The sequence below is a fragment of the Pecten maximus genome, chromosome 19 (assembly GCF_902652985.1).
Source record: "Pecten maximus chromosome 19, xPecMax1.1, whole genome shotgun sequence".
Classification (NCBI taxonomy): domain Eukaryota; kingdom Metazoa; phylum Mollusca; class Bivalvia; order Pectinida; family Pectinidae; genus Pecten; species Pecten maximus.
Window position 1 is genome coordinate 1,842,588 of NC_047033.1, and position 282,720 is coordinate 2,125,307.

Below are 282,720 nucleotides of genomic sequence, written 5' to 3' on the forward strand. Positions count from 1 at the left end.
GCACAATTTCCTCCGGTTTTTAATAATTGACAGGTAAATAAAAAGATAAAAAAACTGTTAAGAGGTCAAAATTACACATGTATAAATATTTCTTTGGGGGTTATGGACTTTAACTATACAACTTTCAAGAAAACAAATAATCACGCTAAAACCAACAATAAACATTTACTAAAAAAAACCTTTAACAGTCAGTCGACCTTTTAAGCCCGTGTGTTTATTCTTTACACTTCCTCGTCCTGATAGTTTGCGTATTTCTAGGTGATCTACTATTTCTTTAATCTATTTTCCAGAGTTGAAGCTTAGGAAGATGTCTAAGGGGTTTCCGTATTATCTGAAGGTTGTGACAGTTGTAACAGCTTTGTTGTATACTGTGATATTTACGTCGCAATACATACTCAAGACAACACATTGCCATTCAGTTCTACATCCATCAAAGGTACGTCAACATTTTTGCTATGATTATTAAGGAGATTTTGTCTTAACAAATATTTTTCAATCGTGATATCGATGATGCCTGGACAACGTATGCATATATTCAATTGAAGTCTTTCATTTTACATCATTTCCCTCCATGGAAATTTGATGTATGTGTTGCTTTCTTTTATTTTCATCGTTTTAACATAAGTTGCCGAATGTTTGGATCTTGAAGAATTACTTTTCCGTTTGATTTTCCTACCACACATTTCAAAGATTTTTTTATGATACTCCTGCATGTATGTGGTAATTGTGGTTTAGCATTACAGAAGTATAGACGAATGCATATTTTGTAAAAAAGCAAAAGAAATGTGTTAGATATTTCTAATACCTTTTGCTAGGAAAGATTGTTATCATATTTCCTTGTATCACTTCTTATATTTTTATCCTGTTGTAATGATATCGAAAGAAATCCTGGACCTCCACATAACTTAAACCTGGTTCACTTAAATGTGCGTTCTCTCAGAAATAAAATTTCAATTATTGAAGCTGAATTTGAAAATATTGATATATCATTATTTGTCAGCTTAGAAATTCATGTAGCAATTTAAATTTTGATTTATTTAATGATCATTTATTAAACTCTCCCACCTGTGCCTGTGATATTGAAAATGACACTGCTTCACATTATTTCTTTGATTGTCCTAGGTATAATGCTATTAGACATTCTCTGTTTACCTCAGTAGATAGTTATGCAAATCATTACCATTCTAACATTAGCACTTTCTTACAAGGTTGCCCTGACTGTGATAAGTTTGTAAATATACAAATATTAAATGATGTTCAATTGTTCATTGGGAAATCGAGACGCTTTAATCTCTATATGCTTTAAATATATAAGTCATGATATTATATATTATATATTATATTGTATTGTACTATGTTATATTATTTATACCTTAAATTTAATAAATATGGAGTATGTATGATTATACATGTCCTGAAATATCCCTTCATCTTCATTGGTCACATGTGTCAGCAGTTGAGTTAGCTAAGTCTTGTATATATGTGAAGTATAGCGTCTGCTTAAGAAATAATTAACGATGAATCGTGTATTGTTGCAGGATATACAACGAGGACGAGGATATTTCCGTAGGATTCGAACTCGCGTAGCGATAAAAAATTTATTGAAAGACTAACCCATTAGCCCACTCGGCTATAGTAACCTTTTATGAAACAGGTGAATATTAGATATATAAAATTGTAACAGCCGTACCGTGTATTATTGGCACGAGCGTGGGTTATTGGAAAATAATACATGGTTTTAAACCAATCAAAACTGGCGTTGCATAGCAAACATGGTAGAATAAACATTTTGAGTGATAGTAATTTTTTCTGACAATTTATGATATAATATTTTACATTTATATATATTATTTTCGCTTAATTATTGACAGGCACGACCTGTGCATACATGCACATGGACTTTTGGTCAATGCCTTGCAATGAATAATTCTTATAGATAAAGTTCATATTAAATATTATCAAATATTATGTATACATGTATATATAAGCAAAATGTATGAATGATGTGTGAATGTTTATGTTTGAGTTATCTCCCCTTAAATGTTTTTCATTTCATAGTAAATTTATATGTTAATTTATATTTATATTACATTCTCCAATTGCCACCATAGGAGAAAATTTATATAGGCTTGGCCTGTTATTTAATCCTTTTGACAAATAACATCAAATGTCAATAAAATTTGTTGAAATGAAATATTGTTATTAATCAATAAAATTTGTACCGGAAAACAATCAACAATTTCATTTTTACAAAGCGTCGTGTTCAAACTAAAACACAAGCAAATCTAGACAAAGAGAAACGTTTTTAAATTTTAAATTTAAATTTCGTAAAAAGATTCAATAGTTTTGGAAAAAAGGGATAGTAGAAAAATAAGGGAATTTTAATGAAGGGGGAAACCTGGGAATTTTTTTGTATTTTTGAGGGGAGAAAAAATTAAAAAACAAAATTTAAGGGCAGTTAAAAAATTCAAAAAAAATTACTTCCAAACCCAAAGAAAAGAAATTTTAACCAAAAAATTTTGGTTTTTCGGAAAGATTAAAAAATTTCTTAAAAATTAAAATTTTCCATAAAATAATGCTATATTAGTATCTATCAAGTTATCTCACTTCTTCTTAAATAAAGAAAAAGAATTACACAATGATTAATTAATTAATTATAGATGTGTTACTACTAATCATTTTGTGATATAGTCTAACTTCTTTAAAACCAAAGATTTTTTTTCGACCCAAATTGAAATCCAGATATTTGTGCCAGTTTACGACTTTTTATTAATGTTGACAAATTAAAGATGACGGCAGTACAAACGCTAGTACCGACAGCTACGATTAAGAAAGGCATTATTGGCTTTCATGTGAGTAAATCTTGTTGACAGATATGACTACGTGTTTGTTATTGAAGTGATGTATCCTAGTTGTAATCACAAAATTAACTGACCGTGTCAAATGAAGCCACCTATGCACAGTTGTACTGTAATACCGACACGCATGGTGACCCAACGCCTCTCTCACCGAGCCCCAGGCCAGGGCAGCTACAGTAATTATAGGCTAACAGGTGGTAGTAGTCTTTTGTTTATATAATCTGGCCAGGGTTGTGGTGGTCCTTTGTTTGTATAATCAGGCCAGGGGCGATGTGTCTGGATGACTGCCGTGAGCTGAAGATGGCAGACAGAAATCGGTCGCTATAGAAAACAAATTAGCGACCGCCGTTCCGAAATAACCGGTCGTTAGTCACATTAGACAGGTAGTCGCTATACAGAGGGTCGTTATATAGTAAAATATCACTGGGAATCTTAAAACCGGTCGTTATAGACAGGCAGTCGTTATATACAGGGGGTCGTTAGAGCAGGTTTGACTGCACAATTTCCTCCGGTTTTTAATAATTGACAGGTAAATAAAAAGATAAAAAACTGTTAAGAGGTCAAAATTACACATGTATAAATATTTCTTTGGGAGTAATGGGCCTTAACTATACAACTTTCAAGAAAACAAATAATCACGCCGCGGGCTAAAACCAACAATAAACATTTACTAAAAAAAACCTTTAACAGTCAGTCGACCTTTTAAGCCCGTGTGTTTATTCTTAACACTTCCTCATCCTAATTTGCGTATTTCTAGGTGATCTACTATTTCTTTAATCTATTTTCCAGAATTGAAGCTAAGGAAGATGTATCAGTGGTTTCGGTATTATCTGAAGGTTGTGACAGTTGTAACAGCTTTGTTGTATACTGTGATATTTACGTCGCAATACATACTCAAGACAACACATTGCCATTCAGTTATACATCCATCAAAGGTACGTCAACATTTTTGCTAAGATTATTAAGTAGAATTTGTCTTAAACAATATTTTTCAATCGTGATATCGATGATGCCTGAACACCGTATGCATATATTCCCTCGAAGTCTTTCCTTTTACATCATTTCCCTCAATGGAAATTTGATGTATGTGTTGCTTTTTTTATTTTCATTTTTTAACATTAGTTGCCGAATGTTTGGATCTTGAAGAATTACTTTTCCGTTTGATTTTCTTACCACACATTTCAAAGATTTTTTTTATGATACTCCTGCATGTATGTGGTAATTGTTGTTTAGCATTACATTTGTATAGACGAATGCATATTTTATCAAAAAGTAAAAGAAATGTGTTAAATAGTTCTAATACCTTTTGCTAGAAAAGATTGTTATTAATCAATAACATTTGTACCGGAAAACAATCAACAATTTCATTTTTACAAAGCGTCGTGTTCAAACTAAAACACAAGCAAATCTAGACAAAGAGATCGACATCTGGTCTGGTTATCTGAGTGTCTAATATAACATCCTCCTCAGACGTTCAGTAAGATAGAAAAAGACACAGTCCTAATAAAAACATTACAAACTGTTATTTCCCACATTTACTCGCCTTTGTCAAATTGTGCATAAGAGCAGCAGGTAAAAGAAGCATGCTCTGCTGCAGGTTTGAACCGATTCTAAGCCAAGATAAAATAGAAATAACAATGGAAAGCCAATGAGGTTAAAACGCATTTGTAAATGGAAAGAATTCAAGGGCTATACAATTGTATTCATGTGATCATTTTTTCGGTACTTTGTTATCTATGTAAAGACGCGTTAACATCTAGTAATTCAATACTGAACGTAGCAGAACGCATTGCAATAGTATTGTATACAGGTATATGTAGATAAAATAAGCGTTATTTTTTAATGGACAGGTGACAACCTCGGGATATCCTATTGTTGTATCTTCAGAGGGCAGAAAAAGAAATGTACCAAGAACACATATGGTGAGATTCACGATTAATAAAGACTTTACATTAATAAAATTCCACTTGCCCATATATTCCATAATGATATAGAAAATTTTATACCATAACAATGTTGTGTTTTGTGTGCGGTAAATGTATTGTAGCGCAGTAATTAACTATAACTACATGTATTTAGAATGTTCCAAAAGCTTACGATGTACGATTAAGTAAAATGAATGAGATTGGCTAATACTAAATGGAGCTGATTAGATAATTCACTGATTACCTGATATATTTGTAATTTTATCCTGAACAGGTATCGGCGTTGGGCATCGCAAGTAAAAGCGAAAGACTTTCCTCATTGAAGGTTGTATGATTCACCAAATGGGCAGATGGTTCTCATTTAATTTCTTACGTTGTTAAGGAAATGCACAATAAATACATTAATTGAAATATAATACAAAGAAACCGTTATGAAAAAAAAGATAAAACATAAAAACTAGCAAAACATTGATTTCACCAGCAGAGACCACTGTCAACCTTAGAGAAATGTATAATAAGTTTCCGGAGGGTAAGGCTCATCGACGACATTTGTATGTAGATCTTTACCTTGGTTATTGATGAGACGATAATCAATACTTAACCAAACCAGACCATATCCAAGTATTGTGACATTACCAAAACTATAACCAGGATTATAATAACAGAATCAAAGATCGTTCCGCACTTCTTCAAAGCAGTTCCAAATTATATACCTGATGTCGACTTTCCAAAATTGTCCTCAGTCTTCATCAACGTGCTTCTTTTAAGATACTGTAAACGTACTTATTTTAGCGCAATCAAATTTTAGCGCATTTGCAGATTTTAGCCAGTTAGCGCAATGATGAATTAGCGCATCCACAGAACTTTCTATAGAAATAGAACGTACAAAAAGTAATTAGCGCAATCATAATTTAGCGCAAGGCTTCCAGCGCGAAGAGCGCTAAAATAAAATTACCGCTAAAATATGTACGTTTACAGTATGTTGATCAACATATTTCACTGTCATATTAACAGTCGAATTTTATCATGGAAATCCTATCATTGGAAGCAATATAATATGCGATGTATATTGAATCAAATTGACATTTAAAAGGAAATTAAAATCTGCATTACACTGAACATAAAGCGGAGTTGTTAGTTATATCTCTTGGAATTGAATGACATTGAAGGGTCTTTGTTATCTGTCCTGTCGAGATCCTCCAGGAAATCGGCAAAGTTCTCATCATATTATCAGCATTTTCTTCGATATTTCTCTTAGTCAACTATTCTGACCGACTTCTCTTGTAATTCAGTAAAATATTTTATCGTTACGCAGTTGGTTTATAAACACTACGCTTGAAATGCAATTGTTCATATTTCTCTTTCAAGAAAGCGTCTGGAACGTATACGAATGAAATGAAAATGGTAAGTGTGTATGAAAATACTTTGTAATGATATATTAATTTTAAAGTTTAAACAACAAGATGGTATTTATTGTATAATTTCAACTGTAGCAAACAACTATAAAACGTTTACAAATAACATTTGTATGAGTGTATGTTTTCGTTTTGTTTTAAACTTTGAATTATATATATTTAAAGCTTTATTTTATGTAGATATAAAACGAATCTTATGTTCTTATGAATAGTAAGTTGTGTAATGTTGAGAAACAAAGTTAAGGTGATCTAAATTGTGTTAATGATTAACAAATAAACTATCAATATTGCATTTATTTATTTTAATGGGGGTATGGCCATACTTCATATTAACTGCACGAGCTTAACATATCAACTTACTTTACCGGGGTGTGTGTATGTTTTAGGTTTTCTTATCACTTATGGTATATCTGAACCGTAAGTTCTCTACTAATTGTTTTTTATACCTGGACCGGTATGGGGCTATCTACTTGTTGTATAACTGGGAAGAGGGAATGTTTTCTATTTATTTATGGTATTTGATCGTGACACATTTTTCCCCGAAAGGCTATGAATATTCCTGTCGAAATCCTCAACTGTGCCAATAAAGCAGTAACGAAGCCTTATAATTATGACTACAAAACTGAGTTTTACCTACCGCCACCAGTTTCGGATTTATGCAGAATGTCTTTGCCGGACCTCGAATACTTATATCAACGGTACGTATTTTTACAGAAACATAACGCATTAAATATTTATTTATTAGTTTCTATACTGTATCCATATAATAGCAATTTGGGACGAAACGTCCATTACACTTCGACATTTCCACGCGCGGGATATTTTCAAATGTCTTGGCCATTGGTCACACAGCGTTCATCATAGAACATGTCTTTGTGCATGTCATGCTAGCCTCCGCCTTCGGCCCCATGCCAGCCGAAGGGTTCATGGTTGTTATCTCAACTACTACCAAAATATTACTTATACTGTGTCGTATTGTATTGTCTAGTACTGTTTATATATTATGCGATTGTATCTATATTAGCTGTGTCTTGCTAATGGGATGAATAACAGTTAAAGTAATTCGTATCCTGCAAACCTTTTCAAGGATCCAGTGTTACCTGAGTTATTACGTTAATGTTACTTCTTTGACCCATATATATGTATGATTTGTCAAGTTAGTTATAAAAAAGTTTCGTCTAATACGACATAATCCAAACATTTGAATCTACAACTCAAGGGAGGTTACCTGTGTTCGAATTTGGGTTTGTCTCGATTTTGGAGGAGATATTTGTTTTGAATTCAGAAAAAAAAAAAAACTTTTTTCCGTCGTTTTCAAAATATACGTAAAGTGATATTGATTGAGTGTATAAATAACATGATGTGCTAATTCGACCGTCTCAAACGCACATAAATAATTTATCATCACAACACAAACACTTGTATGGGAGGAAGCCTCTGTAGTGAGCAAAGCACCATTTATTGCGGGAGATTTTTACAATTAAATCGACATGTGGATGCGAAACTCTGGGATTTAGGCAAAACAATTGGACCATGGAATTAATCCGTCTCCTTCGAAGTCCCTTGACCTGTGTACACAATGCCTTCTAAGTAAAACATTTTTCACACCTGTCCAGTCTTAAGTCACCAGCGATTGTCGACAAATTACCTATAAGGTAAAAAGCGTAAAAGAAGAAAACCAAATAAAAAACATTTGTCTCGTCAAATTTTTCGGGGGGGGGGGGGGGGGGGGGGGTATGCGTGCTTGCTATAGTGACTACAAGGCTCGAATGGCGAGCCGGCCACGCGCACCTGAAAACACCTGTTAGGGCCACTAAAAGCACGTGCTCACGTGCAACACCATGCATACAATTATCAACCCGTCGCTCACGCATAACCCCGCCCTCCCCTACACGTGTACGTGTACCCATGATAGATACATTTATGTGCTAATTCGACCGTCTCAAACGCACATAAATAATTTATCATCACAACACAAACACTTGTATGGGAGGAAGCCTCTGTAGTGAGCAAAGGCTTCCTCGAATGAATAAAGAACGGGAAACAAGAAAATAATGTCGACATTTTAATTAATAATATACAATCAGTTTTTAAATACCAAGATGTTGTGATACAGATAATAAATCATGAACTCTTTCACGCACATAGCCATCCTTTGCTTTCTCACTTTTCCAACGGCCGTGCTTCTTAAACAGTCTGTCACTAACACCAGCTGCTGCAGCAGCAGTGGCTCCGCCTGACCTTAAACTATGGACACCAAATAGAGTTTTGTCCAGCCCCACAGCCTCCAGAGCTTCTAATAAGATCTCCCTAGCCCTTGTGTAAGAGAGTCTAACGTTCTTGGCACGTAACCTAAACTGTTTCTCCGATTTACATAAACACACCTGGGAAAAAATGTACAAATCGTTTGAGAAGTGTGAAAAGTTACCTTTAACAAGATTTCTTTTTAGCATTTCGACAGGACACGTTTTATTATGGGTAGCTGCTATAACTACACTACTACCTGCATTAAATTTATCTGTCTTACTACGTGAAATAAAAATCACCATAAAGGAGTCCTCGAAACTAATGTCCGAATACTTAATATTTACAATTTCTGAGAACCGTAAAAAACCGGCAAAACCTACTAAACACATAGAGATAAGGCGGAGATCTTTTAGAGAAGCTTCAGCGTTCCCATATTTATCCACTAACTTATTTAATATATCCGGTGTAATTGGTTCTTTTTTCTTGACAGGACAGCTTAGAATTCTTTTCCCGCTAAGTCTAACTGATTGAACCAAAAAGTCACTACATGGATCCTGAAAACCCGCAATTTTATGACACCACGAAAGCGAGAAAATAACTTCCTCGATTTTTGAAAAATGACATCCTGATTGAATGAGAGAAGATAGGTAAAGGGCAACGTAAAATTCGTTAGCAGGCATAACGGAAATTCCGTTAAAGGAATTGCACCATTTCCTCCAGTGTTCGAATCCGTACTTATATTTTTTAACTGCATTGACCGATTTGGAACTTAGAATATGTGAAGCTAAACCATCAGCTAGGCGTGATAACTTAGGATCACTTAAAGAAGGTCGATCTTTCCACCGCCCGATACGGAAAAGATCTGTAAACAAGAACAAAAGAACCAATTAAAACGTTTATCTTAAATCCGAATAGATGCACAAAACCATATAAATATATATGCATGAATAAAGTTTCAAACCAACCTCTCTGGCTTCAAGTCGATCTCTCTGGCTTAATTATATCAATGAGCCAACCTCTCTGGCTTAATTACATCAATGAGCCAACCTCCCTGGCTTAATTACATCAATGAGCCAACCTCCCTGGCTTAATTACATCGATGAGCCAACCTCCCTGGCTTAAATTACATCGATGAGCCAACCTCCCTGGCTTAATTACATCAATGAGCCAACCTCCCTGGCTTATTTATATCGATGAGCCAACCTCCCTGGCTTAAATTACATCGATGAGCCAACCTCCCTGGCTTAATTACATCAATGAGCCAACCTCCCTGGCTTAATTACATCAATGAGCCAACCTCTCTGGCTTAATTATAGAACTCGGCTGAAATATCTGGCATACTATTAATGAGCCGACTTCTCTAGCTTACTAATTAAAAAACTGAGCCGAACACCCTGGCTTATACGTAAATAAAAAATTGAAAATTAGATAACAAATAAGCGAAAGACTTGTTAATATACACGGTCTCGAAAACTTACGCGAATGTCCAAAATCAATAGGTAGATTCAATCCTCACAGCTAGAAGTGATCCCCTGTAGTTATCTGGATGGAACACACAATTATCCACGTTACTTACTAGAATGTCCATAGTATTGTGGAATTCATAAATGTCTTTCACGTAAGGATGATAATTACCTTGCTTATCAAATAACGAAGACCAAAAGGGGGAGGAAGGCCAGTAAGGGGCTATGAGTGTACACTGGGCACGACAGAACACAGCATGCAGAATAGCACGCTTTATCAAATTAACGGGGGGGACTAACCAGTTATTTTCTCCGGCCCATGACTGAGCAAAAGCATCGACACCCTCCGCTAAGGGATGAAAAAATCTGGTATTGAATCTAGGAATCTTGGCGTTGTTACCGTTAGAAAATCTGTCCACGGAAAATGGACACCACCAATCATTCAAAAAATTAAAAAACTCCTGGGAGACGCCCCAATCATTTGAATCGTCGATTTTGCTGATAAAGTCAGCGACCGTGTTTTCGCTCCTCGGGATCCATTCAATAGAAAGAATTATCTGTTTTTCTGCGCAGATTTGAAAGATGTCTAACGCAAGTAATTGAAGTTCAACCACCTTACTACCGGCTTGCACGATCTGAACCGTGCTCTGGCTATCTGAATACCACTTAACACTGGAATTACTTAAAAAATTACTGTAACTTAAAAGAGCTAAATTGATAGCCTTCAATTCTCTCCAGGTGGAACTTTTAACGGCTTCATCTTCAGACCACATTTGATGAAAATCGAAATTCCCAGCCTGAACAATATGTGCCCCACAGGCAATACTACTCGCGTCCGAATACACAATAGAAACCGGAAGCTTGTATTCGTACAACTTCTTAAAGTTTAACTTACGAATATTGTTTTTCCAGAACAAAATCTCGTGTAGAGCTAAACTATCCGATTCAATCAAAAACAGCTTATCCCACGAAGAACTACTCTGTATCAGCCCGTACAAAAATCTGGTCATTAATCTAGTAACATTACCGATGACTGGCGACATAGAGATGATACTACCAGTGAGCGAAGCTAACTTTCTACTTGTAACACGCGGTAAAGAGGTCCACAAAATATCTATAACTCCGAGTAAATCGGTGATCCTTCGTTCTGGGACCGATAATGAAAACTCTTTAGAGTCCCATAGGAGGCCTAACCACTCTAATGACATTGTAGGTGTAAAAATGGACTTCTCTATATTGATAACAAAACCTGCCCTAATGAGACTGTCCTTCACAAAGGATCCGTCAGTCAGAGCCTGGGAGGCGCAATCTGCGCACCCCCACCCGTCATCCAGGTACACTACTATTTCTATCAAATTTTTTCTCCAATATTTAACCAGGGGTCTTAAGCACTTGGTGAAGATATATGGAGCACTAGACAAACCAAACGGGAGGACTGTGAAACAAAAATGCTTTCCTTCCCATGAAAACCCCAAAAATGTTTGGTGAGATTTACAGATATCTATGTGATGATAACCGGATTTAAGGTCGAACTTGTAAAGATAGCTGTCTTTCTTAAAAAATTCGAGAGCGACCCTAAAATCTTCGAATTTAATTTTTTGCTTCCAGACATACATATTAGTATTACTTAAGTCGAGGATCAAACGCTTCTTACCACTCTTATTTACAGCTACTGAAATGGGGTTAACGACAAGTGGAGTAAAGGGAACTTGCACCGCGCAACCATTTTTGACTAATTCGCCTACTGCTTCAGATACAAAGTCGGCATGAATAAAGGATGACCTATTATTTCTAAATTCTGCCTTGGGAGGGGTAGATATAAAAGGAATAACATAACCATTTCGCAGGGTCTCGATAATGAAATCCGGAGCTTCTATATGCTCCCAAAAATTAATATGAGCTTTCAAACGACCTTTAACAGATTTGTCATTATGAAATGTTACATTTTCAAAAAATTCTGCGTGTTCAGAAAACTCATCAGCCCACAAAAATAAATGATCAAAATACTTAACATCAAAGTCATGATCACTTGGCTCCGGATCCTCCCTGTTGTGCTCCGGCGGCGAATCTAGGACCGGGCGCCGACCCTCCGTAGCTTGGGTATCCCGTCTGTCCGTATTGTCCATTGTTCCACGCGGGGCACTGTCTACCCCAGTGTCCCATGGCCCCGCACCTGAAGCATACGTCGTACGGGGAGGCCCTCCGAAAGGGCCGCCCCCCTCCGGTAGTACCTGAACCACCTCCTGACGAAACAGCGCCGAAGGGCTGGTCATTGACGACACCAGGGCGATAATGGCCACGCCCAACACCACCCGAATGGCCGCCCCTACCGGACACCCTTTTCTTGTAAGGTCTGGATTTCCTGACCGCTCTGGCCTCCGCTTGACGTAGTTTCTTGTCATCCTCGGAATCTGATGCTAAGTCGTCGGAGAGATACTCCTCAACTGTGCTCCAACCACCTGGAGATTTATCGGCAATCCTGATGAGTTTGTTACGTTTTCTAATCAAATCCCTGGCAGCGTTAATAGAGTCCAGCACAGACGAAAACTCACGACCACCTACGGCCCTTTCTGCCCTTTTTAAGGACAGGTCCAATTCCAGGTTAAACTCGAACTGTTTCCTGTTGCCGGTAAACTTGAAATTTACGGTTTCGTCTTTTATCTTTTTAGCGACATTTTCGGCTTTGGTTTCGTACTCTTCAGAAATTTCTCTCTTAAGCGTTCTAAACTGCTTATCGAAATAAGTCCTCATAAAATACAAGGTATCAGAATTAGAAACGTCTTGACCACCGGCTACCTGAGGTCCGTCGGGAGTAACATCTCCCTGTCCATCTTGCGATACAGTATTAGGACGATCCTCTAAAGATTTCTCGGACATATTACGTATGCGTGCTTGCTATAGTGACTACAAGGCTCGAATGGCGAGCCGGCCACGCGCACCTGAAAACACCTGTTAGGGCCACTAAAAGCACGTGCTCACGTGCAACACCATGCATACAATTATCAACCCGTCGCTCACGCATAACCCCGCCCTCCCCTACACGTGTACGTGTACCCATGATAAATACATTCAACCATTGTATGCAGTATATACAACGGTAAAGTGGTATTAACAATAATGCAGATGTGTTTTTGTTTTACACACATATCAAACAGAGGGATTATTTTCAATCTCAAAAATGGATAAATGCAGAAAAGTATAGAAACAAATCTTATTATTACAAAACTTATAATAAATCTGCCTGAAAATCCATAAAAAATGATTTGCCGTTATTTAATTTTCAAATTAACTTGTCAATATAGATACGATATGTGAACACTTGAATATCTATAGATTCAATGTTGGTGACAGAGTAGTTGTAGCGTATGTTTTCGAATTATTAGGTTAACATTGTGTAACATCCTATTAACAGATTAAGTCATTTTAGGACGGTATACAGTGCTTGCAGCATGCATGAGTGTGGTAAGTGTGTGCGTGTGTGTTTTAAAGTTTTCAATAAAACGTAAATATATACATAGTTCTTGTATAACGTTTGTATTGCGATGAATATTTTACTAGATACCTGAACACCATACAAACTGTATGTAAAACTCCGAGAAGATTCGGGAAGATAACAGATGGTGGATGGGATGTGTGTGTTGAACCGCAGTACCTTCCATCCAAGGGTTGTCTGGTTTACTCATTTGGGTACGTAAATTACAACACCTTAGACATGTTTAGCTGAACTAAGTAGTTGAACGTTTTCCTGTTAAAACTATCATTTTGACAATTTATGCGATGCTTTCCATAAATAGAGGATATCTAACAGTGCGCACTCGTGAAAAATATCAAAATATTAGCCACACTCGTAAAATATATTTGGTATTACTGAAGACACTAAGCCTACAGTTCCCTAAAAAAAGTAGTTACCCCTGTCCAGGTGCTGACATATATGTCGGGCTTTCAGATTGGTCAATTATTTTGGTATTTTCTAATTATTAATTTGATTGGTCAAATCAGCAATGAACAATTTTTAATATTTCACTGGTAAAAATGTAATAAGGAAGTACAACTCTGTGATGTCAAAAAAATATTTGGTACAATTTTTTAATTAGAAATAAACGGCATATCAGAAATTGTAAAAAAAGACAACTTTTAAATTAAGGACGTTAATATTCCCGAACCTGTTCTTTTAACTCATAATAGCAATTTACGTAATCCCTCATCCCTTAATTTTTAATAGCAAAATACCTGTTTTTATTAATTTTTTTTACAGATTGAATGCTATATATATATAAAAAAATCCGCTAAGTTTTAAAATATTTAAAAGATCAAAAGAACAAGTTTTCTAAAACAGCCATACAAACAGGATATCAGTGTACTTCTAGTTTTGAACTATTATTATTTGCGCTATTTTTTACCATTTCGAGGTCAGAAATCCAAAGGGCATAAGTTACACCCGAACAATATAAAAAAAATGCCAAAACAGTATCGTTTGCTACAATTAAATACGGCCAAACACTGATTATTTGAGTGATCAATCTAGAGTCAAAAGTGATGAAATTTTGGAGTTTCATTAAGAAATACACCTTATACAAATAGCCGGCAAAATATTAACTTATTGAAATTCTTTAAATAAAAGTTCTATAAACAATATAACGGAGATGTGTGCAATATAGAATTAATGCCTTTCACGGCTGAGAATGTTTTTATTTGCTTGAGCATGCTACCGAATATTTATTTTTCCATTTGCATGACAAACGATTTTTTTCGCTGCTTAATGCTAGCATCTTCTTACAGAATCAAGAACGATTTTTCATTCGACAATGACATCGTAGATTCGTACAAATGTGAAGTTCATTCTCTCGATCCGGGGAACGGAACCACATAGATATGACCATTTATTCACTCTTTTTTGGTTGCATATCTTTACAGAATCAACAATGATTTTTCGTTCGACGATGAAATCGCTGATTCACACAACTGTGAAGTCCATTCCTTCGACCCGAGGTAGGGACTAATTAATGCTATAATATATGTACTGCCATACAGTACAACCATTAAGGTATGTGATAATGACAGCGTTGTGTGATACTCCACTCATATACCTAAACACTGAGGTCAGTGACAAAGACAGCGAAGTGCGATACTCCACTCATATACCTAAACACTGAGGACGGAGAAACCAGTCGTTACCGCCAGCTTTATCATATTCCGATTGTCGCTCATACGATCACTTGAGGCGCCTAGAATTACCGCCGAGTCCTAGATGCAGCTTAGTTAAATTCCTTTTTGCCCCACTGTATTTTACTCAATTTACTTTAAAATGTGTCATTATCTTGGGTGTATTTTGTGCGATTCTTTAAAGCTCGGCCTTAGTTCACATACGTTGGGTTGTCTCGGCCAGGGGCAACTTCAAAAACTCCAACTGCTCGCTGGAAGTTTCCTTTCCTACAAGTCCGTTCGCCCGGTTTTTTTTTTTTTTTTGTTCTTTTTGTTCTTGTTTTTTTTTTTTTTTTTTTTTTTTTTTTTTGTTTGTTAATTTTTGTTTGTTTGTTTTTGCATTTTGTAATCGAAAATGTGTTAGAATATTAAACCCATGTTTTTTGTTCATTTATAAGCAATTTGGCACTCAAGTTTTGTTGGTGTTAACGTTTTAACCCATCCGTGTAAAAAAATCATTTTTTATGTCTATATAGCCTCATCATCCAAGGATTCATGTGACCTTACCTAATGCGAGGTCGGGAAAACAGATAACATGTCTTTCCATTACCACATACAATGACTCATAGACTTTAACGTAAATGATAAATATAATAAATAATTATGTTTTCTATACAAACCTTTATATATGTTGAGCAAATAGGTTATCAAGATCTGTTTCCACAGTGATAATTTTTGTGCTATCATGCAGGCAGGGCGAAAGACACGACAAAATTTGGGATATTTTTCCTTTATCTTAACAAATTCCTTCGTAATGTTTCTGTTGATACGTACCTAGCGCCTTGAAGAAGTCTACCATAAATTGATCGTGCCCTCTTTCAGCGACATACATATGTATCAGAGTCTCTAAAATGGTAGTTTGTACTCATGCTTAATGTTCTACAATTTGGTAGTCGGAAGGCTGGTTCGCCGATTTTCAATATAATATATATAGACGATGTGTCAAACTGAGTGATTCAGTTATTTGCTCCAGTGAAATAGCCCACACACAGCTGACACATAGTGCAAATAAATTACAATAGCTGTTGATAGGACGTTCAATCATACAAGGTTAGAACCTAACCATTTGTGTCACCCTATTCATGCATTTAAGCGACATGTGATATTTCTCTACGGCGACTTACTGCTATTTGATGTATATATAAAATCAACATTATGTTACGTACTGTTTTGGATTTAAATACCTATACTGAGACATATTTTCTTTAACAGCATGAAAGTCAAGAGTCATATAAGAAGAAAGAGTAGGACCTTTTTTCACGATACTGGTCTCTCTGACGTCAGCAGAACGAATCCCGTTGGAACAGAATGGCGTATGCTGACATTTAAGGATATTAGAACTGATCTGAATCACTCAGAGGTATATTAATACAATACCAAGCATGCTTCAATGGAATCCTTATGAGATTGTATTTTTCTAAATAAGAAGGGGGCGCGGTGGCCGAATGGTTAAGGTGTCCCGACACTTTATCACTAGCCCTCCACCTCTGGGTTGCGAGTTCAAAACCTACGTGGGGCAGTTGCCAGGTACTGACCGTAGGCCGGTGGTTTTTCTCCGGGTACTCCTCCATCTCCTAAACCTGGCACGTCCTTAAATGACCCTGGCTGTTTATAGGACGTTAAACAATATTTTTGAACATATGTTTAGAATCTGCTTTTTCTGACTTACCTGTTTGGATTTCCACAACTTTGGCCCCTCTTAAGAATCGAGAGATTTTTCTTCTGTGTCTTATATTGAAGAGAAATTGAACAGTCCAAAAGTAGATGAAGGTCAGAGGTAAAGTGAGTACGAGTTTTGTCCAATCTGTAATTTTCTAACCATGGAAGATATCTTGACAAAACATAATTGAAGCAGATATGCGATGTTCTGCCGTACGGTCATTTGACCTTTATATCCGGGTCAAAGGTCAAAGAGCATATTTCACTTATAATTTCTTATCCTGCAATAACACGAAAACCTTTAAAGATATTCGAATAAAAGTTGTTGTGTACTTTTATCACCACACTGACGAAGTGGAGCATGATCCTCACTTACAGGTTAATGATGAAGTGCAAAAAACAATATCTAGTTGTAATTTTTTTATGCATTTATAATTTGCAGAACAATATTTATGAGTCGAGTTTTTCACTCCGAATACCGAATCAAATCCTAATAAAGATGTTTTATTGTTATTGCTAAATCTTAAGAGCAAAATTAGGAAAGCTTGCAAAACAAAGTAATTGGTTAAACACTGTTTTCTTTTCTATATCCAGTTTCATATACACTATATTGTTGAAAACCTAAACATTGTGTTATTCATTTTATCTAGCGAATGCCAGATGTCGTTAAGATGGACATAGAAGTGTGGGAGTGGAACGTACTTCCGGAAATGTTCGCTACTGGTCAATTCCCTAGACAGTTGATCATAGAGTTCCATCTGTGGTCCCAGCGGTACACCACGCAGAAGGACATGTGGATACGTCGGCTGTCTGTCCTACGTCTTATACATGACGCAGGTTATAGAATATTCTGGATGAATAGAAACCTGATATGTAAATATAAATCAGTTTACACTAAGAAACAAACTCTCGCATGTCACGAGATTTCGTTAATACGGAATGGACCAGATGTTTTGACAGATTACTGATGGTGATGTTGGTCCTATACGATAGAAGAAGAAGAGAACATGTTAACTTCATGTCATATCAACTAATATTAACACTCCTCCTGATTTACCGGGTGGAAGCGCATGAAGGGGAGGAATTTCATAAACGAGGAGAAACAACTTATTTGCAGGTGACCGCGATAACTTTCCATCTTTGATCGAGGAAGCGTACCCTTTTGCCCTTTACAAAGGCGAAAGTGTAGCCTTTGTGCAACATGTTCAAATGAAGCCCTAGATATTTAAAATCAGCATTACGATAAGAAATATGGATATCATCAGCGTTACCATGGTTACTTCCCCTAGTTAGGATACACATCGGTGAGGTAATACCATAGTTACCTCTCCGGTGAAGGATACTCATCCATGATGTAGTATTCATCAAGGATTGTTGTTTTTTGGAAACGGATATGCATGCACATAGTACTGTAGTTGACTCTGCGGTTAGGGTAATAAAATTCTAAGGTTGATACCGTTTTTAAAGTGCATATATAGATACATTCATATCAATTGGGATATTCACATTTTCGATGTTGCTAAGTACGAAGTCATTTGCTATATTTAACATTCAAACTATGGTGTAATAAAACTATCTATCGATGCTGTATGTTGTTTATTAATGCGGTCTTCTATTAAGGGGACATACAAGAGACCAAAATACTTCTCCAATTGTAATACCTGGTATCTTCAATCTCTCTTTTTTTCCGCACTGCTCTGTTTTTATATGCACTGTTTTCCTCTATAGGTGTCTACTCAAGTGTGACCACGTCCATTCTTGGAGTTGACGTCAGACACTTTACCATTCAACGGATCATTTCGTATACGTTTCATCAATTATTTAAACACACAGGAGAATACTAATTTTCTCACACGGCAAATGTAACTGTTTTTTTTAGGATTGTACAAAAGACAAGCAAGGCATCAACACCTTTGTAAAACAAAGAACAAAAACAAAAATCCAAGCATATACAAAATAATTAACTATCCAAAAGTTGTTCTGAATTATAAGATTTATGTAACTATAGGCAGATTTTGTTATCTTACTAATTTATATTTCCGTGTTATGTTTGTTTAATATTGTTTCACATTTTTGCCCATTTTTACTCCTCACTGTTTGGCCCTAATGACATTTATATCGTTAATGACCCGTTAATAATTTATAACTCACTAACATAACTACAGAACACAGTACTTTCGTCCTTTCAGGACCGGCTAGTGATGTACTTGACCAAAAGTGCAGATTGGGAGGTGCAATAGGCATATAGCCTATTATATAACGTCGCCAAACCACTTGATTACAGCTGTGGTCAAACCGAGTAATTTTATTGGATCATATAACAGAGCATATCATGGCCAAGATAAATTATTTAAAGACACTTGAAAATGACAAATTAGTGCTCATATAGAAACGAAATACCTTTTAAGATCATTTTAAGACATTATCACAGGCATCACGAAAATATTTCAGTATGCTCGAACATTTACTCAACGAAGTGGTCATACTCACACATTCGCCCAGCGCAAGGCATAGTGGAATTAATTGTAATCATAGGTTAAAGCACAAAGACAATCCAGAATTCAAACAGCGTTGCAAATTATTACTGGTTAAATTTATATTTAACGGTCTCCCAACGGCCAATATCAACAATGCACATACACCTACATGTTCCATGAATTTATTAGTATCAAATTTATAACCGTCTTCGTAACCAAGCAAAGCTAAATGGTGGTTTAAGAAATGTACATGGTATTGTGAGGCACACTCCAAAAAAGGGAAAATGTAATAATATGTTTGGCCTCTTGTTCCTTATCTATTTTCAAATTGTTGTTATTTATAAAAGAAAATAAAGAGTGGAATCAAATATTGATCATTACCAACTTTCCTGCAATGATAATTTAATGTTACCTTTGTATACATTTTAGACATCATATTGGTATTGTTTAAGGAGGCGAGGCGGGTAAAGCTATATAGTGTCGAATCACTCCATAACAACATCAAATATGTAATATCCGAGATCAATACCGCCTCCACTTTGTAACAGGTAGATTCTTAAAAAGAACTTGTTTGATCGGATGTATACATGTATGTACTGTACGATCATATGTGTAGATGTTTGTGTAGTCTATGGTATAACGGAATCTCTTATCAATAGTGGAACATATGTGAAAGAAATATTTTATTTTCAAGGAAATGGGTCAGTCAGAGTATATGCCATCTCTAAAATATGATATATACGCCTGTGTAATTTATGCGTTCCTTTCGTTTTTGCGCTTATATTCGGCATCAGTCATTGACAAGACGTACATACTGGTGGTAAAAACAATAGAACAAAATCACGAAGGGGCAATTTTAACCACGTCATATTTAAATACCACGTTGGCGTGTGCTAGTACATGTCACGTGCCCAAATGCATTTCCTACTCGTATGATTCTGCGACTCGTAAGTGCAAGACGTATTTGGAGGAGATTTGTTATAGGTTCGACGGCCAGATCTCATCTACACTCAAGTTCTACACACGAATAGTCGAACTCGGTCGTAAGTATAGCAAATGTATTATCTTTAAAATTTTAAAATCAATTTAGAAATGAATTTAAGGAAACATCAATACCTAAGATGTTATTACCTTAAATCCAATAACACTTTCTTATGGAAAAATTAGAAACACAAATCTGTTACATATCATTTATTGTAAATATCAACACGTGGGCTGTTACATGTCATTTTGTGTATCAACACCTGGACTGTTATACGTCATTTTGCGGACGTATCATCACCTGGGCTGTTACACGTCATTTTGTGTATGTATTAACACCTGAACTGCTACACGTCATTTTGCGTATGTATCAACACCTGGACTGCTACACGTCATTTTGTGTATGTATCAACACCTGGACTGTTACATGTCATTGTGTGTATGTATCAACACCTGGACTGTTACACGTCATTTTGTGTATGTATCAACAACTGGATTGTTACACGTCATTTTGTGTATGTATCAACATCTGGACTGTTATACGTCATTTTGTGTATGTATCAACACCTGGACTGTTACACGTCATTTTGTGTATGTATCAACAACTGGATTGTTACACGTCATTTTGTGTATGTATCAACATCTGGACTGTTAGATGTCATTTTGTGTATGTGTCAACAACTGGACCGTAACACGTCATTTTGTGTATGTGTCAACACCTGGACTGTTACATGTCATTTTGTGTATGTATCAACACCTGGGCTGTAACAAGTCATTTTGTGTATGTGTCAACACCTGGACCCTTACACGTCATTTTGTGTATGTGTCAACACCTGGACTGTTACATGTCATTTTGTGTATGTGTCAACACCTGGACTGTTATACGTCATTTTGTGTATGTATCAACACCTGGACTGTTATACGTCATTTTGTGTATGTGTCAACACCTGGGCCCTTACACGTCATTTTGTATATGTGTCAACAACCTGGACTGTTACATGTCATTCTGTGTATGTGTCAACACCTGGACCCTTACACGTCATTTTGTGTATGTGTCAACACCTGGACTGTTATACGTCATTTTGTGTATGTATCAACACCTGGACTGTTATACGTCATTTTGTGTATGTATCAACACCTGGACTGTTACATGTCATTGTGTGTATGTATCAACACCTGGACTGTTACACGTCATTTTGTGTATGTATCAATACGTGGACTGTTATACGTCATTTTGTGTATGTATCAACACCTGGACTGTTACATGTCATTTTGTGTATGTATCAACACCTGGGATGTAACAAGTCATTTTGTGTATGTGTCAACACCTGGACTGTTACACGTCATTTTGTGTATGTATCAACACCTGGACTGTTACACGTCATTTTGTGTATGTATCAACACCTGTTACAAGTCATTTTGTGTATGTATCAACACCTGGACTGTTATACGTCATTTTGTGTATGTATCAACATCTGTTACACGTCATTTTGTGTATGTGTCAACACCTGGACTGTTATACGTCATTTTGTGTATGTATCAACATCTGGACTGTTATACGTCATTTTGTGTATTTGTCAACACCTCGACTGTTATACGTCATTTTGTGTATGTATCAACACCTGGACTGTTATACGTCATTTTGTGTATGTATCAACACCTGGACTGGTACACGTCATTTTGTGTATGTATCAACACCTGGACTGTTATACGTCATTTTCTGTATGTATCAACACCTGGACTGCTCCACGTCATTTTGTGTATGTATCAACACCTGGACTGTTACATGTCATTGTGTGTATGTATCAACACCTGGACTGTTACATGTCATTGTGTGTATGTATCAACACCTGGACTGTTATACGTCATTTTGTGTATGTATCAACACCTGGACTGTTACATGTCATTGTGTGTATGTATCAACACCTGGACTGTTACATGTCATTGTGTGCATGTATCAACACCTGGACTGTTATACGTCATTTTGTGTATGTATCAACACCTGGACTGTTACATGTCATTGTGTGTATGTATCAACACCTGGACTGTTACATGTCATTGTGTGTATGTATCAACACCTGGACTGTTACATGTCATTGTGTGTATGTATCAATACCAGGACTGTTATACGTCATTTTGTGTATGTATCAACACCTGGACTGTTATACGTCATTTTGTGTTGAACTGTTATACGTCATTTTTGTATGTATAAATACCTTGGCTGTTTCTCGTCAGTTTTTTTTAATATATCAACACCTTAACAGTCAAATGTCTGTTGTTCTATTTTAGTCTTGAGAGGTTGTGGTGACATTCCAACGGGTTACTGTTCGGGAGTGTACACAATTAATCCTACCAATAACAAAACACTTGACGTGTTTTGTGATACGGATACTGCAGGTGGACCCTGGACGGTAAGGTGGTCAACGTGTGTCTTTTATATGTATTATAAGTATTTTGAAATATATGTTTAAGTTCATTAATTTTAAAATCTGCACTTCTAATTTGTCCTCTACCTATAAAGCCGGAATGACTATAGGCTTTCTCTCGTCCGTCTTGTCCTTTTGCGCGTCACGTTAATTTTTGTCAAGGCTCTAGCGGCTTCATTCTTGAGATATTTTGACAAGGTCACTGTTAATTTTTAGGGAACCGATTAGGCACATGGGTTGTTGTGTTATGTTGAAACCTAACACATCCCATACAACGGCCACGTTATCGATTTTGTGAATTATAGAACTGCTTTAATGTCGATTGTTTTTCCATAGGGAATCAATGTAGTGGCATAAGTAATAATGCATTACACATTAAGTATTTAAATGTACCAGTACTTCGATCGGTTCGCAGGCTTTTTTCAAGGTTATAACTGGTTCGTTAAGTACGAAAATTCGGGTGTTAATTGTTTTCCATGCTTAAGACATCTTAGTATCTTTTGTTTGGCTCACCTGTGAATTTTACCTGCTCCCCCACTGCATACTCGAAACAGTCTACCTAAAGTATGTCCTAATTTGACTCTGTTGCATATATGCGAAGAAAATAAAACATAATTATATACTTGATACAATAACAGATATTAATAAAAGAAATAATCAGGTCTGAAAGTGCCACTGATTAGAAACTAAAAGAAATGTACAAAGAACACACGATATAAAAACAGTTATGATGGTTGACTACACCGTGCTTCTTCAAAAGAGTTATTTTTTCAATGGAACTCGCAAGAGTTAGCTTTTCGTTTAACTTTTGTTTTTGTATGAAGCTCGCGATAATTCGCGGTGTTTTACCGACCGGAGATATCCATCAGAAGAGCTGATGATATGACAATGAAGTGTTTGTACTGATTATAGTTTTATAGCATAAATACACTTTATAACAAATCGGCAAGCTATTATCTCGTAACGAAGTATTTGTTGCACATGTGTAGTGAATAAAACCTTATCCAGTTAGTGATTTGGCTACAAAGCATGGGTATTTTTTTTAAAGCAACACAAAAATAGTAGCATCCCTGAAAAAATACAAAACACAATCCCTTATATTTACTAGAAAATGATTGAAATATATTTATTTCTACTAATTTGGGAGGTTTGTTACATTTCATATATGTTTTAATATGACAGAAAAGGGAAAAAGTGATTTAGAAAAAAGTCGTAGTAAACCTAGAGAAAGTTATATGATGGATACCATTTTTTTTAGTATTTTCCAGACAGTGTCATATTTGAGCGTATTTGGGATTTTTTTTGTAAAATAAACCATTAAATTACAGTAAAACTTGGATAAGTCGAAGTCGACGGGACCAAGCAAAATATTCGACTTATCCGATGGTTCGACTTATCCGTGTTTGTATACGGAGACAAAACCCGACTATCATCGGTTGTACGCAGAACAAGTGCTTGCATGATAACATAGTCGAAAATAAGCAATACATAATAACAAAGAAATTAATTAATTGTACATGATAACAATTATTCCTTTATCTAATAAACAATATTGTGCACAGTTACAGATAAAAACAAAGTTCATGCGTAAAATAGTCTTTGACATAGACACACGATTTACACACGGGAGTCGCAAATGACAGCATAATATTCTATGAAAACGTTACATATATTATAAGAATATAAATGTATATATTGTGCTCATATTATTTATCTTTAAATCCGTTTATATTGTTCTCCAATTTAACAATATTAAACATTAAACAGTCCGGAAAAATTGATCGACCGTACGCGTGCTGATTTTGTATCAAAGGTGAAGGCCGCGGTCAGTGTTTTATCGGCTGCATAATCATGCATTGCCACAATCTTTTGAACAGAGTAAAAACATCCCGCATATCATTGTTACTATTGCATCGTCGTATTCAGAATTTAGGCATATATAGATAAATCAATGACAGACAGGTATTTTTCTTGGCATTTTTCGATGGAAGATATGTAATTTATCGTTTACTTTTTCCTTATTTTTTTCGGCGGCCTTGTGCATCAAAACAGTAAACAGAACACATATTGGTTTGTAGACTAAAACGTGCACATTTTATTCTTAGTTATGTATACCTGAACGTTTTACTTCACCTGAGCACCTGTATAAACAATGGGATGATGCGTAACCGACAGCCGGAAACTAATAATAGGCTCTGTTTACACCGTTACGGGTGATCGGTCACACTCGGTCAATCAGACGAGGCCAGCAAATTTTACCTGAGACAGCATGACGCCTCGATGTTCGACACAAAAATGGAAATTTTGGTATAGTTTAGAAGGGAGGGACCACAAAATATATTCGACACAACCGCAGTATTCGATTCAACAGTGTTCGAGTCATCCGTGCTTAATTTACTAAGATAAAGAAGGGAAAAAATCGGGACCGAACGAAACGTTCGACTCATCCGATGTATTCGATTCAACCGTGTTCGACACAAGTGAGTTTTACTGTAATTATCTTTTTCCTTTCAAATTTTGACTCTTCATGACCTAGGTAGTCACTGAAAATGAAAGACAATTTTTCTATCCACAGTAAAATTTCGACTATTAGGTGTAGGCAACCACCTTAAAACAAATTATGAGCTAGATACAGTAGAGCCAAACAATGAGTTAAAAATCATACATCTTCCAATCGGTACTTAATTTTCACTGTTTGAAAATTTAACCCGTATTTCACAACAAATACGTAAAAAATATTTGAACTTATATTAATAAAACCACAGAAACAAAGAACAAGCAAAGCTTACCACCCAACCATCTCAAATAATTCCTTCATCATAGAAAAAGGAAACGATGATTACTATTTCTAAAGAGATAAAAGACTCTCCTAGATACTGCCCTAAAGATCTTACTATCTGCATATGCAAAACTATCAAGTGTATGATAAACATCAGGCTTGTGTGGTGTTAGGATGCGAATAATTTTATATCCCCACTTCAAAGTGTCTTTAGTTTTACTGGCGATCATTTGATAGACATTTGTGCGTTAGGCTTTTCGAAGAAGGAACAGACAGTTACAAACACTATGTGAACATACGGTATAATAACATACCTGCATGATATATACAAGGTCAATTGCCAAATTTAAATTTTCCTATCAGACAGAACGTGCCAAGCATGGAACGGAGCGGGGTTCATTTTATAAAATTGATAAAAATTATATCGATGCTCTACAGAGCCCTTATGTCATAATTATTTATTGGTCCACAGGAAAATCTTACTTTGCACATGTAAGACACGGTGCATCACTAGCGTCAGAGACTCGCTTTTGGAGCCTTCAAAGCTTCACCTCATCTGTGAGCCTCTATAATCAGCACAATACCTATTTTTTCATACTGTTAACATATACAAGACTTAACAGACGGTCGGTCTATACAAACATATTGGTAATATAGCCACAATTATATTTAAAGCTATATTATGTACCCTTTACATTTTTGTTTTCTTTAACATATTTCGTTTTTTTTTTTTTTGTTGCTTCGTTTTATGACCATATTTTGGCCGTAATGCCGTTTAGAGTGTTGATGAACCGTTAAGAATGTTATAACTAACCAACATACCTAAAAGATTGTAAACATTGAGTTTCTTTATATTGTTAATGTCAAGCGATTTAAAAAGATTTTTTCCGTCTATTCTTCAATAACCAGATGGCCCACTCGTTTCATGCTAACAAGGAACTCGATATATATTTTCTATGTTCAGAAATAAACATGTTCCATATACCATTTCTAACTTTAATATTTTCCAGGTTATAGCAAACAGGTACGACGGATCCGTGGACTTCTTCAGAACATGGAACGATTACAAAATCGGCTTTGGAAATTTAGAAGGGGATTTCTGGCTAGGTATTCTAAGTGTCCTTAATGTTGACAGTGGCTTACCGGTCTCAAGAAAAAAAAGAGCATCATTTAGTCGGCTCTTTTATGTCCCCTCAGTGGAAGACATTACAATAGCCTCGTAGTTAGACTCTCTGTAGGATTATATGTTGGTTACATAATGTGCATTATTCTCTTATTAAAAACCCCAATAGATTTTGGAACACCTCAGCCAGCTTTGGATTTAAGCGCGATGTCTCGATGAGTGCTCCCTGTCACCTTTATCAGAGACAAAGCCTGACGTATCGATCTCCACGCTTCTAAATCCAAAACTGTTCGATATCTTACAAGGGTGACAGAATGTATGATCAGACCTACACTTGTTGTGATATACACCAAACACCATGAAACATTCTTACTTACCAATCTGAAAAAATAATTGAAATACACTGGCAAATTACTTTAATACGGTGATAAATTACTCAAACATACTGATGGCGTACTCCAAGCAGTATTGTAGAACTTATTCTACACTGATAATCACGTTTTAAAAAAATAAGAGAAAATCATCAACCCTTCTTTATTCCATTCTTTTTACTGTTTACGTTGAAATTTCATCATTAAATTATTTTCATATTTAAATATCGTGTACGGAGCCTTACTGTCAAAATGTATCATCTATGATACTGTTTTGTTTTTTAAATGTCCATTTTATATACCAATTAAAGCTTCGTTGGTTTCTTTTGTCTGATAAAGATCAACGTGTAATTAAGATAAATTGTTAAAATAACCAGACAAATGTATTCCATTTTCATTAGGATTCGAGAACCTTCGCGTTCTGCTAGCCCAGGGTATGCAACTGCGAATCGAGATGGAAGCGACGGCCACAGGCATAAAGTATGTGGAGTACAGTACTTTCTACATATCTGACGAGGCATCCAAGTATGTGTTGACCATTGGTGGCTTTAGCTCTCCAGACGGACTGTGTAAGTTGACCTCCTCGCTCCATGTCCAGTTTAAGCATGCTTTCAGGACAATACTCAATCTATATTATACAGAACGTATTTTAGTTTCCAAGGGGGACTGTTTTATTTTCCAACATTGCCTGTGTTGCCATCTCTATTTTAAGTTGCCATCCAATTAATGTTGTCAAACCATCGAAAAAAATCGCTATCAGACATCTTTTGTTTTCTATGTAAATCATATTGTTTTCGTGAAGGAGAGCAACACGACCTTACTCTTTGTCTAACTGTTGTCTTCCGAAACAGAACAGCCCCATGCATTAGGTGGGGATAATGTCCCTTCTGTATATCTCTGCATGCTGTAAGAGAAAATGATTTCGGTGAAATGGCACAACAAAGCTCGCCCACATGGTGTCCTTATTCCAGTTGTAGAAACCGACATTAACGACCTTGTTGATAGGAAGTTAATAATATCTCACCAATCATTGATATCTTCGGTTAAACCCTAACCCTAACCCTAACCCTAACCCCAACCCTAACCCCATGGATATTCTACTGAATCATAGAATGTTCTACCCTGGTCGCAGGGTGATATGGAGGTTTATTTACCCAAATGTAACACATTTCTCGAGGATTCACCTGAGGGAAACATGACACAAGGGTACATATATCTGTATATCACCCTGAAACCAGTGGATTGAAGTGATAAGGATTAGTCCAAATATAAATAGAATTATAATTACAAATCCCTGTTATCCAAGTCGCTTGACTCATACGATTCAAAGGTAATCACTAGTTTTCTAAAAAAAAAAAAAAAAATAAAAAGTTGACGGGTACCTTTTCGATATTTTCAATCCGCAATTATCAGATGGATTTTGACAATAAAATCGTTTTGCCTCATTTGAATATACAAAAAAAAAAAAAAAAAACGTTTTTCAGTTCGTCTGACATTTGTAAACAATCAGAGACATTTTCGGGCAGATATTAGGGTCAACATGGCGGCTCTCACCAACTGATACATGAAGTAATCTCCCTCGAGAGGGGAATTATTCGATGTTTTGTCTTTCCGCCAGTTACGTTACTAATCATTGGCACTGCAAAAACAATGCCTTTTTAATTGCTTTTTCTCATTTTGCCCTGGCTGTAGTAACATCCCATATACCTTAAACAGAAAATATCGGAGGAAACCACCTTTGATCATGTTGGTCGCCTCACACAAAACACGAAAAGATGCAGAAGACATAATCCTGTCCCGCTTCATACTACATTTTTGTAGTTGCGATAGTTTGTCTGAGTAAATATAATGTTTCATCTACACTGATACGAATTGAAAAACTATTACCATATTTTACAGACGACGCCCTTGCATACCACAACGGGCGGCCTTTCTCCACCTACGACTACGACAACGACAGCTACCGTTGGAGCTGTTCTGGATCGGCCATAGGAGCTTGGTGGTATGGTCACTGCATGAACTCGAATCTGTTTGGATTGTATCGGTCGAGCTCCGCATACACCGCCATGGTCTGGAAATACTTCTACCTGAATGACACCATATATACAGTCGTTAAAACGGCAAGAATGATGTTGAAGCTTTAGAGCTACACTTTATGTCACCTATAACAGTAACCTCACAGACCACGCATCCATTTCGAACACAAGGGAGGTAATCCTAAATGACCTTAGCTGTTGATAGAAAGTTATCATTACACAAGGGAGACCATCCTAAATGGCCTTAGCTGTTGATAGAAAGTTATCATTACACAAGGGAGGCCATCCTAAATGACCTTAGCTGTTGATAGAAATTTATCATTACACAAGGGAGGCCATCCTAAATGACCTTAGCTGTTGATAGGACGTTAACTATACACAAGGGAGGCCATCCTAAATGGCATTAGTTTTAGATAGGAAATTAACAATACACAAGGGAGGCCATCCTAAATGACCTTAGCTGTTGATAGGAAATTAACAATACACAAGGGAGGCCATCCTAAATTACCTTAGCTGTTGATAGGACGTTAACTATACAGACCCAAAATCCTAACAGTGTCTGTTCCCCATAGGAAACCTGTCTCCGTAACTACGCTATGTACATGCGCAGATGATTTGATATCCAGAAGCTTGTTCCCGTGATCGCGAGTTCCCTAGTTACATTTGTATATATATGCACCCAATGATGTTGTCAATCTCGCACAGTGTTTAATTATGTAATCGACCATACTCACAGCTACATGTTCGTGTTATGACAGCATTGTATAGAGCATTGAGTACTCTTTGTTATGTATGTATCTATATAATCCTTGTTCTTTTTATTAATTTCGACCTAGAGTGTTAAATACAGTCTATACAACCTAGAGTGTTAAATACAGTCTATACAACCTAGAGTGTTAAATACAGTCTATACAATGCATTTCTGGTCTGTTTTGGTCCTTATGTCACTCCCTCTATATAGCAAATTACAACAAAATGTTGAAAACTCTCTTATCATAGGTGTATGTCTTTCATTGTACTGTTGAATCATGTTAACTCTGTATTTTCATGTATAGTTGTGACCCAAAATCTAAAGATTGTAGTTACATAGAAATTTGTAAATTATCTATTATTCACAATTGCTTATAAAATCCCGTGATATTAAATTAAATTCATACTTTGTATGCAGTCTACAAAAAAAAGGTGAACGTTAGATCTTAAAGAAATAAAATTGGCATGATAGGTATGGAACTTAATAATAACAATATTATCTGCCTTACTGAAACTCAAGTTTATAATGAATATCCAGTTTCCTGGACGTTCACATTGATTGTTTAGACCACAAATACCATTTAAGTACTTGGAATTTTTTTTTTTTTTTTTTGAAAGAGCTACACAGATAAGATGCCTTCATGTCAAATAAGGTAAAATTCAGGTCAATCTCTTGTGACAATGCACATGTCAAATTGACCTGAAATTAGCAAAATTGTCATTTTATGTCAAGACATTGACCTTGATTTGACCTGAAATTGACCGGATTTTTTTTCTATTTGAAAATCAGACGGAATGCGGGTCAATTTCAGGTCATTTTTTTACTTGAATTTGACAATAAATTATATTTGAAGTCAATTTTATAGATTGTTTTGTACTCAACAATGACTTCTGATAAGGTTTTCTCGTCTTATTTGTACCAATAGGAACAGTTACTATTAACGTAGTTTCTTCAGGAAGAAGGTAGCATGTCTACAGAATAAAACAGTGATATTCAAAGATGTAAATGTTTTAAATTCAACATGTCACAAGCTTTCTTATTGTAATTCTTCAGAAATAAAAAAAAAAAACATGTATGATACCCGTGGTCAGGTAACCATCACTCAGGCATGATAATGTCTGTACCGTGATAAATCTTCCTTTATAAATTATCAACCACAGTCAAGGTTCAACGTTCACTGAGGAGTGATTTGATTACATGTGAACGAATGGTCCGTTTCAATTTATTTGACTAGGCCTAGGAATGGTTATTAATTCATGATTTAATGATTTATAACATACCAGGCATAATATCGGATATTTATATTTTTATTTGTCAAACATCAAAATTTATATTATCATTTAAGGACACCGGTAATCGAATGTTGCGTACTGGCTTAACAGACATAAACAACAATTTTCTACTCCCAATTTCAAAAAGCAACCCCATTTGAGAATGTGAGAGTACTTATTTCGACCGCATGTACATCACTCGATATCCCAAAAGTTGGTCGAACCCGAGCGTCTGTGCCGCCTTTATGCATAGATATATATCAATGTACTTTATTGGAGTTATCGCCCTTAGAATTGCGATAATGGCTTCCAGAGTAAGGCAACTACCGGTTAAGGTAACAAATCATGGTTAGAGAGGATCACAGTTGTAAACACCACCATATCTTCTGTGTATCAACATGTCAAAGTTTTCATTGAAACTAGCTCAAGTCACAGCGGGTCGGTACCAGAGAATTTCTTACAGTCTGTAGATATGTATTTTGACCTAGTAACCTAGTATGCATAATATTCTGAACAATATATAGCATATACCCCGAGTACTGTATATTCGTCACCAAGCATTGTACAACATAGACATAGTTGTCCAATCGGATGTAACCTCCTTCGACAATCTTAATACTAGAAAGAACACGCAAAAAATCTTTCTGGAAAGTCTGGTGTTGGGCACAAAGGAAAGACGAGTTGAATTAAAGCCTTTAGGTTACGCTAGTTATGCTACTTGCGGTTTTCTGTTCAATCATTAGAACACCTGACAAGTCAGAAAGGACTTCGCTGTTGGCCTGAACCTTAAGAGTAAATGTAATAAGTATAGTAATAATATGACATTAAACAGTTAGATATATTCCATAAATGTTAATCATTTCAGAAATTTGAATCTTGACTGTATCTTTGAGTAATTTAGAGTTCGGAGTCAAATAAGGATTTTTCTATTGTTAAAATCCCGGATGGCTAACAAGCAACCACTTTCAATCTGCCGAGACATTACCAAGCAGAACTAGTATTTCGTCAAGTGAAATTTTAAATACATACTCCATTTATACCTATCAATATTCTGCAAAGGAGAAAAACATAAATGACAGACAACCTCAAATATGTGATGCGATACCCTAATTAGTTTGTTTTCCTCAACTTAATTGATATTCTGATTAATTTGTACAACATATATCTAGAGTGTCAAAAAAGCACGTGTAAAAATTATGTATACACCTATTATTATGTTATGGTCAAGTGTCGCGAAAACAGATCTATCTTATAAATATTTTATATATTTACGGACACTAATAGTATGAATCAGCTAATGTTGAAAAGTAATGGTTTGATATGTTTGGTCTTCAAGATAGCATCGAGGATAACTAGATACGCACAATGTATTTGAGAGATTGTGTATACCCACATACAGAGATCGTATATACACAAGCATGTATCCTTTTTCACACAGCGACACATAAATGTAAACGCTAACATAACAGGTACGCACAAAGAACTAAACTTGTGATCATAATCATACACTTTGTAAATGTATATATTATGCACTTTTCTTCCTTATATTACCCAAGTCCGAGTTCGAAATCCACGTTGGGAAGTTGCCTGGTACTGATCGTAGGTCATTGTTTTTTCTCCAGGTAGTCCCGCTTTCCTTCACTTCCAAATCCAGGCAAAAGTTACGAAGCTTTGTTAAACGATACCCTAGGCTTGCCATGCTGGTAGGGCTCTTCCCCACCGCTTGAAAGTTTGGGACACTGAGTGTTCTAATCAGCAATAAGTTGATAAATATATTTAACATCTTACCATCGATCTGATATATTCACCTGTTTACCATTCATAATTATATCCTACAGGGATTGAATAGGTTTTTTTTTTTTTTTTTTTTTACATTTTCATGGCGGCTATGAATAGCAATAGCTAGTAGACGCCATAAAAATGGGAAAAAAATTCAATTCATATATTTACATAAAGGTGATTTGAAGGGAAAAAATGATAATAATTAAGATAAAAAACAGAGCTGTTGTAAAAAATTTTAACTTTTGATTTCTATATAAGACAATATGGTAAATTAATTGAACAGCCAGTGATCCCGCTAACGCACCAGCGTTTATTATTCATTTTACATTTTAGTCAATTTGTGTCTATGAACCTGACACCTATTTAACAGAAGTATGGACGCAGGCAAGGAGTTACCTTTTTATCAATATCCAAGATATCGTCTATGAAAATGACCATTTTACTTTAAAACAACGTTTGATAAATGATATGTTATATGTATATTATGTATATATTTTGAATAGTAATTTTATGCATATTGTGTGACAAAATTCTTCAATAAAAGTTTTAAAATGTTGAAAATCTGTTGACATCGCCAGAGTTATCAAAACGCACAATCGTCCTGTTCCAGGTGTTGCTTATCAACATGATAGGTACAAATTCCTGTGTCCTCTCCTTCCTTTAATTTAGCAGCGAATTTCTGGTTGTTCTTGAGCATTCTAATATTTCGAAGATTATTTTCTTCGGAATCCTTGCATTAAAACAAACCAGTATTGCCGGACTTCTTTCGATGGCCCTAATCAGAGAACCTTTCTCGGTCCTTCTTCTTGAGTTCCATGGCCACCACAATTATCCAATCAGGCTTTGACTATTTTTATCTTTATCTTCTTCCATGCTTGTCTTACAATGTGATAAGATTGTTCAGAGATTCAAAACAATATCAGATTGTTTTCTTTCTCCTTTATTTCCTTGATTTCAGATATTATTTCATCTCTAGTCTGCTGAAGTTGACCGGTTTTAAGTATTTCTGAACTTTTTCCTAGCAATGTTTTGAACGTCAGACCTTTCGCAGTTCATTTTTATCTGCCGCTCAGGTTCTACAATATGTGCTTCATATTCGTTCATTATTTCCTCGCAGTTCTATTAAATATTTTTATCAGAAAGTTTTGTTTTCAACCGCCACTCTACAAGATGGACAGAACTACATACCGTGTGATTTTGATAGAATTGTATGCTTCTCCGTTTGTCAATGCCCGGACACTCAATGGGGAAGAGATCATGATATTGCTTACATTCCATCGTTTTTGGCGTATTTTGGAACAAAGTTTGCTGTTTCTCTGTTATTCTTTTCCTCTGTCCAAACATCTTTGAAAGATTCCTCTGACGTAGAGTTCTGTTGTTTGGCTCTCGACAGTGAAGACGAGTTTGCTCTGGTTGACACTGCGCCTCCGTGACATCGTGTGCTTCTAGTGTTGCTGTTTGTCATTTTTACAGATATTCCCCTTCATAAAACCTTTTGATTATACTATACAGATAGAACATTATCTATAAATCAATTTCATACTAAATATACCATCATTTCTCGCATACCTTGGTAAATATTGATAAACAATTCGTCCGTGACTATGGATCTTCCTCGTATGTCTGTATAACTGGCGTGACGTCACCGATGTTATTTATTTTTTAAGCATTTTGTAAAAAAAAAAAAAAAAAAATCCTTCCGACATGTTGAATGCCTTCCATATTTAATCGAGCTTTATCACATACCCAAACATCCGTAAATGACCATCGCTGTAAATTATAATCATGACGTTAAAGATACGATTTGTTACACGACCGATAGTAACAAAGCATAGCTTGTAACAAAATGACCCAATATGCTCCAATCTCATTGTTCTTTTAACATTACTTTTGACATTTTCTTTGAGTTAATAGCTTCTATGTCAATTATTTGATTTTTTTTTATTAAAACGCTTCTATCCTATCTATAATATCGCGTCTGACGAAGACATTTAACACTTAATTCAGTACTGTTCTCAAAATGAGAGATACGTTTGTTGTCGCGGTTGTAAAGATGTCTTAAGGAGATACATTGAAACTATGATATCTGATGGAAACATAAGACTTCCTCGGGTTAATTGGATGATTATGATCAAGAGATTTGCACGTGGTTCAAGAATTATCAGAAACGAAAGCCACAACCTGAAGATCAAAACGTTGGTACTGATGATGAAACGTGAAGAAACATCCCATTTTTACCCATAAGGAATATATTATAAGACCAGTCTTCTCACGTAAAATGCACACATGTATGCAGAGTTTCAATAGAAACTCAACCATTTTCCCAAGGGCACAAAACGTTAAAATTCGCACTGATGGAAGACAAATATTGGCTTCCAAGCTAGCTTCCAGTTTTCTTCAAAAGGCCAAAGATCTTTTTGAGATATCACATATACTATCAAAGCCATTGTCTTCTTTACTCGATTATGCAAAACACATCTTGCATCCATCCTTTCAATTGATTTCATCGCGGCACTCAATGGAATCCAAAAACCCATATATGTTAGAACAAAAGAACGAGACGCAAAGAATGGGGCGCTGGATGCAAGATGAACGCACTCCTTAGTGTTCACAGCACCCTAAGCTTAGCGTGTAAATGATAAGCCTGACTATTATTAGAAGGGTCAAGTCGCTCTTTGTTAAACTAGATGCTACTGCGGATAATTTTGACTTTCCAAAGTTGGATATTGACTACCTTATGACAACATACTGTGGCACGTACCTAAATCACTGGCAGCAGGCTTTATCAGTGAGCACCTCAGTGATAATTAAGACTACAGGATCTGGATCTATCAACACTCATGGCACATTGTACGATGTCAGATCCACTCGAGGTATATGAAGAGTGTAAAGTACACTGTTCTGATCCAGCTTTGCCAGTGTCCTACTTGACAGAGAACCATGGGGTTATTTGCCAACGTAGCCGGTATCCTATACTATTTAGGATACGATATCCATTTGGAAACGTGCACGTCTTTGCATTCAAAATTCCAAAAGGTGTTTTAGCACCCTCATGCCTCAGGGCCATTTAAAGACGTGCCAGGTTTCTGAGGTGGAGGAAAACCGGAGTAGCCGGAGAAAAACCACCGGTCATAACCCGGAGAAAAACCACCGGCCTACGGTCGGTACCCGGCAACTGCCCGACGTGGGTCGCGAACTCTTGATCCAGAGGTGGAGGGCTAGTGATAAAGTGTCTGTACACCTTAACCACTCGGTCACTGCGGCCCCTTCTGAGGCCATTTGAAACCTTACTTTTGGGTTATGAAGCTGGGACACCTTTCAAAATACACTAAGAGTCGTATCAGTTCCGCAAAAACAATCTATCTACGTCTGTGGTTTGACGAGTTTTTAACATATGTCGGACGAGGCCTTTAGGGAAATACATAATTTTTCATTCTTATTTATTTTTTGGATGGTTGTATATAGCATTATGATCCCCTTCTCTTAAAGCAGAGCTTATGAAGATTTTTTTATATATATTTGCATTGTATTGGGAGGTACTTTCCAAAAAGAGCAAACAAAGTAATATAGACCTCCTGTTACAAGCCTATTTAAAAATTGTTTTTATTTATAAAAAAATGATCAAGAGAGGAATCGTATATTGATCAATACCAACTTTACATAGCTCTACCTATGTAAATATTTTAGACATACGAGTGCATTGGTGTTGTTCATGGAGGTGCGGCGTATCAACAGTGTCGAATCACTTTGCTCAAACATTGCATATTTAATATCACAGATCTATACCACTTCCACTTTGTAACAGGTACATTTTAAGAAGAACTCGTTTGATCGGATGTATATATGATGCACAATACGAGTAGTATATGGTATAACGGAATATCTTACCAATAGTGAGGCAGATGTGAAAGAAATATTCAATTTTATAAGGAAACGGGTCAGTTAGAGTATAGGCCTCCTCAAAAATATGATATATACGCTTGTGTGGTTTATGCATTGCTTTCGTTTTTGCGATTATAGTCGGCATCAATCATTGACAAGACATACATACTGGTGGTGAAAACAATAGAACAAAATCACGAAGGGAAAATTTTAACCACGTCATATTTAGAAACAATGTTGGCGTGTGCTAGTACATGTCAATTGCCCAAATGCATTTCCTACTCGTATGATTCCGCAACACGTGAGTGCAAGACGTATTCGGAGGAGGTTTGTTATAGGTACGACGGACAGATCTCACCTACACTCAAGTTCTACACACGAAGAGTCGAACTTGGTCGTAAGTATAACAGGATGGCACTGAGTCTCGTGATGTCAATATGTCTAAATAATCTCTATTATATACCATCTCATTTTATTCATATTTGATATACACCAACATGAAAGAAGGGTGACCGAAGTTTTATCAATAATCCTTAAACTAGGAAAACGCATCATTATCTTGAATCTTGTAATATAAATCTAAACATAAATTTCAGGGAAAGTCCATAACTAAGACGTTATAACCTAAAAACCAATAAAACTTTCCCATGGAAAAGTTGATAAAGGCTGTTACACGTCATTTTGTGTATGTACACAGTATCAACACCTGGGCTGTAACAAGTCATTTTGTGTATGTATCAACACCTGTTACACGTCATTTTGTGTATGTACACAGTATCAACACCTGGGCTGTAACTCGTCATTTTGTGTATGTATCAACACCTGTTACACGTCATTTTGTGTATGTACACAGTATCAACACCTGGGCTGTTACTCGTCATTTTGTGTATGTATCAACACCTGTTACACGTCATTTTGTGTATGTACACAGTATCAACACCTGGGCTGTTACTCGTCATTTTGTGTATGTATCAACACCTGTTACTCGTCATTTTGTGTATGTATCAATACCTGTAACAAGTCATTTTGTGTATGTACACTGTATCAACACCTGGACTGTTACTCGTCATTTTGTGTATGTATCAATACCTGTTCCACGTCGTTTTGTGTATGTATCAATACCTGTTCCACGTCGTTTTGTGTATGTATCAATACCTGTTCCACGTCGTTTTGTGTATGTATCAACACCTGGGCTGGTGCATGTCTTTTTTTTCTGTTTAAGTCTTGAGTGGTTGTGGCGATATCCCCGCGGGCCGCTGTTCTGGAGTGTACACCATCACTCCTACTAATAACAAAAAGTTTGATGTGTTTTGTGATATGGACACTGCTGATGGACCATGGACGGTAAGGTGGTCTGGATATGTCTGTAACATGTATTAAAAGTTTAGAAAAATGTAATTTGATGGTAATTTATAAATATTATGGTATACATGTCTAATTAGTCCTGATTAAAATGTGGAATGTAGGCTTTCTCTCCGTGCGTCTTGTACGTATATACGTAACGCCAATGTTTGTCAACTCTCCAGCGGCAAGATTCTTTTAGGAAATTTGAAAAAAAAACACTGTTAATATTTATAGCAGCCGATTGGGAACAAGCATTGCTTTAGAAATAATATGCTTGTTTTTTTATGTTAAACCAAACACATCCAAAACAACGGCAACGCTATCGATTTTGTGAGTTCTGGTACTGTATACTTGTCGATGTTTTATCATTGGGGAATAAATTTAGTGGCCTTACTAAAACAGAAACAACATAACACATCAAAAATTTACCGACGTACTGGTGCCTTGATCGTATCTAGAGTTATCTCAAAGGTTAACTGATCTGGTGCGACAAGTCACGTGTTATTTGTTTTTTTATGTTTCACGTTTTAGTATGTTTTGATCTTCTTGCTCAGCCGTGGATTTTTACTGTTGTATCAATTGTATGATCAAAATACTGAGCGTTAAGACTCTCGAAAGAAAAAAAGAAAAAAAAAAACTTTTCAGTGTAAAATGGCTGAGGGCAAACTGCACGTCAGAAAAGGCAACTGATATTGTGGAGCCCCTTGGTTGTGGTTTTTCATTTGCCTCCTAAACAGGGGCGTTGGGGAGCCCAATAATAAGGTCAACTATATGCCAATGCATGTTGACTGCAGAAGGTATCTTAAAGCGGGCCCTATGAAGAATCGGGCATTTTCTTCCGTATCTTCTATAAAGGGGACACTAAAGAGACCAACATATATATTCTGCATCACTTTGCGTCTAAAATATTTCCTTTCTTTACTGACTAATGTATTTCTGCTCATTCTTTGGGACTTCAGATGTCTTTCTGACATCCGTCCTCATATGACCCTGACTGTTGGTGTCTCCTTGATATCCGACCTCATATGACCCTGGCTGTTGATGTCTCCTTGACATCCGACCTCATATGACCCTGGCTGTTGGTGTCTCTTTGACATCCGTCCTCATATGACCCTGGCTGTTGGTGTCTCTTTGACATCCGTCCTCATATGAACCTGGCTGTTTGTGTCTCATTGATATCCGACCTCATATGACCCTGGCTGTTGGTGTCTCCTTGACATCCGACCTCATATGACCCTGGCTGTTGGTGTCTCCTTGACATCCGACCTCATATGACCCTGGCTGTTGGTGTCTCCTTGTCATCCGACCTCATATGACCCTGGCTGTTGCGAGGACGATAAAGACCTACAATTAAAAACTACTTTTGGGGTTTTCTGATTTTAAGCGCAAGTAACAATATTAACTTATCGACGTCAAAACACTTCTTTAGTACCAATCAGAAATATTACTATCAGTACCGTAAATGACTAAATTATAATAAAATTTAACTGTATTGTATTTGGACTGAGCTAAAGACACACAAGAGATATAAACACATTTTATTTGAGATAAAACCAAAGTAGAATTTTTTAGTATTATTCAGATGTTTCGTCTCTGTAGGACTTGTCAGCGATGCAAAGGCCTTTAGTGTTAATATGTATGAAGCAACGAAGGAACTCGGAAAACGTCAAAATCAGGATGAAGTACAATAGCACCTTAACTCAATCAAATAACCTTCAATAAGGGAGTTCAAGTCGAGTTAAGGTAAATCTCGGGGACGAAAATCTACCGGAAGTGTCTACCATCTTTAATCTCAAAATAATTTACCAAGAGCACATACATTAAAAAGCAGTACCGTAGATTACTAGAATAGAATACAATTCAACTGTACTGTATTTGGACTGAGCTAAAGACATTAAATATATAAGCATATTTCACTTGAGAGTCAGACAGAACCAAAACATGACTGATAATAATTTTACTACACAACTTTCCCTAAATTTGTCATGCTATGTGCTGCTGAGTTATTGAACATGCATGACCACCTGGGCCCAGTTGTTCAAAAGGTGATTAGCTTAATCACTTGATTAGTGAAATCTTCATTTCTCTTTTACTTCAAAATCTCTTTACGTATATTCCTTAAAATGGGCAGGTAGGAATAGATAGACGAGTGTTATACTTTCATAAAATTTTGTCAAGTTAGTTTTAATAGAAATAATTTGATCGGGGTTTTGAAATTGTTAAACTCTGATTAGCCTAATCACCTTTTGAATAACTGGGCGCAGGTAATGAAAGCTGGTGGCGCTATAAAAAAGGCTTTGTCACTTCCAAAAAGTTATTCTAAACAACATTCATTGTAACTAATTGTTTAATGCCACAGTGACAAAAAATGGAATATGTATGAAGACATCAAATCACACTCGATTTAAGCAATTATCGGTGGATGATCTCCCTGTCCTTGCCCGCTTAGGGCCAATATGAAATTATAACACATTCTTACCTATGGAAACACGAGTGCCGACCTCAGTACATTGAAATAAATCATTCACGGTTAAACAACTTTTGTTAGGTTGCATTGATTTGCAACAAACAAGAAAACGTTTATGTTACAATTTCTTTTTAAACTGTTCACAAATACCACATTACAAAAGCTGTCAACTCCTTATACAAAATTTGAGAATCATAGCCACATTTATAATATGAAATTATATGCGTGACTGTTCCTACATACTTCGTTTCTTTGTTGTGTTGTTTTATGACCATATTTTTGCCCTAATGACGTTAAGAGTATTGATTGACCGTAAAGAATGTTATAATTATCTAACATATCTATAAGATAGTAAACATTGATTTTTGTATTGTTAATGCCAAACGATTTAAAAAGTTGTGTTGTCCTTTCTCAAATAATGATCAAATGTCCCGCTCGTTTCATGATATATATATACACTATTGCAGAACACTGAAATATATCAAAAATACCAAAAAAGTCTCGTTTTTCACGAAAATTTTCATTTTTTTTTCTATATCAATATATATAATCGAGAAATATCCTCGTAACATATACCATTTCCAACTTTCATGTAGGTTGTCGCCAACAGATACGACGGATACGTGGACTTCTTCAGAAAATGGAACGATTACAAGGTCGGCTTTGGAAATTTGGAAGGCGATTTCTGGCTAGGTATGTCAACACAATAGTGACCTTGATGTTGACAGTGGCTTACAGGTCTCAGAAATAAGAGCTTTATTTAGTTGTCTCTTGTATGTCCCCTCAGTGGAAGGCAATACAATAACCCCGCAGTTAAACTCTCCGTGCGATTATATATGTAATTGGTTACACAATGTAGCAGGAAATATTCACCCCGCGAATTTAAATCGCTAAACAGGTATTTAATGTATTGGAAAATCACTCAAATATACTAATAAATAACCCCAAAATGATGATGGCTTACTCCAATTTACTGAAAAACCGCACTAATATGATGATAAAATGCTCAAAAAAAGGCTAATAACCTACTACATCATAATAATACATTAATAGCTTCTTCCCATATACTGATAAATAAATCATGAAGATGCATGCAGATAAATTACTTCAACACACTGATAAATTACTCCAGCACACTGATAAATTACTCCAGCACACTGATAAAGTATTCCAATACTCTGATAAAGTATTCCAGCACACTGATAAAGTATTCCAGCACACTGATAAATTACTCCAGCACACTGATAAATTACTCCAGCACACTGATAAATTACTTCAGCACACTGATAAATTATTCCAACACACTGATAAAGTATTCCAACACACTGATACAGTATTCCAATACTCTGATAAAGTATTCCAACACACTGATAAAGTATTACAATACACTGATAAAGTATTCCAACACACTGATAAAGTATTCCAATACTCTGATAAAGTATTCCAATACACTGATAAAGTATTCCAGCACACTGATAAAGTATTCCAGCACACTGATAAATTACTCCAGCACACTGATAAAGTATTCCAGCACACTGATACATTTCTCCGACATACTGATAAATTACTCCGGCACACTGATAAATTACTCCAGCACACTGATAAAGTATTCCAGCACACTGATAAATTACTCCAGCACACTGATAAATTACTCCAGCACACTGATAAATTACTCCAGCACACTGATAAAGTATTCCAATACTCTGATAACGTATTCCAATACTCTGATAAAGTATTCCAATACTCTGATAAAGTACTCCAATACTCTGATAATGTATTCCAATACACTGATAAAGTATTCCAATACACTGATAAAGTATTCCAGCACACTGATAAAGTATTCCAACACACTGATAAAGTACTCCAATACTCTGATAACGTATTCCAATACTCTGATAAAGTATTCCAACACACTAATACATTTCTCCGACATACTGATAAATTACTCCAGCACACTGATAAATTACTCCAGCACACTGATAAATTACTCCAGCACACTGATAAATTACTCCAGCACACTGATAAAGTATTCCAATACTCTGATAAAGTATTCGAATACACTGATAAAGTATTCCAATACTCTGATAAAGTATTCCAATACTCTGATAAATTACTCCAGCACACTGATAAAGTATTCCAATACACTGATAAAGTATTCCAATACACTGATAAAGTATTCCAATACTCTGATAAAGTATTTCAATACACTGATAAAGTATTCCAATATATATACTAATATATGAAATTTAACCGTGGGATTGTTTCTTCTATAAAGATCAGATTGTTATTCAGATACCTTGTCAGGTTAATCACAAAAACGTATGCCATTTTCATTAGGATTCGAGAACCTTCGAGTCTTGCTTGCTCGGGATATGCTGCTTCGGATCGAGATGGAAGCGACGGCCACAGGCATAAAGTATGTGGAGTACAGCACGTTCTACATATCTGACGAGACATCCAAGTACGCGTTGACCATTGGTGGTTTTAGCTCTTCAGACGGACTGTGTAAGTTGACCTCCAAGTTTCATGTCCTAGTTAAGCGTGCTATCAGCACAATTCCCAAACATTATTATACAGGGTGGTTTTAGTTAGCCAGAAAGACCGCCTTTATTTAAGGTTTTCATTCAATACAGTTTTGCATACCATCAAACAAAACCGAGGGAAACATGACACATTAAATAATAAACCTTCATATCACTCTGAGACCATGGTATAAAATCATCCGGCGTACCTAAAAGAGATATGAAAGATGATGATACTTAGCCCACCTTTATTAAATGGATTTTGACTATTGAAGAATGTTATTGCTACATATTGAAAAGTACTGGAGGGATATTCCGCAAACTTCACATATATATATTATCTTGGCCCCTCATTGTACCTCGTCAATTTTGATTTTGAGAGAGAAAAAAATGGCTGATAGGTGGCCATTTGGGATTTTGACGATTGAAAATGGTTGTAGTCATTACTCGAAACTATGATTTACAACTTCATCATTTTATGTAATGTAACCACGTCGCAAATTAATGACCTTATCAAAAGGTTTCACAATACCTTACAATTTGTCTCTTTTTTAAGTATGTGAGAAATATATTCAAGCATAGGCCAGTACCATGGACTAGGATACCTCAACCTTCCTGTTAGGGTTTGGCCGATCCAGCATTGTGTTGATCAGCCAAACTCTTTCACTCGAGTTGAGATATCCCCGAACAAGAAACAGGCCAATGTAAGATTACATCATCCTCAAATTTCGGACATCTTTGATTTAAGGAACTGATTTTTGTATTAGAGTAATGCTTCACAAATTTCCCATGTAGGTTCCTCATTGGTACCTCAGTTTACCGATCCAATTTTGTCATCTTAGATGTTGACAGTTTATGTTCGATATCTCTGCTTCTGTAAGACGCCAGCATAATGTATCCGATAGTTTGTCTGAGAAATTATAATGTTTCATTTACACCGAAACGTAAACATACCACCCGTATTTTACAGTTGACGCCCTTGAATACCACAACGGTTTGCCTTTCTCAACCATCGACATCGACCATGACAACTACCCAGGTAACTGTTCTGGTGTGGCCAAAGGAGCTTGGTGGTATGATTACTGCCTGGACTCCAATCTGTTTGGATTGTTTCAGGCAAGCGACACATACGAATCCATGGTTTGGAAATACTTCTATCAAAATGGCACCAGGTATACAGCCGTAAAAACGGTCAGAATGATGTTGAAGAAACCTTAGAACTGCTGTTGATGCATTCAACCACCGACGATATTAACATCTGTAAGTTGATTAAGGCCCTTCTTCACATGATCACGATTTCCGTGACAGATGCCGACAATTGACAGTGAAATTATCACAACGTTTCGGAAGATGCAAGTATATGGAGACCATGAGGAAGTTTTATGATCGCAATTCGGAATGTTATATATACCATTTATTAAAGGGAGACAACCCCATTCAGAAAATGAAGATTATATGGTTTCCTCAACGGAAATAACGACCTTCGGCCAAGACCTATCTGGAATTTTCTGGAAGAGAGGTGTGTCATAATATTTTGTTCTCAAGTGTTTATTGCCATGTGATTGTTTACAAGAAGCGTGTTGGAGCATTCCAGAAAAGAGATGGTTAAAAAATGTAATTGAAAGTTTTGGCAATATAGTATAGATGTAAATACCACGAGAGGCAAATTGTTATTCGGAACTGACTTTCAAGGAGACTTATATGAATTATGTTGGGTTATTAATTGCCTAAAGATGTGAACTGTTGGATTACTAGAACATTTTTAATTCTGATGAAACGGATAGGAAAGTATTACTCAAGGACGTAGTTTTGTATATATCAATAAATTGTGTTTTGAACATAGCTTCTGGTTTCCATCTCTCTGTTTTTAGTACGAAACAGGAAATAATCTATTTTTTTTTTTTTTTTTTTATAGAATTAAAAGTGTGGTATGCTTGTTCATAAGCCTAATGGCTACGTTATCACCACTCTACCTTTAATTTGATATTGTGACTTAATTTGGTTTGGCCTGGACTTGTATTTGGTTTGGCCTGGACTTGTATTTGGTTTGGCCTGGACTTGTATTTTGTTTGGCCTGGACTTGTATTTGGTTTGGCCTGGACTTGTATTTGGTTTGGCCTGGACTTGTATTTGGTTTGGCCTGGACTTGTATTTGGTTTGACCTGAACTTGTATTTGGTTTGGCCTGGACTTGTATTTGGTTTGGCCTGGACTTGTATTTGGTTTGGCCTGGACTTGTATTGGAAATGTCGGCGATGAAGGAGAAGACGCTTATCTCGCCTGATCACGTGGTCGTATTCGCCTTTAGTATTTTCAATGCAAATCTATGTTTGTAAATGTTTAAAATGTTTTTGAGATGGAATTATAGTTCCGCTATTATGAAGATATTCCTTACTGCTTTCCATTAATGTTAGATTAAGGAAATTGTTTAAAGTTTCCCTTATGAAAGAAGCAGTGGAGCAATTGGAGTAAAAGAAAACAGCTTTAAGGTTAAGGTTAGGGAATGTTTCCTACAACTCTGTAACGCTTTCCTACGGAAAAGGGTAAGTATCTTACCATTCGTTTTGACATCGTCATTTTTGTTCAATTTTATTTTAATGTCGTCTCGTTTTAAACCTTAATAGGGTTTTTTTTTATACTTGACTTATGTCCCTTTCCTGCACCTTCTGCTATGTAATTTTACATCTGAGTTATTGGTGTTCAACACTAGTTACTGTTTCCATGAATTTCGTTCATTCTTCTTGGAAGATAAGTCATCAATCAATACAAACCAACACTGATTTTGTTGTATCACGTCTCGCATCATAATCAGCAACATCTTCACGCACCTGTATGTTATGTAACAGTTCCGCTCGGATGAACAATACCGTCAACTGGAGTTGTCATGTGTATTCATGCCAATAATTAATGTGAAATACCTGTATGTTCAATAACTGCGATAAACCAGTATTATTGTATTGATTCACATGCATAATTAATCCTTCACATAACACATGACGCCGTAATTAGACAGCGCTGTAGTCAAACCTATGGAACCATTATTATTTTTAATGGCTGTAAAGAATATTTCGACACATTAGCCATGCTAAGAACAATACAGGGGATTTTGTTTTTTACACGAGGTCATCTAGTCTATCATTACGGTCATCTTTCACGCTTAATATGGTGTAAACTTTAATCATCCGGCAAGTTACAGGAGCTCGTATATGATAAAAATAACATCACATTAGGCGGGATGTATTGTATGATGTTCGTTTATTACCTATTTTACTAACACTATTTTGGCCCCAATGACCATAATAGTGTTGATGGGCAATTACGAGTTCATAACCAACTAACTAACGTAACTTTAGATAGATATGGACACCTTAGACTATGAAGTACCGTATCTTATCTCAAACCCTGGTTACAATAAATGCATGATCCATACCGTCTCCAGATAGTACATATTTCCCTTCTTCTGTACCTCAATGATGAAATGTCGGAGATAGATATACATGTATCAAGTAATGCTAAGAAGTAATGGAATCTTACCATGAATTTCAAACAAATTATTAACCTTCCACAAAAAAATCATCTGTATTTGAAAAAAGTTGCGATGTTTGAAAATATGTTAAATATCTTGTTGGTTTTTTTGTTTGTTTTTGTTTGTTTTTTATACATTATGACTTAATCCAACATCGCCAAAGCCAGTAGATAATCATTATCTGACCTGGAAACGCCAGTTACGTGCTTGGTGATTACATCCGTTTTCTCTCATCCCTACCGGTATCATACTGGTCTGTCCAGGTTAATACACCCATGCTTGCTGTGTGTGTATTACCTCGCTTCCGGTTTAGGATAGCCACGCGCGCGCAATGATACAAAAGTAGGTCGCCAAACCGAAAGTAGATCTATCTATAGATTTGTAAACACATCGTCTGCTCCATGTGCTAGGCCAGATCTAATAATTGTTTTTATTTATGATATAAATTATGTAAAAAAAACACGTTCTTTTATTGTTTTTTATTAATAAAACATGGAACTATATTTTCACGCGAAAGGACACACTAGCTTGGCCGACATCAAGTGATTTGGCTTCGCTTGCAATGACAGGGCTGCTGAAACAACGTTAGACTGTGGAAATGAATGGTTTCCTTCGTTTTTAGAAAAGCAAACAAAGTTTGCATATATAGGGTATGGTAAATCGATTGGCGCTGTTCTTTTTTTATTATATGCAGTAGAAAAAAAGTTTGGATTGAGAAAAAATGGCGTCTATCTGAGAAAGCTGTCGACAGATAGTGCCTATTTTTGCATATTTTAGGTTGGGGAATGAGAGAAAAATACTCAATCATATGTGGTTCATGTAGGATAGGGATATTTCACCCTCTGGGTCACAAAATGTGGTAAAACCCTCGGCGGAGCCTCGGGTTTTACCACATTTTGTGACCCCTCGGGTGGAATATCCCTATCCTACATGACCACATATGATAGAGTCTTATAATATCTCTATATGTTGCCTATGCACACAATTATCATACTTAATTAGTTCAGAGCAGTATTTAATTATTCGACACGTATGGGTAATGTACAATCTATTCGTAAATATGTATACATGTATATTTGTTAATGCATCGTTTCCAGGAATGAGACTTGTTCAGATAATGCCTATCGACAATAATTAATTATGCGAGAGTTGCCTCCCATTGGTTAAGGGAAATATTTAGCACATACACGTATCCTATTGTTGCTGCTTGTCTCGGGGTCATAACTTTGAACAATCAACAAAACCGTAATGGAGACAGATCAATATATATGCAACATCCACAAAAGGTCTGTATTATATCAAAGTCATGCTGGTCTTCATTTCAAGATCAAATTATAATTCAGTCCTTAACTTTAACCGTCCATGCAGGAAATACGGTACTCCAACAATGTTAGAGGATAACACGGCGAGAGAATACGGTACTCCAACAATGTTAGAGGATAACACGGCGAGAGAACACGGTACTCCAACAATGTTAGAGGATAACACGGCGAGAGGATACGGTACTCCAACAATGTTAGAGGATAACACGGCGAGAGGATACGGTACTCCAACAATGTTAGAGGATAACACGGCGAGAGAACACGGTACTCCAACAATGTTAGAGGATAACACGGCGAGAGGATACGGTACTCCAACAATGTTAGAGGATAACACGGCGAGAGAACACGGTACTCCGACAATGTTAGAGGATAACACGACGAGAGAATACGGTACTCCAACAATGTTAGAGGATAACACGGCGAGAGAACACGGTACTCCAACAATGTTAGAGGATAACACGGCGAGAGAACACGGTACTCCAACAATGTTAGAGGATAACGAGATAACACGGTACTCCAACAATGTTAGAGGATAACACGGCGAGAGAACACGGTACTCCAACAATGTTACAGGATAACACGGCGAGAGAACACGGTACTCCAACAATGTTATATACAGGATAACACGGCGAGAGAACACGGTACTCCGACAATGTTAGAGGATAACACGGCGAGAGGATACGGTACTCCAACAATGTTAGAGGATAACACGGCGAGAGAATACGGTACTCCAACAATGTTACAGGATAACACGGCGAGAGAAGACGGTACTCCAACAATGTTAGAGGATAACACGGCGAGAGAACACGGTACTCCAACAATGTTACAGGATAACACGGCGAGAGAATACGGTACTCCAACAATGTTACAGGATAACACGGCGAGAGAACACGGTACTCCAACAATGTTATATAGAGGATAACACGGCGAGAGGATACGGTACTACAACAATGTTAGAGGATAACACGGCGAGAGAATACGGTACTCCAACAATGTTACAGGATAACACGGCGAGAGAAGACGGTACTCCAACAATGTTAGAGGATAACACGGCGAGAGAACACGGTACTCCAACAATGTTATATAGAGGATAACACGGCGAGAGAACACGGTACTCCGACAATGTTAGAGGATAACACGGCGAGAGGATACGGTACTACAACAATGTTACAGGATAACACGGCGAGAGGATACGGTACTACAACAATGTTAGAGGATAACACGACGAGAGAACACGGTACTACAACAATGTTAAAGGATAACACGGCGAGAGAACACGGTACTCCAACAATGTTAGAGGATAACACGGCGAGAGGATACGGTACTACAACAATGTTAGAGGATAACACGACGAGAGAACACGGTACTCCAACAATGTTAGAGGATAACACGGCGAGAGGATACGGTACTACAACAATGTTAGAGGATAACACGACGAGAGAACACGGTACTCCAACAATGTTAGAGGATAACACGGCGAGAGAACACGGTACTCCAACAATGTTACAGGATAACACGGCGAGAGAACACGGTACTCCAACAATGTTACAGGATAACACGGCGAGAGAACACGGTACTCCATCAATGTTACAGGATAACACGGCGAGAGAACACGGTACTCCAACAATGTTACAGGATAACACGACGAGAGAACACGGTACTCCGACAATGTTACAGGATAACACGACGAGAGAACACGGTACTCCGACAATGTTACAGGATAACACGACGAGAGAACACGGTACTCCGACAATGTTATATACAGGATAACACGACGAGAGAACACGGTACTCCAACAATGTTAGAGGATAACACGGCGAGAGAACACGGTACTCCAACAATGTTAGAGGATAACACGGCGAGAGGATACGGTACTCCAACAATGTTAGAGGATAACACGGCGAGAGAATACGGTACTCCAACAATGTTAGAGGATAACACGGCGAGAGAATACGGTACTCCAACAATGTTAGAGGATAACACGGCGAGAGAACACGGTACTCCAACAATGTTAGAGGATAACACGGCGAGAGGATACGGTACTCCAACAATGTTAGAGGATAACACGGCGAGAGAATACGGTACTCCAACAATGTTAGAGGATAACACGGCGAGAGAATACGGTACTCCAACAATGTTAGAGGATAACACGGCGAGATAACACGGTACTCCAACAATGTTAGAGGATAACACGGCGAGAGAATACGGTACTCCAACAATGTTAGAGGATAACACGGCGAGAGAACACGGTACTCCAACAATGTTAGAGGATAACACGCGAGATAACACGGTACTCCAACAATGTTAGAGGATAACACGGCGAGAGAACACGGTACTCCAACAATGTTACAGGATAACACGGCGAGAGAACACGGTACTCCAACAATGTTATATACAGGATAACACGGCGAGAGAACACGGTACTCCGACAATGTTAGAGGATAACACGGCGAGAGGATACGGTACTCCAACAATGTTAGAGGATAACACGGCGAGAGAATACGGTACTCCAACAATGTTACAGGATAACACGGCGAGAGAAGACGGTACTCCAACAATGTTAGAGGATAACACGGCGAGAGAACACGGTACTCCAACAATGTTATATAGAGGATAACACGGCGAGAGGATACGGTACTCCGACAATGTTAGAGGATAACACGACGAGAGAACACGGTACTACAACAATGTTAAAGGATAACACGGCGAGAGAACACGGTACTCCAACAATGTTAGAGGATAACACGGCGAGAGGATACGGTACTACAACAATGTTAGAGGATAACACGACGAGAGAACACGGTACTCCAACAATGTTAGAGGATAACACGGCGAGAGAACACGGTACTCCAACAATGTTACAGGATAACACGGCGAGAGAACACGGTACTCCAACAATGTTACAGGATAACACGGCGAGAGAACACGGTACTCCATCAATGTTACAGGATAACACGGCGAGAGAACACGGTACTCCAACAATGTTACAGGATAACACGACGAGAGAACACGGTACTCCGACAATGTTACAGGATAACACGACGAGAGAACACGGTACTCCGACAATGTTACAGGATAACACGACGAGAGAACACGGTACTCCGACAATGTTATATACAGGACAACACGACGAGAGAACACGGTACTCCGACAATGTTAGAGGATAACACGGCGAGAGAACACGGTACTCCGACAATGTTAGAGGATAACACGGCGAGAGGATACGGTACTCCAACAATGTTAGAGGATAACACAGCAAGAGAATACGGTACTCCAACAATGTTAGAGGATAACACGGCGAGAGAACACGGTACTCCAACAATGTTATATAGAGGATAACACGGCGAGAGGATACGGTACTCCGACAATGTTAGAGGATAACACGACGAGAGAATACGGTACTCCAACAATGTTAGAGGATAACACGGCGAGAGAACACGGTACTCCAACAATGTTACAGGATAACACGGCGAGAGGATACGGTACTACAACAATGTTAGAGGATAACACGACGAGAGAACACGGTACTCCAACAATGTTAGAGGATAACACGGCGAGAGAACACGGTACTCCAACAATGTTACAGGATAACACGGCGAGATAACACGCTACTCCAACAATGTTACAGGATAACACGGCGAGAGAACACGGTACTCCAACAATGTTACAGGATAACACGGCGAGAGAACACGGTACTCCAACAATGTTAGAGGATAACACGGCGAGAGAACACGGTACTCCGACAATGTTATATACAGGATAACACGACGAGAGAACAGGGTACTCCGACAATGTTAGAGGATAACACGGCGAGAGAACACGGTACTCCAACAATGTTAGAGGATAACACGGCGAGAGAACACGGTACTCCAACAATGTTAGAGGATAACACGACGAGAGAACACGGTACTCCAACAATGTAAGAGGATAACACGGCGAGAGGATACTGTACTCCAACAATGTTACAGGATAACACGGCGAGAGAACACGGTACTCCAACAATGTTAGAGGATAACACGGCGAGAGAACACGGTACTCCAACAATGTTAGAGGATAACACGGCGAGAGAACACGGTACTCCAACAATGTTAGAGGATAACACGACGAGAGAACACGGTACTCCAACAATGTTAGAGGATAACACGACGAGAGAACACGGTACTCCAACAATGTTAGAGGATAACACGGCGAGAGAATACGGTACTCCAACAATGTTAGAGGATAACACGGCGAGAGGATACGGTACTCCGACAATGTTAGAGGATAACACGGCGAGATAATACGGTACTCCAACAATGTTAGAGGATAATCACGGCGAGAGGACACGGTACTCCAACAATGTTAGAGGATAACACGGCGAGAGAATACGGTACTCCAACAATGTTAGAGGATAACACGGCGAGAGGATACGGTACTCCAACAATGTTAGAGGATAACACGGCGAGATAACACGGTACTCCAACAATATTAGAGGATAACACAGCGAGAGAACACGGTACTCCAACAATGTTAGAGGATAACACGGCGAGAGGATACGGTACTCCAACAATGTTAGAGGATAACACGGCCAGAGAATACGGTACTCCAACAATGTTAGAGGATAACACGGCGAGATAATACAGTACTCCAACAATGTTAGAGGATAACATGGCGAGAGGATACGGTACTCCAACAATGTTAGAGGATAACACGGCGAGAGAACACGGTACTCCAACAATGTTAGAGGATAACACGACGAGAGAACACGGTACTCCAACAATGTTAGAGGATAACACGGCGAGAGAACACGGTACTCCAACAATGTTAGAGGATAACACGGCGAGATAATACGGTACTCCAACAATGTTAGAGGATAACACGGCGAGAGAATACGGTACTCCAACAATGTTAGAGGATAACACGCGAGAGAATACGGTACTCCAACAATGTTAGAGGATAACACGGCGAGAGAATACGGTACTCCAACAATGTTAGAGGATAACACGGCGAGATAGGATACGGTACTCCAACAATGTTAGAGGATAACACGGCGCAGAAATACGGTACTCCAAACAATGTTAGAGGATAACACGGCGAGAGATCACGGTACTCTAACAATGTTAGTGGATAACACGCGCGAGATACACGGTACTCCAACAATGTTAAGGATAACACGGCGAGAGAATACGGTACTCCAACAATGTTAGCAGGATAAACCACGCGAGAGAATACGGTACTCCAGACAATGTTATACAGGATAACACGGCGAGAGAACACGGTACTCCGACAATGTTAGAGGATAACACGGCGAGAAAACACGGTACTCCAACAATGTTACAGGATAACACGGCGAGAGAACACGGTACTCCAACAATGTTAAAGGATAACACGGCGAGAGAATATGGTACTCCAACAATGTTAGAGGATAACACGGCGAGAGAACACGGTACTCCAACAATGTTAAAGGATAACACGGCGAGAGAACACGGTACTCCAACAATGTTAAAGGATAACACGACGAGAGAACACGGTACTCCAACAATGTTAGAGGATAACACGGCGAGAGAACACGGTACTCCAACAATGTTAGAGGATAACACGGCGAGAGAACACGGTACTCCAACAATGTTAGAGGATAACACGGCGAGAGAACACGGTACTCCAACAATGTAAGAGGATAACACGGCGAGATAATACGGTACTCCAACAATGTTAGAGGATAACACGGCGAGAGAACACGGTACTCCAACAATGTTAGAGGATAACACGGCGAGAGAACACGGTACTCCAACAATGTAAGAGGATAACACGGCGAGATAATACGGTACTCCAACAATGTTAGAGGATAACACGGCGAAAGAATACAGTACTCCAACAATGTTAGAGGATAACACGGCGAGATAATACGGTACTCCAACAATGTTAGAGGATAACACGGCGAGAGAACACGGTACTCCAACAATGTTAGAGGATAACACGACGAGAGAACACGGTACTCCAACAATGTTAGAGGATAACACGGCGAGAGAACACGGTACTCCAACAATGTTACAGGATAACACGGCGAGAGAACACGGTACTCCAACAATGTTAGAGGATAACACGACGAGAGAACACGGTACTCCAACAATGTTAGAGGATAACACGGCGAGAGGATACGGTACTCCAACAATGTTAGAGGATAACACGGCGAGAGAACACGGTACTCCAACAATGTTAGAGGATAACACGGCGAGAGAACACGGTACTCCAACAATGTTAGAGGATAACACGGCGAGATAATACGGTGCTCCAACAATGTTAGAGGATAACACGGCGAGAGAATACAGTACTCCAACAATGTTAGAGGATAACACGGCGAGAGAACACGGTACTCCAACAATGTTAGAGGATAACACGGCGAGAGAACACGGTACTCCAACAATGTTAGAGGATAACACGGCGAGATAATACAGTACTCCAACAATGTTAGAGGATAACACGGCGGGAGAATACAGTACTCCAACAATGTTAGAGGATAACACGGCGAGAGAACACGGTACTCCAACAATGTTAGAGGATAACACGGCGAGAGAACACGGTACTCCAACAATGTTAGAGGATAACACGGCGAGAGAACACGGTACTCCAACAATGTTAGAGGATAACACGGCGAGAGAACACGGTACTCCAACAATGTTAGAGGATAACACGGCGAGAGAACACGGTACTCCAACAATGTTAGAGGATAACACGGCGAGAGGATACGGTACTCCAACAATGTTAGAGGATAACTCGGCGAAAAACTTATGACGGGCGCCGTGTAACCTTAAATTTCTCAAGGCGGATTTATACTGTGCAGAATATCAAATTTTCAAATTCAGGATTTAAGTTATATCAAACAGCTAAATTACATTTAAATTTTTAACGGTGTAATTGATTACCTCTTTTTCATGAATCCCTCAATTAATCCACAAGAAAGACACACAATCACGAGTATTTACATTTCTAGGATTTATAAAAAATTCCGGTAACAACTTGGATTGAAAATGGCTGTCCAGTAAATACAAAAAGGGAATATAAATCAAAAACAAAAGAAAAGATCTTTTTTTTTTTTTTTTTTTTTGTACTTTTTAGCCGTTTCGCTTGATACACACATTCCAGATTTTTACAACCAATGCCGCCATGTTCGAAATAATACACTTGAAGAGGTTGAATGAGATGCAGCAAAGTGTCTTGTGTTAAAATATTATTGATTTGGTGTGAATTAGTAATTGGACTGTTTACAAGGGATATACAATACCTAAACTGTAACTACACATCGTTGGTATTACGTTTAGACTTATAAATACTGATATGATTGTCTCAATCACTCCGACCTAAAATTAGGGCGGAACTTGCGCAGTGTAAAATAGGGTTAGATTGCGAAAGGTCGATTGGCATAAGAACAAAAAAACTAGCCAGACATTTAGCTAGCTTAAGTAAGAATACGGATTACATTGACGAAAAGTTTGTACAGAAGACGCAAGATAACAGAAACATTCAAAATAAAATGAGAGTTAGATACAGGGCCCCCACGATTCCCTAAAGAGGACCAAATTTAAGGTATTTACATTTCTTTTGGAACAACATTTTCCCCATCGTGTCGATTGCTACCTCACATATACCGTGTGTTCCTTTATTTGGGTAGAACCAATTGTACTGAATAGGTACAGTAGCATATAATGGAACGCAACGTAATCTCAAGTGAGTTTCCAAGATGGCGGCCGTCTCTACAAAGTATACGCTTCAAAAATAAAAAGCGATTATTTTTTCTTTTTACAAAGTAATGGATGTAAAATCAATACCTGCATAGTTCCGTTATACATTAAAACGTATAATTTATACAATTTCATCGCAAATAAAGATGCCTCGTTTCGTTTTTTAACAATACATGTATTAGTATGACGTATTAGTATCACAGTTCCGCCATCTTGGATCCAAGTGGTGCGTCTCTGGAAACGAACCACGTGAAGCGGTTCGGTTCTAATGGCACGTCGTGCCCTATTACAAGTACGGCAGATCCGTACCGGTACAACTGGTACGAACCCGATAAAGGAAAGCACGGATAGCCTTTTGCTCCTGTTAGAAAGCTTTGGGTTCCGCCCCTGACCGAGACATACCAGAGTCTACAAACGATGCATTTGCATATAAGGTGTTAATTTTTAATAATTTATGATATTGCATGGTTCTGGGTACTGTGGAGTGGCCAAGTAAAAAAAAAAAAAAAAAAAAACATTTTCTCTTTTCATTTTAGTGAAAATCTTAAGATACATGAAGATACAATCCCCTAAGAGAAAAAGAGAAAATAGTGTTAAACGGCTTGCCATTTGAACCGAGAACATACATGTATGAATGAAATGAAGGATGAATCTATGAAAAAATGTACATGGAAATATATCTCGGTATGTAAGCATAAACACATATTGGACATTGCTAAGATATTCAACTAGTTGGAACCCGAAAAAATAACTTATCCTGACATTTTCCATTTTTAATATTAAAGTAATTAAGTGTTATAATTAAAACCAAGATAGAGTACATATTGCATATAAATAACACCATTTTGCCAAAATATGAGATAAAGCACCTTAACATGAATTAAAGCACACTGATAGATTAATGCTTGATTAAAGGCTAAACCGTTAACGATATATTGCTGTATATTTTCATCCCCTAAGGCCAGTTGTTACCCTCTATGCTGCACTTAAAATAATAAACAACCAGAACAACTGTTCTAAGTATAAATGTTGAGTATTAGTTATAAGTATTCTACAGACATTGGTAACATGTATGGCCTGAGTATCGAGCTTACACGTTACCCCTTCCAAGGCCACACCAGGACTGACTCTATCAGGGCCTGTTCATCCAGTCTAAACACACATAGCAATTATAATTATCAAAATGACATGGATGGGATGCCAGCTAATGAGATACTGTGATAAGGGTCCGGCCACATCGGCATGGGACACTTGACATCCGTTGTAACTCAATTTAGCTGTCTGATACAGTACTGGCAGGGATCACCAGACTCTGGTGGTCACAGATAACACCTGACCATGTAAGTAACCCTGTGGTCAATTTCTCCTTATTAACACCAGTGTTCTGACCTCAATGCCAAAAACCAAATAGGTGTAAATGTTTCCAATCTTTGTCCGGACGATAAAAGTTAAACCTTAACCGATAACGTTATAACAGTTGATGAAAACCTTTATCACCTACTGACAATGTGCATTACTCCGTCAATGGATCGGTGCGACGCCGACATCAAGGTCAAATATCGATTGAGTGCAAACAAAACATCAATGTCTATTGGGTAGAAAAGGAGACGTGATTTTGTGAAAGAAAAAGATACCTGTTTTTCTTAGTTTGATCTGCTGACATATAGACCACATAAATACATATAATTACTTCATGAACACCACACACTATCTGTTATCTAATACTGTTATGATGTACACTTAAACTTAATTTGTAGTTTTTGAAATACCCAATCAAAGTTAATTGACTTTTACCATTATTATAAAAAAATAATAATTTTATCATAGGTATTATTTCAATAGATTTTCTTAAATCTGAAAAAAAATAATCATAATTGAATTGTCAGTTGACTATAAGCAGTTGAATCTTATCAAACTAGAGCGGTCGCCGAGGGGGAGACAAGTATATCCCCCGCTTTTCCATGATTGGTTTGGATACTTTGTGAAGCTGGAGGTACAAGTGCATGCAGTCCTTCAACTGTGTAAAAAGTTTCAAGAAAATCCATTGAAAACAAAATAAATCCATAGGGGACAAACTTGTAACCATTTCTTACATAAAGGGTCATTAACTCTGGGTTCTATAGGAAAAAGCTGTTCCTGGCGGCAAAATTCCATGTGTCCTTCAACTCCGTATAATGTTTCAAGAAAATTCATTCAAAACTAAATGTATGTATAGCTCGTTTTTAAAGAAAAAGGGGCATAACTCTATTAGAACTGGTAATTCGGCAAAATCTTTGCATAGAGCTAACCCTCATAGGGTCCTCTAACTACATACCAAATGTTAGTAAAATCCATTGAAAACAAAGCAAATGCATAGCCGGACAAGATAGTAACCATTTTAACATAAAGGGACATAACTCTGTAAAAAGGTTTTTTTTTGGAAGAAGCCGTTACTGGAGACAAAACTCCATGCCATCCTTCAACTCTGTATAAAGTTTCAAGAAAATCCATCAAAAACTAAATGAATGCATAGCCGGACAAAATTATGCACAGTTTGTATGAAAAAGGGGCATAACTCTGTTAAAAAGGGCTAAATCTCAAAATCACTGCAGGGGACACAAGTTCATATGGTCTTCTAACTATATACCAAATTTGTGTGAAATCCATAAAGAAATGAGCGAATGCATAGCCGGACAAATTTTGTGACGGACGGACGGAGGGACGGACGGACAGACGGGTAAGGTGATTCCAGTATCCCCCCCCCCCCCCCCCCCCCCCCCCCCCCCCCCCCCAACTTCGTTGCAGGGGTATAACTATTGTTATATACATGTATCTTAGATGCAGTAACCATCCTAGAAGTCAGATACCCGTTAGTGTCCCTGCATTATTTTAACATTTTAGTCATATATTTATACAGATGGAAAATATTGTATAACCGTACAGGCCCCAGAGGCCTCTTGTTGATACACACGGGTTAGCGACAATATGACTAGTATGTGTGTAGCTGTATCCGTACACTGGCCAGATATAATCAATACTGCCCGGAGTATACACGTTGTCTAGGTTACAGATACATGTATGTAAATGATACACATACATATTTCATTCTAACAATGGATGACCCTTAGCTGAGGAAGGTGTTATACACATCACGTGACCTTTTGTGTACAATAGATATAATTAGCTTCATTATTATAAAAATATATGTATGCACGTGAACAAATCTATAGTCACATGGTATTTAAGTTGTGATGCAAACGCGAAGTGAAAGGTATTACACAAATATGGCATATAGGGAGATACTTCTGAAAACGGGTGTTTTGGTGTTTTTTTCTTCAGAAATCTCTAAATTTTTTAGCTCAAAGTTTGGGATTACCTTTTTTTTTGTAAAATCAGTCTCATTGCTGTGTTCGGACTTTTAAATGATATATAATGATAGAATTTTATATGATTGAACTGCCTCCCTCTGTGTCGTGTGTGATATTATTCATAGCCATCGGTAAAAATGGAATCCATGTCCTCGCTTTTATACCGACATATCCGACCAAACAAGTGTCCCTATTTGCATGTTATAGGCACTATTGGGCATAACGGCCTGTTTTCTGTGTGTGCAATATATGTGTGATCTACTTGAGCTAATTATGTTATCCTGAAATATGCATTTTTTTCTCATATTTTTGCCAGAAACCACAAACACCTTAGCTACAGTAATGACAACAAAATGACTGCGATAAATCGTGATGCATACGTAAAAGATAAAATAATTTTCGTTAAGTATAACAATATTAGCCTTACACATTTTCTAATTATTCTTTATATGCATGGCTTGATAGCTTCTGCTGTCCGCATGGGTGGCAGCCATGTAGAAATATATTGTAAATGCAACGACAAAGATTGTTGTTATATTGGTACCAGAGTCTACTACACAGGCAGTTACATATGAAATGTCATGTCATAAATTCTTAAAATTAACATTGTGTACGTCAGTCCTGTGGCCGACAAACATGTTAGTTACAACACTAATATATTAGAGTGGGGCGATTGATTCGCCCAAAGCTCTTATATACGTATATGGCTTCTATGTTATGTAACAAGAGGAATGGAACTCGAACCAGGGACCTCCGAGCTCAAGGCGGACGCTCTAATCATTTGCACTACACCTTGCCAACGGCGTTTAGCACAAAAGCGTGACACAAAATTTAACAAAATGTTAAAGTTTGATCAATCAGACTTTTTTACAGAAAATATGATTCAAAAGTGTTCAACGATACAAATATTTCACAATTCAAGATCCAGTAAGTACTGTATGTATATATTCCAAGATGTTGATAATTCAAATATCAAAGCAAAACATGATGATTTTCCAGTGCTTAAGTTGTATACACTATTTCTGAAATAATTTGGCAATAATAACAGCTAATGATTACCTAACAGGTGAGTTTATAAACATGTGTCCTGACTTACCACCTGTGTCCTGATTTACCTGTGTTCTTACATGAGAATATTTCTGTAACAGACTATAACTCCCTATCAGCACACCTTAAACCCTATGTAAACACCCCACCCTAACCAGGGTTCGTGTTCTGGGAAGACCCCACTAGGACTCCCTACCAACGTTAACACACCTTAACCCTTACGTAAACACCCCACCCTAGCCAGAGTTGGTGTTCGGGGAAGTCCCTACCAACACACCTTAACCCCTACGTAAACACCCCACCCTGACCAGCGTTGGTGTTCGGGGACCTCCCTACCAACACACCTTAACCCCTATGTAAACACCCCACCCTGACCAGAGTTGGTGTTCGGGGACCTCCCTACCAACACACCTTAACCCCTATGTAAACACCCCACCCTAACCAGAGTTGGTGTTCGGGGAGACTCCTCAGTAACAAACTACTTTAGAGGTTGTAGATTTCACGACCCCTGTACATACAACAAACAATGAACAGAAAATATTTTTCTCTTTAATCAAGGTAAGTTCACTCAAACATTTGAAGCATTCCTTTAAGAGATTACATTGACGTTTCCCTACTGTCAAATAGAAAGATAAAAAAACTGAATTCACACCATGGCCAGCTGTCGCCATTTTTGTAGGCGATTTCCTTAATGGAAATCACTTTCATCTAAAGACGCGTGCTATTTCTGTGTAATCGTAAAATCGACGGTTGCGGAGCTCATGTTAATATATTGACTGACGATAAGGACGGCCGTAGTGTAGTGCGCCTTCCGAACAACGTCTAACCTTCTAGTTAATACCTGTGTTCTGTACCACAGGGGCTTGGCACGATTTTCCAAATGATAGTCTATATATATATGTATATAGTATCAAGGGTAGTAACTACAAAGAGGGGGAAGACCAACGTATTTAAAAAAAAATTATTTGTCGTATTCTGCGGGTCAAAAATCTTAGTGACACATACATTACCTTAAAGAGAAATGTTTTATCTTTCCAATGAGTGTTCGATGAACAAAATTGGCCAAGTATTATCCAAGTTATGACCTGACGAATTCGGAAATAGATGCTGAAATGGCTAGGTCGGAATCTCCCTGTCCGGTTGAATAGTCGCCTCGCCTCTAATGGGTACCTCAATAACCATTCAGAAATCGAAAAATCGACGCTTGCAGCGGTATACAGTAACCATAACTATGTCAATATAGGATGTCGGTTGGTTATGTTATCCGTCATGTGCCGTAGCCAATTCCATATTACATCACCGAGCTTACCGTCTTCAAAAAGAACGGCCATCTTTCCCTAACCTTTCGTGACTTTGTTTATGTCGTTACAGTGGTCGTACAGCCAAGAAGCGTTCCGAATGAAGGGAAAGATGGCCGTTCTTTTTGAAGACGGTAAGCTCGGTGATGTAATATGGAATTGGCTACGGCACATGACGGATAACATAACCAACCGACATCCTATATTGACATAGTTATGGTTACTGTATACCGCTGCAAGCGTCGATTTTTCGATTTCTGAATGGTTATTGAGGTACCCATTAGAGGCGAGGCGACTATTCAACCGGACAGGGAGATTCCGACCTAGCCATTTCAGCATCTATTTCCGAATTCGTCAGGTCATAACTTGGATAATACTTGGCCAATTTTGTTCATCGAACACTCATTGGAAAGATAAAACATTTCTCTTTAAGGTAATGTATGTGTCACTAAGATTTTTGACCCGCAGAATACGACAAATAATTTTTTTTTAAATACGTTGGTCTTCCCCCTCTTTGTAGTTACTACCCTTGATACTATATACATATATATATAGACTATCATTTGGAAAATCGTGCCAAGCCCCTGTGTTCTGTACAGAACATCAAGTGGACATTTCCACCAACCACTAGCGCGCGAGCTCGAGTGTATCCTAACCCGAACAATAGTCATTGTTAGAGGATTAATGAAACAGTTTTGGACTGGGATCACCCAGCATCTACAAAATAAGGTAAGGTTTGTGTGTGTTGTGGATGTTTATCCTTGGCTAGTAAAATGTAAAGACTTGTAATTATACTCTTATTAGGTCCTATACATGCGGATACGATCTACGTTTTCGAGATAGCATTGTGTACTGGTCACAGTACGTTGTAAACATTTGTAATGTCTGGTGTTGTAAACATTTGTAATGTCTGGTGTTGTAAACATGTGTAATGTCTGGTGTTGTAAACATTTGTAATGTCTGGTGTTGTAAACATTTGTAATGTCTGGTGTTGTAAACATTTGTAATGTCTGGTGTTGTAAACATTTGTAATGTCCGGTGTTGTAAACACTTGTAATGTCCCGTGTTGTAAACATTTGTAATGTCCAGTGTTGTAAACATTTGTAATGTCCAATGTTGTAAACATTTGTAATGTCCAATGTTGTAAACATTTGTAATGTCTGGTGTAGTAAACATTTGTAATGTCAATTGCTGTAAACATTTGTAATGTCTGGTGTTGTAAACATTTGTAATGTCTGGTGTTGTAAACATTTGTAATGTCTGGTGTTGTAAACATTTGTAATGTCTGGTGTTGTAAACATTTGTAATGTCTGGTGTTGTAAACATTTGTAATGTCCGGTGTTGTAAACACTTGTAATGTCCCGTGTTGTAAACATTTGTAATGTCCAGTGTTGTAAACATTTGTAATGTCCAATGTTGTAAACATCTGTAATGTCCAATGTTGTAAACATTTGTAATGTCTGGTGTTGTAAACATTTGTAATGTCTGGTGTTGTAAACATCTGTAATGTCTGGTGTTGTAAACATTTGTAATGTCTGGTGTTGTAAACATCTGTAATGTCTAGTGTTGTAAACATTTGTAATGTCTGGTGTTGTAAACATTTGTAATGTCAAGTGTTGTAAACATTTCTAATGTCTAGTGTTGTAAACATTTGTAATGTCTGGTGTTGTAAACATTTGTAATGGCCAGTGTTGTAAACATTTGTAATGTCTGGTGTAGTAAACATTTGTAATGTCAATTGCTGTAAACATTTGTAATGTCTGGTGTTGTAAACATTTGTAATGTCTGGTGTTGTAAACATTTGTAATGTCTGGTGTTGTAAACATTTGTAATTTCCAGTGTTGTAAACATTTGTAATGTCTGGTGTTGTAAACATTTGTAATGTCTGGTGTTGTAAACATTTGTAATGTCAATTGCTGTAAACATTTGTAATGTCTGGTGTTGTAAACATTTGTAATGTCTGGTGTTGTAAACATTTGTAATGTCTGGTGTTGTAAACATCTGTAATGTCTGGTGTTGTAAACATTTGTAATGTCTGGTGTTGTAAACATCTGTAATGTCTAGTGTTGTAAACATTTGTAATGTCTGGTGTTGTAAACATTTGTAATGTCAAGTGTTGTAAACATCTGTAATGTCCAATGTTGTAAACATTTGTAATGTCTGGTGTTGTAAACATTTGTAATGTCTGGTGTTGTAAACATCTCTAATGTCTGGTGTTGTAAACATTTGTAATGTCTGGTGTTGTAAACATCTGTAATGTCAAGTGTTGTAAACATTTGTAATGTCTGGTGTAGTAAACATTTGTAATGTCAATTGCTGTAAACATTTGTAATGTCTGGTGTTGTAAACATTTGTAATGCCCAGTGTTGTAAACATTTGTAATGTCTAGTGTTGTAAACATTTGTAATGCCCAGTGTTGTAAACATCTGTAATGTCCAATGTTGTAAACATTTGTAATATCTGGTGTTGTAAACCTTTGTAATGTCTGGTGTTGTAAACATTTGTAATGCCCAGTGTTGAACAACAGTATGATAAGACACAGGGGCGTTGACACCGTATCGTACAAACACACGAACAATGGGTTTGATTACTGTGATTGATGTACAAAAAGTGAAATTCGTCTATGTTTTTTAAGTATAGCTCTTCTCACTTATTTTTTTTTCAATTTATTTACATTTGATTGTATTATGTTGATGCGTCGACAAAAATGTAATTACAGTAATTTCTTAGAAAATATCAATAGCAATATGAAACTGACGTCCAATGCAGAAAAAAAACATCCAAAGGGATATCCAATAACCTTGCTATTCCATACTGTACAAGTATAGCTGTGCCTTTGAAAAGCCCCTTTAAATCTAAATACGTAAATACATAAATAAATAAATAGATTTAAACAGTGAAAATTGGGATGAACTGGATGGTGAATGAAAAAAATTAATGAACATGTACATTTTCTATGTGTACATCAATATATATTGGGCATTGCTAAGGAACTAAACTTCTCGAACCGGATAAAATGCATATCCGGAAACTTTCCGTTTGCTTGATTTAGTTATACCGTTATTATATTCAATATGTCAAAACAATTACATCAACAGAATGATATGATTTGATAAGTGACAATTACAGTGACCAGTACAGTGACCAGTACAGTGACCAGTACAATGAGTACAGTGACCAATACAGTGACCAATTGACTGACCAGTACTGTGAACAGTACAGTGGACAGTACAGTGACAAGTGACCATAACAGTGACCAGTACAGTGACAAGTACATGTACAGTTACCAGTATAGTGACCAGTACAGTGACCATGTATAGTGACCAGCTGCATAGTGACCAGTACAGTGACCAGTACATGTACAGTTACCAGTATAGTGACCAGTACAGTGACAAGAACAGTTACCAGTATAGTGAACAGCTGTATAGTGACCAGTACAGTGACAAGAACAGTGACCAGTACAGTGACCAGTATAGTGACCGGTACAGTGACCAGAACAGTGACCAGTACAGTGACCAGAACAATAACCAGTAAAGTGACCAGTATAATTACAAGTGACCATTACAGTGACAAGTGACCAGTATAGTGACCAGTACAGTGACCAGTACAGTGACCAGTACAGTAACCAGTACAGTGTCCTGTATAGTGACAAGTGACCAGTACAGTGACAAGAACAGTGACCAGTATAGTGACCAGTACAGTGACCAGTACAGTGACAAGTACAGTGACCAGTACAGTGACCAGTACAGTGACCAGTATAGTGACCAGTACAGTAACCAGTACAGTGACCAGTACAGTGACAAGTACAATAACCAGTACAGTGACCAGTATAGTGACCAGTACAGTGACCAGAACAGTGACCAGTATAGTGACCAGTACAGTGACCAGTACAGTGACCAGTACAGTGACCAGTATAATTACAAGTGACCATTACAGTGACAAGTGACCAGTATAGTGACCAGTACAGTGACCAGTACAGTGACCAGTACAGTAACCAGTACAGTGTCCTGTATAGTGACAAGTGACCAGTACAGTGACTAGTATAGTGACAAGTACAGTGACCAGTATAGTGACCAGTACAGTGACCAGAACAGTGACCAGAACAGTGACCAGTACAGTGACCAGTACAGTGACCAGTACAGTGACCAGTACAGTGACCAGTATAGTGACCAGTATAGTGACCAGTACAGTGACAAGTACAGTGACCAGTACAGTGACCAGTACAGTGACCAGTACAGTGACCAGTAAAGTGACAAGTACAGTGAACAGTATAGTGACAAGTACAGTGACCAGTACAGTAACCAGTATAGTGACCAGTATAGTGACCAGTATAGTGACCAGTACAGTGACCAGTACAGTGACCAGTACAGTGACCAGTACAGTGACCAGTATAGTGAACAGTACAGTGACCAGTACAGTGACCAGTACAGTGACCAGTACAGTGACCAGTATAGTGACAAGTACAGTGAACAGTACAGTGACCAGTATAGTGACCAGTACAGTGACCAGTATAGTGACCAGTACAGTGACCAGTACAGTGACCAGTACAGTGACCAGTACAGTGACCAGTATAGTGACAAGTACAGTGAACAGTACAGTGACCAGTACAGTGACCAGTACAGTAACCAGTATAGTGACCAGTATAGTGACCAGTACAGTGACCAGTACAGTGACCAGTACAGTGAACAGTATAGTGACAAGTACAGTGACCAGTATAGTGACCAGTACAGTGACCAGAACAGTGACCAGTACAGTGACCAGTACAGTGACCAGTACAGTGACCAGTATAGTGACCAGTACAGTGACAAGTACAGTGACCAGTACAGTGACCAGTACAGTGACCAGTACAGTGACCAGTATAGTGACCAGTACATGTACAGTTACCAGTACAGTAACCAGGACAGTGACCAGTATAGTGACCAGTATAGTGACCAGTACAGTGACAAGTACAGTGACCAGTATAGTGACCAGTACATGTACAGTGACCAGTACAGTGACCAGTACAGTGACCAGTATAGTGACCAGTACAGTGACCAGTACAGTGACCAGTACAGTGGCCAGTACAGTGACCAGTATAGTGACCAGTATAGTGACCAGTACAGTGACCAGTACAGTGACCAGTACAGTGACCAGTATAGTGACCAGTACAGTGACAAGTACAGTGACCAGTACAGTGACCAGTATAGTGACCAGTACAGTAACCAGTATAGTGACCAGTACAGTGCCCAGTACAGTGACCAGTACAGTGACCAGTACAGTGACCAGTATAGTGACCAGTACAGTGACCAGTACAGTGGCCAGTACAGTGACCAGTACAGTGAACAGTATAGTGACCAGTACAGTGACCAGTACAGTGACCAGTACAGTGAACAGTATAGTGACCAGTACAGTGACCAGTACAGTGGCCAGTACAGTGGCCAGTATAGTAAAAAAAATACCATTATAGTGACCAGTACAGTGACCAGCTGTATAGTGACCAGTACAGTGGCCAGTACAGTGACCAGCTGTATAGTGACCAGTACAGTGGCCAGTACAGTGACCAGCTGTATAGTGACCAGTACAGTGGCCAGTACAGTGACAAGTACAGTGACAAGTACAGTGACCAGTAAAGTGACAAGTACAGCAACCAGTACAGTTACCAGTACAGTAACCAGGACAGTGACCAGTACAGTGACCAGTACAGTAACCAGTACAGTACAGTGACCAGTACAGTGACCAGTACAGTGACCAGTACAGTGACAAGTGACCCGTGCAGTGTGTAGTTGCTAAATAATTAGTCACGGAGTTTCGGTTATTTCATTAACCAGTTTTCTCGGGACCGTCATTTGTAAACTTCCATATTCAATGTTTATATACATACAGTGTACATTACTGTGTATGTATAAGCATTTAAAGTGAACATCAAATAATATTTTACCATCTAATACTGTTATAGTGTAAATAAAAACAATATATGAATGTGTTGTGCAATGTGCAATCAAAGCTAATTGACTCAAGAAACATTATAAACTTGAATTTAATTCGCTATGTTAAATATACTTTTACCACAGTGTCCTGTCTGACAGAAGACATATACAATGTAAATAGGTCTTCATGATAATCTTTTTAATACACGTGCTATGTCGATCTGTAAATAAAAACACCAGAAAGGTGTCCGCTGACTGTAAGCAGTTTAATCCTATCTCATTACTGTACAAGTACAGTATAATGTAATGTCCCCGGTAGTCAGGTACCCGTAAGTATCCCTATTCTATAAACAGTTAAATCATAGCTACAGCATACTTTAATCATTCTAGTTGCCAGGTACCCGTATGTGTCCCTGCTTTCTATAAATAGTTTAATCACTTCTCAATACTGATACAATGATAAGGTAACCGTTCAGGCCTCTGAGGCCTTTTGATACACAAATGTTGGCGACATCCGAACACAGGCCAGATAATCAATACTGTCCACTTAGTATACACGTACATCTGATACTGTCCACTGATCAGTATACAAGTACATCTGTTGTCCACTGATCAGTATACACGTACATCTGTTGTCCACTGATCAGTATACACGTACATCTGATACTGTCCACTGATCAGTATACTCGTACATCTGATACTGTCCACTGATCAGTATACACGTACATCTGATACTGTCCACTGATCAGTATACTCGTACATCTGATACTGTCCACTGATCAGTATACTCGTACATCTGATACTGTCCACTGATCAGTATACACGTACATCTGTTGTCCACTGATCAGTATACACGTACATCTGTTGTCCACTGATCAGTATACACGTACATCTGTTGTCCACTGATCAGTATACACGTACATCTGTTGTCCACTGATCAGTATACACGTACATCTGTTGTCCACTGATCAGTATACACGTACATCTGTTGTCCACTGATCAGTATACACGTACATCTGATACTGTCCACTGATCAGTATACTCGTACATCTGTTGTCCACTGATCAGTATACACGTACATCTGTTGTCCACTGATCAGTATACACGTACATCTGATACTGTCCACTGATCAGTATACACGTACATCTGATACTGTCCACTGATCAGTATACTCGTACATCTGTTGTCCACTGATCAGTATACACGTACATCTGTTGTCCACTGATCAGTATACACGTACATCTGTTGTCCACTGATCAGTATACACGTACATCTGATACTGTCCACTGATCAGTATACACGTACATCTGATACTGTCCACTGATCAGTATACTCGTACATCTGATACTGTCCACTGATAAGTATACACGTACATCTGTTGTCCACTGATCAGTATACACGTACATCTGTTGTCCACTGATCAGTATACTCGTACATCTGTTGTCCACTGATCAGTATACACGTACATCTGTTGTCCACTGATCAGTAGACACGTACATCTGGATCTGTCCACTGATCAGTATACACGTACATCTGTTGTCCACTGATCAGTATAACATCGTACAATCTGTTGTCCAGCTGATCATTATACACGTCATCTGTTGTCCACCTGATCAGTAAACACGTACAATCTGTTGTCAACTGATGCAGTATACATCGTACAAACAATATGATACTGTGTCCAGCCGTGATCAGTATATACATCGTACATCTGTTGTCCAATGATCAGTATACACGTACATCTGATACTGTCCACGGATCAGTAATACTCGTACCATCGGAATACTGTCCCTGATCAGTATTACACGTACTATCTGTTTGTCCACTGATCAGTATACACGTACATCTGTTGTCCACTGATCATGATACATCGTACATCTGTTGTCCACTGATCAGTATAACAACGTACATCGTTGGCCACTGATCAGTATACACGTACATCTGATCTGTCCACTGATCAGTATACACGTACATCTGTTGTCCACTGATCAGTATAACACGTACATCTGATTGTCCACTGATCAGTATACACGTACATCTGTTGTCCACTGATCAGTATACACGTACATCTGTTGTCCACTGATCAGTATACACGTACATCTGTTGTCCACTGATCAGTATACACGTACATCTGTTGTCCACTGATCAGTATACACGTACATCTGTTGTCCACTGATCAGTATACACGTACATCTGTTGTCCACTGATCAGTATACACGTACATCTGTTGTCCACTGATCAGTATACACGTACATCTGTTGTCCACTGATCAGTATACACGTACATCTGATACTGTCCACTGATCAGTATACACGTACATCTGTTGTCCACTGATCAGTATACACGTACATCTGTTGTCCACTGATCAGTATACACGTACATCTGTTGTCCACTGATCAGTATACACGTACATCTGTTGTCCACTGATCAGTATACTCGTACATCTGATACTGTCCACTGATCAGTATACACGTACATCTGTTGTCCACTGATCAGTATACACGTACATCTGTTGTCCACTGATCAGTATACACGTACATCTGTTGTCCACTGATCAGTATACACGTACATCTGTTGTCCACTGATCAGTATACACGTACATCTGATACTGTCCACTGATCAGTATACACGTACATCTGATACTGTCCACTGATCAGTATACACGTACATCTGATACTGTCCACTGATCAGTATACTCGTACATCTGATACTGTCCACTGATCAGTATACACGTACATCTGTTGTCCACTGATCAGTATACTCGTACATCTGATACTGTCCACTGATCAGTATACACGTACATCTGTTGTTCACTGATCAGTATACACGTACATCTGTTGTCCACTGATCAGTATACACGTACATCTGTTGTCCACTGATCAGTATACACGTACATCTGATACTGTCCACTGATCAGTATACACGTACATCTGATACTGTCCACTGATCTGTATACACGTACATCTGTTGTCCACTGATCAGTGTACACGTACATCTGTTGTCCACTGATCAGTATACACGTACATCTGTTGTCCACTGATCAGTATACTCGTACATCTGTTGTCCACTGATCAGTATACTCGTACATCTGATACTGTCCACTGATCAGTATACTCGTACATCTGATACTGTCCACTGATCAGTATACACGTACATCTGTTGTCCACTGATCAGTATACACGTACATCTGTTGTCCACTGATCAGTATACACGTACATCTGTTGTCCACTGATCAGTATACTCGTACATCTGTTGTCCACTGATCAGTATACACGTACATCTGTTGTCCACTGATCAGTATACACGTACATCTGATACTGTCCACTGATCAGTATACACGTACATCTGTTGTCCACTGATCAGTATACACGTACATCTGTTGTCCACTGATCAGTATACACGTACATCTGATACTGTCCACTGATCAGTATACACGTACATCTGATACTGTCCACTGATCAGTATACACGTACATCTGATACTGTCCACTGATCAGTATACACGTACATCTGTTGTCCACTGATCAGTATACACGTACATCTGATACTGTCCACTGATCAGTATACACGTACATCTGTTGTCAACTGATCAGTATACACGTACATCTGTTGTCCACTGATCAGTATACACGTACATCTGTTACTGTCCACTGATCAGTATACACGTACATCTGATACTGTCCACTGATCAGTATACACGTACATCTGTTGTCCACTGATCAGTATACACGTACATCTGTTGTCCACTGATCAGTATACACGTACATCTGTTGTCCACTGATCAGTATACACGTACATCTGATACTGTCCACTGATCAGTATACACGTACATCTGTTGTCCACTGATCAGTATACACGTACATCTGTTGTCCACTGATCAGTATACACGTACATCTGTTGTCCACTGATCAGTATACACGTACATCTGTTGTCCACTGATCAGTATACACGTACATCTGTTGTCCACTGATCAGTATACACGTACATCTGTTGTCCACTGATCAGTGTACACGTACATCTGTTGTCCACTGATCAGTATACACGTACATCTGATATGTCCACTGATCAGTATACACGTACATCTGTTGTCCACTGATCAGTATACACGTACATCTGTTGTCCACTGATCAGTATACACGTACATCTGTTGTCCACTGATCAGTATACACGTACATCTGTTGTCCACTGATCAGTATACACGTACATCTGTTGTCCACTGATCAGTATACACGTACATCTGTTGTCCACTGATCAGTATACACGTACATCTGTTGTCCACTGATCAGTATACACGTACATATGTTGTCCACTGATCAGTATACACGTACATCTGTTGTCCACTGATCAGTATACTCGTACATCTGTTGTCCACTGATCAGTATACACGTACATCTGATACTGTCCACTGATCAGTATACTCGTACATCTGATACTGTCCACTGATCAGTATACACGTACATCTGTTGTCCACTGATCAGTATACACGTACATCTGTTGTCCACTGATCAGTATACTCGTACATCTGATACTGTCCACTGATCAGTATACACGTACATCTGTTGTCCACTGATCAGTATACACGTACATCTGTTGTCCACTGATCAGTATACACGCACATCTGATACTGTCCACTGATCAGTATACACGTACATCTGATACTGTCCACTGATCAGTATACACGTACATCTGTTGTCCACTGATCAGTATACACGTACATCTGTTGTCCACTGATCAGTATACACGTACATCTGTTGTCCACTGATCAGTATACTCGTACATCTGTTGTCCACTGATCAGTATACACGTACATCTGTTGTCCACTGATCAGTATACACGTACATCTGATACTGTCCACTGATCAGTATACACGTACATCTGTTGTCCACTGATCAGTATACACGTACATCTGATACTGTCCACTGATCAGTATACACGTACATCTGTTGTCCACTGATCAGTATACACGTACATCTGTTGTCCACTGATCAGTATACACGTACATCTGTGTCCACTGATCAGTATACACGTACATCTGTTGTCCACTGATCAGTATACACGTACATCTGTTGTCCACTGATCAGTATACACGTACATCTGATACTGTCCACTGATCAGTATACACGTACATCTGATACTGTCCACTGATCAGTATACACGTACATCTGATACTGTCCACTGATCAGTTACACGTACATCTGTTGTCCACTGATCAGTATACACGTACATCTGTTGTCCACTGATCAGTATACACGTACATCTGTTGTCCACTGATCAGTATACACGTACATCTGTTGTCCACTGATCAGTATACACGTACATCTGTGTCCACTGATCAGTATACACGTACATCTGTTGTCCACTGATCAGTATACACGTACATCTGATACTGTCCACTGATCAGTATACACGTACATCTGATACTGTCCACTGATCAGTATACACGTACATCTGATACTGTCCACTGATCAGTATACACGTACATCTGTTGTCCACTGATCAGTATACACGTACATCTGATACTGTCCACTGATCAGTATACACGTACATCTGTTGTCCACTGATCAGTATACACGTACATCTGTTGTCCACTGATCAGTATACACGTACATCTGTTGTCCACTGATCAGTATACACGTACATCTGTTGTCCACTGATCAGTATACACGTACATCTGATACTGTCCACTGATCAGTATACACGTACATCTGTTGTCCACTGATCAGTATACACGTACATCTGATACTGTCCACTGATCAGTATACACGTACATCTGATACTGTCCACTGATCAGTATACACGTACATCTGTTGTCCACTGATCAGTATACACGTACATCTGTTGTCCACTGATCAGTATACACGTACATCTGTTGTCCACTGATCAGTATACACGTACATCTGTTGTCCACTGATCAGTATACACGTACATCTGTTGTCCACTGATCAGTATACACGTACATCTGTTGTCCACTGATCAGTATACACGTACATCTGTTGTCCACTGATCAGTATACACGTACATCTGTTGTCCACTGATCAGTATACACGTTCATCTGATACTGTCCACTGATCAGTATACACGTACATATGTTGTCCACTGATCAGTATACACGTACATCTGTTGTCCACTGATCAGTATACACGTACATCTGATACTGTCCACTGATCAGTATACACGTACATCTGTTGTCCACTGATCAGTATACACGTACATATGTTGTCCACTGATCAGTATACACGTACATCTGTTGTCCACTGATCAGTATACACGTACATCTGTTGTCCACTGATCAGTATACACGTACATCTGATACTGTCCACTGATCAGTATACACGTACATCTGTTGTCCACTGATCAGTATACACGTACATCTGTGTCCACTGATCAGTATACACGTACATCTGTTGTCCACTGATCAGTATACACGTACATCTGTTGTCCACTGATCAGTATACACGTACATCTGTTGTCCACTGATCAGTATACACGTACATCTGTTGTCCACTGATCAGTATACACGTACATCTGATACTGTCCACTGATCAGTATACACGTACATCTGTTGTCACTGATCAGTATACACGTACATCTGTTGTCCATGATCAGTATACACGTACATCTGTTGTCCACTGATCAGTATACACGTACATCTGTTGTCCACTGATCAGTATACTCGTACATCTGATACTGTCCACTGATCAGTATACACGTACATCTGTTGTCCACTGATCAGTATACACGTACATCTGTTGTCCACTGATCAGTATACACGTACATCTGTTGTCCACTGATCAGTATACACGTACATCTGATACTGTCCACTGATCAGTATACACGTACATCTGTTGTCCACTGATCAGTATACACGTACATCTGTTGTCCACTGATCAGTATACACGTACATCTGTTGTCCACTGATCAGTATACTCGTACATCTGTTGTCCACTGATCAGTATACACGTACATCTGTTGTCCACTGATCAGTATACACGTACATCTGATACTGTCCACTGATCAGTATACACGTACATCTGTTGTCCACTGATCAGTATACACGTACATCTGTTGTCCACTGATCAGTATACACGTACATCTGTTGTCCACTGATCAGTATACACGTACATCTGTTGTCCACTGATCAGTATACACGTACATCTGTTGTCCACTGATCAGTATACACGTACATCTGATACTGTCCACTGATCAGTATACACGTACATCTGTTGTCCACTGATCAGTATACACGTACATCTGTTGCCTATGATACAGATACATGTATATTTTATTCTACTGAAATGAGGAAGGTGTTATACACACCACGTGACATTTTGTGTATAAGGATATAATTCGCTTCAGTATTATGAATATATGTATGCACGTGTACAAATATATCGTCATACGGAATTCATTGTGTGTGATACAAAAGGGCAGTGAAATTATCACACAAATATGGCATATAGGGAGATATAATCAATTATTAAAAATGTTCTTATTATAAACCCATTACTTCGGTCCTCCAATCCAAAATTATCAATGCCTCCCTATGTGTTATAGCTGTGCGATGTTATTCACAGCCACCATTTGCAACAGGTGTCCATTTGGCATGAGTCCGCTAATACAGACATAATCGGCCAAACAAGTGTCCATTTGACATGTTATGGGCAATTGTGAGCGTATTGGCACAGTTGTTTTGCGCAATACATGTGATCCACTTGAGCTAAGTATGTTCTCCTTAAACATACATGTTGTAGATTTTTTTCGAGAAACCACAGCCTAGCTAATTACAAAAGTGATATAGTCTGATAGAAAGATGTGACCACATTGTTAGAAGTCCGTTAGGAAGTGTGTCCGTATGGTAGTTGTCCGATAGGAAGTGTGTCCGTATGTCTAGTTGTCCGATAGGAAGTGTGTTCGTATGTCTAGTTGTCCGATAGGAAGTGCGGCCGTATGGTTAGTTGTCCGATAGGAAGTGTGTCCGTATGGTTAGTTGTCCGATAGGAAGTGTGTCCGTATGTCTAGTTGTCCGATAGGAAGTGTGTCCGTATGGTTAGTTGTCCGATAGGAAGTGTGTCCGTATGGTTAGTTGTCTGATAGGAAGTGTGTCCGTATGGTTAGTTGTCCGATAGGAAGTGTGTCCGTATGGCTAGTTGTCCGATAGGAAGTGTGTCCGTATGGCTAGTTGTCCGATAGGAAGTGTGTCCGTATGGTTAGTTGTCTGATAGGAAGTGTGTCCGTATGGTTAGTTGTCCGATAGGAAGTGTGTCCGTATGGTTAGTTGTCCGATAGGAAGTGTGTCCGTATGGTTAGTTGTCCGATAGGAAGTGTGTCCGTATGGTTAGTTGTCCGATAGGAAGTGTGTCCGTATGGTTAGTTGTCCGATAGGAAGTGTGTCCGTATGGTTAGTTGTCAGACAGGAAGTGTGTCCGTATGGCTAGTTGTCCGTAGGAAGTGTGTCCGTATGGTTAGTTGTCCGATAGGAAGTGTGTCCGTATGGTTAGTTGTCCGTAGGAAGTGTGTCCGTATGGTTAGTTGTCTGATAGGAAGTGTGTCCGTATGGCTAGTTGTCCGATAGGAAGTGTGTCCGTATGGTTAGTTGTCCGATAGGAAGTGTGTCCGTATGGTTAGTTGTCCGATAGGAAGTGTGTCCGTATGGCTAGTTGTCCGATAGGAAGTGTGTCCGTATGGTTAGTTGTCTGATAGGAAGTGTGTCCGTATGGTTAGTTGTCTGATAGGAAGTGTGTCCGTATGGCTGGTTGTCTGATAGGAAGTGTGTCCGTATGGTTAGTTGTCCGATAGGAAGTGTGTCCGTATGGTTAGTTGTCTGATAGGAAGTGTGTCCGTATGGCTAGTTGTCAGATAGGAAGTGTGTCCGTATGGTTAGTTGTCTGATAGGAAGTGTGTCCGTATGGTTAGTTGTCCGATAGGAAGTGTGTCCGTATGGTTAGTTGTCCGATAGGAAGTGTGTCCGTATGGTTAGTTGTCCGATAGGAAGTGTGTCCGTATGGTTAGTTGTCCGATAGGAAGTGTGTCCGTATGGCTAGTTGTCTGATAGGAAGTGTGTCCGTATGGTTAGTTGTCTGATAGGAAGTGTGTCCGTATGGTTAGTTGTCTGATAGGAAGTGTGTCCGTATGGTTAGTTGTCTGATAGGAAGTGTGTCCGTATGGCTAGTTGTCCGATAGGAAGTGTGTCCGTATGGTTAGTTGTCTGATAGGAAGTGTGTCCGTATGGTTAGTTGTCTGATAGGAAGTGTGTCCGTATGGTTAGTTGTCCGATAGGAAGTGTGTCCGTATGGTTAGTTGTCCGATAGGAAGTGTGTCCGTATGGTTAGTTGTCTGATAGGAAGTGTGTCCGTATGGTTAGTTGTCCGATAGGAAGTGTGTCCGTATGGTTAGTTGTCCGATAGGAAGTGTGTCCGTATGGTTAGTTGTCCGATAGGAAGTGTGTCCGTATGGTTAGTTGTCCGATAGGAAGTGTGTCCGTATGGTTAGTTGTCCGATAGGAAGTGTGTCCGTATGGTTAGTTGTCCGATAGGAAGTGTGTCCGTATGGTTAGTTGTCCGATAGGAAGTGTGTCCGTATGGTTAGTTGTCCGATAGGAAGTGTGTCCGTATGGTTAGTTGTCCGATAGGAAGTGTGTCCGTATGGTTAGTTGTCCGATAGGAAGTGTGTCCGTATGGTTAGTTGTCTGATAGGAAGTGTGTCCGTATGATTAGTTGTCCGATAGGAAGTGTGTCCGTATGGTTAGTTGTCAGATAGGAAGTGTGTCCGTATGGCTAGTTGTCCCGTAGGAAGTGTGTCCGTATGGTCTAGTTGTCCGATAGGAAGTGTGTCCGTATGGCTAGTTGTCCGATAGGAAGTGTGTCCGTATGGTTAGTTGTCCGATAGGAAGTGTGTCCGTATGGTTAGTTGTCTGATAGGAAGTGTGTCCGTATGGCTAGTTGTCCGATAGGAAGTGTGTCCGTATGGTTAGTTGTCCGATAGGAAGTGTGTCCGTATGGTTAGTTGTCTGATAGGAAGTGTGTCCGTATGTCTAGTTGTCCGATAGGAAGTGTGTCCGTATGGTTAGTTGTCCGATAGGAAGTGTGTCCGTATGTCTAGTTGTCCGATAGGAAGTGTGTCCGTATGGCTAGTTGTCCGATAGGAAGTGTGTCCGTATGGTTAGTTGTCTGATAGGAAGTGTGTCCGTATGGCTAGTTGTCCGATAGGAAGTGTGTCCGTATGGTTAGTTGTCTGATAGGAAGTGTGTCCGTATGGTTAGTTGTCTGATAGGAAGTGTGTCCGTATGGTTAGTTGTCCGATAGGAAGTGTGTCCGTATGGTTAGTTGTCCGATAGGAAGTGTGTCTGTATGACCAGCAATCTAGCAGACAAGTGTTTTAGGACAGATAGCATACTATTCGAAATGGAATGGGTTAAAAACCCGGTAGAGGTTAGTTTGACTGGTTCAAAAGTATGATAGAAACAATATATTGGCCAGATAAAGTAGGAAAGTAAAGACCAAGACATGTTCAAGTTAAAGCCATCAAAGTCCAGGAGAAAAATATCCTCGGACGAACCCGCTGTTTGTTTTGTACCGGAAAGGATGATATATCAGGGAGGGTGACAGCGGCTAATATTTATATTTTAGGCAGTCTTATTAAAATCCAAATGGTCATTCTCACTAAGTTAGTTCATGTAACGTAGTGGGAATGACCATCTAGATTTTAATTAAATTGTATTTTAGGACAAAGAATCGCTCAGTGATCGTCTCAAGAATAATGATTTAGGAAATGTCAAAGTGTAAATATGAACAAAGAAACCTTTCATAAAACAGGCCCGAAGTGTTGTATATTTCTACCACATTTTAGTAAGGAAAACCTAAATTCGTCGGTTGAATTTGTATTTAGCTGTTAAGTAACGTGAATGCTGTACACGTCTTGTCTAATGGTACTAGAGTTTACTACGGTGTTTCATTAGAAGTGAATGTTGATATTCTTAATTGTTTCTGAAGTGAGCGTTTCCTGGTTTTCGATTATAACAGTGATGCAGTTGCAGGGGAGAATTTGTCTCTTGACCCGGAGTGAAGGGGCTTTATATACATGTATGTATGTGTGTGTACGTGTACATCCTGGTTTCTTCTCTGTGTGTGTATAAGATTAAGGTTTTATTGATTGGTGTATGGACACCTGTCACTGCTAACACGATATCGTAATCTAGAAAATCTCGACATCTTTAATATCGCTAATATTAACGTGGTGAGAGTCGAGAGAGGGCGCGGGCTCGGTCGACCTCCCAGCTAATAAATATTCTTCATACAAAACATGTATATAACGTGATTTACAAAATCCTGACAAAACATACCCACACAAACATACCCCCACAAACGTACCCACACAAACGTACCCACACAAACATACCCACACAAACGTACCCACCAAAACATACCCCACAAACGTACCCACACAAACATACCCACACAAACGTACCCACACAAACATACCCACACAAACATACCCACACAAACGTACCCACACAAACATACCCACACAAACATAACCACACAAACGTACCCACACAAACATACCCACACAGACATACCCACACAAACATACCCACACAAACGTACCCCCACAAAACGTACCCACACAAACATACCCAAACAACAACCACACAAAACAACCGACACAAACAAACACAACAAACGTACCCACCAACAAACAGACACGACAAACTACAAACACAAACAACCAAAAACAGACCCACACAAACAGACCACAACACAAAACAGAACAACACAAAACAGTACCACACAAACACACACAAACGAAAAACACAAAAACACAAACACCAAAAAACACCAACAAACAAAACAAAACCCCACAAAGAAAAACACAAAAAAGACACCACACAAAAAACCCACACAAACAGTACCCACACAAAAGACCAAAAATAAACAGAAAAACACACAACAGAACCACACAAAAATAACCACACAAAATAACCCACAAACAACCAAAAAACACAAAAAACAACCCACCACAAACATACCCAAACACAAAAGACCAACAAAAACAACGAACCACAACAAAACAACAAAACACAAAGAACCAACAAACATACCACCAACATACCCACACAAACATACCCACACAAACATACCACACAAACATACCCACACAAACATACACACAAACACCCACACACAAACATACCACACAAACATACCCAAACAACAAACAGAACAACACACAAAACAGACCACACAAACAACCACAAAACAAAAGTAACAAAACAAATACACCAGAAAACCAGAACCCACACACAACACACACAAAAGGACCAAAAACTAGACAAAACAAAAAAAAGCAAAAAAACCCACAAAGACAAACCACACAAAAGACCACAAAAAAGACCCAAAAAACAACCCAGCAAAACATACAACAAAAGACGACACAAAAAAAAAGGAAACACAAAAAGCAACAACACAAAAACACAAAACCACACAAACAAAACGAAAAAAAACAAACGCACACAAACAAACCAAAAAAGACCACACAAAAACAGACTCACACAAAAAAACCCACAAACAAACAGAAAAACAAAACACAAAAAAAAAATAACACACAAAACAAACAACACAAACAAACAACAAAATACACACAACAACCCACAACAAAATACAAAACATACACACAAACAGTACCACAACAAAACATACCACAACAAAAGTACCCACACAAACATACCACCACAAACAACCCACAAAATACACACAAAATACCACAAAAACAACCAAACAAACATACCCACACAAAAGACCCACAAAAAAATCCCACACAAAATACACACAACATACAAATACAAAAAAGTACCAAAAACACAAACATACCACAAAAACAATACCCACACAAACAAAACAAACATACCAACACAAAACATAACCACACCAACAAACCCACACAAACTACCCACACAAAAACTACACAACAACAACAACAAACAGTACCCACACACAAACCCACACACACAAACATACCCCCACAAACATACCCCCACAAACATACCCACACAAACATACCCACACAAACATACCCACACAAACATACCTACACAAACATACCCCCACAAACATACCCACACAAACATACCCACAAACATACCCACACAAACATACCACACAAACGTACCCACACAAACATACCCCCACACAACTACCCACACAAACTACACACCATCCACAAAACATCCCCACAAAATACCCACCCAACAACAAACAAACAAACCACCCACAAAAAACAAAAAACCAAAAAGGACAAAAAAAAAAAAGAAACAAAAAAAAAAGACAAAAAACAAACAAGAAACAAACAAAACAAAAAACAAAAACAACCAAAAAAAACAAACCAAAAAAACAAAAAACAAACCAAAAAACGAAAAAAAAAAAAGAAACAAAAAAAAAAAACAAAACCCCCAAAAAAAAAAACAAAAAACAAAAACAAAAAAATCAACACAAACATACACAAAACTACCCACAAAAAACCCACAAACATGAAACACCACAAAAAACTCCACACAAATACCCACAAACATACCACACAAAAACAACACACAAACAACCCAACAACAAACATAACACAACAAAACAGACCCACCAAAAAAACCCACAACACATACCCACAAAAAAACCCACAACATACCACACAAACACCACCCAAAACAACCCAACAAAACCCCAAAACTACACAACAACCCAAAAAACCCACACAAACATAATCACACAAACATACCCACACAAACATAATCACACAAACATACCCACACAAACATACCCACACAAACGTACCCACACAAACATACCCACAACATAACATGTAAGCACACACAAACATACCCACACAAACATAATCACACAAACAGACCCACACAAAACATACCACCACACAACACTACCGCACACCAAAACAGCCCCACACAAACATACCCCCACAATAATGAATCACACAAACGTACCCACACAAACATACCCACACAAACATAATCACACAAACGTACCCACACAAACATACCCACACAAACATACCCACACAAACATACCCACACAAACATAATCACACAAACGTACCCACACAAACATACCTACACAAACGTACCCACACAAACATACCCACACAAACGTACCCACACAAACATACCCACACAAACATACCCACACAAACATACCCACACAAACATACCCAAACAAACATACCCACACAAACATACCCACACAAACATACCCACACAAACATACCCCCACAAACGTACCCCCACAAACGTACCCACACAAACGTACCCACCCTAACATACCCACCCTAACATACCCACACAAACGTACCCACACAAACGTACCCACACAAACATACCCACCCTAACATACCCACACAAACGTACCCACACAAACATACCCCCACAAACATACCCACACAAACGTACCCACCCTAACATACCCACACACACATACCCACCCTAACATACCCACCCTAACATATCCACACAGTTTTACACAAACACATCAAACACCTGTTGATAAACGGAGACTCCACTGTGTGCTCGAGACGCTTGAGATAATAAGTCTAGAATAAAATACATCCAACACTTTTAATATTGATGATTAAGCAATTAAAATAAATTTACAAACCTATGCACCGACAAGAAAAAACATTAGAGAATAGCATGTTATGAAAGCTAGACGTACTATATTCTTAAAGCAGCAGAGGAAAATACAACAATCAGACCGAGGTTGTGACCTCCGAACTTTTAATGGACGCTCCACATTATTGATGATGTTACAACGAACATATCAGGATCCTGTGAACACATTGTAATGTTATATTAGCAACAGCAATCTGTAACAACTAATATATATAATTTGTAATGCTGTTCACTTTATATGGTCATCAACCCTATGGGCCTTTTGATATCGTCTAAAAAACAAAGTAGATCAATGATAACATGAAGATATAGCATGCTTTCGTGTGTGTTAAGATAGGAACAGAGTCGTTATCATCAATAATAAACAGGTCGATAAAAAGGTATAGAGACCGGACGGACCTAATTATATTATAGTTGTACTGAGTGGACTACATGGACCGTCTCTCACGGACGGACCTGGTTATATGGGCCTTCTCTCACGGACGGACCTGGTTACGTTATAGTTGTACTGAGTGGACTATATGGACCGACTCTCACGGACGGACCTGGTTACGTTATGGTTGTACTGAGTGGACTATATGGACCGTCTCTCACGGACGGACCTGATTATATGGGCCTTCTCTCACGGACGAACCTGGTTACGTTATAGTTGTACTGAGTGGACTATATGGACCGACTCTCACGGACGGACCTGGTTACGTTATAGTTGTACTGAGTAGACTATATGGACCGACTCTCACGGACGGACCTGATTACGTTATATTTGTACTGAGTAGACTATATGGACCGACTCTCACGGACGGACCTGATTATATGGACCTTCTCTCACGGACGGACCTGGTTACGTTATAGTTGTACTGAGTGGACTATATGGACCGACTCTCACGGACAGACCTGATTACGTTATGGTTGTACTGAGTGGACTATATGGACCTTCTCTCACGGACGGACCTGGTTAATTGACCGACTCTCACGGACCGACCTGATTACGTTATAGTTGTACTGAGTGGACTATATGGACCGTCTCTCACGGACGGACCTGGTTAATGGACCGACTCTCACGGACGGACCTGATTACGTTATAGTTGTACTGAGTGGACTACATGGACCGTCTCTCACGGACGGACCTGGTTAATGGACCGACTCTCACGGACGGACCTGATTAAGTTATAGTTGTACTGAGTGGACTACATGGACCGTCTCTCACGGACGGACCTGATTACGTTATAGTTGTACTGAGTGGACTATATGGACCGTCTCTCACGGACGGACCTGATTACGTTATAGTTGTACTGAGTGGACTATATGGACCTCTCTCACGGACGGACCTGATTACGTTATAGTTGTACTGAGTGGACTATATGGACCGTCTCTCACGGACGGACCTGGTTACGTTATAGTTGTACTGAGTGGACTATATGGACCGTCTCTCACGGACGGACCTGATTACGTTATAGTTGTACTGAGTGGACTACATGGACCGACTCTCACGGACGGACCTGATTATATGGACCTTCTCTCACGGACGGACCTGGTTACGTTATAGTTATACTGAGTGGACTATATGGACCGACTCTCACGGACAGACCTGATTACGTTATGGTTGTACTGAGTGGACTATATGGACCTTCTCTCACGGACGGACCTGGTTAATGGACCGACTCTCACGGACCGACCTGATTACGTTATAGTTGTACTGAGTGGACTATATGGACCGTCTCTCACGGACGGACCTGGTTAATGGACCGACTCTCACGGACGGACCTGATTACGTTATAGTTGTACTGAGTGGACTACATGGACCGTCTCTCACGGACGGACCTGGTTAATGGACCGACTCTCACGGACGGACCTGATTAAGTTATAGTTGTACTGAGTGAACTACATGGACCGTCTCTCACGGACGGACCTGATTACGTTATAGTTGTACTGAGTGGACTATATGGACCGTCTCTCACGGACGGACCTGATTACGTTATAGTTGTACTGAGTGGACTACATGGACCGACTCTCACGGACGGACCTGATTACTTATAGTTGTACTGAGTAGACTATATGGACCGTCTCTCACGGACGGACCTGATTACGTTATAGTTGTACTGAGTGGACTATATGGACCTTCTCTCACGGACGGACCTGGTTAATGGACCGACTCTCACGGACGGACCTGATTACGTTATAGTTGTACTGAGTGGACTATATGGACCGTCTCTCACGGACGGACCTGGTTAATGGACCGACTCTCACGGACGGACCTGATTACGTTATAGTTGTACTGAGTGGACTATATGGACCGTCTCTCACGGACGGACCTGGTTAATGGACCGACTCTCACGGACGGACCTGATTACGTTATAGTTGTACTGAGTGGACTACATGGACCGTCTCTCACGGACGGACCTGATTACGTTATAGTTGTACTGAGTGGACTATATGGACCTCTCTCACGGACGGACCTGATTACGTTATAGTTGTACTGAGTGGACTATATGGACCGTCTCTCACGGACGGACCTGGTTACGTCATAGTTGTACTGAGTGGACTATATGGACCGTCTCTCACGGACGGGCCTGATTACGTTATAGTTGTACTGAGTGGACTACATGGACCGTATCTCACGGACGGACCTGGTTATATGGACCGACTCTTACGGACGGACCTGGTTACGTTATAGTTGTACTGAGTGGACTATATGGACTGTCTCTCACGGACGGACCTGATTGCATTATAGTTGTACTGAGTGGACTATATGGACCTCTCTCACGGACGGACCTGATTGCATTATAGTTGTACTGAGAGGACAATATACATACTAATGTATACATGGACCGTCTCTCGTGTGTACAAACCGTTAACATGCGGTAAGTGACACCCTCGATGTTCGTTATATGTAGACGCTTAAAGGAGTTGGATTGATATTCATTTAAATGTAATACCCCTCGGTGTTCGTTATATGTAGACGTTTTAGGGGGCGAGATCAACATTTTCTTGGTGTTATCTATCTAGCCACCAGGAAAAAAATCTAAAAATGTCTAAACATACATGTACACCAGGAAAGGTTCAAACACCGATAAAGCGCAACAGAGTATCCGGTCCCTGGGATAGTGACTCTGTGTGTGAAGTGAGCCGGATGTTACGTGTGAGATTTAATTAGCACGTGCTCAATTCATTATGGAAACAGAGTATAACGGAGAGAGAATTTCCAGTTAGTTTACGGATTACAAATTGATGTGATAGAATTTAATATTCATACGATGAGGTAAGTACCTCTTATAGATGTACAATGTACGTGTATACTATATAGCTAGGCGTTGTCCTTCGTCATCACATATGGTGACTCACATGTAAAAAACGCCAGAGCACTAGGAACAGGACAAGGAGAAGTCCTAATTTCATTATTATACAGTTTTTCTCTATGATACATTTAGCTTTTCTCTTGTACCCTTGCTATGATTTGCTACTGTTTACATAGCTTTATAAAAACGAGAATTACATGTTGTGTCTGTAGGTCCTAGATTACTACGCTAACAGTGTTGAAACTCACATGCGCATTTTTCTCTCGCTTCTTGTCACTTCAGAGACGTAGATCACATAGACAGGAAACAGTCTCTTACAAAATAACACGCATGCCCGGAAGTAGCTAATGTCCATGGGGTGGCGCGTTCTGATACCCAGGTGACACCGAATTCGCCGCCATATTGGCTACATCGCCTTGTAGGGTTTCGATATACACTGGAATTAAAAACCTATTTTATGGCGAAATAGACCGAAATTAAACGGAAGTTACTCGTTTGATTTCTGGTTTGGTATAATTCAACAAATTTGAGCATAATTTGCGTTATTCTATTGAGGTCATGAGAGTTAAATTTGTCTTTAAAACAAGATCAATAATCAAAATACAAAATGCTCTATTTTTTCTAATGAAGTTTTATCTGTTGAATGATATTTTCCTTGACATTTCTTAATTTCAAACTGATTATTACAAATACATAAATTAGATATTTTTAAAGTTCTCTGGCAGCGGTTCAAAGAAGGAACCTTGCAACTTAACTGTGATAACTTTAATTCACAACTTACCTATGATCAGGTGACATATTGACAAACAGTGATGAATACACAAGCAAATTCTTACATGTTCATACCAGTATTAAATTTAAATTGCATACTAGCTTGTAGCCAATTTAAGGAGGTATCAGACGCTATTTTTATCAGCGGTATTATCAAGGAGGGACATATATGTCTCTGTATCATAAAACGTTAAACTTTTCAGGAAAATTAAATCTAGGAAAAAATCTGTAAAAGAAATATATTAGGAGAAAGACCCAGCGGTTGGTTTTTTGTAAATGTTTGATATTTAAAAAAGACACTTAAAAAAAAAGATTTTAAAAAGTCATCTAAACTTTGTCATAGTAAAAAAATTATCTGTCCGGAAACGTTTTGAACGTTTCTAGATATGACGGTAATTTTTTTCTTTATACCCGGCGATTTTAGGTAAATTTTATCTTATCTAGACAGTTTTTATTAATATTATTTACAGTATTTACGGTCTGTTACTGTGTCAGCTGAGCTGAGCCTTGTTCAAGCACCAGGTTTAGTGTTCAGGCGCGCAGCCAAATCTCGCGATACAAAGTTGCCGATACAGATAATAATTGAGGCATGCAAGATGGAGCGAGACTCATGGTGACATATTTCTGCCACCGACATCATTTCCGCTATAGCTTAATATGAAATTTTGAATTCGCTGATGCCCGAGAAGTTTTAAAAACAAAGTAAAAGTATTTGAAAAAGAAAGGATTGGTGAATAAACCCATGGCCGCAGACGCCGTTTCATATTCAACCTTACTGAAGGCTTTCTCATCAAAATGTTTAAAACATCTGAAATTCCTCTTTCCTTTACTTATTGCTTTACATTTACCTTTGAAAACGGTTTCTTTCATGTGAGGCCCGTCGCTAAGATCACAGTTAAATGCAAATGTATTGAACTAAAAGTACTGTTGGTTAAAATGACATCAACAGAGGAAGGTTGTGGATTTTTCATGAAATGTAGATGATTTGATTGTATATTTTATATAAAAAACATAACAAATATTTGACGAACAATTGACACTAGAATGTATGTCTACATTTGACTCTCCCACGATACAGTCCAGACTCTCCCTGACCTAGAGAATACATTGATCTATAAAAAATAAATTCAAACGAAATCATTCCTAATCATTTAAAAACTACTTCGTCGTTGAGTTACATTTAAGATGTTAAGCATGGATGTGGAGGTAAAGTGTAGATCATGAAATAAAACTGATTGATGCCATCTTAGGCCGATGTTACCATTGTTTACAATTCCACATACACATGTGTGTCCTCACTATGATATCGTGTGATAAGGAAATAAGATTAAAATTGTATCGTGTTTTAAAGCACGTGCCCTCTAGTTATTGGTGTTAACTACATGATTCTGTAAAAAAAAAGTTGGACACGAATATCATAAATACCCATACCACGGTCAATGTGTACCAGCTATGTATGGCTCGTTGGAACCTGTATCAAGTCCGAGTAGGAAATACGTTGAAATTGATGACTACAGTTTATGATAACTGAATCAAGATGTTAAATAACCCTTCACAATCTGTACTCCACAAATGTTTAGTCACGAGCTGTACTCCACAAATGTTTAGTCACGAGCTGTACACCACAAATAATTCGTCACAAATTGTACACCAAACATGAATCGTTACGAATTGTACACCAAAAATGATTCGTCAAAAACTGTACACTAAAAATGATTCGTCAAAAACTGTACACTAAAAATGATTCGTCAAAAACTGTACACCAAAAATGGTGCCTCACAAATTGTACACCAAACATGATTCGTCACAAACTGTACACAAAAAAATGAGCCATCACGAACTGTACAAATGCAAAATTATAACAAAATTCGTTGCGATCCCTGGCATGATTTTGATAGTAGATTTTGAAAAGGCTTTCGACTTTGTGTCTTGGAATTATATCAGAAAAGTTTTTGGATTTTTTGGCTTTGGCAATGACGTTTTAAAATGGTTTGATACATTACACAAAAATGTTACATCAATAATTAATCAAGGTGGGAATCTATCTCCATTTTTTTAAATAAATAGATCTTGTCGTCAAGGTGACCCAATAGCTCCCTATATCTTCATTCTATGTGCCGAAGTCTTAGCAATTCGTTTAAGGAAAAATAGTAATATAAAAGGAATTAAAACAGACAATTTTGAAATTCTTACATCCCAGTATGCTGACGATACATTTCTTGCTTTAGACGGTTCAGAAAAATCACTTCGCGAGACTCTAAAAGAATTAAAAAAAAATTAAAAACATCTCTGGCTTAAAAATGAATGTAGATAAAACTGAAATAATTTGGATTGGAAGTATGAAATATAGTAATGACACCATGATCCCAGAATTCAATCTTAATTGGGGGGAAAGTAAATTTACATTGCTTGGTATTGAATTCGATGTGAACCTAGAAAACATCCCTAAACTGAATTTTGATAAGAAAATAGTCAAATTAAAAAAGTTTAATCCAAACATGGAAACAAAGAAAACTAACTCCTATTGGCAAGATCCACATCATCAAGTCATTAATGATATCCCAATTCAACCACTTATTTATATCTCTTCCTAACCCAAGTGAAAAGGTGACAAAGGAAATAAATTCATTATCATTCGAATTTTTATGGGATAGTAAAACTGATAAAGTTGAAAGAAGCATTGTTGTTCAAGACCATTGTAAAGGAGGTTTGAAAATGATAAATTTATATGCATTTATAAACTCTCTTAAATTGGGGTGGGTCAGAAGACTGTATAACACTGAAGGGAAATGGAAATATATCTTAAAAGAGAATTTTGATATGGATCTTCTATTAAATATTGGTGGGAAATATATATCTCACTGTAGTAAATTATGTACTAATAATTTTTGGAAGGACGTTTTTCATGCCTGGTATAAATTGATTAACTCTATGGAAATTAAAGAACCCCAACAAAATTCATTTTTGACTAAGTGCATTTGGCATAATAAGGACATAACTGTTGCTGGTAAACCCGTGTTTTATAAATCATGGTATAAATCAGGAATACATACAATTGCAGACCTTCTAAAGAGTTCAGAGGACATAACTTTCTATTCATTTGAAGAACTTTCACAAAGATATCATTTACATACAAATTGTCTTCAGGTCCAAGGATTAATATCTGCAGTTCGGAAATGTCTGCCAGATCCTCTACCCCAAAATATCCCACCAGTTATCCGCCCTTTGCTACCTCCTAATACACAGTGTTTTCTCTCAAGTATCAGTGATTCAAAACTTTTTTTATAATATAAACAGACACTGTTGCTACTGGCAAATCAAAATGGAATGAGCAGCGCTTATTTGATGAAGGATAATGGAGTAAAATATACAATATTCCATGTAAAGTAACAAAAAATACTAAACTTCAATGGCTTCAATAACGCATATCTCATTATATTCTTACCACCAATTCTACTTTGTTTAAATATGGTATAGTAAATAGCCCTATGTGCACTTTCTGTAACTCTGAAAGAGAAACAATTATTCACTTGATATGGGAATGCCAGGAAGTGCAAAATCTATTACAAAATTTTGAACCAATGGAAGATGCACTCTATATTCATTTTGAAATAAATAAACAGTCTTTTCTTTTTGGACTCACAAACAATAGTGTTAATGCAACAGTTGATAATATAGTAATTCTTATCATCAAACAATACATTTATAGAACGAGGTGTCTTAATAAATCCTTAAATGTCAACGCATTGGCAAACAACATAAAAGATTACTACAATACGCAGAAATTCATATCAAACGGTCAGAACGATTTTTTCAAAGCAAAATTCAAGAATACGTGGTGTAAATGGAAAAACTTCATTCGTCTTGATATTCAATAGCCAAACCTGATTCCTGACAGTTTACAAACACTATATTATTTTTGTAACTAAAGCTATGCCATTATAAATATTATTCCCCACATCTCTACCCTAAAGGAAACTCTTTTGATTTCTATCTCTCTACAGAAATAAATAATTTACTCTATGTACATGTATTCAAATTAACCGCAACTATTCTCCTTGTTTCTATCACCATTTTTTTCTTTCTTTCCTCCTCCCCTTCTTTCCTTCTCTTATTATGTTGTTTCAGTGTGAGAGTGGATAAAATAGTATGTATGCATGGGTGTATGGGTTTAAATGAAACAATAAATGAATATGAATATTGATACAATGGATAAGTGTAAAAATGTTGTATGTGAGGATATATGTGTGTATGTAGAAATATGTATATGTACTCTAGGAGTGAATGAGAATAAAATTGTAAAAATATGAACATTAATGTAATACTGTCGCTGTGTGTTATGTGTATGTGATTATACATGTATATGTATTATACACCATGATTTCAAAATAAAAAATGAATTATAAAAACAAAACAAAAATCGTTGCAATCGACATGATAATGGGCCATGTCCAACTTGCGGTGAGATCTGATATTTACACGACTTATATTAGATTTCTGTATTGCTCATGATGATATGTAATAGTTATATGTTTTTTGTTGTTGCAGCAGTTCGTCCAGGATGAAGTCGGTGTATATAAAGCTGATATCGATTGCTGCTGTAGTGGTGACCGCCTTCCTACTGCTGTCAATCAGCCGTAATAGTCTCACGTTCTCACTAAGAACACCACGCACAAAAAGCATTGACGATCTGAGCCCTGATTTTGTATGTATTCTATAATTTACCTTATCTATCAGCATGTTTTCTATACTAATATTGATTATAATCTCTATTTTTTAATCGACATCATCCCATGATTAACACTGCTGTGAATTCTCCTTAATGTTTTATATACCATTCTACCACATTTGCTATGCAACGCCAGTTTTGATTGGTTTTAAACCGTGTATTATTTGCCAGTAATACACTCTCGTGTCAATAATACACGCTCGTGTCAATAATACACGCTCGTGTCAATAATACACGCTCGTGAATCACGGCTGTCGCATTATTTCCGCTCCAAAATCGTGCATTTGTAAACAAACATGGCGGCGCCAAAACGTTTGAACGTCGGAGACCGTGTATTTTACAACGGAGACATTTGCCAGATTGTTAATTTCTATCCACCCAGAGCAGACTTTGCTAAACAATATGTTGTAAGGTCAATTTCCACAGGTAACTTTTAGAGAGCATTTCTACATGAATTGCTGGCCGACATCTCCGAAAGTTTTCTCGTACCGTTGCCGTTAACTGGCTTGAGATTGACGTCATCTTTTGAATATTCATTAGCACGCGCGCATTATCGTTTCTTGTGAATTGTAACAGCCATGTAGCGACACATTTCCCGGGGTTTATTTGCCGTTTTTCTATTAGGAAAAGGTAGATCTCAGAACTAAACAGTACATGGTAGAATAGAAATAATCAACTTTGACTCGTGTATTGTTGCAGGATATACAACTCGGACTCGGATATTTTGCAATTTTAATTAATAACTCAGGCCTGCAGTCTTCATTATTAATCTAAATGCAAAAATATCCTCGTCCTCGTTGTATATCCTGCAACAATACACGAATCATCGTTAATTATTTCTTAAATAACAAATGATTTTCCGAAGTGTAAAATAGTTAATAGAGTAGAATATATTCTGATCGCACTGAAGCAATTAACGTTAATAATAATTATGTATTACGTACTGTTATTTTCTTTTGTAGTACAGGAATATTCCGGATGATATTTACTCGTGCGTGAAGACAACAAAGACCTACGAATATGATTTTGATAATACCGACCTCTACCTGCTGCCGAGTAAGGAAAACATGTGTGCAATGAAAACAGAAGATTTAGAGAAGCTTTATCAGATGTAAGTCATGTTTATTCATGTATACGTGGTTTATTTCTTTGATGAGAGACGTGTTACCTTTACTCATCATATATAATTACCGTCGCAACTTCATTCGTCAAAATATTTAGATTAACTTCGGCATTTGTCAAAAAATAATTTAATGAGGTACATGTATGGCGTCCTGTTTGGATCTAACGGTAACCGTTTTCAAAATAAAAAAGAATGAATGTTAAAAACAGAATTTTTGCAAAACAGACTTAATATACAACATGTAGCAGATAAATGTTCTTATTTTTGAGAAATGTGCTTTTTTAATACCAGTGGATATTTCATTTAATGACCGTAAAGTTGCATCATCGGGCTATTTCTAACTTTCGAGGGGGTCCGCATACATATGGTAGTAGAAACACCACTTAGCAAACCGACGGTTCTGAATTCGAACCACGAAGATCGATCTTGTTATATTTCTTAATAGGATTTAATTTTCCTTGGTGGTATTTGAAAGATATTTCCAACTTTTAAGACAAATTTGATATAAAGTATACAGTGTAAAGATACAAATATTGAGATGTAAAAATTTCACTTGGATAAAAAAAAACAGATTAAAATAACCGATTTACTCGTATTACTCAAAGGAAAGTGTAAACAAACCGTCATGTCGACAAGAGACATACATGGATGAGTACGCTAATCCTGAATCGCTGGGGTCACGTGATAATTTACCGGTATTTTTAACCCAGACTATCACTGTACATGGTCTAAGTCGGGATAAACGAAAAATGATCATTTCCGATCAATGCTATGCTGACAGTAATGATATATAATAGTTACATATCACAAATTTACATCTCTGTCTTATGAAATGTCGACGGTTATTATATATGATGGTGATATGTCACAAATTTACATCTCTGTCTAATGAAATGTCGACGGTTATGTTATATCTCTGACTAACCTAACGCATTATGCCAGGGCTTATGATACATATATGATGGTGATAGATCACAAGTTTACATCTCTGTCTAATGAAATGATGATGATAATGATATACATGTTGTGTATGATGAGTATAGGTCACAGAGAAGTATGTGTTTTTTCTCGCATCCTGATCTAGGCCACGCACAGCGACAGTCTAAAAATATAGGTAAAATGTTACATGATGCCAGAGATTCCCACAGTACCAAAAATAAAATCACCATGATCCATTTGCGCGCTGTGCGTTGTAAACAGATTATGGAATATATACTCACCATATGAAGTAAAGTTAAACTGGCATGTCAGATAGGAATTTTACACAATCAAAGTTTGTCTGACATATTATTAACGGAGTAAATATTTTTTGTATCCAAGTGAAAATTTTCTATCTCAACCATTTAATCCGCATACTGAATACTTTATATTAATCTTCGTTATTCTAGCTCCGAACCTTCGGGTTGCTAAGCGGTGTTTCTACCATATGAGTTATACAGACTGTTATCACTTATAGCGAGTTTAGATAATTCCAAATTGAAATATTTCATCAACCTCGCTCTGTTAATTTGTTCGATACCAGCGCATCGAAGGACAACTTTTTAAGAATTGGATTTTGATTGTCTTTTGGTGCATAGAATAAAATAAGGCATTGTAGAAGTTGGTCTTCCGATGTGGTCTTTATCAAAAAATGATTTGAATGCGGAAAACCCCTCTCAAAGTTGCAAATAGCCCAATGATGAAAATTTCGTCGTATAATGAATACCTGTAATAAATCAACATTTTTTTTCGCAAATAAGAATATGTATATGTCATAGAATTAAGGTTTGTATTCAGAAAGTCAGTTTTCAAATTGCTTTTTTGAAAATTTTGAAACGATCTCTGTTGATTCGAAACAGGCAATTATCCGGCAAACCTCTTTGAGACCTGTAGTCATCACATACCGATACTGTCATTATTCTATTGTCAGAGATGTAAATTTGTGACCTATCACCGTCATATATGTATATTATAACCGTCGATATTTCGTTAGTTAGAGATGTAAATTTGTGACCTATCACCGTCAAATATTATTACCGTCGACATTTCTTTAGTCATGATGTGCTCATGGTGTGGGTTTAGGGATTATTTCATCAATACTGAATTGATTTTCAGGATTTTTGTTGTTAAATTACAAACGGGGTTTGTAATAGCGTTAAAACAGAGGTACCTTACACCATTTCCTGATCCAAATCAGTCGCGTGTGTGCCCACCACATCCTCAGTCGCGTGTGTGCCCACCACATTCTCAGTCGCTGCTATTACTCTCCTTATCATTGACCCAATCAAGGTGCTTATTGCTTTTGGGGGATATTATTCCACTCCTAAATAAGGGTCTACGTGAGTAATGCGGTGTTATCATCATAGGTCAACGCGCTGTCCTGCTGCTACGTAACGCTACGTTGATGGATAAGAGGAAGAACTTGTGGTCTCAAGATCTCAAACCGATATCTTACTGCTTTAAAAAAACCATTGATAATCACGAGAGATGTCTTCACGCCTTGAAATATCCGTGCCTATATCACCATATCATGACATGCCCTCTTCCAGATCCGTCGTTTTCTCTTGTGAAAGCGTAAAAATATCACTCAGCACGATGTCAAAAGACACCATGTCGTCCATCTTTCATTATTATTATTTTGCTGAAGGTGTTCAAATCAACGGTCGTACACAGAAACGTTGAAGGCTTCGATTGTCTTTCTTTCACATTACTTGGAGGCAAAGGGGAACGATATAGACAAAATTGATAGCTGTCAGCTGGTTGATTGCTTTTTATATTTCACGCTTAAATTCTGAATGAAGATTGATAGGCCCTATAGGTAACAAATTAAAAAAAACAACTTTATATTTCTTCGAACACGAAACTGTGACCCTCCTCAGCGACAAATAATTTGCCAAATTTAATTCCAGCCAATTCATTTTGTCTTGTGAAATATTCCAAATGAAATGTATGTCACAATAAACAGCCTGTATGTATCAATTCACTCGTGAATCTGGCTCCATATCAACCATAAGCCTTTGATTTACAAATATTTTTAAGTTAAACATATCTCTCCGGTCAGTATAGTCCGCGCCTGGGGAAATATGTATGACGAGGGAAAACAGAAACTATACCCCTCAACTCCAATGTTCAATTGTATAATAAACCTTATTATCAAACCTTGTGTAATATGAAATAGGTATGACGAGGGAAAACAGAAACTATACCCGTCAACTCCAATGTTCAATTGTATGATAAACCTTGTTATCAAACCTCGATACTATCAAATAGGTATGACGAGGGGAAACAGAAACTATACCCCTCAACTCCGATCTTTAATTGTATGATAAACCTTATTATCTAACATTGTGTAATAAAAAAAACAGCAAACAAACAAACAAAAAAACTGTGTAATATTTATATCATGAATCACAGGTATTTAGGTACCATCCAGACGATTTGTAAGAGACCCCTGCGGCTTGGTAACAGGATTGATGGTGGATGGGACCTCTGTGTGGAGAAACAGTTCCTCACCCCCGGGGCATGTCAGGTCTACTCGTTCGGGTTAGTAAAACTTTACATACTTCGTGCTTTACATACTATGCTACAAAAGTTTGAAAGTCCATAATTTATTATAACCAATATAAGGTAATTCAATATAAGTAACTCTGATAGATCAGAATGAAGGTAAGATAACTGAAATTCGACAACATCCAAATGTAATTATGAAGAGTTTAAATGCGGATAATTAAATAATCTAATTGCATCTATTCTTATAACGTTTATACAAGTGTATATTCATTTTCTTGTAACTGTGGTAACCATACGGCCCGTCATGTGCAACCGCCAGATAACAGCAGCGAGTACATGTAGGTCATTTAAATCCGTAATATGTCTGCTGTTTAATATGTATTTGAATTTAAATCGTTTGATATGCATAAATCTTACACAAAAGGACCGGACACGGTTTCTCGCCACTTATCGATATCCTATCCATAATACAAGTATACGTATACAAAATGTAGCAATGACTTTAAATACTCAGCGCATAATGTAGTTTAGATTAAAAAGAAATGTTTATAGATGAACAATGGATAAAGTGTTATGAGTATTTAAATATGTCGACATATTGCTGTATTTGTAACTTCACTCCCTAATCAAAGGGACACGAATTCCCAACCGACTGTCCAGATGTGTGCATTATAGCATATATTGTATTCTGTGATACATATATATTAACCGTAGACTGGGATATGGGCCTAAGTCTCTGTATCACTATCATAATCCCCAAGTCAGATTCAAGAGTGTTTATCAGAGGAAATCATACTGATAATTTTTATATTTATTTTTCAGACAAGTGACACAAATGAATTAAACACAATATTTTTAATATTTTACTGTAGATAACATGTTGGTAATTTTTTTAACAAACCTCCTTCAACTTTCGCCATCGATCAGTCTCCTGTCTGATATACAAAAAATGTAGATTACTGCTTGTCCTCCCTTTCCACTTTTCTGGTCTGACTTCTTCCTCTTACGCTTTCTGGCACTTTCTTTGAGGTAACTTCAGGTCCCCGTTCCCTTTATGTGTTTACGTCCTCCATGCTGCTTCTTTCTCGACTTAGACGCATGCGCAGTATCAGGTTAAGAGCGGTATTGTATGAATGAGATCGAGACCGCAATGTTTACATTCTTTATGTTTTAAATATATATTATAAACGGTCTCAATGACTTTTTATTTTTGTAATTAACAGAAAGTGTTAGTTTTAGAAAATACTCATAGAAAATGTAACGTTTTGTATCCTTTTCTCATACCATTTTTTAACCATAAAGCTCATTTAAAAGTTTTTGAATAATGCATCTTATTTTTTTCAGTATTAATTACGATTTCACCTTCGATGACGAGATAGCAAAGGAATTCGACTGTAAGGTCCACTCCTTTGACCCCAGGTAAGGCATGCTTATGATGATCATCTTCATGACGTCACTCAGGTGAACTATTTTAGGTATTTATCAGGTAATGACCAGAGTGTGGAGAAAAGTCCATGACAGAATTATGTGCTGTAAATTGATGAAATGATGATATAGTTAAGGTTGACGGTTAAGAAAAGTCACCAAACATTGCAATCTCGCTCCCATGACATCAAGATGACAGAGCCTGAGAGCGAGATCGCCATCATGCAGAATAGCTATAAACGGTCATCACACACTCCCCGTAAAATGATGTCGACCCGGGCAGTTTCTAATGGTCTTCATTAAACTTCATATCTTGAAATTCTCTTGCAATTTGATTTAAATATGCTGTTACATGGCTACGTTTACTACGTACTACGCCTGAAAGTACTCCGAATATTTACTTTGACTGCTGAACATTAAATCCGAGCGATAGAGGCCCCTAAATGTTATGGACTTTTTTTTCTCAATTTGACAGTATTGCGCTAAATTAAGTGAGGAGTAAATTTCATTGACATTTATCTATCTATTTCTATTTTGTTTTACTTTATTTTGATGATATGACCTTTTTCATATTTTGAAAGTATGGATCAAGAGAGCTACCAACGAAGTAAGAACCCCTTTGTGTACTTTCACGACATTGGTATCGCCAGTAAATCCCAGCAAGTAATCGGAAATAAGGAATGGAGAATGTTAACGATGAAGGATACCATGACAGAATTGGGTCATAAAACTGTAAGCATACCCTCTCTCTCTCTCTCTCTCTCTCTCTCTCTCTCTCTCTCTCTCTCTCTCTCTCTCTCTCTCTCTCTCTCTCTCTCTCTCTCTCTACGGGACGGCCATTTTATATTATACATGTATGCATATGATTCTTATCAGCTTTGAATACCGTTGTCAATTCTCATAGATGTGTTCCGACAATTTGTGTTGCATTTTCAATATGTTTTTTGATACTGATATCTATACTGTAGATTATACTGTTCCTTCCCATGGGAAATTTTAACTTTTTAAGAATATTCGTAACATGACCTCTGGTTATCGATACTGAATACCTTAATCTAAGCTGGCCCAGAGATTCTGTTAGATGTCATCAGTTTGCATAAAATGTGCAAGATATGTAAATGAATGAACTGCATTCATAACAGATATAAATGCAACAACAATGTAGTCCAATACTTATTTCACTTATACTTTACAGATTCCAGATGTTATCAAGATGGATATAGAGTACTGGGAATGGGACGTCCTCCCTAATATACTGTCTAGTAGTCTACTGCCAAAACAGTTCGCTATAGAGTACCATCTTTGGGACGCGAGTTATACAACAAAGAAAGTCGTATGGCTTCATCGCTTGTGGATCCTTAAAGACTTATACGATGCAGGCTACAGGAGTTTCTGGGTCAATAGAAATCTACCATGTACATTCAAATCTGAGTTAACTTTAAAATATATTTATGCTTGCCACGAAGTTTCATATGTAAGAATTGAGAATGACATAAGAACTTAGGAGAACTAAAGAGTTGTGATGCGAGTTACAAAATAACAATAATAATTTTGACTTTTATATACCACTATATCACAGAAACATAGCCGTCAAAGGCCGTTCACAAATTATAATCCGTGGTGATTGGGCCTTTATCAACCACCCAATGTCTTTCTTTCTCAACTTCCTGGGGAGCATACAGCCGGAGCTGCCATTTCGGCGCTTACAGCATTCCTCGTGCTGCTCTACCACGTAGTCATTTACAGCTGAGTCAACTGGAACACAACTGAGTAAAGAATCCTGTTCAAGGATACAACACAGCGCCCGTGCCGGTACTCAAACTAGCGACCACGTAGCTCTTCGTCATACCATTAGGCAATTGTGCATCCGTACATTTGTGCTTGCAAAAGAATCGGTCAACAGGACGCACGGATATTTAAGTCCCGGTACTTCTGCGTTTTTCGCCAGATGCGAGAGTCGTAGAGGCAGTAGAGGTTGAAAGAAGAGCAGTAAATTCAATATGGATGTAAGAACCTAAGTATGTCGTAGTCCTGGGATTGTGTGTTTCGTACAGATGGTAAGAGCTTTTTCCGTATGGAGGCAGTGGTCATATACTGTCTCCTGAGGTGTTTTTATGTGTGTTCCTTCTTGTGACATACTGAACATCCACCTGCGTGCTTACGGACGGCGAAAAACTCAAAAATTCCTAAAAAGATTGTACGAGGCCCGGTTGCCTTCCTGAAGTTTCTACCAACTTCACATTTTATCGGAAATAATGAGGCGTTGGCGTTTTTATCCGCTGTAAAATGGAAATCAGGTTTATCTGCCAGATCACATTGGTTTCCTATTGAGTAACCAGTGTGCTTCACAGGACGTTAATCCGTGGAATCATTGTATCCTTGTTAAACTTATTTGATATTGTTGAAAACTGGGTATGACTTATGTAACGGGAGAGGAAGACTGCAACGACCAGACCGGAACTCGAACCCAGGTTCCATGAACTGTAGACGGACGCTCCAACCATTTTAGTACCTGGTCACCGGAGTTCGGCCCATCCATGTCTCGGTACATTTCTGCCCTCTTCAACAAAATCTTCGACCCCGACGGCACACATGATACCCTATACCACCCTCGTCGGTATTTAGCTGGCGCCAAATGTAACAGAGCGCATGGTTAATTCAATTCAGATAATTAACTTTGCTAGTGATCAAACCTTGGACCTCAGGCTTACAAAGTTATTAACACATGAGTCTTGACGACGGCGATATGTCACACAATAACCTTTCAATGATGTATTTCTTAAATTTGTGAAAAGAAAACAAAAATTATATTCGTATTCATTTCATTTCTTTTGTCACAATATAACGAAATACCCGAGTGTTATAAATGTATGCATTTTATGCCTAAAGTATGTGTTTTCGATTGTTGAACAACATGAAATTATTTCATTACTGTGGTATGTTATACAGTGATACTATAATGCATATAAATCTTCACTGTGAAACACTACCTATGTCCGTGACAAACTGTGGTGATTGTCAACCAAAAAAATAAATATATATTTCATCTAATGTATCTTCATGATTCACCATACATTAATTTAACTAATGCCTTTTTACTTGTAAAATAACAATGTACATTTATATGCTCTCCGTCTGCATGTTGTTTGTCCTTTGTGCTTTTTTTTAAGAAATCTTCATTATTTGGATATGCAAGTCATGTTTAATTTATTACTGATATTTTCAAACCTGAACGTTTTTCGGGCCGTGAACTCTTCAAGATCATTGAGGTTTCATAAATGACAAACACTTTGGCTCAATACTGTGATATCTACTTTTTTTCCAAAATAAGGAGTTTGACGTTAGTCAATTTTTTTTTACACAATAATATTAAAAAATATTTTGTATCCCCAGAACATTAATACATTGGAAGGCTGCCAGGGTTTGAACCTTGGGGTCAGCCTTCATTATATAAAATAAAAATGTCCCCTCGTGGGAGCTCTCACTCATCACACAACTGTCACCTGCGGCATAGTCCATACTCTGTCACAAAAACATTATCACATAACAATGATACATAACTGACACGCATTCTCTTACCCAGTATATTAGTTGACTAGTTCTCTTTTATATTTGAACATATATATATATATATATATATATAAAAGAAAACAAAAACCGAAATCATCAATTATTTTAGCTTAAGAAAAAAATCAGTGTTGATATATACATGTATATACGTCATCTCTGTCCAGAAACTGATTTAAGAGACAGCACCTGTGTTTGCTGTTAGAAATACACAAATACTAATGGAGACCAGTATATGTTGTAAATGTCATTTATTAATGACGTATAAAATTTCAACTTGAATATCAATTACATAATAATGAGTTAATGTTGTACTCAAACAAAGTATACGATGGAAGAAATCAACATTTGCAATTTTACAGCAAAGATGGGGTAAAACATTGGCATTGACGACCCAGTTCAAAATCTGAATAATGTCATTGCCCCATCTACATATACAAGTGCATGTATATGTATATTAACTTCCAACTTTGTTTAAAATATCGTACTTGTGCATTTATGTAGTATTGAATTTTAATGTTAACTAGAAATTATTGAGAAAACATTCGCTGGAAGTCTTTCCATATTTGTATTAAAACGTTTTGTGCAATTGTTTAATTTTATTTTCTGTACATTTTGTTATGAATTCTGTTATTTCTTTGATATGTATGTCTGATATTTTCTTGGTGTAAGATATTTAGTATTTTGAGCAAAGTATTATGAAATTGCTTTGAATATTTTGTTTTTGATCACTTGTAGTGAAATACCGAATAGAATGGCACCCTCCTCCAAGTATCCCATAGGATATGATGGAGGAGGGGCATTCTTTGAACTAAATAGCCCGAGGCTACGAGGGTAACACATAGCATATTCTCGCTTACCAGTGAGAGATCTCCCTTCAAAGAGTTGTTTACCTCATGAATATTCATAATAATGTGTAGCATTTAACGCGTACACGTGCACAAAACGCCATCTTTAAAAGAAAACATATTTTGTTGATAAAATACCCATAATGGCAGGAAATGCAAACAGAATACAATGCATCTAGCAATTGACAATATGGTGGGTAGATACCCTCTTAGCCTCGGGCTATTTAGTTTAAAGAATTCCCCTCCTCCATCATATCATATAGGATACTTGGAGGAGGGGGCCATTCTTATACACCAAGCCCCCAGCTTACGAGGGTATCACATAGCAAGTTTAAAACACTATAAACAAAATAAAACAACAATGCTATCCCAACTTCAACATTTTAATCAACTGAAAATCACTTCTGTGCATCTGAGCCATTCGGGGACAACTTGGTTAGCACTAAACAATCTTGTTACATCATTGTCTCATTCATGTCATTAATGTCAACGGCATAAAACATGCCCGATAAACATGCAGTTGATGTAGAAACACTCCGGTTAGAGTGTGTCTTAAAATGTGCAGTGTCAATACCTTCAGCCAACTGGCAATAGTAGATCTCCTCACAGCTTCTACAGTTTTGAATGATACAAATAACGTGCTGGATTTTTGGTCAACTGTTTTTTAAGATAATTCTTTAAAACTCCGACAACGCATAATCTTTTGTTAACTTGGTAACTGGTAAACTCAAAATGTCTGGCAGGCTTTTCTAATTGGATGTCTTTTCCAGTTCAGCTATTTCAAAAGTAACTTAATTACCAGACATCTTCATTAAATCAAGACCAAGGTAATGCAGTGCTTGGGCTCTGGACGCTGATGTCTTAGCCACTAAAGCAACTAATTTGAGAGTAAGGCATTTTTATAAGAGCTGTTTGAGCGGGTATAATGATCGTAAAAATCCAGTACTACTAACAAATCCTGTGTGTAGGAATACCTAGGTTTAGTTGGTCTTGAGTTGTAAAACCCTCTCATCAATTTCCTCTGGAAGATAAACCTTAAATTGATCAGTATCAATAACAATCCCAAAAAATACAATTATCTGATCTTTCAATATAAACAGTATAACCTAGATTCGTCAATTGATCTACCATTTTTTGTGTATCACTGACTGAACAATTATTACTTGGATTCAACTGCAAAGAATAATCAATGTAATAGACACATCTAATACCTGCTTTCCTGAAGTCAGCATATACAGGTTTCAACACATTTGTGAATACTCTAGGAGCTAAAGACAACCCAAACGTTAAAACTAAAACTCCTGAGGAGTTTACTGATTTCCTTATCAATAATTTAAATATGTGCTCCTGAAAAACATATCTCATTCGGAAATGAAGACTGAAACGGTTTTGCATAAAATTCAATTTTGTATCCAGACATTTATATTTGCATGTGTCTTAAGTTCTCACCTGATCAGGTTCCGGGAGGGTGTGGCATTTTTGTCTTTTTGGGAACACTCCGTTGCCTGGTCATTGATACCTTTAGTACCTGTTGTATCTTTAGCATCCTTGGCCTTAGGGGCGTCTTTGGTACACGTTGTAATCCTTGCTATTATGCCTGCTACTATAAGCGGTATTCCCAGTAATTGGGAGCTTTGCTGTCCCGTTCAACTCTCTGAGCCTTTTAGTTATGTCGTCTCCGAACAAGTGCTGTGCTTAGGCATTCCTGTGAGCAAATGTTTCTGTGCCTCGGATCAAGGGAAGGCCGCAGAGCATATCTCCTTTTCACCGACAAAGAGTACATGGCATATCCCATAATTGCAACAATGTCAGCAATCAAACTCTTGTATTGACTCTTTTACTTCAACTCGTCAGAGAAGGACGTAACCACTTCACCCAGCTTACAGATGGGAGTCAGTCCGTTGTTAGAAGCGTATGCCCGCCCTGAAGGGTAACATCAGATGTCTGTACCCTTTTAGGGAACTGGCCCCATATCTCTGAGTTAAGTCTTGGAACTCCAAATAAATCGGAATTTGCTGGTCTGGGGCATTTTTCATAATCTCTGCTATTTTACCCGAGTCTACTTTACGACTACAGGCTCTATCAACAGCCCTGACCAGAGGTTCAGATATTTAAGGACCCATAATCTCATCATCCTCATTCTGAGGAATGTCCCAATACTCCTCATTACTTTGGGGGGAAAAACGCCCAGGTTTTCATCAGACTCGAAAACACTAAGAGAGTCATTGCCGCCTGCTAGTGAGCTAGTATTACTAAATAACTCAATATCAAACCCCTTGAGAGCTTCTGCCTGCGCTTGTGAACCAACCGCATCATTTCTGACCTCGGGGTTAGTCTGGGTCGCATGCCCCTGTGTCTCATTGTTGACCTTACAAACAGCGGCGCTGTCTCGTGTCTCTGTCACAATATCGACCATATACGAGTTGAGTGAAGCCAACGACTTCTCCAGTTTACCAAGGCCGAGTTGTTGTTTTAATTTGGGCCATTCAGTGAAGAACTGTCGTTCTTGGCGATGCGACGCCTAGTTGTTTTACGTGTGGCATCAACCTTACCACGACTACCACGGCCACGACCACGTTTATAATACGTATTTTGTCGTGATGCTCTGTCATATTCAGGCTCACTGACTTCGTCAGAACTACTTTTGTTTTTCTCTTCGTCTATTGACGATTCATCTGACTGAAATAGCGTCAGGGCATCGTCTTTGTCGGTGAAAATGTCTTACCTGTGGTCGGTAGCACCGACGGAAATAAAAAGCGTGACAGTTGTAACTGACGCTGCTAAATATCTTTAAAAAATGTAAAAACAATAATTTAACTGTCTTGTTGTCACCTATGCAGATTAATTCTGCGATGAACATGTATCGCCGTGTCGTCTCTGATTGCTCAAAATGAAGATGACGATTTATGCACGCGCATGCATTAAATACTTCACATTACTATGAATATTTATGAGGTAAAAACCCCTTTGAATGGAGATCGTCCTCACTAGTCAGCGAGAATATGCTATGTGATACCCTCGTAAGCCGAGGGCTTAGTGTAAAAGAATGTTCTTGATATTTATTGTTTGATTTTTTTTCCAAATACCTAAAGTTCCATGTTCCTCCAAATTGTTTTAACATTCTCGCTAGTCCAAAGTGTTCTATAGTTTCTTTCTGATAATGACAAAATTGCAAGTGTCATTTGTAGTTTTGTTTATTTATCAATTTTAAATAGTAGTTCGTTTGGACTATTCAGTTCTGTAGCCTGAACTGACACCAATGTAAATTTGTATCTTTCGTTGTGGTGAATGGTATTCTATAAAGCTGCTTCTTACCTTGTGATGTGTGTTGTGTTGTTTTTTCCCCATTTTATCTCTGCTGTGTTTCTTGAGATATTTGTTTTAGTAATTGTGTTATACATGTCTTGACTCCCATTTTTGTTTCAAAGTAGTATCTGTATGTGGTAAGGTATAGCTGGTCTATTAGATAGTTCTGTTTGGCATTATTATGTTCTTCATTCTACAGTGATGTTGTATTGCCTGAAAAAGCCCCCTAAACAATAAGAAATTATCTGACTGTATTCTGAATATGTTCTTAAATTCATCAAACGTTTAAAAAATTCTTTTCCAGACATAAGATCACATACTTTGTAAACACCTTTCTCATACCATTCCTTACACAAAACTAATCTTGTACCAACTTGGAATGCCTAATTATGCCATACAAGAGTGCTCATTATATCGGTAAAATTCTATGGCTCAATTATGCTTGTTACATTATTCCAATTTACAAAAGGATCTTTCGCAAAATAGGTTTCTTGTTTTAATTTCTTTTTTACATATTCAAGGCCATTTTTTTCAAACACATTGACCTTTCACTTGCAACTGCTATCTGCAATATACTTGATAATGAAAGGACCCAATTGACACCCAAAGTAGTTGGTAGACGCCCTTATGACTCAAATAACAGCTGAACGTTATTTGGGTTCGTTTGTAGAAGTTTGTATGCATCTGCTTGCTCACCAAGTAAAAGTCGGAATGTGTTTGGTAGCATCATTCGTATGGACATTGACTGGTGAGTATTTTGCCGGTCAGTGAGTGTATTGATACTGCTTTCCCTGGAATTATGGGTCATAGAGCTTCAGGAACTTAATATAAAAAACAGAGATATGATAACATAAGTTAGGTTACACATGTAATAAACGATCACTTTCTACAAGTTATTTTGGGGTTGGTAAATTGACAGCTTGTTTTGGCCATTTTCATCAGCAAATCTGACAACTATATAATTTTGAATTTGGAAGTTTGTATGAACTTAATAATATGCCCTCATCTACTTTCATACGTAATTCATGTAGCCGACAAATATATTTTATTTTAAAAACCATACTTAATGCACATGGTTGGCTGGCCATAATGTATCTTCTTGCAAAATAGCATGTTGCTTACTAAGGGGCAGCAGAAGGACCTTTTTTGGCATCCCTTTTTATTGACGGACGGCTGGACCGACACAGCATTATGATATGGTCGGACTTCTCTTTCAATTCTCATTGGCTGAATCATGGTCACGTTGAGGTCATTATTTTGAAATATTGATCCGATATGTTTTACTTTTAGAAACACTGAGTCAGTGTTGCGTTTTTGACATCATAATGTGATTATAACTTTCCTGTTATTAAGATACATATAATGCAATTCAATCCTATTGCATAATTTTCAAATTTAATGCTAAACATAAGAACGACAACCCTTACAGAAATATAAACCTCTTGCAACCTCATATGTAAATATATTTTTATGGAATCTTCTTGAAAAGAGAAGTGTCATAATGTTTTTTGTTTACAAATGTTTATTGACAAGTGGTTGTTTACATGAAGGGTGTTGGAGAATTCTAGAAAAAGAGATGGTTTTAGAATGTACTTGAAGGATTTGGCAAATAGTATGAATACCATGAGAGACATTGTTATTCAGAACTGGTGTACAATTGTCAAGAAGAGCTATGATATCTATTGATTGCCCGATACAAGGAACTGGTTTATAGCTGTGTGAATTCTGTTAGATAATTAATTGCCTGGAACATTGAACTCTGAGATTTATAAACAGTCTTAATTCTGGAGAAACGGATAGGAAAGGATTACTCAAGGACAGGTGTTTTAAGATAAGTAATTACATTGTTGATTTAATACACCACCTTGTACACCACTTAATTTTAATTGTGAATTATCACTGTACTGTAACGTGCTTAGTTTTGTACATATCATTAAGTTGTGTTTTGAAATTAGCTGCTGGGTTTCATCTTTCTGTTATTATCACGTAACAAATGGTAAAATCCAAATATTGACCTGGGTTAATGATTCTACAAGGTAGGTGTGACACTATATCGACCTCAGTTAGGGACACATAATTGACAAATGTGTCCTTTTTTTGTGGTTGGGATATTACGTAGGATTAAAGTAACTCCTTTTTCGAAAATGCATCACGTTAATTATACTCTGAAAATACAGGTAAACAGTGTAAAGAGATAAACACACGCTTTACTATTTCTGTGAAGTCGTTTCTCATGGTAAAGTTGAGAAACATTCATGATCTGGTAAGAACAACAGAGATTCCATGAAAAATGCAATATATTTTTTATTATTTCAGATGGAAAAGTGCATAATGAACACATACAATTGACCTGGAATGTATGACCAGGTATTCGGAACATAAGAGGGTGATTTCCCACAATTACAAGAGTTATCTCCACTTTAATAACTAAGCTCACGTGTATTGTAAAATATGCACAGCTGTAAAACATGGTAAGCTCATACAATTGTAATTATAACTTACCTTGATTTTAGCGACACAAACCTTTATGTATGATTAGAAATTGTAGAGACAACAATGACATTTATAGCGTAAATCTTGCCGCTTCTTCACTGTTTGCAATTCCGGCAAATTATTCTATACGTCATCTCATTTAAATTGTCTGTTATTCGACATTCTTATTTTATTCCTACATTTTACTGAATAATTAATTTCTATATAATTACATTGTTCGAATATCCCATACCCCAATCTTACAATTACCACAATGGTGGCAGTAAAACATGGTGTTATTTATAGGGTATAATACTGGCGCATTCCAATATTTTTGTTGAACTTGAATTCTATGACCGACAAACTCCGGTCAAAGACAGATGATATAATAGTACGATCACTTGGAATATAAGATAAAAAAACATCAGCAGTAAATGTGTTCACATGATTGAAACTAACATTAGAGCCTGATAAACAATTGTAACACAAATTCCATAGGGCTTATTGATTGCAAAAAATGACTAGGTTATTTGTTAGTTATTTGTATCATTCATTCTTCTCTTAATGATATATGTTGTCAAATGTATCAAAACCAACCTATCTAAACTTTTACAAATGAGGAAAAACGTCTTGTGACCAAATCTAAATAATCTGAAATTCTTAAAATATAAGAGGATAAAAAAGAAGCAAACCTTCAAAAAAACCTTCTGAATAAAAACCCTGGCAAGATACAACAAATCATGCTATTCTCGCATAAGTCCACGCTGATGATACGAAAGGAGAAACTAAATTATCTTTGTTATCCAAACTATTTGATAGTATTGATGCAATCTTGAAGATTTAGGAATTAAATGAGTTCACATTGATCATTCCTGACGATAATGCTTGAACAACCGCAGAATCGATATTTCGCAATTTTACACGATGCTTATAAAGTGTATTGGAGTGAAGATGTCATAGAATTATAGATTTATTTAAAAAAAAACATATATCCACAATATCACTGTTTCATGTTGGCATTTCATTTTATTGAATTATAAATCTAGTTAAAATATAACTGGTTTTATGTTTACCACCTTAGGGTGGTTAATAGAAAAAAATATGACCCTGGTTCATGTATTTAATAAAAACTAAACAATAACCCTCAAAATCTACCCTGTGTCGGCAGGCGTGCTTACCTCAAAATACCAATAACGTGTTGGGTGAAATCTAATTCTACTGCAACTAAAAAATAATAAATAAAATAACAGAAATACAGGAAAAAATAAATCAACAATATAATGGTGAAAGGAAACGCCCTTGTCAATAATTATCACGTATGTACTATAACTAAACTAATTTGGAAATAATGATAACAAAACCTAAAACGCCTACCTTTCTTTGGCAGTTAGAGCACCGTACTTACCATATGATAGAAAAAATCAGCTATACATATTATTCTTAGTTTTTCATGTTCTTTTCTCCCCTGATTCTCCATATTGTCCTCATTTTCCCTAACTTATCTCCCCTTAATATCTGCCCTTCTTTTCTTTTTCTTATCTCCGCATACTCTGTCTGTCCTTATTTCGTCTTACTTACCATCCCCAAATCTGTCATTATTTTTACCTAAAAACGTAAGTAATCTGTTCCTAATCTCATATCATTTAAACTATACCATTTTATTATTGTAAAAATAATAACAAAAAGAAAAATATCGAATAAAAAAAGTTAATATAAGTTCCATTCAGATGCGCGTCATTTGAACATTGGAATAGTTTGGATGTTATCAATGACCCTAATTGACATAGTTAACAATATAATTACCACAATAATCGATTTAGTTCATTAACATATTTCATACAAGTGTAGTCATTTATTTGGTGTACGGGGCAGTTATAAGGAAATAATGAAAGCAATAACTGTACGATTACATTTGAATGATGTTATTCACATAATAAATATATACAAAGTTGGACTAAAGTAATAAACTTAAATGTTTAAAGAATTCGACAAGAACATGAAGTAAGACACCTTTAAAAAAAACTTTACAAAATAATGTCACTTTCATATCACACTTCCGATTGAGCAACTGGAATATCATTTATCAGCTTTACAAATAGAATATTACTTTAGTTTATTATAATGTGTTACATTTAAACAATACTGTGCAAGTAAAATAATTTGAAAGTTTCCCCAACCAAATATATTAACAAATATATATATCAAAATATTGTAAATAATCAATATTTGAAATATACAGATTCCCCAAATTAATGAACAGGAAATTTACACATAAGTAAACATAAATATTTATGAAAATTGGACGGATATAAATATCACAAAAATCAATTCCTTTTTGAAATTGTAATAACGTTAAAATATCACATTTTCAAAATACTTAAAAGTTTCGATAACATTTGATTCAGTAGATTAAAAAAAACAAAACACCCAAACCTTTCATGATAAAACAATCATACTTCAACATTTTTAGTACATCACATGACATCAATTTACAAGTTTTCAATAAATCAGTGAAACCTGTGGATCAAGTGTTTTCACTAAATCAGTGGTTTATAGGCTGTGTCAGTTTATGATTGTTCACGAGTAATACTGATTAAATCAAGGAATGTTATAGCATGTTATCATTAAAGGATTCTTTAAACATAGGATATGTGACATAGGGAGATAGTTTGCTTAGCAAGTAAATTAATAATCAAATGAAGACTACTGGATTATCATAAGTTGGTACTTACTAAATTCAAGGTGATAATTCATTAAATTGTTTATAGTCTAATTCATAAATGAATTTTACCACAGCTATTCCTCTTTTTAGTCAAAAAGGGAAAAACAATTGACAAAGATAAGGACAAATATATATCTGAGTCTTAATTACATTTTCTTTCATGTATTTACCGAGTAGTCTCCCCTCTAAGTAATCTCTCCTGACAGGTATCGCCTGGCAGTTTGTTCTCTTTAGAAGAGATCACTTGGTAATGTGGAAAACCATTTTTTAAATATAAACCGCAAAAGTTAAAGATCTTTCTGGCACTGAACAAAAATGGCGATAGTTTTTCTTTAAAAAAGACGTCTAATGACCAATGATACAGCTGTTACAACATATGTTTTAAACTAAGTTTCAAACCCTAGCAGGAGGAAAATATAGTAATATATAATCATACCTAGCATTATCATATTCTTTATTATTATAACATATATTTACTGGACCTAAAACAACCCGAGTATGTAATGAAGACCTAATACTGGTTGAGTTTGAGCAGCTCAAACTCTGGGATATCAAGTCCAAGCCAAGATAGAAGTTCATAATATGAGAATACAAATGCACGGGTCATACTCTGTGAATGAGTCATGCCAGACGACTCGACCTGTATGGTGTGATTGAACTTGAGGCGAGCTTCCAGCTCTGCTTGTCGACGCGCCATCTCTTCTGCTAACTTCCGAGCTTCCTCCATAGCTTTCTTGGCTTCCTCCTCTCTTTTGATCCTGAAGGCAGAGAAATGGGAGAAGCTTTAAAACTACTGTAGATGACACTTGCTACCGAACCAAACGGAAGATAATTTTCTTAGGTGTAACGCTTGTGCGAATTCCAACGAAATATTGTAATAACTGTCAACAGTATCGAAAGACTAAATTTTGGAAGAGACCACGTGCAACGATTTTGAGGTTTTGACTAGAAATATTTCCTTTTATATTAATCTGGGGGAAAACAAGAAAAAAAGAAGAGAATATGGCCCTAACAACGAAACTATAATCCTAACTTAAAACCGATTGAACGAGGGCAACATATGAAATAAGAAATGTAGTTGTGCATAGACAGATACAGAGCGTACCTAACGTTCATAACCGATATCATTACATTTTTCTTCATTATGAAGAAAGATTTCAAAAAGGATAAATACGACCACTGAAAATATGGATGTTTATTTCTTTCTTGCTCTGCAGTTTTGAATTAAAACTCGTAGTATCATACCATTCACATGCAACGCTGTAATAATGACCGAATATATAATACCTTTCCTCTTCTTCTTTTCTCTTTCTTTCTTCTTCCTCTCTTCTTTTCTTCTCCTCGTATGCTATTCGTTCTTCTTCCGCCATCTTTGCCATCATTTCTTCCTCTGCTAAGCGTCTCTCCTCTTCTTCCTTCATTTTTCTCATCATCTCCTCTATAAAAACAGGAATCGAACAAATGACAAATCATTCAATTATATGCAAAACAATGGCGACTACGATACTTGTAGCCTATATTAAGTATACTTGTACAAAATCAAGTTCAAAATTTAATTTTTGCGCCGGAAGACAATATTTTGTACTTTTTTTAAAAATATTTTCTAAGAGAGATTGAAGAAGTAAATGGTACCTTTATCCACCAACACTGTCTTTATATAACTATTAAATCACTTGCTCCACAGGCAGAAAAACGTCGAATTATATAAATTGAAAATTTATACCAATCCAAACACACTGTACAAATTAAAATGACATAATTATGTACCTTGTCTCTTTTGTTCTTCTATAATCTGTTTCCTCTTCATTTCTTCCAGCTTTCTCTGATATTCCTCTCTCCTTCTCCGCTCTCTTTCTTGTTCTGCCAGTAACTGCTGTTGTCTTTTCTCCTCCTCCAGTAGCTCCTGAGCGTTTTCCTCGGCTTCTAACTCGCGTCGACGTCTGTTTGGCAAGGAAATATAGACAAAATAGTTTAAAGTAAGATAAGAAATGAAAATATGTCATTTTTCTGTCTATGGATTGATGGTTTCATTGGATTCTCTAAGCGGTAGATTTTATCATCACATTTCGTTCTTTGTTTGCTTATAAAACATATAAAAAAAGAAAGAACGCATGAATGCATATATATTCAAATGTAATCTATAAGTACCTCCTATTTTCTTCGTTACGTTTCCTCGCTTCCTCCAGTTCTTGTTTGAGAAGTTCTTGTCGCTCCCATTCCTCTTTCTCGCGTTTAGCCTGCTCGTCGCGCTCTCGACGACGACGATCTACTTCCTGTCGACGTTTCTCTGCCTGTGCAGCACGTTTGGCTGCACGAGCTTCCCTGTTGGAAATTTGTCGGAGTCTGGCGGCTTCGTCCTGTACAACAGACATAAAGATTCAATCAGTTTTCATTGTAAAGAGACTGATAAGTGGTTAAGGTGCAAATGGCAAAAATTGCTTTAATTCTTTTTATCTGTCATTTACTGTATGATATATATGTACTTAACCTTTATTTATCTAATGGGTGTTATTTACCTATTCTTATGCTATTTTTCTATCTTTTACTTCAATAAACAGGACCAAAATAACAGATCAGTACAAATAACGATACTATGAATCTTAATTCGTTGTAATGATTGTATATATCATCTTATAACTTATCTACTTCATCATTACACATTGAAAATATCATGTAAAAATCCTAACTTATCACATCCATTTATTATTTATGAAGCACTGTGATATTTTCTTTGCAACACGTAAAACTAAACAAGAAAATCAAAATAAATAAAATGGTATTAGCGTACAGAATACTGTAGTAATTCACCTTTAAAACTAGAATTTACATATGTTTTAAGCATGTTTTGTGTCAGTATTTGCAGCGAGTGCATTCGGCTCTATTACACAGCTATGCCACATTTTGCACTATGTATATACATTACCGTATACATTACCTAATATAACTAACACTAGTATGCTTTAAATTACAGTGGAATGCTCCACCACGTACTAGTTGATAACTTTATTCAGGGACATGGTACCTTTATACAACACCCTTTAATTAATGAGGTTAATTTGAACTTTTGTTGATTAAAAACCTCGTTAACCATGTATTTACTATAACATATTAAGAAATAGCTGTGACGCACAATCAGCGTGTGAAAGCATTCCTGCTTTCTGCTTATTATACATTTTACAACTGTAGAATTAAATATCAAACTTCAGCCTCGTGGCGATAAAATTGCTAAGCATTCTAGCATTGCAATAAAATCATTGAAGGTCAAGCGATGTTGCAAAAAAAAAAAAAAAAAAATTAACAGTGGACAAAAAGCTTTTATGATAGTGAATGAATTTCCTCGGTTGATGAGGTGAGCTCTTTCACTTTTAAAATGATTAATAAATACATGTGATGGTATCGTCACATTCCAGGTGTCGTAGTCGTCTTCGTCGGTTAACGTGTTGATTTTATCATTTAAAACGAGCGTGACACCTAATGTTCAAGTCAATACCACAATAATTAAATACCTATGTATAAATATAAACAAATGTGCAACGACTGATTATATCAGCAAGGAAGCTTAATGAAATGTGCGTTCTTCAAACTGATACTATCCTTCAAGACTTGCAAGACATTATTACATAAATAAGATGGAAACGTGAATAAAACCCCCAATAATATAGGAATGAAATACCTGACAAAAAGTTATCACCTATGAATTTGTTTTTATAGATATATCGACCAAAAAGTAGGATAATTTTGTTTATTGCATAATGATAAGGACATGGTAAAATACCATACTAATTCAAGAAAACATCTATCCCTGAGTATTTATTAAGGTAGACAGTATCAATACGAATAAATCAAATAACAAATAAAGATAGACAAGATAATAAAATTCATTGATTCTGCTGACTAAATAATGGCTTCTAATGTTTTATGTATTGCTTTAAAGAGTAAATATGGTACATGGTAAGAAATAGATGTATAAGAGACAGTATTACTCAGAAGTGCTGACATATTCAGATTTGCTTTAAAAAAAAACCAGTGATCTAATTCTGAGAAAAACACACATTTTAGCCTTTAAGCTCTGACTCTAAAAAATTAAGTGATATTCAGTGAAGATTTCAAGCAAATTTACCTTCTGCTTCTTAGCCCTCTATATTTAAGGCATTAAAAATAAACAAAACATGCAGGTAAAAAATGCACATAAAAGAAAGAATCCACGGGGTTACGACAAAAGTAAACTTAACAAACATACTAACTGAATCAAAGGGGCAATGACTAAGTTTAAACTACGCACAAATATAAACTTTATCGCAGATTGATTCGAAGTACAATATTTGATTAAAATAAATGCATGACATGTCCAAAGTAATGACAACAAATAATACACATAATTAAATTGATTGTAATTAACACTTGAAATACGCTAGACTTAAAATCTAATATTAATACAACATATAAGATTTTAGTAGATTTATAACGTTTTTAATCGTCTAAACTTATGAAATACATCTTTGCAAATGAAGAATAAAAAAAGGTATACAATGGTGACCAATAAGAAGGAAAACATTAATATCAAATGTTTATGATAAAAAGGTGCTATAATAGATATAATAAGCATCAATGCAAAAAAAAGAAATCCCCTTAATATTGATTTTAATGATTATTTTTAACACTATTATTTCTAAACATCAATACATATTGAGATGACAAAAGCAATGCATAATAATACGGTATAGATGAATGTTGGTAGTTTAACAGAAGAAAAAAAATCATTTTTTAAAGTGATCATGAAAATGGATGTAGTATATCAACAACTAAATACAAAACATTAAGGACTACACGCCCATAAAGCTAGATGTTCTTCAACTACTGGGCGTGGTCGGTCTGGGTATCGGAATACTACGGACTACGTCAGATACCCAAGGAATCATACACATAAGAAACTGGAAACATGATTAAGTGATACGATGTTGGTTTTTATTTCGTTCTTTTGAAATTTGGAAACAGTGTAATCGGTGCATCGGTTTTGAAACTTTATTATATTAAAACGAACATAATGATGTCCCCTGTCTACAACGACCTTCTAAGCGTAAATTTGGAGCTTCTATATACTTATATATGATATACAGGCTTTTTTGACAATCCAGACGTGAACGAAATATCTTCATCATTCATCTGACAACAGTGATGAATGCTATGCAGAAGGCATATATTTTGCTTTACATGATAAAAAAAAATTGCATTACATATAAAATGTTAGAAACCAATCCACCATGATTTCCAAATTCTAAAACGTAAAAACTTAAAATAAAATCAACAAAATAAATAAAATATAGTTTGGAGTACAAACACCTAGAATTTTGCCTGACATAACTGTTCTTGCATATTTTCCAATAATTAGGTGGACAGTACGTATTTAGATAAAAAAAAAAGACAGAACGAAAGTTAAACAAATGTACAATATCTATGTTATGCAGTAATTGTGAAGAAACTTTTAATTTATTAATGATTGTCTCTAAATGAAATATATTAGTGTACATATTTTTTTTATTTCTTCGAAATATTAAAACAATCATATTAAATGTAAAGTCAACTACAAAAACCATTAATTAAAGTTCAGTAGTAATTAAACATAATTAGAATGAACGAACAATTAAAATAAGTTATAATAGAAGCTTGGGGTTCTAAAGATGTTGACAGAAAGATTTCTGAAAAAGAAAGTTAAATCTACAAAAATGAATGACACATTGAATAAGAAACCATGCAATTGAAATAAATATGCATTAACTTGTGAGTTGTTTACCTGTTTCTTCTGTTTCTGTAGCAAGCCGAAGAAACGAAACAATTAATTATTATAAGTACTTCTTAAAGATCCTCAATGGAGTGGCTAGTTAAGGTTTTGACATATATAAGCTCCTTCTGATGTCATGCATTATTTAATTTTTACTTGCTATTATTTTTGTGTCTGCTGTATGCATTCCTGATTGATATCTCGCAAACATGTTGGGTATAGAACTGTTCTTAAATCATTTAACTAAACAAGCAACACAAACAACAAAGAACACCCTAAATTTGCGTTTAAAATAATGATAAGGTGAAAATATCACATGAGCACAGACTTGCACAGGGACCGGATCCATTTGAGGAGAGCCTCGACATGTCCTAACTATTGCTTAGCGTTTCAACACATTTAACTTGGTTACTACGTATAATTAATATGAAGGCTACCAGAGACCCAAACAGTGTTCAGGTAACGACCTTAATTACATTGAAGGGAATTGATAAACAGTATATTATGCACATCTACAAAACACGACAAAATGAAAGACAAAACAGAAAAAAACTTTTTTTTTAATAAATTCAAAAAGTATAAAAATAAAAGACACAAAAAAAAAACTGAAACAGTTATATGCGGAAACTCATGATAATTTCTATTTATTAAAAACTTATAATTGCCTTTATTGGGGAAAAAATTTAAAATTTGCCAAGAAAAAATCAGATACATTACAACAATATTTAGTACGTAATACGAATTACTAATTACTAATTGCTTGAATGATGCCATTAGCGTGTTTTTACCTGAATTGGTATCATAACAGTTTTCGATCAGAATGATAATGGACCTACAGGTAAGCGAGTCACACATCTAATATATCAGGCATGTCAACCGAAAAGCAGATGTATCCTACTTATTCAAGATGTCTAAAAATGAATCATAAAAAAACATCTTACAAGTAGCGATTCTGTATGAAAATGAATCCCTAGTTTCATAGCTTTCAGCAGAAAATACCAACTTAATAAATCAATATAATTGAAAATAAATAAGTAATACTTCGTCTTTAAATATTAGTGTATAATAGGTTGAATATATCCACCCCTTTATTAAGATGTGAAGGACAAATTTAAGTTATCAAAACACAAAATTATTTATTTTTAAATGAGAGAAGTAACATAACATTTCAGTGTTTTTTTTCTGTTTTCATCTGTTTAAATATTTCATTTCAGAACGTTCAGATATTGAAACTAGTAAATACTACAAACGGTAAAAATAATGAATAAGTTTTGGAGTTCTGTTTTTAAATAACCAAAGTCAAAATAACTTTCTAAAACAAATAATATACTGAGGTCAACAACTATATCGTCATAGCAAAAAGACATCAACATCTAGACCAATTAAACGTCTTTTGAGTAGACCAAACTGTAGAGAAAACACTCTAGGCTAGGAAGACTGTTAACATGTGAAAGTCGTGGACATCGTTTACATTGAGGAAAAACAACATGTGAGCGAATATATGAACAGGACGGTGACAGATACCAATCCAGGTCTTAGGTCAACAAATCATACATGTGACATTCTGATGAAATTAACAAATATGGAAAATAACATGGTGGGTGGGTGGATTTCCTCATGTCTACAGTCTAATCAATTTAATATCCAGTTAGATGTACTTAGATATAAACATTAGCATTGCCTATTTTTTCGTTAATGCTATCAGTTACCCTAGGTTTTATTGTGAAGGCTTAATGATTTTTTATTTAAAATAGACTATTTCAATTTGGTATTTTTCGTTAACTTAATAAATATACTATTCATTTTGTGGAAGCTTGTAATATTAACAATTATTTTTTACATGTATTATTTTTCGCATGAATCCTATATAATTTAATTCAATTTTTAATTTTGATGTTTATTTCGCAGGTGTTATAATTCAACCTTAATTTCAGATGTTAACTTCTTTCAAATCTTTTCTATCAATTACCCCCCCCCCCCCCCCCCCCCCCTTCTCAAAAAAAAAAAAAATGTAATGAATTAAAAACTTTTTTCGCATGTAGAATACTACGATTTGAACCTTAATTAACATTTTCTCCGCCAAAAAATTTCAATTGAAAATTAATTTAATAAGTATTTATTTTGAACAAGCCTTTTAGCAGGTAAGTATATAAAACATTAATTTTACAAGTAACTGTCCACACTAATACTTTTATCTTAATATTTTCGCAATCATTATAACTTAAACTTTAATCTAAGCAGTTATTTTTTCAAATGAATTTTATAATTTTTCAAGTTCTACAATCTACCTATTACCTTCACTTCCTATATTTTTCTTTTTAGTAAATAATATGAGGCCTTGATATGATAGATTATTTATTTTGCATGCTCTATGATTTGAATTTACATTTTAAAATTATTTTACGCAATATGACCCTTCCTTTTCAATTTTGAAGATGCTATAATTTCAACCTTGATTTATATTTTCTAGCCTATTCCTGAAGTGTAGTATGTAAACCTTCTTTACTTGTTATTTTTACTTTAATTAAGTGATATCGTGATATTTTATTCAACATACATTTGTTTTTTATCTAATTGATGTCATACTGTCAACTCTTGTTTTTCCATGTTTCTTTCGTGTTTTTTTTTTTGTCATCAACTGTACACATTTATTTTACATGTGTCTTTTAATTAACTCAGATTTTATTAAAATCAATCTCACATATGTGTAGTTTTAATGGTGTAATAACGTACACCTTATTATCAAAGCTTTTTTTTTATTGGAGTATTTTTCCCCCCAATTCATTTGAGTTAATAGTTTTTAAATTTATTTTGAAATTTAAATTGTTTGCTTCATTGTATTTAAATTTATTATTACATAAATTTACAGTTTAATTTATTGGCCAAATACTTTAGTTTACAGTATTATTTTTTTTCTCCATTTTGTTGGAATTTCAAATTTAGGAATTTAAAACTGTAATACCTTTATAAAATATTCTACTGTAGACATGAGTGTTAATATACAGATAGGACTATCACATGTTATTAGGAGTATTACCTTTCCTCTCTGTAAGAAGAAAACAATTTCATCATTAACATGCTATTTACGATATCTTCTGAAAAAAGATCATTAAATGTAAAACATAAAACTGAAGAAACAAGAGGACAAGTGTTCAAACTTTTGCGAACAATTTTTTGTTCTTGTCTTGTTTTATTGTGAAAATACTAAATTTGAGATGCAGTTGCATCAACTTCATATTAACTATTTATAATTTTTGTCTCTCGATCTTTTTATGATCATCAAATTTAAGAGAGATAGCAAATTAGATAAGTAGCAACCTAAGAAATGGCAATGATTTTGGACACTTTCCCTAAAATCTTCATATTTAAAAAAAAAAAAAAAAAATAATGAAAAAGCAAAACAAAACACGTAAGTTTTCTTACTTAAAGCACCCTGAATAAGCTCTGAACGATGGAACATGTTTATTCAGACACATGTGGTAATTTTCTTTCTATTTGATTTGAGAATTAAAATCATTTCACTTTTTTTTTTTTTGTAGAAAAGAATAATCAAAGGTGTCAGAATCAAAGCGGTTTCATCAGTGCAGAGGTTTTCCTGAGCAGTTTCTTAAAGAACGGTTAATAAGTCTATCGTCAGTTTTATTGAATAGAAAGGTTGTTCAAATGAAAAAGACAATTCACATGCCAGACATAAGTTAACCATGCTCTTGCCTGAAAAAGAGACAAATGTTGAAAAAAACCCAACAAAACAAAAACAAAAAACAGTCATGATATTTCCACCACACCCAGCTCCATTGTGGACAAATTACAACAAACATATAATTTCAAATCAAATAAATATATTTCTGATAACAGATCATGCAAATGTAAAAAGTTTAAAACAAAGTTGTTTAAAACTTACATCTTCTTCGTCATCCTCGTTCTCGGTTTCTGTGTTGTCATCGTAAGACGGGAGTGACGGAAGAGATTGTTGGATGGGTTCTGGTGATGGGGAATCACGTACTATGTTGAACTCGAAGTCCGACTCCTCCTCAGACTTGTATGAATCTACGATAGATTCCTGTAAGTCAAAGGTATCATCAATGGGTTAAGGTTTATAGAGTCAAAGGTCATCATCAATGGGTTAAGGTTTATAGAGTCAAAGGTCATCATATATAGTTGTCAATGGGTTAAATTTCATAGAACTAACCGCTAGCAGTTTCATGTATAATAAAATAAAGTCTCATACAGATTATCAATAATTTGTAAAAAGAAAATGAATAAATTAAAAAAAAAATAACAAAAAATTGAAGTACTGTACAGGAAAACTTTCTATTTTTCATCTAGATATAAGATTAGAAAAACAGATTTCCATGGTTATTATCATGTCATATCTTGAAGCTGGAATATTGCTTTATAATTCAATGACCAAACTGTTGATACTAAGTTCAGGGAAATCCTTGTTCTAAAAATAGAAATGTCTTGTGACACTAACGTTGCTGCCAAGTGATAACAAACAAGAAATGCAATGTGACAATTATCGAACACCACTCACAACAAACGCATAGATATTTGATAATTTGTATTAAGAAATGTTGCGTGCATGATATGATACAGTTCATATTATATTGTTCAACCAGCAATAATAAATAAGAATGATTATGGAAGGACGCCATTTTCTCATTGATGAAAATAATAATATTGTGTTCAGCATGTGCACTTGTACATGATAATTCGAAATATATAGTATATAACTAGACAACATCCATCTAGATCTATAAATTTTGGGCATTAAGAGGCGAAAAACTTTCCCAAACTATATACCAAGATTATTTCGAAATTGGTCTTTAAACCTTACAACGAACAAACGGATGACGAATGTGATGATGACGAAGAGTGACTCGCTTTCAGTGAAACGTGTCTGTCTGTGAGATAGACCAACACATACAAACTTGACTTTCAGAATGTGAAACACTTCGACGCTATCAAATCATTACTACCTTTGATTTAACCTTCTTCATCTTCAAATCTAAATTCTTTTGAATAGATTTTCTCTGAAATTAAGATATGACGTGTTTGCATATCAATATTGAGTAAATAATTAAAGAAAAACCTAATCGAAACGGGAACATATCAATGACCAGTTGGAGGTTAAAATCTAAGACTTCTGAACTCTATATAAGCTTTTTCACTATACTGAGCTGGTCACGACAATCATTCCACGCATTCTAGCTTCGTTACAGCCATACATCGGTATTGGTATATTTCAATCTTTATAGAGATGTCCCAAGTTAGCGTGTCTTATTTTATTTTACATAATACTGTAAAAGTATTTATTTTGACACACTCAGCTTTTTTTCTTGTGCATTACATGAAATCAATAGATTGATGCAATGAAGAATGAAGAATGGGCGGACCCGCGTTATTTTCTATAGAAATAGTTATCGGCTTCCAGATATAAGTATACCGCTAAATATGTACATTAAAAGTATCATATATATATTTATATATATATCGCATTTTATAAGCTGACCGAATAATACTGATTTCGTTGCAACAATGTAACATTGGCCACAATAAAAACAGGTATTTCCATTCCATAACGCAAAATGTTAGTCTAAATTCTGAGCATTTTGTAACGGTTTTGATTTCCTTGCAATAGCTTAGGTTAAAAGTTGACTGATGCCAAAGAAACACCAACGGAAGACAAAGGAAAACAATAATGGAAAAATTAACGATCCCAGGTGTTGTAATTATAGAGGGGCGTGCTTTAGTTCCCTTCAATCAACATGCATGATACAGTGTGCCTTTTTCTTTGGCTCTCAAATGTCACTAACAAGACGTTGAAATTACGTTTGATGAAGTAGAAGGGCCCACATTTAATCACACCTTAAGACATGCAGTGAGATAAAGCAGGCAAATTTAATGCCAGCTCCTGTACGGTTTTCATCACTGCTTGTACTTGTTACTTAATCGGAAGGTAGTTCATTAATATTTTTATTGTTAAATACGCTCCTTCCTTGTAATCTTAAGCACCCTACATGACAGAAACTGTGATATGAAAAAATACCAAATAAGTAAATTTGAATGCTATCTGAAAATGTTAAGCATAGTAAGTCAATTTAGGTAGTCAATACTTCCATCATCACAATGGAGAAAAAATAAAAATGTACACCAAGTGTATACAATAAAACTATTACATTATTTTATGTACGAACTCACCCGCACAGACTCGGCATCTTCAGGTTTGACCTCAGGGGCGGGTGGGGGTGGAGTTGGCTCTTTGGGGGGTGGGGGTGTTGGTTCTTTAGGAGGTGGTTCTGGTTCCTTCTCCTCTTCTTTCTTTGCCTTGGCTTTGCCTTTGCCCTTTTTCGCTTTCTCCTTTTGTTTCCTGAGAGGTGGGGATGCTTTTGGTTTCTTGTCTTTTGGTTTTCCTTTAGGAAAAGAGATATCTATCAGGAAATTAATTCATAGTAGAATACTTTCCTTTCTGAGATTAACAGCACGTGGAATATTCAATACTATAAATTATACTGAAACACCATAACATATTTTTTATAATATATATATTTCATGAAAAATTTGAATATACATTCAGCTCAAATAACATTGTGATCAAATCAGTGATTCCCTGAAGGGTAAATCCCCCATAGAATGTATCTAAAATACACCCTCCACAACAAATATATATTCCCTTATGCTCACATAGATACATTTACACACATACAAATCAGTCAGATGATTTATTTGATTACACACACCGACAATCAGAAAGATAAATGAAGATCTACCACAATAGTTGGGTGTTATTCAACTGCCAATTAAGGCTTGAAATAATTCTTATGGCTGTTGAATAACACTCATTTTATACCACCTGTGAAATAAAATCTAAGTGCTTTTGGATTTGTTGGCACGGATATCTTTAACCAGGACCATTTTTTAATCCCGTGATTCAATGCCTTTTGATTGGCTAACGCTTGAAGGCAGCTTCAAGATGTCCCGGAAATGAAGTAGCTCGCAGTTGTTTTGGTTATATTTTTAAAAAATACCAATTTCATGCTTTGTATAAACAACTTGCTTAAAATTTATGATTTGTAATAGATTGTAACATTTCCACATATTACCAAAATTGTCATGTTTGCATATTAATTAGCGGCATTATATTTAAAGGTCATATCCTTATACCGTAACTTATATTGCGAAAAGAAAACATGTTAAATTCAATTTATCATCAAAAGTTTTTTTTTTTCTATTGTGGTAGAAACAGGTCACACAAATCCATGGTTGTTGTGTGTATGGTATTTCTTTCACACTCGCTAGTTACATTTCAAATAATAAGTTACCAAAAACACTCGATAAAGCTTTTGAAATATAACTAGCTCGGTAAAAGAAATACCGTATCCAGCAACCACTCGTTGCGTAACTTATATATACACATATGATAGTAGAGTTTTTGCTGGAGAAAATTTCATTAAGAATATATATATATATTAATTTAGAACTTGGAAAGGTCAACAGAAGAAAACGCACATTTCATAATTCAGAAATGAAAGATATGTCGACTTAGGACTTGAAAACATCAATAGAAGGAAGCATACAGTCTGTTTTGAGAAATAACTGAAACCATGGTCTATACAAACCCACATCTACCTCAGATTCAGTCAATAGATGCACAAATAGAAAGTTATTTTAGGTATCATAATAGTTTAACAGCTGTTATTGAAACAAAACCTTTTCGCATTATATTTCCTGGAGAAAATATTAAAAATTGTGATCAATAATAAAATGATAGTATTTTTTTTATTATTGTTTTTTTTTTCTCATTCAACAAGAATTTCAAATGGATTTTGAGCTAAGCAGTTTTAAAATCAATAGAGGCCCATTTAAAATTTGACAAATGAGAAAATGGCTTTGACGAGGAAGGATAGAACAGCTGAGATAAAAGAATACAGTAATGTGTTAACACTGTAGTACAAGCAAGTTATTTTTTCAGTTAACAAAAGTATACCAGAAATCTTTGATATTCCAAAACAAGTATATCCCATTCTAAAACAAGTATATTATCCCATTCTAAAACAAGATTATTATCCCATTCTAAAACAAGTAGATTATCCCATTTTAAAACAAGTATATTATCCCATATTAAAACAAGTATATTATCCAAAATTAGACTTAACATCTATTCGGTAATTGATTTTGCATTTTCAATATTGACTTAAAACTAGTTTCAACTACATCAAGTAAATTACAATGATATCAATTGAGAAACTCAAAAAATACATTTAAATCATTATACAGATTTCCGTTTTCTAATAATTTAACTTATAAACACAAGTTACGCCTACTTTTTTAGATGGAAATGCAAAGTAACAGAACATCAAAAGAGTTCATTTCTCTTTCATTTGTAAATATATCCATTGTAATCATTTCAACGAAGAAACGAAACTTTTTACCTCTAGACAACCTACTACATATTTGTTTTTACTAGTAGTTCTTTATTATAATAGATACGATTATGTAGAAGCTCTAAGTAATTACTTTTTAATATTTTAAAGGTAATATCAGAACTTTTTCCTGGTATATGATTAATGAAGAATCAACCTGCTGTACAGTGTAAGTAGATGTGATAGACGTCTTTATAGAAGTGACAGTTAGTCCAGTGCTATACAGCACGCCCCAGTCACAGGCAGTGCTAGAGGTGTCTCACCCTTGTCTTTATTTGCTGGTAACTTTCCAAAGAGTTTTTCCAACTCTCCTTTGAAATTGGGTTTGCCTAAAATATCAAAAAGCTTTACAACTTAAAATCTGGTCTTCATTTAATTATCCGTGTACAGGGAGTTATCTTTCCTTTGTAACGATTTAAAAACAATCTACAGTCATCGTCTCTCATAGAGTTTTCTTTTAAATTTACCAAGCTTGTCCTTAATCAAACATTTCCATAAAATTAATTGCTTCATAAAGTAACTTTACGTCAGTGTCTCTTATACTATTCAGTCCATAATGCTTTCTATTCTGAAAGAAGAAATGTATTCAGAATCACAAAGAAATATACTGATGAATCCTGAAATATAAATTCAAGCATATAAATATTACTAAGCTGATTCAAACATAATGTTCACTGAAAGAGAAGAAACACCAAAACATTTTGTGGTTAGTAAAGAAACTAGAAACAGGCATCTGTTACTGTGAAACGGAAATCAGAATCAATTCTGAAAAACAAACCTAATTAAACAAACTTTTAATAAATTGCCAATTAGGTCATTGGCCAATGGAACGATGTTAAAAACGTAAATAAACAAATAAAACACAAAAAGAACGACACCATCAAATAATTACGGTTAGAATCACAATATCAATATGTTGTATATGACTGTTTGTAATGTAGTCAATACATTAACCAATAATTTTCTAAGGTTGCATTGGTCTGGATCAGTGACCTTCACAATATAACTGGTGTCATCTTTAAAGTTTAAAAAATACAAGTAGTGTTACCATCCAGCTTTGAAAACATCAAACAATCAGAAAATGTGAGGAACATTCCAGTTTTGAAATCAACAACTCAGAAAATGTGAAACATCCAAATTTGCAATCATTAGCCAGTAAAGAGATGTGTAACATCTGAGCTTTGCAGTCAGTATTATTAGCTAATCAGAAAAAGTGACAGCTCAGCTTTGCAATCAGCAGCCAAACACAATCAGGAGCTTTTGCGTGCAAGCTCACCATCCTCAGGAATGGTGGATAACTCCTCTTCCTCTTGTGGCGGATTAACCACAATTTTTTTGGGCTCTTCCTTCTTTTTTGGTGTTTCAGGTGGTTTTTTTGGAGGAATATCGGCTTTTTTACGTGGCATTTCCACTTTCTTTTGAGGCACTAAAAGTTCACCACAAATCATTTGATCAAATACGTACATGATTTTCTACATCATTGATATCACACACATCAAACTTATATTTCGTATACAATAATAACCCAGTTCTTTTTATCATGGCAATATTCCAATCGTAGTTTTTTTTTAAAGTACATACAAAGATAAAACTTTGATTAATAATGACAATAATAATTCACAATAGCTCTACAAAACGAAGCAGACAACATGGTATTCATAGGGAAACGTTGGGAACTGTAGATGTGTAGAAAATGAATACAGTCATGTAAAGAGGGATATGATAATTTCTTCATCAAAATAGCAATTCATTTAACTCAAAACAATCTACCAGAAATAAACTTAAACATGTATTCCTTTTTCAAAAATATGAGTATTTTTTTTACCTTACTTTGGGAAAATATCAAGTAAAAATTAGGAAAGGCAAAATGATAGTCCACAAGTCAGATAATGATCGAGAAAAAAATACAGGTATCTAAAAAATAATGAAATAAACCAAATTAAAACAAGTTTAGAAATTGTGAGGATAAGGAGTTTTGTGGAGAACTGAAGTCTGTGTGTGGAGATAAGTAGTCAACAGTGATTAAGTGATTACAATTTATTTGATAGTAACGGCATACTGTGTGAAGGAAACCTGAATTCCATAGAAATTGTTTTGGATTAAGATTTCATAAGCATTTCGAGGACAATATCAGTGGCTTTATTTTATATCAAAATAAGTTTGAAAGAAATTAACTAGAAATAAATATAAAAAAGTCATGGGCATTTAGACTACATGGCAAGGTTAACATATATGTTAACTTCAGAGTTCAATGTCATGCAGATTAAAAAAGGGCAAATACATGCCCAAGTTGACAAGAGCAATTTGGTTCTACATGGAAAAACTTCCATCGAATTATGATCAATGTCATAAAAAGAAGTCAATTGTTCGATAGTGCACCAGTGAACTGCGACGGCTTTGCATAAAGGCCAAAGGGCAAAGGGCAAATAACATATAATGTCAAGGTACAAGAATACAACAAATCAATGCAGTGTATATTGCACAAACGTGAGCAGTTTATCAGGCCATTTATCACCAAGATCAGTGTCACAATAAAACTGTGGAAATGACAATAGAATACTGGAATACAATGGGGAGTTCACACATACGTAGTATACACCACTTACTCTCTGGGGTTGATTCTTTCTCTTCTGATTTATAAAATTAATACAAAAAATATATGAACAGATAGAAGCTTTGTATAACTTTTTATGTATTCATGTGAAACACAATGTCTGGAGATTATAAAGATAAATGCAAATGTAGAATTCCGATAATTAATAGTCTAGACTAATATCGTATGCACGCAAATATTAAAATTGTATTGACAATGAAAAATGTGCAACAATCAGGAATGCAATGTATAAAAAGCTATCAATTATTCCTTATCTAATGAATATTAAATAATATCCAAACAAAATACACAAACAACAAATTGTATCATATACTAAATTCAAAGTAGTTTTGATTCATTCATCAATATAAGTTAGTAAATTACGGAAGTTAAAACAATGAGTTTAAATACGAGTTAATAGCATACAATTGAAATAATGAAGGATATAATATGATATCAAACATTAAACAACATCTTATATGAAGTGTGAGTAGTGAGCCAGGCAGAATACCACAAAAAAGGGTTATTCTAGACGAGGTAATATTCTTATATTTTGTTAGATTGAAGCAATATATTTGAATCTTAGAGTGCCTAACCTGATCTTAATCAAATAATCATTTAGGTGGAACTGGATAAAATTACATCATAAAACTATGCTTATTGTATTTTAGACAGCTGATTGTGAATGTGACAATTTTCAAAGAATATGTTTGGAATTATTCAAATTATTAAATCTTTATTGGAATCAGTTCCTTTTTTATCTGACCCAAATTTACATTATAGATTGAGAAAAATGCAACAGTATTACGGAGTCCATTACAGTAATTATGACAGTTTGATAACTTTGGTTATTGTAACAGCTTTACCATATATATAATTCATGTTTTGAGTACTACCTTTAACCATCTACCTAAAGATTATCATTTATTCAATTAATTTAATATCTATGAAAGCAAACGTCTGGAAAAGTGGTTGATAACTGTATGTATTAATGTGAAAAATGATATGTCTTATGTTAAAACAAATGTTTGTGTTGAACATTGCATTTGGTAAAAATACAACGGGAACACGATGAATATTGAAAACAAAAACATCGAAACAACAGTTCCCATACAAAAGTAGGCAGACATACATTTTTTGTAGAAGTACAAAACCACACCTTGAACATAGGATGATGTTATAAAAACAAAACATAACACTTATTGGTTGTATTTATTAAACACAAAACATAACACGTATATGTAATGATAGATTGTGACATTATCATATTTTAGCTGTTCACATTTATCTTTCTCAACATTTTACAAATTTTCAGCACTTTTAAGATCAATATTAGCTAAAAACCCTTTTACAAAACAGATAGTTCACTTCTTTTTATACTAATAAGTTTTCATGACGGAAGGAATATACTGATCATTTAATGATAATATGTTATCACGAAGAAAGGGAGATATCTCATTGATTCAATAATAGAAAGTTTTCATGCATGAAAGAATACAACTCATTTCATTTATTGAAAAAGTATATTTTAACATTCATACTTCCAAATCAACTAAAATGTCATAATGTCACAAATAAAATATGTATTACAGTATCAGTAAATTCAGTACACATCACCACAGGTAGATTAACCTCACACACTGTGAGAATGATTCCTCACCAGGTTCGGAGGGTTGTGTTGGCTCTTTAGACGGAGGATCTACGGGGCCGTACAGTTGTTCTAACTCGTTTGTCTGTTTCACTTTTCCTGATAGAATATCAGCGTACATTGGGTTGATACATATACATATACACAGTCTCAGTCAGTGTATATGGCATCTTCAATTAAACACTTGAAATAAAACTGGCGTGCAATCAGTCCTCGTTGGGGCCATCCTACCTTTTTCTTTTCTTTTTTACTCCAGTCTAGGAATATCTTGTTTATAATTTTGAGTTTTCCGTTTGTTAACCTGATATAGATAATATTGACCCCAAAACTTTCGCCACCATTACTGATGAAGAAAATTCAGAAACATAATATTCAGCTTTTTCCAGTTTCCTTAAACCAGGATATTTGTCGCTAAGATGTTTTTGATTGAAAAAAAAAAAATGTCTGCACAAAAAAGTTCATTTTTATGAAATATAGAAGCAATAAAGCATCCAATCACTTTGTGGTCAGAGATATCAAAAGTACACAGCATACAGAAAATAAAACATGATCGAAATAAAATCCATGTAATGTTTCATTAACAATACCGCTACTGCTACAGAGAACACAATAGCAAGACTTAAACTAACCACTACAGACGCAAACATACTATAAACACTATATTTTATAAAGCTTTAATTTACGATATTAATAAATACTATATTTTAAAAAGTTTTTAATACAACCACATTAATTTTGTTTCCTCCATTTTTAGGAAACCTTATAAACGTTCCAAAATGTACCTAGTTAATTCCAAAATTATCAAAACTGTTCAGTTGATACAGTACATAAATACATTAAATGGAATTTATACCAAAATTCAAGTTTATTGAACAATGATATATTCAAAATTTATAATTTGCTATCGCATACATTAAGCTACTATAGTATCAAAACTATTTTAAAAATGATCTTACCCACAACAAACTCATCACGTTTCTCCAGCTCGGATTTGCCTTTCTGTGACGTATCGGACACCTTACTCTTCTTGTCTGAAACACGACTCTTAGCACTCCTAGTGCTCTTCTCGTCCGACTTCTTACTGATGTCGGATTTCTGTTGTTAAGAGGGAAGGTACAAACATATTAAAATTTATCTTATCAAAGGAAAAATGCATTCATCAATTATCAATTTTTTTTTCGTGGGGTTTAAATACAATCATATCAAAATTTCAGTTTTCTTAAAAAAGAAAATAAGTTCAAAATATGTTATATCAAAATTTCCGTTGACCAGAGAGAAACATTAGGACCAATTTGATAAGATATGTATGTTCATTATAATCTTTACAAATTCAATACATTATAAAAAGAACAATTTCCCAATAGTTATATCATGCATTAAAATGGTATTATCTACAAGGAAAACGTAATAACAAAATGCTTACACACAAAGTCCAATCCATCACACAGTACACAAAAGAACATGCACGAGTAATACAATCGTTAAGATGGAGTCTTACAGAAACAAAGTTATGGATTTAGGAATTGCATTATTATTTGTTCGATATATTTAACAACTTATTAAAAAAACAGCTTCTCATGTACAAAAATACCTATTTTCTATAAGACACACCCATTTTAGGCATAGAAACAGCAATGTCCTATAAGACAAACCAGTTTTATAGACAAATTAATCTTTCAGGTTTTGAAACTCAAATTTTCAATTTTCCAACCATCACACAACATGCAAGGTCAGAGGTCATATCAGCAGTAGAGTAAATCTTACAGCATTTCCCTCAATCAGAAGGCAGTCATGCAAAAACCCTTACAAAATGGCTGCACCGACTCTGATGACTTTGGAAACTGTTTCGACTTTGAAGACTTCTGTTGCTTTTCCTACTTCTAGCTCTCTAATTGGTTAATAAAATGTAGCAGTTTCACTTTTTTATTTCAGATTTAAAACTGATTTCTTGATTTTTTTTACAAACGATTTTAAAAGATATTTTTCTGCTGAAAAAACACCTCATATATTTTACGTATTTCTGTTGATGGTGAACATCGGCTTAAAGACATTTCTAAAAAGCCTAAATTCATGATATTTTATGAAAGAAATATAAAAGTTCATATGCAACAAAAAAAAAAAAATTTTGTTTTAGAAATTAATGGAAATCAATGTTTTCACTTTTGAAAACTCATATGAAATCGGACATATGAAATCGGAGCCTTTTTTGGAATTCTTAAGAAACTATTCTTTATAAATCGGAGCCCTTTTTTGGAATTCTTAAGAAACTATTCTTTATATAAAGAATATTTGAAACTCTGAAAGTGTTCCAGGCTATTGATAACGATAACAGTAAAATAGAAAAAAAAATCCTCACTTGTTCATCTGGAAGTTTGGGTTCCTCCTGTATGGGTGGCTCTGGCTCCTGTTTCGTTTGCTGCTCCTCGATTTCCTCAACTGCCTTTTTGAACTCGTCGACTTGGGGCTCAGCTTCTGATTGAAATGATATAGTAGATTTTTTCTCTGCATCGGCCACCTCCGGCGGCTCCTCAACAATGGACTCTCCCATTATCGATGGTGGTTGTGACTTACCAATTTTTTCTGACGGTGCTTTTTCCGATGGAGCTCTCTCTGAAGGAGCTTTTTCGGATATTGCTTTTTCTGACATTGCTTTCTCAGACGGCGCTTTCTCAGAGCCAGACTGAGATGCAGTGCCATACTTTATTACGTCAAACTCGCCAACATCAACATTTGAGGTGCGGTCTACTGGAATAGACCCAGGAGCCTTCTTTCCGTCTGTAGGGAGGAGGACAAATGGAAAGAGAGCAGAGTTAAGCCAAGCAATCTACGCAGCAAACCATTACCACACTAGCTACAGTGGATGATATCCTAGGACACACAGCCAAAATTAAACATATCTTTGTGTTTTTTTAATTCTAAGCTTCAAACTTACCTGTGTTTTCTCAATTACTTGAACACTTTTATTATTATTTTTGGTGAATAATTCAAGAAGAAAAAATAAAACTAAAATACGTGAAATTTTAGCATTACCAAAATTATAAAAGTTATATGGACAAACATGAAATGAATGAATTTGTAATTTTCCCATTAAAATTGACATCTTAGCATTCAATGTTCCATTTTCAGATAACTCTTGAGGCAAAGCACCAAAACAAATCAAGTAAAAAAGAATTTGTGAAAATAATAACCGCTGTGCACACAAAAAAACGTTAATCTACTGTAAATGATACTAATAAATAGTAAAATTTGTAAATAAATAAATTAAATACAAATGAAATCAGAATTGTTATAACATTTTATGTGTATTGAGCTAGCCCACACAAACACACTAGCAAGGTATACACAGTGCTTGATTAAAACCAAATTAAGGTGGTACCCAACCCCCTAAAACTATCACACAAATATATCTAACTGAGTACCACGTTTTTATGTTTTCATCTACGAAGTACTTTCGGTTTTTGTTGTTGTTGTTTTTTTGTAAAAGGACACAAAACACACACAAAATAAATTGAATATCTTCACCCTATTGAGCCCATGCAGTTCTAATGGTATTTATTACAATTGTATCGTATATTTTGTTATATTTAGCATCTACAACAAAATAAAATTGTAACTAAAAGATTTAATTCATGAACATTAAAAATATCTACAAAAGTAACACAGTAACATAAGCAAAAAATAGTTAAAACAAAAATCTTAAAAAAGTTAAAAAAAAAATAATGATAATAATGAAAATAATGATCAGTCAAATAATGAAAAAAATTCCAGTCACCTCTATCTATTCTTAAAGAAGATAAATAAACTGAAAATAAATGTGAATCAATATAAAAACACCCTGTAACCAAAGCTAGCAGCGAGACGTTACCTTCCAACATTGGTTGGGCGAGGGACGAGGAGGAGTGGGAATTCAGGATATATAACCACAAAAAGCCAACAGTACATCGTCAACACATAACATAAATCACGCTATGACAGTAAAACCATTGAAACAGTTTTTATTAAAATTGTATTTCATAAAATCAGCCATTGTAAAATAAATACGGGATATTAAATGGTTTCGTGTTGAATATAACATGTCATTCATGAGTATGGCATAATATCGATAGTTTCACGAGCGCGAAGCACAGGTGAGAAATATTGATATTTTGTTTCATGAGTGAAATATAAATTATATTCAACGGGATACCATTCAATTTTCTTTTTATTGCATTTTTATGCTAAAAAACCAAATCAAAAATATGGAAAAGCAGTGTCAAAAGTACAGAAATCAGTAACATAATTCATGATGTAGTCTATTTCTGACGTAACTCCACTTCAACCTGACGGCGCATGTTTTAAAGGACTGATCAGCGCAATTTAAGCTTTTCTGCTGTTATTGGAGAATCTGTACATGTCAAAAAATTAGGCAATCGGCAAGTTTCAATGAAGTGAATACAAAGGTTCGCTCTGATTGGTCAAAAAACCAAAAAATAACTTTTTTTTTTCAATACAAAATCTTATATTTTCACTGCTTATCGCTTACAGCGAAAATACAGTTATATCATTTTAATAAATTTGTTTATTTCACTTGCAAAAATGCGATATAGGTTAATATTTGAAGATGATGACGATTTCATTATTTTTTTTTAATTATTATTTTTCTGAATAAAACATGAGCATTTGTGATGTTGGTTGTTGCATGTGACTTACTTTTGGACCCGGCGACGTATATATGACCCTGCTTTACTCCTCCCATCGCATTGGCCAGCTGGCTGCGGGATCGGATAACACTCCTACCACTGTCGCTATCATGAACGAGTTCGAGATCATCCGGAGTCAGGGATCCATTTGTGAGAGCCTCGATTACTTCCTGTGTAATTTCTGTATCGTCTGGTATGTTATCATTGAGACCTTGAGCTTTCACTACAAATGTTTAATATTTGTTTTTCTCGTTAAAGCTTAAAATATTTCAAAATTGCCTGTTTACAAGTGTTCCTACTTTCTAAATTTCAAATATCTAAAAAGATTTAAAACTACAGAATCATATTATCTTAATTATACTATATCTTTTTTATCAATAATTAATTGTTCATACTAGCTTGTAATCATCAATACGATGAAAGATTTAGGGGAAACAAATCCACTTTAGATTCAATTTGATTATTTTACGGGAGACAACTCCAACAGAGATTGGATATTTATTACATTTAACGACAATTTTATGGGAGACAACTCCAACAGAGATTAAATATTTAATGTATATCATTTATCATATAATTATAATTTCAGGGGAGACGACTCAAACAGCACCAACACATATCACAGACAGGAAACATTGTATATTAGTATTTGTGGAGTCTGTTGTATTGGTGTAGAGACTTACTGGCAGTGGTAAGGGAATCCTTGATTAATTCTCGGTACTCTCCAGCTGTCGGACCGGCACTCTTCCTTTTCTGTTTCTGCATCTCCATAATCTCATCAATAACCGTCTAAAAAGGGGAGAAAACTCTTGTAAGTAAAAGGAGATGATTGCTTCTAGCTCTGCAATATATGAAACTAGTAGTTATCTTTAGCAAATTAAGATCCTTATCCTAAAATAATAACATGCGAAAAGAATTAAATATTCAAAATTGTAGAAATCACTCAAGTATGTACAATGTAGGTGTAACCTGAAAACAGAAGTTCATTTCTGTAAAATAATCAGAAATTGGTAAGAGAGAAGGAGACGTTTTACAGTTTTTTTTAATATGTATGACTTCTTAAAATATGTCTGACCTAGTATATAATTGAATATGTAGTTATTGCAATTAATGTTCTTTGGACTATAATAATTATATTACAAGTATATAATACAATTCTTGTGACGTGAATGAATACATTGTCCGTTTGTTGTCAATACTAGCTGTGACGTAGAACATCTATAACAAACGTGTATATAATCTGATGTAAAACAAACTTGTATATAATCTGATGTAAAACAAACTTGTATATAATCTGATATAAAACAAACTTGTATATAATCTGGTGTAAAAACAAACTTGTATATAATCTGGTGTAAAAACAAACTTGTATATAATCTGATATAAAACAAACTTGTATATAATCTGATGTAAAAACAAACTTGTATATAATCTGATGTAAAACAACCCTGTATAGAATCTGATGTAAAACAAACTTGTATATAATCTGATGTAAAACAAACTTGTATATAATCTGATATAAAACAAACTTGTATATAATCTGATGTAAAAACAAATTTGTATATAATCTGATGTAATAACAAACTTGTATATAATCTGATATAAAAACATACTTGTATATAATCTGATATAAAACAAACTTGTATATAATCTGATATAAAACAAACTTGTATATAATCTGATATAAAACAAACTTGTATATAATCTGATGTAAAACAAACTTGTATATAATCTGATGTAAAACAAACTTGTATATAATCTGATGTAAAAACAAACTTGTATATAATCTGATGTAAAACAAACTTGTATATAATCTGATGTAAAACAAACTTGTATATAATCTGATGTAAAACAAACTTGTATATAATCTGATGTAAAAACAAATTTGTATATAATCTGATGTAATAACAAACTTGTATATAATCTGATATAAAAACATACTTGTATATAATCTGATGTAAAACAAACTTGTATATAATCTGATATAAAACAAACTTGTATATAATCTGATAGAAAAACAAACTTGTATATAATCTGATGTAAAACAAACTTGTATATACTCTGATATAAAACAAGCTTGTATATAATCTGATATAAAACAAACTTGTATATAATCTGATATAAAACAAACTTGTATATAATCTGATGTAATAACAAACTTGTATATAATCTGATATAATAACAAACTTGTATAAAATCTGATGTAAAACAAACTTGTATATAATATGATGTAACAAACTTGTATATAATCTGATGTAAAAATAAACTTGTATATAATCTGATATAAAACAAACTTGTATATAATCTGATGTAAAAACAAACTTGTATATAATCTGATGTAAAACAAACTTGTATATAATCTGATGTAAAAACAAACTTGTATATAATCTGATGTAAAAACAAACTTGCATATAATCTGATGTAAAACAAACTTGTATATAATCTGATGTAAAAACAGACTTGTATATAATCTGATGTAAAACAAACTTGTATATAATCTGATGTAAAAACAAACTTGTAAATAATCTGATATAAAAACAAGCTTGTATATAATCTGATGTAAAAACAGACTTGTATATAATCTGATGTAAAACAAACTTGTATATAATCTGATGTAAAACAAACTTGTATATAATCTGATGTAAAAACAAACTTGTATAATCTGATGTAAAAACAAACTTGTATAATCTGATGTAAAACAAACTTGTATATAATCTGATGTAAAAACAACTTGTATATAATCTGATGTAAAAACAAACTTGCATATAATCTGATGTAAAACAAACTTGTATATAATCTGATGTAAAAACAAACTTGTATATAATCTGATGTAAAAACAAACTTGTATATAATCTGATGTAAAACAAACTTGTATATAATCTGATGTAATAACAAACTTGTATATAATCTGATGTTAAACAAACTTGTATATAATCTGATGTAAAACAAACTTGTATATAATCTGATGTAAAACAAACTTGTATATAATCTGATGTAAAAACAAACTTGTAAATAATCTGATATAAAAACAAGCTTGTATATAATCTGATGTAAAAACAGACTTGTATATAATCTGATGTAAAAACAGACTTGTATATAATCTGATGTAAAACAAACTTGTATATAATCTGATGTAAAACAAACTTGTATATAATCTGATGTAAAAACAAACTTGTAAATAATCTGATGTAAAACAAACTTGTATATATTCTGATGTAAAACAAACTTGTATATAATCTGATGTAAAAACAAAGAAAATCAAGCATACTTTGTAGCAAATTATTGTGAATGAAATTTCACCACACAGCACACAAACACAAAATTAAATAATTTTCTAGCAAATCTGTAGCTTTCAAACTGATAACAAAAATACAGTACCATCCTTGTCCCGAAACTAAACAAGTTTTATATCAGCTGACAAAAGGCTCCATAATCATGATAATCTACATTAATTATTGCAACTGTTAAACAATTATCTGCTGAATGAGGTAAAATACCCAAAAGATTGCTGGCATATAATTTGTCCAAAATAATAAATCTTATTTCAAATAATGTTGATGTGTTTTGCTACACCAAATACGTACATAGTTTTACTCTTTGTTATTTGATGATAATTTGCACAAAGAGTACATACTGTACAGATCATTTTTAACACAAGGACACTATTTCAGTTATATTAACATTCATGCAGTTGTCTAGTATTATATATGATTGAGTTATTAAGCCAAGGGTTAGGGTTAGGGATAAAACCCTAACCCTAACCCCTAATAATCTAGTAGTAATAGAGAGAAGGAGAGTCCATTAATTTAGTATTAATGAGTGAGTGTTTACCTATCTCTCTTTACTGTACAGAATATCTTACAACATACTATCGGTATATATCCCTTCTCATTATTTTTATATTTTCTCTTCTACTAAAAGGCGAAATATTGGATGTTAAACCTGTTAATGACAATGATACTGTGAATATATCATATATATACATGTATGTGTGTGTGTGTTTTTTACCTCAACCATGCAGACAATTGAGTCTTAAACACTATAGTACCAATGAAGTTGAGCAATATGAACATACCGATCCCTTTGATTTATCAATACTTGGTTGTACTTAATTTCAAGAATATTAAAACTTAATAACTTTCACAAGCATGCGTTTATTAAAAACAAATCATTAAAGATGAATTACTTCATAATTAAACATCGAATTGTAACTTCAAATTACAACTTTTCAAAAGCATGCAGTTCATTCTAATTTCTAGCAAAACAAATTCTTAATTAAATCAGCATTATAAGTTTAATACCAGGAATTCAAGTTTACACCAGATAAGCCAGGGAAACTACAACAAAATAATAAATTACGATAAATTCCACAGATATCTTCAAAAATGTATTTTTGACAGAATCTAAATATGATTTTTTTTGTTTTCAAAACACAGAAAGAAAACTCTGTAAGTTAGAAAATGCAAAAAAAAGATTAAATTTCAAAAAAATCATACCCGAAATATCTTTATTTGAAACCCAAATATTTTTCAGCCGTACATGAATATTATACCTCAAACTCCCCAAATCACTCCAGTTTGTTATGACAACTCATATTTTTTTCTGCCACATATTCTTCTTAACATAGTATATATTACATAAAAATTGCATGTTAAATATAGATCATGATGCATATCTTATTACTTCATCCGTCTAAAAGGGAGGTTTTGAGAGAGGAGTTATGACGAGCAACGGTAAAGAGTTCATGTTCAGGTTTTAGAGGACATATCATACATCTACAGATGGAATATTACGTTAAAGAACTTGTTTATATTGTATTGGGAAGGAAACAGCTAAATATAAAAGGAATACTTCATTTGAAAGTGAACAAAAAGAAATAATGTTGAACGGATGGCAACACAATACGAGTGAAAGATATAGCTTAATTATTGTACTGTCTTGATGTTCATAGATAGTGAACAATTAAGAATGAATTATTGAATATGACATTGGATAGTTATCGAAAGAAACAGATCATATTCTTAGATAGTCTATAGCATTACACAAATGAAAAGCAGTGAACAATGTAAGGACGTTACGGAGGTGTGCAAATAATGCATAATATGGAAATCAAGAGGTAACAAATCATGCATGAAACTAGAAGTAATACCTTGTAAAGAAGGGAGCATACAGAGAACCATTGTTACGTGAATTTAGATTTACTTCGTAAAGAATATAACATATAGAACAATAAAGAAGGAAAATGTACCTTTATTGTATAACTAACAAAGCAGAGAACATCATAGAGAAGGATTATGTAAGTTATGGACGTTTTACTTGTGAATTTATACAGCTAACAGATGATAACGTTAGGATATATACAAATTCTTACACTCTCGTGGTTTTCCTGAATGGATTGACTGCGTGAAATTTGTCGGGGTGGGTGTCTCTCCATCCACATCTCCGCTGCTTGCTGTAAGTGGGTTAGACATCAATATATGTATCACATCAATTTACATATGGTTAATACAGGCAGTATATACGGTATAGGCAAAGACACAAACAGCATGAAATACTCCACTCCAGGAGTCAATTCAAAATCATCATGCGAGATATATACAACATTATAAAATATTGTTGTCAAGCCTTTATTTTAAAAACATTTACTGAGTACAAATTTATAAACATCATTAGTGTCTATATGATGAAAACAAATCAGGCAGCTTATATATGTATCACAACAGCAAAACTACACAGCTTTTGACGTCTGACCTACCCGGACGTCTGCCTCCAGATCCTTGCCTGTTTCAGACTTAGCACTAAGAACACTGGCAGCAACTTGCTGGGCATGCTCAGTGAGAGCATTCACAATGTCCTCCTCGGATATCTGTGATTTCACAGACCCCTCTGAAAATTTAAAAATATTTGGTTTAATAGAAGGTACAGAAAAACTATCTGTCGAGAACAAATCAAAGTTCTGTTGACAGAAATCCTTCCAACAATTTACCAAGTCTACTAAGGCCCTTTGATGTGATAAAACCTGACTTGGCTTTACATAACATTTTCAGATGATATGCATGGATAAATAAAAACACATGTATACAAAATTTATGTTTTGCTTTGAATTAACACTCTTATAATTTTTCTTGCAAAAAAATCAATGAAATTATTATTTTTTTTAAAAAGTTTCCTCCCTTGGCATTGAAAAGGTTTCTTCAATACATAAATTCCTATTGGTAAAATTTATCAATGCTATGATCGAATAGTCAACGGACATGAATCAATACCAAATTGGTCTATCAGCATTAAGTCAAACATTACGTACAACTTTATATATTTTTCTACTCGTTTATGGTTACAAGATGTACCTCTAATACAGAACACTCGTGTTGGATATATGTAACTAAACCTAGTAGTTAGTGGAATGACGTTTTTAAATTTCTCTCTTGTCTAGCTATATTAGGAAAGTGCATGTAAATCTAATTCCAGTTAAGATATTCAGCATCTTGTTATCTGAAATAGAATGACATCTTATCAAACATTTGTACTAAAGCAGAATGCTATCTTATCGTTCATCTATACCAAAACACAATGTTATCTTATCGTTCATCTATACCAAAACACACTGCTATCTTATCGTTCATCTATACCAAAACACAATGTTATCTTATCGTTCATCTATACCAAAACACAATGTCATCTCATTTCACATCTGTGCTAAAACAGAACAATACCTGCCCCAAAATATAACAACTCCGTTGTCGATGCTTGATGTTAAGTGTTATATCATTTTTTAATTAAAAATCAAGTTATATATAAAAATTATGTAGTTATGCCATACACGTTACCACTTCCATTAAAACATGATTTTGTTCATTAAAATATCTAAAACCAGGAATATATTTATATACACGTATTATATTCAGTAAAATCTCGGTATTCAGCGACAAATATAAAGGGAAACAATTTAAGTCTGGGATCAGAGTTTCTAGAACATTTCTAATATAATACATTATCTAACTCCACTTAAATAGAGTGATTTCTACAAATAAACCATAAGTCTTGTGGTAAGTGTTTACAATAGGTCGGTATAGATAGCAATAAAGCATTTGTTCAACAATGTGAAAGTAAACATCTACATAAATATCAATCATTTCACCAAGAGATGTCAATTAGATATAATGACGACTAATGACGAGCATGAATTATCATCCTTCTCATTCTATTCGAAAATACAACTTTAAAAATACTTTCTTCATTGAGAATATCAATAAACTGTAAACTTATCTACAGTAAACACGATTACGAGTCCATGAATTTGACAGGAAGCCAAAGTTACGATTTGGTGTACCGATATACCTCCATAAAAAGTTGACCTATTCCAGTGCATATATCTTACACAGGTGCTCAATCAAAACAAACATCACACAATAATCGGTGAGGTATTAATTAACTAAAGGGATATTCTGCACAAGTTATAAATTCTCTGGCTGTTCTGTACCTTTAAAGAACGCTTCCTAATGAGTTTTAAATTTAGTCATTATCAAAACATCTTTACTGTGATCAGCTTTCCCAAGCAAAACTGATGGGAATATCGGGGGCAATACACAATAAGACCACCTAAATGAGTGTACTAGTAAATCCGGAACTGAAGGGATCATTGACTTTATGCAAAGTAATTGGGTATATATAATGTAAATTTACTATCAGCATGGATCGCAATTCCATTGCTTTGCTATGCCTATTTCTTGTCGATTATTAAAAATGCACTTAAACATTGTTCTAATTAAGCGCAAACCTGTTGTGACACAATCAGGGTCATGTGAATGTTTGAACAAAATTGTATAAAGAAGTTACACAATTTAGATATTGTATGTTTCTTTATATGGTAAACTAAGGTATACGCTTTCAACAAGAGCATGCATAAAAAGATGATTTTGTACAAGGTACCATATGAAATCCTAACTTCTGCAGAATATGCCTTTAAGATAATATTGTTAAACCCTGAGATATATAGACAGCATGCGTTAATTTCGTTAGCAAACAAAAACAGCTATTTCCACGTCCGGTGTGCCGTTCAATGGGTTGTGATTTATTAATTTTCAACAGTTCTGTTGCTAAGATACGTGACTGGAACTCAGTGATGACATAACAAATGTCAGACAAAATTCTACCTCTAGCTGATTCCGGAACACTTTCAGGAACAACTTCCTGCTGTTCTATAACCTCGAGTTCCTCAGCGACAGACTTGACTAATGAGATTCGAGACTGTTGTCTAGATACATGGGGCGTCCTTTCTTTTTCTTTACTTTCTCGTCCTCCTAAATTTTCATCCTCCCCTGTATTTTCATCCCCTCCGGTATTTTCCTCCTCTCTCACTTCTGTGGGTATTTCCACAGGAGTTGACACCTTTGCCGTCTCCACGGAAACTTCATCAACTATCTCAGTTGGAGGGGTGCCAATGTTAGATTTTGCATTCTGAACAAACGTCACCTGGGAAACAGGAGCTGGACCTTCAGCGTTACTACTAACTCGGCTACCATCAGTTACCTTGGATACTGTTCCTTCCCCTCGAGTTTCCTGACCTTCACCTTCCTTCGATTCCTCGTCTATCTTATCTGGATGTGGAGTTTCTATGGCAACAGGAAGAGGTGTACTTTCCACGACACTAACAGATGTAAGTCTGCTAGGAGCAGCAGTTCCCTCCCCTCCCATGGAGGAGTTGAGATTCTCTGTACCAGGAGGTGCTGGGTACCGAGTAGAGAACGTGTCCTGGGCAGGAGTTGGTTCTGCCCGATCGTAATCCTCTGTTTTTTCTGTGGCACGACTTAAAATTGTGATATCTTTAGGCATTCTAAAGTAGACTTCTGAAACAACGAAGCATTTAAGGTCTAGGATTTTGGACTTAAAACTTTACAATTAATCATTTATAGATTTTATGCAAAATTAATTATTGTAGTCAAAAGTAGTTACATTTGACACCATGTCAGATAATGCTCATAAAATATTGGTACAATTTTGTTCCTTTTAACGAAAAAAAGTTACCCCAGATAAGGTATCAAAGGAGGGTTTACATAACAAAATCACAGGAATGACAGTTGATTTAACATGTATGTACATGTATATATACTACAAATACTAAATTATCATAATTCAGGTCTCTTGCATTCATTGATGTGTAACAGTTAAAAGACAATACCAAGTGCCATTTGTGTTCAAGGTCATCTGGCCAAGTCAAAACAATAAAACAGGATGTTTTCCTGAACATGTGCTTGAGTGAGATGTGGGACAAAATGAACAAGGCATCCATTTGAGTGAGATGTGGGAAAAAGTGAACAAGGTATCCATTAGAGTGAGATGTGGGACAAAGTGAACAAGGTATCCACTGGAGTGAGATGTGGGACAAAGTGAACACTGTATGGATTGGTGGTAAAGACCTTGTTTTGTGTTAGTACTGTAAGGATTGGTGGTAAAGACCTTGTTTTGTGTTGGTACTGTACGGATTGGTGGTAAAGACCTTGTTTTGTGTTAGTACTGTACGGATTGGTGGTAAAGACCTTGTTTTGTGTTGGTACTGTACGGATTGGTGGTAAAGACCTTGTTTTGTGTTAGTACTGTATGGATTGGTGGTAAATACCTTGTTTTGTGTTAGTACTGTAAGGATTGGTGTGAACCTTGTTTTGTGTTGGTACTGTACGGATTGGTGTGAACCTTGTTTTGTGTTGGTACTGTACGGATTGGTGGTAAAGACCTTGTTTTGTGTTAGTACTGTACGGATTGGTGGTAAAGACCTTGTTTTGTGTTGGTACTGTACGGATTGGTGTGAACCTTGTTTTGTGTTGGTACTGTACGGATTGGTGGTAAAGACCTTGTTTTGTGTTAGTACTGTACGGATTGGTGGTAAAGACCTTGTTTTGTGTTGGTACTGTAAGGATTGGTGGTAAATATCTTGTTTTGTGTTGGTACTGTTAGGATTGGTGGTAAAGACCTTGTTTTGTGTTGGTACTGTACGGATTGGTGGTAAAGACCTTGTTTTGTGTTAGTACTGTATGGATTGGTGGTAAAGACCTTGTTTTGTGTTAGTACTGTAAGGATTGGTGGTAAAGACCTTGTTTTGTGTTAGTACTGTACGGATTGGTGGTAAAGACCTTGTTTTGTGTTAGTACTGTACGGATTGGTGGTAAAGACCTTGTTTTGTGTTAGTACTGTAAGGATTGGTGGTAAAGACCTTGTTTTGTGTTAGTACTGTACGGATTGGTGGTAAAGACCTTGTTTTGTGTTAGTACTGTACGGATTGGTGGTAAAGACCTTGTTTTGTGTTGGTACTGTACTGATTGGTGGTAAAGACCTTGTTTTGTGTTAGTACTGTATGGATTGGTGGTAAAGACCTTGTTTTGTGTTAGTACTGTATGGATTGGTGGTAAAGACCTTGTTTTGTGTTGGTACTGTAAGGATTGGTGGTAAAGACCTTGTTTTGTGTTAGTACTGTACGGATTGGTGGTAAAGACCTTGTTTTGTGTTGGTACTGTACGGATTGGTGGTAAAGACCTTGTTTTGTGTTAGTACTGTAAGGATTGGTGGTAAAGACCTTGTTTTGTGTTAGTACTGTAAGGATTGGTGGTAAAGACCTTGTTTTGTGTTAGTACTGTAAGGATTGGTGGTAAAGACCTTGTTTTGTGTTAGTACTGTACGGATTGGTGGTAAAGACCATGTTTTGTGTTAGTACTGTAAGGATTGGTGGTAAAGACCTTGTTTTGTGTTAGTACTGTAAGGATTGGTGGTAAAGACCTTGTTTTGTGTTAGTACTGTACGGATTGGTGGTAAAGACCTTGTTTTGTGTTAGTACTGTACGGATTGGTGGTAAAGACCTTGTTTTGTGTTAGTACTGTAAGGATTGGTGGTAAAGACCTTGTTTTGTGTTAGTACTGTATGGATTGGTGGTAAAGACCTTGTTTTGTGTTAGTACTGTAAGGATTGGTGGTAAAGACCTTGTTTTGTGTTAGTACTGTAAGGATTGGTGGTAAAGACCTTGTTTTGTGTTAGTACTGTACAGATTGGTGGTAATGACCTTGTTTTGTGTTAGTACTGTACAGATTGGTGGTAATGACCTTGTTTTGTGTTGGTACTGTACTGATTGGTGGTAAAGACCTTGTTTTGTGTTAGTACTGTATGGATTGGTGGTAAAGACCTTGTTTTGTGTTAGTACTGTACAGATTAGTGGTAATGACCTTGTTTTGTGTTGGTACTGTACTGATTGGTGGTAAAGACCTTGTTTTGTGTTAGTACTGTATGGATTGGTGGTAAAGACCTTGTTTTGCGTTAGTACTGTACAGATTGATGGTAAAGACCTTGTTTTGTGTTGGTACTGTACTGATTGGTGGTAAAGACCTTGTTTTGTGTTGGTACTGTACTGATTGGTGGTAAAGACCTTGTTTTGTGTTAGTACTGTAAGGATTGGTGGTAAAGACCTTGTTTTGTGTTAGTACTGTACGGATTGGTGGTAAAGACCTTGTTTTGTGTTGGTACTGTACAGATAGGTGGTAAATACCTCGTTTTGTGTTAGTACTGTAACGATTGGTGGTAAAGACCTCGTTTTGTGTTGGTACTGTACGGATTGGTGGTGAAGATCTTGTTTTGTGTTAGTACTGTAAGGATTGGTGGTAAAGACCTTGTTTTGTGTTAGTACTGTAAGGATTGGTGGTAAAGACCTTGTTTTGTGTTGGTACTTTACGGATTGGTGTAAAAGACCTTGTTTTGTGTTAGTACTGTACGGATTGGTGGTAAAGACCTTGTTTTGTGTTGGTACTGTATGGATTGGTGGTAAAGACCTTGTTTGGTGTTGGTACTGTACGGATTGGTGTGAACCTTGTTTTGTGTTAGTACTGTAAGGATAGGTGGTAAAGACCTTGTTTTGTGTTAGTACTGTAAGGATTGGTGGTAAAGACCTCGTTTTGTGTTAGTACTGTATGGATTGGTGGTAAAGACCTTGTTTTGTGTTAGTACTGTAAGGATAGGTGGTAAAGACCTTGTTTTGTGTTAGTACTGTAAGGATTGGTGGTAAAGACCTTGTTTTGTGTTAGTACTGTACTGATTGGTGGTAAAGACCTTGTTTTGTGTTAGTACTGTAAGGATTGGTGGTAAAGACCTTGTTTTGTGTTAGTACTGTACGGATTGGTGGTAAAGACCTTGTTTTGTGTTAGTACTGAACGGATTGGTGGTAAAGACCTTGTTTTGTGTTGGTACTGTACTGATTGGTGGTAAAGACCTCGTTTTGTGTTGGTACTGTAAGGATTGGTGGTAAAGACCTTGTTTTGTGTTGGTACTGTATGGATTGGTGGTAAAGACCTTGTTTTGTGTTAGTACTGTACAGATGGTGGTAAATACCTTGTTTTGTGTTAGTACTGTACGGATTGGTGGTAAAGACCTTGTTTTGTGTTGGTACTGTACTGATTGGTGGTAAAGACCTTGTTTTGTGTTAGTACTGTATGGATTGGTGGTAAAGACCTTGTTTTGTGTTAGTACTGTACGGATTGGTGGTAAAGACCTTGTTTTGTGTTGGTACTGTACGGATTGGTGTGAAAGATCTTGTTTTGTGTTAGTACTGTAAGGATTGGTGGTAAAGACCTTGTTTTGTGTTAGTACTGTACAGATTGGTGGTAAAGACCTTGTTTTGTGTTAGTACTGTACGGATTGGTGGTAAAGACCTTGTTTTGTGTTAGTACTGTACGGATTGGTGGTAAAGACCTTGTTTTGTGTTGGTACTGTAAGGATTGGTGGTAAAGACATTGTTTTGTGTTGGTACTGTAAGGATTGGTGGTAAAGACCTTGTTTTGTGTTGGTACTGTAAGGATTGGCGGTAAAGACCTTGTTTTGTGTTGGTACTGTACAGATTGGTGGTAAAGACCTTGTTTTGTGTTGGTACTGTACGGATTGGTGGTAAAGACCTTGTTTTGTGTTAGTACTGTACGGATTGGTGGTAAAGACCTCATTTTGTGTTGGTACTGTAAGGATTGGCGGTAAAGACCTTGTTTTGTGTTAGTACTGTACAGATTGGTGGTAAAGACCTTGTTTTGTGTTAGTACTGTACGGATTGGTGGTAAAGACCTTGTTTTGTGTTAGTACTGTACAGATTGGTGGTAAAGACCTCGTTTTGTGTTGGTACTGTAGGGATTGGTGGTAAAGACCTTGTTTTGTGTTGGTACTGTAAGGATTGGTGGTAAAGACCTTGTTTTATGTTAGTACTGTAAGGATTGGTGGTAAAGACCTTGTTTTGTGTTAGTACTGTACTGATTGGTGGTAAAGACCTTGTTTTGTGTTAGTACTGTATGGATTGGTGGTAAATACCTTGTTTTGTGTTAGTACTGTATGGATTGGTGGTAAAGACCTTGTTTTGTGTTAGTACTGTACTGATTGGTGGTAAAGACCTTGTTTTGTGTTAGTACTGTATGGATTGGTGGTAAAGACCTTGTTTTGTGTTAGTACTGTATGGATTGGTGGTAAAGACCTTGTTTTGTGTTGGTACTGTACGGATTGGTGGTAAAGACCTTGTTTTGTGTTAGTACTGTATGGATTGGTGGTAAAGACCTTGTTTTGTGTTAGTACTGTACTGATTGGTGGTAAAGACCTTGTTTTGTGTTAGTACTGTACGGATTGGTGGTAAAGACCTTGTTTTGTGTTAGTACTGTACTGATTGGTGGTAAAGACCTTGTTTTGTGTTAGTACTGTATGGATTGGTGGTAAAGACCTTGTTTTGTGTTGGTACTGTACGGATTGGTGGTAAAGACCTTGTTTTGTGTTAGTACTGTATGGATTGGTGGTAAAGACCTTGTTTTGTGTTAGTACTGTACTGATTGGTGGTAAAGACCTTGTTTTGTGTTAGTACTGAACGGATTGGTGGTAAAGACCTTGTTTTGTGTTAGTACTGTAAGGATTGGTGGTAAAGACCTTGTTTGGTGTTAGTACTGTATGGATTGGTGGTAAAGACCTTGTTTTGTGTTAGTACTGTACTGATTGGTGGTAAAGACCTTGTTTTGTGTTAGTACTGTATGGATTGGTGGTAAAGACCTTGTTTTGTGTTAGTACTGTACTGATTGGTGGTAAAGACCTTGTTTTGTGTTGGTACTGTACGGATTGGTGGTAAAGACCTTGTTTTGTGTTAGTACTGTACTGATTGGTGGTAAAGACCTTGTTTTGTGTTGGTACTGTACGGATTGGTGGTAAAGACCTTGTTTTGTGTTAGTACTGTATGGATTGGTGGTAAAGACCTTGTTTTGTGTTGGTACTGTACGGATTGGTGGTAAAGACCTTGTTTTGTGTTAGTACTGTACGGATTGGTGGTAAAGACCTTGTTTTGTGTTAGTACTGTACTGATTGGTGGTAAAGACCTTGTTTTGTGTTAGTACTGTACGGATTGGTGGTAAAGACCTTGTTTTGTGTTGGTACTGTACGGATTGGTGGTAAAGACCTTGTTTTGTGTTAGTACTGTAAGGATTGGTGGTAAAGACCTTGTTTTGTGTTGGTACTGTACGGATTGGTGGTAAAGACCTTGTTTTGTGTTAGTAGTGTATGGATTGGTGGATGAACATCGGGGTGCCAAACAAAAGTCACTCTGATCTTGATCTTGTTTAATCAAGGTTGGATGTGAGGAGACAGGCAGAGGGAAACTGTTAGCAACACAGTGGTTCCGGGACACGCTCCGTTGGTTACCTTGCTCCTTGGTACTAGCAAGACCTTCGGGCAGACTCTTACACTTAGCCACTACATCCATGATTTCTGTGTCATTGTCACGTGACATGTAGCTCCATGATTTCATTGACCGAGTGGCGTCAATATCGCCCGAAGTATAGTCGATCTCTGATAGGTCAAATGGTATGCATGTAAAGAGTGTTACTTCCTTTCAGAATTATTATGATCTACATTCATTTGTGTAGCTTGGTTAAAGGCAAAAATTCTATGATGCTTCAAAATATTAGCAAGGATCAAGCATAATTTGTATGATAATCTGATGAGATATGAAATTTGAATTCCAGCATAAAAAAGTTCCATATTGTTTTAAAGGAGAATTCAACTTATCATTTTAGTTGTATAGTATGTACACTGAAAAATGTACAATTAAAAATATATTTTAGTGGAATCAAGTTTCAAATCAATTTGATTAATGGTATGTTTTTATTTTAAGACATTTTAAAAACCACAAAATTTTTTCATAAATTGAATAAAAAGGATTCGAAGAATATACAGTAGTTGAAAAATTTTGAATCACGATCTCCAAATAAAAGAAGTATGGCGCATTCATGGACAAATTAAGCTTTGGAAAACATTGTATCATGTTCCTTTGTTGTAAAACATGGTATCAGTAAGGGACACTGTTGATGTCGTCTAGATGATGTTTTTTAATCAGATCTAGAAAACTAAAACGGAAGCTCATCAATCCTGAACATCTCAATAAATAAACATTTTTTAGTTAAAACATCTAGTTTAAAACAAAATCCAGTGTAGTCAAGATCTCAACAGTGAAAAATATATAACAAAAAAACAGATTTAAAATTTAAACATCTAGCAAAACAAGCTGTTGCATTTCGTGTATTTGAAATATTTCACCAACAAGCAATAAACAACAAATTTCATTCAACATAGGGATTTATCACTGTGTTTTGAGAATCTGCTTTACAAAAAAAATAAAAAATCTGACTAATTTTATTCATTAATTGAATGACACAATTACTGAATTATTAATAAATTAAAACTTAACTTTACAATTTGAAAAAAAAAACCAGGGTATACTTGTTTAATGGACGTCAGAAAAAGGTTGGTAATGAACAGGGTTGTGTGTTTGGGAGATAAATCCCTTGTAATATCAAATCCCTAAAAAGTGACAGAACGTAAGTAACTGGTTTCTTGTTTATACATACACTGTATGTCAAGTAAGAACCCAGATACTTATATCATTATCAACTGATGTAACAAAACATTTAAACATTCCAAAATAAAACAGTAAAACACACCATGGACTGTGTGGTATACCTGTATACTGTAAAACATGTCAGAATCCTCCACTGTTATGGCAAACATCACATAGCATTCATTAGCAATGATATAGAAGAAAAACTCTTATCAACTCTTTTTTCTTTCTAACATCATATATTAAATATTCATTACTGATAACTAATGTTAAAAAAAATTCTGTTATCTTTTTTTTTTTGTCCAAAGGCTTTTCTTTCTAGAAAAATCATCCCTCAGATTTCTAGTCCAGAACACAGATTATAAAACAAAGCTGTTTGAAATGTGTTTTCATAATCAAATACACTTTTCTTACACTTTCTCATTAGAAAACTGCTTTAGCATTAAACAAATTAATTTAATTTAATCTGATTGGCCATGTCAATTTCAGTAAAAAAAACACTTGAGTAAGAAACCAATTATAATGTCCCCCTGGGGTATGATGACATTTTAAATTGGCTGCTCTTTTTCCAATAACGAAAGAAAAAGAAAACAGAAATACATGTCTAAATATATTATGATAAACATGTTCCAGAAAAAATGAGAAATTAGTTACAAGTAACGAACAACCCTGTAAAATGAACAGATACATTGTACATACTAGCATACATATATAATTATCGTAATCTAAACCTACCTCGCCTCATCACTTCCCGCCGACGAAGCGCTTTACTATGCTTCCATTCTTCTGGTTCGTCATCAGATTCATCACTTGCAAGATCTACACAAAATAGACACCATTTACAATAAACATCCAAATAATTACAGACTTTTATTTCACAAAAGTTATCTAATCATAATAAATTAGTAATGATTATCAGAGTTACTTCCCTTCAACCATCCAAGTTTATGGGAAAATTGTCATGCTGGTTATTTTAATGTTATGCTGATGAAACAGATTTTATGATTACTTCAAAAAGAAATACATTTTTGAAAAACTGAAGTGATATATTAACAATTGATGGGCATGAAACAAGAATGAAATCATGGTGTTATCATAATATGATAAATTGTCATTTAATTCAAAATTGATATTCCAAGACAAAATAGGTAGTTTATCAGAACAGTTTCACCGGGAAAACAAATATTTGTTGAAGGATGTAGAATGATCCAGTCAACTCTGATGAAGAATGAGGAATTATATGATAACGGGAAAACATAAAATATGACACGTATTACTGCTTCATGTATGTCATACATAATAGAAAGTACAAGCTAGAGAATGAGCTTAATATAGTCTATAGAATAATATCATTTCTATGTTTATATAATGAACGTAATATGTAGTCAATGATATGATATAATTTCTACGTTTATATAATGAGCATAATAGTCTATGGAATAATATCATTTCTACGTTTATATAACAAGCATAATATAATCTATGGAATAATATTATTTCTACGTTTATATAACAAGCATAATATAGTCTATGGAAAAATATTATTTCTACGTTGATATAAAGAGAATAATATTATCTAGTCTATGAAATTATATTATTATAGTGTTCCCCGTCTACTGGAAATATAATTAAGGGTTTATCGTCTTTCGAGTACTTGCATGCTCTTAAATGCCATTACACCCATACAATAACATCAATTTTCAGGAAGCAAAAACTTAAAGCTTTCTTTTTTTTTTTTTTTTTTAATAATTTTTTTAATAAATGAGCATTAACTTAGTGAATGGAGTCACTGATAATAACATACATGTATATAGTAAATTAATAAGTTGTGTGAGGCCTGAAATGATACAATCTTTATGTTTATATAGCAAATAGGGTTTAATACATGTATGGGTAACCTGTAAGAAATAATGTAGACATAGCAGTTTGTTAGTTAATGTTTTTAGCCTCTCAAATTACGGAGTCTGCACCTAATATGGCGGCCCAGCTGGCTACCCAAGGTAAATCTGGTGTTATATAGCCATCTCTCAGCCTACCAAAAACTCCACCAACATATATATATATTATACCAGATATCACCACCCTCTCGTACCAAAAGTAAATCTATTAAACTTATAGTTCAATATTAAAGCTGTTAAAGTGAAATTTCCCATCAGCCCTTTCTGTTTGATATTGAATGATGTCATTAGTAGCACTCTCTACCATCATAGTGTCACAAACAAAGTCCCATGAACCTTCTGTTTGATGTTAAATGAGGTATTTAGAAGCTCCCTCTACCATCTCAGTGTCACATAAAAAATTACCATCAATCAATCAACCATTCCATTACCAGAACATAATAAAGGATTTAGTATACCAATCTTCTGACCACTTTATTCTATAACGTACCATACATACGGAGAAACGGCAGATCTATTGTCAAAGATCCTAATATTACATCTGTAGAGGTCATAAGGTCAAAGTTAACATTAGGCATTAAAGTAGAAAAAACATTTACAAAAACGAATGTACAGATTATTTTTAAGGCAGACATTCATTTTTAAAAAATTATAACAGAAAATTCCCAAAATCGAGGTTGTGTCTCAGTTTATGTAAAATATTTGTTGGATTTGTAGATAAAAAATACATGGATTTAAGAAAAGACAAATTCTTTCTTTGGCTCTATTTGAAAGCATCCATTTGATTGGTCAGCTTTTTTAACGATAGATTACAGGGCTTTTTCTAAATATCTATTTTAATTAAAGCATTCACATTATATCACATTCTTTGTATTTTAAGCATTGATCATGCAAACTACTCATTACACATCTACATGTATAATTAAATCTTATTGTAATAATAATATGAGTTATACAACAATTGAAATCCTGTTAAACTTAGGATCACAAATTAGTTAACAAATTAAGTCAGCTGAGACCTACCTAGGAGATCTCCTATACACAATTCACTTTATGTTTTTAATTTACTTATAAAACAAATAAAACCCTGTTATTTACTGGAGATTCCATCGATAACATTCATTTTAATGTGTAACATTGGCCTCAATACCTGGAATTATACCCCAAACCACATGCCGGTGAAGTATGATTAATCTAAGATAGCCTACATAACTACTAACCTACAAAGGACGGGTTATCATGCAGGAAAATAAACTTGGGTGTACAGTACTGTACAGTAATTAAGTCTCAGATCTTAAAAGCTTAAATAATTAGAGTCAACCAAATGTCTTAAATGAATAAAAAAAGCATTTGATGTGCAAATCAGAAATATTCAATGGAATTATGATTAAGTGAACAAAATTTTTAAAAATTGATAAAAAAAAAGTGGCTGTCCAAAAATTTGTGTGGAAAATTAATAAAATTTATGTAAACTTTAAAATAGTTGTAGGCAAAACCTGATGTCTTTAACCTAAATACATGTATTTTGTACTTTATACACAACAATTTAAACTTTGAGCTTCAATCAAGATAAAAATATTGTCATAGTCTGAAACACAAAGAGGATAATTCTACCCAAAGGCAAGGTCATGAACCAGTTTACACATTCTTAGTTCCCAAAGGGGAAATCTCCGAAAGGAATGATGACGTCTATATAAGGAGGGAGTATGACTGGGACATGTCTATATAAGGAGGGAATATGATTGGGACATGTCTATATAAGGGAGTATGACTGGGACATATCTACATAATGTATATAAGGCAGTATGACTGGATCATGTCTATATAAGGAGGGAGTATGATTGGGACATGTCTATATAAGGGAATATGACTGGGATATGTCTATATAATGAGGGAGTATAGATGGGACATGTCTACATAATGTATATAAGGCAGTATGACTGGGACATGTCTATATAAGGAGGGAATATGATTGGGACATGTCTATATAAGGGAATATGACTGGGACATGTCTATATAAGGAGGGAATATGACTGGGACATGTCTATATAAGGGAGTATGACTGGGACATGTTTATAAAAGGAGGGAGTATGACTGGGACATGTTTATAAAAGGAGGGAGTATGACTGGGACATGTCTATATATGGGAATATGACTGGGACATGTCTATATAAGGAGGGAGTATGATTGGGACATGTCTATATAAGGGAATATGACTGGGATATGTCTATATAATGAGGGAGTATAGCTGGGACATGTCTATATAAGGAGGGAATATGATTGCAGGGACATGTCTATATAAGGGAATATGACTGGGACATGTCTATATAAGGGAGTATGACTGGGACATGTCTATATAAGGGAGAATGACAGGGACATGTTTATAAAAGGAGGGAGTATGATTGGGACATGTCTATATAAGGAGGGAGTATGATTGGGACATGTCTATATAAGGGAATATGACTGGGACATGTTTATATAAGGAGGGAGTATAGCTGGGACATGTCTATATAAGGAGGGAGTATGACCAGGACATGTCTATATAAGGAGGGAGTATGACTGGGACATGTCTATATAAGGAGTATGACAGGGACATGTCTATATAAGGAGATGAGATGTCTATATAAGGAGATGTCTTTATAAGGCGATGTCTCTATAAGGAGGGAGTATGACTGGGACATGTCTATATAATGAGATGTCTATATAATGAGATGTCTATATAAGAAGGGAGCATGCCTATAGTACTAATTGAGTTACCTTTACTTATAGGAGCTGGCTTTTTGATACCTAGAAAATTCAACATTGGCATTCATGTAGTTTAAGTCAGAAAGGATATTTATTATATCTGCACCTTAATGGTTTCTAGACAGACAGAAACACCAAATCGATGAAAATTTTAACAGCTGAAAAAAAACTGTAAACATGAATTTTTTTACAATAATGAAAACTGGTCGGAGTGATGTCCCTTACCTTTCCCAAAGATGCGGTTGGCATCCGTTACCTGGTCAATCATCCCTGTAGCCTCTATACGGGGCGAGGGTTGGATAGCCCCTCCAACACTTATCACCTGACCGTCCGGTCCAAATATCACACTGCCTTTGAGTGACCCATCGTCCCCACTTCCTGTTAAGTTATGATAAAATAAAATTGACAGCAATCAGAAATAATAAAATACTATCATTATTAAACTTTCAAATAGTTAATTCATATTTCTATTAGGACAGAGGAAACAGATTGTTCATACAATGTATCCCTTTAATAAAACAGAAAAAAAGTTCTGATGTATAAATATATTAGATAATATCAAAGTTCAGTTTAAGATTTTCTATAATTCTAAAAAATCTTGTTTCTATTGCATGAAGATGATTATATGTGATGAAATAAGATGATAATGGTTTGAACTTAAAACCTTACTAATGAACTATCAGTAAATACAGCTTACTTATAAAACATTAAACTACATTTAACAGGACAGCTTTATACCAAGTACAGTGGAACTTCGTTAACTCGAAGTCGACGGGACCACGAAAAAACTTCGAGTTATCCGAGTGTTCGAATTAAGTGAGTTATCGTTTTTGGTGAAAAGTTTGGTCAATATTTGTCAACATTATATAATCATTATAACTTCGCTCTGTCGCTCATCAGTTTAGTGTGAAGACTGGTCAATACATGTAAATATATATGTAATGTTTCGTTATGTCACTTGTAATTTGGTGTAGTTTTGCCGATATACAGTCACGATAAAGTTTCTTTCACTTAGTCACTTTAATAACGATCTGATGTGCAAGTCATGTTTGCAAAAGGTAAACGATAAAACGGAATTCGACAAAATAACAAGTTATTAATGTCAAAACAAATAACCGTTTAAGTTTAACACAGATTGCATACAAAACGTAACAGAACCATTACATTTTATTGGACATATATAAAATACTGTTTGATCGGCCTACTTACTTTTTATTGATAACCACGCCATTTCCATGTGTATTAGCACCGGAAGTTGGGCTGCGCATGTGCGTATAAAATGTTACTGTAACTGAGTTGGCGTTTTATCCGATTTAATAGACAGCACTGACCGTTACAGTTGTACTCTGAACACCTCGGCAGTAATTACGCTATTGTTTCAGCAGTTTAAAGATTTAATAGGCGCCGGTGACTGTGTCATTTCTACACCTGTAAAAACATCAGCCGGGTAGATCTACCGGTGTGTCAGAGATTAGTTCCGCTTGAGCGAACGGGTAGATGAGTTGTTGACTATCGTGTGTACTGATATCGGCGACCGCCTTGGGAAATTACCTGATGTAAGTAAAGCAGTACTTTTTATCACCAAGACTTGTTGTTATAAGATTCAACCGACAATTTCTTTTATGAATTTATGAAACACTTATAATAGCATGTAGGTTAGTAGTGCCGATATGTTCAGTATTACAAACGGAATTTAGCTGTTAAAAAATGTCGGCGTTTGCCATCGATCGACGAAAATTATACTTCGAGTTATTCGAACATTTCAAGTAGGATTTTTATTGTTGGGACCAAATTTTTACTTCGTATTATCCGAGTTTTTCGATTTATCCGAATTCGAATTTTCCGAGTTTTTTTTACCAAGATAAAGAGAGAATTCGGCCGGGACCGGCGAGGTACTTCGAGTTAAGCGGGGTATTCGAGTTATCCGAGTTCGAGTTAACGAAGTTCCACTGTACATGTACTTGTATTAATGTCAGCACAAAAAAATTGCACCAATGAGACAAATTTAAAAACATTTTTTATTTGAAATATGATATTTATTAAATGTTTTATAATAAAGAAACAGGAATCAGTTGTCACTATGTAGTTGGATTTGGAAAATAATTTCACAAAATTACAGCGGAAAAGCTGAATGGTTTGGTTGATACATACATTAAGATTTTATAAGGATACATTAATCCACTATTAAAACTTATCTTCCATACACAACGGTTAAGAGAGGAAAAATTATACATTTCTATAGAACACCAAATTTGATATTGACATGCACATATAATTACCATTTGGATTGGAACTCCTCGGGGAATCTAGTATTATGTATTTTGGTGACAATACCCAATGAGTTCAGAATGTATAAGCCATTTACCATTGATAGAGGATGTACATAATCGACGACACTCACCATACAAATCTAAGTCAAAATGACAACATCCCCAATATACATATCTACATCAAATCGACAACACCCACAATAATATCTAAGTCAAATCGATGACACCCCCCGTACATATCTAAGTCAAATCGAAACCCCCCCACCCGTACATATCTAAGTCAAATCGATGACACCCCCCATACATATCTAAGTCAAATCGATGACACCCCCCGTACATATCTAAGTCAAATCGAAACCCCTCCCCCCCCGTACATATCTAAGTCAAATCGACGACACCCCCTGTACATATCTAAGTCAAATCGATGACACCCCCCCTACATATCCAAGTCAAATCGACGACACCCCCCGTAAATATCTAAGTCAAATCGACGACACCCCCGTACATATCTAAGTCAAATCGACGACACCCCCTGTACATATCTAAGTCAAATCGACGACACCCCCCGTACATATCTAAGTCAAATCGACGACACCCCCCGTACATATCTAAGTCAAATCGACGACACCCCCGTACATATCTAAGTCAAATCGACGACACCCCCGTACATATCTAAGTCAAATCGAAAACACCCCCCGTACATATCTAAGTCAAATCGACGACACCCCTCGTACATATCTAAGTCAAATCGACGACACCCCCCGTACATATCTAAGTCAAATCGACGACACCCCCATATACATATCTAATTATGTAAAATTGACAACACCCACCATACAAATCTAAGTCAAATCGAGGTCACTCTACATACAAATGTAGGCCAAATCGAGGACACTCTACATACAAATCTAAGTCAAATCGAGGACACTCTACATACAAATCTAAGTCAAATCGAGGACACTCTACATACAAATGTAGGCCAAATCTGGGTAAAACAGTTAACAACTATCTGTGGTACCTCAGGTAACATAAGTAAGTTTGATATTCTTACAAAGTTACACTTTTATACCGAGAGTTGTACAAAAATGGTATAAATGTTCCATAAAATATTCATTAATTATCACAAAATTAATTAATGAATTAACAAATAAACCAATCTTACACTGAAATCTACCTATAAAATGTATGATATTTACAAAGTGAATCTTTCTATTGGTGCCTGTATGATATGTGTAAAGTTAAATGTGATTCAGGTGAACAACAATTAGGTTAACGATTATATTGTATGTACATTATATATTAACAGTAATAAATATAAAATATATATATCCAAGTCCATCAAGCAAATGTCCGATATTCCCCGTATTAGATACGATATTTAGGCCTGTGACGTGATGAAGCACTGTGTAGTACATTATTGTATATATATATCAAGTGTCAGTAGATTTTGTACGCGTGTGATTTCCTACCACACAGAACAATCATACGATACAATAATCACAAACCCGTCCGTACCAGGTAAGAAATTAAGTGAGAAAAAATATAAAACAACCTTTAGTTGAAGACAGTTTAATCTAATCTACTGAAAAGTACAATTCTAACATTGATGAGGCATGAATAATGGACAAATTTCCCCAAGAAATCATGTAAAGTACTTGATTTGAACTTAAATTGATGAATAAAACAAAAATTTGTGTTGATATTAATATTCAATTTTGTTTTGTTTCTCTATTTGTTTTAATTATTTGCCAAAAGAAATCAACAAATTAGTAATTAAATCATTCTTGAGGATATTTCTATTGAATGAACATTCTAAACACATCCAAACATTGAGCTAGACGACAACACTTATTACACAAAATTAGATGACATGATTTTAGATGATTAATGATCAAGTCACACTGACAAAAGAAGCTCCGATATGATTATAATCAATTAAGCAGCAATACGCTATGACATTAAATACATTTATATAAATTTATCTTAGTTCAACCTTTTCCCATATAACAAATAGTCTTGTAAAAGGTGTTTACCACTCCAGTCGAGCTATGGTGGAAAGTAGAAGGGGGATAGAATAAACAACTAGGGAAAGATAACTCTATTGTGATATCACAGTTGTCTTCTCCTGTTGTAATGAGTAACCACAGTATATCTCACACCAAAAATAAAAGAACCCATTTCCATATGATAAAAATTCATTTAAGAAATAAAACTGTATCAAATTTCATATTTCTTGAAAATTATATATTATTTAATGTTCTTAAAATTGAACCTGATCAAATATTAATTTTGATTTTATCACAAATTAATACTATAAATAACAAAACCACTTCATATATGTATAATAATGATATTAACTGTAATTAAATTAAATGTAATTAACAAAAGTCTAAAAACAAATCAAAATATTTCCTTGTATCATGTTGTTTCATCAGCTAATGAGTTATCTCCCCTACTTTATTTCTCCCCTGTGTTATATAATTCTGTTAAAAAAAAATAGAATTAATTCTATGATATGTATTTAAGAGAAATTTTTTTAAAAAACTCAGTAAAAATTTACGATGCAAACTTAGTATGTATTATACAATGCTAACAAGTAAAATATTTCCTATGTTCTGAGGAAAAGGTGTAACAATTTACAACCCTATATCTATAAGAGTACAAAATAACAAACACATGAAGAAATAAACAAAATCTGAAACCAAGTGCTAAAAAAAAGAAAAGCAAAAGAAAGTAGATATATATTGCAAACTTTTAGCTTGTACCACAAAGACCAAAAGAGGAATAATATACATCTGTAATATACATAACAAGTAGATACAATTACTGAGAGAACGGAAATGTACCAATTATACAAACTGATCTACAGATAGACAAAAACGCAAAAAGGAAATTTACGATCGTCAATTTCGTTTTCTGGTGATTTATGTCCTTCACTGTCAGCTGTAAAACAAGTCAGTAACAACAAATTTAAATCTGGGAATTCTAATGTCTATAAATTATTCTGTATAATCCTAGAAATTTAAATGTTCATAAATTATTCTGTAAAACCTGGAAATTTTAATATCTATAAATCAATCTGTAAAACCTGGAAATTTTAATATCTATCAATTATTCTGTATAAACCTGGAACTTTTAATGTCTATAGATTATTCTGTATAAACCTGGAACTTTTAATGTCCATAAATTATTCTGTAAAAAAAACCCTAGATATCTTAATGTCTATACATATTTTTGTAAAGACTTGAAAGTTTTAATGTCTATGAATTATTCGGAGAAAACCTGGAAATTTGAATGTCTATAAAATATTCTGTAAAACCTGAAGGTTTTAATGTCTATAAATCATTCTGTATAAACCTGGAAATTTCAATGTCTATAAATTATTCTGTATAATCAAGAAATTTTAATGTCTATCAATTATTCTGTATAATCTGGAAAATTTAATGTCTATAGATAATTCTGTAAAAAACTTTGAAATTTCAATATCTATAAATTATTCTGTAAAAACCTTGGAATTTTAATGTCTATAAATTATTCTGTAAAATCTGGAAATTTTAATGTTGATTAATTATTCTGTATACTTATAGACGTTGAAATTTCAATATCTATAAATTATTCTGTAAAAACCTTGGAATTTTAATGTCTATAAATTATTCTGTAAAATCTGGAAATTTTAATGTTTATTAATTATTCTGTATAAACCTGGAAATTTTAATGTTGATTAATCATTCTGTATACTTATAGACGTTGAAATTTTAATGTCTATCAATTTTTCGGTGTAAACCTAGAAATGCTAATTTTTTATAAATCATTCCAAGTAAACAGAACATTATGATGATTATAAAATACTGTTTTCATTCTCTTAAAGCTAGAATTTTGGAAACGCTGTTTTATGCATTACATTTGAAATTTAAACTTCATTTAAACAAAATTATAAAATGATAGGTATTTACAATTAATAGCCATAACTTCTAAAATGCTGATTATGCTAAAGCATGTAAACAATTCTCAAACAATTTCTTTGTAGGAAATTAATTCTAATTGATGTTAAATTGTTATTGTTTAATTTTCCACATTTTTTTCTTTAAATACATTGACTTTGTAGTAGAATTTGGCAGTGAATGTTGAATTATGACACATTTGAAGAAGCAAACATATATTGATTGTGTTTAACAGCCCATCAACAACTACGGTCATTTTGGGCCAAACCATACTGAGCTGGGGTATATAAGAATCACATCTATAAATAACGAAAAAAGTAATGAATAATTACATTAGTAGGTAAACAATCAGGAATTGCAGGTAAGTTAATTAAGCTTTCAATAAAAAAAGTTTTTAATTCACAATATCTCAGTATAGATATAGTTCACAATGCAATAGAACTTCCCAACAAAATTAAACATATCATCCATGATAAAAAACACAACTGACATGGATGTTGATTCTATAGTCTTATCTCTGTCATGTATAACATACCTTAAGCATTATTTATTGTTTATCAGAAAAAAATGCATATCTGAGTATTAATGTGTTTGGGTTAACTTAATCAACCTACTCTGAAATTATTGTCTGTAACTTAATATACAATTTAATGAATTAAATATATGTAGATAAATATAAGATATATAACTGACAAAATTAAATAATGATTTTATCAAAGGTTGCCATACAATGTAACTTAAAGTATTTACCCCAAAGTTACAGCTCACTGATTCTTTAAAGTGGTTGGTTTCTATTTATGTCACATACTCTGAGTTTAAAGTTTTGTGTCCACACTTGAATTGACATGCACAGTTTAAAATGTTGATGCAGATTTTTTTTTTTTTTTTTTTGAGTAATAAGTTTCTGGATCTCACAACATGTAGGTTAAAACATAATTCAATTTTCTATACCAGTTGAAATTTAAATAAATTTTCTTCTAACCTAACATGTACCTACCAGAATAACCTCTCTATACCTATAATTTCTGACTAATATAGTCTCTATATATATACGTATTATTTCTGACTAATAGAGTCTCTATACCTATAATTTCTGACTAACAGAGTTACCTACCTTTCTTTGAGCCAATACTACGGAGGCTTTGGTTACTGCCCTTCCAGTTGGTACGTATAGGCCTGGCCACAGGGATAGACGATGTACTACCAGCTCCGAGGCTCTCACTGCTGCTCTGGAGGTAGGAACCCCCGGATACCGTGGGACCTACGGGGGAGACAGTACAAATCTTAGCGTGTGGATCAGGGGAGACAGTACAAATCTTAGCGTGTGGATCAGGGGAGACAGTACAAATCTTAGTGTGTGGATCAGGGGAGACAGTACAAATCTTAGTGTGTGGATCAGGGGAGACAGTACAAATCTTAGTGTGTGGATCAGGGGAGACCGTACAAATCTTAGTGTGTGGATCAGGGGAGACCGTACAAATCTTAGTGTGTGGATCAGGGGAGACCGTACAAATCTTAGCGTGTGGATCAGGGGAGACAGTACAAATCTTAGTGTGTGGATCAGGGGAGACAGTACAAATCTTAGTGTGTGGAGCAGGGGAGACAGTACAAATCTTAGTGTGTGGATCAACAGTGTAAATGGAAAAGGGGGGGGGGGGGGGGGGGGATGATATATCAGTAAAGTGTGTGTGATTACACTAAATTACCTTTAGTTTTGGAGGAGGAACCATGAAATATACTCCCTCCCATTATATCAGTGAAGTGTTTGTGATTACACAAATACACCAACTACCTGTAGAGGAGGAAGATAAATATACCCCCTCCCATCATACACTAACTACCTTTAGTTTTGGAGGAGGAACATGTATACCCCCTCCCATCATACAATAACTACCTTTAGTTTTGGAGGAGGAACATGTATACCCCCTCCCATCATACACTAACTACCTTTAGTTTTGGAGGAGGAACATATACTCCCTCCCATCATACACTAACTACCTTTAGTTTTGGAGGAGGAACATATACCCCTCCCATCATACACTAACTACCTTTAGTTTTGGAGGAGGAACATAAATATACTCCCTCCCATCATACAATAACTACCTTTAGTTTTGGAGGAGGAACATATACCCCTCCCATCATACACTAACTACCTTTAGTTTTGGAGGAGGAACATAAATATACTCCCTCCCATCATACAATAACTACCTTTAGTTTTGGAGGAGGAACATATACTCCCTCCCATCATACACTAACTACCTTTAGTTTTGGAGGAGGAACATATACTCCCTCCCATCATACACTAACTACCTTTAGTTTTGGAGGAGGAACATAAATATACTCCCTCCCATCATACACTAACTACCTTTAGTTTTGGAGGAGGAACATATACCCCTCCCATCATACACTAACTACCTTTAGTTTTGGAGGAGGAACATAAATATACTCCCTCCCATCATACAATAACTACCTTTAGTTTTGGAGGAGGAACATATACCCCTCCCATCATACACTAACTACCTTTAGTTTTGGAGGAGGAACATAAATATACTCCCTCCCATCATACAATAACTACCTTTAGTTTTGGAGGAGGAACATATACTCCCTCCCATCATACACTAACTACCTTTAGTTTTGGAGGAGGAACATATACTCCCTCCCATCATACACTAAATACCTTTAGTTTTGGAGGAGGAACATCAATATACTCCCTCCCATCATACACTAACTACCTTTAGTTTTGGAGGGGGAACATGTATACTCCCTCCCATCATACACTAACTACCTTTAGTTTTGGAGGAGGAACATGTATACCCCCTCCCATCATACACTAACTACCTTTAGTTTTGGAGGAGGAACATGTATACCCCCTCCCATCATACACTAACTACCTTTAGTTTTGGAGGAGGAACATATACCCCCTCCCATCATACACTAACTACCTTTAGTTTTGGAGGAGGAACATGTATACCCCCTCCCATCATACACTAACTACCTTTAGTTTTGGAGGAGGAACATGTATACCCCCTCCCATCATACACTAACTACCTTTAGTTTTGGAGGAGGAACATGTATACTCTCTCCCATCATACACTAACTACCTTTAGTTTTGGAGGAGGAACATATACCCCCTCCCATCATACACTAACTACCTTTAGTTTTGGAGGAGGAACATATACTCCCTCCCATCATACACTAACTACCTTTAGTTTTGGAGGAGGAACATATACTCCCTCCCATCATACACTAACTACCTTTAGTTTTGGAGGAGGAACATGTATACCCCCTCCCATCATACACTAACTACCTTTAGTTTTGGAGGAGGAACATATACTCCCTCCCATCATACACTAACTACCTTTAGGTTTGGAGGAGGAACATATACTCCCTCCCATCATTCACTAACTACCTTTAGTTTTGGAGGAGGAACATATACTCCCTCCCATCATACACTAACTACCTTTAGTTTTGGAGGAGGAACATATACCCCCTCCCATCATACACTAACTACCTTTAGTTTTGGAGGAGGAACATATACTCCCTCCCATCATACACTAACTACCTTTAGTTTTGGAGGAGGAACATATACCCCCTCCCATCATACACTAACTACCTTTAGTTTTGGAGGAGGAACATATACCCCCTCCCATCATACACTAACTACCTTTAGTTTTGGAGGAGGAACATGTATACCCCCTCCCATCATACACTAACTACCTTTAGTTTTGGAGGAGGAACATGTACATCCTCCCATCATACACTAACTACCTTTAGTTTTGGAGGAGGAACATATACTCCCTCCCATCATACACTAACTACCTTTAGTTTTGGAGGAGGAACATGTATACCCCCTCCCATCATACACTAACTACCTTTAGTTTTGGAGGAGGAACATCTATACCCCCTCCCATCATACACTAACTACCTTTAGTTTTGGAGGAGGAACATATACTCCCTCCCATCATACACTAACTACCTTTAGTTTTGGAGGAGGAACATGTATACCCCCTCCCATCATACACTAACTACCTTTAGGTTTGGAGGAGGAACATGTATACCCCCTCCCATCATACACTTACTACCTTTAGTTTTGGAGGAGGAACATGTTTACTCCCTCCCATCATACACTAACTACCTTTAGTTTTGGAGGAGGAACATGTATACCCCCTCCCATCATACACTAACTACCTTTAGGTTTGGAGGAGGAACATGTATCCCCCTCCCATCATACACTAACTACCTTTAGTTTTGGAGGAGGAACATATACTCCCTCCCATCATACAGTAACTACCTTTAGTTTTGGAGGAGGAACATGTATACCCCCTCCCATCATACACTAACTACCTTTAGGTTTGGAGGAGGAACATGTATACCCCCTCCCATCATACACTAACTACCTTTAGTTTTGGAGGGGGAACATATACCCCCTCCCATCATACAGTAACTACCTTTAGTTTTGGAGGAGGAACATGTATACTATACTCCCTCCCATCATACACTAACTACCTTTAGTTTTGGAGGAGGAACATGTATACCCCCTCCCATCATACACTAACTACCTTTAGTTTTGGAGGAGGAACATAAATATACTCTCTCCCATCATACACTAACTACCTTTAGTTTTGGAGGAGGAACATGTATACCCCCTCCCATCATACACTAACTACCTTTAGTTTTGGAGGAGGAACATCTATACCCCCTCCCATCATACACTAACTACCTTTAGTTTTGGAGGGGGAACATATACCCCCTCCCATCATACAGTAACTACCTTTAGTTTTGGAGGAGGAACATGTATACTATACTCCCTCCCATCATACACTAACTACCTTTAGTTTTGGAGGAGGAACATGTATACCCCCTCCCATCATACACTAACTACCTTTAGTTTTGGAGGAGGAACATAAATATACTCTCTCCCATCATACACTAACTACCTTTAGTTTTGGAGGAGGAACATATACTCCCTCCCATCATACACTAACTACCTTTAGTTTTGGAGGAGGAACATATACCCCCTCCCATCATACACTAACTACCTTTAGTTTTGGAGGAGGAACATATACTCCCTCCCATCATACACTAACTACCTTTAGTTTTGGAGGGGGAACATGTACCCCCTTCCATCATACACTAACTACCTTTAGTTTTGGAGGAGGAACATAAATATACTCTCTCCCATCATACACTAACTACCTTTAGTTTTGGAGGAGGAACATGTATACCCCCTCCCATCATACACTAACTACCTTTAGTTTTGGAGGAGGAACATGTACTCCCTCCCATCATACACTAACTACCTTTAGTTTTGGAGGAGGAACATCAATATACTCTCTCCCATCATACACTAACTACCTTTAGTTTTGGAGGGGAACATATACCCCTCCCATCATACACTAACTACCTTTAGTTTTGGAGGAGGAACATATACTCCCTCCCATCATACACTAACTACCTTTAGTTTTGGAGGAGGAACATATACTCCCTCCCATCATACACTAACTACCTTTAGTTTTGGAGGAGGAACATGTATACCCCCTCCCATCATACACTAACTACCTTTAGTTTTGGAGGAGGAACATAAATATACTCTCTCCCATCATACACTAACTACCTTTAGTTTTGGAGGAGGAACATATACTCCCTCCCATCATACATTAACTACCTTTAGTTTTGGAGGAGGAACATATACCCCCTCCCATCATACACTAACTACCTTTAGTTTTGGAGGATGAACATATACTCCCTCCCATCATACACTAACTACCTTTAGTTTTGGAGGAGGAACATAAATATACCCCCTCCCATCATACACTAACTACCTTTAGTTTTGGAGGAGGAACATAAATATACTCTCTCCCATCATACACTAACTACCTTTAGTTTTGGAGGAGGAACATATACTCCCTCCCATCATACATTAACTACCTTTAGTTTTGGAGGAGGAACATATACCCCCTCCCATCATACACTAACTACCTTTAGTTTTGGAGGAGGAACATATACTCACTCCCATCATACACTAACTACCTTTAGTTTTGGAGGAGGAACATAAATATACTCTCTCCCATCATACACTAACTACCTTTAGTTTTGGAGGAGGAACATGTATACCCCCTCCCATCATACACTAACTACCTTTAGGTTTGGAGGAGGAACATGTATCCCCCTCCCATCATACACTAACTACCTTTAGTTTTGGAGGAGGAACATATACTCCCTCCCATCATACAGTAACTACCTTTAGTTTTGGAGGAGGAACATGTATACCCCCTCCCATCATACACTAACTACCTTTAGGTTTGGAGGAGGAACATGTATACCCCCTCCCATCATACACTAACTACCTTTAGTTTTGGAGGGGGAACATATACCCCCTCCCATCATACAGTAACTACCTTTAGTTTTGAAGGAGGAACATGTATACTATACTCCCTCCCATCATACACTAACTACCTTTAGTTTTGGAGGAGGAACATGTATACCCCCTCCCATCATACACTAACTACCTTTAGTTTTGGAGGAGGAACATAAATATACTCTCTCCCATCATACACTAACTACCTTTAGTTTTGGAGGAGGAACATGTATACCCCCTCCCATCATACACTAACTACCTTTAGTTTTGGAGGAGGAACATCTATACCCCCTCCCATCATACACTAACTACCTTTAGTTTTGGAGGGGGAACATATACCCCCTCCCATCATACAGTAACTACCTTTAGTTTTGGAGGAGGAACATGTATACTACTCCCTCCCATCATACACTAACTACCTTTAGTTTTGGAGGAGGAACATGTATACCCCCTCCCATCATACACTAACTACCTTTAGTTTTGGAGGAGGAACATAATATACTCTCTCCCATCATACACTAACTACCTTTAGTTTTGGAGGAGGAACATATACTCCCTCCCATCATACACTAACTACCTTTAGTTTTGGAGGAGGAACATATACCCCCTCCCATCATACACTAACTACCTTTAGTTTTGGAGGAGGAACATATACTCCCTCCCATCATACACTAACTACCTTTAGTTTTGGAGGGGGAACATGTACCCCCTTCCATCATACACTAACTACCTTTAGTTTTGGAGGAGGAACATAAATATACTCTCTCCCATCATACACTAACTACCTTTAGTTTTGGAGGAGGAACATGTATACCCCCTCCCATCATACACTAACTACCTTTAGTTTTGGAGGAGGAACATGTACTCCCTCCCATCATACACTAACTACCTTTAGTTTTGGAGGAGGAACATCAATATACTCTCTCCCATCATACACTAACTACCTTTAGTTTTGGAGGGGGAACATATACCCCTCCCATCATACACTAACTACCTTTAGTTTTGGAGGAGGAACATATACTCCCTCCCATCATACACTAACTACCTTTAGTTTTGGAGGAGGAACATATACTCCCTCCCATCATACACTAACTACCTTTAGTTTTGGAGGAGGAACATGTATACCCCCTCCCATCATACACTAACTACCTTTAGTTTTGGAGGAGGAACATATACTCTCTCCCATCATACACTAACTACCTTTAGTTTTGAAGGAGGAACATATACTCCCTCCCATCATACATTAACTACCTTTAGTTTTGGAGGAGGAACATATACCCCCTCCCATCATACACTAACTACCTTTAGTTTTGGAGGAGGAACATATACTCCCTCCCATCATACACTAACTACCTTTAGTTTTGGAGGAGGAACATAAATATACCCCCTCCCATCATACACTAACTACCTTTAGTTTTGGAGGAGGAACATAAATATACTCTCTCCCATCATACACTAACTACCTTTAGTTTTGGAGGAGGAACATATACTCCCTCCCATCATACATTAACTACCTTTAGTTTTGGAGGAGGAACATATACCCCCTCCCATCATACACTAACTACCTTTAGTTTTGGAGGAGGAACATATACTCTCTCCCATCATACACTAACTACCTTTAGTTTTGGAGGAGGAACATATACTCTCTCCCATCATACACTAACTACCTTTAGTTTTGGAGGAGGAACATGTATACTCCCTCCCATCATACACTAACTACCTTTAGTTTTGGAGGAGGAACATATACTCCCTCCCATCATACACTAACTACCTTTAGGTTTGGAGGAGGAACATGTATACTCCCTCCCATCATACACTAACTACCTTTAGTTTTGGAGGAGGAACATATACTCCCTCCCATCATACACTAACTACCTTTAGTTTTGGAGGAGGAACATCAATATACTCCCTCCCATCATACACTAACTACCTTTAGTTTTGGAGGAGGAACATATACTCCCTCCCATCATACACTAACTACCTTTAGTTTTGGAGGAGGAACATCAATATACTCTCTCCCATCATACACTAACTACCTTTAGTTTTGGAGGGGGAACATGTATACTCCCTCCCATCATACACTAACTACCTTTAGTTTTGGAGGGGGAACATGTATACTCCCTCCCATCATACACTAACTACCTTTAGTTTTGGAGGAGGAACATGTATACACCCTCCCATCATACACTAACTACCTTTAGTTTTGGAGGAGGAACATGTATACTCCCTCCCATCATACACTAACTACCTTTAGTTTTGGAGGAGGAACATGTATACTCCCTCCCATCATACACTAACTACCTTTAGTTTTGGAGGAGGAACATGTATACTCCCTCCCATCATACACTAACTACCTTTAGTTTTGGAGGAGGAACATGTATACCCCCTCCCATCATACACTAACTACCTTTAGTTTTGGAGGAGGAACATGTATACCCCCTCCCATCATACACTAACTACCTTTAGTTTTGGAGGAGGAACATCAATATACTCTCTCCCATCATACACTAACTACCTTTAGTTTTGGAGGAGGAACATGTATACCCCCTCCCATCATACACTAACTACCTTTAGTTTTGGAGGAGGAACATCAATATACTCCCTCCCATCATACACTAACTACCTTTAGTTTTGGAGGAGGAACATATACCCCCTCCCATCATACACTAACTACCTTTAGTTTTGGAGGAGGAACATATACTCCCTCCCATCATACACTAACTACCTTTAGTTTTGGAGGAGGAACATATACCCCCTCCCATCATACACTAACTACCTTTAGTTTTGGAGGAGGAACATGTATACTCCCTCCCATCATACACTAACTACCTTTAGTTTTGGAGGAGGAACATGTATACCCCCTCCCATCATACACTAACTACCTTTAGTTTTGAAGGAGGAACATGTATACTCCCTCCCATCATACACTAACTACCTTTAGTTTTGGAGGAGGAACATATACTCCCTCCCATCATACACTAACTACCTTTAGGTTTGGAGGAGGAACATGTATACCCCCTCCCATCATACACTAACTACCTTTAGTTTTGGAGGAGGAACATGTATACCCCCTCCCATCATACACTAACTACCTTTAGTTTTGGAGGAGGAACATGTACTCCCTCCCATCATACACTAACTACCTTTAGTTTTGGAGGAGGAACATATACTCCCTCCCATCATACACTAACTACCTTTAGTTTTGGAGGAGGAACATGTATACCCCCTCCCATCATACACTAACTACCTTTAGTTTTGGAGGAGGAACATATACTCCCTCCCATCATACACTAACTACCTTTAGTGTTGGAGGAGGAACATATACTCCCTCCCATCATACACTAACTACCTTTAGTTTTGGAGGAGGAACATGTATACCCCCTCCCATCATACACTAACTACCTTTAGTTTTGGAGGAGGAACATGTATACTCCCTCCCATCATACACTAACTACCTTTAGTTTTGGAGGAGGAACATATACTCCCTCCCATCATACACTAACTACCTTTAGGTTTGGAGGAGGAACATGTATACCCCCTCCCATCATACACTAACTACCTTTAGTTTTGGAGGAGGAACATGTATACCCCCTCCCATCATACACTAACTACCTTTAGTTTTGGAGGAGGAACATGTACTCCCTCCCATCATACACTAACTACCTTTAGTTTTGGAGGAGGAACATATACTCCCTCCCATCATACACTAACTACCTTTAGTTTTGGAGGAGGAACATGTATACCCCCTCCCATCATACACTAACTACCTTTAGTTTTGGAGGAGGAACATATACTCCCTCCCATCATACACTAACTACCTTTAGTTTTGGAGGAGGAACATATACTCCCTCCCATCATACACTAACTACCTTTAGTTTTGGAGGAGGAACATGTATACCCCCTCCCATCATACACTAACTACCTTTAGTTTTGGAGGAGGAACATGTATACTCCCTCCCATCATACACTAACTACCTTTAGTTTTGGAGGAGGAACATATACTCCCTCCCATCATACACTAACTACCTTTAGTTTTGGAGGAGGAACATGTATACTCCCTCCCATCATACACTAACTACCTTTAGTTTTGGAGGAGGAACATATACTCCCTCCCATCATACACTAACTACCTTTAGGTTTGGAGGAGGAACATGTATACCCCCTCCCATCATACACTAACTACCTTTAGTTTTGGAGGAGGAACATGTATACCCCCTCCCATCATACACTAACTACCTTTAGTTTTGGAGGAGGAACATGTACTCCCTCCCATCATACACTAACTACCTTTAGTTTTGGAGGAGGAACATATACCCCCTCCCATCATACACTAACTACCTTTAGTTTTGGAGGAGGAACATGTATACCCCCTCCCATCATACACTAACTACCTTTAGTTTTGGAGGAGGAACATATACTCCCTCCCATCATACACTAACTACCTTTAGTGTTGGAGGAGGAACATATACTCCCTCCCATCATACACTAACTACCTTTAGTTTTGGAGGAGGAACATGTATACCCCCTCCCATCATACACTAACTACCTTTAGTTTTGGAGGAGGAACATGTATACTCCCTCCCATCATACACTAACTACCTTTAGTTTTGGAGGAGGAACATATACTCCCTCCCATCATACACTAACTACCTTTAGTTTTGGAGGAGGAACATATACTCCCTCCCATCATACACTAACTACCTTTAGTTTTGGAGGAGGAACATATACTCCCTCTCATCATACACTAACTACCTTTAGTTTTGGAGGGGGAACATGTATACCCCCTCCCATCATACACTAACTACTTTTAGTTTTGGAGGAGGAACATGTATACCCCCTCCCATCATACACTAACTACCTTTAGTTTTGGAGGAGGAACATGTATACTCCCTCCCATCATACACTAACTACCTTTAGTTTTGGAGGAGGAACATGTATACCCCCTCCCATCATACACTAACTACCTTTAGTTTTGGAGGAGGAACATATACCCCCTCCCATCATACACTAACTACCTTTAGTTTTGGAGGAGGAACATGTATACCCCCTCCCATCATACACTAACTACCTTTAGTTTTGGAGGAGGAACATGTATACTCCCTCCCATCATACACTAACTACCTTTAGTTTTGGAGGAGGAACATATACCCCCTCCCATCATACACTAACTACCTTTAATTTTGGAGGAGGAACATGTATACCCCCTCCCATCATACACTAACTACCTTTAGTTTTGGAGGAGGAACATGTATACCCCCTCCCATCATACACTAACTACCTTTAGTTTTGGAGGAGGAACATGTATACACCCTCCCATCATACACTAACTACCTTTAGTTCTGGAGGAGGAACATATACCCCCTCCCATCATACACTAACTACCTTTAGTTTTGGAGGAGGAACATATACTCCCTCCCATCATACACTAACTACCTTTAGTTTTGGAGGAGGTAACATATACTCCCTCCCATCATACACTAACTACCTTTAGTTTTTCCTTTAAAAGTGGTCAGTCATGATCTTTGACCAACAAATGATTGGAGCTTTTCTAACTTACTTGGTTTCATCAGGTCAATGTGATATTGTCCTCATCCTTTGAACAGGATAAAGGGATTGGAAGCTGATCAAATCAAAATAATATTTCAATATAACGTTACCTTCTCCACGCTTCCGTCGGAGTTTTTCTTCCTTACGACGGCGTTCCTGTTCCATGGCCCTCTGTCTGAGGGTCTCTGTATCCCCCATACCCCAGGCCCCATCTGTCTGATCTGTTTAACAGATACCATACCAGTTAATATTGAAAAAACAGCCTTTGGGTCAGAGACTCATAATAAATATTAAAATAAGATCATATTTCTGTGATCAAAATACCTAAACCATTTTAAATAGTATACATAAAGTAGATAATTGGTGAGTTTAATTGTAATACATTGATTCGAGAGTGCCTCCACTTTCCTATATTACAGGCCCTGAAAATTATTTTCTAGCTATTAAATGTACACTCTCAGTAAATGCTTTTAAACGATATTAGATTATGGTCCTGATGTTAGAGCGTTTTTATTGTTATTCTGAGTTAGATATGATCCAGGCTTTATATCAGAAAACAGTACAATAAATATCACATTAACATTGGCATTAATTTGTACCAGGCAATATATAGACCAAAGGCCTAACAGTCTTTATATATATAAAAATTTCATTGTTATTACTTGACATGGGGAAATCATAGCAACATCCCTCATTCACATGTAAATATAACAATTATGAATTTGTCAATAACATGACAGTCACAGTACTCAGTACCATGACTTTAAACTTCCAAAAAGAACAATGTATAACTATACCTACATCTACATACAGACTCAAAGTTCAGGAGCTTTAATTGTATCATATCTGGGTGTGAAGAAGACATGAAATTTTAGCCACTTTGATCCAACGTGGGTGGGTCAATGTACAAATGAGTCAAGGTCAAAATGAGTAGGAGGTCAAATGAGTCAAGGTCAAAATGACTCAATTTCAAAATGAGTCAGCGGCCAAATGAGTCAAGGTCAAAATGAGGTGGAGGACCAAATGAGTCAAGGTCAAAATGAGGTGGAGGACCAAATGAGTACACAGGGTCAAATTGATAAAAGTTCAAGCCTCCAATTAAGTCAAGAACTATAAATGTTTTAACAAAGAACTATAAATGTTTTAACAAAGAACCATAAATGTTTTAACAAAGAACTATAAATGTTATATAACCTGGAGAGGAAAAAATAAACAAAGGGTCAAAACTCAAAAAAGTTTGGTACAAGAGTTGATTTCTGTGAATGATACTCAGCCTTTCCAATGTAAAGATACACACATTAAGTTGTAGCAAAATTTGTGGGTGTATTAACTGGGGTAATCTTAACCATCAAAATTATACTCCGAAAAAAACAACATCATAACTCAACTGCAATTCTAACCATAATTGATAAAATATCAACTGCAATTAATTCTAACCTAAAATGATAAAATAAGCGCAACATACAATTGAGAAATACAGATTTGTATAAAATCCTAAAGTACAAGGAGAGGTGGACCAGGTGTTCCTGAGAGTGAGCATCCTCTCCTTTTTTAAAATTACCCACCATGTAAAATTCAGGACAAAAATATTTAAGTCATATTCTCAAAATGAACCACTAGACATATCAACAGACATCAAACTTATTTAATATCACACAAGGAAATCATGTGTTGATACCATGTGTTGATAAAGTAGATGGACATGTATTACATGTCTTACATTAAGTACCCCGGTACTCCCTTAGTACATGAGTAGTAAGATAATTGTCTTACATAAAGTACCCCAGTACTCCCCTATAGTACATGAGTAGTAAGATAATTGTCTTACATAAAGTACCCCGGTACTCCTCTATAGTACTGAGTAGTAAGATAATTGTCTTACATAAAGTACACTAAGTACTCCCCTATAGTACTGAGTAGTAAGATAATTGTCTTACATAAAGTACCCCGGTACTGCCCTATAGTACTGAGTAGTAAGATAATTGTCTTACATAAAGTACCCCAGTACTCCCCTATAGTACTGAGTAGTAAGATAATTGTCTTACATAAAGTACCCCAGTACTCCCCTAAGTACTGAGTAGTAAGATAATTGTCTTACATAAAGTACCCCAGTACTCCCCTAAGTACTGAGTAGTAAGATAATTGTCTTACATAAAGTACCCTGGTACTCCACTATAGTACTGAGTAGTAAGATAATTGTCTTACATAAAGTACCCCAGTACTCCCCTATAGTACTGAGTAGTAAGATAATTGTCTTACATAAAGTACCCCGGTACTCCCCTATAGTACTGAGTAGTAAGATAATTGTCTTACATAAAGTACCCCAGTACTCCTCTATAGTACTGAGTAGTAAGATAATTGTCTTACATAAAGTACCCCAGTACTCCTCTATAGTACTGAGTAGTAAGATAATTGTCTTACATAAAGTACCCTGGTACTCCCCTATAGTACTGAGTAGTAAGATAATTGTCTTACATAAAGTACCCTGGTACTCCCCTTTAGTACTGAGTAGTAAGATAATTGTCTTACATAAAGTACCCCAGTACTCCCCTATAGTACTGAGTAGTAAGATAATTGTCTTACATAAAGTACCCCAGTACTCCCCTATAGTACTGAGTAGTAAGATAATTGTCTTACATAAAGTACCCCAGTACTCCCCTATAGTACTGAGTAGTAAGATAATTGTCTTACATAAAGTACCCCGGTACTCCCCTATAATACTGAGTAGTAAGATAATTGTCTTACATAAAGTACCCCGGTACTCCCTTAGTACTGAGTACATATATGTAGTAAGCTAACCAAGCTTCTTTAGTTTAAGAACTATCATTATTATTACTTTTACACAGTGTACAATGTAAAGATAAAAGTCCAATAACATCTGATTTTTAATCTGGAATACTGTTAATCTATACATTTCAAAATACATAGGCCGAAGGTAATAAAAGTATTGAATACTTAAAAAATTGACACAGCTAGGAACAAAAAGTTCATAAAAAAATAGAAATTCTAATCAAAATGATTATAAGATGTATTTTTGAAGTTTTTTTTTTATATCCTATTAAATATGTTATTGAATTGTTAAGCTGTCAATACTTAAAACAACACTGACAAGTGTTTATTTCAGTGTTGATTTGTTTATTGTTTGTTGTATATACATGGTCTCCTGGTTACCTGAGAGGAAAACATGAATAAATTGTGTGAAAGCATCGATAACTATCTCTGGTAATTGTCAAGAATGTCTATATTGATCTGTGAGGTGTATTAGATACTTAAAGTCACAGTAAGTGTGGTATATTGTGAGGAGTATTAAATACTTAAGTGTGGTTTATTGATACTAACACTGAGTTTATACATGGAATAATGTGTTACAATACCTAAATGGCTTCGTTTGATTTGTTTAAAAATTGCCATCAGGGTAAATAGATAAACAAGAGGCCCATGTGGCCTACTCTGATTATATAGTATTGTATTTTCAACAATCAAAACCATAATCTACATGTAGTAATTATTAGAAATAAGGTAGAATAATGAGGCAGTAAATTGGAACAACTGGAATAGAAGGATGACACCAGCAGGTCTGATGAAAAATGATGGCTATATTGATGGTCATCCTGTATTGTACAGAATTATACAATATGATTGACAAAAGGATAAATCATTATTGTAATAAACTGAATCTGTATTTTTAGATATGAGGGCTGATTGATATTAGTTATGAGCGTTGTTTTGAAGGATTGAAGGACATATTGGATTATTTTTCAACATAATTTCCTTCAGTATATATATACTTTTACCAGCAGTGTTTTAAGGGCCTCAATGCCTCTTTTATTAAACCCCTTTTCTTAATTGGCTGCATGTTCAGAAAGTCATCCACTACACGTTAGGGTTAGGGTTAGGAGTGTAGGACGAAGGACAAGTGTAGGACGAAGGACAAGTGTAGGACGAAGGACAAAGTCTTTGTAATGTAGGTTAAATGTCAAAATGTAGGTTAGGGTGATCTACTTTTGATACAAGACACATAGGTGAACCCATGCATGGCCAAAGTACGAAGATCCAGTGACAAGCAGTGTAGGATATAGAGCCAGGACAATTTTTTGTCTTTGATGTAGGTCAAAAGTCAAAATGCAGGTCAGAGTAGGTTTGGGTAAATGAGTGTAGGAGATAAAGTCTGGAGGATGAAAAGATAGGGGAGGGAATAATTAGTCCACTGCTGATCAACTAGTTATAAGTCAGCCTGGTCATGAGTACTTTTTTCAGTCAGTAATAATATTGTCTGATGTTTTTCTGTAAAAACTACTGAAAGTTTTCACTTCAAAGTTGATCAAGGTCATAAAACTTTAGAATTATTTACAAACTGACTTTTTTTTCTGTTGTTCAAATCAAATATCTTCATTTAAAAAACTTCATTCAAAAACAAACATTCGCAAATCACCAAAATAAACAATAAAAATCATATTTCAGTAATCTATTCAAAAAATCAGATTTCAATTAAAACATAAAAAATCTGAAAATTAAAAGTACATAATTACAAAGCAACAGAGTTATCTGCCCATGTTTGTTACCTTGCGGATCCTCCTCCGCCTGCGTGTTGAGACTTGGCTCCTGAGCTCCGTGTGTGGAGAGGAATGTGTGCTGTGGGGTAGGTGGCTGTATGCTCACTAGAGGGACTAAACAAGACACATAGGCGTGTAACACGGTTAGGCACAAGCTGGGGTCAAAGGTCAGTTCTCTTACCAAAGTGTTCTCATCTGCTAAACCAATTAGGTCGAAAAATAAGCCCCCAGATATACCTTTAAAATTGTTTAACTAAACCCCCAGATATTAACCGTTAATAATCTAAAACAATTTCTTTAGCAAAAATGTTTAAAAATGATAAGTTTTCCAAATTATTCTTAGGAATATTTTTATATGGACCTCCAGTACAATTAAGTCAAAACTTGATCCCTAAAGTCTGAAAAAAATAATATACCTTCCATTAATTGTTGTTTTTCATGGCAAGTATGACATAAAGCTACCAAATATTGATAAGTTACTTTCGACAAAAAACCTTTTTCCTACTCAAAATTTTTATTTTATTTAATAAGATAAATCAATTCAAACCTTAATTCTTTTGTTAAAGAAATTCTGTGAAAAAATATCAATAAACAAATTATGTAGTTGTAAGAGCAAAATGCCATGAAAAGAAAACTTGACTGTTTTTTTTTTTTTATTTGTAGAAATGGATCCTGAAAACTATCTCTGATTTCTAACTGGACAGCAGATAAGACCACTTGTAGAGAACCACTTTTTCATGCGTAGCACTAATTAACAGCAGGGTGATTCAGCATTGCAAACACTGTGTACAGATCTGTATATTCCTTACAACACAGAAGCCAAGCTTAATGAGTCATCAAATTGTGTTTAAATTTCTTAGCATGGAGCTTGTCTTTCGACAGAAAGTTTACTTTATATTCAGGGAGCAATATACCCTTAACAGTTCATAATATATATGAATTGTTTTAAGTTCAATATTCAATTAAAATTTCAATGTATATGTATGACCCTTGTCTTCTGTGCACAATGCAAAACATCAGATCGTTTTTCTATAATGAATAACTTATGTGTATATCAAGATCAAAGAGTAAATTTTTTTTTAAGTATTTTTTCAATTAAATTTAAAATTTTAAATGAATCACTGACAGAAAGAATATGGTGAAAATAACATCCTTTGCTAAAAATTAACCAGCATCTCTTTGATATTGATAATAAATTTAATGCAGCATCCATATACATGTAGCTTTTTATAGTTCTTGTTTCATTTATTCCAAAGCAAGGAGGACCTATCGTGATATCTACTCTCATGCACTTACTACATGCATACACAAAAAATATTTTTAATTATAATGAAGAAATTTATAAAAAAAAATTGAAAGACTAAAGATCTACAAAATGTATAAGAAATGGAAACTAGTATATCATAATATAAATATATAAGTTAAAAGTAAGAAAGGAAGAAAGATCTACAACACTGTACTACTGTACAAACAGAAAATAAAACCCAACACCATTTTTTTTAAATTTCAATTAAATTGATCCCAAAACCAATAAGAACTTTTCTGCATGTTAAGTAAAGAGGACATACAATTGAATTGATATAATTTGACTCAATATCCATAGATAAATGGCAAACCAGCCACCATATTAATACATGTATGATATAAACAAAAATCATTGATGAAAAATAACCTATCTAAAGTTAAACACTTCAAAAAAAAAATTAATAAAATTTCCTCTAGTTAACATTGAATTTTATTTTAATTTTTTTGGGGGGATTTCAAAATAAATTTTGAATTGAATCTGTACATATTGAAAATTGCTTTACCTTAATCACATTTTTAACCTTCATGTATACATCCTTTTTTTACCAGTTTATTTTCTCTTTTTCTAAAATAGATTTATAAGAAATTTATCTATATTACTCTTTTTTTTTACCTGTAAAACTCTTTTTTTTCTTTCTCAATGGTATGATTTTTGTTTTACCGGTATGATTTATTTTACTAGTATAAATTTGTCTTTTTACCTGTATGAATCTCTTTCTTTACCTGTACATTTTTTTTAACTGTACAGATCTTTTTTTTTTAACTCAATAAATCTTTCTTTTATCTGTATGATTTATTTACCTGCTTTTTTTATCTGTATAAATCTTTTTTTATCTGTATAATTTTTCGTTTTTCCTGTATGATTTTCTTTTTTACCTGAAAAAATCTTTTTTTTTTCTTACCTGTATAAATCAATTTTTAACCATATATTTTTTATCTGTATAATTTTCATAACGTGTTTTATTTTTACCTGTATATTTTTTTGACCCATATTAATCTTTTTTATCTGTATGCATCTTTATTTTTATCTGTGTATTTTGTTTTATCTGTATATTTGTTTTTAATTGTGTCAATAATCTTTTTATCTGCACAAATCTTTTTTTTTTTTTGTTAGTAATAATCTTTTTCTTTTTTATACATCTTTTTTTTACCTGTTTAACTTTTTTTATACTTCAGAAATTGTCTTTTTTTGTTTTGCATGTTATAAATCTTTATTTACCAGTATCATTTATATACCAGTATCATTTTTATTAAATGTATTAATATTTCTTTTTTTTTCTGACCTTTATCAATTTTTTTTCTTACTTGTATGATTTTTTCCACCTGTATAATCATTTTTTACCTGTAAAACTTTTTTTTAAGACATATCAGTCTTTTTTATCTGTATACCTCTTTTTTCAGAAGTAGTAATTACGTTTACTTGTATCCTTTTTTTACCTGTATAGTTTTTTTATCTATATCTTTATTACCTGTATGATTCTTTTTATCTGCATTTATCTTTTTTATCCTGTAAAAATCTTTCTTTTTACCTGTATAATTTTTCTTTACTTGTATAATTGTACCTTGCATATTTTTATCTGAATTTTTCTTAACTTGTTTAAATCTTTTTTTACCATTATAAATCTTTCTTTTCACCTGTACAATTTTTTTTACATGTGTAAATCTTAATGGGTATTAGAAAGTTTAACTTCCTTGTAATAATCTATAGACCTACTGAATTTCAGTATCACCTGTTCAACTCTATAAATTCTGGTCTTACATATATTTGGATTAATTGCCAGTCAGGGTAAGGTAGAGAGGGCGGTGCTGAGGGTGGGGTAGGCTGAGGGTGGGGTAGGCTGAGGGTGGGGTAGGTTTTAGCAATCAATATATATGTTAAGACAATAAACAGTTATACCAGATTAAAATGTTTAAGGCCAGCAGGTTATTAGGGGTTTTCCATAACCAGGTTAAAATATTCATAACAAGGATGGGGTTATCCATAACCAGGTTAATTAGTTTATAAGCCGTTTTAGTGTTCCCGTCACCGAAGCCTGATCCCAATTCACCAATCAGCATGGACAGATTTAGGACAACGAAACATGTCTGTTATGGTATCTTCAAATCATCATTTAAAATGTAACAAAAAATATAATGAAATCATTGTTAACTTTTTCATCATACAATCAAAATAATATTAGTTTTTTTGTTCAATTTCAATTTAAGCAGCAATTGTGAAATTGTACTAGCGGAGAAATTTTAGTAATCATAGTACCAGCATGACCCAATGATGCCAGTGCAATTTAGATTTAAAACTTCCTCATTGAAATTTTTTTCTTATCTGATTTATTGTTTATATTTTAAATGAAAGAAATATGAAGATACCTTTTAAACAAACTGACCAAAGCAGGAAATAAAATGAAATACAGAAATAAAAGAAAAAAAGAGATAGAGAATTAATGTCTACATTAATATAACTGTACTTTATATAATTTGTACAATTCAGTACAAGAGTTGTCTTACCTGCTTCCGTGCCTATAGGTGGCAGCACCACTGGTGGGATGCTAGTCTGTTCACGGCTTGCTTCCCCGATTGGTGGGAGGGGCAGGGTTCCAGGGATGAGTGGGAGAGTGGTTGGAGACGAAGCACCTGAACGCATTGCCACAACCGGTACATTTCCGACATACTCCTTGTCATCCCGGGAGGAAGACAGAGACTCTTCAAACAAAGAGGTTAAAGGTTACATACAAATACAGGGGTCAAAGGTTACTTTAAAATGTACAAGGGGTCAAAGGTAACACATGCAATAAAGTCCTAGGTGATATTCAAATATAGGGGTCAATAGAAGGTCATATACGAAAACAGAGTCAAAGGTAAATATGCAAAAACAGAAACAAAAACAGTCCTCTTGACTGTTCTAACACCATCTATATGAAGAAAACAGATGCAATGAATCAGACTCAAAAGGCTATGTTTTAAAACAATCTTGTAAATTATTCCTTGAAAAAAAATAGGTTTAATAGACTGTACTGAAAATACAGCAAAGCTTCATCTCTTTTTTTTATGCCTCCTAGAACTTACTTTTGCCCTTGCTGCCCTTTGACCTTCTGGCCTTGCCCTTGAACGACCCAGAATGCTCAGAGGACTTGTCATCGATGAAGTCTGTGTCTAGTAAGACTTTCTTCTTCTGTCCATCCAGTAACGACTAAAACAATGTCAGGACACCAAAATAAACGCTTGTGACATCGGACAACCACAGAACAGAGAGCTGAAGCTGTCCTGTGTGTGATAATACACTTAGATGTTGGTGATCATTATAGGGAAAACAATTTTTATTTTAATAAAAATTCCTATATTGTGATCATCTCTCAAGAAATGATCTCAAAATGTAATTACTGTCAGGATGTGATCTCTCAAGATTTGATCTCTCAAGGTAGGAACTTGACGATATCTCAAGATTTTTCCCTGATGTAACCTCTCAAGATGTAATCTAGCTGTAAAGATGTGCTCTCTCCAGCTGAGTTCATGATATTACAATTTATCAGAATGGAAATCTCTAATTAAATCGAACTTGATTTAAATTATTTCCAAGGCTACAAATATAGGGCCACATTTATTAACCTAGAATTCTGAAAATAGTTGGATATTTTATTTACTCACAGAAATTACAATGGAATCATTCAATATTTACTCTGAAAACAGAAAGGTTAATCTACATGTACTTAATATTCATAAATTACTATAGCAGAACTGAATTTTACAAATTATTGCAATTGGCACGGAGAGCCAACTTACTCTTAGTTTGGCCTGTGACCTCAGTATCTTGAGGATGATCACATGACGTCTGTAAACACGAGCCTTGGCATAAGTTAGGTCTCCCGGAGGGAATAACCCGATCCTCAAATCACGGTAATACATCGTAAGGTTGTAAAGTACCTCCGATTTACACCTTTACACTAGCTACATCTCTGACAGGTACAAACGGTCAACTAATGTACCCCAATGTATTCAGTATCTCAGCTAATTAATCTAACTATGAAGTTGTCAGTATTATATAAACATCCAACTTTTAATAGTAGATTGATTAAAACATTTTGATTGGCAGTAAAACACTGTTATCGTCTAATGAACGAACAACTCCAGCCATATCTAACTGGTCAGTTTTTCAAAACTAAATAAATTACTAATATTTCAGATGATGAACATCTTTACCAATTAAACATTTTTTTTTAATGAGTAAATAATTTCACTCATTAAATGAAGCATAAAAACTTCAACTATGCCTCAAGAAGGCAGCCATTTTGTATGTTGTCATGGTTACACAATTGCAACACAAAGATGTGCGAAAATCAAAATTTCACATTTTATCCAGCACTTTATCCAGTTATGAGAGATGTGTTAAGGATTATCATCCTCAAAGATATCCTATTTGTAGACTGTATCCTTCATAACACGTACCACTGTACTCCTTCAATTAACTCAATCCCCAATTTTGGAGTACATTTGTATTACATATAAACAATCATATTCCTTATCAAATGAAATATCCTTATAATCCACAGGAGGCGTTCACTATATTTCCATAGCAACACGTATCATCCACGGTGATATAGTGATACAATCAGAATGTAGCACCAAACTTTTTGAAAAAGTTTCTTATACTGTTCTATATTGGAACACCTGAACAATTTTAAACGCAGGTTGACGTCAAATTCGGGCAACGTGCCTTCAAATCTGACATGACTTAAACATGTTAGCTTCATCACAAAATTTTGGAAATCTTCAAAATCACACTGAAAATATTTTGGCAGCAAATATAACATTTCAAATATATGTTGTAAATTACTTACATTTTTAACTCAAACTTCACTTATCTACAACTATCAACATCCTATAAAGCATGACAATATTTTAACTCCATTTAGAATTAAATTTCTGTAAAGTTAACTATTCTTTAAATCAAACAGACCCTGGAGGTTCTACCATATAAGACATTTACACATTCAATTAATGAACATTTATTCATTACCAGCATTGTCCAGAAATTGACCACTTAAAAGCAAAATTTGTTTTCAAAGTGGTCTACATGTCTTTGTGGAGATGAATATAGATGGCCTGAAAGCTCTCTCTACCTTTACAAAGATAAATGTTCCTTTGATACACAATATGTACAGGTGAAAAAGCTGACTTCCTTCAGGAACAGTCTGGCACATCAAACTCAAACAAACTTTTGTTGATTAATTTTCCTTAAAATACCTGTGATGTTGACTTAATTTTTGTGAAGAGAGAATGAAAGGAAAACTTGTTTTCTTTAAATCAAAGTTGCCGCTTTATAAAAACGTTTGCTTGAGAAAGCAAATAATTTTTTTGGTACACACAGCCCAAGTCTTAAGATTTAAGTTCACATTTTCTTGTTTTTTTCGAGACAGAAAAATAAATGTACAGCAACCTTACCACACCAACAAACAATGGAAAGTTGTGGAGAAATCACACAAATGTTGTATCCCTATATCAACCATGCTGTTTATATACTGGTGGGTATTATAACATATATATATACTGTGTATATACTGGTGTATATTATACCATATACATGTAATACTTCAAGTAATGGAAAGTTTGTGATAAAACCACATGAACATTGTATCCCTATATAAAACACGCTGTATATATATTGTGTATACATGTATATAACACTACAATATCAAATCAATGGAACATAAGAAAAAAGACCGAACTCTTCTGGGTTACAAAGAGAACACACGACAGAGTGGATTAACTACGGCAGGGGCAACAAAAAATACAGGGGAGACAATTAACACATAACCGTTAACTTTATAAATATGACCCCACTTTAATATTTAACACAAACCATCCACTCTAAACACAATCAATTCCTACAAAAAAAATCCAGGCCCACTTTTAAATTACACTTAAAATTTGTAGCGTTTTACTGAATATATATATATTTATAATTAGATGTGATCGAGCATCGAAATGCTGCAGTCACTATTATTTAATACCATGTGATTTTCATTTCAACAAACATGATCAAGATCTCTCTCTATATCTAAATATCTTTAAAGACAATGGGGATCATATATCACCAATGTTTACAAATATATAGTCTATAGAAAATCACAATCATCAAACTTTTGTTTACATTTCATAAAACTTTGGTATGAAAACTTTGAAAAATAGTTTAATAATTGGACTTCAATATATTTACTGATCGTAGTGACGGTAGTGACACCTGTTGTCAATCTAATTTATTTCTGAATATCTTTATATTTTTAAATATCCCATCATGGTCTCAAAATGAAATTAAATGCTTGTACAAGACACCTCAATGATTCTCAATGAACAAGAACAAATCTATTAGATCTAGTTGTCCAGGAAAATAGGAGTTTTTTGATAAACATAGCCAAGCTCTTCATTTCGTGACCGAGATATCAACAGTTACTAACAACAACACACAGCTAAATCTCTGTTATGTACCAAACATCTGTCTATATTATACTGATGATCATGTGTGTCTGTCTGTTATGTACCAAACATCTGTCTATATCATACTGATGATCATGTGTGTCTGTCTGTTATGTACCAAACATCTGTCTATATTATACTGATGATCATGAGTGTCTGTCTGTTATGTACCAAACATCTGTCTATATCATACTGATGATCATGTGTGTCTGTCTGTTATGTACCAAACATCTGTCTATATTATACTGATGATCATGAGTGTCTGTCTGTTATGTACCAAACATCTGTCTATATCATACTGATGATCATGTGTGTCTGTCTGTTATGTACCAAACATCTGTCTATATCATACTGATCATCATGCGTGTCTGTCTATTATGTACCAAACATCTGTCTATTATACTGATAATCATGTGTGTCTGTCTGTTATGTACCAAACATCTGTCTATATTATACTGATCATCATGCGTGTCTGTCTATTATGTACCAAACATCTGTCTATTATACTGATGATCATGCGTGTCTGTCTGTTATGTACCAAACATCTGTCTATATCATACTGATGATCATGTGTGTCTGTCTGTTATGTACCAAACATCTGTCTATATTATACTGACTATCATGCGTGTCTGTCTGTTATGACATTGATCAAACCACAATTTAAGGTTATATATATAAATGCTCCTATTTTTCTCTATATCTTAGGTTAATGTTGTATATATATTTACCTCAGAATGATAATGACACCTCATTCAAAACAGAAAATTAAAACATTCATAAACAGTTATGTACACCAAGAGTACAAATATGAGAGTAACTACACCAAGTCCAACAGTATAGCGGGAATCAAGGCCTGTTTCAAATCGGTTTTAAGTCTTGTGATATTTAAGTCATATCGTAACTATCTCGTAAATTTTTTTAAATAAATTGCTGTAAAAGTGATCCATTTTCACACATCAACTATATTATGAAATAAATATATGGTACGTGCATGTTTGCTGGGATTATTGCTCTGTGAGCAGTCTGTAATATTATGAGGCAGACCTGTCTCCTTGTAGTAGCTGGTGGCTACCTCACTGAACATTTTACAGGAGGCCCATCAAATTTAATCAAGATATTCTCCATCAGACATAATGATGACAGCATATATAGTATTATTGATCAAACAAAAGTTGGCTGATTGACATAACCAACTTTCCCTTGCCCCATAATCAACCAACCATACAGTGTATATCTTTTACTACACATATATGACCTATCATGACCTTACCAGCATGTGTGTCAGTATATGGCTGTCGACTACAACTGGAGGCAGAAGACCGGAGCCAAGACGCCTCAATTTCTGACGGTCTTCAAGGTCTGCACTGTATTTCAAAAACACATTACGACACTGACGTCGTTTTTCTTTGGCACGTTGGAGAAGAACGTTTCTGGGACGACGTCTTTGTTGTCGACCAAAACGTTGTTGAACAAGTTTGAAGTAGTCCCTGCTTTCATTGTTTATTTCTGATCTTTGTAAGAGAAGACCGTTATTTCTCTGGTGTAAAGTTTCTCTGGCGTCCCCTAACTGAGACCTTTTACTATTGTCGAGTTGATGAGTACAGTTACCGAGTGAGTTGTTTTGTCCAGGGTAAATGTCAGGCAGTTTATTTTCATAATCAGCACTATCAGTTTGATAACTGGAATGTGCAGTTGACTGATGATTAGATTCATATTTAGAAAACGTTCGATGATGATGAAGTTTACGGTCATCTGTGTCATCGCTATATTTAGAGTACACAGTTCGCAAACGATAATTTCCTATGCGGTCATCCCGTTCATCACTATATTTAGAATACACATTTCGGAGCGGATGTTTTCCAATGTGGTCATCCCGCTTGTCGTTATATTTAGGATGCACATTATGGATTCGATGACTTCTGATGCGGTCATCAAGTTCATCACTATATTTTGATCGGACATTACGGAAAGATTGGTTTCCAATCTTGTTATCACTTCCATCGCTATATTTAGAATGCACATTACGGAAATGGTGTAATCCAATACGGTCGTCTGTTTCATCACTATATTTAGATTGCACACTTCGGTGAGCTAGACTACGGTCTTCCCGTTCCTCGCTGGTTAGAGACGCCACACTGTGGCGGCGAAATATTTCTTCCTTGTCATTATTAATATCCGGCAGTTTTGTACAACTTGAAAGAAAGCTTTTCTCTCGTTTTGAAACGACCTTTCGATGTCCTTTCCGACCATCAAACTTTCTATAGGAATCTTTTGGACGGTTTTCTTCTTCCTCATGACGACGACTTAGTCGCTCATGTTTCTCCTCTTTTTCAACCTTTGAGAGGACAATAGAATGTTGCCTTTGTAGGCGTTTTAATTGTCTATGTAGAATGTTTGACCCCTTGGGACGTGATGCTCTGTGATCCTCTAATGGATCAAATGACCCTGGTTGATAGGTCGGTTTTGGCAGAACCGGAAACTGGTCATCCGAAATACGAGTGTTGATGGCAACCATTTTCATATACCTACATATCTATATATAAATACTAGCTTATCCCTGTGATCACATTTCATAATAATTCTTCGCTGAGACTAACTTCAAATCCTTGTAAAGCATCTGTTAAATGATAGATCTTTAATCTTTGCTGAAGTCATGTCACATCCATATTTCAATAAAAAAATCATCGAGTAGCAGTGTCTACAGTAAATTGATCCAGTAAACATTTACACCTTCCAACTCAACACAGGATTCAAAAGTTAGTCATGTATATATAATCCACATCCTTATATGACACTTCGGACTCACACCAAGTACTCTTCTTACTGAAAAATCAACTCATTAACAGCATATTTTCTCACCTCTGACAATTCTTTTAAAAACTTGTCAAAGGGAGATAACTAGGAAATAAATAGAAGGGTATTTGAAGGAAATTTCAGAATTTAACCAGAGCCCGGGTCTAAGTATGGAGCCTTGAGTCTTTTCAGTAAATATTTATTTTGAAAATTCTTTATTTATCACATCCTATTTGTTTAACAAATTGTACATTAGCTGTTGAAATCTCGGTAAACAAGCCCCAAACTTGTAACTTGAGATATCTACCTAAGCTACAACAACTCAATTAGCCTGATCAACACTTTGTTCTGAGGTCGTCAGTACATGTAAGGTACCAAAGTTCAAGTGACTTATCAATCTGAATGATCTAACTCAATCTAATGCCTATATTTAAATTTGCATTGCTTCATAACTCTAATACTGATCAATGACTGTCAATAAAAATTTTGCCAGAATTTTTTCTGCTAGTTGGAAAATAATATTTTAGGGAAAAAATCAAGTTTTTATTGCTTAAAAAAAAAAGTAAAAATTAAACAGGTCCAAATTAACCTGGTATTAAAATTCTAGGAAATAAACATTAGGACCAGCTTGTTATGAAAAACATGTTGTAATTAAAGGTAAATCCTTGAATATTTCATTGTACAAAATCAATTTCCTCCTAAGTAGTGATACATGTATTCAGATGACCTAACATGTCAGATCATTAAGATATGGAGTTTATCCCCTAGACTTCATACAAAACCCCTAACGAGTAGTCACTGCATTATTCAATGATTATCCCTCAGGTACCTCAAATGTATGTTCTGATTCTTTATATTTTTCCCATGAAATCCCAGACAAAAATGTCCAGCGATAATCATGTGACCATGGACATTATGTGACCGTACATTAACATATCTTTTTCAGATTTTAAACTGAACTTATTTCCTTCATACTGTCAAAAACAGAACCGCTTTGTATTTAAATGTTATATGACGTATATAACACTTGGATTGTATGATTTAAGTTTCAAGTTATAATGAGACCAATTTTATTCAATCACAATTTTCATCAATTTCTTCCACAAAATATATATTGTATAACATGAAATTAACATATCTTTACTCTGGTGACATTATCAGGTGACAGCTAAATAACGACTCGTTTATAACACGACTCCGTGTAAGTTAACGTAGCATGAAGGTTTACAATCTACGCTAGGTCTCTTTTGTGAGTGACAAACAGTTTCAATTTACCTACAATAGTCTGTTTGTATATCTATTTGGTTTGTTTTTAGATTTGTTGATTTTTGCCAACAATTGAAATCAAAAGAGGGTTTAAAGTTGCCAGGTAAATAAGGCGTGTATAGTTTCTCGGGCCTCAAACCTGGTCACATAATATCCCAGTTTATTTATATCATTATACATATAGATCTTGGCAGCCATTAAGAAATTGTTCAATGTACAAAAATACTTAAGAAAATTCGGACTAAATCAGAGGGTCAACATTATTGAAGTAGACTCAATACCTGTCCATTTGACAGGTAAACGTAGATATACATAGGTATTGGTAAAGATTGATCTAATATTTCACAGGTGGGGGTTAAGAAATTGACCTCAATGACTTTATCTTCTCAAACAAATACTGAATGACTTTAACAATGAACAAGAAATGTCAATTTTAAAACTTTGTCCAACATGAACCACTGAGGCTGATAAAAGTTAATTAAGTCCAAACATTCTACAGACTGTGCAGGTGGCTCTAGATCAGGTAGGGGGGTATGTTAGCTATAGTTCGTATAAACATACAAAATTAGATTCATACCATACGCCTAACAGAAATTAATTCATATAGCAGTGCCAAATGAAACATATCATTTTTAGATTGATTTTATTTCATGATAGTGAAAATAGTTCTTGCGTTTAATACAGTAATTGGCCTATATATTTATTAAGGGACATTATGAATTGGTATCTTGGCATTTAATGATAAACACATATACAAATGTATACGAAAAATATTTATAGGTTTGGAAAAAATGGATACCAAGTAACTATATATACACAAATATATTGATTAAATTTATGTTTAAAAAATGTGGAAAAATCCATTTTATTCAGTGACACAGTAATTTGTTGGGGGTAATGGGGAGGGGGGGTGTAAAAATCAAAACTTAATAGTTAAATTTGAAATAGTTTACAGGTCTAAATTATTTAGCAAAACAGAAGCAATGAAAAAACATCCATAAACAAATTTTGTATTTCTTATTTAATTCCTTAATTCTATCAAATCATTCTATCCATTTTTGGCAGTTTCATCTGTTTTCTTCAACCAGATCAGAAACTAAACGGCGTGTCTGTTGACATTCTCTTCAAACAACTTTTAACTGTATATAGGGTCATTAGCCGTGTGGTTACTGAATTAATCAATTATGATTAGGGTACTAATTAATTTAACAAATAAAAAATGCTTTCTAAAATATTCTGATTTTGACTTTCTGTTCTATGTTTTATATAATAATCAAATTATGTAATATTCTGTAGCCTTTTTGACACCCTATTCTATGTTATATAATACATGTACCTACCCAAATAACATATATATGTTACAATTAAATTATATAATTTCCAGGTGCCTTTTCTGCACTCAACAATAATCCTGTTGAAATCTAAATCCCAATTAGAAAATTTCACGTTATTAATTGATCACAATGTAACGTAATCCTCTTCGGCGCATACGCCTTCCGTTGATGACAGTCAACGACGTTACCCGAAGATAAATCCTGAATTCCAAAAAGCATTAAAGCTAAACAGTGTGATAACGTTATCTCCAGCGTGTCGGAGATCCCATCTCCACTTGCTAACACGGACACTTAAAAGCCGACACAGGTAAATCTCCTGCTGGTAGATCTCGTTAACACCAGAAAACAAAACAGCCGTCTGAGGTTACCGTGAGATAAAACAGACGTCTCAAACTATGTCCAAAGAATATACATAAATCATAACTTGGAGGTTTCTTTAACATTGTTGGTGTATTAGATTTGTCAGGTCACAGCCAGTGACCCCGGTAATATGGTATAATCACTGAGCAATCAGAACAACCATTTGTCAAGATTTATAGCCGATCGATCCACGACACAACCATAATACTCCAGGAGCTAGCTGTGTGTCTGTAGACAGCCATACTCCTGAGGAGATACCCCTGTTAGTTCGTTGATATATTCCCATAATATATAGCCAATAGTTATATGTATATTTTGGCTACATATAGTATTTGAAAAAAAAAATGACATAATGAGCAACTGTAATTTGTGTTTTATCTTTTTTGTGAAAGAATCTAATATGGATATATAGTGTTAAATTGGACTAAATCAAACATTAACATAAGTCAGATACCTGAATTGTGGTTGTAAATCACAAACAAACCTGGGACAAGTTTGTTTGTGATAATATATTGTGCCGTGAGCCAATTGATGAAGAAATGCTACACTTGGTTCTAGATGTGAAATTCTTGTTTAAACTGGGCTCCAAAGTTAACACAGCCCTCTTAATTAACACTGGATGTATTGTAATCTAAATATTTTCCTAAATACTCAGTTACTTTATGTTAAGAAGTCTTTATATAATAGTCTACTGTTTATAATATTTCATATCAATAAAGTTTTAAAGCTCAGAAACCTAAAGAGTATTGACCTAGTTTGTAAAACTATTATATCATTATAGTCATCAAGAAGCAATAAGAATTAAATTTTGTATGACTTTTGGTATTTTGATTAGGTCTCCAACTTAGATAATTTGATAATTATATATTTTTCTTTTAACCATAAATGAGTAACCCCTGCAATGTTTATTAACACTTACTACAACCCTGCACACTTCACCAAGACTTTTTTCTACATCAATTAACATCCTTTTATTTGTCTCAAATTTTGAAAACTAATTTTGTTAATTGCAATTTTATGCTATCAATATATGAATTCTTATGTTTGAAAATATATGTCATCAATTCATGTGTATCTTTTAAACATGTCATCAAGTCATGTGTATCTTTTAAACATGTCATCAATTCATGTGTATCTTTTAAACATGTCATTAATTCATGTGTAGCTTTTAGATATGTCATCAATTCATGTGTATCTTTTAAATAATGTCATCAATTCATGTGTATCTTTTGATATGTCATCAATTCGTGTGTATCATTTAATATGTCATCAATTCATGTGTATCTTTTAAATAATGTCATCATTTCATGTGTATCTTTCGATATGTCATCAATTCGTGTGTATCATTTAATATGTCATCAATTCATGTGTATCTTTTAAACATGTCATTAATTCATGTGTAGCTTTTAGATATGTCATCAATTCATGTGTATCTTTTAAATAATGTCATGAATTCATGTGTATCTTTCGATATGTCTTCAATTCGTGTGTATCATTTAATATGTCATCAATTCATGTGTATTCTTTAAATATGTCATCAATTCATGTGTATTCTTTAAATATGTCATCAATTCATGTGTAACTTTTATGTCATCAATTCAAGTTAATCTTTTTAATATGTCATCAATTTATATGTATCTTTTAAACATGTCATCAATTCATGTGTATATTGATCGTTTAAATATGTCATCAATGTATGTGTACAATAAAAAGGTTATTTATGAACTAAGCAGAAAAGATATCTTGCATATTTCCTTTTACTTAGCAAATTATGGTTTAATTATATAATACAGACTTCAATTTGAATAACTAAATTGTTCTCTATATTTTGTACTGATAACCTATACAAATTACTATTTTCCTGAATCATGGTTAAGTCTTTATAATACAACACTTAAAAATGAATTTGTACCAGAAAGTTGATGCCATTGAACTTTCGATATGTTGAGCAGCAGTACGTAACAATTAATAAAAGAATATTAACACATTGTAAAAGATAATCCAGATAGAAACGCCCTCCAAGTAAAGATGTACTAGATTTCCACCAAACATAAAATCCAACATGGAATATCATCCTGCTCCAGCTTCATTAGTATATATACATTCCATCCACCCTGTCACAATGTACTATATGTCTTCTGTGAACAGCTAGTTATATGTCCACCTCCGCAACATCAGTCTTCTGAAGCCTGATTTCAATAGTTTAGTATCAGTATCAATGCTATATTGTAACAGATCTGCACACTTTTATCTCAGCCAGATTTTTTAAACAGAAATGGGTCGGAGACAAGATGTTTAGGGCTTAAGCCCTATAATGATGTGTAAATTTCTGTCGATCAATAACCTATAGATCTGTTTCAGCTTCTAAGCATGTATTGGCGATGTTATGAGGGTATTTGGACATTAGAAGCTGTATGGAATTTCCACAATGTAGCAATATATGCACACACTAAACAATCTCTATGGAAAACTCTCCCCAGGGAAGCTTAATTCATCAATTTATCAACACTTAATTCATTTCCAGCAGCTAGAACTGATGTTTTTAAAGCAGATATCCATTACCGTTTCAGGGTAAAAGACGGTTATACAATACATGTATTTGTTTCTGTGAGAGATCTGTCAGGTAATGGTCAATTTTATATAGTTGTTGATATTATATAGTAATTTGGATATACATATAACTTTATATATGGCATTAATATTTTGGACAACTTATATGTACTTAAAAGTTCTTTAGCAATATAGTGACTATTATGTCATTTAATCAATTAACTATACTCAATATTATAGATCAATTGACTTTTGACAATTTCATATATACTAAATTTATTCCATAATACATAATACAATGAAAAAAACCCATTAATTGACAGTTTGGTTTTCTTCAGTATATATGTGTGTGAATGTGAAGTGTGTGAATGTGAAGTGTGTGAATGTGATGTTTATTGCCTTGTAATCCAAAATGAAATGTCTTTGAAAATAAAAAAATTATTAAAAAAAAAAAAAAAAATTTTTATATAGTTTTACATTATCAGGTAATGGTCAATTTCATATAGTTTTACATTATCAGGTAATGGTCAATTTTATATAGTTTTACCTTATCAGGTAATTAATGGTCAATTCTATAGAGATTTACCTTATCAGGTAATGGTCAATTTTATAGAGTTTTACCTTATCAGGTAATGGTCAATTTTTAGCAATAAGGGATGATATATTTCTAAGAGAGATTTGTAAAATAGTCAATTTTATATAGCAATAAGGGACGATATATTGTCACTTTTGACATATTAAAACTGATGAAACAAGATAACAATTTAATGAATTATTGATATTTAAAATAAAATACACCAAATCAGGTTCACAAAAAGAAGTTGAATCAACATTTTGAACAATTATCATTATTCAATATATTAATTATTTTCTTTTTTTATCTTTTGATTGTACTGAAGAATGTAAGTCTATTAGCATCAGGCATGACTCTGTAATTCTAATTTCAGAGTACCATTAATTGATCCTATATATAGAGTTTAGAGTCAAAGTTAACGGAGGGTTTATTTATGAATTACTGATATGCTTACAATTTTAAAAATGATGACTGATTCTGCAAAAATGAAGATGGCAGCTTTATTTATGTAAGTATTGAACACTTTAATTCATATTTCGTTATGTAATCTATGTTTGCTGCAGTGTACTTAGTAAACACAAATTACTGATAAACCCTCTTACACGGACAAGTCTCCATGTAAAATTAGGTTTGTAAAAAACAAAGATTCCTTACAGTAATTGATTTCCTACAGAAGCTTTGGTTAATTAAAAGACTGAATATTGCCAGCGAGATTTATCTATAAGACATTTTTCTTTAACTATAATGTTACTTGTTGATTATCCCTCTCACGAATGAAATAGGTAGACGTGTGTTAGGGACAGGCGTCATTATCAGGAAAAATACGGTCTAGCCTCATTTCAGCCATCACACATTTGTGATTGTCTGCCTTTGATACACTTGGTCGACAAACGGAAACAACCATCAAAATTATGACAACATGTACACTAAAAAGGCAATTATGTTACATTGCTTTAACTGATTTCCATTTCAGTTTTGCATAAAATTTAGAAAAATGCATAATTGTATTAAGATGTCTATGATAATCAATTGTGCTTGGCAACAATATTTTGCCCCCAAGTCAATATTGATGAAGATGACCAAAGTTCCATGCAGCATCATTAACACTGAACTTTGTTCTGTTATAAGTCTGGACCCCTGCAGCAGAACGACTCGACTGACACCGATTCTGTTATGATAGGGGACTTTGATTTTATAGAATTCCGTACATGTATGGCAGAGTCCCCAATGTTATTGTCATCTACAAACACTGCCCCCGGAAGGGGCTCAGACATACAAACACTGCCCCCTGAAGGGGCTCTGATATGATTGATGCTCCGGAATACAAAAACTGTATTCATGCCCTATGATGGATGGCTGACACTTTAAATCTTAAATGCTTGTTTTTTACTGGTATTACTAAAAAAATCCTCTTTTATGTTATATCTTTCAAATTTGATGGATTATTATAACAGTTTAAATACTTTTTTTAACAGGTATAACTAAACAAAATCCTCCTTTATATCATATCCTTTAAATCTGATGGATTATTATAACAGTTTAAAGGGTATCTATAAAGACAAACCTCTGAACATCGGCATGGCAAATAAGTCATTATAGACCAATTGGTGTCTACTGTGAGGTGTTTAAAACTATTGGGCTCAGACAGAAGCAATTAAGATTCCCTAGGATCAAGGGTTTGCATTCATGGCCCTGCGGCCCCTTATATATTAGAGCTGTTGTTACAGAAAATGAGTATGGCACGGAAGAACATACAGCCCCATCCAAGGTAAAGTTTATACCATACACGTTCTGGTGTTAAAATGCAGTGAAATTTAACAAGAAGAATTGTTAAATGAAAATGTTACTTATATAAGCATAACTACATCATGATACCACTAAGCCCACTAATCGTTTGATAAACCATTTGTTTAACTATAGTCAACAACCGAGATCTACAGACAAGATTTAAATGATGAAAAGGAAAGCAAAAATGAAATATCTTCATCAAAATTTGTCTAATTGATATGGCATTCTTAGGCAGCACAGCTACATGTCATAGTTAAAAAAGTCTACTCAGTCTAAAACAAAGGTATAATAACAGACACACAGACAAACCAGAAATCAGGTAGAACATTGAGATCGACTCAAGTCTTATTGACTTCATTTATAACATGCTTTACTAGAAGAAAAGTTCCATGGTTAAAGGACAGGTACTTTTCTACATATTGTTTGTTTTGTTCATTGATTCAACAAGTTGTATGACTAGGTGTAATACATGCATTCCAGAATTTCATTACTTAACATTTACACAATGAATTCATGCACAGTTGAAATAACCCTAGCTCTCACCTAGTGCTGACCTGTGAACCTGTTACCATTGTGCCTTCTGCAATGCCTTTTACAACAAGGTAATTACTTGATGTTATTTTTAATCTATGGTGGCATATTTCTGCCATCGAGTTGCCGGCTTACGACTAAAATTTGTCGACATATTTCTGAGAAGATGTCAACATCATAAAAAAATATGCTGACATAAACCGAAAAATATATTGACTTAATAGTTTATATTACTTACCGATATAATATTGGCATGATAATTATCTAGGTCTTATCTAAGTCGATGGCAGAAATATGCCATCGTAAGATATAAAGTCGTGTTTCCGACTTCCTAGATAATTATCACAGCGTTATTATCTCGGAAATTAAGCTTATACATTTTTCGAAATATATCGACATATTTGTTTATGATGTTGACATCTTCTCGGAAATATGTTGACATCTTTAAGTCGTTAGTCGCCAACTCTATGGCAGAGACATGCCACCATAGAAATCTGTTCATACAATGAAGACCTGACTGTATCAGGTATAAGACAACATTAACTCCTGCTGTAAGTCGACTCAACTGTTACAGTATATAATTGACGTTTTCTTTTTTGCACAAAAACAATATATTACAGTTGGAATTGATTTTAAAATCAAATTGAAAGCTACAACTTAATTAAATTCTTAAGAACAAATATCAATTTGTTAAATTTCAGTAAAAGGATAAAAACCCATTCAGTCTAAAATTAAAAGAAACCTTTTGTTATTGCTTACAAAGAACCTATTGTGTCTGATAAGGTTTATTACTGTTTGGTACTGAATCAAGTTACAAAACCCAAAACTGAAAACAGGCAGTTTAAATACAAGAATAAAATAATGAAAAAAAAGTCTGAATGTATAGCAAAAACACATTTCAAGTCAGGGGAAAAAATATCAAGACCAACTTTGTACAAATTGGAAACTACAAATGAAACTGTATACAAATATACAGTAGTACCCATGTAGATCTATCTAAAATTGGCCCATGTCAAAAAAGGGCAATAACTCTATATAAATGAGACACCTAGAACCAGAGAGATGTAAAATTTGGAATTGTTGGTGACATATATAACAGGACTTTTTTCTGATGGCTTTCTCCCCGGTCCCATTCTCACGGGGGAAGCAGCTTCATACGGTATAAACAAGGGGACATTACTCTACATTTGAGTGAAGCTGTTTAAGTCCATACCCTCTCATTTCATTTCTTTTCCACAATTTTATTGAGAGAATGAAATAATAGGACAACATAGTATACCTATAATATCAGCCCCATCCAGGGGCGCTGGAAGAGTTTTCAAAAAAAAGAAATAGTGAAAATATTAAGTAACACAAGTTTAGTTCATGGTTATAATCTCTAACAAGAATGAAGTTTTAGGACAAATTGTAAATCTAAATGTTTTTTAAGGATCAGGATGCTTCAACTGAAACTGATTCCTGCTGTCCTAAATACACTATACAAAGAGACCATGTGACATTGACACCATACTGACACCACATTGACAGACATTAAGGATCCTTGCCCCTTCACCTTGTCAGTGCCATTACAGACATTAAGGATCCTTGCCCATGCAATATTTAAAGTACTATACAAAGCCAGTGGTCAGTAAGAGTCCTTGTACAATTATTTGTGTTACTACATAAAGGACCAAAAATATTTTCTGTATATCTGCTTTAAAATGCTACTTTTAATGAAGAAATGAAGTAGATTTCTGTATAATTAAATAATAAACATGCATGCCAACTGTGCATCCTAACTAAATAAGATAATTAGCACAGTTTACAAAATATCTCCTCTGAGATGAAAACAGCTAAAAACGAGAGACATTTTGAATTAGGCTCCGCCCATTTCCTTTTATAGTCTGGGTTCCACTTTAAGGATTTTGACCTGGTATTTTGAGTACATCTTGTGTACATTAATACAGCATTAATGTTCCTCAGCTATGGTCAGCAGACACTGAAAATAACCTGTATGTTCATCACAAAGCTTATACCTCTACCAATACTTCAGTCACACCAATGCTGTAGTATTGCTGTTTATATTTTACAGACAGTAAATAGACAATTCACCCCAGCTGTCTTATTATGAAAATACTCTCTCGGCAATATTGCTGTACACATGACAAAGTTTGTTGTTATAGCCAAATCTATTTATCAGGGTAGTGACCATACTAAGGACTAATATAAAACGGTGGTCCTATACAGGAGGACTGATATAAGACTCACAGTGGTCCTAAGCTGTATAACTTACATAATGCTATGGTCATAAACAGTAGAACTGATATAAGACTCTGGTCCTAAACAATGCCTGTCCAATACACAACAAGCAAACACTTTACAAAAGTACTGATACAACATTAAATGTTTCATGTATTTTTCTTAAGTGACAATCAATCTACAAATTGAACTAAAAAAGCAAATATTAAAGCTCAACTGAAGGTATTAGAGTTAATTAAAATGTCAATGGAACATCCAATCTACAAACACTACACTTAATTCCATATGAAAATTAATAAGAATTATTATTGTATCTTTCTACACATCAGCGGTCTGTGATAGGTATTTTTATACGATTTTATCTCACTTCGCACATGATTAATTCTAAACCCTATACTTCAGTCAACTTGGACGTTCCACAAGTTTATCAGGATCAAACGATCAATAAAATTGCTGATAGCATTCATCTGATAGGTGTATTGTCAGATATAAGTCTGGAGCCCTGTAATATCAGACACAAGACCCAAATAAGGGACAGACATAAGGTACAATTAGGGGGACAGACATGATACACCATTGAGGAGACAGACATGATACACCATTGAGGAGACAGACATGATACACAATTGAGGGGACAGACATGATACACCATTGAGGAGACAGACATGATACACCATTGAGGAGACAGACATGATACACCATTGAGGAGACAGACATGATACACAATTGAGGGGGCAGACATGATACACCATTGAGGGGACAGATATGATACACCATTAAGGGGACAGAAAATTGAGGCACAATTAGGGGGACAGACATAAGGCCCAATTAGGTAGACAGACATGATACACCATTAAGGGGACAGACAATTGAGGCCTAATTAGGGGGACAGACATACCAGACTGTTTGGGGGATAGACAATTGAGGCCCAATTAGCTAGACCTACATGATTCACCATTTAGGGGACAGAAAATTGAGGTACAGTTAGGGGGACAGACATGATACACCATTAAAGGGACAGAAAATTGAGGCCCAATTAGGGAGACAGACATGATACACCATTAAGGGGACAGACAATTGAGGCCCAATTAGGAGGACACACATGATACACCATTAAGGGGACAGACAATTGAGGCACAATTAGGGAGAAAGACATGATACACCATTAAGGGGACAGACAATTGAGGCCTAATTAGGAGGACACACATGATACACCATTAAGGGGACAGACAATTGAGGCACAATTAGGGAGAAAGACATGATACACCATTAAGGGGACAGACAATTGAGGCACAATTAGGGAGAAAGACATGATACACCATTAAGGGGACAGACAATTGAGGCACAATTAGGGGGACAGACATACCAGACTGTTTGGGGGACAGAAAATTGAGGCCCAATTAGGGGGACAGACAATTGAGGCACAATTAGGGAGACAGACATGATACACCATTAAGGGGACAGAAAATTGAGGCACAATTAGGGGGACAGACTTAGTCATGAGTGATCAGCTCATTTACAAGGCTATACCATAGTCCTTTCTTAAGACAGTACCTCTATTGTCAGATAACTTTTAATAAAAATCATCAATGAGTTCCTGAAGGATCACATCTTTTCACAGCTAGATGACAGGATTGAGTCAAGTCCTCTTCAGGAAGTTATTATATGATTTGTGACAGGTTTTTTATAAATCGTGATTAATATTTGTTAGATCTCTTTTGAAACATTTGAGATCTCCATCACAATCAATATTGATTGTCTGGTTAGAGCTGAAGCTTACCTCCACAGCATCCTGCATGTCAAACTTAGGGACAGGAGATTCAGGCACCTCGATAATCTTGTTCCCTTTGGCGTAATATGTTCCGTCCATGTACTCCTACCAAAGAATCACAATAAGTTATGAACAGGAGTTGTTTTTTTTTATTTCAAGATTTTGTACAATTTGTAGTACAATTTTGTGTTGTGTTGAATCTGTGGATTGGTGATGTGTTTGTGTTTGTTTGAATATTTAGATACAGGAGTAAATTGTAAATCTTTACAATGAAGATATATATATATGTGTTTAATTCATGAAATTAGTGAATGAAGAAAACAGAATCATAAAAAGTACAACCAAAAACTCCTCTATTGATGTTTAAAAATTGATGGTTAATGAATCAAGAAAGATATCTTTTTACAAATTAAGGCTATGCATTTTCATGATTCAAAATAAACAACAGAATCATATTCATAAAAGTTCAAATGACAATGATGTCCAGTCATGACCAGTTGCTGGTTCGTTACTGACCTGTTGTTTTTTCATGGCGTAGTGGACAGCACTTTTGACTAGTAGGTCGGTGAGGACCTCTTCCTTGGCATGCCGGTCCAGACTGGCATAGGTTACCTCCCTTTGAATGCCATCTTTTGTGCTAATAACTTTTATGGAAGCCCCTCGACTAACTGCTGTTCCCACTTCTTCTTGTGTCACTGTGAAGCAACCAACGAGAAAAGTCTTAATCTACAAGTGATGATTACAGTTTATGTTATTTTTAAACTTGATTTTTTCAATCAGCAAATTGTTTTTTGAAAAATCTAATTACTTCAATAGGAAAATAACAAAAATACTGTTCAACTCTACACTGAAACCACACATTATAAATCAGAAATATTCTGACCATACAATAGGAGGGTATACAATCAACTCCAGTGATACTATAGTTCTTATGTGTCCTAACTTGTGTTACATGAAAATATCTTCTCTATAATTATATCAAGCCACAACTAATGTATTATACATGTGGATAGTTTTGTACTTTTCATAAAAAATGTGATAATGAATTTATGTTTGGCAAATCACTCAAAACAGTTAATATAAATCCATGCAGTGGTACATGTAGCTCATACTGTAAAGTTGTTCATATCTCAATTGTTATGAAAGGGGGATAACTCTAGTATAGATGTAAAGTTTAATAAGGTCTAAACAAAGCCATAAATAAAACAATTTATTAATCAGAAAGGTTAGCTTAAGAATTATTCAAAGCAGCTTATAGATTTAATTATGATAGATTTTTATCAAAACTAATTTTTTTTCCCCAAATTTATAAACATACTTGTAAACATTGATTACCTCAATTTATATTCAACTCAACACACAAATTGATCCAAAAGATGCATGCAGTTATAAAGACCTACTGATTAGTGATATTTTACCTTGTTTTACACCTGAAAAAAAAAGACAAATTTGACTAACCAATATGTGCCTCACTGGTTTTACCTCAAAACAAGAACTACATGTATTATGAATTTAACTATACTATATAAATCATTCTGAATGTATACTCATTATGATACTTTCAGACAATTCTAGTCATACTTTCTAGGAAGTTTTTTCTGGAGAACTACCAGACGTTACACTATATACCCTATACTTACGGATAGTTTCTGAGGACTCTGGTCGGACCCTATACTTACGGATAGTTTCTGAGGACTCTGGTCGGACCCTATACTTACGGATAGTTTCTGAGGACTCTGGTTGGACCCTATACTTACGGATAGTTTCTGAGGACTCTGGTCGGACCCTATACTTACGGATAGTTTCTGAGGACTCTGGTCGGACCCTATATTTACGGATAGTTTCTGAGGACTCTGGTCGGACCCTATACTTACAGATAGTTTCTGAGGACTCTGGTTGGACCCTATACTTACGGATAGTTTCTGAGGACTCCGGTCATATATACCCTATACTTACGGATAGTTTCTGAGGACTCTGGTCGGACCCTATACTTACGGATAGTTTCTGAGGACTCTGGTCGGACCCTATACTTACGGATAGTTTCTGAGGACTCTGGTCACATATACTCTATACTTACGGATAGTTTCTGATGACTCTGGTCGGACCCTATACTTACGGATAGTTTCTGAGGACTCTGGTCGGACCCTATACTTACGGATAGTTTCTGAGGACTCTGGTCGGACCCTATACTTACGGATAGTTTCTGAGGACTCTGGTCGGACCCTATACTTACGGATAGTTTCTGAGGACTCTGGTCGGACCCTATAGAAAGTGTAGCCAGACAAGCTGCCAGGAGACATCAACATACTCCGCATGAGTTTGTAAGGGACGGGGTAGTGTGACATGTCGTCGTTGAGACGTCGCTGGAGGTGTGGCATCAGAGGGTTATAGTAGAACAGAGACTTCTCAGTGAGATACCCTGTAACATCCATCAACTAGAGTCTTATCCAGGAATTTAAATATCAAAATTCAACATATACGACAAAACCTTTTACATTAAAGGCCTAGAATTGCAAAATCATTATAAATTAAAAGAAATGAAATAAAAAAAAATTCAAAAAAAATTTAACTCTTTGCTTGATTTTTTGGGGGTTATTTTCCTCAAATGAATTTTTAAATATTGCTCTTCCGATTTTGTAACTGCTTTGATTTTTCCTCTATTAATTTCTAGCTGTGAAAGTGAAAATGCTGCCATGAAAACCTAAAACTTGTTTCTATCAGCATCACTTACCCTTACTAATGACCTTCTCCAGGACAGAATCATCCCAAGACTTTGTCCAGGAGGATAGATAACGTTTAGCAGAAAATCCCGGTCTAATTTGTCTGTCAAATAAGTCCTTTTTCTTACGGCCTCGTATAAATTTCATATTCATGAAACCTCTATCTATATCGGGCGAATCCTGAAATAGATATTTTGTGAATGTTTTGAATTTCATCTCATGTTAGTGGTTATCATTGTAAAATAGATACAACTTTGATAGCCAGTGTGTTCAAAGAAAAGTAGAATATAGTATTGAACACATACAGTTCAGTTATATATAGATATGGTTTTATTAAATTTCTATCAAACTGACACTGCTGCTAATTAGGCTAACATTAAAAAAAAATACTTTCAATCTTCATTGAAGTTTACTGTATTAATTCAATTGGCATTCATATCAGCTATGAAATACATGGCCATATTGTTTACATCATGATCTAGATATGAAATCATACTCAATACTGATAAGCCGAAATTCTTAAATGAAAGTGTTATATTGACAATCATACACACACACAAGTCTATTACAGTATTATGAATTGATTTTGAAAAGAGAGTGGAACTTTGCAGGAAAATTATTATATTCTTGGACTGAAATACTTCCCAACATTTCAGTCCATCAGAAATCAGTCTGGTATCTTCAAACAAACAGATCTCACAACTTGAAGTGGTAAAGTGGAAAGTTTATTCCTTTCCATCAAGGCAACTGTAGTCTGTAGACAGGTATAGGGTAACCTAGGGTAACCCAGTCTGTGACTGATGTCTGTAGACAGGCATAGGGTAACCCAGTCTGTGACTGATGTCTGTAGACAGGTATAGTGTAACCCAGTCTGTAACTGGTGTCTGTACACAGGTATAGGGTAACCCAGTCTGTGACTGGTGTCTGTAGACAGGTATAGGGGAACCCAGTCTGTGACTGGTGTCTGTAGACAGGTATAGGGTAACTCAGGCTGTGACTGGTATCTGTAGACAGGTATAGGGTAACCCAGTCTGTGACTGGTGTCTGTAGACAGGTATAGGGTAACTCAGGCTGTGACTGGTGTCTGTAGACAGGTATAGGGTAACCCAGTCTGTGACTGGTGTCTGTACACAGGTATAGGGTAACCCAGTCTGTGACTGGTGTCTGTACACAGGTATAGGGTAACCCAGTCTGTGACTGGTGTCTGTACACAGGTATAGGGTAACCCAGTCTGTGACTGGTGTCTGTACACAGGTATAGGGTAACCCAGTCTGTGACTGGTGTCTGTACACAGGTATAGGGTAACCCAGTCTGTGACTGGTGTCTGTAGACAGGTATAGGGTAACCCAGGCTGTGACTGGTGTCTGTACACAGGTATAGGGTAACCTAGGGTAACCCAGGCTGTGACTGGTGTCTGTAGACAGGCATAGGGTAACCTAGGGTAACCCAGTCTGTGACTGGTGTCTGTAGACAGGTATAGGGTAACCCAGGCTGTGACTGGTGTCTGTAGACGGGTATAGGGTAGCCCAGTCACTGACTGGTGTCTGTACACAGGTATAGGGTAACCCAGTCTGTGACTGGTGTCTGTACACAGGTATAGGGTAACCCAGTCTGTGACTGGTGTCTGTACACAGGTATAGGGTAACCCAGTCTGTGACTGGTGTCTGTACACAGGTATAGGGTAACCCAGTCTGTGACTGGTGTCTGTACACAGGTATAGGGTAACCCAGTCTGTGACTGGTGTCTGTACACAGGTATAGGGTAACCCAGTCTGTGACTGGTGTCTGTACACAGGTATAGGGTAACCCAGTCTGTGACTGGTGTCTGTACACAGGTATAGGATAACCCAGTCTGTGACTGGTGTCTGTAGACAGGTATAGGGTAACCCAGGCTGTGACTGGTGTCTGTACACAGGTATAGGGTAACCTAGGGTAACCCAGGCTGTGACTGGTATCTGTTGACAGGCATAGGGTAACCTAGGGTAACCCAGGCTGTGACTGGTGTCTGTAGACAGGCATAGGGTAACCTAGGGTAACCCAGTCTGTGACTGGTGTCTGTAGACAGGTATAGTGTAACCCAGTCTGTGACTGGTGTCTGTAGACAGGTATAGGGTAACTCAGGCTGTGACTGGTGTCTGTAGACAGGTATAGGGTAACCCAGTCTGTGACTGGTGTCTGTACACAGGTATATGGTAACCCAGTCTGTGACTGGTGTCTGTAGACAGGTATAGGGTAACCCAGTCTGTGACTGGTGTCTGTACACAGGTATAGGGTAACCCAGTCTGTGACTGGTGTCTGTAGACAGGTATAGGGTAACCCAGTCTGTGACTGGTGTCTGTACACAGGTATAGGGTAACCCAGTCTGTGACTGGTGTCTGTACACAGGTATAGGGTAACCCAGTCTGTGACTGGTGTCTGTAGACAGGTATAGGGTAACCCAGTCTGTGACTGGTGTCTGTAGACAGGTATAGGGTAACCCAGGCTGTGACTGGTGTCTGTACACAGGTATAGGGTAACCTAGGGTAACCCAGGCTGTGACTGGTATCTGTTGACAGGCATAGGGTAACCTAGGGTAACCCAGGCTGTGACTGGTGTCTGTAGACAGGCATAGGGTAACCTAGGGTAACCCAGTCTGTGACTGGTGTCTGTAGACAGGTATAGGGTAACCCAGGCTGTGACTGGTGTCTGTAGACGGGTATAGGGTAGCCCAGTCACTGACTGGTGTCTGTACAAAGGTATAGGGTAACCCAGTCTGTGACTGGTGTCTGTACACAGGTATAGGGTAACCCAGTCTGTGACTGGTGTCTGTACACAGGTATAGGGTAACCCAGTCTGTGACTGGTGTCTGTAGACAGGTATAGGGTTACCCAGTCTGTGACTGGTGTCTGTACACAGGTATAGGGTAACCCAGGCTGTGACTGGTGTCTGTAGACAGGTATAGGGTAACCCAGTCTGTGACTGGTGTCTGTAGACAGGTATAGGGTAACTCAGTATATGACTGGTGTCTGTAGACAGGTATAGGGTAACCCAGTATATGACTCGTGTCTGTAGACAGGTATAGGGTAACCCAGTCTGTGACTGGTGTCTGTACACAGGTATAGGGGAACCCAGTCTGTGACTGGTGTCTGTAGACAGGTATAGGGTAACCCAGTCTGTGACTGATGTCTGTAGACAGGTATAGGATAACCCAGTCTGTGACTGGTGTCTGTAGACAGGTATAGGGTAGGCCAGTCAGTGACTGGTGTCTGTAGGCAGGTATAGGGTAACCCAGTCTGTGACTGATGTCTGTAGACAGGTATAGGGAAACCCAGTCTGTGACTGGTGTCTGTAGACAGGTATAGGGTAGCCCAGTCAGTGACTGGTGTCTGTAGACAGGTATAGGGTAACCCAGTCTGTGACTGGTGTCTGTACACAGGTTTAGGGTAACCCAGGCTGTGAGAGGTGTCTGTAGACAGGTATAGGGTAACCCAGTCTGTGACTGGTGTCTGTACACAGGTATAGGGTAACCCAGGCTGTGACTGGTGTCTGTAGACAGGTATAGGGTAACCCAGGCTGTGACTGGTGTCTGTAGACAGGTGTAGGGTAACTCAGTATATGACTGGTGTCTGTAGACAGGTATAGGGTAACCCAGTATATGACTGGTGTCTGTAGACAGGTATAGGGTAACCCAGTCACTGACTGGTGTCTGTACACAGGTATAGGGTAACCCAGTCTGTGACTGGTGTCTGTAGACAGGTATAAGGTAACCCAGTCTGTGACTGGTGTCTGTAGACAGGTATAGGGTAACCCAGTCTTTGGGTTTTGGACAGGTATTTACATTGAGCATCAAGTTACTGTGTGCTTTGATTCAGCTCAACAAGTTTGACAATGTTGATATTATTTACTTCATACTTCTTGAAAAAAGTGTTTGGTCTAGTTAAACAAGCACCTTTATACACTGAATACACACACTTAACTCAGGCATTGAAGTCAAACAGACACTTGAATCAGACATCAGTCAAACAGAATACTTGAATCAGACATCATAGTCAAACAGACACTAGAATCAGGCATGATTGATCCATGTCAAGCTCTTAACATTGACTGCTGCACCTCTCAGACAGTGACATTCATATTCCGTAACAACTAATAGCGCGACACCAAAATCAGACAATTTCACAAAAATATTTACCAAACTCATATATTAAGTAGATGACCAACTTATAGCAACTACAACATTATCTCATACAACATTGATTGATCAAATCACTACACCTTATTACCTGGTTGCCATAGAGAAGAATAGACTTGGCAAGGTCATCCACAGTCTTGAGGTCACCATCCTCGTCAGGCGTGAGGGAAGAGAATTTGGTCTCATCAAGGCTGTGATAATTATTTCGCCTTACAACAGGTACAACAGGGTTCTTTTGGGCAAGATCTTCAGAAAACAGCAGGAGGGCTCCCTTCCTGGTGGTGAAAGTTTTGGGAATTGGGATCTCAGGTTTGTTTGAGCGTCGGGAGAAGGTGGGCGAGCTGTCGTAAGCATACGTAGGTGCTGGCGGTTCTATAGGTGGCAGAAAAGTTCGGAAATTGTAGTAGTCCTGGAAAAATATGAAAGATACAATGGATTAGTTTAAATACATTTAAAATTCAAAATCAATCCATGGAAAGATATGAAACTGTTGCAAAATGTATTGTTCAGTGTAACACAAATAAGTGAATTTTTACTTAGAATCAATTGTGCCGTTTACCGTATATGACCTAATAAGGGCACAGGGTGCGGGTAATTGACACTGGGGGAGACCTTATTAATTTTCGTTATTCTGAAGTTTTATGAAACAGACTATACCTTATGGCAGAATACCCAAGGCTGTGGAAATGGTAAAATATTCAGTCATAAAAATATTCCAGATGAAGATATCTATTCATTATCATAAGTTAAGCTAAAATGTCATTGAATATTCCTGTAAACTTGTAAACCATGCTAGCTGTTAGAACAGAGAATGTGTGTTCCACTATTTACATTATATGTTCAAATGGAACTCTTTTGTGTTCTATTAATAGACACAGGTGATTTCCCAGATCATTTCAGACATCGTTTTCTTTTACCTAATAATTGATTTACACTGTCTTTTCTGTTCTTAAAAAAAATGAGTTGACAACATGAATTAAGTCCTTTACATGATCTTCAAATACATATGACAGTAATTGATGAGTAATTTGTATGTGTGTTTAGCATTAGTTTCGGCCACACTTTGTACTGTATCACTGAATAGACAAAACGTGGTGAAAACTTCTGTTCCAATGACTTAATTGGGTGAAGAAAATTGAACACATAAAGTTTCAAAACATTTCACATGGATTATTACTTTTGAACACCAGTTTGACACTCAGTCAAAGATTTTTTTCTTTGTGAAATAAGGTAGGGGCGCCCTTATTAGGACAGGCACACTTATTAGGTCATAAATGGTTATCTTAAATTGAAAGCATTCAATTATTACCCCAGAGCAGACATTTTCCAATGACAGAGCGGTTTGAAGGCAATTTCAGCTACCCCATGAAAGTTTGTATCATATACAGTTGAGTGTAGACTAAAGGTTACACCCAAGTGCACTCCGAGTGCACTCCGTTTGGACTTGCAGTGCACTCCGTTTGGACTCCAGGTAAACTTGGAGTGCACTCCAAGTGGACTCCGAGTCTACATGGAGTCATATAAGACACCATGTCTGCCCCGGGTCTATAATCAGACTATATCATATATAAATATTAATACTTTGATGCTTTCAATATAATTTATTATAAATAAATAGATTTTTACAAATTACTTTTGTTCTGTTCACATTACTATTTACATTTGTTTATAGTCTACTAGGAATATTTATTTTATTGTTAATACATGGTAATAATGCCTACATGTTAAATCTATATTTATTAAGATCCATAAAATACAGTTATACAATTTATGCTATAATCAGGTTTTTATGACAGTTAATTGCTTATTATTTCATATTTTATTAAAATGTAATTAAACTGTATTTCATTTTATTAAGGAAGTCAAAAATTATTTCAATTAGAATATTTATTTCTGTACACATATCATGACTTTAAAGGAAGTTTAGATAATGTATCTATATTATTTTATTGATTATTCAAAATATTGAAAGTTTACAGTATTTAATGACTTATGTGTTTTTTTTAATAAGACATTCTCTGCATGAAAGGAAAATATATCTACAGATATGTACTCAGTTCAGGCAAGTAATTATAAAATAAACATAATCAATATAGTTTACATAGGTTTACATTTTTAAATGTATTGTTAAAAAGTATACATTTACAACTGTAAATATTCACGAGCATTACCTGGTTAAAATAATGTTCTGACATAATGTACACACAAGTATGTAGTTCTGTACTACCCATAATAAATGACAGTATCTGTATCTATAATTGCTATTATTATTGGCCATGCATGACTGACTCTGGCCTGACACACCCGAGAACTGTGCCAGGTGAGTTTTAGTAGCCAGCTACAGGTACTGTCCTGGGTTCACAGAAATACCTATGTCCATCTTTGTTGTTGTATGGCTTCAAATGATGAAGCTGTGCAAAGCTGGGTGTGTAGCCTCAGGCCATCAAAACAGTAAGATTATCTCCTGACCTGAAGGAAAGGATTGTAGCTCTCCATCTGAGAGGCCTTAATCAGACCAAAATTATAAACGAAATACCGATATAATTAAGGTGGAAATGTCAAAATAAGCTGTAAAACCATTAACAAACTGGTAAACAGGTTTTAGAAGACCAACTTTATTGAAATGAAGTTATTCTATACCGAAATTAGAAAGTAAAAATAAACTGTTTCTTATAACATTGTAACCTGTCTAAACTGTAAGCCATTGAGACTAAACGTATTGGCCGATTTATGCAGGTGTCCGGTATGTAGAGGTGAAATGTTGAATGATACAAGTTCAGAAAAAAATAATGTAAATCAAATTAAGAAATGACGCAGTTCTTATCTTGTTATATTTAAAAATATAAAGACATTGCATTAAAAAAATTTTGTAAAGAAAGAGATTAAAGTAAAAAAAAAATCAGTATAATTCCCAATGGTATAATAAATGTAAATTCACTATTTCCCAAAACCAACCTATAGCCGTATACCCGTAATTAGTACACATTGTTCTCGTCCAGGAAATGGGATCATAATAGGAAACAGGAAACTGCCTGAGGTACAATTTGCCCCGTGGCAGTTAGACACTGGCAACCTATGTACCATTTACCTGGAAAACTTACCTGTTGGAACCAGAGACCTATATACTAGTTGGAACTACACGTACATCGTTTTCTCTTCCTATGCAGTCAATATCTATCATCGATGTGTCACTCATACATGTCACAGATACAGGTCATGAATGTACAATGGTTGTTCAAGACAATTATAAAATCATAAAGTTAAATGTTTAGACTTTAAAAAATAATTCATAAGGTAAGCTGCAGTTAGTGTATGGAATGTTTGATAAGTATTTACTTATAACTCAAACATGGAAATCATATTAATCTATGGTGATTTACATTATAATTGACTTCTAATACTCTATACATACTTACATTATAATATTAAAGACACAAAGTAATAGTACCAGTTTGAAATAAAATATCTTTTGTTATGTTTTTTTTATATATATATGATAATGACTTATAACTGTTGTTGTAATAGTATTTTAATAGTAATGAACAATCATATCATTTCAAAAGTGTCAGATATAGACAGTCACAAGTCTGTACCTATATTCTATATGAACTTGGTATATAGGTTAGCCCGAGTTTCCTCTGGCCCTGACACCATATACACCAGATATGGTGTCAGGGCCAGAGGAAACTCAGGCTAGGTAAAGGTAAGGTGTGATGACCAGTTTCCATCTAACAATTAAGGGGGTCTTTATCTAGTTAGATGACTATGTACACCTGTTCTGATCTTCATAAGGTATAAGGCAGGTATAACAAAACAAAAAAACAGTTGGTTTACCAAATGGAAATGTAAGTCTGATGTTAAACTCTAAACAAAACTAGACATTGGATCCAGAATATGCTATAAGCTTTCTTTTGTATTGTATGTTAAGTAATATATATACTGTTGGAAGTAAAGTATTTGAAATATTAAAAACAGTAGTACTTTGAGTACAAGATAGTTCCAGTACACATTCAGACTCTACATTTTGAGAGACCACAAACAACTTGCCAAATACATTTCTGTTTATTCCCAATATCTATTCATTTATGGCGTGGCTTGTTAAAATTCTTCAAATCAAAGGAATGCTGTCATATATTTTTCAACAAAGTGCCATATCTATTCAGTCACTTATACAGGGTTTTCTAATAAAAAAAAAAATCAATTATATTAGATGCATTGTTTGTTAACCAAGTAAAAATGAACCAACACAATTATATGGTATATACAAAGATAAAACAGTAACACATATCTTATTGTTACATGTTTTAGGAGTCTTAATTGTATAGTATACATCTATATATAAACATTATGTGTATATGTACTTGGTTACAGGTACATGTGATACATGTGGACCAAGGTAGAATTGGGGCCTGATAGGACTCCAGGTAAACTTGGAGTGCACTCCGAGTGCACTCCAAGTTTACCTGGAGTCCAAACGGAGTGCACTCCAAGTCCAAACGGAGTGCACTCGGAGTGCACTTTGTGTAACCTTTAGTCTACACTCAACTGTATCTTAAGCTGACCAACAACTTTTACATTTTTTCTGTTTCAGGTTTAAAAGTACAATGAACCTTGGGTATCTGACTCAAATGCAGCTCAGACTTTTATATTCCAGGTATATTTGTATGGTAATAGATTTTGGTTTATTTCCCACACTGTTCAGCATAAATTAATCAGAAAAACAGCCATTTCACAGTCATCAAAGGTCAGTACTAATCAGACAGAAACAGCCATGTCACAGTCATCAAAGGTCTGTACTAATCAGACGGAAACAGCCATGTCACAGTCATCAAAGGTCTGTACTAGCTAATCAGACAGAAACACGTACACGGTATGGCTATTACATTTACCTACAGAACAGTCTCAAATGTAGCCATTCATTGATACCAGTTTGATTATATCAAATAATGTTTTAAATATTGCGATACCCTAATATTATACATGTTTATACTAAAGTGAGATATCTCCTGAATCCAGTGATATTTTTTTTTACTTTGATAAGTAACTGTCACTGCCAAATGATGCCAATTGATTTTATATTTCACACTCTACTGAACACCTTGAGTCTAAGTCAGTTATAGAGGTTTTCCATCCTGCACCAAAAACATTTCAGAATTTACATCATACATCAAGAACTATATAAGAGACTTTTTGCATTAAAATAAAAGGTAAATTATAAACTATCAAGCAAATTAGCACCATATTCTGGGCAGCATTACATAGCCTATCTGTACATGCCTGAATGTTCTTGTATCTTATTTGGATAGTCTGCCACCCCAGATAATCATTATGAAAGAGTGATTTTGTACTGTCTTAGATCTAGAGTTACTTCCCCTTGCAAGATATTTCACTGTGCAATTTTAATTCAGTTCCTGTATAGTAACATTTACGAAGTGTTTTGTAGGACTATAGCTGTGTTCTTCATGTTTAATTATTGTAAATCTTAACTCCTGAAAGTGTTTAAAAATAATTTTCATGTATTAATTTTTTCTTTGATAACAATCAACTGCCGAACGTTATATAGCGTTTTCATTTCTTCTCCTTCATTTTTTTTTCACTTTTTAATTAATCATTTTTCAAATTATTTTGTTAAAAATTAAATAATGAAAAAAAAGAGAAAAAAATCAATATCAAGCCATAATTTACAATGATGTTGATTGATATATATCCCAGTGGTTCTGATCCTGACTATATAACTGAGCACACAAAACAAACCCATTCCCTTTCCAAGGCATTTTATTTTTCCCCAAAGGACATAAAAAATTCCTAATTGTGTCCAGAGCTTAAACGTTCTGAAAAACACAGAAGAATACATGATGGCAACTAATGAACAAAACAGATCTAGGAAGAAAGGAGAGTCAAAGTTGGTATGTAAAGTTAGAATTTACACTGCATTATAAAACTGGTCCGAATGACACTCAGAAATCAATTATATACAATATGTACATTTTTAACATGTTTTATCTGTAAGATTTTCAAGTTAGGTCAAATAGTTTTTCCAAAAATATGAAAACAATGTATTCATTTAAGGCTCAGTCCAATATTTCAAGACATTTTTGTTAGATTTAGGGGCTTGTAAAGCTTTTTTACCTGGTGTAATCATCTTTCCAGCATTTCAATGCCAACCTCTGTTTTAAGGACCTTTTTAAACCCTTAGATACAAATAAATCCTGCCAAGTATTGCTATCAAAAAAATACATGTAATAAAATGTCTGTATGTAACTTGAACAATAACAGCATTGATGTCTTTTATTAACACTTAATATACACCTGCATGGAGTAGCTTAGATTTCGTGAGAAGGTAGTGAAATTCCCATCAATAATTCAGAAACACTGTGTACTTGATCACAGACTACAAATAACATTATACAGATATAAAGGACAGGTAATATATCAGCTCGTCTTCGTCAGGATTTAGGAATCTCTGGGTTTAACAAAGTTTAGTAGATCTAACTACCATATTTATCTAGGGGACGGGAGAGGGGGTTGGTGAGGAGGGTTGGGGAGGAATGAGGAGGGGTTGGTGAGGAGGGGTTGGTGAGAAGGGGATTGGTGAGGAGGGGTTGGAGAAGGGGGAGAGAAGGATGCACCTGTAGAAGGGGTCAGAGAGGGGATTGGTGAGGAGGGATTGGGGTAGAGAAGGATGAAGATAGAAGGGGTCATGAGGTGAAAGGGGATTGACGATGAGGAGAGGATAGAAGGAGATGAGAGAATTGGGGAGGGAATAGAAGTGTTCTAAGAAGAGGAGAGATAGTGTAGGGGTTGAGGGAAGGGAAAGGGGAGGGTAGAGGAGAGGTTGGGAAGAGGATAGAAGGGGATGGATGTAAGAGAAAGGGCTGGGGAGGGGAAGTGGTTAAGAGATGGGAGAGGAGGAGTCAGGGTAGGGGAAATGGAAAAGGAGTGGAGAGGAGGGGTTGGGGAGATAACAGAAGGTACGAGGAAGGGGAGAAAGAGGATTTATGAAAAAGGAAGTGGAGGGCTGCAGATGAGAGAGCATCCATATTTTCAGTTTCAACTCTAGAAAGTTACTTTCAAAAAACTCTCTTAAGAGTGAATATTGATACTAAAACTTAATAAAACTGGTTTATATCAAAATCCAATTGTAAATGTCTAACAGAGAAGGGGTGCAATTCATATAATTAACTGTTAAATCACGGCATTTCTTTGTAGTCTCTACATGTTGCCAATAATCAATTTATTTCATGGTAGATAAACATACATGTACTACATTATATACCAGGTTAACAGTTCACACAACAATAATATAGAGTAGAATAAATGGCCCTAGGGACATACAGAAACATTGTGCTAATTCCTACACATACACAACTAACGAGGGGAACAATGGTCTTAATCCTTAATCCTACCATTATAAATAGCAGTCACAGACCTCCTATCCTACAACCCTATAAGTTCACGATGTAAAAATAAATCTGATTCATTATACTTTGGTAAGATTCATATATTTAGTGGCATTAAAAAGACCAGGAAACGTTTCATAATTAATATACAAGATCAATCAATGATTAAACCTACTTATCAAAAGCGCGTGTTGGGAATCACTTTTAAATTAATGATAGGAAATTCAGTATATATCATCATTTTTTTGTGAACGATCCATGATCGATTATTTATCAGATTTGAACAGAAGGGAAAATATCTACAAAAATATTTGTTTCATAATTGGAGAAAAATGCGGTGGTCAGTGTGAACATATGTGCTAAGTCATCTATCTAAATTTGTATCAAAATATTCTTTTAATACATTTTAATTTAATTTCACCAGTAGCTTTGTTCATTTATTCATTTTTCATGTTTGCTATCAATCTAAAGTGAATCCATGATAGATGACTTTGAATTGTATGAAAATAACTAATAAACACTAGAAAGATACTACTGTAAATCACTTATATTTCGCGTGGGATTTGTTTTCGCGTTAATTTGCGAGGAGAGTCAAACGCGAATTCAAATCCATCGCAAATATTTATATAAGAATGACAAGAATAAGTGGCGTCCATTTTGAATCTACCGTAATCTTTTGTTGGTGAACAGACATCGCCGTTAAAGTAAAAACAGAATGATAAATTTTATACTTATATATCAGATTGTAATTTCATGTCACAATACACTACATATGAACGGGCGTGAAAGCTTTATTTACATTGAAAACAACTTACTTCATTCTCCACATGGAAATACCTCTGACGGTCATTCGCGAATTTAAAGTCATTTTGAGATCAGAATTCGCGAAATTATGTATTCGCGAATAAGTTGAATGAAGTGAGTTTGCGAAATTAAGTACTCAGGAAATATAAGTGATTTACAGTATTTGTTGTCAATTTAAAGAGAATATTATGTTACTTTCTCATGTCCCAAGACATCTAGATTGAGAAATTGTAAAACTTTGAGTCGTGAGGTATCATGGCAGGATTCTTCTTCAGTTTATTTTACCATAGATTACTTTGTTCTAATATATGTTACTGTTTACTATCTGTCCCATTTAATGAAATATAAATTAAGGATTCTAATTCTAAATACAAAAAACATACTTTAGATATACAAATGTATATAAAAGTAGGGTCTTAATATATTACAAATGTAATTAGTTGATTAATCTAATCAATTTCCAAAAATTTACGCAATGGGAAAAAAATAAACTGATTGTATTCATCGTATATATGGTTATCAACTAATTGGAGATAGTAATGGGTAACGAACCATCTCCTAGATAATTAATTTATATAGACGCCACATGTGTAACATTATTTAAACATTACCTGAATCAGTCATGATTAGATTATCTGTATTTAGTTTACATGATTTTCTTATTATTAGACATAATAAAACACAATTATTTCTTTTTAAAGAATTACAATTGTAATAAAGATTTCAACTCCATTGTTTTTATTTTAATTTACACTTTAATGAAATGTTAAAATTACAGTTTGTATATGTGTAGAAAATCTTGCTCTGCATTAGAACATTTTACATTCAGAGCATGTTGTAAAAAACCCATTTAAACAATGTACTGACATATAAAATCTGTAAAATCTTTCAGCCTGAATAACAACAATAGTGGGTTGAGTCTGATCAAATCTGTTTGATATATGGGTATGAACTGTATAGACTTCCGACCAGAGTTATTACTCATTAAATACATACATACACATAATACTGACTGTAAACAGAAATATAGGATTATAAGTGGATATATACATTTATATCTTTGAGATAATGCATTTGGGATAAATAATTAAATGATGATTTTTAATTTATTTTGTACGAAAATGAAATTTCTGATACAGACGTGCATAAAAATGTTACTGTACATGTTGCTTTCAGCTGAATCATGCAGGCTTATATAGACCTAAAAAGGCTTAATCTTTACGGCGATACTGTTTTCTGTCGGAATGCGCCATCAGGAAGCACATGCATAATTTAATTTCAATGCCACATTTATCCCCCCTCCTTTCCACTTCCATCGGGCCCACTGAATAATTATTAGTAATGAGTAATGACCCAAATAAAAGTTGTAATAAATTTAAACGTAAATAAACATTGAATTCTATTGATTGATTACACTGTATTTAGTCATGGTACAATATTTAGTATATTTGACCCGATACTGCATCATCATGACATCATCTACAGTGGGTCTACAAAAGAGAAATGATTTTCTAAACAAGAGTAAATGAAGATATATTCCACATTTGTGAGTAGGCTTTGCATTTTCTTTTATATAGAATCTATACCTATGTGTGAATTATAATCAATGGGTAGGCACACATTGTGGGCAACTTGGAACAGGAAACGGTGTTGGCATGAAATAAACAAAACTGAAAAAGTGCTAATAACTTTTTGTGTAGGCCATGTGCCACACTTGGGAATTCTTTGTCTGGTTTTACGACAGCCTACACATAAGACGTATTACCACAATAACATACCTGAGGTTCGAAGAGAACTTCTATCTTCTCGTGTCCATTTTTAGAAACCTCCCCAACACCACGGCTGAGAAGTGAGAGGTTTAGAGCTCCCCCACTTCCCGCCATCTTGTTGTTAAATCTGTGCCCACAAGACACAAATCACTGCAGTAAATATATCACAACTTTTGTGTTCTCACGTCCATAAGACTGTGTATACAGTCAGACATGTTAGCAATCACTCCGGATATCAGGCAGACGCCATTTGATACACAATGACACGCGACCATTCACAACTCGATCTACAGCTGACACTGAGCGGCCATATTGTTTGTCGTTGCTGGGTGCGTATGACGTCACACACAGATCTCGATCAGCACGCACTTGCCAATGTCACTTCCACTCGATTTTTTTGACTGCATGGGTAGGTAAATCGGGGGGATCATAAGTGTCTCTTAGGCAATTATAAAAGCTAATATAATTTTTGATTAATTTTATAATCGAATCTTTAAAACACAATATATTGTTGACAGATATATACATATATGTATTCAGTATTAAATGATGTACACATTTGTAGTGAGATGCCAATACATTTATAAGAATTTTACACTGTGTTAGCGTGTCGTGTGTTTTAACAGCAAACATTTGCTCAGTAGAGCTATTTCTATGACGGACACAAATTTAAAAGTAACAATGCAAGATAATGTAAAAAAAAAACACCAAGATATTGTAATATGCAAACTTTCCTTGCCGAGACTGGTGTATACATTATATATATATATATATACATGTATATACAAGTAATGTACTGTAATTAGGAATTATACGGTTACATACATGTAATACTATCAGTTAAGATTAAGAAATTCATAATTAGTATATAGACAAGAGAACGACATAAACATATGTAGGATCAAGAGAACCAGCTGATGGAACAGCCGGCCCCTACTGTACCTACATGTAAAAGGATTATGCATTGTTTCCAAACACCATCACAGTTTTAAAATAGTAAAACATAAATATAGCTATAGATCCACGGTTTGTTGCACAAGGAAGTAAAAGGATATTTTTATACTTAGGGATTAAGTATAGGGGCCAGAAGACCAAGTGATTGGGAGTCCCCTACTTACATTTACAAGGATTCTGGCCCCTGAAGGGTACGATAAAAAGACATTCAATATTAATATTATATATACAGGAACCTTTTACACACAGGACCGTCCCAGGCGTGCAACATTCTGCGAACGGTATAGGGAAGCTTTCTATCATGCAGCCTGAATGCATTTGGCAGACTGCTCCACATACACCTTGGCTGCCTGGTACCGGAAAGACCTTTGTCCAAACTTTGTGGAGTTAACTCTAGGTTGTACCACAGAGTTATAGCTCTCATGAGATCGTAAACGGTAGTGGACGTGTATAATGAGGTCGTGCAGGTAATCGGGAGATGAGTTATGGATAATTTTAAAAACCTCGAGCGCCATATCTTGAATTCTTCTGACATGAAGGTAGCATAATCTGTTATAAGCTTAAAGTTCTTTAAGAGGAGTGGTAAAATCGTTTTATATATAACACAAAGCACGTTCCTGTATTCCAGCTTGCGTGTGTTCCCAAGGTTACAGAAATGCCATACAAGAGGGGATAATTAGAATTTTAAAGGAAAACATGTTTAACATTGTATTTTTTTACCGACAAATATGAATTTATGTGGTCAGTCAACAACAAGTATGCTTTAATGTGTATTGTGTACATAAATTTTAGATAAAACTAGTTAATATAAATATCGCCTGAGATCTTGTAAGTAATTATGTACATGTAAGGTTAGAATAGATTGGTTTCGTGGGGAAAAGTGGACGTGAAAAAAATATCATGCCTTCGGTAGACAAATTAAATCGTGTGAATCTTGAATTAATTATAAGGAGTCTTTATATATATATATATAGATCGTGCCGTAGATCGTGAGTTCAAGGTCCGGTCATGATCAGGGTACGAGTCAAAAAGTTGTCTTCCACCGTCAGTTGTGTTAATATGTTATACATTTATATACATTGTATCAAATCATTAGCACAAAATGTAAAATGTATCGTGAGCACTATGTGTTGGTGACGGAGACAAAGATTTGAATTTCCTGTCGTAGTTGAACTGTCATGAATGCAAATACATTGCGACCAGTTAATCATACAATGATCATGTCAGGGCTTCGGCCCGACCATCACTGCGCCATTGAAACGTCTTTTTTTAATACCGCCGATGTGGCGCAGCTGGTACGGGTACTTCTGGCTAGGCGATTGGGTTACGGGGACGGCGACATAGTTCCCCATCAATATATGTACCAAATTAAGTCTATACGTTTGGATTTTCCAATACACTGTGCATGTGTAAATTCTTCAATTCAATTGATATTCTAAAGACGGTTCAACACGGTATGAGTAGAGCAGTATATCATACTGGATACAAGAGTCCACTCACATCGGGACTGTTATTCTCAGGGTTTTTTTTTCCCCTTTCTAATTCTAATTTTAATTCAAAAGACGCTTCGGTCCAATATTAGAAGTGATGACAACATGTGAATTGATTTTGGAGTCTTCCTAAGATGTCGACTGGCTACATGGTACGATACAGAATTGATCAGATAAGAGAAGTCAAAGAGGCTATGGACACATTTAAAAAAGAAAACAGTTTCTAAGCATTTCCGTCGAAATTCGAGACTTGCTAAATCAAAATGTTTGCAAACATCTCGTAACGTCAATAGCTATCGACAAGACTTTAAAGTGGATGTGTGGTTCAGTCTTCATGGTCAGTTCTTCGTGGCCATTTCTTCGTGGTCAGTCTTCGTGGTCAGTTCTTGGGTGGCTGACCGCCCTGTCATACACCCGGGTCTTCCTTGGACGAAATATTTCTGACACACAAAAACGGGTTTGTTGGTGAAAATGTCGCCCAAACTTTCACTCCACACATTTAGCGGAAGTAAGAAGCAGATTCGTTTATTAATTGGATCAGTCAGACCAGAGTTGTGCATTTCTGAAAAAGGATAGACCTGGTGATTTGATGTCGTGACGAGCTTTGACAAATTCTTTCCAGGCCCAAACCAACATCGACATGTCCGTCAAAATTTATCTCGGAAATATTACACTCACCAAAGACCATTCCTCAAGTGGTGAACCCTAAGTTATCTTCGTTTGGGCCAGATTGACCTAGAACGTGTTCTTGCATTAATCAAGAGTCAACTCGTACCAAAGGACACACCCTGTGACGTTACTAATTAAATAAATATTTGCGGTGTCCTAGATCACTGTCGTGAAGTTGAACGTCAAGTTATTAAGTTGACCATACAGTAGTAAAGTTGACCATACAGTATTAAAGTTGACCATACAGTAGTAAAGTTGACCATACAGTAGTAAATTTGACCATAAACTAGTAACGTTTACATTAGTACAGTTACAGTAGTAAAGTTGACCGTGAAGTAGTATAAGAACACCTTTTGAGTAAACTTGGTCGAAGAACAGTATTCCGGTTAGGTGATTGTCGTATAATTTAAAGACAGTGTTTCAACCCAAGAATGATGTTCCTGTGTCAGAAATATTTCGCCCAATGATACCCTACATAGGTGTCAGTGACGGGCCTGGTATGGGTGTAATGTTCGCCCTAGGTGTCAGCGGCGGGCCTGGTATGGGTGTAATGTTCGCCCTAGGTGTCAGTGACGGGCCTGGTATGGATGTAATTTTCACCCTAGGTGTCAGTGACGGGCCTGGTATGGGTGTAATGTTCGCCCTAGGTGTCAGCAGCGGGCCTGATATGGGTGTAATGTTCGCCCAAGGTGTCAGTGGCGGGCCTGGTATGGGTGTAATGTTCGCCCTAGGTGTCAGTGACAGGCCTGGTATATGTAGTTTTTTCCCTATGTGTCAGCGGTGGGCCTGGTATGGATATAATTTTTGCCCTAGGTGTCAGTGGCGGGCCTGGTATATATAATTTTTGCCCTAGGTGTCAGTGACGGGCCTGGTATATATAATTTTTGCCCTAGGTGTCAGTGGCGGGCCTGGTATATATAATTTTTGCCCTAGGTGTCAGTGACAGGCCTGGTATATGTAATTTTTTCCCTATGTGTCAGCGGTGGGCCTGGTATGGATATAATTTTTGCCCTAGGTGTCAGTGGCGGGCCTGGTATGGATGTAATTTTTGCCCTAGGTGTCAGTGGCGGGCCTGGTATGGATGTAATTTTCGCCCTAGGTGTCAGTGACGGGCCTGGTATGGATGTAATTTTTGCCCAAGGTGTCAGTGGCGGGCCTGGTATGGATGTAATTTTTGCCCAAGGTGTCAGTGACGGGCCTGGTATATATAATTTTTGCCCTAGGTGTCAGCGGCGGGCCTGGTATATATAATTGTTGCCCTAGGTGTCAGCGGCGGGCCTGGTATGGATGTAATTTTTGCCATTGGTGTCAGCGGTGGGCCTGGTATGGATGCAATGTTTGCCATTGGTGTCAGCGGCGGGCCTGGTATGGATGTAATTTTTGCCCTAGGTGTCAGCGGCGGGCCTGGTAGATATAATTGTTGCCCTAGGTGTCAGCGGTGGGCCTGGTATATATAATTTTTGCCCTAGGTGTCAGCGGTGGGCCTGGTATATATAATTTTTGCCCTAGGTGTCAGCGGCGGGCCTGGTATGGATATAATTTTCACAGACGACAGAGTGGTTCTCTATCTTTCAATTACACCATTTTCTCATTCCATAACATCTTTTTATTTCCCATAGTAAACCGGGCGATTTTTAATTGATTATTTTTCTTGTCAGTATATTTTTATCGTTTGTTTTGTATACATTATTTATCTATTACTTTAACACTCTTACATTGCTCCATTGGTTACACGGTGTACTGTATGACCACAGGGGCTTGGCACGATTTTCCAAATGATAGTCCATATATATATGTATATAGTATCAAGGGTAGTAACTACAAAGAGGGGGAAGACGAACGTATTTAAAAAAAAAATAATTTGTCGTATTCTGCGGGTCAAAAATCTTAGTGACACATACATTACATCAAAGAGAAATGTTTTATCTTTCCAATGAGTGTTCGATGAACAAAATTGGCCAAGTATTATCCAAGTTATGACCTGACGAATTCGGAAATAGATACTGAAATGGCTAGGTCGGAATCTCCCTGTCCGGTTGAATAGTCGCCTCGCCTCTAATGGGTACCTCAATAACCATTCAGAAATCGAAAAATCGACGCTTGCAGCGGTATACAGTAACCATAACTATGTCAATATAGGATGTCGGTTGGTTATGTTATCCGTCATGTGCCGTAGCCAATTCCATATTACATCACCGAGCTTACCGTCAGCAAAAAGAACCGCCATCTTTCCCTAACCTTTCGTGACTTTGTTTATGTCGTTACAGTGGTCGTACAGCCAAGAAGCGTTCCGAATGAAGGGAAAGATGGTGGTTCTTTTTGCTGACGGTAAGCTCGGTGATGTAATATGGAATTGGCTACGGCACATGACGGATAACATAACCAACCGACATCCTATATTGACATAGTTATGGTTACTGTATACCGCTGCAAGCGTCGATTTTTCGATTTCTGAATGGTTATTGAGGTACCCATTAGAGGCGAGGCGACTATTCAACCGGACAGGGAGATTCCGACCTAGCCATTTCAGTATCTATTTCCGAATTCGTCAGGTCATAACTTGGATAATACTTGGCCAATTTTGTTCATCGAACACTCATTGGAAAGATAAAACATTTCTCTTTGATGTAATGTATGTGTCACTAAGATTTTTGACCCGCAGAATACGACAAATTATTTTTTTTTTAAATACGTTCGTCTTCCCCCTCTTTGTAGTTACTACCCTTGATACTATATACATATATATATGGACTATCATTTGGAAAATCGTGCCAAGCCCCTGTGTGTATGACGGCACTAGTGTGGTGTGGATGTGAAATTGGGCAGTGATTCCGTCTAATTAAGCACAATTGGACACTTCGTGTGGACACTTCATACATATTTTAATGATAAACCTTATTTTAGACTTAAAGGTGTCATGTTATAATTTAACCTTAATCAAGTGATTTATGACAGGTTCAAATCAGCTGATTGGGGCGAAAATCTGGACCTGTCTATAAAGACTTTTATTGTTGTCTACATACCTTGTTTGACTGTAAACTAAAACAACATCGGAAATAAAGTTTGTATAACATGCATGATAAGACACCGAATAGACTTCTATCAGCTTTGTTCTCTCAATTCTAGCTGAAAATCGATATAAAACGTACTAAGGGCCGATATCAACAGAACGTACTCGGAGAACCCTGAAAAAAAGCTGAACTATAGTACAGCTAGTGTTCCAAACAAACGACATGACGAACAAATCAATTCGATCATTTATTGACGAAATCCTACATCAATTAACGATAAAAGCAAGTCACCGACAACACTACAACATCACAGTGTTACCCAATAAATAATAAATTGATAAAATCATGCATGAAAATGGTGACATCATGTAATATAATGGTGTAACAGGAGAGGAGAAAATGTAGCGGCCAGACCGGGGTTCGAACCCGGGACCTCCGAACACTAGCCGGATGCTCTACTAATTGAGCTACCTGGTCACCGATGATCGACCTAGTCCATTCCCGCTACAATGGTAATATCATGTAATATTATGATGATATCATGTAATATTTACATTCTGTGTTGCATTTGCTTATATGTCGTTAGTAAACCAAATTGTATTCATCAGAGTGTATACTACAATTTACAGTGATTCGGTCAGAGTAGGGATACAGCCCCAGGTGTTGCTGGTCAAAACAATGGTCCCCATGCCACTTACATTCGGCCAGGAGAGATTTCGAATGCTAGCATTTATCTACGTAAACCAACACAAATAAAAGCAACGCAAGTTATGAGAGTAAAATTTAATAATAGAAAATATGAAGTCGACCGACTCGACACAAAATTATTATAAGCTCTATTCCTGATCTATAGGAAGTCATCAAATTGTCACTGTCGTCACACAGGGGCTCGTTGTCGAATTGTCAGAAATGCTAGACACGACAATATACAATTATTGCATTTTGTTGAGGTGTACACGAGACTATACGGACCTTGGCAAGAGTTTGTTCATCGAGGCCGAAGGCCGAGGTGAACAAACTCTTGCCCAGGTCCGTATAGTCTCGTGTACACCGAAAACAAAATGCAATAACTGCTTTGTAATATGACCAAATAAAACAAATGAATAACAATTAAGAAGTTAACAATTCAACAGTTTAATAATAGAACCATTTGCAAAAACAACATTTATAATCAGTAACAATATATCACAGATTTCATATTTAATCCATGGTCAGATTTTATTGGAGTGTAGATATTGATGAATTACCAGTAGCTTTCAATATCACAAATATATGAAATTGTATAATTCAGTTAAAAAGAGACACTGAAGTCCAACAACACATTTCTGTCTATGTTGCCCGTGGTTTGATGCAACCTGCAATTCTGGGGTTTGACCTTTTTCAATCATTGAATGTCACGATTGATTTGTCTGCTGGCATCATGCTGCAGACCATGCTGGGCTCATGCTGCAGACCATGCTGGCATCATGCTGCAAACCATGCTGGCATCATGCTGCAGACCATGCTGGAATTACAGGCTTGTCCGGTGATTTTGCGCATCCGGTGATTTTGCGCAGTCGAAAGTTACGCCCATCTGATGTCACATCCGTCAAATATTCGTGTCAGCTGTAATTTTTTTTTATCAGAAGTGACATTTGTGCAGAAACTAAAATCTGGTGCAGAAGAAACGAGTATATTGGTGAGTAATTACTCCCTTCATGCAATAATAATTAAGTAAAACCATCATTCACACATATATATCAACAATGCCTAAATGTAGATGGTCGCCGCCTCCGACGAGTTGTAAACATTGCGTCATATCTCATAATATCACAGGAAAATCCCTTTTCACGGCTTACCTTATTGCTGCAGACTGATTTCGCTTACGTTCCATATACTTCAATAAACTGGAGCAAATAATCCAAAAATGTGTGTTTTGTGCAAGCTATAATGCACGTTCGTTACTACCGAGCAGACGACGTTCAGTTGTGCCTGCGATTCATGAATGAAAAATGAGGCCCCGAATCAGCATTTCATTCAAGTGGCGGGAAACTCGTCCAAAATTAAAAAAAAAAACTATGGAAGCCCATCAGCTCCAAATCATAACGTAAAAGCACAGTCCAAGAATGGATTGAAATCACTGTTTTAAACACATCATCACCAAGATTTACAAACATAAACAAAAAGAAAAAATAATAATATTAAAAAACATGCTGTTGTAGAATAAGTTAGTAACTAAGATTAGAAAATTAGAAAATATTAGAATAAAAAATACAGTACAGTCTTCTTCATTTTCAGAATTTCCGTCAGTATGCCTTCTTCAAGGATAAAAACAACTTATACATATGCAATGATGAAAGAGGCCTATGATGATGTCAAAACTAAACATCATCAAATCAGAAGTGCAGCAAAAATTCATAACATTCCAGAATCAACTCTAAGGTACAGACTTAAACATCCAGAAGGGACAGATGTCAAAAAAGGCGGCCCTATAATTTTCACTAGAAAGCAGGAAGAACTTCTTGCAGATCACTGCATTGGAATGGCCCATTTAGGCTATGGATTTACCAGATGGCAAATTATTGAGATGGCAAAGAATATGTGTGAGGTTGTTGGGAAGGAAAATATTGAGCCCTCAAAGCATTGGTTTTATGGTTTTCTGGGGCGTTTTCCCGAGTTGTCGATGGTGAAGCCAAAGAAAAAAGAAGTTGCAAGGGACAAGGCAGTGACAAGTGATATGCTGTGCACATATTTTGCTGAGCTGAAGTTGATCCTAGACAAATATCAGATAATGAACAAAGCAGAGCAAATCTGGAACGTTGATGAGTCTGGGATATCTTTAGACCACACTCCACCTAAAGTCCTAGCAAGAGCTGGAACAAATCCATATGCTGTTACTCAAGGCGAATCGGCGAATACGACCCTGATAGCTGCTGGAAGTGCCATTGGTGAGACGATACCACCGTATATCATTTTTAAAGGAGAACGTCTGTCAAAAGAAATGAGATCGAGTGGCATTCAGGGTACTAAATATCGTGTTTCTCCCACTGGATGGTCAAATTCTGTGTTATTTTTTTATTTTTTCAAGAACCACTTCTTGAAACATGTTACAATACGGCCTTGTATTCTTCTTTACGATGGACATTCCACACATATCAATATTGATGTCATTGAGGCAGCAAGAGAGGAGGATGTGCACCTATTTGTACTCCCTCCACACAGCAGTCACTGTTTGCAGCCACTGGATGTTGCTGGTTTTAGCCCTCCAAAATGTAGCCTTAATGCACAGATTCATAAATTCTTACACAGTAATCCAAATTCTATCATAACCCCAAAGGATTTGCCCAGTTTAATTAGCACTGCGTACAAAAGTGCATTGACTGTGAGCACCATAATGTCGGGTTTTAGAAAGACTGGGATATTTCCATTCAATCCATCTGCCCCATCAGTTGAACCACCTGTTATCACCAAACAGACAGAGAGCAAAAACATAAACAGAACAGAAAGGCAAGATAACAGAAATGTCAAAATTTTGTTTCAGGAAAAGTCATCTGAATACAGCACGAGGTTGTCAGAGAAAGGAGAAACTAAAAAGAAAAGAAAGGCGTTTGTACCACCTTATGGATGTGCGATTACTGAGGATGAATCCTATCAAAACAAGAAAGAGATGTGGAAATGAAAAGGTTAACATATCAGAAACAGACAACGTAAAACACACTAGTACGGCAAAAAGAAAGTCATTTAAACCACCATTGAAAGAACAAAGTTGCAAAGAGAATCAGGGAGAAGATGTAAGTGACCCCAAAAAACCCAAGACAACAACAGGCAAATTAATAGGTAAAGGAAAGGGACCACATAAGAACTCACGAAAAGGAAAAAATCCGTGTAAAAAGACTTCGGAAAAAAAAGAGCAAAGGGCAAGTGATAGACATAGTGACACCGAGGAGGAGGATGATGTATGTGTTGTGTGTGGCAAATGGCAGCCTGTTGGTCTACAACTGCAAACTAGCATCAAATTTGTTAACTGGGGCCAATGCACTCGATGTCAAAATTGGGTGCATTTAAAATTTTGTACAGACATTGACAGTCTGTCAGAAAATGACGACTTCCTGTGCCCCAACTGTGCACCTTAAATATAATTATATAGGGCTTGCGTATCTTTTTATTGTGTTAATTCGTTAGAAAATCACTTTGTTGAACATCTTCACGTTTTTGTAATATAAAAAACATATATCCACTTTAAATGCATCGTGTGTCGCTTGGACAGTAACTTTTTGATGGTTATGGGCCACCGTAGATACATTTTCTGTGCTGCCAGACCGGATATAAACGACTGCGCAATATCACTGGACATGTTGACGTTCTCTAAACAAGGGGGGTAAGCACACTCTTCGTTGATTAGTAAGCGTTTGTTCTGTTAATACCATTTTTTTTCTTTGATATTCGGAAGGACAAACCATTTTTTATTTAGTATACAGAACTTTTATCGATCATATTCATTTAAAATACAACGAATCGACAACTCTGCTCTTAGATGCGCAAAATCACCGAACAGCATTGTAGTTCATATCCTCAGGAAAAATATCACAGACTTCAATGAAGTTGACCGACCTTTGACACCCAAATATTGCCTAAATAATTTCGCAGCGACAGCAGTGTTCTTGCGTGTGTTCTTTGCATCTTTTTTCTTCAATAGATCATTAAGTTCTTCTTCGTTTATTGTAGCAAAGCGTTCTGTGGGTTGACCGTCTGCCATATTGTAAACAAAGTGGTTCCAAACGATCGCTTGTATCAAGCATTCTGATTGGCTGTTGTCAAAACTAACGCGTTGCGCGATTGGACAACGGGGAAGCAAAGATTGCAGACCTGTTCGTGCTAAAAATAGCACGAACCGGTCGGCAATGTGAAGGGAATTTCCCAGTCGAGTTATTTTTAGCACGAACAGGTCTACTCACAAACAGGTGCTGGAGAGGAAAACATGAAGTGGGCCAATGAGAATAAAGCAAACACTCAAGTCATATTACAACATTTAAAGTCCGGCCTTTTTTAAAAAAATCGGCAGTATCGACATGGTTTCTGGTTGTGTATGCATACTGAATTATAGTTATGTGGTTATTCACTGATGTCAAAGGCCTAACGGGCGACATTCTATTTATCTGTCACCCAAATTGTATTTATATCGACTGTATACTACCATTTGGTAACAGTTCAATGCATAAATATAATGGTGACATAATGTAATATAATGGTAATATCATGTAATATTATGATGATATCATGTAATATAATGGTAACATCATGTAATATAATGGTGACATCACGTGATATAATGGTGACATCACGTGATATAATGGTGATATCATGTTATATAATGGTGACATCATGTTATATAATCATGACATCAAGTTACATTATGGTAACATCATGTAATATAATGGTTGCACCAGGTAATATAATGATGATATCATGTAATAAAATTGTGACATCATGTTATTATTGGTAACTCATGAAATATAACGGTAACATCATGTAATATAATAGTGACATCATGTTATATAATGGTAACATCATATTATATAATAATATCAGCTAACATAATGGTAGCATCAGATAATAAAATGATGATATAATGTAATATAATGGTGATATGATGTAATATAATGATAACATGCAATATAATGGTAAATCATGTAATTTAATGATAACATGTTTTATATACAACAAACACATGGAAACAGTTTACCTGTTTATTACTTGCTAGTTCATAAGATTCATGCACATATTATAAAAAACATATTTGGCGTATCAGGGGCTACTCACTCCAAAACAAATCCCACTTACAAATATAAACTTATAAAACAATACCTTACTAAAAACTAATAACAATACCAAGCAAGACTCTGCCGAACTCCAGAGAGGCTAGTAAGATTATACCTTAACTAAGTTACAATGAAAATAGAGTAGATACTCTTGAGCGTTTCAAGAGCAGAAAGAACTCTTAAGCGTTTTAAGAGAAGATACTCTTGAGCGATTCAAGAGACAAGATCTTGAGCGATTCAAGAAGGAAAGATAGAAATAATTACATATACTACACACATATAGTAACTAAATACTTATAATAATACCACTAAAGTATTGGGGGTAAATTCCCCAAGGAATGAAGCCCAAAATTGAGCTCAGAGTAATAAATGATTACTGTAATGATTACTGTAAATTACTGTGAGTGAGAGCCCCCAATACTTAATTAGGTAAAAGAAGACATGTGGTTTTGTGCACGGGAAAAAGTAGCCGGGTCAGTACGTATATAACGTATGAAACAATTTGAAGACCAGCGACCAAGAGTTTGGATAATATGATCTTCCACACCAGCAGCTGCAGCCGAGGTAGCAGCCCCAATGCGAAATGAATGTCCATTAAATGCTTCGCTATTAACACCTATGCGTGAAAGAGTTTCCTTAAGATAGGCAATAAAAGTATGGCGCATTAAAGGAGTAACATCTCGATCTGAATTATAATCAACGAAAAGGGGAGAAGACGAAGTAGCCCTTGTGAATAACGAAGATGCAAATACTTTTGCATCGTAGTCACTGGAGTAAAAACACTGTTTTCAAAAAAAATTAAAATGACCCCCTTTTCAAATGGATCTGTTTTAGAAGAACGTAGGCACAAATGGAAAATAGAATGGTCTGGTGATATGGTGACATCCCCAACACGAATGAAGTTAGCTTCACCAACAGTCTTACAAGTGAACTCACCACATCGCATAAAACCGTAAAAGGCAGTTTTGAATGCACACTGAAGCATAAGGTCAGTAAAAGGGGCAAACATACCACTTTTGCCCTTCAAAGCGGCACACATTTTGTACAACACATCACAAGTTATAGGAAGGCGTTTGGTTGAAAGAAACACATTTGATTTTTTAATAGCACGAAGAATATATGACAAGCGCAAAGTGCCGGCTAAGGGATCCCCTAAACTATGTCGAATGTAATGAAAACGTACACCAGAAAGGTATAACTTAATTGTATCGAATTTAAGTCGTAACTGTTTGTTACAATACGTGACAAAAAGGATGAGAATGTCTTCAGTAATGTGGGGCAGGTGTCCTACTGGACAGCTGATACCTTGCATGAACATGAATGTCAAGAAACACTGAAGTCCTGATTTGTACGAAGCTAAAGTTCCTGGACTCAAGGCCTTGTTCCATAAATGGTCAACTTCACCATTCAGCTCATCATTAAAGATGACATGGGGAGGCAAGGAATCGGGAAGACGTCTGACTGGGGCGCCAGTTGACGAAAACGCACCATCTGAAAACGAGAAATGGCATCAGCAATGTTATTCTCTTTCCCAGGAATATGCACCGCATGCACAACAAAGTTGTTTACAGCTGAATGGAATGTTAATTTCCGCATGAGTTTCATAATGCTTTTAACTTTTGAGCGTCCCTTAGAGATTATTTCGACAGTCGCTAAGTTATCACAATGAAATAAGATACGTTTCTCATGCCACTGGTGACCCCATAGAACACAAGCCATTACAATGGGGTAAAGTTCGAAAAGGGCCATGGACGGCTCAAGTTCCTTAAGACCAGGAGGGAAAATGCCTTGAAACCACTTGGTGCCAAAAATGCCCCCAAACGCATCTGGAGTAGCGTCGGTGTATAGGTGTAAATTAGCAGCTGTAGTGATATGGTCGTCTAAGAAAAAAGAAACACCGTTCCAATTTTTTAAGAAAACAGACCACATGTGCAGATCAGCTCGACACTCCTCTGTAAGCTTGATATGGTGGTGTAGTTCGCGTACGGTGGTAGATAATGATATCAAATGGGAAACGAACGTCCGTCCTGGTTTGATGCACCGACTTGCAAAGTTCATGTGACCCAGTAAACTTAAGAGTTCTTTTTTTGTACACGACTTCCGGTTTAGAAAAGTATCTAATATTGAGGAAATCCGCTCGATTTTCTCTAACGGAAGCCGAGCTTCACGATTTCGAGAGTCTAAGTATACCCCTAAATATTCCAGCATAACACAAGGTCCCACCGTTTTATGGGCTCCTAAAGGAATGCTAAGATTGGCAAATACAGAGAGGAAACGTTCCATAGTAGCCATAGCATTGACTTCCGTAGGTTCTATAACTAAAAAGTCATCTAGAAGGTGTAAAATGTTGGAGATATTGTAGTTAGGCCTAGCAATCCAGCAGACCGCTCGTGATAAGTTATCAAACAACTTAGGACTCGAACGACTTCCAAAGACAAGTCGAGTGAAAAAATAAAAATTGTTTTCCCACTGAATGCCATGATACGACCAAAACACGGGTTTGATAGGCAACAACTTAAAAGCGTCTGTTATGTCCGTTTTCATTAACCATGCATCTTTTCCACATTGTTTGATGAGACGGATAGCATCGTCAATAGTAACATACTTCAAGGAGCAGGTGACCTTGTCAATGAGACTGTTAAGGCTGGGATTGGAAGCGTCTTGGTGAGGAGCTGATAAGTCAACAATCAGACGCTTCTTCTTGGAGTACTTGTGCTCCGCTAAGCCGATGGAATTGATACGGTATTTGGTGAAAGGTATGGAGTCGAATGGACCAAGCAGATAGCCTTTCTGAAATTCTTTGGAAATTAAATCTGTCACACACTGTGGGTCATTCGTAGCTGACTTTAATTTTTTACAGATGATTGAGTTGCAGGCAAGTCTTGAAACCCTGTGTCAAAGCCATATTTTAAACCTTCCAATAGGAATTTAACAAAGGCACGGTCAGAATGATTTCTGAGTTCAAATTGAAGAGCCCCAACATAATAGGTGTAGTAGCTGAAAACGACTGATTTGACGTAGAAACTACTTCTTCGCATGAGGCCTTGTTTCCTCTAAAGGGCAGGCTGACTTGAGTGACCTCCCTTACACGAAAAACAAACATGGAGGAAAAAACAAGAAGGTATGTTGCATCCGTGAACACTATTGAAATTATTACAAATTTCACGACCCTCATGATAGACTTTGGGACGACCTTTTAAGTCTGTGGTTGGTGTCCCCTGACTATGTGAGGATTTAGCCTTGTTGTTTTTGGGTACATTCCCGGTTGGTTGTCGTCTATCACGCATAACTGGGCAAAATCCTGTGGAATGTAAGGTACTCTCGCAGTTCTCACAAGAAATGGGCTTGTGATTAGCAAAAATGTTACAAAATAGTATGTTATCACGGATAGACCAGTCAATGGGTATGTTGTTGTATCGCAGTTGAGCTGCTGCCCTTAACGAAAACTGTCCGTGGTAATCATAGAATCCTGTCGTATATCGGATACCCATATCAACTATGTCACGCTCATATATGTCGAGCTCGATCCTTCTGGAAGGGTGAGCTGAGCACATGACCTGCTTGTAGACACCAAACGCTAAAATGAATTCGCTCAAGGTCAGAATTCTGTTGAGAGGAGCATCAGGCTTCTCAGACTGGCAATTGGGGTCGCTTTGGCCATTGAAATATGGTATTAAAAGAGCCGCCAGGTTGACGTCTCTGCCAGAAATAATTTGCTGTCGTAAAGCTGGTGAAATAGTCTCAACTAGCGGTATAGATTCAGAAGCGAACCCAAAACGTGTACGTTTAGAAAAGACCTCACCTTGAGAACTAGTTTCGTCGCTCAGTCTCCTATATGCTGTTTCCAAAGTAAAGTTTCTCTCTGTTAGAGAAGAGGGTGTCGTAGACGGTATATGTGATATAGGATCACGAAGAGATACCAGCTGACTCTCACTTCCTGCTGCTGCCGATGGAGCAATACGTGTCCTCTCGCGCACTAAATTTAACTCTGGCAAGGTTCTTTGAGGGATAGGCGAAGAACTATTGGTTTCTGCGGCACTATGAGTTGATACCCGTTGTTCCAAACGCAAATAACTTTCTTGTAAAGTAGTCACACTGTCTGCCAGACTTGACACAATATCCACAAAGCGATCGGTATTGACAACTTCATGGGCGCCGCCATCTTGCCCTGTGGAATTATGGGATCGCGCACTAGTGCATTGCACACGACTCTCGGGTCTCGAGCGACCGTCTTTCAATTTCTTAGCCAAAACTAAACGTTTGTCACTAGATTTGAACGAAATTCCCAAAGTCTTAAGTTCCTCTCGTAGACGAGAAATGGTCCAGTTTTCTACCATTTCCGGGTCATAAGGCACGGCTCGTGCAGTTCTTCGTTTAGCCCCCAAAATGGAAAATTTGGCGTCCGAGATGGAGAAGCACACAATGCATACAAATGTAAACAAAAACGTTCCAGGCGAGGAATTCGCCTATGTACGCATGTATTAAAGTGAGTCAGAAACGTAAAAGTACGTAGGAGGTATGATACGAATACATGATGAAGAACAGTTTAAACATACCCTCTAGCCGAGTAGAATAAACGCACGTGAGCTCCGTAATCGTATAGCTCACAGAACTAGACACACCAATCGGTCCTACGCAAATCTTTGAAGGGAAGGCACACAGCCAAATCTGTTCCGTAAGTTGATCTACGTAGAAGGAGTATTGTATATCCTCAGTTGTTTTTGAGTCCGAAAAGTTAAATGAATAATGTGTTCCTTAGATTGAAAGAATAACGTGAAAACAAGTGCCCATATGCATACATCAGCCAAATTTCTCAGAATGGAGGCTTAGGAGGCATAGCTAATAGATGTACCCCTCTAGGGGGAATTGTTGATTGGTCAATAATAACTTCATCTAATTAGCATATAAACACTGAGAGCCCTTGGATACAAAATTACCATACAAAAATAAACAACATGCTACAACTACGGAACAATATCTAGAACCCAATTAACTTAATACACATCTTAAAAATACATAACTACATAAAATATGTTAGCAGAGGAAAAATATATTGCTGTATATAAACTATAATTTAACATTAAAATGTCAAATTATCATAATATTAAAGTGGCATCATGTAATATAATGGTGACATCATATAATATAATGGTAACATCATGTAATATAATGGTGACATCATGTTGTATAATGGTGATATCATATAATATAATGGTGATATCATATAATATAATGGTGATATCATATAATATAATGGTAACATCATATAATATAATGGTGACATCATGTAATATAATGGTGACATCATGTAATATAATGGTAACATCATGTAATATAATGGTGACATCATATAATATAATGGTGACATCATGTAATATAATGGTGACATCATGTAATATAATGGTGACATCATATAATATAATGGTGACATCATGTAATATAATGGTGACATCATATAATATAATGGTGACATCATGTAATATAATGGTGACATCATGTAATATAATGGTGACATCATGTAATATAATGGTGACATCATATAATATAATGGTGACATCATGTTGTATAATGGTGATATCATATAATATAATGGTGACATCATATAATATAATGGTAACATCATGTTGTATAATGGTGATATCATATAATATAATGGTGACATCATGTAATATAATGGTGACATCATGTAATATAATGATGACATCATGTTGTATAATGGTGACATCATGTTGTATAATGGTGACATCATATAATATAATGGTAACATCATGTTGTATAATGGTGATATCATATAATATAATGGTGACATCATGTAATATAATGGTGACATCATGTAATATAATGGTGACATCATGTAATATAATGGTGACATCATGTAATATAATGGTGACATCATGTAATATAATGGTGACATCATGTAATATAATGGTGACATCATATAATATAATGGTAACATCATGTAATATAATGGTAACATCATGTAATATAATGGTGACATCATATAATATAATGGTAACATCATGTAATATAAATTTGATATCATGCTATATAAGATAATATCATGTAATACAATGGTGACACCAGGTAATATTATGATGATATCATGTAATATAATGGTAACATCATGTAATATGATGATGATATAATGTACTATAATGGTAATATCATGTAATATAATGGTAATATCATGTAATATAATGGTGACATCATGTAATATAATGGTAACATCATGTAATATGATGATGATATAATGTACTATAATGGTAAGATATAATATAATTGACATCACGTAATATAATGATGATATCATGTACTATTATAATGAAATTGTGGGAATAAATGGTGATATCTTCAAGTATAATTTGTTACATCATACAATTTAATGGTTTTATTGTGTAATATAATGGAGACATCATGTAATATAAATTTGATATCATGCTATATAAGATAATATCATGAAATATAATGGTTATAGTATTAAATAAAGTTTTAAATAATTGTATTGCAAAACAAAAAGCAAATTTCGCAAAACACCTAAATTTTCAAAATTCACCTTACTACGACAATTTTTTACCCCTGGGAAAACTGGGAATTTAAAAGAAATCAGAAGGAGTGTTTTACATAAAGGTATTAAGAATTATATGAGGTTCTAGAGCCGTATACGATTAATAGATATATTATCAAAAGAATGAAAATCAATCATTAGAGCACAATTTATTAAAACAGGCAAGTGTAAACCTTGTCAGTTTAAAGTTATATGAGATTGATATGAATAAGTCATCATACATTGATATAGTTTGAAATCAGTTGATGTACAATATATTTTTAATTCTGCTGAGATGTGGTTGCGCTTAAAACACACAATCAAGTTAATAACTTTTTGGCAGCGACATTTAAAATAAAAAGCCCCTGAATGTTTTTAAATAATGAAATGTTAAACAAATGTTTACTGCTTAATGTTTAAAAGGCTTGCGTGCAATGTGATATCCACCAATACCGGGACAACCGGAAATATTATCCCCATAGAATATGATATCCACTAGTTCCAAAGGGGATAACCGGAAATATTATCCCCGTGAAATATGATATCCAATAGTTCCGAAAGGGACAACCGTGAAATATCATCCCCGTGAAATGAATATGTAATTGTAGAAAATAGTAACAAGATTATAATTAATTACAAAATTGGAAGAAGACTCATTTAATGACAAAATGTAATACCTATGTAGGTACAGTGTGTATTTGTTTGAACAAAAGACAGATGTGCTAGTTCAAACATTATCAATACATAGAATACAGGAATCTGAACGAGGTGCATGTGTGGCTAGATAATAAAACATTTGCACGATACAATTAATAGGTTTAATTACAATTCCTATCGATAACTACAAAGTCATCATTTTCTACAATACATGTCTCTTTCATATATTGTAGTAACACGTTGATCAATCGTGAAATCCCGAAAAAAATAACTATCTACATGTATATATATATATATATCTATATATACAAATGTAATATCACTTATTGGCTAGTGTGTTAGGTATTTGTATGGCTTTGTTAGAAATGTAAAAAGTGTTGTAATTGTTCTTTTATTTATTCATTATGAAATTAACATTCAAGTTTATGATTCAACCATACATGCTTGCTTTCCATAGATTTCCGGAATGTAGAGCGGTAAAATTGTACGTGTTCCCATGACTCGTAAGACGAGGCTATTTGATATCGTATGTTATGTCTTCCTAATGCCTTTGTATATAGGATACCAGACCAAGGTGACATACTTATGATCAATACGGATGGAAAATATATCCTAACATGATGTGATGGTTATAGGTCAGTTATGCATTCTTATTAAACGACATACTAAACAGCCCGGTTGGTCCTTTTGCTTGCTTTCCTGTCTTGCTTTTCGTTTACGTGACTCTGTGAAAATATTTAAGTAAAACTTTTTAACTCGATGATTCCAGAGGATGCTAATCGTAAGAAAAACACCTTGTAAATTTGCTATAATTTCAAATATGATTAAAAGTATTTCAAAGTTTGTTACTACTGCTACTATTCCTAAAATCCAGCTAAAACCCATACTAGCGGATATCTTAGCGAACAAAAAGATGTTGGATTTCTTAGATTTGCTAGCGTTGATTATAGATGTAGACGATATATAGTATATGATCATAAAGAATAGGACAAGGTTTCCACACAATATCACCGATACAGGCACAACAAAGGCAAAAAGTAGAGTGTACGTATCTACAATGAAACAAGCGTCACCACCATATATCGTTTTCACAGAGTTTGTGATAAATTCCGTTAATTTTGTACCAAGTACTATGACAGACGTCGTTATGAAGCCAATCATACAATATTTTATAGTAGAAAAGTAATTTCGTCCCGCTCCACTGTCGACATATAGCTTTCGAATGTCGTAATTCAAGCGAAAGGAACAAAGAAACATGAACACGAAAGAGCCAAGCCAGGCAAAATGCTGAATGGCGCCTAGCCACACACAGATTACGTCACGAAATAAAGTTATTGTGTTTAGAAGGACACACGTGTGAGCCAGTGATAGGAAACAAATAAGCACTATCATCAATTGTGACTTCTGATTTACCATTGATGGTATGATACAATAATGAATTAGACAACATATCAGACTCGAGATAGACACACAGGTACATATAGTATTGATATTGTCTCTGTAATTCGACACCAACAATACTCCTCTCTTACTGTAATTCGCTTGAAATGTTTCTACACAAATATAATAATGTCCGTTTTGAATGAAAACGTGTTTTGGTTTGATAAATACTCTATTTAGGATATTTATTCCATCCATATAGAAATTGTTCATTTTTACCGCGGAAATTGTTTTGAGGACACGCATAGTTGAATCAATATTTGTTGTATTGTCTACTCTGACTGCAGCACAAGGAAGACTTGTCCAGGACGGATACCTGATGAAAACATATCTAGGATTGAGAACAGATTCATTGACCTTACATGTCGATTTTTCGACGTCTTCAATATGCTGAAACAATATGAAAGGTTTCACTATTTTAGAAAAATTATTGAGTATATCCCAACGGAACTGCCTCTGGATTTCTTGTAAAGTGTTGTAATATGCGTTCAACTCGAATGTACCTTGAACTCTTATAAAAGAGCAAGGCTGCCGAGATGTATAATCCTCGCCGTTGATCGAGTCAATCTGAAAGTAGTCTTTGCTCAATAGAGGAGTATCAATTCTTTTATTCATAATTAAATCGTCCGATATCTCCAATATGTCATAAATTAATAAACGTATATATCTATATCTGTCATTAACGTTAATTGTACTGTTGCATTGGAATAAAAACTCGAATGCATAGGGTGAAAGCGTATCTGTTTGAACACATGTACCGTAATATCTTCTGGTGTTGAATGGACAGTAGAGCTGACGGCAGCCAACCTGTACAAAAAACAATAAAATAAAATAAAAATAAAAATAAAAAATGCCGTGTAATTTTTGTAAAAAAAATAATATTATTATGCAAATGATCGAACACTTTATTGATGGTATAGAAGTCCATTCTGTCTAAGATCACTAATTCTCAGGAAAGGAATTCTAACTGATGTATAAGCCAAAAACGTTCTTTCTAATATCTATTGCATAATAACCTGTGGATTTTGGTCTCCTTTGGAAAAATTATTCCGATACTGAAGGTGTATTTATTACATTTAGTTCACGCACAATTTGGTTTCCAGCCTTCTGTATTGATATAAATCAATATGGGATCTATTGAATAAAGTGATTGCTGTATATTTCTTGGATAACTGTCTAAGAATGAAATGAAAGACATCACCTAAAAACTCATAGTTTCAGTTAATGCAAAATTATAGTATACACAAAATCTGACCACTAGAATACACGACGAGAATATCAAGATTATGTGTTGCGATGGAAAAAAAAGATTTAACACTTCATGCAATTGTTTGAATAGTCTGTCCAGTAGCCCTCCGATAAGTTATCTGTAGTAAGCTACAGGAAACTTAATGGAAATCTGCAGTTAAGATTTTGGATGGACATAGTACATACATAACAGTAGATGGCATTACAGTCGTGTTTTAAATAAGTATATACATGTATCACAAAGCAATATCTTAAAAAAGATTATATAAATATTTAAATAAGAGGAAGAATGCTCAAAACGACCGTAGTACGTTCATGATTAATCATAATGATTTCAAAATTTTCAAAAAATATTTCGTTAGCTTACCTGATCCGACAGGAATACCTCCGTTTCACTACATTGGTCAGCATTTGTGTAAAGTAAGTCAGACACGTCTATCAAACTAATGACTGTGTATGTGTTAAGACCGGGATCTGCTAAAAAGCCGCCAATTAAACAATAAACCTCTTTCAAGTCATTTCGCTGCAACATACAGTCGACATTCCTGAAATTCTGTGGTTCGTTCAAGCCTTGATACTTTGCCCTAACGGGGGCCATGGCGCGATTTTTACTGCAGGTATCATTTGGCCGGTTTTTGGACGGGTCTATAAGATAAGTTATCCAATGACGCCCCGTTTTTTCTTTGATCTTTTGTTGGCGTTATATTGCATACTATGTGATATTTCAAATATCACATATGTGATATCTGAAATATCACATGGCATTTCTGATTGGTCCATGCCTCAGTCTTGAGGCGGGGCCAATTTCAAATGTAGGCGTGACAAATGAACAAAGACAGGAAATGCATTTCAAACAAAATTTAATGAAATACGAGTGCCGTTTAGAAATTTTCCGTCTTCTTTCTTCACCTTGTATGCACGTACAGCCCTGCTGCGATGTACCGTTCTGTCCATAATGAGTTGTTCATCAAAACCTGACCAAACAGAATATAAAACCCTGTTCATATTTTATTAAGTAAAATCTATTTTAACAGGCCAGTAAAAAAAAGCATACATTACATGATTACATATAAAATTTCAGTCATTTAAAAAAAAATGGTTATACAGATTACGCTAAATGTAACAATATACTTTCGTTGCACAAAAATCCTATCATAAACAAAATAGTGATGAAAATGATAACAAGACGAGTGGATAAAAATACCGATTAACCGATTCATTGATTTCTTTAAACAATTTCACGGATTTTGAAAGGATTTTGTGACATTGTGAACGTCGAAATTTACGAAAAATATTTCATTTCACAATTTGTTCAAACGATATGATTTTAGACTTACCTGCTTGGTAAAGGGAAGTAGCGCAGGTCCTCTTTCCGGAATGGTTTATGTAATTTCCCTTGAATCCTGCAGCCTTTCACATGTTTTTCACATTACCATTCAGTTCATTTACAACAATTGGCTGAGCTAATTCCTTGGTATCAACTATTCCAATGTCAGTAGCTACCGTGTCACTATCTTCAAGTTCATACTCATACTTATCTACGGCCTGTGATAATGTTATATCGTCGAGGTCAGTGAACACATCGACATCAGTGATCAGTACCTGATCCGTCATGGTTGACAGTCTCACTAGAAATGAATGGGCTACTGTGACAGAAAACAAAACGTGTCAGAAATTGGCGGGAAACATATCACAGTGACAGGTTCTGATCAATTTTATAGCTCCACTCCTAGGCACGTGGGTGACAAAACCTCGGCTGTCATTGGATAAAACAGATACAAAATGGGTACTCGTGACGTATCGCATATATCACACTCGTGCTACGCACTCGTGTGATATATCCGATACATCACTCGTACCCATTATGTATCTATTACAAATTGATGGATGACAGTAGCGTATATCGTGATTTTCGGGCGGGACGAATCTATGACTACAGAAAGGAGAGTTTATTCTGTCAAAGATTGTCGTTGTTAGATAATCGTTCGGTATAAATCGAACAATGTAGTTTGCCGCACACGATACATTCAACTTCCAAAAAATCGTGTCATGTAAATTGTTACATTTTGCACAATGTATGTTTTTGTATGTCAAATTTGTTTTTGTATCAGTTACTGGCAAAACATCCATCAAATAGTTATTATTTGACTGTAGACACTTTTGTTTCGTTTCGTTGCCATCCCATTTTCAGGACAGGAAGATATCATAAATACTCCAAACATATAACGCCCGTCTTTGAAGAAATCGATTGATTCACATGTCGTCCTCTTGATAAAAGAAAACGTCTCAGACTTGTCTTCTATACCTGTATCGGCATCAAAGCAACAGTCATCGTAGTATTTACAACTGGGATCACAACTACAGTGATACTTTCCCGAAGGACTATTGCAAGAGAAAAACGTCTGTTTGCAAGTCTCCAAATCCCATACATATCTCATAGGTGACAAAAAATTCGTTAATGATAACGAAATAATGAATATAAAGCACAAAGAAATATCAGTCATATTCGCAATGTTGTTTAACTGAAATGAGAATCAGAAAACCAAGCACAAATTCACAATTTAGAACATCCGTTTTTCCAAAGTATTGGTAGGAGTAGACATTGATACGCTGATTTTGTAGAAACACTCACTTGTTTGTGTTCATACATGAAAACATATGATTATGCCAATAAATTAATGTCTGAAACAACTGCTGGTGATTTGATTTCTTTCGGTTTTAGTATCACGAGTCATACGGACACGTTTGGCAAAAATGTCGCTGAGGTTATCTTCGACTCCCGAGAAAAATCATAGTCCTCAGGTTGTACCTATCTTCAATACAGTGAAACCATCATCAGCTAATACGTATTATATATACATAACCCGAGAGCCCTACTTTAGATTGCATTCACCATACTGTAAGAAATTGCATATAAAATTCCGTCATTAAAGAGAGTAAAAGTAACAAAAGTCGTTGATTTATAATCTGATTATTTTTTACACTTTAAAACTTAAATTGATTAGTTCTTTGCCAATAACAATGTTTTTTCATCCATTGCCATTTTCAAAAAGAGAATTATCATTAAAGATAATATCACTAGATTTATATGCGTCGTAGCTATTACAGTTTGTTCTCTTTGATGTTTTTGTGTGATCAGTCCTCGTGATAGCTAAGTGACATGCAGATTTCATCAATAAACAATGAGGCTAGTAACAGAATGTATACATCGCCATCTTAACGAAATACAATATTGAGACACGTTTGCACTAAAATGATTGTGTCTAGGCCCCTGCGTTCTTAAAAGTAATAAGTTAAGAGACGCAGATGTTATCTTTAACCAAAAATATCTCGTATAGATTGGTACAAATGATCAACTTGTTGTAGCAACTATAACCGACTGACTTTCTTTGTTTCCTCTCTGTTTTGGAGATTATACATGTCTTAATAGACAGACCCGTGTACGTTCGCAGTTCCGATTTACGCTTAGCGTTTCCGTAGCACTTCCGTACAATTTCCGTAGCATTACCGTATCACTTCCATACCGTTTGCGTCCACTCACCGTAGTGTTACCGTAGCATTTGCCTGTACTTATTTTCACTCGCAGACCGTCTCATAACCGTTCGGTAGACAATTTTGCGGAGTATATTTTTTATCGAAACGAAATTTAGTTAAATATACTTACCGAGCGTCAAAACAGAAATGTAGCGACAGCAAATAATTTGATAAGGAGGTGAGAATTGAATAGATACGGCTATAAATCTGTCTGTATCTTTGTATAGAAAAAATAACACTCTCACAAAGACAAGTCAAGTCACATGGTCCATCGATCTTAGTGTGATAAAAAATGACGGATCCTAGAAGTAGTCGACGCATGGAAACCAAGATGAAGATCGTGTCAAATAAACAATATTACCTTTACTGTGCTATAGTCTAACCTTTAAAACAGTTACATGTGATATGCACTGGTCAGGCTACATGTATAGGGTACAAATCGTCCAGACAGTATCACATAGGTAAACTAGGTACTGTAGTTAGACTTAATTGTCAGCAATGATACAAACAACACAGCATGTTGTATAAACTAAAGGTAAGGTATTTTGGGGACCAAGTGATACTAGGTGTGAAAGGTAGAACAATAAGAGATACATTTTAATTATGGCCTACATGTAAGGCTATAGACTGCTTCATAAAACTTCCAACTTTAATGAGAATGTCGTCGTGATCTATGGAGTTTTTCATTATCTATTTCAATTTTAAAACCCAAAGGTCTAATCACAGAATTGATAACAAATTGATAAATCATAGACGTATATATCCCATGTGTGATATATATATATATATATATATGTCTCTGATAAACTACCTGTATAACAAGAGTAAATTAGTTACATAGTAAGAGCAAATACGGTATATAAAGTGCATACACATGTGAAATAGAACTGATGTCCTATATAGAAATCATCCAGACAATCAAGTAAGTCTTGTTATGAACAGTAAACAAGAGACCTATAATTCTGAAAATAAATCATTTTCCGACATAAGTCTCTCAAATGAGACGTTAAAAAACTGTCAGGAACATGACGAGGGTACTGTAGTTAAAATTAATTAGGACTCTTTTACGAACATTACAATTTCTTACAATAATCCAGCATTTACAGGGATAAACCAGGGTTGAGCTACTCGACCTAGTCAAAAAAAGATTGGAACTAAAAAGTTCAATTATCCTGTAAAAGTTCGATCAAGCAGGCTATGTACAGATTTGAATAAAAATATATGTATTAATGCCTACATACCAGAATAGGCAAGTTGAATTGTGTACAAATGTACATGTAATATAGACTATTATCGTTTAATTTTAATTTAAAACACAGAAATTAAAATATATATATAAAAAAAAAAACAACTTCAATCTGGTGTACGAGTGTTGCTTGACATGGTGAACATATTTCAGGACAGTAATCTAACTGACTGCACTAATGTACAGAGAGCGAATAACATTTTGAAAATCCAAATATGTAGATTGGCATGACTTATCTAACTTATCTAACCTGTAATAAAAAGTTAAGTTTCCGAGTGAGCCATACACCCAAGTCTTTAGCATGTGTTTCTTTCTTTAGAGATTACACACCCAAGCTGTCGGGATACTCAGTTGTATATCTTTTGCTGCTAAACGTTATATAACAATATTTCTTTATATTAAACGTACATTTTTAAGTTTTACACCAGTCGTAGACTCTGTCAATATCGGATAGGAGATCACCACAGTCTTGAATATAACGTGCTGCGTTACAAAATTTGCTTTCAACGGCAAAAAGGAAAGTTTTGAAAAAAATGTAAAAGAGAGGATGAATCATTTGAATCGCAAAGTTTCAGGACTGATAGTATACAGATATTTTTTGTATCATCACACTAACATCATCATCAAAGTTTCTATCGCGGAGTTCGCCGAATAACTCGTCAAAGTTGGAATAGCAAAAACTTTTCTTCTTGGCAACGTTGCTTTACTTCGTTAAGAAACACATCCGCTGCTAGTTTGATAGAATTTTATAATTATTGGTATGCACAAAAACTATTTCCTTTTTCCTTTGGTGTCTTTTCTAGAATTGTAAAAAAAAAAAAAAAAAAAAAAAAAAAATACACACACACCCTCACACATATACGCAGATTTAAATAACAGTCATTAAAGACACTTGTTAATACTTCTACTATTAAAAGCATACATTTGTAATTTAAACTCTCTTGAGATGATGGTTTCATGATATATAACCAAGCAACTGTTCACAAATACCACATTATAAAAGCTGCCAGTCCCTTATACAAAATATGAGAATCAACGCCACATTTATATCTGAAATTATATGCGTGACTGTTCCTGTGTAACAATGTGCAAATTTGACAATTTATTGGTTTTTATTATGTTTGATATATTTTATCTCAGGTACGCGCCGCTCGCTGTTTAGTTAACGTTTTCGCGGTGCCCGCGGACTTGTGTACGACTGTGCTGTTTACCTGTGTACGTCACCTGTCTTACACGTATGTTGTGAATTGTTATGTAAATGTGGTGTTGGAATGTTTCCTTATATGGCCATGTCCAGTGTCGTCTCGTTTTGGGTTTTGGCCGTCAATTTGGTGTCTTTGTCTTGTATAGTTTGATCAGACATAGAGCCGCCAAGGTGGAAGGATGTGTGTTTGTGAAAGGTTAGTTCTTTTAAACTCTAGAAGTCATATTTAATATTTTGTTATTTGATATTTATTGGACGCGGTCGATTTCGTTTTGGTGTTCATTATCCAATATATTATTAAATTAGGAAATTATCATTTGTTCCAGCAGAATACTGACCGGCACTGGCCGAGAGTTTTTTATGCAACATCTGAAACCCCAAACCCATTGTTCGGGTACGTATGTACATGTATTATGTAAAATGTATAGATATAATAGGGAATATTTTATTTGTATAAATTATTCTATTTATATAAGCAAAGTACATGCACGCCAAATGGCGGGAAATGTTAAATAATCAAAGTTTCACCGTGTAACATGTCCATAATACCTATAATGGTGATAATATATATTTACTGTTTTACTGTTTGTATTGTAGGGTTTATTTTATAAGAGTAATAAAAGATTGGAATCTTCAACTCGATTTGGATGATTTTGTTCAAATTACATAGAAAGTGATTTTATTTTAAAATTAAATGCTTTCGTCTTTTGTTGCCGAGAATAATAAATTTTCCTGAATTTGAAAGATCCTTATATGACCTTAATATTTCAGGTTTCTAAAATTTGTACAAATTTTCGCATACTGAGGTTTTCTTTTTTCTATAGTAGTACAGTTTGATAAAACGTTCTTCCACTTCCCAATACAACTTTCACTCCGGGATCCATCAGACACCATTTCACTGTCGTTCCTATACGTGTTCGCTTCGTCTAGGATCCACTTTTTATCAGAACCAAATAATTTATTCAGAAACGGTCGATTATTTGTGACCGTCGACCGTAGCATTACCGTAGCACTACCGTAGCATTACCGTACCATTTCCGTAGCTCTTTCGTAGCATTACCGTACCATTTCCGTAGCAGTACCGTAGCATAACCGTAGCATTTACGTAGCACTTCCGTAGCATAACCGTAGCATTTATGTAGCACTTCCGTATACGTAGCGTTTGCGCTAAAACGGAACAGCGAACGAACACGGGTCTGTAGATGTTTACACCAAATGAAGAATATATACAATGTACATAATAATATTAGAGTATTTATTTCTGAGAACATTACAGATATCAAATCGGTAATATTTACCATCAGTATGGCCTACTTGTCTTGATTTAGTTGAGTATCGTTTGGGCTACCGAATATGAATTGACACCGTCTACCGTCTGGAAGGTTATCAATTGAAGATAATCTACTACATCTAAGAAAGTATATAAAAAGTATAACAACTTATCGAGACTTGTAAACAGCGACGGACACTGGATAATGAAATGTTAAGTAATATCATCAGACTGTTTCTTACATAGTCTACATATCTACATATCACAGTTTCTCGCCATGTTTGATAGAGTTTGCTCATGTAAGATCTATATCTAGCATAGCATTTCACGCGCGCGTAGTAATCTCGGTTCAAGGGGGACAACTCTTACAACGTCGTGTGCTTGTGTTTACACCCGACAGTCCTTAGATTTATTATATCCTCGGTGTCGGTATTGAAACGTTGGACTTAACTTTACAAATACAAACATTCTGAGATAAATATATATCATATCAGCTATAAACCAATAGGGCTACACGGTTAAACGACAAATACAAACATTCTGAGATAAATATATATATCATATCAGCTATAAACCAATAGGGCTACACGGTTAAACGACAAATACAAACATTCTGAGATAAATATATATATCATATCAGCTATAAACCAATAGGGCTACACGGTTAAACGATTAGACCATTCAGCCATCTGAGCGAAAATGTAACTCCGATAATGTACAATAGACTAGGCCTACAGTCTGTATTAACAGTTACAGAACAGAACGGACCAGCCTACCCTTCAGGTTTGTCATTTGCCATTGAAAATATGCAAACACCTGGCAATACAATCACCTGGCAATTATAGGAAGTTGAATAAAAGCCATAAATAGATAAAAAAAAAAAAAGAGTTTATAATAAAGAAAATGCCAAACATCGCAATCGATGAAATTAATTGTTCCGTTTGCGTCAGCAAAGGGGCCTGGAATTTGTTCACTCTAGGCCTACTCAGTAACCTGTGTATTTGGAAATTGGGAATTAGCTCTTAAATGAACGAACATTCGTTAAAAAGGACACCCCTCGTTGTTCATATAAAGAAATATTTATTTTAATTGTAAAACAGAGTCTATATTTGTGTAGAGTAACCAGGAACACTAACTGTCATCCTAGCCTTTCAATATGATTATGGTTATCGACGGACCTACCTTCGTCATTCTATCAAGAAAACCGGTTAAACACATATAATCCAATGTCTCAGAAAAAAATGGAATACTCGCATCGAGTCACTGTTTGCTGGTTCAAACACGAAGCTGCCAAACTCACCATGAATTTAAAATTACCACCCACGAAACATCTTGTGACTTGGCAATAGAAAGTAGAGTTTGTTCCGAGAAATGATCAAATATGTCAAGGTGCGAATCAAATCATATGTAAACCTGGATAACTCATTTCAGCGTTGGAGTTTTCAAAGTATTGTCTCGGATGTTGACAATATTTGATCACGGCCACATCAAAAGTCGGTCAGTTACGGCAATTTTATCGGCGAATTGTTCATTCGTTCATCACTTACATGTCACCACAAAAGGAATGAAAGTATGGAAACTTTGTTTGCAAAAATCGAGTATGATCTTTCAGAATGTCTTAAATATTTTTAGTAAAAACGTCAAATGATTTTTTTTTTAACTTGAAGAAAATGAAGGACTGAGAGGCAAACCTCGGGTTTCACCACATTTTGTGACCCCTCGGTTGGAAAATCCCTATCCTACATATACACTTAGTCTTATAATCTCTTTCGCACCGATAAGACATTTGCACTTCTTCAAGTTTCCACGTATATTTAAGGAAATCTACGCAAATCAACCACAATGGATAAGGAGCACGCAATGTTTGAATAGAGCGAAATGTTTGGATTTTTTGAACACGCTATATTGTGTTGCCACCTTTTTGTTAAATCTTTCACAGTCCTCTTACAGATGTTTCTCCACTCCTACGACAAGGACAGAAAAAATCAAACACATGGTCCAGTAACAATTTTGAAATCTCGAGTTTTTTCGCAGTTGTGAATATGTCGTCAATGAAAATTTCTGCTTTAATGAAAATCACTCATAGATTTCATACTCATTATACAGTGATTGGTGTTGTCCTCGAATAACATGAACAGTCTTTGGAGACTGAATAGAAATGACAACAAAACGAGGCAAATCTTAACGTTTAATTAGAGCTTGTAACAAACAAATCTTTACAACTATAATTGAATAAGAATCATACCTTATATAACTTAACGACGAACGCTTTAACGACGTGCAGTCTTCCTTCCTTTTCACGGCGTGATATTTACCCAGTCGTTTCTTTGAATGCCTTTCGACCTCTTAAAAGTTTCTGACAGTTGTAGAAGCTTCGGAAACTACTTTCTTTGCATTCTTAGAATCTTTCCCGTTCAGCAGAAGCTCCAGTTCGTTTCGTCTAGCAGAATATACTTGCTACATGCACAAGTTGCGATCGTTTCAAACACTTACGGAATGCATTGGGATCTAACATTTCCGGTAAGGGTAAATGAAAACGATAGTAGACTTCCGAATGGAAGGGTCACGAAAGTGCAACAAAGGGGTATCTGAGCGGGCGACATATAGTTAACGAGAAGACAACATTGTGTTTCCTGTTAAGCCACAAATCATTCACTCATTTACGAGGGTGGCATACGTATTATAGACCCCTACGTGATGCCATTTAGATGAGTCAAAATTTAGTAAAACAGAATGACCTACCCTGTGGTTATCTCACGTATATACCATTCAATTGCCTTTCCTCTGGTCATCCAACATATATACCATATTTCATAATAGTTATATAGCCATATTATGAATATTTAGTGGTTTATCTAAATCATATTGTATTCAAACACAATAGCGAGGAATCCCTTATTACCAAATGGATGACTCCGGGTGAAGAATGATGGCTAGATCAAAGACCCTGACTAGAGAGATTTACAAGACTGATGTTGGATAACTTAGCGGTCTTAGATACAGTGGTTATCCCAATGAGGAACAAGGCCAGCAATGAAATATAATAAATTATTTTAAAATTCAGTTAAAATATATCAAATTTCATATCCGAAATATTCCTAGGTCTGTACTTTCATATTATACTTATTTGCCCTTTGGCACCAACTTTGTTTACCTGTTGACCTAGTTGATCTGATGTTAATGGTACGTGCTCCACATGGTTATGTTATATTGTCTCAGGCTATATGACAGATGTCGGCTGTGTTACCATGCATCTATCCATCATAACTGTATACCTAGGACTATATAAGGCTGGATTTTTTTTTAAATTTTTTTGTCGGATTCCTAGGACTGTACTAGACAGTCCTACACACGAGAAAAAAAGTCCTACACACGAGAAAAAAACAGTCCTACACACGAGAAAAAAAGTCCTACACACGAGAAAAAAACAGTCCTACACACGAGACAAAAACAGTCCTACACACGAGAAAAAAACAGTTCTACACACGAGACAAAAACAGTCCTACACACGAGACAAAAACAGTCCTACACACGAGAAAAAAACAGTCCTACACACGAGACAAAAACAGTCCTACACACGAGAAAAAACAATCCTACACACGAGAAAAAAACAGTCCTACACACGAGAAAGAAACAATCCTACACACGAGAAAAAAACAGTCCTACACACGAGAAAAAAACAGTCCTACACACGAGAAAAAATCTGAAGATATAACTACGTCGGACTCCGTCTTCCTCTCTTACAACGCACACAACAATATCTTTAAGTGACAACAAAACTTTGTAGGTCAAAGCACTTTAAATAGGCTACGGTTCTCTAGTCTTTGTCATCACCGGAAAGTCTTTGTCATCCCTTGAACTGTTCTTAATGAAGGGCGTTGCTGACTATACATGGTGTAGGGATCTTTCCTGGAGTTTTGTGACACCCCAAGGTGGATATCTACCCACCAACTAATAAAACTGATACTTCAAAGAGATCAACTGCAAAATACCAAAACACTGCTCCTTTATCAATAGTGCTTGATTTGGATTACTTTTCTGGGTCACGGTCAATGTTACTAATTATAGAAAATCGGTTTCCAAGCAATAACTTTTAACAATAAAGCTGTAAATTAATATAATAATTATAATTCTTTCTCAAGGTGCTTGCCGGCAATTGCGTTTCTGCTTTGAATATCAAATGTCATGGTTCCAACTTGATATCCCTGCTCATATCGTTTTATTTCTGTGCACTATACTCGATCAGACGCTATCTAATGCTTCCATTTCAGTAAAAAAGTAACTAATTTACCAACAATTCCCCGGGGACATCTAACGGCAGGTTATCCTCCTGTCGCAAAACATAATCTCTACGTGATCCAAGAAGACGTGAAACTGTATGTTAGATTAATGTGGGTTCTCCAGGGTTTCCGTCTTAGTGAAAAAACTATCATAAAACTTTTTTACACGAACATTCCATAGGATGCTAATCGAGAGAAAAGTCCCTTGTAAATTTGCCATGATTTCAAACATCATTAAAAGTATTTCAAAGTTTGTTACTACTGCTACTATTCCTAAGATCCAGCTAAAACCCATACTAGCGGATATTTTAGCGTAAACAACAATGTTGGATTTCTTTGATTTGTTAGCGTTGACTATAGATGTAGACGATATATAGTATATGATCATACAGAATAGGACAAGGTTTCCACACAATATCACCGATACAGGCACAACAAAGGCAAAAAGTAGAGTGTACGTATCTACAATGAAACAATCATTACCACCGTATATCGTTTTCACAGAGTTTGTGATAAATTCCGTTGATTTTGTACCAAGTACTATGACAGACGTAGATATGAAGCCAATCATGCAGTATTTTATAGTAGAAAAGTAATTCCGTCCCGCTCCACTGTCAACATGTAGCTTTCGAATGTCGTAATTCAAGCGAAAGGAACAAAGAAACATGAACACGAAAGAGCCAAGCCAGGCAAAATGCTGAATGGCGCCTAGCCACACACAGATTACGTCACGAAATAAAGTTATTGTGTTTAGAAGGACACACGTGTGAGCCAGCGATAGGAAACAAATAAGCACTATCATCAATTGTGACTTCTGATTTACCATTGATGGTATGATACAATAATGAATTAGACAACAGATTAGTCCCGAGATAGACACACACGTACATATAGCATTGACAATATATCTGTAAACTGACACGGACACAATATTTGTTTTATTGTAGTTCGCTAGGAAGGTTTCCAAACAAACATAAAAATGTCCGTTTAGACGTAAAACGTTCGTGGGTTTGATGTTGATTCCGTTTATATAGAAACTTTCCATGTCTGCCGGAAGGACATGTCTACTTTGATGACTGTTTGGTGAATTGTCCACCCGGACTGCAGCGCAAGGTAAACCTGTCCAAGCCGGAAACCGGGTGAAAATATACCTAGGATTTTGAACAGATCTATTGACTTTACATGACGCGTTTTCGACGTTTTCAACATGTCGAATCAAACCGAAAGATGACGATAGCTTGGAATAATTAGTGAGTATACCCACACGAAACTGCCACTGAATTTCTTGTAAAGTCTTGTTGTAATCTGGTTTCAACTCCAGTGGAACTTGAACTTTAACAAAGGAGCAAGGCTCCCTAGATTTATAATCCTCTCCGTTGATAAATTCAGCCACCATATAATATGAATCGATTTCGTTGAGCCAGAAGACAACATCAAACCTCGTCAGTAAATCGTTTGTTAAAGTACGTAAATACCTGTACAACTTGAACTCGTTGCCAGTACTGTTTCGTTGAAAAAGGAACTCAAATGCATAGGGTGAAAGCGTATCTGTTTGAACACATGTACCGTAATATCTTCTGGTGTTGAATGGACAGTAGAGCTGATGGCAGCCAATCTGTGTGAAAGATTGTTTGTGTTTGTATATTTGTAATTGATTGAATAAGATACAAATAAAGAGATATAAATAAAATATGTTGGATAAGGTTCTATATTTTCAGTATGGTACTTTAAAGGAAATTGATGTAAACATCAGCATTACACCAATTAAAAAATAATAAATACTACATTTTTTGAAATGAATAGTTGCATAACAGTTGGCTAAGGTGTAATACTAGCAATTCAAAACAACATCAATTAATTGTAAAAAGAAAGCGTTTCCTACCTGATCCGACAGGAATGCTTCCGTTTCTCTACAACGGTCATTAACAATACCTTTGTAGAGTAAAACAGATATGTCGATCAAAGTACTGACTTTGTGTGTGTATTTTCCTGCCGGATTGAACGATATTCCAGGTCCTGCTAAACAATTTACCTGTTTCAAATCATTCCGCTGCAGCAGAAAATCTAAATTTCTAAAGAAATGTATTACGTGCGATCCATTATACTGTGCCATAATGGGTACCAAAGCGCGATTTGTACTGGAGTTGTTCTTTCTGTGGTTTGTTGACGGGTCTATAAGATAAGGAATAAAGGGATAGCAGTATCGTATATCATGTTCTTTGAACGGGACGAATCGATAACTACACAACGGAGAGTTAATTCTGTCAAAAACTGTCATGGTTAGGGAATCGTTTCGGTACAAATCCAGCTATGAATGTTGCCTTACACGATATATTCAATTTCCACAGAATCACGTCTTGTATATGATTACATTTCGCACAGTGTCTATTTTTGTATGTCAGATTTGTTCTGGTATCCGTCACTGGTACAATATCTATCAGGTTACTGCTATTATACTTCAGACATTTTTGTTTTGTTTCATCCCCTTGCCAGTTGTCCAGACAGGTAGACAACATAAACACTCCATATCTGAACATTCCGTCTTTAAAGAAATTTATTGGTTCACATGTCATCCTTTTGATAAACGAAAACGTCTCAGACCTGTCTTCGATAACACCTGTATCGGCATCAAAACAGCAGTCATCGTAAAAATTGCACACGGAATCACATCTGCAGTAACACCTCCCCGGTGGATTTTTACAAGAGAAATACAAGCGTTTACAAGTATCGATGTCCTGTTCATATTGAGGTGTCTCAAGGGATAAAGCATCAATCGATGTTAACGGAATTATGAAAATAAACCAAACATATATTGCAGTCATGATCCAAGAATTGTTTCAACGAAACAAGAATCAAGAATATTGGGACATTTTAATAACATCGATATTATCAAGCAAGAGTCGCCACACTCGTTCGCTTGGACATCCAGATAAAACAAGTCCAGTCGTTTATTGTCGAAAGCAACTCGCGGTTGCTGTATTGTAAGTGATAAGCCTAACCAATGCATTGCATCGTAATTTCTTCGGAACCTTGCTATATAGTGTTACGTCATATATATCTTATGTAATGAAAATTTGTTTCCTTGAAGAGCAGCATTTGACGAGGTACGAATGCACAAGGAAGATCTAGAGATTTATTTTGTTGCTATTTTTATATTAGGTAGATGTATATCTTTAGCTCGAGTTCACCGTAATATTGTGTATTCACTAGCATGATACTGTTTCCAAATAGACATTGGAATATTATAAAATTGAAAAAAATATAGAATTGTTTTTAATATCGGATGTAATTTTCTGGTTCATTGCTTAAAATAATAAGTTTATGGTTAATTTCAACTCTTTTTGAAACCTTGCCATTAACAAATGGAAAATTATCATCCAAGATGATGAACAGTTCCGTTTGATGTATCATATAACTAATGTGATTTGTCCTCGTAATAACAAAGTAACATGCTGGCCAATTTAAAGAAATATCCTACTGGTAGATTCATAAGATCGACAGCACACAGTCACTTTGCAATTGTTTCAATATACTACATCTTCTTAATAGTGATTAGAGCGGTTTATTGACGTTTACGTAGTGTTCTCCCTTGGCCGGAAGCTTTATCAAACGCGAGTGAACACACGATTCGAAATACCTCACTCTTTTGAATGCAGAGAAAATATGAGAATATGAATTGACCACAGGATTCGAATAATATTCACGTCACCCAGTTTAGTGTTTTTAAAAGTCTAAAAGGGTCATGTGTTATCTGTTTTACATTGGATGAAGGTGTGTACCGCTGCGGGGGGTTAGAGTTTAAATATTAAAAATGGCCTAATTAGCATCGGGGCTTACATTTGCAGAGAAAGGCACTGATATCTCCTTAGATACCACTACCGAAATATATTGTTACCAGAGAGAACATCTAGGAAACATTTTGGCAAATACAAACGCTACTATGTTAAACTTGACTTCTCAGTATAAGGTATGACGGCCTATCTTAGGGTACCTGGACTCCAAAAAGGACGCTAAGCAAATGTAGTTACAGGTTTCCTTTGTTAGTGTGATTCCGACCGTATAAATGACATGGCAATCATACCATGATAAGAACATTAAAATATCTGACTTAAGAACAAACAGTGCATCGGCAAAATAGAATTAAATGTTTTTTGAACATGCAAGCAAAACATTATCAACGGTGAACTTAATAGGATCATGGATCATTGATGCGAAGATGCTTCCGGATTTATTTAAAGTTTTTGATATGGTATTATAGACAAGCTAATTTAATTATTTCCATTGCTGACTAGAGTGTTTTGAGATCTTAACCGAAAATCTATAGACATATATTTTATATACATGTGAATCTCATTCTATGTTTTAAATGGCAATCCCCTATCGGTCAAGTACCACTGCCTCTAAGGGAGAGGAGTAGATAGACTTTTCGGTTCAACCATATTCAATTATGTCGCCCAATGATGCTGTCGACAAATAAATAAATTAATTGATAAATTAATTAAAAAAACCCAACAACAATGAAAACAAATCCCCGTGTCCATAGAGTAGAGCAAATTCACATCGGTCCCTTTCCCTCACGAATTGATAAAGTACTAAATAGCTTGTGTCTGATAACCAATTTTGGCGCTGCCCATAAAACCCATACAGAGTCATACGAAATATTCCAGGCCAAAGTCCTATCATCCGCACAAAAGGACGACTTCAAAGACTTAGCTTAACTTCTCATATCGAAATAGCACATCAGCCTTTACGGTGTAGACTTTTTTTTTTCTAAAAGACGATGCAATTGAAATATGGACAAGATGGACAGGAACCATTCTGCATCTTAAAGGATGAGAGGGTTGGGTGTTACCCAATGAGGCCTTTCCACCACTTGACTCAAAATTCTGATAATAGACTTGTATATGAAGACAATTGTCCATTGGCCTAATCGGTCTGAGTTGACTATGTGGCCTGTATCTGTTGGGATAAGGAAATTCAATATCATCAGATCTTTATTCCATACAGTTTGTATGTTAAATTTTATTCAATTAGGATATAAATGCCTATTCTGTCTTTTTGCTTTAAATAACGTTTTACCTATTTTAAAAGGTTAGAGTATTCTTTTCATAAAACAAAATTAATACTAATCTAATGGAGCTGCCTCTTTGTTAAGCATTGAGATTGTAATATGTAACGTGTTATATTATGTCCATGTTTATACCATTGTGTATGTTACTGTTTTGGGAAAGGACTTATATACAGGCTTTGCCTGATGTCCAATCCTATTGTCCTTGTGTCAATAAAATGTTTTGAAATGAAATGAAATGAAATGAAATCGGTCGGAGTTCTGATAATTTTATTGATAAATATATTTTTGTTCTTTTAAACTAAGATTTATTCCCTGTGACCATTAAGCTAAGTCAAGGTAATCATTTTGAATCAACGTTCATATAGATAACGCATGTATCATGATCCTAGACCAAATCTGCAAAAGGGTCATGCAACTTTAACGGTCACATCGATCCCAATTTTGAAATTTGTCAAAACAATATTGAAATAGAAGTCACATCATGCAAAATTCCATTAAAAAAATCGATATCTAGTCAGGATATCATTTTCGTACTGTCCCATGAGATTTGGTTTATGGTTTAGTTTGTTTTTGTTTAACGTCCTATTAACAGCCAGGGTCATTTAAGGACGTGTCAGATTTGGAGGTGGTGAAAAGCCGGAGTACCCAGAGAAAAACCACCGGCCTACGGTCAGTACCTGGCAACTGCCCCTAGAAGGTTTTGAACTCGCAACCCAGAGGTGGAGGGTTAGTGATAAAGTGTCGGGACACCTTCACCACTCGGCCACCACGGCCCTCACATGCGAATACATCTACATAGTATGATAAGTGATAACGCTATATTTTTATTGGTCCAACTGTCGACTTCGTCCAAGATCATACTACACCAAAACCTTTTTAGAATTCGTTCATATCAACTCATGTCATCGTGTTCACAAGATCCATTGGTAATACATACTTATATTGGAGGATGATAACCTATATGATCACGTGATTATTGAACCAGTTCCATTATCGAACTCGTCCAAGAGCTAAGTGATAAACCCGTTCACATTTACTAAACTATCTTGTCCGAAAGGTGGGAAAATACTTAACGTACAGTAAACGAGAAAATCTGTCATCTGTGATAGGTCATGATGTATCCAACTAGTTTCGACAAACTAGATTATTCCTGCAAATAAGTTAACTTTTCAATTAATAACAATGACTATAAATAGCAGAAGGGAATTTCCCAAATTCTGTTTTTTTACCGATCACCATCAACATTAACTAACACAATCAATACATTTTTTAAAGACTAATGTTCTGGTCAAAACAAATGTTCTACGATTAGCTAAAACAATTATGAAAAAATTCAGTTGGATAACAATTATCATTTTTGCGAAAAAAAAAATTTAAATTAAATTTTCGTCCTTAAAGTAAACATTTACTTACAGCTCTGATAATACAGTAATACTGTTTAGAAAGATAGTTAAATAAAAAAAATAATGAGTCAAATGCATAAGATCCTACATTAAGCTGTGTGTTTGTCACTTATTTTGCTTCCTTCATTGTAAATCATATCTATATAAGTGTATATCAAATATCATATTTGAAAAAAAAAATCGAAATAAAAATGAGAATATTTTTTTCGTAAAAAATATACAAATGTACAATTATCTGTAGTAAGGAACGGCGACATTCTATTTATCTGTCCCCCAAATTATATTCACATCGACTGCATACTTCCATTTGGTAATAGTTTAAAGCTTAAATATTTCGCACAGCTGGTAAAATATTAATAAGATGTATTATTGTTGGACTGCAGATACTTTCATTTGTATCGTCCCCAGCCAGTTATCTAGACAAGTAAACAGTATAAATATTTCAAAATATAACGTCTGTCTTGAAGAAATCAATTGATTCACATGTCGTTCTCTTGATAAACGAAAACGTCTCAGACTTGCCTTCTTTGAGTCAAATTTCGATATCGAAACAAAAGTCATCGTAATACTTCCATATGAAATCAAATCTGCAGTTTAACTTTCCCAATTGGATATTGTAAGTGAAAAGCATGCGTTTGTATGTCTTCAAATCCCGATCACTATGAAAAAGGGTCTGAAGGGTCTGAAGGGTTGAAAAATGTATTGCTGTTACCAAACTAATAGATATATAAGTCTATTTGTAAAGTAGTCATGCTCGCAAAATAGTTTGAATAACAAACACAAAACATGAATTAGGAACAACGATGCGTCCAAAGTTATTTGTAAATAATTAACACTAGTGTCGAAATATTGCATATTGATTGCACAGATTACGGTTGTTCAGGTGTTCTTTAGTTTAGTCATGAGAGAGAAGCAGGCGCTATATCATATAAATATTCAAGTCCAAAGTTGGTGTGGATGCTCTATTTGCTATGGAAGATGTAGTATATATATTTTATTCATATATGTTATCAATATTCAATATTTAATGTACCCCTCCCCCCAATAAGAACAAATAATAATAATAATAATAAAAAAAAAAAAAAAAACACAAAAAAACAGCAAAAAAAAAAAAAACAAACAAAAAACAAACAAACAAAAAACAAAAAACAAAAATCAAAACAAAACCAAAAAATAAAGATCTATCGACATGCAAACGAAGCAATTAGGTCAACTCCGAAATGTTAAACTAGAGCTATGGGGCAAAAGACAAAAAGTAAAGAGTACCATCTCTTTGTAAAATTAAAATATTTCATGTAGAGAATTTTAAAATATTAATAAGTGATAAAAGCATGTCTAAAATACAGAAAAATATTTCATTTCCTCAGTATGGCCACGAGTAAATACTCGTTTGATTAGTAAACCTATTTGAAACTGCAATATTGCCTGTCTCGGGATAAATACCATCTAAGGGCATTCCTTGGTTCACCCCATGTATATACCATCTAAGAGCCTTTCAAGGAGTCAATCCACATATTTATCATCTATGAGCCTTTCCTCATGACATAACATATGTTTACTATAGAAACGTTTCCCGAGATCATCTCACGTATATACTATCTAAGAACATTCCTCTATGTCACCCAAACTATATACCATCTATGTACCTTTCCCGGGATCGTGCCACGTATATATCATCAAAAAACCTTTCCATGGGCCAATCCATGCATATACTATGTTAGAGCCTTTTCCTGTGTCACCCGACGTATTTACCTTCTAGGAGCCTATCCCGTGGTCTATTCCCGTTTATTAACATTTACACTTCAGCTCCGCTATATAACTTTACCAAGCTCACTGGAAGGTAAGGGGTCCGTAACTTCCAAATCTTTATAATGACGTCATTATTATAGTGACGTCATAATTGTCACGTCGGCGATAACGAAAGATGGCTATTGAAAAGGATGTTCCTTCTTTGACGATAATGATTTGTTCATTCATTATCGGAGCAAAATTCCTGGATAGTCTTTCAAAATCGTTGTCAAATGTAATAAAAAGCATTGAACTGCTTTCATTTGGAAGTTATGGGTTGATGAATGCCAACAGAACAAAGGCAAATTCAACATGAAGCGCTAGCGCGCTTCATTAAATTTGCCTTTTTCCAGTTGGCATTTATCAGCCCATAACTTCCAGCTGAAAGCAGTTCAATGCTTAAATATACCATCTAGGCAACCACTCCCGGAGATACTCCCCGTGTATACCATCTACGAGCATTTTCCGGAGTCACCCCATGTACATATTGTATATAGCATCTAAGACCATTTCTGGAGTCGACCCACGTATATAACATCTAAGACCATTTCCGGAGTCGACCCACATATATAACATCTAAGACCATTTCCGGAGTCGACCCACATATATAACATCTTAGACCATTCCCGGAGTCACCCCACGTATACAGCATATAAGACCATTCCCGGAGTCACCCCACGTATACAGCATATAAGACCATTCCCGGAGTCACCCCACGTATACAGCATATAAGACCATTCCCGGAGTCACCCCACGTATACAGCATATAAGACCATTCCCGGAGTCACCCCACGTATACAGCATATAAGATCATTCCCGGAGTCACCCCACGTATATAGCACATAAGAACCACTTCGAGGGATAACACCATCTAAGAGCCTATTCATTAAAAAAATAAAAATCAGAGTGAATTTTTACCACATATAAGCTACATTGTATTACACCCTTACGATGATGTAAAACTCCGCCAAAAAGTGGGTGTATAACGGATTAGCAAAACATTCCCAAAAAAGTCGAATACAACTATGATCTGTAACGTTTAAATTCCTAGACTGACTGTTACGCTGCCTTTGAAAAATGCATGAAAGTTAAGCTTTCGTGAGCTGCAATCCCTGCCAGCATATGAAAATCAAACTATATGATAAACAAAAAGAACTCAATTTACTGCAAAACTACATGAAAAATAAATCATGTACAAAGTCAACTTCAAACATTAATTCAATTTTTTTCTAGGCGAGGTTTGAACGAGAGGTAATCACCCATCTCATACTACGCTCTGACAACCGTCTACAATAGTTCATTTGGAGCATTATAATACTGTCTCCTTTAAGTTGCTCATACAGCAATATAATACCAAATGTACCAAATGAAGAAGCTACCCACAGCCGACATTATGTAAATTTGTAACCGTATGCAGTCAGAAAAAGACACGTCAACAGTGTAATAAGATATTTTAAAACTGCTCTCTCCAGCGTCCTACACGCAATATTGACACATAATGCAATTAAGTGCTTACAACTAACATTCTGCTAATTTATTCCGAAAAAAGTGGAGAATAAGTGTATTACCTATTAGAAAACAAACACTGGCTCAAGCAAATGCCTCCATATTGACCTATATCAGTAACAATCTGACCTCTCTGGTTTAAAAAAAAATTATGTACACATATTACATACAATGTAAATAATTATATAGTAGCACAAGCTCAAGCTCGTACGTTCAGGTTATATAGATTGCTCAAATTGCTACAAATTTTTTCTTAAATTATGACACATTGAGTCTGCAAAATATGCTACAAAGTAGTCCAATATTTGGTCCTAATCCAATAAACTGTAAATTATACATCCCTCATTCCAAAAAAAACCCAAACAAACAAAATAAACAAACAAACAAACAGAAATAACATGCAAACACCTTGTAAAATTAAAATATCGGCTAAAATTCTTATTGTTGACTTGATGTGACTAGCATCGTCTTCACTTTGCATTGTCGGATTCCAGATTATCGCACATATCTTATCTGTTAAGACATGTGCACTGCATAATGGCGTCATTATTCTACTGCCACATTGCATATGCTACTAACAACGTAAAAGTGCAGACGATACAAGATTGTCATGATATATATAACAGGAAAGCGAATATAGTGTGCCGCCACAGGGGATCGAACCCGCGACCCTTGCTTACTGGCCTCCCGCTCTACCGACTGAGCTAAAGGCAAAATCACGTGTCACCCATTATCTGACTCTAGAAGCAAGGCGGCCGTATTACTAACGAAGCCTCTCATTTTCTAAAGCTTGCACTTGGAGTGGTCAACGGCACCAACTATAACAGGAAAGAAACACCCGGTTTAGCTTATCTGCCCCTTTACAGACAGAACTAAAGGGCTATAGAAGGCAACCGTATCACTATATAAACTATTTACAATTAAAACGTGCAACGTAAATGTATATTATCTTTTGTTTTATGCATGTTTTGGGTTTTGGTTCTGTTTTTGTTTTGTTTTTGAAGCACGGACATACATTAGTTTGTGTATCTAAATCCGTGGTTGAAAAAACAAGAAGCAAAATCACTCACTTAGACTATTATTTGAGATATATTACAAACGTCGAGATTTTTAATTTGAAGTGAATGTGTATCGGACAAGTTGTGAAAAACATGTTTCGTTTTCCACACAAAGAAACAAATTATAAAGTCTTTATTCTCCTGGAAATTGTGGTATACTTCACGACCTCACTGTATGCTTAGACAATGAGAACTATAATGTGGAAGTTTGTAATAGAACAACATATATCTTTTGGAAAGATACACGTCTCTGGATAGACTAATACAAACAGAATGAAATCTCCTCATTCACATGTTTTGATACACACCGTGCAATGATAACTTGTGCTATATTTTTCACGATGCCTTGTTAATAATAATTAGACATTAAGAACTATAATGGGGAGGTTGTAATAGAACATCACATATATATTGGAAAGTTAGACTAATACAAACATAATGGAATCTCTTCATTCACATAAATGTTTTGATATACGCTGTACAATGATAACTTGTGCTATATTTTTCATGATGTCTTGTTAATCATAATAAAAAAATAATTAAAAAATTAATTAAAAAATATGCGTTGCAAAAGCGCGGGAATTATTGGCGAAAACTTTGACGTTTAATTTTGATGTCGTCACGCTGGACAACAACATCATCACTCTGAATGGAATGTTCAAGTCAGTACTATTTCAGGGTTTTCGGTTGTAACCTGGAAAGTTGTGCTGATAACGCTGTTATCTAATCATAATACAATTAAAAACTGTTCTTTATAACGCACATATGCAGCAAAATAACCTCATATTCTGCTCTCGAATCCTTTGATCCGCACCGAAACTGGGAGGGTTCAGATTTAGGTAACTAACGAAATATCTCAAGCCAACAAAATTCCAAAATTACATTTACCTCGTCAGTCAAAAGAAAAAGGAAATTGGGAACTTTTAAATGAATCAGGCCTTTGACATGGGTTGTGCGGTTATTTGTTTCGACGACAGAGAAATCATTCGGATCTCGTCGTGTAGGAAAGAGATTTCAAACATGGCTGCCTCTACTGGAGGCGCGCGACTTCTCCCGCGGGACACGATTTCAAAGTTGAATGGGTATAGAGTTGATTGGAAACATAGCTTAAACAAGTGTTGACTTAAAGAGAGCTTCGCTCTCGCGCCCTTCGGGCGCGAAGAGCTGCGTTCTTACTTATTGACCAGCTATTACACTCACTCTAGGCAAAACATTGAAGACAAAACAAAAAACAACAAAAAAAACCCAACAAAAAACAAAAACAATTTGCCTTGAATAATGCCGGCTCAAACTGATTTTCTGATAGACAAGTCAAGGCATCAATATGTCTGTTGAACAGTTATTTCAAAACGCATATCGATTGTTGGCTGCAGAAAGCAATTTTTTACATAAAGGAAATTACAGGGTCAATAATATGAAACAGGCAATGCCTGAAAAGAGCGAAGCTAGCTAGTATGCCTATGTATAACAGAAAAATATAGTGATAAACGTTTCGCCGTTTAATAACGAGAAAATAGTAATAACCGGAAATCAGAAAGACTTTTCTGAAGATGCTATTTCTCAGAAACTTGTGAAATGCTTTTGTAGTATGTATGGTCAATATCAACATGCAAAGTATTTTTTGAATTTGCAGGAATGCTTGTGATGGTTATCTCCTATTGCTTTGTGCTGACTTTCAAAACCCAACATTTTTTTTATTATTATTTTCTGTTTGAGGTTGACCATTTGTTTCTGTTTGGGGTTGACCATTTGGAATTGTTGTCGCCCTTCGGTTTTGCATAATACAGTATGTGTGATCATTACCAGAGACATATGAATCATTTATTGCATATAATGTGTTTATATACCAGACATATATCTCTGTATATACCTAAAATGAGAGTTTTCTAAACAGCAGTTCAACAGTCGGTATATGGCCCCATGTAGTTGAAGTATCAAAGCATGACATTGAATACATGCCAATTATTTCCATTGCTTTCTCTCAGCAATAATTTTATGTGAATGTCCAAATGAATTGCTGCTGCTTTCACTTCAGAATGTGTAGCCCAACCATTATTGAATAGCGTATTGTGTCCTGTATGTGGAATTAGAAATTGATGTGTTTTGAACCAATGTTCATTTTTTTAAATCTTCCCAGAAAATCCAGTTTTCATGTGCATATCTGTACAGATGTGCTTTCTCAGTCTTTGAGAAAAATCACCATGTAATGCTCATCTAATGATAAACATAAAATTGCATCACTTCAACACCAATGGTGAACATGTAAACTTGATTCACTGGGGCATGTTTAGTCTTACATGCAAATACATTTTGTAGCCAGAAATAGCTATTTTTTTAATATAAGACAAGACATGTCCCTGTGGTTGATTAGAGGAACAATTGTTAAGTTCCAATGTAGACAGAGCTATAACCAAGACACTGCACTGTTAATTGTCTTTGATTATTTTCCCCTTATTAGCCTTGATACAAAGTAGAATAATCAGTAAGCTTAAATGAATAATTTTAAATATGTAATACCCAAACCTGTATAGTAATTAAAACTATAAAGTACAGTACAGTACAGGTCTAACAATGTTATGTCTGGTTATAACCAGAAGTGGATCCAGGATAGATAAAAAATCTAGACAACAGTTACAATTCAGGATGTCAATCGATTTTATTTCTGCTTAATTTCACTATCAATATAACACTTGAGAAAGATGAAGTAGTATTTTGTTGTTCATGGTGCAAATTCAGCAGCTCATATCTACGTAGTTGTTGTTCTAGCCTCTTTATTTCAGCTGCTGCTGACAAAACTTCCAAAGGTCTATCTGAAAAAATACAATAGATACAAATGTTTTTTCCTTCATATTGTTCATTAAAAAACAACACTCTTAAGCTAAAGCTTTCATTTTTCTACATGTCTGAAGTATGCTTTACAATATCTCAACAAATAGGATGTATATATTCTATGTATGTGCTATTACCACCCTATACATGAAGTCTTTTGACATGCTTGCTATTTACTTTAAAGACAAGAAAATAGAAAGCATATGTACATGCATTTTACATGTATTTTAATTGGTAAATTAGAAAGCTCAGGATCCATATCAGGCAAGGTCATGGATGTTAGAATACTCAGGGGGTGGGGTCGGATAAGATATGTTTACTGATGGTGGATAAGGTCATGGATTAATAACACTCAGGGATTAGATTAGACGGTTTCAAAATGTCACTTGTATTATATTGTAGTTACCGATGTTTATTATAGAGGAAGGAAAATAAAATGCATACTACTAGCCAAGCTGTCAGCCTGTCAGACCATTATGTTTGACTGGTTTATAGATTCTAATGTGGTTTATTAAATATTTAGTTATAGAATATTTTCACTCAATGCCAATATGATAATCAACAGGAAAGTGTTCCATTAAAAATCATGTGGCAGTACATTTAGTAATCTGTGAGGGGAAAATGAGGTTAAGTGTGAATCAGATGCAATTTTGCAACATCAATATTGTTGGTTAAGGTAACATAGCTGGTAACTACAATGTAAACTTAATGCCTCTACCAACCTTATGTATATACTGTGTTCTATAGTAGCATTAGAAATACAGTATGATTTGAGATTTGATCATCTTTTAATTAAAACTGGTATTGGGCACCATTGATACATGTATAAGGCATGATCTAAACAATATTATAATTATACATACTTATTGAAAAAAGCTTAATTTATGGTACATCACTACAAAATAAATCCTAATTTCAGTTCTGAAATATCAAGATGGACTGAGAAATCAATGAAAACAAATATTTTGGCATACTATTGAAATTAATAGCTAATTAATTTGATATAACCACATGGACATGTTTCGTCTTTCTTATATTCTAAAAATAGCCAGAACTACTTATTATATATATTAAGTCTTCACATATATATATCTGGCTATTTTTTTAATATAAGGCTAGACATGCCCCTGTGGTATAAGTAAACTGTAATAAAATCATGCATACATGATGAGTGTGTTTCAAATGGTATCTGATAGCCCGAGTTTCCTCTGGTCCTAACACTACACCAGACATACATATCAGACTGCAGTATAACGTTAGGCAAACCTTGCCACGAGAAAGTGACAGTACACTGTGATGACTAAATACATGAAGACAAGATTCCAAACTTTCGCAGTAAATACATGTACTACACATGTACTTCGTTACACTAGTCTTACTGTACAGTACACAACGGTGACATTACCTTGTTGCTTTGTACGCCTTCACCCACCTCAAGCTCATTTTTATGTCGCTTTTACTTACGTTTTAGGTTCCATGAATTGTAGAATATACAACACCGCCCTCCAATCTATCAGGGTATCGGCCGTAACTGTTGCCAGTTCCCCACGAGCACGTTTTCGCCATTTTCTGTTTACATATGTATTCTCGCGGTGTTCAACTGATGTCCGACAAGTTGACGGAGGTAATGGCGGACGACTTCGCGACCTGATCGGCTAGATTTATATAGCAACCACGTTGCCTAGGAACGACATGGAGGGTGCAACATCTCGGTGCATTTTCGGCAATCATCGGAAATATGCCGAATGTTCCCAGTTCCGTCCTCGAAATCATAACTCGAGCTACATTTTATTTGCACACTATACCAGATATTTTTTACAAAAATAATTAGTCAGCATTATGAACACACCAACTGGATTTACGTTCGCTGCCTGAAGAGCTTCGCTCTTATAACACATGTACATAAATACTTGAGATGCTTGAGTAATGCAAATATGTTGAAAGGTTTTGTGTATAAACCAAGTTATCTTTGCATTTTCATCTAAAAAGGGGAAGAAAAGACATGGAGAAATTTTATACACAGTATATCACCAGTGTTTGTATATTTCTGTTCTCTGTTTGTATTTTCCCTTTATATCTTCTGTTTTGATTTATGTTCTTTGATATCATTTATGTCCCTCCTCTCATTTCTTAATACCTTGGTACCAGCACTTTGATTTCTCCTCTGATTCTGATTGTAATCTGTTACATATAGTGGTATGAATATTGAAGTGTTCTAATCAAGTCGCATCTCTTTTTTATTTTCATATCAGTTTGTTAATAATTTTTATAGCATCCTATTACAAGAAAAATAAAGTAGATTCATTAAAACTGATTAGTTTTCTTACAATAAGGTCAAACGATCATTCAAAGATATTACGAACATTGGTTTCATGGAGAATGATATATATCTAATTATCTAGCGTCAGATTTTCTTTATTATTGTATTTGTATATCTATCAACAATAATGATGTTAGAAAATGACCTAACTCGCATCACAGAGCATGCCAAATTGATCTCAATGTGTTGTCCTCCAGCAATTCATCATGGCGGTATAAACGTTTAATCGGGTATCGGTTTACAGTTTACATATTTTTAATGGTTAACGGTTTTACATTACAGCACTATTACAATCGACATGCTGTATTTGCTGGTATTCAGGTCTTGTTTTTAGGAAGAGTTCGCTCGCTTGATATAACATACATTGTTATTTAAGTGTTATTAAATAACATAACTTAGAGCCGTGTGTTGTTATGTATATAGCACCAGTGTATATACTTAAATCACCGTGCTACATTGTATTTGTAAAAAGGCTTGATGTTAGTTTGATAGTCTAGTTATTCCTTTATGATATTGAGAGTCCTTGATGCATATTTCTATTCGTTATTTATATGTCTTTGCCATGAAATGAAGCGGGGAGGCGATTATTTAGTGTTACTTACATGTATGTCCGCCCCGTCCCGTCCCGATGCAATGTAACTAGCTAACTGTGTTTCGGTATGTCAAGGAGCAGTGGGGACATATATGTCTTACATACATTTTCTGGTTTGTTTTTTATTCCTTTAAGAAAAGGGTAACCGACATCATTAGGCGATGCATTCGGTATTGATAATGAAGAAGTGACGTACATATAATCTTGCCTACTTTAATGAAACACATAAGATGTGATCACGTTTCACTTTCCCTTTATTGAGCACTTAGGACAATACCATGTTACTTTAGGTCCTACTTTCGGCTGAAATCATTTAAAATGAAACCATTTAGCATCACAGTTCTCAATAACACAATGCATCATATGACAATATTGTGACCCTTTACAGATTCAAAAGATTCTTCACTTAGAGGCATTTGGACAGACGTCGGTGGTAATTCAAAAAGACCAACACTAAAATATGTCCCTATAAGTTCAAGTCTAATGGCACTCTTTTAACATAGGAGTTATTTCCTCAATTAAGGCATGATAGGCTCAATTCAACGCAGAGTTTAACGCAAATAATTGTATTTGTTCAACATGCTACAAAATTGACATACTCCTGGTCAAATACATTGTATGCATTTGATTGTAATATTGGTTTGAGTTATCTAAACACAACTGGTCTTCAATAGCCTTTTCAAATATTGTTTTTTGTCCTAACATCAGTGTGGTGTGGTGTTATGAAATACCTTTACAATTGCTATTTCCACGTCCATGCAGCTTACACGACAGTAGCTTACACGGCAGCAGCTTACACGGCAGCAGCTTACACGACAGTAGCTAACACGGCAGCAGCTTACACGACAGTAGCTAACACGGCAGCAGCTTACACGACAGCAGCTTACACGGCAGCAGCTTACACGACAGTAGCTTACACGACAGTAGCTTACACGGCAGCAGCTTACACGACAGTAGCTTACACGACAGTAGCTTACACGGCAGTAGCTTACACGACAGTAGCTTACACGGCAGTAGCTTACACGACAGTAGCTTACACGGCAGTAGCTTACACGGCAGCAGCCGCATCCAACTGCCAATCACGTGAAGCAGCTGCATTTTTTTTGGATCATTGGAATACAAAAAAACATCTATTACTCGTGCTTGAATATAAAATCCTCTATTGCATCCCTTTAATGATTGCATATCTACTAGGTAGCAGGGTTCGCAATTTGCTTTTCACAGGATATAACCCACACAACTAATTAAATTTTCTGATGGTTTTGTCGAAGTGTCCTTCACATTTTGTAATAAAACTTAAAAGCATCCCCACAAAATCGAATCCAATGGGCAGTGTAAATAGTACAGTGAAGTTGTGGTTTTGTACCTCGAAGAAACACATAGGGTTAGACATAGGGTTAACAGAAAGGTTATGAGTTAAGAGAAAATCGGAAGGGAATTCGAAAGGTTATCAGTCAAAGGGTAACAGAAAGGTTATGAGTCAAAGGATAAACAGAAAGGTTATGAGTTATAGGGTTAACAGAAACATTATGAGTCATATGATAAACAGAAAGGTTATGCGTCAAAGGATAAACTGAAAGGCTATGAGTCGTAGGGTAAACTGAACGGTTATTATTCATAGGGTAAACAGAATAGGTTATGTGTCATAAGGTAAACAAAAAAGGTTATGATTCATAGGGTAAACAGGAAGGTTATGAGTCGTTGGATAAACTAAAAAGCTGAGAGTCTCAGGATAAACAGAAAGGTTGTGAGTCGTAGGGTAAATAGAATGGTTATGAATTAACGGGTAAAGAGAAAGGTTTCGAGTCACAGGGTAAACAGACATGTTATGAGTCATAGGGTAAACAGGCATATTATTAAGATTTTACCGTATGATGCGATACTGACTGGCGCCATAGTGACTTTGTCATGTGGTCAGGGTAGTTGAATTCCAGACTAAACCGTTCAATTAAAAGACACTGTACACTGTACCGGAAAAGGTAAAATATCCTTCCAAGAACACGTCCGCCGATCAGCATTATATCATATAACATCATTCATTCTACAAAAGTGATATTTTCACCTTTCTGATTCGACCAATAAAAACACTGTTTACAAACGACAATGGGAAAAACATTAAAGTTGCCTCAGTAGATTTTGTTATTAAATTTAATAAACAGGAAAGCAAACAGTATCAGCTGCGCTTCTATCTTTCAAAATATAGGCTCTACCAGGGAAACATATTTGGTATTACCGAAGGTATTGTTGGATATTTGTTTTATCAAATTTTATAGTAAAATCTACTAAGGCGACTTTAAAGTTGTCCCCATTGTCGTTTGTAAACAGTGTTGTTATTGGTCGAATTAGCTTAGCTATCCTCTACAGATCGATTATGGTTGTGAAGATGAAGTATTTATATAACTTTGTGCGTGATCTGTAAAACGAAATTGATTCTAGCCAACCAAATTGCAAGCAAACAGCTATTTTTGAAGCGGGGCCGCGGCGGCCGAGTTGTTAAGGTGTCCCGACACTTTAACACTAGCCCTCCACCTCTTGGTTGCGAGTTCGAAACCTACGTGGGGCAGTTGCCAGGTACTGACCGTAGGCCGGGGTACTTCGGCATTCCTCCACCTCCAAAACCTGGCACGTCCTTAAATGACCCTGGCTGTTAATAGGAAGTTAAAACAAAAACAAAACAAACTATTTTTTAATAACCGTTCGCTTTTCTTGATACGATATATGAATTAAATTAGTGTAACTTTTCATTGCATTCTAGCACATTGTTGTTTCAACAAAAACGAAAATAATTTTGTAATGTTCCATAATCTTTCGTTTAAATTCTGTTTTGGCAGTACCAGCATAATGCTTAAGAAAGTGTTTTCTGTATAATTCTGCTGTAGGCATCGGAGAAAATTGGCGAGAGTTTCAAGCTCGTATCTAAATGATTGGGTGTGTATCTCGATATGCAACTCTAAATGGTATTTCCCGCAAAAATATTGGAAAATCTAACTTCACCTTTAAATAAAAATAAATCTATATTAAAAATGCAATCAATATCGAATACTCCTTAACAATAATTGTAATGATTCGCAGGGAGATAATCATTCTATTTGAAACAGGGAACCGATGACATTATCGACGGCACCGCTCGGGATGGTGGGAAAGTCACTTCTTTAACATGACAAACACCGTAGGTAGGACTTGTATGCCTTATTGTGTTCGAGGGTTGGAGATTAGACCAACCACGTCAATATCATTTGTCCAATAAATGAACATATGCATGCGTAATGCAACACTGTTTCAAATACCATAGAACTTTCTTGAACATACATCTGGGATCAATATATGTCATTATCTATTCGGTGTGTTATAGATTTCTCTTTAAAAAACAAAAATGCATGTGTTTAATCCATTTATTTTATTTTATAAATGAAGAGTGTTAATATTCTGCGAAAGCAAATGGAATAATACAGTATCATGAATAATGCACATTTATTCATATGTTGATATTATTGATAAAGTCTGATTTTGAATATCAACGGAAGTTTGTGTCAGTGTCATTTTAACACCGTCACTCCGGATACACCATCTACAAATAAAACATTTGTGATAAGAAAATATCTACATAGAGGGAATGTGGACATTTAAAAACAATTAAGAGACCGTTCACAAAAACAGTTAGATATATATAAATAAACAGTAAGCATATGTATATATAGCAACCACAAAAATGTTGAAGAAAAAAAATGATTGTGAAGTCATTATGACAATGTCACGTGACAAACAATAAGATAAATGAGATTACATGACATCAAGTATCAATCTTCCTCACTTCGCAATTCCTGACAATATACTGGACTATGTTCTCACTATAAAATAACAATGCATAGCATTATGAGCCTGGTTTTCAGTAGTTCCTGGTATCATTTTGTATGTATTTACTTTTAGGTTTTTATATGACCTAAGATCAACCATAGCTATACAAGTGTCGCTTTGAACACTTTTTTGTTTTATACAAATGGTATCCGGAAAGAGTAAACAGATAAAGGAAAAAACTACACAGTGGAAGCCTGGTTATTGATTGAAAGCTGTACTTCCATACATTGCCGATATCGTAAACACTGCCACTCAAAAAATTTTGAATGGTTGAATGCACTAAAGGAAAAAAAAATTTAATTAAATGAAACAATGATAACTACAAAAGTTTCATATAAATTCAGTGGAGACAAATATCAGCATTCCGCAGCTTAACAAAGTCTACACAAATTCAATACATGCGTACATCTCTCTCACATGAAGGCCGTCCTTAAATGACCATAACTATTGATAGGAAATTAAACAATAATACCCAAACCAAAGATTAAAATACGGAAACAGATCATTGTAGCATGTCTTTGTGATGCAAAATCAAATGACCCAATGATATACCTCACCATTTCATCAAAATCAAAGTTTTATTTTCAAACACCACCATTGTTTTTAAAACACCATATCACACCAACAGATGTACATACGTAATTTCTTATTGAGTAGAAATCAAATCTTAATTTCGACCAATCAAAAACCTGTATTTAGTAGCCTTTTTGTAAAAAGATATCGACAGTGTTTGCACGAAATATGATACAGTTTCGGCAAATCAGAGGTAGTACCAGAAATCTTAAACATTTAAATAGCTAGGATCACAACTAGATATCAATTTATTCTTAGTTTGAATAAAGTTTGAATCATTCGGATATTTTCTGAGATAAAACATCTGAGGAATATGATTGCTAAATAGCAAATGGAAAAATAACGCTTATCTCGGGGTAATTTTAAATCTAACCCATTTACGGAACAATAACAATGACGATGTCTGACAGTCGACATCAGAATGCTCAGCTTTTATCAAAGAAAAGAAATGTATATATTATATCACTACAATATAATGATATTACCATTGCGGTCTCCGCTATGTGAGCAGTTTTACCTTGGAACATTTTAAAACAGACACCAATGAGTCTCTAAACACTTGTCCAACGCAAGACGATACAATAAAATTTACATAGTAACTTAACGCATTGAAAATATTCGATAAAAATATCACAGTACCAAATAATGTGGTGTTTCTGTTGATTTCAACAACGCCAGTGTAGCCGAGACAGTACATAACACCAACAATGTTTCTAGGTATCTCTGACAGGAGTATAAACCCCGTTACGATTACTGCCACGGTGTTAACAGTATCCAGAGGATGATTATCCCTCGAAACTGTGGTCAGCTGCGCTTGTATACTTTTTTGCTTTGAAATCACCACACGGAGACGGATACAGAAGATCAACATCATCAATGTTGGAAGTAACTGTCCTGCGATAATCTGTGGAAGAGATCCAACACCAAGGTCTATACCTTCCTTCGATGCTACAGTGACGGTCGGGTGTAGGGCTGTTTTCATACTGACAGAAATGTCAGTTTTCGTCGGCACAATGAAGGATGGAATAGTCAATATAAATTGGATTGATGGAATGTATGCACAACATAAAACGATCAGCGCGCAAATTACAAGAGCAACCGGCATTTTGCAAGAATTCTTATATTTGAACTGTGAGGCCCAGATCGGGTACGAAATAACAAACAACCGCTGAGCTGCTAAACCAGCAGACAGCCAAAGAAAGAGACCGTGCATTATAGGCACAAAGACCTGTACGATAAACATCATTAAGATACAAACCGTGTATGGAACAAAGGAAACGTAGTTTCCCAAGATAATATAATATATCACAAATGGCAAATATGCTAATGATCCTAAAACTTCAACAACAGCAATTATATACATCGTAACTTTGGTTGACCATCTGATATTTGTTTTAATGATAGAAAAGATCCAAAATATATTGATTACTAAGACTAAAATTGATAAACATGGATATAGATATTTGGTATAAACCCAGTCCAAATCAGATTGCAGAAATCTTGTAATGTTAAAAGTATTTCCTTGTAAGAACTTATGTCCGATACAAATGGAATACCTTGAAGAGTTTTGTTGGTCACACGTGTCGTCCAGCATAAACCAGAACCGTTCGGCTGTTGTCATCTTCCTTAGCAGGGTCATGTTGGTAAAGTTAGCAAAGTAATAGAAACAACGAAGATCTTCCACAGCCAGGAAACCGATGCTCTCATGAGCGCACATTTCAAAAGGCAATACATATGAGTCAATGCAGTCGGTGTTGGAGCTGGGTAGAGTGGCGTTATGCTTATCGAAGCAGTAGTGAGATAGAAACAGGAATGTAATTAGAGTCTCGCAAATGATTTTGTCATTATCTTTAAATTCTGCAGCATCGGGGGTATCCTGAAAAAAATCACAGATTCTAATTCCCCTGTACGAGATATTCTGGTGAATTTCACAGAAGGAACTTCTGTTCGTCAAGCACTCCGTTTGCATTTCAAAAAATGTACCATAGGATTGTACGATGTTTAGATAATCCATCTTGTCACAATGAGGAAACTACAAAAATGATAATAAAAATCATATCTAGTAGTGTAGGTATCTTTTAGAGGGTTATAGCCCTTGGCTCACTTGAAATACTGCATATAAGGAGAAAGGTTTGGGTAATGCCTATGTCACTTACTGTTGTAGTGTTGTGCTTATCGTTGTCCAAACCGATTATATCAACTAGCAGGTAGCTGTCGTTTAGATCGTGAAACAGGAAACATTTCCTCTTTATACTGTCTCTACAACACTGCTGGATGTCCTTTTAATCTGTTTACTAATACGAGTCGGTATATAATCATTGATCCTATCAGTCGTGATGTATATATCGCTGAATAGCGATTTGGAATTATTTCATTTTAGTCAAATTCCCACCAAAAACCAATATTTAAGAGAAAGTATACATGTTCTAGCTATTGTTTTGTTTGTTTTAGAACGCACACGTGTACCTAATGTAAATTGAGAATACAATATATAATAATATAATGTTGCTCCTTTCATCTGTATTTATATATTAGTGTTGATCTGATGGAGGTTTTCATCTGTATTTATATATTAGTGTTGATCTGATGGAGGTGTTCATCTGTATTTATATATTAGTGTTGATCTGATGGAGGTTTTCATCTGTATTTATATATAAGTGTTGATCTGATTGAGGTTTTCATCTGTATTTATATATTAGTGTTGATCTGATGTTTTCATCGTATTTATATATTAGTGTTGATCTGATGGAGGTTTTCATCTGTATTTATATATAAGTGTTGATCTGAGGTTTTCATCTGTATTTATATATAAGTGTTGATCTGAGGTTTTCATCGTATTTATATATTAGTGTTGATCTGATGGAGGTTTTCATCTGTATTTATATATAAGTGTTGATCTGAGGTTTTCATCTGTATTTATATATAAGTGTTGATCTGAGGTTTTCATTTGTATTTATATATTAGTGTTGATCTGATGGAGGTTTTCATCTGTATTTATATATTAGTGTTGATCTGAGGTTTTCATCTGTATTTATATATTAGTGTTGATCTGAGGTTTTCATCTGTACTTTGAAATTTTGATGGCCTTGATTTACCTTTAGTTTCCCCCGAATTCGAATATGTTTGCAAGTCTTATTTAAGTTTCATCCATTTTGTTTGGAAAGTATTTAGAAATTGTAGAATTTTAAAAAAGAACGAAAGTTGGACATACGATAACAAACAGGTACAAGTTGTCGATGAGTTTAACTATTTGGGTGTTTTGTTGAAATATAATGGCAATTTTTTTAAAACTCAGAAGCATTTAGCAGAACAGGGTAGAAAATCTTTGTATTCACTTATGTCCTCTTTAAGAAACTACATGTATTCCTTAAATATAGAAACGCTCTGTTCTGTTTTTGATACATATATTTGTAGCATACTTGGCTATGCATCAGAAATATGGGGATTTCATAAAACGTATGATATAGAAAAGGTACATTTAGCGTTTTGTAAGAACAATTTATGATTAAGAAAAAGTACAAGTAACGATTTAGTATACAATGAATCGGGAAGATTACTATTGTTAGTTAGTAGAAAGATAAGGGTTTTCAAATACTGATTAAAACTTAAGTACACGGACAACTGCATTTTGAAAGCATGTTATGACGAGTGTGTGAGTGGAAATGATATCTGGATGTGTAATATTAAACATGAATTGTCAATTCTAGGTCTTCATTATTTGTTTGAGAACGAGTTGTCCGTCTCTGTGGCATATGATATTATAAAACAAAGATTATTAGAAGTTAATGAACAGGAAATGCTTAGCAGAATTAAAAACTCGTCAAAAGGATTTTTGTACCAACATCTTACTGATAATTTTGATATACAATTTTATCTATGTAAACCTATTGAAACAAAATATAAACGTATATTTACATAGTTTAGATTATCTGCGCATAATCTCAATATAGAAACTGGACGTCATAGCAATATTAATAGAGTAAATAGATTATGTAGCAGATGTAACGACAGTGATGTAGAGGATGAATTTCATTTTATTTCGAGGTGTTCATTTTATAAGGAATTAAGGGGGAAAATACATTAAAATAATGTATTACAAAGGTCCAAGTGTGTTTAAGTTAATAAAATTTTTGATTGTAAACAATGTCAAAGAACTATACAACACTGACAAATTTTTGTATTTTGCTGTAAGGCAGCGTGATAACCAGTTATATTTTAGTAGTTATAGTGTACAACACAGCAGTTTATTCTTACATATTCAGTTGATTATTCCCTACCATGAGTTTGAACTTAATTGTGTGTAATTTTTACAATACTCACTTTTACTATTCAACACTTTGGTTTGGTTTATTTTGTTTAACGTCCTATTAACAGCTAAGGTCATTTAAGGACGGCCTCCCGTGCATGCGACATGTATGATGTGTGATGAGTGCGTATGTTTTTTGGGAGGCTGCGGTATGTTCATTTAAGTGTCCTTATGATAGGCCGGAACTTTTGCCATTTATGGTGCTACCTCACTGAAGCATACTGCCGAAGACACCCAGCACCACTCTCCACCCAATCACATAATACTGACACTAATAACGGCCGAACCAGTCGTCCAAATATGCTGAGCGTTAAGCAGGATTAGCAACTCCCATTCTCAAAGACTCTGGTACGTCTCGACCAGGGGACAGAAACCAAAGCCTTCCTCACAGGGGCGAACGCTCAACTAAAGGCCAAAAGTAAGGCATTGTCAAAGGAGTCATTAGGAAGAAGTTGTTAAGGAAGAGAAAATATAAGATCTCGAATTTAGTCGCCTCCTACGATCATGCGATGGGGGCAGCAGGTACAATTCTTACGCCCTACCTGCAGGGCAATGTTGCAATAAGCAGACGATATGTGAATATAACCATTTCATATGTGAAATGACGCGTGTGTCAATTGGCTTATTGTGATCATATGTCAAATTATCTACCGGATTTTCCCGTGTTTTATACAAAATGGTCGACTCAGGTCCAAGGTTCGATTTCGATGGAAAAGCGTTGACGGAATATATTCCGAAAAATATTTTGAAGTTATTGAGTTGAAGGACATTAGCGATGATTCCGTAGGTTTGTCATTGGTCAAATGACGACGAGGAACCGTCAGATTTAATCTAACTTGATGTTATGTACGTGCAGATGTTGCGCAGTGGAGAAAGACCTTAACCCTGTTGTATATAACAAAATCAAAACAAAATTAATACAGCATATTTTAATAATACGATAATCGAAACAATGTAAATAAATGTGTATCTATTAATTATGTAATAAACTTCCGTTCTCCTCTTGAGTTTTACGTTTTAAAGTGGCATTGCTATAATATGCGGTCATTGAACACATGTTATAAACACGATCTAACAACATTTTTGATCAGTGTTTATACGCCAACTGTTTAATTACAATCGTTCACCATTATTTCACCAAAGTTTACACGACAGCTGTTACTTTGATATCGTTCCACCATTATTTCACCAGAGTTAACACGACAGCTGTTACTTTGATATCGTTCCACCATTATTTGACCAGTGTTTACACGAAAGCTGTTACTTTGAAATCGTTCCACCGTTATTTCACCAGTATTTACACGACAACTGTTACTTTGATATCGTTCCACCATTATTTAACCAGTATTTACACGACAGCTGTTACTTTGATATCGTTCCACCATTATTTCACCAGAGTTTACACGACAGCTGTTACTTTGATATCGTTCCACCATTATTTAACCAGAGTTTACACGACAGCTGTTACTTTGATATCGTTCCACCATTATTTCACCAGTGTTTACACGACAGCTGTTACTTTGATATCGTTCCACCATTATTTCACCAGTGTTTACACGACAGCTGTTACTTTGATATCGTTCACCATTATTTCACCAGAGTTTACACGACAGCTGTTACTTTGATATCGTTCCACCATTATTTCACCAGAGTTTACACGACAGCTCTTACTTTGATATCGTTCCACCATTATTTCACCAGTATTTACACGACAGCTGTTACTTTGATATCGTTCCACCATTATTTCACCAGAGTTTACACGTCAGCTCTTACTTTGATATCGTTCACCGTTATTTCACCAGTGTTTACACGTCAGCTGTTACTTTTATATCGTTCCACCAAATTCACCAGAGTTTACACGACAGCTGTTACTTTGATATCGTTCCACCATTATTTCACCAGTATTTACACGAAAGCTGTTACTTTGATATCGTTCCACCATTATTTCACCAGTGTTTACACGACAGCTGTTACTTTGATATCGTTCCACCATTATTTCACCAGTGTTTACACGACAGCTGTTACTTTGATATCGTTCCGCCATTATTTGACCAGAGTTTACACGACAGCTCTTACTTTGATATCGTTCCACCATTATTTCACCAGAGTTTACACGACAGCTGTTACATTTATATCGTTCCACCATTATTTCACCAGTGTTTACACGACAGCTGTTACTTTGATATCGTTCCACCATTATTTCACCAGAGTTTACACGACAGCTGTTACTTTGATATCGTTCACCATTATTTCACCAGAGTTTACACATTAGCTGTTACTTTGATATCGTTCCACCATTATTTAACCAGAGTTTACACGACAGCTGTTACTTTGATATCGTTCCACCATTATTTCATCAGAGTTTACACGTCAGCTGTTACTTTGATATCGTTCCACCAAATTCACCAGAGTTTACACGACAGCTGTTACTTTGATATCGTTCCACCATTATTTAACCAGTATTTACACGAAAGCTGTTACTTTGATATCGTTCCACCATTATTCCACCAGAGTTTACACGACAGCTGTTACTTTGATATCGTTCCACCATTATTTCACCAGAGTTTACACGACAGCTGTTACTTTGATATCGTTCCACCATTATTTGACCAGTGTTTACACGAAAGCTGTTACTTTGAAATCGTTCCACCGTTATTTCACCAGTGTTTACACGACAGCTGTTACTTTGATATGGTTTCACCATTATTTCACCAGAGTTTACACGTCAGCTGTTACTTTTATATCGTTCCACCATTATTTCACCAGTGTTTACACGCCAGCTGTTACTTTGATATCGTTCCACCATTATTTCACCAGTGTTTACACGACAGCTGTTACTTTGATATCGTTCACCATTATTTCACCAGAGTTTACACGACAGCTGTTACTTTGATATCGTTCACCATTATTTAACCAGTATTTACACGACAGCTGTTACTTTGATATCGTTCCACCATTATTTCACCAGTATTTACACGAAAGCTGTTACTTTGATATCGTTCCACCATTATTTAACCAGAGTTTACACGACAGCTGTTACTTTGATATCGTTCCACCATTATTTCACCAGAGTTTACACGTCAGCTGTTACTTTGATATCGTTCCACCATTATTTCACCAGAGTTTACACGACAGCTGTTACTTTGATATCGTTCACCATTATTTCACCAGAGTTTACACATTAGCTGTTACTTTGATATCGTTCCGCCATTATTTGAAGACTTTTTACAAGCCAACTTATATTTTAACCAACGTTATTTTAACGTTGCTGACTCAATATAAAAACTTATCTAAAATACAACCATTAAACAACCTCAGCCAAACGTGTTATCATTGTAAAGTGTGACAACAATGTTTATTGAAATGCTGATATCACGCATCAATGGCACATTCCGAATATAAGATTTTTAAGATACTATGTCCGACTCAGGAAAGTTTATAGTAAGTGGTCCTCCTTTCCGGAATGGTCAGTCATATGTTAGTGTATTCAGTGAACTATTGAACTATTGACGTAAAGCTAATCACAGGTGTCTAAACGTGTGGACTAAGTATACACCATCTCGACTGGATACCATTTGGGTGTGGGGTAATTATACACTATCTCGACTGGATACCATTTGGGTGTGGGGTAAGTGACAATCGCCTTACGACAGCTAAACTATAATCCCCAAGATCAGTTGATTTATAAAATCATGTGATTTTAATCAATTTTAATCTAAATGTGTTCCATACATAATTCAATCTAGTTGTGCTGGTAATATCAGTACAGATCGAGTCGAAGTTGTAAACATGTTCGTTATTTTAAACATACCTGATAAATGTTCTTAACCAAGGTAGCTCCGCTTCCTACCATTTCACTTCTATAAACCATTATCATAGTTAAGATTCAACGTATATACATTGTTATATCCCTTGTTTCGATTTCCTATTTTTAGATATATTCCATGAAAATTAAGATTCAAAATTAGTTAAGCTATGAACTTTGATTTGTACAAATTCTTATCTACAGTTCTACAGATCTTCGAATGACGGCCTTCACTGTATGCGTTAGAATGTATGCGTGTATGTGTGTGTGTATGCGTTAGAATGTGTGCGTGTATGTGTGTGTGTATTTGTGTATGTATGCGTTAGAATGTATGCGTGTATGTGTGTATGTATACGCTAGAATGTATGCGTGTATGTGTGTGTATGTGTGTATGTATGCGTTAGAATGAGTGTGTGTATGTGTGTGTGTTTAGCTAATTGTGGTAGCACGGATCTCATGCCAACTATATTTTCTTATTCTTACTTATTACTGGTGGTTATGGCTGATCATGGAGATAATTTGGTAAAAGATTAAAACCATAGTGTGCTGACGGGTTGACTGTCGATCAAGTTGACGACTGAAGAGAACTACGGTAAAATAATTATTCTTGTTAAGTTCCCCAAATGAGGTTTATTATTCTTACTCCGCCTCCTATTGTAATTTTTATTAATACGAGCTAACCGCTAATAATTATTTTTATATTATTGTATTCAAAATACTATCGCATCTATCCCCTGTGTCCATTGAAAACAAAAATCTGTGTGAGCTAGCATTAGGTTCTTATATCTAGGGAAACCAAAGTCTTGGTAACTTACTGGATACGTCTGGGTGTATACGACCATGCAGAACTTCAAGTTAGCGGGTGATTTTTTTCTGTTTATAGTAATTTCACATTTTGACCTGTGTCTTTCAAGGTTGAAGTTACATATAGTTTTCCAAGCAAATACATTTTTTAGTAACAGTGACTTACTTGATATCATGCTGAATTGCTTATCATGGTACGCAGGCAGAAGATATATCCTGATCAAGTATCATAAGCATAATCAGATCAGCAGAATTCGAAAATTCAATTTATAAAAAAAGTGACATTGACCTTTGACCCCTGGTCCTGAAAGAATACTTAAGGTATTGTACATGAACCGGACAAAAAGGATATGAGGGATGTTAAGCACAATGGTAACAAGAAAAGCTCAGTTGTACAGTGAATTATTTTCGGGGGGGGGGGGGGGGGGGGGGGGACTGATGCAGCGGCCGGTACATTTATTACAAGACGTTATTTTCAATATTGTCCAATACAGATGATTATTATTACTCTGACGAGTTAACGCAAGTAGAAAACAAATTCCAGTAAAATGATGGATATCATACATATAACAGGTTATCATTAACATTATGTTGACATTTGTAAAAGGGAAGCCAACATAGAAAATGAAAACGAAACCATGACACCCATTAGTCGGTGGATACGTAAGAGAGATATTAATTCTGTTTTAAACAGGATATCGACGTCAGCATTGAAGGGGCCGCTCGGAATGGCGGGTTCGTCATTTCATTAGCTTGGAATTCCTTAAATACTGTTATATAAATCAGTGATTACTGATATGTGAGATCAATGTAGCCCTAGACCTATGAATAACTTTCTAGAAGATATAATGTTTTGTTTACAAGTGTTCATTGATAAGTGTGTTTTTATTATTATTATTTTTATTTTTACAGGAAGTGTGTTAGAGAATTTCAGAAAAGAAATGATAGGAGAATGTACTTGAACGATTTGGCAGTATTAATTGTCTGATATGGAGAACTGGTTTACAATTATTCATGAGATCTTTATACATTATATTGGAGTACTAATGGTCTATGGGATTTATATACATTCTGCAGAAACGGATAAAACAGGATCACCCAAGAACAATTGTTATAGGTAATTAACAGTGTTGATTTAATAATCATCTTGTACACTAGTTTAATATTAATTGAAAGTTGTCTTTGTAGATTGCTTAGTTTTGTACATCTCATTAAAATTGTGGTTTGAACTTTACTGTGGCTTTCACCCCTCTGTTATTATCCTGCCTCAATATATTTTTTAAACTGTCTTCTCGAGAAAGTTAACAATTGTGTTTCCTGTGAGTTTTTTTTTTTTTTTTTTTTAACGTATCTTTAATATCTTGTATCTGTTTTTTTCATGAGTTTTATGTCTGTGACCATTTTCTGTATATGTTTGTTGTTCTATGCTACCACTGGTGTCAGAGACACCGCTAATGACCACACCTCTTTAAATGGACTAATTGTGTCATACCACTTCATTATCATTTGACTAGTAAATGATATCATAACATCTAAACGAATAGTCTAGTCATTCTGGCAAAAAAATCGCCAAACCACAAACAAATAGCAACAGAAAGTATCTTTGCATTTTTGTCACCTTTGAAATGTTCTGTACAACATAAAAAAATCTAAAAAAATCTAATGTAAGGAAAATATTTTTTTTACTCATTTATGAAATGACCCTTACAAAGAAATATTGAATCATATTGATAGGGGTAATGAAACTAAATTCGTTGTATTTTGTTTTCTAATCAATATTGTAATTCATTATAATCTATAACACAATAGTTAAATAAAGCATAAGGTTTAAGCTATAAAACATGAAAGTATGTAATAAGGTCAAGGTCACGTGAAGGTCAAAGTTCAAAAAAGAAAATTGATACTGCTCATTTTATCTCAATCTATTGGGAAAAAATAAGAATGCCACATTTTTGTTTTTGTTTTGTGTTCTTTCATCTTTAACATGTTTTAAACAACACATATTCACAATTTAAGAAAATATAATTGGAAAAATACATACACATTTATGTATATATATATTATTGTCATTTGTGGGATGCCCAAATTTGCAAATATAATGGAGGTATAGGGGAAACTGGTAAGGTTAGTTTCCTACTCACTGTTGAAGTTCAATGCAGTTTCTCACATGACTGTTATATATGGGTTTTGGCCTTCTATGTAGCTTGTACATGTCCCGTGAATTAGGCAACAGACAGGTTAGGGTTGATTTAGTTCAAGTGAAGGTCAAAGGTTAAAATTAACAAAAAAGAAAGAAATCATTTTGACCAATTGAAGATATGCAATCATCCTTCTCTTCCAAATAAATTACAAAATGATTGTTTAAGGGTTGATTTATCTTAAAAAACACTTTAAAGCAACTTGTAGTATGTCATGTTCCTTCACAGAACAGTATATCTCATATAATCCATATTAATACGCCAAGTAAGCATTCTCACCCATTAAAGAAGTTTTGCAACAATAGCATTGCTATAAGATCCGTGTCCAATGGCTTTGTTTTACCCGGATCAGATAACGTCTCACTCAATACAGTTAAGCACACGAAGTCACAGTAGATAAGTCTGCCACTGGAATGACGTTGTAAAGAAAGTCATTATCATCAGAGTATTGTACCTAATATCAACTCACTTTATCGTTTCCAAAACTACTATTATACATGCAGTGTAGTGATATACAGTATCTAGCTTGTTTTTTGACAAGCACATATATCGGTATGGTGTTCCTTAACTAAGTGATAATAGTATTAAAGGGACAAAAACTATCCTTCACTGTCACAATCGGTGTCTACCTCGAAAATTGCCTGTACATTAGAGCAACTGAACCCGTGGCATTCTTTGCATGCCTGTGAACATTCCAGGCCATGTTTCCGACATGTACAACGTTTAGAGTCGCAATTAGTCTTGCAAGTGCAACGGATGATTTTAATCAAGTTTTCTGGCGCAGGTGGCAAATCCGTTTTTGATGGCGAAAGCATACCATTATTAAGATACCATCCCCATTCCTCGGCTAAAAGTCTATCGTTTCCCATCCATACTTGAGTTTGAAGATATACCCGCTTGCTGTGATATGTTGCGGCCGCTGATGTAGGGGGGAGAGTTTGGACCTGTACACAAGATTTACCACAAGTAACCTTCTCTACAAATTTCTTGTAACGTAGAGTGTCAAGTCCTTCTGTTGTCTCTCCGTTGTAAAGGGAAACGACTACCCTCTCACCTGCAGCAACAACGTCCTCCGGTAAAGCAGAGCTGTCACAAAACACCAGGATTTGCCTTTTTTAGTGCTGCCGATTTACCGATTCCATAAATACGTGACGTTGTGTCGCATCCTGTTACTGCGTGAAGGAACGGAAGATAATAGCATATGTGTGGTCCGAGCAACTGCTTGGTTTTATGTATATCCCAAATTTTCAGTTTTCGATATCCGGATTCAACAGAGTGAAAGAAGACGTTGTAAGACTCCAAACTTGTGTGGAAAATCAGCATTACAAGAAGGTCGGTGTCTTCTCTAATAACAATTGTAGTCCTGTTGAGGGCGTTTTCTGTTGACTCTTTAACAATAAGGAAATCCGCGTCACTCTCTGCATGGATAATCTTGCAACCACTATCTTCCAATGACTGCGCAAGCATGTAAATGAAGGACTGTTTGTTTTCGTTGTTTGACAGATATGTCTCCTTTTTTGATCGAAATATGGATGTTTCGGATACATCAAATCTAGTTC

The 282,720-nt window shown here is 35.8% G+C and overlaps 6 protein-coding genes and 1 long non-coding RNA gene across 33 annotated transcripts; 4 read left to right on the forward strand and 3 right to left on the reverse strand.

Moving 5' to 3' along the window:
• Positions 1-5,736: 5,736 nt before the first annotated feature.
• LOC117317629 (methyltransferase-like protein 24) lies at positions 5,737-18,336 on the forward strand. The gene is made up of 6 exons (XM_033872479.1): positions 5,737-6,187; positions 6,745-6,896; positions 13,467-13,595; positions 14,823-14,897; positions 16,323-16,470; positions 17,420-18,336. The coding sequence occupies exons 1-6, from the start codon at positions 6,179-6,181 to the stop codon at positions 17,735-17,737; spliced, it is 831 nt and encodes a 276-aa protein (XP_033728370.1). The 5' UTR covers positions 5,737-6,178; the 3' UTR covers positions 17,738-18,336.
• LOC117317628 (integrase/recombinase xerD homolog) lies at positions 8,143-9,186 on the reverse strand. Its single transcript, XM_033872477.1, has one exon. The coding sequence runs from the start codon at positions 9,123-9,125 to the stop codon at positions 8,289-8,291; it is 837 nt and encodes a 278-aa protein (XP_033728368.1). The 5' UTR covers positions 9,126-9,186; the 3' UTR covers positions 8,143-8,288.
• Positions 18,337-19,943: 1,607 nt separating the features above from the next.
• Positions 19,944-44,303, forward strand: LOC117318037. The gene is made up of 10 exons (XM_033873038.1): positions 19,944-19,947; positions 22,517-22,638; positions 26,443-26,539; positions 27,328-27,495; positions 28,826-28,928; positions 35,428-35,639; positions 37,871-37,992; positions 41,056-41,152; positions 42,797-42,964; positions 44,098-44,303. Exons 1-10 carry the CDS (start codon positions 19,944-19,946, stop codon positions 44,301-44,303), a joined length of 1,299 nt encoding a protein of 432 aa, XP_033728929.1.
• Positions 44,304-61,833: 17,530 nt separating this feature from the next.
• On the forward strand, positions 61,834-100,805 carry LOC117317630 (methyltransferase-like protein 24). 6 transcript variants are annotated; one of them, XM_033872485.1, is made up of 7 exons: positions 61,834-61,967; positions 90,427-90,580; positions 91,567-91,715; positions 95,121-95,249; positions 96,561-96,635; positions 97,223-97,373; positions 97,837-100,805. In XM_033872485.1, exons 2-7 carry the CDS (start codon positions 90,437-90,439, stop codon positions 98,143-98,145), a joined length of 957 nt encoding a protein of 318 aa, XP_033728376.1. In that variant the 5' UTR covers positions 61,834-61,967; positions 90,427-90,436; the 3' UTR covers positions 98,146-100,805. The 6 variants fall into 6 exon arrangements, with proteins under 6 accessions (XP_033728376.1, XP_033728375.1, XP_033728371.1 ...); XM_033872484.1 differs by having other exon boundaries at positions 61,835-61,967; positions 90,424-90,580; XM_033872480.1 differs by lacking the exon at positions 61,834-61,967 and adding an exon at positions 84,942-85,067 and having other exon boundaries at positions 90,424-90,580.
• Positions 100,806-106,648: 5,843 nt separating this feature from the next.
• Positions 106,649-216,027, reverse strand: LOC117318028 (trichohyalin-like). Of its 22 annotated transcripts, XM_033873022.1 has the most exons (37): positions 215,718-216,027; positions 205,827-206,144; positions 201,577-201,745; positions 201,079-201,264; positions 199,362-199,540; positions 198,855-198,950; positions 180,236-180,359; positions 179,678-179,872; positions 175,880-175,984; positions 171,428-171,538; positions 160,527-160,673; positions 158,370-158,414; positions 153,427-153,579; positions 153,214-153,243; positions 149,294-149,377; positions 147,364-147,510; positions 140,832-141,524; positions 138,434-138,564; positions 138,050-138,130; positions 133,362-133,467; positions 132,689-132,901; positions 130,356-130,774; positions 129,807-129,887; positions 128,956-129,094; positions 128,012-128,098; positions 126,365-126,388; positions 125,035-125,184; positions 124,022-124,087; positions 121,537-121,748; positions 119,237-119,395; positions 118,373-118,381; positions 115,348-115,362; positions 113,677-113,694; positions 111,705-111,913; positions 111,324-111,496; positions 110,844-110,994; positions 110,048-110,314 (listed from the first exon to the last, which is right to left on the reverse strand). In XM_033873022.1, the coding sequence occupies exons 1-37, from the start codon at positions 215,820-215,822 to the stop codon at positions 110,068-110,070; spliced, it is 5,577 nt and encodes a 1,858-aa protein (XP_033728913.1). In that variant the 5' UTR covers positions 215,823-216,027; the 3' UTR covers positions 110,048-110,067. The 22 variants fall into 22 exon arrangements, with proteins under 22 accessions (XP_033728920.1, XP_033728897.1, XP_033728913.1 ...); XM_033873029.1 differs by lacking the exons at positions 153,214-153,243; positions 158,370-158,414 and having other exon boundaries at positions 106,649-110,314; XM_033873006.1 differs by lacking the exons at positions 198,855-198,950; positions 199,362-199,540; positions 201,079-201,264; ... (1 more) ...; positions 205,827-206,144; positions 215,718-216,027 and adding an exon at positions 184,911-186,480 and having other exon boundaries at positions 106,649-110,314.
• An 8,137-nt stretch (positions 216,028-224,164) lies between these two features.
• LOC117318038 lies at positions 224,165-225,490 on the forward strand. The gene has a single exon (XM_033873039.1). The coding sequence runs from the start codon at positions 224,165-224,167 to the stop codon at positions 225,488-225,490; it is 1,326 nt and encodes a 441-aa protein (XP_033728930.1).
• Positions 225,491-238,362: 12,872 nt separating this feature from the next.
• Positions 238,363-239,167, reverse strand: LOC117317792. Its single transcript, XR_004530248.1, has 2 exons — positions 238,857-239,167; positions 238,363-238,493 (listed from the first exon to the last, which is right to left on the reverse strand). It is a non-coding gene; the product is annotated as an uncharacterized LOC117317792 (long non-coding RNA).
• Positions 239,168-282,720: the final 43,553 nt, after the last annotated feature.

Coding starts and splice junctions, on each gene's coding strand:
- LOC117318038 (XM_033873039.1), top strand. CDS start 224,165: ATGAAAGAGGCCTATGATGATGTCAAAACTAAACATCATCAAATCAGA.
- LOC117318037 (XM_033873038.1), top strand. Junction 41,153..42,796: donor GGAAGGCGATTTCTGGCTAG/GTATGTCAACAC, acceptor CATTTTCATTAG/GATTCGAGAACCTTCGAGTC. Junction 42,965..44,097: donor TAGCTCTTCAGACGGACTGT/GTAAGTTGACCT, acceptor GGATTGTTTCAG/GCAAGCGACACATACGAATC.
- LOC117317630 (XM_033872480.1), top strand. Junction 91,716..95,120: donor TTAGAGAAGCTTTATCAGAT/GTAAGTCATGTT, acceptor CATGAATCACAG/GTATTTAGGTACCATCCAGA. Junction 96,636..97,222: donor GTCCACTCCTTTGACCCCAG/GTAAGGCATGCT, acceptor ATATTTTGAAAG/TATGGATCAAGAGAGCTACC.
- LOC117317629 (XM_033872479.1), top strand. Junction 6,897..13,466: donor CTCGAATACTTATATCAACG/GTACGTATTTTT, acceptor ATATTTTACTAG/ATACCTGAACACCATACAAA. Junction 16,471..17,419: donor CTGATCTGAATCACTCAGAG/GTATATTAATAC, acceptor CATTTTATCTAG/CGAATGCCAGATGTCGTTAA.
- LOC117317628 (XM_033872477.1), bottom strand. CDS start 9,125: ATGCCTGCTAACGAATTTTACGTTGCCCTTTACCTATCTTCTCTCATT.
- LOC117318028 (XM_033873006.1), bottom strand. CDS start 186,161: ATGAAAATGGTTGCCATCAACACTCGTATTTCGGATGACCAGTTTCCG. Junction 121,749..124,021: donor ACCAGCAAATAAAGACAAGG/GTGAGACACCTC, acceptor CTTTTCCTAAAG/GAAAACCAAAAGACAAGAAA. Junction 110,995..111,323: donor AGAAGAACAAAAGAGACAAG/GTACATAATTAT, acceptor CTGTTTTTATAG/AGGAGATGATGAGAAAAATG.